At 37.3% G+C, this 288,358-nt stretch overlaps 3 protein-coding genes, 1 long non-coding RNA gene and 4 pseudogenes across 6 annotated transcripts; 5 read left to right on the top strand and 3 right to left on the bottom strand.

Annotated features, from left to right (window-relative positions):
• Positions 1–45,528: 45,528 nt before the first annotated feature.
• On the bottom strand, positions 45,529–67,480 carry QRSL1 (glutaminyl-tRNA amidotransferase subunit QRSL1). The gene is made up of 11 exons (XM_016155741.2): positions 67,236–67,480; positions 60,105–60,264; positions 59,689–59,787; positions 58,561–58,657; positions 56,093–56,269; positions 52,954–53,129; positions 52,755–52,867; positions 51,215–51,407; positions 50,575–50,692; positions 48,239–48,444; positions 45,529–45,766 (listed from the first exon to the last, which is right to left on the bottom strand). Exons 1-11 carry the CDS (start codon positions 67,461–67,463, stop codon positions 45,573–45,575), a joined length of 1,761 nt encoding a protein of 586 aa, XP_016011227.2. The 5' UTR covers positions 67,464–67,480; the 3' UTR covers positions 45,529–45,572.
• Positions 67,464–112,998, top strand: RTN4IP1 (reticulon 4 interacting protein 1). 3 transcript variants are annotated; one of them, XM_016155743.2, is made up of 9 exons: positions 67,464–67,559; positions 72,767–72,918; positions 73,704–73,772; positions 74,672–74,796; positions 85,645–85,693; positions 95,983–96,119; positions 99,406–99,589; positions 103,235–103,327; positions 112,868–112,998. In XM_016155743.2, the coding sequence occupies exons 2-9, from the start codon at positions 72,793–72,795 to the stop codon at positions 112,973–112,975; spliced, it is 891 nt and encodes a 296-aa protein (XP_016011229.1). In that variant the 5' UTR covers positions 67,464–67,559; positions 72,767–72,792; the 3' UTR covers positions 112,976–112,998. The 3 variants fall into 3 exon arrangements, with proteins under 3 accessions (XP_016011229.1, XP_016011228.2, XP_036076383.1); XM_016155742.2 differs by lacking the exon at positions 67,464–67,559 and adding an exon at positions 67,639–68,177; XM_036220490.1 differs by lacking the exon at positions 67,464–67,559 and adding an exon at positions 68,417–68,509.
• On the bottom strand, positions 92,917–93,786 carry LOC107516213 (annotated as a pseudogene).
• A 1,419-nt stretch (positions 112,999–114,417) lies between the features above and the next one.
• On the bottom strand, positions 114,418–286,547 carry CRYBG1 (crystallin beta-gamma domain containing 1). The gene is made up of 22 exons (XM_016155740.2): positions 286,316–286,547; positions 217,254–217,380; positions 157,944–159,565; positions 151,100–153,461; positions 148,445–148,492; positions 148,239–148,357; positions 146,656–146,821; positions 144,261–144,400; positions 137,707–137,833; positions 135,748–135,783; positions 134,907–135,064; positions 134,063–134,189; positions 133,826–133,971; positions 128,178–128,304; positions 127,959–127,991; positions 126,964–127,076; positions 125,233–125,362; positions 122,721–122,860; positions 121,319–121,442; positions 120,734–120,892; positions 119,041–119,203; positions 114,418–116,086 (listed from the first exon to the last, which is right to left on the bottom strand). The coding sequence occupies exons 1-22, from the start codon at positions 286,486–286,488 to the stop codon at positions 115,998–116,000; spliced, it is 6,429 nt and encodes a 2,142-aa protein (XP_016011226.2). The 5' UTR covers positions 286,489–286,547; the 3' UTR covers positions 114,418–115,997.
• On the top strand, positions 130,081–130,199 carry LOC118605257 (annotated as a pseudogene).
• Positions 158,617–162,357, top strand: LOC118602806. The gene is made up of 3 exons (XR_004950804.1): positions 158,617–158,719; positions 159,400–159,632; positions 159,991–162,357. It is a non-coding gene; the product is annotated as an uncharacterized LOC118602806 (long non-coding RNA).
• LOC107516214 lies at positions 197,489–198,394 on the top strand (annotated as a pseudogene).
• On the top strand, positions 230,629–230,747 carry LOC118606735 (annotated as a pseudogene).
• Positions 286,548–288,358: the final 1,811 nt, after the last annotated feature.

Raw genomic sequence — 288,358 nt, 5'->3', positions numbered from 1 at the left:
GTGGGGAGTTGAAAGCATCTAAGCCAACTTGGTTCTCATACCTATTGGACTCCTTGGAATAAATAATGAGTGATATTATCTCAGCATTCTCTTTAATAGTAAGGCATCTACCTAAACTTAAAAAAAAAAAAAAAAAGTGATCCTCCAATAATGAGGATCCAAACCTCCAAAATGACTCAAATAATCTGTCTTTAAGGCTGAGAGCTGCTGGGTATAAATATGCAAATGGAACCATGGAGATATGTAGTCTGGAAGTCCTCATGCCTCTGGCATAGTAGGAATGTTCAGTTGTACTTGTAGAGATATAATATTTTGCAATACTTCCCAGCATATTGATTTTTAGTACTGTCTTTCTGCTTCAGGGTCCTTGAGGTTCCTGGGGACATGCCTGGGTTTGTCCCACTCTGCAGGCTAAAGGTCTAGGACATGACCCTGGGCAGTGTACTGGGTTCATCAGACCCAGCCAGCTTTCTTGGAAGGGAGAGCAGTGGAAGCTAGAAACACTGGGCTCCCCTGTGAAGCAAGGTACCCAAAGAATAGAAAAAACTAGATGAGTCTGGGCTTCTCTGAAGTGAAACTAGATCCAGAGATGTCTCTGTGGAGCCACGAGGAGGTAATTAGATTGTGAGAATGGAGTCCTCATAAATGAGATTATTGCCCTTATAAAAGGGGCCTGAGAAAGCCCCCATTCCCCTTCCGCTATGTGAAAATACAATGAGAATACAGCAGTCTGCAACCCAGAAGAGGGCCCACACCAGAACCCGAGCATGCTGGCACCCTGATCTTGGATTTCAGCCTCCATGAGCAATAAATTTCTGCTTCTATAGGCACATTTTATTGTTCTTGGCTTTATCGCACTTCGGGTATTATGTTTTTTACAAATTGAAGGCAAGACCCTCCACCAGCAAAAAAGATTACTATTCACTTTATTGCAGTTTCACATATTGCAGTGGTTTGGAAGGGAACTTGCAGTATCTCTGAAATATGCCTGTAAAGGCCACCCAGTCAGTCTACAGTGCTTCATTACAGCAGCCCAAGTGACTGAACCATAGAAAGAAGCATCCAGGAAGGCTGCCTGCATCGAATCCAGTGGTCATTCGTGCTCTGGGGCTAGTAGGGTTTGTGATGGGGCATGCAACAGAGTGCCAAGGAGGCCCCCCTGTCCATTCTGGATGGGATCAGGACAGAAGCCCAGTAACATAGAGGAAGGGAGGACTTGGCCAGAGCTCAGGACAAATTGCCCACCCTTGCTGAAGGGCCATCATGGTGTGTTGTGAATCTATGTGTTATGTTGCAGGGTAGTCATTGCTACTTTTGCTAACTGGGCTCAGATTCAGAGTACAAGGGCAAAGACAACTCAACAAATTCTAGGTGCCACCTGCTGGTGCAGCTAAAACTCCTGGTCAGGAGCTCAGCCTCTGGCAAAAGAACAGCTGAGCAGAACTGGACTGAGTCACCAGATCCTGAAGAAGGGATGAATTCTGGCTGAGGACATCGACTGGTAACATTGCCCCTGGGATTTGCTTGGCAGGTATGGAGGAGAAAGTAACCCCATAAGTCAAAGTGGAAGAGAAACATTTTGTGACTTCCTTGGGAACCTCCTGACTGTGGCTTAAGGTGTTTGGTTTGTAATAGTGGAAGAAGAACATGGAGGAGAAATTTGGGGTTCAGGGGGAATGGGCTTTGAATGCCTGAGGGCCATAGAGTAGGGCAATAAGGAGCCATAGAAGATTTTGAAAAAGAATAAAGGGGGAACTAAATCATTTAGAGCTATGATTCAGAAGGTGGAAAATAGGGAAAAATGGGAAGAGAGAGATTTGTTGGAAGCAGCAAGACCTACTATGAAATTGCTTGCAGAAGTCCAGGGAAGAGATAACAAGGACCTGAGCTAGGAGAAAAGGCCCAGATTCCCACCAAATCTAGTGTGGAAAAGATGAGACAATAGTTAAGTATAATGGTCAGACAGCCATAGTGACTATGGCAAGGCATAGACAAGCACCTCACCAAGCGTGGTGGTTAGGAATACCATAAAGAGATGGTACATGAGTTGTGTTCTGGAAGATGATTCAAAGTGAGCCAGGCAGGAAGGCTGAGCAGAAGGTGGTCCAGGCAGGAAGAACAGTACGTGTCAAGGCACAGAGGCCCAAGAGAGCACAGGGCCTTTGGAGAGCTACAAGGGAGTTGCTGTGTGTGGCTGGTGTATGAGATGTGAGAAGGGAATTTCAGTGGGGCTGGCTCACAAAGGGCTTGTACTCCCATGCTGAATGGTTTACAGAGGGCAAATAGGAGCCAATGAAGGTCATGATTGAAATGTGGCTCTGGAGCTGCCAAGCCAGGTTTGGGCAGAAGATACAGATCGGAGGTCATTATAAGCAAATACTGGTTTAGAATATTTGGAGGAAAATTCCCAGATTTCTTCTCTCCGCTCTATTCTTTAAATTCTATTTTATGTGCCAAATGATTTATCGGTACTTTCTCCCTAGTCTAGGTAATTACCAAGTGTATGGATGGATTTTGCCAGTATAAAATTAGTCTTGCTCTGTGGAGCAAGTTGCTTGGGCAGAAGAACCTTCAAACAGTTTCTGCCCTGGTAGCCCCCACCCTGACAGGATCTCACGATGTGCTGAATTCGGCTGTGAACTAAGTCCTAGGTGGGCTACTAAACCAAGGCTAAGGAGGGAGATGGCTCCTGCCCTCAAAGGGCGTCTGCAAAGAGGTACAGGACAGTGCTGCTCCAATTCATGTGTAAGCTCTCTCTGGGCTTTCAGAGGGCAAAGGGTCCTGCTGGAGGCAAATTGTGGCAAAGCAGGAAAGTAAGAGGAACGGGAAGAATGAGGCTTGTTTCCTGCTGATTCTGCAGTGATGGCTGAAAAACTATTTTTTCTAGCCCATAGGAAACTCATACTCACTGAAAGGGAAAAATCCCTGGCATTGCTTGAACAAATGTCAAGTAGACTCCACATTCCACCTGAACAATCCAGAATGCCTGTGCTAGTTCCTTCCATATTGCAGGGTGCATTCTCTGGCAGGCTGGTCTCACTTGGCAACAACACACTTAAAGGGAAACTGCTTCATCTCCAGGTTCTGTGCCTCAGGCTTGCCAAGAAGAAAAATAAAATTAAAATAGGATTTGAACTTTTTAAAACATTAAAATTGCTGGCTGAGTTGATATAGAGGATATTTTCTTATCACATTTTGGTGGTTTCAGGTATCTTGAATAGGCCTACATTATGATTTTCATATAGGCGCTAGCACCTTTGCCTTTGTGGGTACCTTGCTCCATGAAAATTATATTTTGCTACTGTATCAGTATAAAGACACACACATACACACACACACACACACACACACACACACACATTTTCTCTAAACTAAAATTCATGGGTTTTTTTGGACTTAAAAAAAATTGAAACATTTCTAGGGCTCATAAAGCACTGCTGACAGTGACTGTATAGATAAGTCAAATCTGATCTCAAAAATCATGGATGCTCTCACAACTTCAAAATTTGAGTATTTATTAGGCCACTGCTAGATCTTGTTATTTAATGCATTAACTAAGAAGCACATGTTAAATTACATTATAAATTTGGTTTCTAAAACATTTTGATAGCTTTATTTCAATATAATCGATATAGTGGTACATAAAAACATGAATTTAATTTTTCTGCATTTAAAAATATCATCCTGGAAGGGGTCCACAGGCTTCATCAGACTGCCCTCCACTAATTGACAGCAAAGTTCCAGTAACGGTGTAGTATACCATCCACTCACACATACTAAACCTCACGTTGAATCCTCACCAACCCTGTGAAGCAGGTATTATATTCTCTGTTTTGCAGATGAGGAAACAGGCTCAGAGACTGAAAGTTACAGACCTCCTAAAACTAAAACCCTGCTTTCTTCAGTGTGTATCTCCTAAGAAATCCATACTCCCTATATTTCTATATAATAATGGTACAATCAGCACAATGCTCAGAAAGGTTAGCATTGATAAAATGCTATTATTTAATATACAGTTCAAGTTCAAACTTTCACAATCATTTTGATAATGTCCTTTGTACCTTTTTTTCTTCTGAGTCAGGATCTGGCCAACAATTACACATGGCATTTAGTGGTCACATCTCTCATCTTTAATCTAGAACAGTTACCCAGTCTTACTACTATTATTTTCATTATCTTTTATAATAACGACATTTTAAAGAGTTCATGGCACAAAATTGGTAAAGAATGACTGTGATAGCATTACCCATGAGTTAAGGTGGCCTTGCCTTTTTTCCATCAAATCTCATATTGTAATGCCAATCATTTTAGGGAATGGTTCTAGTCGACACAGTATCTGAAAGTATTTGCTCTTCCCGAGAATGGTACTTCATGTTTCATTGTTTGTGTAGATTAGAAATCCTCCTGTAAGCTCTTTGAGGGCAGACAATTAGGTGTCCGTCCCCTTGTGCCCAATAGAACTAGCCCAGTCCTAGTCCTCCCAGAGATGCTCTCAATTGCTTGCCGAATTCAAGCCAGTTGTTTTGTAGAACACCCTTTAATTTGGATTTGCCTAATTGTTTCCTCATGATTAAATGAGAATCAAACCATTATTGACAGGAATATGGTTAATTCACTCTTGATTAACAAAGAAGGCAATTGGTATTTATATCCCTGAGTCATCTAAAGTATGAGGGGTGCCACAGAATCCATGTTCTCAGGGATATTTTGTTTATAAGTGAGTTCCCCAAATACACACTGGTTTTGAGGATCCTATAATTTTTGCTTTTCTTATCCAATTTGGTGAAGCTTCTTGTGTCAAGATAAGCCCTTACTTCTCCAGGCCCTTAACAGTCTTATATCATCTAGACAGTGTCTGAACCCGGGGCCCAGAGGCTGAGCTGCAGCTGCTGCTAGGGCACTGCCATGAGTGGAGGCAGCTGCAGGGTGACAAATGATTATGGTATTGACACAACCTCCCGTGTAAGCTTCTCCAGGGATTCGGCAGAGGCTCAGCTTACAACCTCAATGGCTCTCTGGCTCTGCCTCCTTTCTGCCTGGTAGCTCCAAGCCCCAGCCCTGAAAGGGCTGAAGAGGGTATGGACCAGGCACCATTAGGCAGGTCATATAGGTGTAGGATAAACATTCCAAGAGTCAACACTTTGAATATATAAACCCCATCAAAGAGCTTTAGTGATGATTGACTGGCTGCATTTCAGATCAAAGTGGTGAAGTAATATAAACAATGACAGTAAATTCAGTTGTTTAAACTTTAGTATTTTGCTTACCAACCTTCTGGAGCTTTAGACAAAATTGAAAAGGAGCTATTTTTATTTTTTGATGCCTTCAAGTTTCCTCTTTCTGATTGGTCCTTGACAGTTGTCTTCTGTCAGATTCCAAGGGCTAAAAATTACTACTATTAGAACTTAATTTTAGTTTCTTTGTTCATGCTAAAGTGTAAATGACTAACAACACTTTAAAGTGTTATTTCTATGGCAATATTATCATTTTGCCAGGCTCAACAGCCAGTGAAAAGATGAGTTGTGTGTAAATCCCCTTAAAATTAATTTATTTGTTCAATAAATATTTTTTGAAACCTGTTATAGCAAAACCTTAGGGAAATATGGGGATAGATATAAAAATACACAGGAAAGAATACACACAATTGGAGAAACTGTGGCATGGAAAGTTAAATAAATGTCTTGCCTGAGAAAACCAAAGTTATTTCTGCCAATCAATTCATAAAGCACTCAAGTATTTATTGATTATTTCGAGATGTGCCTTTTACTATACAAGGAGCCACAGGGGAGTATTGGAGAAATGTAACTCAGTCTGTATAAAATAATCAGTAATTAGGTATTAAACTGTGTGGTATAAAAAATAAGGACTTTAGCAGAGAGAGAAAATAGGCCTTAGTGTGGACATTCTTACTACTTCTGCTCATGTACCATATGTTGACTCGTTTTTGTTTTTTGAGGAAGGTATACGTTGTTTAAATTCTAGGAAGTGCAAAGACTAATGTAACAAGAACCTGATTTCTCATTTCTCAGAATTAACAAATGTTGGCAATTTTTCACTTTTGTTTAGACATAGTTTTATGTCAAATGAAGAAAAATTTTTAGATAAAGTTGAGGTTCTTTGTTCTGTTTCTCATCCTCTCCCCCAAAGGCTTCTTTTGCTCACTGTTGCACTTGTGGGACTCATCAGTGGTGTGCGTGGCAGTCGTTTGTTCATTTTTGGTGCTGAGTAATGTTTCATTGTGTGAATAGAACAACCTAATCCGTTCTGCTATTAATGAACATGTGCCTTGTATACATTTTTTGGTTATTAAAAATAATTCTGCCAAACACATCCTTGCACATGTCTATTGGTGACTAAATGCATTCATTTCTCTTGAGTTTACACCTTGGAGTGAAACTGCTGTATCACAGTATACGTGTTTGTTCAGCTTTAGTAGATATTGCCAGTTTTCTGAAGTAGTTGTACCTGGTGTTCTGTATCCTAGCTAACATTTAGTATTTTACATCTTTTTAAATTTTAGTCCTTTGGTGAGTATATAATGATAACTCATTTGTACTTCCCTGATGACTAATGAGATTAAGCTCCTTTCATATATTTTCAGCCATTTGAATTTCTTCTTTATGAAGTGCCTATTCAAGAATTTTGCCCACTTTTCTATTATATTGTCAGTTTTCACTTACTGATTTGTAGGTCTTAATATAACTTAGATACAAGCTCATTGTTATATGTATCACAAATAATGTCTGCATCCCTGTGGTATGTTCTCTTAATGATGTCTTTTGATGTACAGCATTCCTAATTTTAGGTTGTCCAATTTGTCAATCATTTCCTTTATAGTTAATGCTTTACAATCCTGATTAAGAAATCTTTGCCTAGCACCAAGGTTATAAAGTTATCATTTTGTGTTATCATCTAGAATCTTTAGTTTCATTTTTCAAATTTGGATCTACAATCCACTTGGAATTAATTTTCGTGTATAGAGTATGGAGTGATCTGGGGTCAAGTTTTACTTTTGCCATATGAATATCTTGCAGACCTAACATCATTTTTTTAAATGGCCACTTTTCCCCTACACCTTAGTGCCACCTTTTACACAATCGGTTATCCATTCAAGTGTGCATCTGTGTCTGAACACTTTCTCATCTGTTCCTTTGGTCTATTTGTGCTGGAACCTTTACTACATTCAGATTTGTTCCACCAAGGGCAAAGGAAGCTGGGGTATTTGTCCACCGGCTTCTATTACTCACCGGCCAAAGGTTTCTCCTGGGGACATTAAACCCCTGGCACTTCTGCACTGCACAAACTGAGAACAGTCTTGTGACTAGGGAAAGCTTCTGGATCCAGTTCCTTACTCACATGCTTGTAGGAAGTATGCAATTCCTCGTGGCTATAGAACTGAGAGCTTCAGTTCTTAGTTGGCTGTTGGCCAGAGGCCACCCTTAGCTGCTAGAGGATACCCACCATTCTTTGCTACTTGAGATTGCCCAATGTGGCTACTTCCTTCCTTAGAGGGGGGAAAAAAAAGACTCTCTAGAAAGATGGGTCCTGCAGTTTTATGAAACGTAATCACATAGTCACATGCAGGAAATGACATATATCCTGCCACCTTTGCTCTATACTACTCAAGTCACAGATCCCATACTTATGGAGAAGGGCATCCCATAAGAGTGAGAACACAGAGAAGCCGGAATCATCGGGGCAACCTTAGAGGTCTTTCTACCACAGCAAGTGTGACAACTACTACCAAGCTGAAGGTGACCTCCAGAGTATGCCAAATAGATATGGGCAAGACACTGTTAGGGCCTGCCATATATCTCTATCCTAAACCTTTCTTAAATTTCAGACTTACATGTACAATAGGCCACTTAACATCTCCTTGGATGGCAATAGGCATCTCGTCCTTAATATGTCCCAAGCCAAACTTAATTCTACTCCTTTGTACCACCAGTAACCAATAGTAAAAATCCTACATTTTTCCAACTGGAAAAATCCTGGAGCTGTCTTTGACTCCTTTCTCTTATAAATCTGTTGGTTCTGTCTTATGGATAAATCTAGGAGCTGACCACTTTTACCACCTCTACAACTATCAGTCTGGTCCAAGCCTCCATCATCTCCAGCTGTTTGTAGACTTAAACCTCTGTCATCAGCAGCAAGAGAGATCCAGTTCCAGCAAAAGTCAGAATATGGCAGTTCTCAGATCAAAAATTTCCCAGTGGTTACCCATGTTTCCCAGGGTACAGATCAAAGACTGTGCATGTCCATAAGCCCTACATGCCTCCCTCACCCAGACCCCTCTGGCCCACCCTTGCCGATCTCCCCTGTTCACTCAGCACCCTATCCCCCTTATTGTACTTCATTTTCCTCCATAGCAGTTACCATATAATGTGACATATAGTGTGTTTATTTTATTATTTATTTATTATTTCTCATCTCCCACTAGAATGTGGGTCCCATTAGGTTAAAAAAGAGACCTTAGAGGTCATCTGGTCTAGTCTCAATTCAGAGAAGGGACCAGGCTGCCACACATTTAGTAGAGTGGTAAAAATGAGACGAGAATCCAGGTCTCTTTTTTTGTTGTTGTTCCATTGTTCTTCCTACTTCATTACTTTCTGTTCATCAACGGAAGCTCAATACTGATAACTGATAAATGAAATAGTAGTGAATAGCACTGAAAGTGTTCCTGGACATTTTGCCAAATAAAATTACACTGCTCTTTTAATCTATTAACTTGCCCAAAATAAATGTCAGTGATGAGTAGAAAAGGGTGAGGAATGAGTTATTATAAAAGATAAAGCAGTAGGTTACTGATCAAGTGAGTCATTGTCCTGCTCTAGAGAACAATGATCTGAGTTGTCTGCGAAGGTAATTGACTCTGGTAAAGAACTCAGTTTCTTTGATAAACAGATGAGGGAAGTGTCTGCTCAATGGCCAATTTCACTCTCTTCTTTACCTGAGTAATAGCTCCAGGAGCCACTGTTAATAAGCTCAGAGTCTAGAAAAGCCCAGAAAAGAAATCCCTCCTCTAAGAAGTGGACGTGGCATGGGCTTCTCCTTTTGTAGAGAGGTTGCACGTGTGGGAGAATGCCCTTTCCCCATCTATCTCCCATCTCTTCACCCATCCCATCTCTCACAGTCCTTTTTTAGTAAACTCTGCATTGCCAAGACAATTTATAAGCCAAAACAATTTCCTAGGTCCCCAGGTCATTTCTTGTTCCACCTTGTTTTCACATGCCATCCTTTTTCTGTTCTATATTCAAATATACTTTCTGTAATGGCAGGACATGGAGCTGAGATGCAAACTTAAAAAGAATGGTCTTATTTTATTTGCATATTTCCATAATTTCTCCTGCAATATGATGAATGGGAGTGGTGGAGGGGTTTCAAATGTCAAATTTACAGGTAGGATATGTCAGAGAGTTGTCTCTTTGCCCATTTAAAATAATTTATTGTAAACATGATGCACATGTGTAAAGTTACTCTAATCTTCACTCTAGGGGTCATGGATAGTTTGTGAAGGAAACTAATCAGGAAACCACTATTTAGAAATGGTTATGTAAGCATTATAAATATTGTTATAGATATCTAATCCAGACAGTGTGTGGATCAGCATAAGTGTTGTAAGAAAGACGTTTTTTATTATTAGCTAAATAGTCTTTGAGCTATGAGTTTGAATAGAAAACTGTATACTAGGTTCTGCTATCCTTGCATAGGAATAGTGTACTTTTCCAGCAAGCCCATGAGCCTTACACATTGGGGCAGTGCCCCAGATCCAGAAATCCATCTGGCCCTGCCTCCTTTCACTGCATGGGGGGCTTTGCTGCCTGATCCTGCTAGAAACTCAATTAAGCAGCTGTCAGAATACCGGAGTATCTGCTTCCTTCTCATGTAAGGTGCTTGTTAGTATGTAAGTGTGGGGACTTGACCAAGATTAAAGGATGAGTTCGATGATGGGTTTTGTGCTTGCTTGCTAATGAAAGTTCCTATGTGTGGCAGAAATTGGCCTGAGACTCGCTTTCATCATAACAAACTGCTTGTGGGTGAGGTGGTACAGAAAAGGGATATAAGAGGCTCCACTTTCCTCTAACCCCCAGTATTTACCACAGGAACCAATAATTACTGAATGGTCAAATTAGCTTAGGTCGATGTACAGTCTACATCTAGCCGTATTTTACCATTGTTCTTGATAAAGATAAAAAGTAAGTAGGTCCTAGTGGCTAGTAGAAGATGGGAAGAGTTCAGATTTTCCATCAAATTTGTCTTCTGATGTCCTCAAGGATTCTGACATTCCAGACTTCTTGGTGCCTTTCATTTCCCCCACCTGGGAACACGATGGATACAAAATGGTAGAACTCAGGTTTTCCAAGGTAATAACTACTATTAAATGAAGGATTCTGTCCATGATAAATGAAAGTCAGGCTAGGGGAGTCTAGGGCAAAGAATCAAAATATTGTTTTCAATTGTGATTTTTTTTTGGCAATGAGGCCATTGGTACCTGAAACTAGGATGGGGCTAGAGAAGGAAGATACTGAGACGAATTTTAAACCAATGCATCATTACGGAAAATGTTCCTCGTGTTCAGGCTGCCCCAAAAGTAGAGTTATCCTCCTGCACAAATAATCTGGGCTGAAGAAGGTTCATTCACAGAAGATAAGTGATATAACTTTTAGGAGAGGTTGGGTTTCTAAGGGCTAAATGCAAATGGCACTAAGGAAGCTGGTACACGTGGAGACTGACTGATATATTTTTACTAATTCAGATAACTTTTAAGCAGAGAGAGATATTATATTTGCCCTTATATTATTGAGAGGTGGGTCTCCCCCAAAACATATGCTCAGAGTCCAGCAAAGGCTATGCCCCAGCAATTGTCTTTTCTGACCCCATAAATGCATAAAGGGAGAGGTAGCTCCAGGCAGGCTTTGTTTTTCTCTTTTTCAGTTTGAAATATTTGGAGGCAGATGAGTTTGTGTAAAGCAAACATAATTACATGTTAACTTCAAAGAGGGAAAATACCATGTATGTTAAATTCTATAACCTGCCAGGAAGGAAATTATTTATGTCGACCTAATTTTATTTCTGCTCTACCTATCATTGTTTAGAATAAAAATGTTGGTGGTTGACTTTATAATTCAATGATTATTGGAAAACACGTTTTAAATGGCAATATGCTATAAAATAGAACATGTCTTACTGCAATGACTATTTTATAAGTAACTGATAATTATGAATAGTAGGTGGCCACTTGGTAAAGAATTTAAAATCTTTTTAAAAAGGAAAACTATCCAATCAGGTCTTTTTGTCTTTACTTAATTTTTTTAGTCTTTTATTCTTATCATTATTATTCATTTATCATTATTCATCACTTCTTTATCTTCCTGTTTTCATGTATCGACTCAGCCTATTTTGTATCTGTTTCTGGTTAGAAGAATCATTATTTCACAAAAACTTTCTGGTTCATTTTATTTTAGATGCTAGGGAAACACCGAAAAGTGGAGATCAGATGAATCTTAGTAATCATTCAATCCAATCCCTTCACTTTAAAGATGAAGAAACTGATGTTGAGAAAATGATACAGCTGATCCAAGATTGCATAGACAGTTAGTGGTAAAGACAGATTTAGAACCCAAATCTCATGGCTCCTGAACCAAGACTCCTTCCCCTACACCACACTGCTCCAATTTCCTTGTCCAGTCCATGTTTTAAAATTCTGATTTTTCCCCTTTGAGTGAATATAGACCTTTTTAATATTTCTGTGTCAAGATAAAATTTTCTTCATCTCTACCTCTTGTCTTTTCTCTTCCCCACATACCTTATAGGATCTTTAGGAAGAATTAAAAGGAGACTTTTGGGGGGGGGGGTTACACCTCAAAAAAGTCAGGGGAAGAAGATGGCCAATAAAAGCAAGATTTTTTTTTTATCTTGTAGATTCTGCAGTTTGAGGAATCTGAAAGACACAAAAGTTTTATCATTAGGTATAGGCTCCCAGGTTGGAAGCCAAGACACTTAGGTAGGATCTCGATAGCAGGGTAGAGAATACTAACAGACCAAGGGGATGCTAAAGATAGAGTCAGGAAGATAAACTAGGGAGAGAGAAGGGAACTAACTGGTTACCCATCCAAGGAGGACCCTATGCGGACTGATAGGAGACACAGCAACATCCTTTAGACTTCATGTGGTTGAGTGATTGACCAATGGTAGGAATCTCTTTTTTGGTAATAGGCTCTATGTGTATAGTTATGGGCCTAATCAAAGAGTTACACTGAAAATATGGCATATTGGAAAGTTTGGGTTTTAATATTTGAAAACTGTTCTTTGGAATTCTGTCCCTTCCCCTAGTTAATCTGGACATTCCTAAAACAGCTCTTATTACTGATAAGTCAAGCTGTACCAAAGGGCATTTGCTTAAGAAGGGTTCAGAAACTGTACGGTATGCATAACTGGAGTGATGCTTGGGGGACTTCATTCCCTTTTTATCAACCCACTCCTACTAGCTGACTTCTAGACCATTTTACCTTAGATAAGCATAAGGTAGTATAAAAATTTTAGACTTTGGCATTAGATCAAAATTCTAATCTCAGATCAATACTTCCTAATTGAGGACAAAGTTTCTTTGACCACCCAAGTCTCAATTTTCCCATTTCTAAAATGACAATAATAATACGTACTTTGTAGAATTGTGACCATTAAATAATATAGGTAACACATTTGGAACAGTGCTTGGCACACACTTGCCAATAAATGGTGACATTTATTATTCTGGCACCCCTGAGGAGAGGAGAGAGGGAGATGATTTCTGAGGGAAAAAGAATGTGAGTTTCTTTTTCCTTGAATAGAGGAAGGTTGGAATTCAGGAGGAATGACTGATAATAATAATGAGTTGACCAAGAAGAAGGATGGATGAAGAAAGGAAAAGAAGGATAGAAGAAAAAAAAAAGATAAGGCAGAGAAAATAGGCAAGATCCCCAGAAAGAAGAGCAAGATATATACATGAGCTGTGATAGGAGTTATCTAAAGCCTCTCTCTACCAAAAGTGTGGTCCTAGGACAAGCAGCCTCAGCCTCACTGGGGAGTTTGTTAGGAATGTAGAATCTCAGGCTCATTCCCAGTCCTTCTGAATCATAATTCATACTTTAACAAGATCCTCAGGTGATTCTTATATCTATTAAACCTGTTGTTTTTATCTGCTGGGGGTTGAGCAGATTCAAATCAAATGGAAGATGTTGAGGCTTTGTGACACCTCTGAATTATCAGGAAGATCTCCCAACTAAATAAGTGGGGTCTGGGATGTGTCACTCTCCTTGGCACTCTGATCTGGACAGAGATTCTCCAAGCCAGAGTCAGGCTGGAGGCTCTGAGGGATTCTCAGAACTTGTTGTCTAGATTCGAAGTAACAGGTATGGAGGAACTAGGAAGTGGTGTGGTTAACCTTCTTTCTCTGGGGAAATAGGAAGAGAATTAGGTTTGTCCTTTAGACACATCTGGCAACAAGGGAGGCACCCTGTCTCATAGGCACCCTGCCACCCACACCTTCAGTTCCTGGTGCCTTCTTTGCCTCTGAACAATGGAAACACTTTTGTTCGTGCCCTACATTTAGGATCTTCATCATAGGTATATGAGAAAAAACACTTGACTAATGGCCTTGGGCAAGCCTTTTCACTTCCTAGTTCCCTGTTCTCTTATATGTAATAAAGTCTTAAAATTATGATGTTAGTTGCCCAGCACGTCCCAGTACAGTGGGGACTAGAACGGTGGCCTTCTGGTGAATCTTCCTACTGGACTGCACTCCTAAGTCAGCAGCCAGGCAGATGATGAAAATGAGAGAAGTTGCTGAATGTAAAATAAGATAGTATTGGGTCTGGAGTCAATGGGAGAACACTTGCCCCATCAAAAAAGGGGGCAGCCTCCACTCAGTCCTGCCAGTTGTCATGGGTCAGGGTGATCAGAGTTTTATGTTAATTTTCTGATTTTAAAGGCTGAAAGTGAATTCGTTTTTTCAAAACAGCCCATCTCAGTGCTGGCTGCAGCCCACTCTCTGTGTGACCTCCTTCCTAAGTCATTTAAAAGAGAAAAATTGAAATTTTCATCAGACTGGACATAGGCAAATGAGACAAAAACTTTTGAATTGCTGCTTGCCCCAGTATAGCAGGCCCTGGCAATGTCTGTCGAAGGAGGACAAAGATGCCTATTTGCCCTTTTAGATGGGCACAGTTTGAATGAAATATGGTAGTCATATCCTTCCATGGTAAATAAATACAAAAATACAAAACAGTCAATAAGTCACTTATTATGTGATGAAAATAGCCTATTGTAATTAGTTGATTAATTATTGCCAACCTCTTGTTGTGTGCTGATACATGAGTAATGCATGTACCCAGTATTGATTGCATTTAAGCTAAGATTCCTTTGAGGTTGTCACCTGAAGGACACTGTGACCACAGAAGTCCACCTCAAGTTACTGCCTTTTGGAAAGTGATAATGGGGTGTACAGTCAGGTGTAATTTAAGCACACCTTCCTACGGGCAGTGGGTAGCTATAGCTGCACTGCTGTAGCTGTATTGCTTTCAGTTTTAATGGGAATCTTTATTGAAACAGAAACCTAATTCCATTTAGGTTAATAATATGCCCACTCAATCTTCCTTTCCAGAAAGAGCCTGATCTTTAAACTTTCTGGGGGGGAGACTGGCAGTGATTGCTCACTGCAGGTGGATATCTCATCAGATAAAACAGGGTTAGGAAAGACATTTTTACTCTAAGCCATTTTGATTGCTTTTTTTTATGGTGCAAATGCAGTAACTCTCCCTTATTTCTGCATGCAGTGGTGCTGAAATTATGGTGTAGGACCACGGTAGTTGGCATTTTTCTCCAAGATGGACCAGCCTAAAGTTCAGGAATGGGGTGAACTTGTATTCATCTGTCAAACCAGGATGATAGCTATTCATTCCAACTCTGCTCTTTTAATCTGGTTTTTCTATGTGATAATGGCTATGAAAATAATTTATGGGGACTGAAAGGAGATCCTGGATGCCATTTCCATCTTTCCCACCCCAAACCCAAAATTTCTTTCCTCTTCAGAGCCAAACAGCTGCTAACTCTTATGGGTGGATGGGTGAGAGTAGAGGCCTTAGACTACAGTGGGCTCCAAGCAGAGAGAATAATGAGATTCTTTTTCCCAGGGGGCTGAGCAAGTGCCGAGAAAATAATGTCAAAGGCCAAGAGTGAAGAATGGAAGGCAGCAAATCTTGGGAGGATCAGGCCGTCAGGACTAAAGTCAACACTGGCCCAGTGTGACCGTGCTGGGTTTTCTTACCCCAGTGAGCCCAAGGAGAAGCTGAAAGAGAACTGAGCTCTGTACTTTTCAGCTGAGGCAGTGTGAGAAGTTTGGAGGGAGGGGGTTTCCTACAGGTACCTCACAGGGTGCTGGCAGCTTCTATAATTCAGCCTGCGGGTACTGAGATTTCCTTACCTTCTGCCATCTGTGGGACTCCCACTACTTGGACACATAAACCACCATATCCTGAGACCTAAAGAGCTCACACAGAAAAATACCATACCATTTAAAAGTGGCCAGGAGCCAAAAAAAAAAAAAAAAATCAGTTAGAAAAAGCAAAATACATCCCTAGCAAAATGAAGCTGTGAGAGGAGTACCTGAGTGGGGAAGGGGTGAGGGTAGGAACTTAAATGAAAAAAATAGCAACTGTGTGTGGATAGAAAGAGAGGGAGAAATAAATAAGATTCCAAAGGTCCAAGGAAAGGAAGAGAGAGAGAAAGTAAAATTATTATACAGCTCTCATTGGAGTGAGAGAGAATCAGGAGGGAGAATGGTAAATTTTTTATAGAAAATAGTAGAGCAATGCCTTCTGAATTCTCAGAGAAACTTTATTTCCAGTTTAGAGTTCTACACCCAGCTAAACAGACCACTAAATCTGAAGGCAAAATAAAAGTTTTTCCCAGAACCTTCAGGATCTCAAAAAACTTAACTTACATATAACCTTTCTCAGAAGCTACTGAAGGATGTACTCCAACAAAATGTGAGAGTTAAGCAAGAAAAAACATAAGAATCTCAGGAAAAGTAGGAAGGAAATCCCTGAGATGATGGAAAATGGAGATCTTAGGATGACAGCTGTGCAGCAGGCTTAGAGAATGATCAGTTCTGGCTAGAGCAGGACAAAAGGCTCCAGATAGGATATGTATTTGACAAAAATAAATTTTATAGACTATCTGATGTTTGGAAGTACTGAATTGAGATTTTAATTCTGTCGGAGTGTGAGTATGAAATAGTGACTGGTACATAGGAAAATTAAGAAAGTCAGAAAAATTTTGACATGAGAAAACCAAAAGTTGTACAAGAAGTAAATTTAAACATAGTTCATAACTCAGTTGGGAATACTGAATATAATCAATCAGTATTGGTATAACTACATGGCATGGGGAAGAGTGTGTCTATATGTGTGACTATGCCCGTGGACATGTTTGTGTGTGTGTGTTATGTAGAGTTTTTGTGGGTAAAAAAGCTAAATTCCATAATGCAATAGTCAGAAGTCTCCATGTGATAATCGAAAACTGAAATATCAAGAAATAGCTGTGTGAGCATGCCATTTCAAAATAGAAAAGCAAATGCCAGTGGAAATAGATATAAAAGTTGTGGAGAGTGGGTTGCAAGCTTGACAAAGTCCTTGCAATCTGTGAGATCAACCAACGGGCGCCTCAGGTCCAGGAATCCTCCTAAGAATGGGGAACTGAGAACTGATAGGAGAACAATGCAGCGTTGATATGCAAACAATTATAGCAGGGTGTGTGGGGTGGGGGTTACCCTATGGAAATGTAAATGACTATAGTAGGATGTGGAGGTTGAGTGGGGATAATCTCATTTTAGCCAGTAAATGTATGCTCTTATACAAAAGCAAATTGCAAAAATAAAATAGCTCTTTACTCCATCATCAGTGGATAGTGGTCTCCTGATGCCAGCTTTCTGTCTTCTTTCTTTTTTTAATCTCCCACCATTTCCATTCAGGATTATTTTCTAGGGCTGCACTGGATGTGGCAGGATTTACCACTTGCTGGACGTGGCAAAAAGTTATAAGTGGTTGTCCTCTAGAGAGTGAGAATTGAGGGGTAAGTAGGGCAAGGCAATGACTACTATTTTGTATTATAAGCTTTATGGAACTATTTGACTCTTTAAAACTATCTTAATAAAAAATAATTTTTGAAAAAAAATTTAAATGTAACAATTTTTATCTTCCATGGAATCCAATAATATAGCCAAAGAATAGCATCTTTGACCATGTAGGCTTTATTTTAGGAATTAACGGTGAGACAATATCAGGAAATCTATCAACATGATCTATTATATGAACAAACTGATTTTTTTAAATGATCATATCAATAAAAATATTTTTATAAAATTTAGCATACATTCCTAATAAAATTTCTAAGTATATTAGACATAGAACAAAAAAGATGTTTTATAAAAATTAGAAAATATATTAAAGACTACAAAAAGAAAGAATAAATGTTATCCTAAATGGCAAAAAGAAAATGGTCAGAGATTGTTCTTGAGAGGTAGCAATCACACATTATAAGAAACTTTTTTCCTGTGAAGAAATTTAAACTCTATCTTTTCCCCAAATGTGAAGGACCACCTGAATTACAAGTACTTGCTTTAGGAGTCTACATTTTAAACAGGAGCCCTGGGTTGAATTATCCTGAGAACTGTTGCTTAGGTCAGCAGAGTTTACCAGAGGGTTCAAACTGAGAAGCAACAGATTTTTGAAAGACCTCCTTCTTCCTCTTCTCCCTCCAGCCCACCAATCCCCGCATTACTACAAGAGAGGACCAACATTACTACAAGGGAGGACCAATGGGGTGGTTACATTAAGTCAACCACACCATTTCTTATGGAAAAGTTAGGTCATGTTGCCTGCCATTCAAAGCCAGAAAAGTTCCTGGAAGTGGCCTTGTTTCCTGGAGCATCATGCTTTATCTGATTCACAGTAAAACCAGCAGGTGCTGGTTTATCTTGGTTTTGAAAGTTCGTTTGTTTGTTTGTTAAATTTTATAATAACAAAACTTAGAATAGTTCTCAGAGGGGGTCTGCGACATTTTTGCAAGTCCTGGAAGAAGGAACCAGGACAGAAGAAGCCCTCCGAGAGGGTCTCAGGGCCCAACTGGAAATGTGTTCATTCAGATTCAGTGACACCAGTGTGGAGAGGTGGACGGGCTACCTCTAGAGATCTGGGGAGAAACAGCCCCAGAGACCTCTAAGGCATCTCAGGAAACGGAAAGGGCAACAACAATCACAAACTGTCTTTCTGAGCAGTTCCATGAAGAGCAAAGGAAGTTACCAAGGTGACTAGTGAGGCCATCCCCAGCCCTGGGAGCCCTTGTGAACAGAAACTCCAGGCAGTGGCTCTGAAACGTTAGCATGCATTAGGATCACCTGGAGGGCTCGTTAGCGTTATCCGTTAGCCTGGCCGATTGCTGAGCCCCACCCGAGGGTTTCTGATTCAGCAGATCTGGGTACAGCTTGAGATTTGGCAGTTCTAATGAGCTCGTAGGTGCTGTTGCTGCTGCTACTCCTGGGACCACACTCCTGCCCTGTAGTAGGCAAGGGAAATCCACTCAGCAAAAATTTTGAATTTTACTTTATTTTATTTTGCCGGGCAATGGCCTGATGACCCTACTGAAGGAGAAAAGCTAGGAGTGCTGATGGGATGCATGCTGGGGTCACACGTAGAGGTCTGCAGGGCTGTAATAAAATATTCCTTTTGAGGATAAGGTACAGACGTGGGTCTGATTGGCCAGGTAACTATACATCTGTTTACATCAATCAAATTGCAAACATCTGTAGAGTGACTATCATAATTATAGCTACTATTTATTGCTACCTGTATGCTGGGCACCTCATAGCAGCCCTACAACTCCCTCCACACTGACCTTGCCAGGCATATCCTACCCCAGGGCCTTGGCACCGCCTCATCCCTCGGCCTGGAATGTGCTTCCCCCACACAGCTCTCCCCTACCCTCATATCATCTTCTCAGAGAGGCCTTCCTTGGCCACCCCCTCTAGTATCTCAACCCTCTAGAATTCCCACTTTAGGGCTTTACAATTTTCTCCTGAGCACTTATCACTAACATTCTATATATTTCGTTTTGTTTATTATCTGCTCCCCTCATTAACACAAAGCAGGACTGTCTCACTTTTTCTCTAGAGCCTGGAACTACCCAGCACATAGCAACAGTCCATAACTTACTGCTAAAGTGAACAAATTAAAGCTTCAGAGGGTGCAGGATTTGTTAACACGAGGATTAGAGCCCATCGATTAAAAAACATTCATGTCGGGCATAATTTCAATGTGAGGGAAGAAAATAAGTAGAAATTAAAACAAAGAGCAGATAGGAACTAGGGGGTCAGGAGAGGGATCAGGCTAAGCTGAGTAGAAGCTGAGGCAGTAGCCCCACTCTCCTTAGCCCTGAGGGGAGTTGCCTCTCAAGTCTCCTGCCAAGGGTGGCTCTGAGTGGGTGGATGTGTCTCCTGGGTTTTACTAGGGGCAGAAAACAGCTAATGCTGTCAACAAGCATGGAAAACCCTGCTCGGCCCAGTTGCTAGAAAGCAGGATTGGTTTCTGAAATGAGAGAGAAGGGTTAATTGAAAAGGTAGCTTACAAAGAGCCAAACCAGCTGACACTGGAGGGAACCAGAACTAGGTTTTCACTCAGAAGTAGCAGCTGGCACAGCAGCATGGCCACACAGAAGATAGAGAATTAAAGAGAAGCCGGCAGCAAGCCAGCAACCAGACTCCTGAGGCAAAAGGAAGAATCTAGACCTATGATTTAACTGCCTAAATAGACTCAGACTGGGAACACTGTCTGATAGAATCCATGCCACGTGGAAAATATTAAACATTTCCTCTCCTGGCACCTGTTTCTAACGGAAAGGCTGCAATGTTGACTGTTTTGCAACAATATATAAATTCAGTTCCTTGATGAACTCCAGGGAGAGTCCACGTGCCCTGACCAGTGTGGCTTGTCTCATTTGAACGTTAAAAAAAAGAAAGTGCCTGAATGGTTGAGTTCACACAACATACAGGCAGGTGCTGGGGTCACGCTTCACAGCACAGCACCCAAGAAAGAGGAAAAAAGAACATAAAATAATTTTAAAGCCAATGAATAGACTTCATCCACAGTGACCAACGGACCTACAATTAGATTTAATTCAATATAATTCTACAAACAGTAACTGTAGAAATCAACTGAAGAGTAGAAAAGCCTTCTCTAAATAAAAGCCAAAATGCGGTGGTGATGATTGGGTCTCCAATGTTAAAGTCCTCAAACTGTAGAGCAGATCATTTAACGAACCTGACTTCCTGAGTCTGTAAGATAATGGTGAGAACTTACTATGGACTGCAGAGTAAAAGCTGCCTGTGTGTGATTGCAGTCACAGTGAGAGATGTACTAAGTTGAGCAGGGCCAAAGGGAGTAGCTATTAGGCTAAAGGCTTAGTCTAGGGTAGAGCAACTGTTATTAGAGGTTGTTTATCAAAGAGCCCCAAGGTCAAAAAGGTGTGGGACGTATCAGGTTAAATAGAGTTAAGCCGGTGCCTTTACTGGATTCTTGTACAGGATTATGTATACTGAATCTCTGAGAGGACTGCAGTGTAGAATGTTTCTTAAGTCTTTGACTATAGGAGCCTTTTTTTTTTTTTTTTTAAAGAATTCATATTATAAAAAACTGCTCCAAGCCCATTTGTTCCTCTGCTGGAAAGGAGGCTATGGGCTGTGTGTTTATATGCAGATTCTGTGAGCTGTGTGAAGAAAGATTTGGTCACCACTGTATTAGTGAGTTCTTGAAGTGGATATTAAACTTCCTCTATTTCTCTGAACCTGTGACAAACAGTGACCTGAAGATTGACCTATCTCCAGACCAGAGAATTCAAGATAGACCTTTCCTGATATGCTTTGCAATGGCAATCGTACCTGCCACTGAAGTCAAGTTTGTTTGTTTGTTTTTTTTTAAGTGCTGTTTGCAGTTTACCAAATTAATTTTATTAATTTCTAAAGGGTTGCAACTTGGTTTGAAAAATACTAAATTCTATCTAAGCTTCAGCATATTAAAAATTTTACACCTCTTCCCCCAAAGAATCCTGTGCTCATGATTTCATGTGGCAAAAAGAGCCTGGATTTTCCTTCAGGAAAGGTAGTATCCAATACCTTCTTCATGCAATACCAAATCTTGACTAGGCCACTGCTTTTGGAAAACGACAGGGAGAACTGTGGTTTAAACTGTTGTTCAAATGGTCCTTTCAAATTTTAAATGTGATTCCATATTCTAATCTTATTCTGTAACTAATACATAGCTATTCCCAGTATTTGTTCTAGCTGAGATCACGGGCGAGCACCAGGGAGGATATGCATCACGATCTGTACCATGTTGGGAGATTCCCAGGCAATCACAGGGTAAGCAGTCCAACTGAAAGATGCTCTCTTCTCTTCACCTCACAATTAGCTTCTTCATTTTATTCTTTGATACCCAGCCCAGGCTCAGCCTCTGAGGGAGAGCAGGCCTAACTTTAACTAAATCCTACTCAGAATCCCAACCAGTCTCCTGGTACCCCGAGAAAGTTAAGAAAGATTGGTAATTTAAAAATTAAAAGAAAAGATTCTCTTAATACCTTTCTGCCATATCAGAAAGGCCTGAGCCTCAAGGCCTTGGCCTGGACCCGAAGGCATGGTTCCCCAGGCCAACCAGTGTTTTGTCCTTATCCTGTGGTGCCCTGAAGTCACCTCCAATATATATTTTTTTAAACTAACAATTGAATGTGATATTTTGCAAAGCACTGTGATTTTTCGAGCTTTAATTTTGAGGGATCTAGAAAAATATTTGTATTCTCAGTTTTCTTTTTCTACTTTCTTCTTTTCTTGATTTGCTTGGTGTTCTTCCGAGCATTTTGGCTGTGGGGTTTCCCATTATTGTCCCCTGGGGTAATATCTGAAGTATAAAATACAATCCTGTCGTTTGGGAAAATTAAAGAAAAATAGTAGTGCAGATAATGGGGCCTGAGGAGCAGCAGGAGAGAAGCGAGGTGGCGTGGGGGGCGGTGGAGGGACAGTAGTCCAGACAGAATGGCAAATAATTCACTGTAATTTCAAGACTGAAAAAAAGTGGATTTTATCATGCTAAGTCAATTTAACTGTTCAAATGATTATTGCTCCCCTGCTGTTTATAAAAACATATGAAATGAAAAGAGACAGACTCACACAGGCTTAAAGAGTTTTCAGAAACCATTATACTCACAAAATCTGGTTTGCCTTCACCCAATGTTATGACTCCTAATACCAATTTTATTGTCCACGACGATGAGACAGTAAAGGACAGTGGTCAAGAGGGGGCTCCGCCATTGACTTGCTGTGCGACCGTGGGCAAGTCACTTCACCTCACCAAGTCTCAGTTCCCTTCTGCTTAAATGGAGGTCATTCACAGTTATGCTTACCATGTAGGGTTGTTGTCAGGATTTAAGGAAGTAATGTGTGGACGGCACTTCTAAAATGTCTCATATGGTGAATGCTTCATGAACTTTGTTATGAAACTCTACATGAATAGAGTTACTACAAGTGAACTAAGCTTCAGTCGTTGGCAGAGTTTTGTGAAAGGAATGCGAGAGAAGCTCTATAGGCCTGTTGCTCCATATACCAAGCCTAGCAGATTTCAACCAGGAACCATTTGCCTTTCAGGGGACATTTTCAATGTCTGAAAACATTTCTGGTTGTCATAGTGGTTATGGGGCGGGGTGCAGTGCTACTGGCATCTAGTGGGTACAGGCCAGAAACACTGCTGAATATCCTATAGTGCACAGGACAACTCACACAACAAACAACTATCTGGTCCCTAATGCCAACTGTGCCAAGTTTTAAAATAAAACAAAACTGACCTAGCACAGCCACTTTAACATCTTAGGTTCTGGGATTATACATTTCTTCACGTCTGAAAAAAGAGTTGTAAATGAAGTCTCAAGAGGATAACAGAAAACTCTCAGTTCTCATTGGCAAAGAGTTGGGGCAGAATTAGGAAATGCAGATTTTAGCCTGATAGTGAATGCTGGACACAGAACCCTGGTATTTATCCACGACTGTTCCAGGCTTTCAATGTTGAGGTGAACTGGTGAGAGCCCAGAAGGCCATGGGGAGAGTTAGTCCAATGAGAGCATGGACTCACTTTGAAAAATTTAGTTTAGTAGCCAGAGAAAATTTTGGTATTATACTGGGTCCTGAGATTAAGGCACAGAAATGCTGAATGTAAGGGAAGTACCTTGACTGATAATTCCTTAGGATTATTTAAAAGTAAATATAAATCAGGATGGATCTTTATTTTGCTTCCAACAAATATACTAAATTGTGTGTGATTCTCCAGATTTATACAAATCAGACCCAAAGACTTTCTAGATTATTGTTAACAATAGCCTCAAAGAGGAAACTGTCTCTTTATGTCTTGACAACATTCTACCTTCACTTTGTGATCATACGGAATAAGACGAAGCAGAGAAATGGGCTGAGAAATGAGTGGGCATCATGTGGGGTCACTGACTGTCAGGGTCCAACCACCTTCCCTTGTCATCTCACAAGAAACAGTGGACAATGGACTGTTCTGTTTTTATGAGATGCAAGCCTTCGTACTTCAGAGCTGCTCCTTGCTCTTGTCCAGCAAACAGAAGACCGGACAGCAAAGGAACTTCTAGGATGACAGACCTGGCAGGACCAGCAGTACTTCAGGCCACAGTCTTTTCAGCATTTGCCTGAGTTGCATAAGGGCCAATTTTAGGGCTAGTAAAAGAGAAGTTGAAGGATGACACGTCTGACCAGAAAAGTAGATTAAAAAACCTCCTGTGAAATGGCACATGACCTTCCCACGTTAAACTTGGAAGGTCAGTGCATTGCTTGAACTGCCATTATAGCTTATTCCTTTTTATGAAATCCTCCTGAAATTTTTCTCACATTAAAATTTCTGTTAGAGCTTAACCAATGTATAACTTCTCCAATGGCAAGTTGAAGTTGAAAATGTTTCAAAAGGATACAAAAATTGAATAAGCCTCTTATTTTCTGGGGTTGGGAGGTGAGGAGTGGATGATGGCTATGTATGGGGCACACTACACTGACCTTGCCACTTTGTGGGCAGAAGGCAGAAGTGAGCTAACAAAATAGTGTTCCAGAAAATCCACAGAAAGTGAATAAAGAGTACTCTGTTGTCTCGTTGGAATGCTGTACCGTTGTTAGGAGAGCCAAAATGTTTGATTACATAGTCACCTTTGTTGCAAGAATGGAAGTTTGAGTGATCTTCATAATGTTGACAGAAGTAGGTTCAGTGAAATATTTCTAAGGGAGAATGCTCCTCAGATCACTAAAACTTTTAGTCATAGAAGGAAACACTTGTAAGCAAATGACTTTATGATAAGCATATTTAAAGAGCTCTCTAACTGACCATGGTATAATAATGACCCCTATAAAATACTTAGCTCTGGAGAGGCCCTAATGGAACCTGGAGATCTATATGGTCAGAAAGAAGTCTTCTTGACACTTATATGTGTGGGAAAGGCAGCGTGGAATAATGCTTGGTGGTGGAAAGACCAGTGGACCAGGAATATGACGACCAGGTCAGCTTCTTACTTCCTGCTCCTTTGATCACAGACATTCTTCATCCTCTTAGAGTTCAGCCCCATCGGTAAAATGAAGATGGATGCTGGCATCTGCTATGTTACCTACTGGGCTGTGAACATTTGAGAAAGCTTCATGAATTGTTGACTAAACAACCAGTGTCTTACTGATCTTGTCAGAAAGTAATGAGAGTTAGAATCAAATTGTATCCTATTAAGGAAATATGTTTTTAACCAGATTATTTCCCGAGAACTTCATGTTTCCTGGCATGGTTTTTCATTTCTCTCCTAATATAAAATTTGTCAGGAAACCTTTGTTTCACTGAGTAGAGAACTGCATAGTCAGTAAATGTCTTATTTTATGGCCATCTCTTTCAGCCATCTAGATATGGTCTTTTGGAGGGATCTTAGCCAGATATCTTTCGATTGCAGGGGACAGAAACCTATTTCAGTTAGTTCAAATAACAAAACAAAAACAAAAACAAAGCAAAAAACAAAAACAACGCCCCCCCCCCGCCCCCAAATGGCCATTTCACATGCATCTCAATCAAAGCAGAGCCGCTCTTCATGCAACTGGGTTTGGGAAACCTCCAAAATCAGTAGTGTTTTTTCTGATTTTCAGTGGCTTCATAGCTTACTTTTCTCTTATACACACCACATACTCCGCAGACCACAAAACTGGCCCAGGCAGTACCCCAAAGTCTATTTGACCTTATTGATTGAATACTCGTGGACTTAGTTCAATTTTTCCTCTTTCCTTCTTCTTGCCTGAAATATAGATAGAATGCTATTCTCTCCACATCAGCTTCCTTTTAAGCATTTAAAGCTTATATTGTGTGTTATCAAAACTACAGAATGACAATCTCATTTGAAAGTGTACTTTTCTTTAAAGAACCACCTCTGGGCAAGTTACTTAACTACTTTGTGCCTTGGTTTCCTCATTTGTAAAATTAACATATTTCCAACTATAATGCCTGGTCCATGATGCTCAACATTAGCCATCATAATTATTAATTTTAAGGAGAGATTGATTTACGAAACTGACCAAAAGCCAGCATATGCCTAACCCTAGCATTATATCAAATTCTAAAATAAGATGAAGTAAACATTGAGTTTGTCAGGCACATTTCCAGAGACGATGACTTAACCTAGGTCTTAAAGGAAGTGATTGAAATGACTTGGCGAAGAGAGGAGTTTTGGTTTTCAATCACTATGTAACAAACTATCTAAAAATTCAGTGGCTTAAAACAACAATTATTACTCACAGTTCTGCAATTTGGGCAGGACTTGGCAGAAATGGCCCTCTCTGCTCCATATGGCATCTACTGGCTGGACCATCCAAGATTCCCTCCTTGCTTACATGCCTGGCACATCAGGCGGGGCTGACCAGACATCATCATCCTCTTTCCATGTGGCCACTCCATGTGGCTAGCCTGGGTTTCCTATCATCGTGATGGCTTCAAAGTGGTCAGCTTTTTATAATGTGGCCAGCTTCCCCCAAATCCAAGAGCAGAAGTTTCCAAACCTTTTTAGTACCTGGGCTCTTAAGTCCTAGAATATTATTTCTACCACATTTTATCAGTCAAAGCAGTCACAGGGCCAGCCCAATTTCAAGGGGAGAGGATTGTACAGGACGTGAACATCATGAGGCCTGGTTCACTGGGGTCACAGGTAAAGGAGACTATAATAAGTGGTTAACACAGAAGCGTAGGTGCAGGAGACAGTAAATGCAAAAAGCAAAGCAAACAAAAAACCCAGGATAGGCCATAATGAGCATAGAATCACAAAAGAGACTGGCCTGGCTGTTGCTTTGAAGGGTAGGAATAGAATCTGAGGGTTTATTTGGATCTCAGAGTTCTATTGCATCACCTATACTGGTTCAAAGGTACAAACTAAGGAGTAACAGACATCCTCACTTCACACCTCCAAGTGCCCCTGGGAGCTGTTATCTTTCGGAAATTTGAATAATTTTTTCCTTCCAACTCTAGGTCAAATCCCTTTAACTCGAGGCAAGGTTTTGCACTGGCATGCAGGCCAGCAGAGCCCGACAGTGACAAAGGCTCTGGGACAGGTCTCTAATAAGACATTCATTCCCATAGTGACTCTTTTCATCACTCACCATTAGCATTTTTTCCTCTTAATTTTTTCCTTCTATTTCTCTGTTTCCCGAAGCAGTAAAACCCTTAATTTTCTGTGAGCTAATTATTTTCCATTTGGGTAGATCTGGAAACTTCCCTAAAGAACCAGCTTTTGGTTTGGCTGTTTCTGGGTGTCTGAGGATCTGCTCTCTGCCCCCAAGGTTGGGGTTGATATTAGGAGAGTCTGAGGTTGGTGTCAGGTGACTGCGATGGTGCTCCATGCGGCCGCTTAGCTGAGGCTTGTGATTTATGCACCAGTTCTTCTCTCTCCTTCCCCAGAAACAGAGAGCTCAGGCTTTCCTTTCAAAATGACCTCTCTTCCCTAGAGGGCTGGTTAGAGTCCCGTGATCAGCAAGGCATTCCCACCACGGAGAAGGCGTCAGCATTTTTAGTGTGGGGAGCCTGCCATGAGGTTACAGCTAAGAGGTCAAGGCCTCCTCCATTCACCAGGGCTGCCTCTTTCTTAGCCCCCACCTTTCCACCTGCCAACATCTCTGCCTCCTCTCTTTCTTCATGCCACTTAGCTCTTTGGAAATTAGAACCCCCTCCCCCAACCCCCGCCACCACTTTCTCCATTCTGACCTCCAAATTTCTCTATGGCACCTTCAGAATGTGAGATTTAAAAAAAAAATGTTCACAATTTCATTTTAAACAGCATTAGTTTCAAGATTTATTTATTATAACATCACACTTAGCTAGAATGTTAACTCATTTTTGCCTAAGTCCTCAGTGTCTAGCACAGAACCTGGCTCAGAGTAGGAACTCAAGCCACAGGCATTGAATGATGTATGAATAGCACCCTGCAAAGAATCACCCCCTGCTTGGGATTTTACATTTTGTTTCCTAAGTTTGTCTCTTTGGACTCTTCTCCCATCACAGACTGTATCCAGGGAAAACAAGAGATGAGTTTCGTAGAAACAGTTTCTGTCAACAGTCGGTCTCCTTCCTGCCCCCTCCCCTGCCAATAGTGGTGAGGCTGTAAGCAGCTTTCATCAGAAAACAGGCACTTGGAAAATAGAAAACTAATTAGGTTGCTGCAGTGTGACTCAGGAGAGCATTATCAGAGAGCCAGGAGGGAGAACACATGCATCTTGGACAAGAACATTTAAGATGTAACCTTTTGGAAGACAGCGTTGATTGTAAATAGTCAGGCTTTAAGTTTAATCATTCAGTAGTTACTGAACTTGATGTGTGTGTGTGTGTGTGTGTGTGTGTGTGTGTGTGTGTGTGTGTGTGTGTGTGTGTAGTTGTAGAATTACTAGACTGAGGGGATTTATTAAGGGGAATGTCTAAATAGTTCCTCAGGGAACTGTTTTATGTGATATTATTTTGCCTCATATATTAATCTGCTTGGGCTGCCATAACAAAATACCACAGACTGGGTACCTTAAACAACAGAAATGTTTTTTCTCACAGTTATGGAGCTGGGAGTCCAAAGTCAAGGTGCAGGCAGGGTTGGGTTCTTCTGCAGCCTCTCTCCTTGGCTTTGCAAATGGCCACCCTCTTGCTGTGGTCTCACACGGTTGTGCCTCTGGGTGCATGTCCCTAGTGTATCTTCCTCTTTATAATGACACCAGTTATGTTGGATTAGTACCCACACTTATAATTTCATTTAACTTTAATTCCCTCTTTAAAGGCCTTATCTCCAAATACGGTTCTATTCTAAGGTACTAGGTGTTAAGATTTCAACATACAAATTTTGGAGGAATGAGATTCAGTCCATAACATGTTTGCTTATGGGGAGGTGAAGACTAACAGAATATGCCACCCCCAAATATACCACTTTGGCTTAAGGATTACATTTTGAGTTAAGGGCACTTGAAAAACAAAACATGCAAGAAGAGCATGATGACCTCTCTTTTTCTTTCTAAAAGCAAGAGATAAAACGCTCATGAGAAATAACCCTTAATCTTCCTTTAGTCTCTCCATACATTTTAGTTACATTTCCACAATTACTTTTTGTTCTACTTACTATACAAGCACTTAGGTCTAACTGCTTTTTGCATCTTCATATTCCTGTGAAGGCTCCTATGTAAGTGTAAAAATAGTAAATAATATCTGAATGATTTTCTTCAGTTAACCTGTCTTATATCAACTTAATACCCATGTCTAGCTGAAGACCATAAAGGGTAGAGGAAAAGTTTTACCTCCCCTACAGAAGCATGCTAAATACTTTATGTTGAATAAAAAACAATATCCTTCCTCTCTGTTACACACTCTTTCCTCCACTTTCCAGGATTTTTAAAACAGAAATATGCTATAAACAGGAATAGGTATTGCGCAGGGAGCTTCCGAGAGAGAACATATGAATGCAGATGCCAGTCCAGGGGTCCTTGGCCCTGTTTCTGCTTTGCCTCTGTTACCCTTGAGATCATTTGACTTTTTTCTTGTTCTGTTTGTCAGAGCAAAAGAAATTAGATTTCTGAGTCATTTGATGGGAGGTGCAGGAAAATGCTTGCTTAGTTATTAACCATTATTTCAGAAGTCCTGTAGGTTTCCCACTGTGGAAACCCCATGGAAGACTGTATTACAGTATTTTCATTTGAGTGTAGGACAAGGAATTGGCTTGTGAGCTATAGTTTCTCCGCAAGTCTTGGGATGCATAAGATTTCTAGTTTTTCGTTTTTGTTTTTTTCCCTTCTTTAAGAGTGTCTTATGTAGCATAAGTGTCTTAGAAGCCAAAGTCACGAACATAGGATAGACTACAGCAAGTTGGCATGGGATGCTGTCAATTTGTGCCATAGCCCCACTGCCCAGTGGCTCCCTGCCAAAATGACCTCTTTCAGAAAGCTTACCCCTTATTGACATGCAAAAATCAGACAACAGTCTTTGTTTTTCAAAGAAAAGAGACCACTTTGGGGGCCTCTGGAATTAAAACTCAGGTTATTTAAAAAGGCCAGAATATAATGCTATTTATGTAAAAGTTTTTTTTTATATTATATACACAATTTTTTTCAAGGTGCATAAGATTATACAATAGCTTAAAAGAATGCGCATTAAAGAAACAGGTCGTCTCTGTTTTCTCTGGATGGTGGCATTACAGATTTCTTTTTTTAATTCACCTGTGTTTTCTAATTTTCTACAAAAAGATTGATTTTCTTAAGTAATAATAAAAATTCGTTGTTTTTTTTTTAAGACTGGGAACATTTTCAATTTATTTTAGTCTCTCATTTACTCTACTAGCACTTCGTAGGATAGAAACATTACTTTTAATTAATGAGTGCTCATCAATGCCATAGATTAGAAATTTAATAAACTATGTCTCAAATGGGAGTGACTGGAAGAGTTGATTGACATAGCTCTGGGAGGTGGATCTTGGTACTGTTGTGGTTATTGATGCTCCATGTTTCACTTCCAGGTCACAGCTAGTTCTCATTTCTAAATAAAGAAGGAATTTCCTCTTTGTTTAAAACTGATCAGATCTTACCAAACCAATAGACTTTATTTGAAATGCAATTGTTTTTACTTTTTCTTTATAAGAATGGTAAATGGCATCAGAGAGAATTAACAAGTATATTTTTGCCTTTACTTTTACATCAAGAACTACTAAAATAATTTAGTTTCAGAATCATTTTATCCTCAATAAACACTATATCTGTCTTACATTTTCTTTCCAAGCTGCCTAAATACCTTTCCCTTTAAATAATAGCAAGTGGAATTATTTACATAATTCAAGAAATTATGTTATAATGAATATACAAATTTATCAAGATGTACTTATTGAGGTATTTCTCTTGTGTTTTTGAGAACCATGAAATTTTTTTCATGGAAAAGGACACATCCATAAATGTTGGGGGGACTATATGTATGATTTTTAATCAAAGACTTAACTTTTATGAAGCACAGTTTTGATTATATATACTTTGTTGACTAAAAATAAAAAAAGTTTGAAGTTTAAAAAATGTAAAAGTAAATTTACAAACTGATTCCTAAAGTTTCATTTTAACCTACATTTTATACTTTTGGTTCCACAAAAACTCACCAAGCTTACCTTGCAGACGTATGAAAATTTATTTTTGTTACCACAGTGTTTGATTCTTTTACTTATTTTGATTTTTTCTTCATGAGACTATATTAATTTCCCAATGTCCAATGGAAAACTAACAATGATAAAACTATGTGTTTTCAAACCTGTTTTCTTGTATAGAGCAATTATTAATTAGACTCTGCAAAAACAGTTTTTGATTCCATGTAAATTAAAAAATGGGTTTATTAATGTATCAAAGACGTCATGAAAGTTTTATACTTTCAAATGAAATGCAGAATAAAAGACCAAAATACATTAATATGCCCCCAAAATTCCTGTTGGCACTTGAAGCTTTTAGAGAATGGTGGGTCACCCCTGTGGAGGAAATAGTTTCTGACTGAGTATAAATTAGAGCCTCCATTCTGTGTTCTTAGACTTAGTTCCTTATAAACCTCTTTATTGCTGGCTTCCTGGGCTTCTGTCTTAAGATTCAGAGTTAATGCAGTTAAGTGCTACATAATCTACCTTTAGTCTAAGCAAATTCCACTGACCAGAACAACAGATGAGAAGTGTTAAGAACTCCTAGAAAAGTATTATAAGTTTAAATAATGATGTGTGGAGTGGTAGGGAGTATGAAATGTCCTTCACAAAAATTCTGGTCAACCCTTGTAAAGATGAAAAGTATTTATACATCTATCTCAGTTGATAATATGTAGCCATAAGACCCAAAGTCTATTCCTAGCTGATTCCACACACATTGTTTCACTCTTTCATTCACACATTCTTGCTAACACTGAACATTCATTCATCTATGCCAGCACTTAGGACAGGAATTGAAATATTTTCAACATAAATTCAATGTTTTCAATAAATTCAAATGCTACCATGTGAGTTCTGGTTAAATGTGTTAATTAAACAATTAGTTTATTATCATTTCTGATGGAGATAACTCTTGAGTGACAGTAAAAGATATAAAAGCATAAGAACACAAAAACAGAATAGAAGAAAAATGAGGTAGCATCGAAAACTGGAAGTTGGGAGTATTTGCGCTAAATGGTTTAGGATTTCTCAACCTCAGTACTCTTAACATCTTGAGCTAAATAATTTTTTGTTGTATAGGGCTGTCCTGTGCATTATAGAATGTTTAGCTGTATTCCTGGTGTGTACCCACTAAGTGCCAGTAGCACAACCTCAGTTGTGACAATCAAAAAGTCTTCAGTTACTGTCAAATGTCTCCTGGGTGCAAAATCGTCTCTGGTTGAGAACCAATGATTTTGGGAATAAGAAAAATCTAAAAGTATCTCTAGGCAGAGTCCAGAAGCAGGTTTATTTTGGCCAGAGAATCCCCAAAAGGCTCAGCAATTAGAGGCACAGACAGAAAATAGGATTGGCTAAAGACCTGTATTATAAGAGATGAATTAGTCCCTCTCTATCATCTCTGCTAGAGATTCCTCCCTTGGATAGGCTGAGTCTGGGAGACTCTCAGGTTGAAGACATCAGCTGAAGGTGAGGTTCCATAATGAATGTGGGTATTATTTAAAAATCTAATAAAACACATGGAGTTCTAGTCCTTGCTCAATTCAGCTCTAAGAATACTGGTGTCTAAGTATGTATTTTCCAGGTAGAAGACTGGAGGAGTCTTCAGATGCAAAACTGATCGAACCACAAAAGGGAGAAAGATCTACAGTTATTCAGATTTAGTGAACTGAAGTGGCAAGATCACCCTAAACCCTAAAGTAAGGTCTATAGGTGAATAATTACTCCCTCTCCCCAGCTATAACAGGTTCCATGATGATGTTTTAGGGGTCTGGGTATTAATGTCAGCTCGGACATTGTGTCCAACAGTCCTTGTAATGGTTAGATCTTTCCTTTCTTCCGGTTACCTGAGTAAATGGCCATGGGACCCCTTTGGAAAAGGACCAGGAAATCATTATTGGAAATACTTGTGACTTCCTGGGCACCTAGCCTCTTTCAATGGATGAGTTTTGGGTTCAAAAACTGACTTTGTTGTGGTAAATGGGCAAGGCATCCTGATTTTTTGTTAGGATAATTGCCTTCACCTTCTATCCTTGACTTCTTTTGTTTGTACAGTTAAGTAGTATCTTTTTTGGCTATTCACGTGTTTGTCCTTAGGAACACTACATTAACCATCTCCATGACTCTATGTAGGTCAGGCCACTTGGCTGCCACTCCAAGCCTACCATTCATTACAGTAATTGCAACCACCTGCCTTCTAATGGTTAAGTACTACCACCTGGCCTCTGGGAGCGGGAATGAGGCCAAAGGGGAGAGTTGATCTATCATTCTCATTTCTGGCAGTGAGTAGAGTTCTATAAAGACAGAAATTCATCTCTGGTCTACATAGAGGAGCTACCACTGAATTCTTAGAGTGTTTGGTGCCCCGTCTCGCCAGCACATTTCTGTGGAGTTGGTGAATTGTGTAAACTCTGCACCCTCCATGGAGCCCAGTCATCTAGGCCTTGTACAGTGTATCTACTCCACCATGCCCACCTCTCTGAGTCTTTTATCTTTTCTTTCACCATCTGCCGGAGCCATTCTGGCACTTCAACTTCACTTAATGTGGATCATTGCTTATCCTTTGCCATGTTCTTGGGGCCATCCCAACAGCATGCTTACACTATCTCTTGGGGGCTTTCCCAGAGTGTACAATCCTGTATTCCAGGACAGTGCTCATAATAAACACTTCCTGATCCAAGGTAACATTTTGTCTGCTTGGATCAATACCCTCTAAATCTCGTCTCATGGATTCTCTTCCAGCTCCTGTCAGTACCTGTTGGAAAGCTCCTTCAGCTCCTTTGGTGTATAGCCCCTTTCCTCCTTAGCTGAATTATATTTTGATTTAAATCTAGCCAGGCTAGGAGGTTAGGGCAGATCTGAGGGAGCACATGCTATTTCATAGGGTAGTGGCCTTGACTTTAAAGAAGAAGGGAGTACTAGCCTATAATAGGGAGGGATGGATCAGTTCTGCAGATGCCTCGATCAAGATGTCTTCATTCTATTAATGAAGGCTTCTATTCTTTTTCAACCAGGGCCCTGATCTTGGCATAGGAAACCTGCCTAATCTGAGAGATTAACATTTTTGGAGCTCTGCTACTCTCATAATTAAGTCGTGAGCCTTGTCCTAAGCATTCTCTGCATCTCTGCTGTAGAAGAAAGGAAATTCTAAATATGCTACCAAGGAGGCTTCTGGCTTTTGCACTTTTAAAATCGATGAATCACTCTTACTCTTTCATTATTTCTTTCCAAAGCACCAATTGAGTTTAACAATACTCACCTTAACTGTCCTTTTAGTTATCATCTTCCCCATCTTGCTCAAAAGCCTGATACAATGCTCCAGCTAATGCATTTTCTACCATCAGCGACAATTTAACGATTGCACTGCTACCTTGTTTGTGTGAGCTCCTCTTCCACCAACGAGGTTTTGTCAACCAGATGGCTGGTGATCCATCTCCAAAATCTCATTTTAGCACCTACTTTCTCAGACCATTCTGGTGTCAATCATCACGGGTTGGCTTCCTCAGTTGGAGGCTTGAAGACAGAGATTGACAGGCAGGAGGTTTATTGGGAGTACTCTTGGGATCAACACCTGTGGAGGAAAGAAAAGCAAGGAAATAGGATTGGGCAGAGGGAGAAATTGGCTGTGACAAAGCCCTTAGCTGACCCGGTAGGGAGCTCTAAAGCTGGGCTGGCCCTTGAGAATTGTCCTATGTGGCACTGAAGGCCGTTTACTTCCATGTTGAACAGTCATTGAATGACAGCTGCTTTGGGAACAGGTCTTGACCATGAGTGAGGCAACTCTCAGAAGCTGAATTAATTCCAAAGCTGGCTTCCAGCAGAGATGCATCTTCCAGCAGCTAGGGAAGAAATTCTCCCGTACTGAAGAGAGAACTGGGTGGCTCATCACAGCATCCACTGTAGCTTGCTTGCAGTAATGTAAACAGTAAATTTTGATCTAAAAAAAAATATGCTATAAATGAGAAAAGAAATGTGTGTGTTTTTGTGTATGTGTATATGAGGTTATAGAGTGTGAAAAGGAAAATCTTCTCTTTACAGGATAGGATGCCAATAGTTTATACCTCAAATTTTGTTTAAAAAATAAAAACATAAAATCTGCAATGAATAATAGGCTGTGCAAGTAGCATAGTTTACTCAAGTATTCCTGTGTTTCCTTATTAAGGATACCACTTTGTCCACCCAGGATAATGTTATATTTAAAAAAATTTTTTCCAACATTTTTTAGTGACAAAGAAAGGTATTTGCATCTAGTTTTTTAATTTTTGTTTTTCTGGATGGAACAGTAAACCGCCATTTCAGTGCAGGACACTTGGCAATTTTAGTGGGAGTGAAAACAAAAAGAATTAAACAAATCTGATATATTTAGAAGAGATTGATTGCCCCCCTCCTTTTTTTTTAACAAGGAACAATAATGAGTGATTTAAAATTCTTTGATATCTTTCAAAATTGCTGTCACATCTTCAGTTCTTACAGCGATATCCCAGTATTAGTAGAGCAGATATTATTATTCCCATTTCATAGATAAGCAAACTGAAGCTCAGAGGGGGCTGTTTCACCAATGAAATTTGTATAAAAATACTGGACAATAAATTTAATTGTGAATAGATTAACTTTATCTTTCTATTGGTTGTCTCAAATTTTAAAACAACTACCAATAAAAGGAAATTGTTTAATTGTATTACATGGAAGATTTTTTTTTTCTACCTAGGGTTTTTTAGGGTAGTCTTTGACAGATAAACTTGTTCCAGAATATTTCTTCAGTCTTCAGGAATATCATGTAAACGCCCAGAAGAACTCACTCTGCCTTTTAAAAGATTTAAATTGTCTGAATTGTCAAACAGCAAATGGGGGAATTAGATAACTCTACTCCTATTGGCAAGTGAGATAGAATTTGTGTAGATTGTCGTGTGTGAGTTTAGAGACTGTAAAGCAAGACACAAGTGTTTAGGTCAGTAGTGGAGGTAGTGTAGTAGGTTCTTAACAGTGGTGGGTGTATAGAGTGACATATATGCTAGAGTACTGGGGACAGTATTGGAGATCTTATATCCACTCTATGAAGCATTCTCTATTTAGAATTCTCAGAACTCGTTCCTCTTCCCATCATTGAGTCTATTTGTATTTTCACATTGTGGAAAAGTGACTACAGATTACTTTGGCTCTTTACTTTTGCTATAATCTGAAGTGCTCCCCTTTTTAGTTTTCTTAAGTAATATAAAATTCCATCTGAACAAGTACGTACTAAGTGCATTGATATCAGGTCCTCATTGCTTACTAAGCATTTATTAAACAGGTTGCCATATTCTAACCTTCTAAACAGGAGTTTACTGTACTGTAGCCTGAGATGACATAGACTTTCTGCAGTTCTTATATAAGAAATTAAAATAAACTTGGGATAGAGTGGGAGGTAGGAGAGATGCAATCTTTTTGTAAATTTTATATTTTGGTTTTTATAATAAATTATTTGATTTATTTTAAATATAGTTAATTCATATACATTGTGCAAAATTCAATGGTACAAAAGAGCCATCAGTGAAAACAGTCTCTTCTCATCGCTGTCCTAGAGCTACTAGTTCTCCTCTCTAGAGGAAACCAATTTCTTGTGTTCACTCTTCTGGTGATACTTTCTACATGTACAAGCCTATATAAACAGATTCTGCACGAATGGCAGCTTATGATGCACTTCTTCCTACACACATACTTCTCCTGCAGTCCATATGAAAACATATTAGAACTACAAATTTTCTTTCCCAATAGCTAAATAGTATTAAATTGAATGGATATATCATAATGTTTAATCAGTAAAGGGCATTCACGTTATTTTCAACCTTTTGCTATTATAAGCAATGCTGTAATATAGTTTTCTTTTACAGATATATCTTTGCTACACTTGGAATTTATTTTGGAGTAAGCAGTGAAGTCAGAATACAAATTAGTTTTTTCTAGATAGCTACCAAGTCCTAACATGATTTATTGAATAATTTTTCTTTACCACTGATTTGAAATACCTCCTTTACATACAAATGGCCAACAAATATATGAAAAGATGCTCGACATCATTAGCTATTAGGGAAATGCAAATCAAAACCACAATGAGATACCATCTCACACCTGTTAGAATAGTTATAATCAACAGGACAAGTAATAACAAATGTTAGAGAGGATGCAGAGAAAAAGAAACCCTCATATACTGCTGGTGGGACTGCAAATTGGTACAGCCACTATGGAAAAACAGTATGGAGGCTCCTCAAAAAACTAGGAATTGACCTACCATATGATGCAGCAATCCCTCTATTGGATATTTACCCCAAAGACTTGAAAACTCATATCTGAAAAGATATTTGCACACAGATATTCATAGTAACATTATTCACAGTGGCTAGGATATAGAAGCAACCGAAGTGTCCTATGATAGATGATTGGCTAAAGAAGCTGTGGAACATATATACAATGGAATATTGTCAGCCACAAGAAGAGATGAAATACTACTATTTGTAACAACATGGATGGACCATGAGATAATCACACTAAGTGAAATAAGCCACACAGAAAAAGTTGAAAATCTCACATGATATCACTTATATATGGGATATAAACCTAAAAGCAACAAATGAGCAAGACAAGCAAGCAGGGACTCATGGGGATGGACAATGAACTAGTGATTACCTGAGGGGAGCGGGGAGGAGGGAAGCGGGAGGTAGACAGAGAAAAAATTTAAATATTTCTTCGTGTAAATTAATTAATTAGTTAATTTTAAAAAAGATTTTCTTGAAAAAAAATGATATGCCCCCTTTATGACATGTAAAATTTTATTGGAGTAAGATTCTGGAATTTCTATTCTGTTTTATTTATATCTGTCTATTCAAACATTTAAATTATTATGACCTTGTAATATGTTTTAATATCTTATAGGACCAATCACCTTATTATTATTTTTTTTCAGAATTTTCTAAAACACCTTCAGGGGGGTGACATTCAACTGGCTGTTCAAAGCCATGGACCTTCCATCCTAGAATTTTCTGAAACATTTTTGCTTGTTTATTTTTTCCCATTGCCTATGGAAAATAGTTCCAGATTGTCCATTTCTTACCATAACTCAAGTGACTAATGAGGACTTGAAATATTGCTAATGTCACTAATGAGTCAAATTTTAAATTTTGTATAATTTTTACTAAAATTTAAATAGTTGCATATGACTAGTGGCTACTGTGCTGGACAGTGACATTCTAACAGATTCTCGTTTGTATATAGGAAGATTATTGATTTCTAAACATTAATTTTAGTATCTAGCCATCCTACTCAATTCTTCTATTATATAGAATTTTTCAGTTGATGCTCATGGGTTTTCCAGGTATGCAAATATATAATCTGAAAGTGATCATTTTATCTCTTTCCTTTCAATTAATATACTTCTATTTATTTTTGTCTTTTGTTTTGTGAAAACAGTGGTACATCAACAACTTCATGATATTAAATTCTTTTTTTCTGACAAGCATTAATTATCTTCTAAATATTATATCTTGGAGGATACAAAATAATTAAGATGTATTTGTTGCCTTCAAGAATTTGTAGTATGTGGATAGGACTATCTCACAGAGAAGTATAATACAGTATAATAAAATCCATGATAGGAATATGCAAGAATTTTTTAAGGAGCAATAGCATAAAATGCCTTTTGTGGTGTCTGCGTGTGTGTGTGTGTGTGTGTGTATGTATTTGTGTTGAGGCAGGGGAAGAGTTTTGGAAGAGGGATGCCTGGACCAAGTCTTAAAGAATGAGTTAGATATGGATTTAAGACTAAGAAGATAGTAACTTATCTATAAATATGTTAGTGTTATTTTTCTTTTTGATTTATTAAAAATGTTCACTCATTAGGTATGGTTATAAGCATTTGATCAAATATTTATAAAGCATATTGATTAGGCATATTTTGAAATTCTATGTATGTTTGGAAAGTATGAGGGTTTTCATAAAAATAATGCATGAAAAAAATGTTATTTTCAACAAATGTTTAAATTGCCTTCCTATAGCAATGGCAGTACAATTTAGCTGAGAGACTAATTCCAAAATTATTTCCAGTTTTGAAGTTAATTTCAGAATTAATAGTCCTAGTTTCTTTGTTAGTACTTATTTTATATGGGCAATTCATTAAGACTCAAAATGTATAATCCCTTCTTGGCTCTTAGATCAGGAGGTTTTATGTTCTAGTAGAGCCAAAGGAATAAATTTAAATTTCCTTTGACACTGTTAGCTAAATTGTTTCTTTTAGAAGTGTTGAAATTTTAAGTAATCAAGCAAAAAATAATAATGTGTATTGAAACTCTTTGACATAATGCTACTAAATTTGTCAAATGACTAAATTATATATACAACCGCTTCACTTATATTATTAATCACTCATAGTTTATAGTTATTTATGTTTTTCTGAGGCTCAACATTCAGTGTATTTAGAGGATGGACACACCATGGATGTCAAGAGTTTTGTAAATGTCCACTAAATAGAAGCCTAAAAGGCCATGGAATAAATTAAAGATTGGAACTATGTATCAAATTTGGTGAATTAATTTCACACTTATGTATAGTGATCTTTCTGGGCTGTGCTTAAGTTTTCGCTCTATACAGAAAATTGTTTTTTTTTTTTTTCATCTCTGTAAATTATTACCTATTCAGTATAACTACATACATGTTTCTTTCACTTTTTATGGAAATGTTAATTTTCCAGGCATTTTACTTTTTTGAATGCTGAAGCGCTTCTAGGACACTCAACTTCTACATACGAATAGTGGGCTTGCCCTTAAATGTCATTTAAATGGTTATGCATGTAAGAAGAGTGAATGAAGACATAAATGTGAAATTGCATCAGGCCCAATTTCTTCACACTCTGCCTGAAAACTTTCATCTCATATTCAAGAAAGCAGACCACTGAATTAAGACCAGAAGGACAGTGACTGGTATATTGGTTGAACAGGCTGTTAATGCTTCATTAATTTTCTACTCAAAATTCCAATGGCTTAAAACAATGAAAGTTTTTTAAAGTTTTATTTTCCGTTTGTGCTACTCACCCACTGGGTTGATAGAGGAGCTTTGTTAACCTTAGTCACTTAGGGACTGGGTCTAAGAGAGCAGCCCCCACGCCCCGCTCCCCACTCCTAAGAGTACCAACCCAGCAAACTCTGGCCCAGAAACATGATACTTCCATTCACAACACATTGGCTAGAATGAGGCACATGATCACACCAAACCATAAGAGGGTGTGAGAATGGAGAGAACTGGAAATATTTGACAAACAACACCAGTGATTACCATGATTGTATTGAAAATGTGTTGAAAGAGCAGTTTTGGCAAGAGTAGAGATGACCTGGGCAGAAATGGAAACAATGTGAACAGTGCTAGATCACATCGTTGGCTATTACATGATTGTTCACACTTTTTCTCCCTAAAGCTGTTTTTCAATCCAATCCAATCCAATCCAATCCAATCCAATCCAATCCAATCCAATCCAATCCAATCCAATCTGCTTTTAACAAGTGCCTTAAAGTATAAGATATCTGGTATAAAAATGTAAGATATCTGGTTATACAGTTTTGCTAGGCAAAAGCAAAACTGTAGGTATCACTATTTCTTTTAAATGCTACGCTCAACCTGCTTTAGGGGCCATCTTAAGAAAAACTAATAATGCTTTGACAATGAGCCAAAATCAGACTTAACTCTATATTAAAGTGTTTAGACTATAATACTGGCCTGGACATGTAATGAGTTAATGATTATTTTTTTTTAAGTTAGATCTCTTCTTCATATCATTTACTAAAATATTATACAGGTATATTTGACACATGACACAAAAGGCAAAAGCCACAAAAGCAAAAATAGATAAGTTAGACTTTGCCAAAATAAAAAATTTTATTGCTTCTACAAAGCCATTAAGAAAGTGAAAAGAGAAGTCACAGAATGGGAGAAAATATTTGCAAATTATATATCTGATAAGGGACTTATATTTAAAATATATTTTTAAAAAATCTCTTAAAAGTCAAAAATAAAGACAACTCAACTTAAACGCAAGCAAAGGATTTGATAGACATTTCTCTAAGATACACACACACACACACACATACACAAACACAAACACATTCATATACATATGCATGTATATAATTGTCCAGTGAGTACATGTAAAGATACTCAAAATCATTAATCATTAGAGAAAAGAAAATCAAAACCACAATAATATGCTACTTTGCACTCATTAGGATGGTTATAATAAAAAAGATGGACAATAACAAGTGTGGGGAAGGATGTGGAGAAGTTGGAACCCTCATATATTGCTGGTAGGAATGTAATGGTGCATCTATTCCACACTTAGGTATATATTCAAATGAAATGAAAACACATTTATACAAATACTTGCACATGAGTGTCCATAGCAGTTATTCATTCCAAAAATGAAAACAGTGCAAATGTCCAATGGCTAGCTGGCCATTAGTAACAAATTTTTCTGATGATAAAATTATTGTAGCTAAGCTATAGTATCTCAGGGCTTCAATTCTCTATGTATTTCTCTGTTAAAGTGGAACTGTGTTGCATGGGAAAGAACTGGTCTCTGTCACAAGCGTTTCCCCCTAGGAGTATGAGATAGGCATATTTTGGGAGGCTTCATTCTTAATAGACCATGTTGGCCCTACTACTCATTTAGTTGACAGAGGACAGGGTCCTTTTGAAGACCTGTGGATCTTTGAACCCTGTGTTAGCCAGTTTTTTTTTTTCGTTTTTATCCAAAGTTCATGGAAATTGCTTTAAAAAGATGCAATCCATCATTTCTTCCAGATATGTTAAATATTATCTTCAGAGGAAGCCAGGTTATCAGGTAGCTAGCTATATAACTACTCTCCAGTTTTCAGTAAATTGCTATTTGGCCATACGCTGTGAGTTTACCATGTATCTATAAGAAAATGACTTAAATTCTTTAGAGGCATTTATTTACAGCAGCTGTAAATTATTGAGTGCTTAGTCTGTCAGGTATCATGTAGGTGCTGTTAGTGCGTCATTTAAATTTAATCCTTCAATCCATTCCTTGGAGTAAAAATTGTCTTTGTTTTACAGGTAAGGATGCTGAAGCTCAGAGAGGTTACACATCTCAGAAATGGCAGTAATAGGATTCAACCTCAGGTTTATTTTTAAATCTGATGGCCTTACTAACTAGGAAAGCTACCGGGAAATTATCCATTATATCATACTGTAGAGCCTTCAGTATCTGTATAAATACTTTGAGAAGCATTTTTATTTTTAATCTTATTCCTGGTTTTATCCTTTCTCCCTACTTGTATCATTTCACTGATTTTCCTGAATTGTTTACTTTTATACCACTGTAATAATGTTTTTAATAAACTGCATCAAATCCTTTTGGATTTATATATTTCATCGAGGTATAAATAAAAAAGCCCCGCTGAAATCCTGTAATAATTACTTTTATATAATGTTAGCTTTTCCTCGTGTTATTTGCCTTTATTAAATTTTTCGGTTTATGTTCTGCTGTACACACTGCTTCGGGTATAAAATAACTGAGGAAAAGCCTTATATTTTAAACTGTCCTCTGGTACTCCAAAACACAATGAATAAATTTTACCCTGGGCTTGCACAGCCAACACACATTTAGCCTTGGTATAATCAGATGTTTGAGGAAAGGGAGATCAAAAGTAGTAAATGAATAAAAATTCATAATAAAAACTATTGTGAAAATGCCATTAGTTTGCTCCTCTGCTTTGAGGGAAATAGGGTGTGGCAGTTTGCAGAATCCTCAACAGTCTACTTATTTGTATACTGTAGCCAGGTATCTTTTCACCATCTGTAAGATTTTTCTAAAATCCTAAAGGTATTTCTTATCTCTGTTAGAAGGTACAGGTGATTTCCTAATAGGAGTTACCATTTTTCGTTAATCTTAGATCCTCTGCTGCACCACGCTCTTTTCTAGATGGCCCAAGGTCCTCTGTGTTCCTGACAAGCTGGTGTCAACCAGCCACTCAAAGCGAATATTCTGCCTCCCCGGTTTCAAGTGATTTTCTTGGTAAGGCTAAGTGCAGGCCGACATGGAACACTGGTTTTCCCACTTGCTACTTTGGCTCTATGTGGGGTCAGGGTGCCAAGTTTTGTGATCTCATCACATTTTTTTGCTCTAGCAATGCTTTGCTGTTGAATCTAACTTTCACTTTGTTTTGCTGCATCTCATCAAGGGCCCATTTTACATTTGAGGCCATATTTGCCTTTCAGAGTTGCTCTGCCACTGAAAATTTCCGGGTTTGATGGGCTGAGACACAGACACCATTCCCCACTTAAATTCCTAGATAGTGATTTGGCAAAATGAGATCTACTAGATTTCAGGTAAAGAGAGAGGAGAAAGGAAAACAAATTAGGTATCGGTTCATGCTAGTTGGGTATTACATGAGAATGATTAATGTTTCACATCTCTTTTTCTAGATTCATATCATTAGTGCATCTTACGTAGAAATTAGGAATGAGATAGAGGAATAAGAGAAATTACATAAATATTCTTTGAAAAAATTTTATTTTGAAGTATACACACATAAAAAAAGATTGGGCAAAGATTTATCTGCTTTTTACATTATACTAACTCCGTCAGCTAAGGTGGTTTTCTCTTGTTATAAAGTAATACAATTCTCTCTCATGAATTTCTTCCTCTTTCAGGGATCCAGTCAAAATTTAGAAGGGCTTGCACAAAAGTTTTCATGTGAAGTGTACTTCACGTAAGATGGACTATTTGGGAATGGGAAGATCCCAGTGAGGATAAAAAATTATTAATGAAAAGTAACTGCAAGTTAAATTCCTACCATTCCAGTGGTTTTACCTCTTATATGTTTCCTTCATGTACTTCATATTTAGAAAAGATTTTTTTTCTTACTAAACAAAGTGAATTTATTAAATAATTCAGCTCTGTACTTATACTTATCAATAATATATAAACAGGACTAAATTAGAATGCCTGATCAACGTGTGATGACAATGGTGTTCTGGCAAAGACAAAAAAGTCCAATGATGAAACTTTACAGTGGGTAAATGTATCATTTTCATTCGATTTTTTTTTTTTCAAATTTTGAATACAGATTCTCATTAATGTTTCTTTGGGCTCAAGGTGCCCAAATAGAGAGCATTTGTAAAGAAAGTCAAGAGAGTAAGAAAACCTCAAGGAATACTGAATCTGGGGTAAGGATGCCTCTCTTTGGCATCTTCACCAAATCACCTACAAGTTTTTCATATTGGATGTTACTTGTGTACAGTTGTTCCCCCTTATCTGTGGTTATGCTTTCCATCATTTCCGTTACCTGTGAATTCAGTTACCTGAAAATATTAAATGGAAAATTCTAAAAATAAACAATTCATAAGTTTTAAATGACATGCAGTTCTGAGTAGTGTGATGAAATCTCGAGCCGACTAGACCGAGACATGAATCATCCCTTTGTCCAGAATATCCACACTGTACACACACCACTTGCCTGTTAGTTAGCAGCTCTCTTGGTTATCAGGCTGACTGTCATGATATCCCAGTGCTTGTGTTTAAGTAACCTTTATTTTACTTAATAATGCTGCTTTCCTATAACTTTTATTACAGTATATTATTATAATTGCTCTATCTTATTATTAGTTATAGTTCTTAATCTTTTACTGTGCCTAACTTATAAATTAAACTTTATCATAGGTATGTATGTATAGGAAAAAACATAGTACCTATAGGGTTCGGTACTATCTGCAATTTCAGGCGTTCACTGGGGGTCTTGGAACGTATTCCCCTCAGATAAGGCAGGGACTATTATATCTTGAAACTTTCTCACTAAAACCAGTTCTATGAAGAACCTGCGAAGTTTCAAGTCCAATATGGTCTGTTAGGTTACAGCCAATGTTTCTATGACTCCAATGCGCTCATTTGGGACTAGTTAACTGGAGAATGAACTCAGTGCAACATGGTGTTGTTCTGGTTCCTTGGCATGGGGTTCTGGAATAGCAGATGTAAAATTTTAACCTTCAGCATGAAAGTAAGAAAGTTCTTGTCAGTGCAGGTCTATTTTTAGAGAAAGAAAAGGGGCACCTGCCCCTGGGGCTCCTCCCTGGAGAAGCATACTCCCAGTCTTGCATGACTCTGGGCCCCAGCAGGTTGCACTTCCTCCTGTGATCAGAGCTCTTCTTACATCTGCTTTGTTCAGCTCTCAGAGGCAAATATTCCCATTTTGGTTTTTTTTTTCTGCATTTGTAACATCCCCAGGTAGCCTCTACCACATGTCTGCCTGGCTATCCAGGTTATCTCTGGAGGTACCAATTATTATTTTTGTTGGTGCCTTGGTTACAAAGACATTTTAAGTTTTGAGAAGTTTATCCCTGAACTTATTTTTACTGTAAGATTTATTTTCTTTTTAAAAATTAAAATATAATTAATATACAATATTATATTAGTTTCAGGTGTACGATATAGTTATTTGACAATAATATACCTAAGGAAATGAATTAGCTCTGTTTTTTTCAATGAACATTTTTGCAAAATGCATCATTTTTCAGAAACATGTGTCATGTGTCATAGAAGGAATCTTGTACTTTGCAAGTAGTGGATGCTTAATAAATGTTGAGATTATTTATAATTATATCACAATGAATTTTAAAAAGTGATTTCAAGGAATGATTATGTTGACAATGAACCAAGTTACAAAAATTCAGCAAGATCATTTGACATTTCTAGATTATAAAAATCTTTAAGAGTCATTTTAATTTACATATTTATTACTATTTTAGAGAAACAGAAGCTAACTTTTCATTTTGAAAGATTGATGATCATCTATTAGTTCTTGAAGTTGAATAACAGGAAATTGCACTTGTTTTTCAAACCATTTTGCAATTGTAAGAAGCTGCTGGTCACAAAATGCACGTCCAATAAACTGCAGTCCTAACGGCAATCCTTGTTCTGAAAGGGCCACAGGGACACTCACTGCTGGCAATCCTAAGTGAAAAGAAGAAATCGATTAGTTGACTAATTCTCCATCCTAAGAAGCAGAGACCTTTCCTACTTTCCAATGCTAGTAGGCTGTGACAGGGTAAAGTCTGAAAAAATAACAAAATTATATGATAAACATGCTTTTGTACCTTCCTTTGTTTGCTTAACAATATATCTTGAAAATCACTGTATATCAGTTGACAGAGAACTTCATTCCTTTTTATAGGTGCACACTATTTCATTATGTGGGTTTACCATAATTTATTCAACCATTCTTCTATGGCTGGGTATTTAGCCTGTTTTCAGTATTTAGCTATTTTATACCATGATTAGTAAATTACCTCATGTACATGTTTTTTGGTATTCTTGAAAGTTTCTCAGATAATGAAAGATTGCTTCATCAAAGGATAAATGAATTACAGTTAGATAATACCAAATTCCCCTTCAAAAATGTACCATTTTAAACTATTGGTAAAATTAGTGCTTTTTTTCCCTATTGCCTTACCAATAGAGTTTATTGTTAAGCTTCTGAACTTTTGCTAGTCTGTTAGATAAGAAAGAGGAGCTCAGGGTAGTTTTAATTCTAGGTTTTGGGCAAAGAAAGTATAAGATCTTAGGATATTTTGTTACACCATAAAATAAGGAAGTTTTCAAATTAGTAGTTGATAGATGGTCATGAGAATGTGGAGCACAGCATAGGGAATGCAGTTAGCATTAATGTAACGGCTAGGTGGAGAGCCAGAGGACAGAAAGAGCAATTAGGGGGATCGTTTTATAAACTGTATAAATGTCTAACCAATGTACTGTATACTTGAAAATAATAAAATTAAAAAAAAATAAGGAAGTTTTCAAAAATTAATGGGATACATGTAATTTGAAGGGACTCCTATTGGCTAAATTTCTGACAATTTGACCATCAAAAAAATAATGACAGTAATTGCTTATAATAAATCAAATTTAAAAAAAAGAAAGCTATTCTTTAGAGAAGACTGCTAACTAATATATGTAGAAGAAATAACAGAATTAGAAAAGTCAGCATTTTTAAATTTTCTAGGTAATAATTCAGGCAAAGATCATCAACAGGTGCTAAAACCGGGTTCAAGATTATTGGGAAATAGAATATTCACATGGTCTCAAAGTATCACCTCATCAATTCCTTATATTGATAAAAGAAAAAATGTTTATTTACAAGGAAAACATCCAGCAGTTAACCAAAGGTTCAACTTGTTTTCTAAAAATGGGACTAACATGAACTATTTCATGACCTTAAAAGTATCTAGCATTTCTGCCAAAAATGTTTAACTCAACCCAATTATGAGATAGCAATCAGACATGTCCGGATTATGGATGGATATCCTACAGGACAAGTGGACTAGACTCTTCAAAATAATCAATGTCGCTTAAAAAAATTTAAAAGGTAAGGGATTTTTTATCAGAAACTAAGCAGGCCACAAGAAAGTAGCACTACGTTTTTAAGTGATAAAGAAATGAATTGGTAAAATAGAATCTTACATCCAGCCAAAATAACCTTTAAAATGAAAGGAAAATCAAGACATTCTCAGTAAAAAAAGCAAAGAGAATTAGTTGCCAGCAGACCTACCCTAAAGGAATGGCTAAAGGAATTTCTTTAAACAGAAAGGATATAAAACGAAGAATCTTGATACATTAGGGAGAAATGAACACAGTAAACAAAAGTATAGGTAAACATAACAGACTTTTCATTGCTTCTTGAGTGTTCTACATTGTATCTGATGACTGAAACAAAAATTATAACACAATCTGACATGATTCTAAAAAAAAAATAGAGAACTGAGGGGACTGTTTCAGATTTTAAAAAGACATTAAGAAATGTAATATAATGGGAAAAACAACTTATAAAAGACATTTTTTGCATAATTAATCATTTAAATTTAATAATTTAGAAAATTTAATTATTTAAATTTAAAATGAGAAAATTTAAAGATGGACTATATATTTACGTGAGTTTTCTTAGGTGTGATAATGGAATTGTGGTTATGTAAAAAAATGTCTATTTTTAGAAGATTCATGCCAAAGTATTTAGGGGTTATGTATCATAATGTTAAAACTCAAATTATTCAGCTAAAAAAAGTATGTGTGTGGAGAGAGACAGATAGACAGAAAGGAGAAAGCAAAGGAGGCAAAATGTTAACAAGGATGAATCTAGGCGAAGGGCATACTTTTTTAACTTTTCTGTAGGTTTGAAAATTTAAAAAATAAAAGTTAAAAAATATGCTATGAAGTAGATTGATTCTGCATGTGCGTATGTGGTAAGTACTTGTGCTTCCCCCCTTCCCCCCTCCCGCCCCCCAAACACACAAACACATACACACATTCCTAAGCATTCCAGAAGGACAAGCTATTGCCTTTAGGAAACAATCTAGCTAAATCTTAAGCTGAAGACCGGGGAGCCTGCCTAAAAATTTAAAGGAAACCAGAACATTCTTGAGGAAGCCTCACCTGCCATATTTACAGCCTGTGTAAAAATATCATTCTGGGCGCTTCGTGTCCTGTTGTCTTCTTTGATGAACTCCACATACGGTATTGCCTCACTCAAGATAGTGGGAGTTAGCAAGACATCTACTCCAGAGTTAAAAACATTCACAAAATCATTAGCAATGAGTCGCCTCACTTTCTGTGCTTTGATGAAATAATTCTCATAGTTTCTGTGGAAAAACAGATGATTTTTTAAGAGCTTTTTGTTAGGACTTTGAAGTATTTCTCACACATTAAGACTTGTTAAAGAATCACTGGATTCTTGGCCTTTATGAGCAGTCACCACCGAGATTCTTAACACCATATAGAAATGAATTTTGTTCATTTGTGCTGTTATTTGATAAGTTTGTACACCTGGAACTTAATCAGAATTCACTACTAGGTGCAATTCTGCACATATATTCACAAAATATTAAAACTTTCAGGGACACCATTAAACCAGAACAATAATTTTCAGGTGAGGAAAATCAAGTATAGCAATTAAATGACTTTCCATATGTTACAAACTTTGGCAGTGGTAAAACAGGAGTAAAACTAGGTCTCTGGAGGCTCATTCCAATCTTCCATTATCATGTCTTATTTCATCTATAGTATAATGATAATTATTATAAGGATACTAAAGTTTTACAAAATTCTGACATGACATTAGAATTGGACACTAGGAAAAAGGCTCTGGAAACATAAACTGGAGAAAATATGCAGCATTTGCAATTTTGTATTTTATGGATAGGCACAGCCCAAGAATGGAAATGCGAAATTCAAGAAGATACTTACTTTACTGAAAAGATTAAGGAACTATCAAGACATATAAGTCAATGGTGCAAAGAAAGGGAAAAAGAAAATGCTCCTTAGATCCTTCCGAAACTAGTAATGAAGGGTGGCAAAAGTACTAACTGTTCTAACTTAAGTTTCCTCATCTGTAAAAATGAATGTAACAACTCCAATCTTACTGCAGACCAAATATAATGGGACAAAAATGTGAAATCTTTTTTACCCTAAAATAATACTATAGAAATATCAGATGTCCTTACTATCATTTGACCATAGGGTATACAGAGATGAATTCAGGCATCACCTATAATTCCTATAATTTACAAAACGGTAACAGTTGATGGCCTAAATAATGTATTGACAGCATTCCCAGAACCTGAATTTTAGAAAAGAGCAAATATTTCTGTTTTCTATGAAATTTCTTCCCACTTTAAATATGGTTCAAAAGTAGAACTTCTGCTTCCATCAGCGATGTAGTAATAGAGATGAGACACACTTTGCCATCTTAAACAACTGGAAAATGAGACAAAATAAAACCACTAATTTGACATTAGACAAGAGGCATTCAGGAAAGGGAGCAATAAGTGAAGCCCTTCGACTTCCCACAGTAATGCCTGGAGGTAATTTGCAGGCCTCAGTCTAAAGAAGAGGAACCTAAATAGAATTTAGGAGTAGGGGGAAGTTAGAGAGACCAAGATCTGAAGTTCAGGGAGGCAGACAGCCAGAATTTGTTAGAGCAGAGTATTGGATAGGAGAATGTAGCACAGAGATCTCCAAGGATTGTTTGAGTGCAGTGAGAACATTTAAAATCTACTCCCTTAGCAACTTTCAAGTACGTAATACAGTATATGTTAACCATGCTGTACATTATATCTCAGAACTTATTCATCTTATCACTTGAAGTCTGTACCCTTTGACCAATTATCTCCCCATATCCCCCAACCCCAGCTCCTAGCAACCACCATTCTATTCCCTGTTTCTATGATTTTGATTTTTTAAAAAGATTTCACATGTAAGTGAGATTATATAGTATTTATCTTTCTTTGACCTATTTGTTAGGATAATGCCTTCACAAGATGGCCAGTAAACTTACATTGAAGACAATCTATGTGGGAGTCATAGTAATTTAGAATTATTTCTTGGAGCAAACAGGTACATAATGGAAGGCAAAACTATGTATATTCACTAAATGTTGCAAAAGACACCAATGTAACTTCCTGCTTAAGGCTTTAACAGGAATAAGCCAATGTGGCAATAATAGTCAAGAGGCATTTGATGAGGCCAAAATCCTTCAGGGCTTCCTACTTAGTTTGTACTAATCATTTAGCTAGCACATGAATGTGTTTTTGTTTTTGAATAACCAGGAACAAAAGGAACCATAAACAGGCCTTTAATTATGATTTCTAATTTAAATGATAAGGATTTTGCTTCTTTAGCAAAATATCTCAACTTATAAGACTTGACAGACATACTACTACTTCACTCTTGAGTTCCAAGAATGGGGAAAATTCCTAAACTAATTATCTTACTCTTTTAATAAGAAAAAGTTTCCTGCAAGAATTCTTCCTTTCACCACATCATTAAACCCCTCTTGTCTGGTTGCAGCATACATGGCTTCAGTAGACACATCGATGTCACACCTGTGACCTGAAAACAGAAAAAAAGATACACATTACTTAAAAACAAAGTAAAATTTTGGCTGAAAAGCAGACCTAGATTCACATTTGTGACCAAAACTAAAATTTGGGGAGATTTCCCTTAATTGTTCCTCTTCTTCATCTGCTTTGTGATTGACCAGTCAGGAATAAAGGAGAGAGAAGAAAATAACCAAGAGGGAAACCTCATCTGTTTATTCCCTCATTCATTCATTCATTCATTCATTCATTCAAATGTTTACATGTGCTAAGCACTCCATTAGGTAAACTAAGAATACAAAATAAGATACTGTCCCTTCAAGGTATTCACTGTCCAGAGAGTTGAACCGTTTTTACGGAGATATTTATGATGAACAGTTTAAGAATAATGTTAAAATAAGAAAGGTGAAAGGATTCACTGATTTACTTTTCTAAATCATTAACATGACCTTAGGTAATAATTTTGTCATTAATAAGTGAAACTTTCAAATCTTTGAAATAGCTACTTTAAAAAGCCAAAACACAGTCATCTTACCATATTCTAGCCCGTCAAATCTTGCCATGTTCGAAGCCACTTCTGATGTACACAATACTTGGTAGCAGACACTTGAATAACTGGTGTGGGGCAGGGACACTTCAATTACTTTGGCTCCCCCAGACTCAAAGAGGTTAGCAGCTTTGAACCAAAGAGATTGTACTTCACTTGATAATTCTGGTACAAGATATTCCTTATTGGAAAAGTTAAGATACAGAAATTACAACATCTGTATAGACAGTTTTATAAAAATTTGTACTCTAGGACCTTTGGCAATACATTAGAAAATCTGATTAAATTGCTAATAGGTAGTTAGAAAGTTTGAACTAATTTAAGAGTGTTTATGGCATGACAAGTACCATATTAGCTATCATAAGCTGGATATAACAATATTAAAGATTGGTATTTAACAATCCCATGAGGTATTATCATCCTTCATTTTATTAATTAAAAAACAGTAAAACTGGGATAGGTAAGTAACTTTCCTAACATTACATAGCCTGGAAGAAGAGGATCTAGAATTCCAAACTAGGACTGTGTCTACAATCTGTGCTCTCTAAATCCATAAAAGAAGGCACAGCTATTACCCTTAATTGAAGATTTTAGAGTAGTAGTTATCTATAACAGTGGTCTTAATTGGGGGCAATTTTATCCTCTTCTTCTCAACCAGGAGACATTTGGTAAAGTCTGCATACATTTTTGGTTGTAGCATTGTGGTGGTGGTGGGGGGGAATGGGGTTACCTCTGAGGCCACAGGCCAGTGATGCTGCTAAATATCTTACAATATCAATCTCCCAGCACAAAAAGTTACTCAAAAAATTATTGTTAAGCTTAAATTTAAAGTTTTGAAGGTCAGCAATTTAACATATTTACTTTCATGTATGAATCACTCAATTGCCACTATAATAAATGTAGTAGTAATTCTAATAATCACAGTAATGATTTTAATATTTACTGAGCCTTTACTATGCAAAGCATGGCACTGGGTTACATCAGGGATCAATAAACTATGGCCAGTCAGCCTAAAATATTTACTAATTGACCTTTTACAGAAAAAGTTTATAGATCCCTGCTTAACATGATTATCTAATTATTTTTATTGAGGTATAATTGACATTCAATATTGTATTAGTTTCAGGTATATAACATAATTAAATATCTGTATGTATGAAGAAATGATCACCACAACAAGTCTAGTTAACATCTGTCACTATACATAGAGGTTTTTCCCCCTGTGATGGGAACTTTTAAGATCTACTCTATTAGCAACTTTCAAATATGCAATACAGTATTATTAACTACAGTCACCACGCTTTACATTACATCCCCATGGTGATTATCTAATTCAAACCTCATCACTCTCTAAGATCAATATTGTTATTATCCCCATTTTACAGATAGGGAAATTGAGCTTAGAAGGATTAAGCCACGTGATCAGTCACATAGCTAATAAAAGTGGCAAAGCAGGTCTGTTTCCCAAGTCTGTGCTCCATATTTGACTTGACAGTATTTCTGTAAAGTAATGAAAGGAAAGAGTTACCTTTGGAATTCCTATACATAATTTGCTCACATCTGTCAAATTGGGAAGCATAAATGGTTTAATAGGATCTTGTATTGTGGTAGAATCTTTGGGATCATGCCCAGCCAATATACCTGTAAGGAAAAATACTCATGAGTGACAGACATCGTTTTAGAGTGAAACTGTATTATTTTGAAACTATATGGAATCATATAAATACCCAACACAATTGCTGCATCATCCACACATCTGGTAAAGATTCCTGGCACATCCATTGAATTCACCAGGGGGATAAGACCATGACGAGAAACTAAGCCATAGCTTGGTTTTAAACCAACAACCCCACAGTTGGCAGCTGGATTTCTGGTGGATCCTCCTGTATCTGATCCTAAAGCCCTGGAATTTAAATGGAGTTCTCTTTAGAGGAATGGCATACTTCTAATTATATTTGGAATCTACCTTTTTAAATATATATATATTTCAACTGTATTTTCCCCTGATTATACGAAAGTAAAACAAGCTTGTCTCAAAGAATTCTTAAAATATAGCAAAGGGTAAAAGGTGACAAAATATTCTACCATCCTGAGGCAAATACTTAACATTTGGAATACTAACTTCAAGTCTTTTTTAAAATGCATTTTTCTTTCATAGTTCAGGTCATTCTACTATATCTTAAGTTTCCATCTCTTTTTTCTCATGATGAGCCTTTTATCATGTCATTAAAATTTAAAATGTTTAATATTCTATCATATCAATTGGCAATTCCCAGTATTTTAAAGTCCATTTTTTTTATCAATATACATACAAATATTATACATTCTTTAATGGCAATTTTACAGTATGCTTTTACCAACCAAACACACCCCTCCCAGAAATTCAGGTATAGACCTTCTGCTACTGCATTTAGAATCATCTATAAAAATGTACTTTAATTTATTTGAACATTTATGTTGTTGCTATCTAGGATAACTACATGATAAATTACTTTGTAATAAACACCTTTAAATATAAGTCTTTGCTCATATATCTGATTATTTTTTAGGCTAGCTTCCAAGAAGTAGAGTTAATGGGCCTAAGCGTCTGAACGTTATAATAAGTTCTTAATATATTCTGTCAAATTACTCATCAGAAAGGTTATGCCAATATATAATCCCAATTGCAGTGAATCAGACTGTGTTTAATGTTTCATTATCATCATTAAGTACTAGCAGTTCTTAAAATATAGTTAATTTGATTACTAAAAAGCTTTGTTACTGTGCATTTTTAAATAACTTCATATTTATTTGTGTCTACATTACCCAACTACAAAGTATCTGTTCATTCTTTGCCCAGTTACTTATAGAGTATATGTTTTTATTAAAAAAAAAAAAAAACAAAAACAACTAACCTTGAAGACATTATGATAAGTGAAATAAGTCAGTCACAAAAGCACTAATACTGATAATTTCACTTATATGAGATACTTAGAGTAGTCAAATTCATAGAGACAGAAAGTAGAATGGTTGCCAGGAACTGTGGGGACAGGCAAATGGGAAGCTGTTGTTTAATGAGTATGGAGTTTCAGTTTTGCAAATAAAACAAGTTCTTCTGGTTGCACGACAATGCGAATACATTTAATACTACTAAACTATACCCTCAAAAATGGTTATGATGATAAATCTTGTTATTTATATTTTACCACAATTAAAAATCTAAAAAAAATTTCAGAAGAAAGGTTTTTCTGGTTAGAAAAGTGTACAGGCCTACTGCAAAAATTAAATTATATAACTATATGATAAACAAAGTGAAATTTCTCTTATAATTACTGTTCCCATAAAAATCCAGTTATCAATTTTGATATACATTCATCCAGATACTTCCATGCAACTAACATATATAGGTATGTAATTATTACTTTAAACAAAAATAAGATCATACTATACATATTACTTTGCAACCTGTTTTCCAATTAACAGTATATCTTGGATATTTTTCCATGTGCATAGTATTCCAAGAATCCTCCTGTTTTTAAAAGTCTTATAAAAGAAATGAACCAAAAGGGGAGAAATCAAAGCAGAACACTTGATGGTTTGGGACCCATTCAATCTGGAGTTACTTTGGGTCTGTGCTTCTCTTGACAACATCCAGAGTGAAACTGATTAAGGCTCCTACCAGTCACATGGCCCTCGCGGTCGACAGAAAATGCAAATTGGATTGCCTTTCTTACCAAGTTCATTTGAGCCACGAAATCAGACTGATGCTTTCACAATTTCTAAAAGGATACATTTTCTTATTAGGATTCACTGATGGCTGTGTAAAAGTAAAACGTACATTTCCATAGGAATTATGTGTCAAAACGCCACCTTCTCAAAGCACATTCAGAAAGATGAACACTAAGTAGGGTGATGAGGATAGAAAAAAAAACCACCTAATTTTGCAGTCCTAACTTGTCAGAACTCTCATTAATATTAATGCAGTACTATAAAATTTCACAGAAATAAAATGACATGGTCTTACTTGTTAAGATTTCAGGGAAACTAAAAAAAAAAAAAATCTGTAGAATCTAAATCTCCATTGCTCTAAAAAATATAAATAATGTATTGCTTGCAGTGACTGTGAAAGAATTTAGTTTCAGTGGCTAATTAAGAGAGATAAACGTAATAACAGCAATATTTATTGACTCTTCTTTAGGTGGCTAAGAAATGTTTTACAAATGGGACTCAAGACATAAAGCATGATTGATGCTTTCCAAATGCAAAGTATGACAGTTGAACAAATCAGCTCCCTACAAAGTTGAAAAACCTTTACTTACTGATATACATTTTTAGTTGCAGATTGATAAAAACACGATTATAAGTATCCTACTGATACATATTGGGAGCATTTTTTTCATTCCTTTCCTTCTTTTTTTTTTTTTTGCAAAAGACAGATTTAGCCTAAGGATAAACTGTAGCTAACAATTTAGCATAGCAGCACTCAGCTAAAGCCATGGTATGTTAGTCCTTAAATATTTGTACAATCAGTAAGCATACACTCAAACCCAATAAACTATTTAAAAAATGAAATCCAATGAAGTTCATTTATGCTAACTGGTTTATTCTGCAAGATTCATAAAGTCATGTTTTTAAGAGAACCAGATACCATAGAGGAAGAGCTTAAATGTTATCTTAAAGTTAAATGTATAAAATATACCATACATGTATCATATAATTGAATACATTTATAAGATATAATTTTGATATACCATTGAGCATAAATAGCTCACTAAAAAGAAATAAAAATACCATGGTATGAACTTCTCTATTGTTGGATTTTGCCTATGGCTTATGACTACTCGTATTGGGCTGGATTTTAAAGTACAGATGGAAAAAACATCTTACGCAAAGCATGTGAACGCTGATACAGCTGCTGCACTCCCTCCTGAGCTTCCTCCAGTTATAAGCCAATGTGAATCCTCATTCTCACCATGGAGCTTCTGCTTTCTTTTCTCTCTATATTGTTTTGAATAACTCCAGGGGTTTTTAACTGGTCCGAATACACCATCTGTGCTTCCACTTCTGAGATGAAGAAGTAAAGTAAGATACTTAATAAAACTTTCATTTTATGTGAAATTTTCATCTCTTGATTATTTGCTTCCAACACTGTATAACTCACTGTAAGATGAATTGACAAAGGTAGGAAACCTGATTAGATGTAGCTTTCTTTAATTAGATGGTTGAGGAGGAAGAAGATGGGAAGAGCATTTGTGGTAGAAAGTGGAGAAAACTAGTCTGCTAAGAAAGGAAGACTTTTATCCCAACTGATCATCTAATTCATCTTAAGATGATTTCCCTCATAAATTAAAGCCTTCCAGTTGAAAAGTGTCACAAACATTCAGTCATCAAGAAGTTTTTTGAAGGAATGCCTCTTTTAATCAGAAGTTTTAAGAAAAGCATTGTATATGTAATGCTAATAACATTTTTAAAATTTTGAAATAATTTCAATCTTACAGATAAATTACAAAAATAAAAATAGTGCAAAAAGAACTTTATACCCTTTACCCAGATTCACCTATTAACATTTTACCTCATATATTTTATCATTGGGTGGTGTGTGTGTGTCTGTATATATACCCTTTTTTTTTCTGAACCATTTAAGGGTAAATTATATTGTTATGGCCTTTTAACCCTAACTACTTTAGTATGTATCCCGAATGTATTTCCTAAGACTAAGGGTATTCTCTTATACGGTCATAGTATAATTATCGATCTCAGTAAATTTAACATTAATACTTTAACATACTGTATGTAATATAATTTTTTCAGCTAATCTAATGTGCTTTATAGCATTTACACTCAATACAGGATCAAGTCTAGAGTCAGGTATTACATTTATTTATGGTTGTCTCTTTAGCCTTTTTTTTCCACTTTCAATCATTCACCAGCCAATGGACATTGAGTTAATTTCAGTTTTTGGCAATCTGAATAAAGCCACAATAAATATTGTACTGAAAGGCCCTAGCCAGTGCTTTTTTGTAAACATTTAAGTCTTCATCTCTTGGGTAAATACTTAGGACTGAGATTGTTGGGTCACATGGTAAATGTGTGTTTAACTTTATAAAAACTGCCAAACTATTTTCCAAAATGGCTACACCGCTTTGCATTCCCTCCTGGCATTGTATGAGAAATCCATTGCTCTGAATTCTCATCAGCATTTGGTATTGCCATTTTTAAGCCATTCTAATAGGTTTAGAAGTATCTTGTTGTGGTTTTAATATGCATTTCCCCAATGACTAATCATGTTAAGCATTTTTTATGTGTTTATGTGCCAACTGTGTATCTTCTTTAATAAAATGTCTGCTTATATCTTTTACCTAATTTTTAAAAAAATGAATAGTTTTCTTATTATTGAGTTGGGAAAGGGTCTACATATACTGGATACCAGTTCTTTCTCAGACACAAGTTTTGCAAATATTTTCTCCCAGTCTATAGCTTGTTTTTAGTTTTTTAATAGTGTATTTTAAAGTAGGGAAATTCTTAATTTTAATGAAGTCCAATCTATTAATTTTTTATTTTATGGATTGTACTTTATACATCTTAAGAAATCTTAGGTTAACTCAAAGTTGCAAAGATTTTCTACATTTTCTTCTAAAAGTTTTAGGTTTTAGCCTCTTTTAATCTGAAACATTTTCACAGCTTTTCTTTTTTTTGATATTGACATTTTAATAGACTGCTTCTCACTTCACATTTGTCTTTTGTTTCTTTATTATTAGCTTCGGGTGACACATCCTCAGCTGTGTCACTGCAGAGATGATGTGTGTCCCTCTCCAGGAATCATATCTGGCAGTACACGATGTACACTCCACCCTCACTAGTGATGTTCATTTTGATCAGCTGTTCAAGGTGCTGTCCTAATAACTTATGTTTGAGTTTACTCCCATGAATTAATCCATTCAATATATATTTACTAAGTGCCAACAGACTAAAAAGATAAGCCAGAGCTTTGGAGAAAATATCAGCAAATCACCTGAGTGAGAATGGATTTGAATACAGAATATATGAAAGAACTCCTACAACTCAATAAGAATATAAATGACCCAATAAAGAAAAAGGTTGGGGAGCAAAAGATTTAAATAGATTCTTCACTAAAGAAGATATATGGGTGGCAAAGCAAACATATGATGTTTAACATTGTTAATCATCAGAAAAATGCAAACTAATACCAAAATGAGATATGATCACATACCTATTAGACAACAGAACATAATCTCACCTAGAAACTGAAAATAATCACCTATTTTTAGGTACCTACATTTAATGAAATTAAAGATAGATGGAAGAAATACAAAAAAAAGAACATTTTTACTTACCCCATAGCAAACTCATCTAAGTTTGTTTTTCCCATGAGTAGAGCTCCCTGATCCAACAATTTCTGAACTACTGTAGCATTATAAGGTGGAACATAACCTGAAAAAAGTTCAGTTATTTTTATTATAGGAGTAAAAACAGTGAACATGTAAATCATATTCAAGAAACAAATTTTAAACTACAATTAAGCAATTTGTATTGATATGTGTTAATTATTTCTAATTTGATGAGTGGGTTATACTTTTTCCCCAAAGTTAATTTTTCTACTGCTAACTGCTATGTTTTCCAAAGACAGTCTATATAGTCACTATTTTTATAATCTAAAAACACTGACTTTGTTAGTACTACAAAATTTTGAATGACAGAGATGTACCCCATTCATTTGACACGAATCATGAATCATATTTTTGGTCATTAAAATTGGCTTTCTTCTCAGATGATGCTATATCACAGTGATTTTTATCCATTTCCAATCAGAAATAGATTTTTATTGTCAATTAAAATTTTTTCTATCTAGTATATATTCCAAAACAATTAACAATAGTCTACCTATCAGGGGAACCTGTGCTGCCTATCTCAGAATATTACTTTTAGTGTGTAGTACTCTGAATAACTTATTTCCATTTCATTTTCCTCCTAGGATCCAAACATCTTGATAAACATTATTCCCTTTTGACCCACTAAACTGTAAAGAATAAAACTAAGCATCACTATACTCAGCATAGTGATATAAGAGGTAGAGGAGTTGAGAAATGAGTACTAACAAGACAGTAGATGCTAATGAATCCTCACACTATCCTCAAGAGAGGGGTGATGACAGCCACTTCATATTTACTCCCGTTATATCAATGGGAGTAAGAGTCACTTAGTACATTTGCGGTGATCAGTTATTAAATCTTCCTAAGATTACTAAAACTTCCTAAATAGGATTCATCCATTAAGCTGGCCTAACTCTAAAGAATAATTTTGCATTCTGAAAGAGCAAATAGTAAAAACAGAAATATTACATCCTAAGTATTTCCTTTACAGATATCAGTCTGAGAATATCTTGGTGCTTTAGTATCTTATCTTTAAAGTGAAAAATGCTTATTTTTATAAAACTATTAATGCTCTGATTAGTCACACTTTACCTTTCAGCATGTTTGATGCACATGTTGTCTCAATGCCTGATGTACTAAAGTTGTCTTTTACCGCAACAGGAATTCCATCTAAGTACCCAAGTGAGTGATCTGCAGTAAAAAGCCAAAAGAATAGAAGATATATCTAGTTCAAAATAAAAAGACACATTAATATTAGTTATAATAATTACTAGTTTTTTGTAAAGATACTTCTTCAGAAATCAAATTTATGTTAGAAAGTATTATAGTTGGACATTATAAAGTATCATATATCCAATCACCTTATTTTATTATACATCATAGCAAGTTCTTTAAATAAGGGAATGTTTTATGTTGAAAGATTCACTTACCAAATGGAGACTACTACATTCAATTAAAGTCTCTCTCTCTAGGGATATAACAATTAAGCATAATTCAAAGTAATTTACCTTTCTTATATCTTTTCTCTGATTCTTCAGCTTGCTTTAAGGCCACCTCTTCTGATACAGTAATGTATGCATTTAGAAACTTGGTCTTCTTGATAAGGGAGAGACATTTTTGACAGAGCTCGGTTGGAGTAATTTGGCCTTGTTTCAGTGCCGCAGAAACCTATATACAATTCAAAAACCCTTTGCTGAGTCTGCAGAAGTTTCAAATATTATGCTGAGGTGGGCAGATGGAGTGGTTAAGTACAAAATTTTGAAGTAAGGCTTGGATTTAAAAACCAAGAGAACCTATCCACTCCACACTTAGTGTAGTGAACAAGGGAGCACCACATTGATCAACTTGAAGAGGGACACCACATTCATAGCCCTAGCTAAGTAACTTTGTTTCTAAGTCAGCCCTGAACAAATGAGAGCAGTGATTTAGGTCAGCCACCCTGTCTATGAAAAGTAGAGGCCCAGCATGGGTGAAGCATTGGTCAGGGGAGATTGTGTACAGAGAGTAGCCGAGCTGCAGTGCAGGCAGTCCATAGTGAAAAACAGAAAGAAATGAACTAGATAAGGCATTACCGGACTTTATAGCTCTAAATAAATGACCTTTATTAAATAGACCTTTATATCTATTATAGAATTTAAGCAAAAACCATTATGAATTGAGAAATGCTTATAAAATAAGGGTTCAAAAACAAACTAAAAACATGTTTTTCTGAAATCCTATTTTTGCTGCATTAGGAAGGCTAGTAAAGGAAGCATTAAAATAAACTGCAGGACAAGTGATCAGAACCTGTAAATCACTGGTAATGAAGCCTGAAGTAAAGTGTTAACTAATACTTCCTACAGGAAGTAATAACTACTTACTTATCAGATAAAAGGAATGAATAACAAGAAGTCAAAGATAATACCAAATCTTTGGAGATAATATGAAAAGAGAGTTGGATAAGATGGGAGCTCAGAAACAAGGGAGTGGGGGAAGAAGCAATAGTTATTGAGTAATTACTCAATAGTTATTGAGTATTTTTGGCTTTATATGCATTATTACTTCATTTAACCCTTTAAGCAACCACAGAAGTTACTGTTAACATCATTTTAGAGATGAAGAAACTGAAGAGAGGTTAAATGATTTGCCCAAAGTCACACAAATAATAAAGGGTAGAGGTAACTTCTTAACATGTTCCTTCGCCATTTCTCTCTGCCCTAGTGGAAGCTCAGTTTGTCCTCTAAGCTGACTGTATTTTCACATGTCCTATATACATCAAGCAACAGTTTGCATTTCGAGGAAAATCTGCAAATGATCTGCTGTTAGCCGTTGAATAAATCATCATAGCAGTGGCATTCTTAGGGCCGAGGGTTTTAAATGAGAAAAGCTGTGGGTATAGGCCATTGAGAAGACCCCTGATGCTGATGGACAAGAGGCGGAAAGAACTGGCATGGGGAGGCTGGGGGAGCGATGATGCGGAGGGCGTGCCTTAAAGGAGGCGTGCCTTAAAGGAGGTAAACAAGAAGAGATATTTTTGTTCAATGGTTTGTATGAAATGTGAGCTCTTTAGAAGAAAGGATCTGAAGAGAAATAAAAGATAGCAGTGTATCATAACATTGTAAATATGGAGTGAGAAGAAAGAAGATAGTGGTAGGCTGGGTGCAAGAGTCAGAACTAGCAAAAACCAAAAGCTAAAGAGACAGAGAGGTATCCCGTGGCACAGCTGTAAAAAATAAGAAAATTATGTCTGCCACTTTTCTTCTTTGCCTCAAGTCCCCTAATGCCCACTATCCTCAAGCTGCTTTCTCACTTGCCAAGTGGTATGAGAATAAGAGGGAAGGAGTTACAGGTGTGGTTACAAGGGCAAGAAATGAGAGCGCTTAGAAGCACTCATTTTAAATGGTGCTGATCTTCATTAAGACCATTTTTAGGAAATCGAGGTTTGAGAAAATCAGTAAGGGAACCGAAGAAGAGAAATGAAAACAAAGATGCTAATTAGCTAGAATGGATTGAGCATAAGGAGTATGAGATATAAACAGTATAACTCTCTGGGACAAAACTAAAAGTGTCATATCTGAATATAAGATGAAATCGAATATAAAAGTTTTTGTTAAAAAACGAATTCTCTCTCCCTGGCATGTCTTTTCTCTAATAGCTATGCTCTTCCATGAGGCCATCACTTCTCCTCCAGCTTTCTCAAGGGATGGCTGCTTTAGCTCCTACCTACCATGTACCATAGAGGTCAGTGGGGAAGGGGAGAATGTGCAGGCAGGGGTCCTCCTCATTCCTCGAGGCCTTTCTCTTTCCTCTTCTTTCAAAAACCCCAACTCATCTGAAGCTCAGGCACTTGGAGGATATTATACCACTCTCCCTAGTGTGTTAATCTGGTTTCCTTGTACTTCTTGCCATGCATTGAAGATTTTAGCAGCTAGCTCACTATAATCTTCTTTAAAATGGCTCCTGTTGACTTCAAGTCATATGCACTGACACCTGGCCTTTCAGTTTCTGACCTCACTTCACACAAATGTCTCCTTCACTTCACCCCAGCTGCCTACTAACATGGTCATAGCCCAGACTACGTCATCATCATTATCTGTATAACCTCTCAACACTCAATTCTAGTTATTCCACATCTCCTGACTCCTAAGTTTATTCTACTACCCACATAACAGGAACCTCAGTCCTACAACCACAAGAAAACAGATTCTGCCAACAACCACGAAAGAGGATTCTGAGGCTTCGGATGAAACTGCAGCCCTAGCTGACATCTTGATTTCAGTCTTGTGAGACTCTTGTGCAGAGATCCCAGCTACTCTATTCCTGGACTCCCGACCCACAAAACTGCAAGGTGATAAAACTGTGGGTTTTTTGAAGATTGTGTTCTTTTAAGCCAAAAAGTTTATACTAAGTTGTTATGCAGGAACAGAAAAGTAACATACCTTCTTGGAAAAATTAAGGAGGCTTCCTCAGGAACCACTCTTCTTAGAAACCAGGGGAAGAGAAAATTGTAAATGCATATAATCTAGTAATTTTGTCTCTGTAACAAAATTAGTGTTAATAATAGTGCTTGGTTCTGGGCATTATCCTAGATACTTTATATTTCAATTAATCTTTACAACTACACTAAAGGGCTATTATTTCCATCTTATAGATAAATGACTGAAGTTTCTGCTTGAAATCACACAGCAAGAAAGTAGTAGAGCTGGGATTTAGCTGAGGCCTAATCTTCCTTTCAAAGCACATGCTCTGGACCATGGGACTCAACTACTTCTCTATGCAAGATGTCATAGCATTTACTGCTCTGTAACAAAGTGGAGACTATTTCCTTAACTTTTCAGAGAGCATCAAACATTCACTTAAGAAAAGAACTGTTTTTAAATAAAAATGTCTTGATAAATGCTGAAAGTATAGGAGAGTCCTTGAGGACTGAGTGTCCAGTTGACTGGTACCATTTTTAACACACTCACTTAACATTCATGCTGTTGTCTCCACTGTTCCAAGAAATAGCATGTCAAGATCACCAGCAACCTCCACATTTCTAAATCTAGTACTCACTGCTCAGTCCAGCAGTATTCAACATAAGAGATCACTCACTCCTTGAAGTGCCTCTTCATTTCTATTTCAGGACACTAAGCCTTCCTTGTTTTCCTCTTGCCTTACTGGATATTCCTTCGTGTCTCTTTTGCTGACTCTGTTCCTTATTGCTGACCACTAAATGTTGGAAAGTTTAAGGCTTTCTGTTTTCACACTTGACTTCCTAAGAGATCTCATCTGGCCATGTAGCTTTGTCTTCCATACTGTCACTAATTTATTGCCTCATACCTAGTCTTCTTCTTGATTTCCACACTCCTACAACCAACTGCTTTATGACATCCTCACTTGGGTACCTAGGAAGCATCTCAACAATACCACGTCCAGAATATAAATTTTGATAACCTTCTCATCACAAATATGCTCCCTTTGGTCTTTCCCAGCTTGATAAATGTTATCATTTCCTCAATTTCTCAGGCTAAAAACCTAAGACTCCTCTTTGATTCTTCTCTTTCCCTTAAACTCTGTATCCCATCCATCGGCAAGCCCTAACTTAAAATGCAATACCCACTTTGCATTACTTCTACTCCCATCACCTTATTTATTCTACCATCATCTCTTGTTAATGTAACAGCCTTCTGATATATCTTCCAACTTACTCACTTTCCTTTAGACCAGCAGTCCCCAACCTTTTTGGCACCAAGACCAGGGCTCCTATGAGAATTTAATGCCTGATGATCTGAGGTGGAGCTGAGGCGGTGATGTTAGTGCTGGGGAGGAGCTGCAAATACAGATGAAGCTTCATTTGGTGGCCCAACTTTGACTTTCTGCTTTGCAGCCTGATTTATAACAGGCCACAGATTGGTACTGGTCTGCATCCAGGAGGTTGGGGACATCTGCTTTAGAATATAATCCTTAAGAGTAGCCTGAAGGAGCTTTTAAAATTTTAAACCAGATCATGTCCACAGACTGACGACTTTTCATAGGCTTCCCATTACACTTAGAATAAAATCCACACTTCTTAACTGTGGCATAAAAGGTTCTCTATGACCTGACTCTTGCTTATCTCTCTGACCTCATCTCCCACTACTCTCCTCTCCATTCACTTCTCTCTGGGCATGCTGGCTTCCTTGCTATTCCTTGAACATGTCAAGCCTGCTCTTGCTTCAGTCTTTGCACTTATTGTTCTCTCTGCCTGGAACACTCTTCTCCCAGATCTTCCCAGGGCTCACCTTTCATACTCTTCAGGTCTCTATTAAATCAAACCCAGCAATCAGAGAAACCTTCTCTGACCACTCTATCTAAAACATTCAGCATCCCCAACTTATAGCCTGCTTAATCTTTCTTTGTAGCACTTACTACTATACAAAATTATATAATTTACTTTAAGAAAACTTATTTAATGCTTGCCTCCCCACAAAACTATAGGTTTCACGAGGGCAGGAGGCTCTGTCTATCTTGAATGCTAATCCCCAGTATCTAGAACAAAGAGGTGCTCAATAAATGTTAGCTGAATGAACAACTGAGTTATTTAAAATTTGGAATTGATTTTCTCTTAGAACAATAATTAAATGTTCTTAGGCTAGACCCCCAAGAAGCCTATTGGGTATATAATTAAACTTTAGGATTAATAATTCTAGTCTGGCATCTGGCTCCTAGACACACTGGCTCCTAGACACACTGGGATCAAGGTAAAAGGCTCCTCTCTCTCCCTGAATGTACCTGGGTAAAATTTACAAATGAGTTTTACTTCTTATTTGGTACTTTACCTCCTTTTAGTGCTTCCTCCCAGGGCTTCTCTGTTGCCCTAAGCCTCAACTTAGGTCCCCCAATTTGCCTCAAAACTCCATTATTTTCAGCCTTTCTTAATCTAGTCCTCAGCAAATTTTCCCTTTCTTCAATTATCTCTTCAATTAAGGGTGTGATGAATGAGAGAAAATAATTGAACTATTATAATTTACAACAATGAGTGAACAAGTTATTTAAATTTTCCAGGCATATTTACATAATTAAAATAGAATGTGTACTAAATTAATCTCAGGTAAAATTTGGGGCAATTGTACAATGATGGGGAAAAAATATAGAGTGGACAGAAGATATATTTTGCCTTGGGAAAATAACCGCCAAATAACGTTTTGCACACGGTAGGTATCAATAAATATTTGTTAGAGGTGCGACTAAGTGAAAGTAATAATGCAAAGTCCACCTCCTGTCTACCCTTAGATCAGTTCCCCTAAATGGTTTTTTCTTTTTTTTTATCCCTTTGAGATAACAGTCATTCAGGCACAAAAATGGTGGCACTGAGGGGTAAATGGGCAAAAAAATAAAATACCACATTTTTTAGGTTGTATTTCATTTTAAAACACGTTTTTGACTTTTTTAAAGAATAGGATTCTTTACTGACATTATAGGCCAGATGTAATTTAAGATGGTAAAAAAATAATTATTTGGGGGAATAATTATTTATTATTTAAGGCCTTTGGCTTAAAAAGTTCTCATTATAATTTATAGCTTTCTAAAAGGCTGCCAGCTGGCAAGGGAAAAAAAAAAAAAAAGACTTTCCAGGTGAAGACAGGAGGCAGGGCAGGTCTTCAACCCCTAACTTACCAGCAGAATTATCTGGAGCCCTGGTTAAACCATATACTATAGGCCTTACCAAACAGATCTACTCCATGGGACACAGCTGTAGTTTTAACAAGGACCCGAGGTGATTCTGATTGCAGTGGACCTGCAGACAGTTATAAAGGTTCAGAGATCTAGGCCAGGAAGCAAGGATACCTGAATTAAAGCTCTAACAGAAGGCTCAAGCAAGAGAACAGATTCCAGCTGTAATTTCATGACAGAATTAACAGGGTTAGTGATTTATTGGATATGACAGGTGAGGAAGAATCTAAGGGCAACTAGTATAACAGTTGTTCCATTATTATTAAGAGACTTAAGGATTCAGAAATCAGGTTTCGGTTTGTTTTTTAAGATGGAGGTTGAGAGTTAAGAGGTGCTCCTGTTACAATGATGAAGTTAGCTTTGGTTAAATTGAGTTTGAGGTGCTCATGGGACATTTGGAAGAGATGCCCAGACGACATTCACAAATATAGCCTAGAGTTAAAAAAAATAATGTCCAAGAAACAGAGACAAGGGTAGAGAAATCATTGGTATCAGTGGTAGCTGAAGCCTAGAAAATGAACATTATCAACGGGGGGAAAAAGCCAAATGTCATCACTTTGGCTATTGCAAGGGGTAGAGTTGCTGGGGTCCCGAGAATTGCAGGAGATGAATGTTCGGGACAGAAGAGAAACTGAAAGGGACCAGCAAAACCTCTTTTCGGGGAGAAGCCCACTCTAAGAGACCACTGGGGCCTGACCCAGCCTGAGCAAATGTCTAATTGAGAAGCCGGTGTACACTTCCAACCCACAGCTCCGCAATGCAGAAGTCTCCCCTGCTAAAGTCCTAACTCGAGAACCAGTATGATAGTATGACCTAGGCACCCAAAGGTCCGGATTCCCCACCCAATGCCAGGGAAAGAGGCGGCGAAGCTGACTGCGATGCGTGCTCAGGTGTGGGGACTCCTTGTTCACGGACTCCGCGAATCTTTCGTCCTCCCTGGGCCCTCAGCAGCCAATTCCACTCACTTCTCGGAGGGTCCGGCCCAGCATGGTCCTTGTGTCCAGGCTGCCACCACAGGGGCCAGGTGACAAGGAAGAAAAGGACAGGTCAACAGCCGCTACCGGTATTACATGGGCGCAGCCATTTTTGGTCGTCACTGAACCTTTCAGCACTGAGTACTTAGATTGGTCGAATTGCAGCCCAAGGAAATGATCCTTGCACGCGATTGGTTGGCGCCCCAAGGCACGTCCCATGGCGAAGGCGCGCGGGTGGCAAGGAGACTCCCGGATAAGGTCGCCGCAGGAATCTGGAATCGTCTGAAGCTCTTTGGCGTCCGGATCGCGAGCGGAGTCAGTTGGTCTTGCCGAGTTTCCCAGAGACAGGGCAGACTTCTAGGGTTTTGTTTTTGTTTTCAAGGGGCGAGAAGGCGGAGGGGGTGTCAGGTGGGGAGGAGAATGGACAGAATACTGACCCGAACATTAATTGGAGCATTTCGGATGCCAAGTGCCCAATAATTTCTTCTCCTCCTTCCATCGTTTGCTCCACTAGGCTAACTTCATTTTTAAATTCTCAATTTTGAAATTGGCCACTGTGTCTGGCAGAATCTGACGGAATTCGGGGCGGGGGGCGGGGGAAGATTAATCCAATCCGAGTGCATTTTAATTAGGGCACGCAACTCAATCACACGTTTACGATGGAACTTCTGAAGACCTGTGTACTTAGAAGAAAGGCATGTACTATGGTTTGCTTCAGGAGAAGCCAAGTTGTACAAAAGCTTTCAGTTAGAAAGATTAGTACTACCTCTCCAAGGAACTCTGTCATGCCCGCTTGGGTGATAGATAAATACGGTCAGAATGAAGTGCTTCGATTTACCCAGGACATGATGATACCTATCATACACTATCCAAATGAAGTCATTATCAAAGTTCACGCCGCGAGTGTAAATCCTATAGATGTTAATATGAGAAGTAAGTTTTTTAAAGATTTGTTCGTTTTTTGCTTTTTTAGTGCCAGAGAATTTCATCAGCGAATCAGTTTTACAAAATCAATTATTTGACTACACTTCTTTGGTTAACAAAGGAATTGTTTAGGTTTTTGACAGTATCCCAGCAGGTATTTCCAAAATTTTTCAAATTGCAATGCCCAGGATACTTTAATCTTTTACAAAATATATGTTCGAATTGCTCCCATGCCTCCTTAGAGTGCAAATTGGGACTTGAGAGTTGTGTCCACAGCTAACTTTCTGGTATACTCTCCTGGGAATTTTGTGATAATCTGAAGTCCATCATGGGTTTTAGAGGTATGGTTATGTTTTTACATTAGTTGAGAATTTGCATTTTTATAGTTTTTTACTTTTCACTGTTTGCAGCTTTCTTTATTGGTCCAGAGGACAAAGCATCAGAACAGGATGCCACAGTGCTTTCCTCATTTCTGCTGTTGCATTCTGCCCTGGGCAGTTAAAATACACCTTTCTGTTTTGTTCCATCTTAATTTCTTCTGAGATATATTGACAGTATTATATTTCTTATATATAGTATGCAATTATTATAGTGCTAAAAAGACTACTGTTTGTGAATTACTTTAACTTTGGAAAATGACAAAAATATTGCTTATGGGAACTCATCTACATCTTCTGAAAAAGTCAAAAAACATCTCGGGTGCTTGGTTAGTTAATCTCAGTGTTCTAAGTAAGCTGCCATATGTGTTTTAATTTAATCACATGTCTGTGTTTTGAAGGCCTTGTGTGTAGACTAGAGTTCTACTTATCAAATTGCAAAAGGAGTTGTATGAGCTATGTGTGATGAAGTAAATTTCTTTGTTCAGACATCCAATTACAAAATTAAGGTTAACGATAGAATGAATTATGTAGTGGAATATATAAAAAAAAATAAAATGTTGGTACTTTGACTTTTCTTCCTCTTTGTTTCTAGGGTTTGTGTGATAAATTAGAACAGCAATTCTCAACTTTTTTTGACTTAAGCTCTCTTTACATTGTTAATTATTGGGGCTTTTGTTTATGTGAGTTATAGCTATGACTGTCTACTTTATTAGAAATTAGAACAGATATTTAAAAATACTTATTAATTCATTTCAAAATATAGTAAACTTTTGTGTTAACATTACAAAATTAAATCAGGATAAAAATATAAAATGACAAAAATAACAGGGACAACTACATATGTGAAGCACTGGAACAGGTAGTTAATAGAACATAGGATCTACCTTCAAAGTGCTTGTAATGAAAATAACTATTTGCCCAATAAGATAAAAAATACTGCTAAGAGTAGTATTGTTTACACTTTTAGGTATCTCTTTGCTTTCTGGCTTAATAAAATAACTGGATCTTCATGAATATATTTTTATGTTCAGTTATAATATGCGATTTGAAGTAAGTGAAGAAAACGTAGCCTAACAGGTAGTTGGGAAAGAAAGGAACTTTTAGACTGCTCAAAAAGATCTTGGGAACATAAAACCTTGGCAAACAGCTGGATTAGGGAAGTAAAGTCCAGTTTCACTGTCTTTAGGTCTTTTGACTCTAATTTTTAATGCTGCTGTTTTTAACTTAGTGAAATCCAGTAGCCACTAGTTGTCTAATATAGTAGCCACTAGTCACATGTGGCTTTTGAGCAACTGAAATATGGCTGGTCTGAATTGAGTTGTGCAGTTAGTGTAAAATACACCCTGGATTTCAAAGACAGAAAAAAAGAATATAAAATATCTCAATAATTTTATGTTGATTGCATAGCAATCTGATAATGTTTTGGATATAGTAAGTAAATATTAAAATTCATTTCATTGTTTCTTTGCTTTTTAAATGGCTATTAGAAAATTTTAAATTACATATGTGGCTTGCATAATATTTTTTTGGATAGTGCTGATAAGACAATGTGAAGAATATCTATTCCACATTTCTTTGTGGGAAAGGAGTTTGGTAAAGGACTTGGACTCAAATGGGTTTGTAGCTAGAAAGCTCTGTTAAGAAGGAATTGAAATGATTTACTATGAATGTCTCATGAAATCAACATTCGTATAGCACGTCCTCAAATACTGTTATTTCTTTCAGCACTGGTCCTTTATAACTGATAAAATGCACCAGGGACTTAACTCTTGTTTATATCAAACAGTCTATGGTAAAATTGTTTTTTTAATACATCATTTCACTTAGAGTTGCAGAAACGCATCCATGATGTTAAGTGAGGACATTGTATTTTTGTTTGCTTTGAAGTAATGATTGCTACTACTAGTTGGGCATGTTGTTTTATTCTATTTACCTTGATAATATAGTTTTTACACGATATGTCTTTAAGTAGTTGGTTTCTACCCAATGATTGGTGTGTTTTTTCATCTCTTTTGAGTATAAACTCTTTGAAGCTAGATCCCATACTCTGTCAACTACTACCTACCTATTTCACATATGTTGTTGTCATGTAGTCATTATTTGATATCAGTTTACATTTTCATTCTAACTTGAGATTACAAACTGAAATTAGCAGTATTTTGTTCATGAGTAATTTTTATATTTTGTTTCCATTTAGAACTGTTAACTTTTCATTTCTTTGAATGCACATGCATAAAATGTATTGTGTACATTTTAATTTCAGTAGAATGGCTGGATCTGAACTTTCTTTGCAGCTGTTTAATAATAAAATATTGTAACATTTAACTTTTATATATAGTATTCTTGATACATCTTAGTTTTTTAATGATTTGACTGGGTAATATTATTTGCAAGTTATCCTCTTTATTTCCTGCTTATGGATTGTTTTTTGAAAATGTGCGATTATCGTTGCAGAAGGTATCTGAAATGATAGCTTAGGGAAAAAATAATGAGATGATTATAAATTGTAGGATGTAGTTATTTCCTTTGACATGAAAGCAAGGACATATCTATTTTGAAAGGTGAAGGTAGGCTATTTTTCTGGAGATGGCCACTATTGTTGGACATAAAATCATAAATTATGTAAATGATAAAGAAATTAATAATTAAAAATATAGCGAACAGGGTCATACCAATAATTTTGTTTCTTTAGATGGGATCAAAGTCTTTGAAACTGATGACAGATTTATGATTTTCCAAGTCGTTCCAGCTCAATCAGTCAAACTGGCTACCTCTGACAATGAGATGAAGCTCCTGAGGGCTCCCATTCCTTTGTATGATCAAGCAGATTCTGTTACTACTAGCTGGTTTCTGGATTTGGGGCTAGTTTAGCTAGTACAGTGAGTCAGGGCTACTCAGTTGACCCATTAGTGTATCAGGGTAACCAAGAAAACTTTAAACAACCTTGCACTGCAGGCTCTGTACCTAGAGAGGACTGAATTCTTTTTGCAGCTCTGAAACAGCTGCTAAAATTTGACATGGCTAATTGCCCACTTCTTTTGCTTAAACCACATAGGAATTTCAGTGACTAATTGTTTAATTGTATTTTAGTGATGGAAAAGGAATGTAAGACAGGAAAAGTAAAACATGACTTTTGTATTACATGTGAAATTGTTTTTTCCTTCAATAGAGTACAACCCTAATTAGCCAGATGGCAAATGTGTAATATTGGCATGATGACCATCAGCTTCGATTTTCTGGTACTATCTCAACTTTCAAATGCTTTCTCCCATGTGTCTTGATTTTTTATTAGAAAAACAACTTCTGCAAGCTACTCACCTGTCAGCATCTCTTCCTATATCCTCTAGCTTCCCTCCTGCCTTGTAGACCATCCTTGTTCCCATCTAAGGCCACCCCTTCCACTTGGATTCTAGGTTCCATCCCCCCTCACCTGGGAGCAATATTTCAGCAACTCTCCTGCATCTTCAGTGTTTTCCCTTCTACTGGATCATTAGCATCTAGACTTGCTGTGATTTCTCTCTTCTTGGAGAAGAAAAAAATAACACTAAAAAATTCTCTCTCCATCTCAGTTGTTCCCCTCTAGCCAAAAATTATGATCAGAAGAATAGTTCAGTTCCCTTTAGCTGATATTTATGTAAATAGTCTTAAAAATAAATGGATATGTATAATAAAGCAATTAACCTGATTTAATGTATCAGAACAGACACAGCCAAGTGGTTCTTTTCTACTGGGGAATCTATGCACTTAATCCAACAGTGTTGTAGAAACATTTTTTGGTAGGTGGGGACCACTACTTATAGACCGGTGTTAGTGTCAAATTCTACCTCCACACCTTATTTGTTTATTAACTTCTTCACCAAATGACTTCGTTGTTTAGAAAGTTTATGAATGAATAAATTAACAAACTATCTTTAAAGAACAAAGTAAAACTGTACAAAAGAAAATACTGAAAGTTCTGAAGACAGTCTCAGAATTGGAATTGAACAATATTTTAAGCAATGGTAGCTTAAGTTTAACAAGTGATTATAATTTTCCAAATTTTTTGAAAGGAACAGTGCTCATTGTTTTCATGCTTTCCTGTGTGATTGTAAATATATAGTTGATTACTTTACAGTTTACATTTTGAGGACCTAGAATTATACCTGGCCTATATAACCCTGTAGTAGCTTTTAAATCATTCTATTCCTTTGGAAGAAACAGATAAATCGTATTTTATAGGTGGTTATGGAGCTGCAGCTCTAAATATGAAACGTGATCCTTTACATATAAAAACAAAAGGAGAAGAATTTCCTCTGACTCTGGGTCGGGATGTTTCTGGTGTAGTGATGGAATGTGGACTTGATGTAAAGTACTTCAAGCCCGGAGATGAGGTAGGTTATGAAATGCTGCTATTCCATTTCTAAATGTGCAAATTTCATTCTGCTTCTTTTGAAAGTATAGTCTGTATCATTGACCTTTTTTTTTTTCTTTCCATTGAATATACTGAGCTTTGGCTAGCATCTGTTCTTGGTTCTGTCAAATAGCTTGACTGTACTCAAGCTTCCTAAATCTAGTACTTAAGAATTGCAAGGCTTTAGAATATGTATAATTGGGACTATTTTTTTTTTTTTCTTGAAAGAGTCTTTAAATGACAATTCCTACCTTATGGGCTAAATAGTTTTAAAATAGCTTAAGTTTGGTATAATCACCTGTCACTTGTCACTTCAGATTTTTATACCAAGAAATTAAAGTGAGCTCATAATAATAACTAACTCTGTTCTGGTTGCTTTTCAAAAAATAACTCATTTAATCCATATGAGGTATGTTCCATTAGGACCAGTTTACAGTTGAGGAAACTATAAAGAGATCCCGTAGCTAATCAGTGGTAGAACCAGGATTCAAGCCCCAGAGACTGTTTTTACTGGTACTCTATGTAGTGTAAGAACAGCAGGATTTAGTGGCATCTGCTTCCAATGTGGCTTGACTTGAGACATTCAGAATCACGCTAAATAATACATTTATATCATGTGAAAATCACTCTTTTGCTTGGTGTATTGCTGACTTGTGCTTTTTTTTCACAGGATGGGTTATGTATTAGGGAATACCTCACACTTACCTTGGTTAAAAAAAGATCTGTTTCTAATGAAGTTTGTGTGTATGTGTGTGCTTGTTTCAGGTCTGGGCTGCAGTTCCTCCCTGGAAACAAGGCACTCTCTCAGAGTTTGTTGTAGTCAGTGGGAATGAGGTAACTCACCAATTCTGTGATACAGTACCATCAGAAAATATGATAAACAAAGACTGACAAATATCTCTGAAATAACTGGTTGTTTTTCAGATCGGGTACATGTTTAATGGGTAGTTTTGAAAGAGCTAAGCTAGAGAATAGGAATTTTTAAAAGATTAGAAAAGCATTTGCTGTCATTTAATAACACTGCCTGCCAAAGCAATGTCTTTGTCTTGTGAAGCAGGGATTTGGAATAAGATCTAGAAACCCTGCTGTGTTTCTTGGTTTTACCCAGTGTAAATAGTAGAAACCAAATATACCAAATGGACCGTACTGATTAATTATAAACAGAAGCACGGAAGTATCAAGCTGTTTCAAATAACTTTAAAAACGAGAGTCTAATCAAATACAGTCAGGAGGCCTGACAATTTGAATAGAGAGAAAGGGTTAACGTTGAGGAAAGGGCTATAGAAGGGAGGGCAGGAAGGGAAGGGGTATTACTGAGATTAGAGAAAGTCTGGAAAGATTACAGTAAATGGGGGTAAAGGAAACAGCTGATCTCAAAAACAAATTAGAATGTGTTTATGAGGGCTCCAGATTGATTTGGATTTATTTCTGAGTATAGTTAGGACTAATGGGATTATTGAATGTGATCTTTTTATAAAGAATTAAGCAGCTATGTCTGATAATGTTACCTATAAAACATCATTGAACCTTTGACCCTAGGAGTAGGTTGAGTCATTTGGAGAATACTCCTTATGGATAATCTTAAAGAAGGGTATATAATAAATACTGAGCCTGGCTTAATGTTATAGACTTATCTATGAAAATAGTTGAATTCCCTTAAAGGTAAATGTACTTAATCATGTTCATAGGTTTGCAAATTATTGCTTACTTTTGACTGTTGTCTTCAAATCTAGGTTTCTCACAAGCCCAAATCCCTCACTCATACTCAAGCTGCCTCTCTGCCATATGTGGCTCTCACAGCCTGGTCTGCCATAAACAAGGTTGGCGGCCTGAATGACAATAATTGCACAGGAAAACGGTGAGTATCAATGGTGGCATTTAAACCTGCCTTCTTTCCTTTTGTAAGATCCTTGCCATAGATTTATCGGAAGTATTGAAACTAGGATTGTATACATGAGCAGAGTTGTGGTAACATTTAAAACAATTTCCAAAGAACTCTATTTGTGTCAGTTTGTACTTTCTTAAGCGCATTCTATTGATTCTTAGTTCAATCAAATACGAATTTTAAATTAAAACATGTAGATGGACTTAAGGAGTCTGAACCTTCTAAAATAATGCAGAATTTTATATGTAACTCTCTGGCAAGAAGATCCATAGCTTCTATCAGATTCCTAAAAATGATTTAGAATCACCCATACAGTTTCTAAAGAATGATGTCAAAGTGCATGTTTTTTTTTTTTTTGTTCCTACCTCTACTAGGAGTTGCTCTCATAATTGCAGATTTCTATGAAAACCAGATATAAGTGAGACTGCTGAATATTCTTATTTCTGAGTATAGTTAGGACTATACTAACTATACTCAGAACACTGCTGAATATTCTTGAGTTCTCTTAGGTTCAATGCTTGGTATCCTTTAGGTCAGTTCTGGTGCTTCAAGGACTTGAATGTATGCTCATTTGAGTTAGCAGCACATTGCGTAGAAATGTCTTAGATGTACTCGAGTTCCTATCCAGACTCTGCTGCTTTCTAGCTGGGTGGCCCACTTGGTCACTTCTGTGAGTTTCGTTTAAGGGTTGAAGGAGATAACAAGGAAAACTAGTGGCACAGGCTGTGGCACATAGGAGGTACTCAATAAATGGTGGCTGCTGTTATTAACAATGAGATTGATCATATTCTTCGCATTTTAGAAAGTTGGCATCATAGGGAAACCTGATGATTTTATTTTTTGGTGAGAAAACTGGGTACTAAGAACCATTAAACAATCATGATAAGGAGAGAACTATAGGTCAAATTTTAATAAATTAAAATAACTTAATTTTTTGATTGCTAAGGATTGTGCAGGTAAGATAACTAATGTCTGCGTCATTCCATATTCCTGTTGTTGTGAAACATCGCAGTCTACATTTAATGTGTTGAGTTATAGAGCATTCGATTTCATGAAAGCTTAATAGCTGTATTTTTGAAAGCAGTGCGAAGGCTATTCATCTAATGAGGTGCTACCCTTTATTGTAGAATTCAAGGTAATGTTCATTCTAAAGGTCAGTCCTGTTTATTTTTTAAGCTTTGGGGCTTGTCTTTCTTGAAGTTGCCATTTTGGTCAAAGACTTTCTTTGAATTAAATTAGTTTGACCACAGAGATTTTTTTCTAATGGGTTGTCTTAGTTAATAACCTTGCAAAAATCTTATTCAGGAGTTTTAGACCTTTGTTATTATTGTAGGCTGTGTATTGACATTGATGCTTTATTGCTTTGTTTTTCCTTAAAATTGTTAGACTGTCTATGCCTGCATGAGTATATGTGCACTATGGTTAGAGAGCTGCTGGTTCAGGGCTCTCCAGGCATACTTTTTTTTAGTACCCTGAAGAATACAATTTAGAAACAGATCCTGCTTTCTCTCCTCAGATACATAGATGTGTGCCCCCCCCATTGTATTTTTGGCTTTTTGGCTTTTTGTATTTTCTTTGTTACTGTGCTATCTTCTGTTTAAGCAATAATGGCTCGGAACTGGGGAAGTCAAGCACTGGGTTCTATTCTCCGCTCTGCTACTAACTAATCAGGTGACCACATTCACGCCATTTATGGTCTCTGAAGTTTCCTCTTATGTACTGGGTGTAGGACAGTGTGGGTTGTTAGGAGAGCTTTTAGATGTGGGAATTTTTATACCTTATAAGGGAATTATATATTATACTGAGTTGGGTCTGTTCATTGATTTAGCCATATGTTAACCAGCCTGGAGCGAAATCCATTGTAAAGAGCTTCTCTCGCTCATGTCCTAGACTTCTGCCATGTTCTCATTTGTGTGGTTGCCATAGGGTGCTTTTGCTCCAAGAGGCAGTGAGAACTTACTTGGCCCTTGGTGCTCTAGGAAGTTTCTGTTTACTGAAATTCCTACACATAGGTGGTAATAATGGCCTGCTTTTCCAACTACTTATTTGCAAGAATCACATGAAAGATGTACCTTAAAATACTGTAAAAATTCTTTTACATGAAGAAATTACTACTATAGTGGAATTTTATTATACATAAACTCAAAGCTTTCAGTGTCCAAAGTGGCTTTTTTCAGTTTGACTGTTTAGTGTGATTGATGGAGCATGTTTTAGCTTCTTTAAACAATTATTCTTCTCCTGTTAGCTCTTGGCATTAAGGCACTCTTTAGTTTGCACAAAGCAGGGTCAGTGCTTGTTATCAAGGACTAATGGTCTGGTTTTCTAACCAGTTAGTTAAAAAATAAAAAAGGATGACAAAAAGGATGTCTTGGCACCTTGGAGGATTTTATAGGATTTTCTTAATAACAAACAGCTTTTTGAAATTAAGACAAAGCTTTCTAAGGGTTCGATAGTGTTTACCTTTTCCTTTTTTTGTAATGTAATTATATTTCTGTACAACTGAGCATCAGCAAACCAAGGGGATGATTTAATATTGATGTCATATGTAATTATCGCCCACAAAAAAAATTGGTATCACTAGAAAATGTCAGGTAAAATGATTTTATTCTTACCTCTCCATCCATAGTTTCTTCATGATTTATTCAGTAGAAACATATAGATAATTTAGGGCTCTAAAGATGAATAGGAGTTGTTTTTTTTTTTGGGAGTTGGCTTTATGACAGTAAAATTTTGTCATGTAAGGGTAAATTAGGTGTCTGGTTAATATTATTTATAGAATTGGGCTCAAATGTAAAAACCTTGGATTTACTGTCCCCACCAGTATGCTTATATTGGTAATTTCAACACCTTCCTTCTTTCAGATGCCTTCACCTGCCTTCTTCACCCAAGCACCCGCTTATTTCTCCCCTCTCCATTTGGGTTGTATAATTAGAGGTGTAAGGGGAGTAGAAAGAAACCGCTGCAGTTTACTTGCTTAAAGAAATCATGGGGTTGGAAAGAAGAGGAGAGGGTGAATGGAGGCTCTGACCTGGCCAGTGTGATGCAAAGGGGTCTGGCTTCCACTCCTGGATTGATTTTCCTGGACGCTCTAAGAGAGCTCAGTTAAAGGAAGTAGTAGAAAACTGTTTCCTGGCAATTTGTGTTTTACAGATTAGTTTTCTAGGTGACTAGGGTAACTATTTTGTGGAGTTTCGAAGTTATTTACTCCTCAGTGCACTGTAATTAGCTTCCAGTCTTGCCATTCAACTACAGCTGTTATCACCAGGGTCATAGCTGACTAAGTAGCCCAATGAGTACTTTTCATTCAGTTCTTTTAATTTGGCCTGCCCGAAGTATCTTGCACTGTTGACTACTTCCTTAATATTCACTTTTTCCATGGTTTCAGGGACACCAGACTCTTTTAGTTTTCTTCTTGCCTTTTTGACCAGTTCTTGTCATTTTTAAAGGCTCTTTTTCTTCCTCCAGCCGTATACCTGTTACTCTCTCCGCAGTGTCATACTCCGTCATTCCTCTCTGTCTTCCAGGGTTATCTCATCTATTCTCAGCTTCTGTTTCTATTTTGGTAATTTCCAAATCTATGTTTCTAACCCTGAACCTCTCTCCTGAGTTGTAGTTAGATGCATCCTTTGTATCTGAAACTCAAGTTGTACAAATCAAGACTTACTACCACCCTGACTCTTCCTCTAGATTCCTAGAGTCAGTTAACGATGATTTACCTTGAGCCAAAACCTGATAATCTTTCCCAAATCCTGCTCCTTCTTATTTCACTGTACAACATCATTGTTCGTGTCATGTAAAATTTAGGTTCGTTGTTGCATTTGAAAAAATGTCTTCCAAGTTTCTTTAATATATAAACTAAGATTGCAAGGCACTTAAAGGTTTTCTTGTTTGATGAGTAAACCCAAAAAACTTTTGCATCTTAATTGACAACCCTCATTAAGTAGTTTGTTGTTGATGTCTTCCCTATAGAGATGTGAAATGACAAAAATTACACAATTTAGTAACTAGTTTGATGTCCTTTATTTAAGGGAAAATGATCTGTGGTTTGGGGGAGTACAATGCCTCACAAGCAGTAGAGCATGCTTCCTGAGGGGTTTCGGACAAGAACAGGTTTTACAGAATATTGGAAGAGGCAGCATGGAAACAGGGCATGATTGATAACGAGGTCAGTGATTTCCTTATAAAGCTAGTGGGTTCTATTTTCTAGGATAATGTAAGCTAGTGGAAGCTGAGTTGGAAGATTGTGATTTGTGTTAGATTTCCTTTACGGTGAGGCATCTCCTATAAGTGCAGGCTGACTTAGTTTTAGATTTGTGATGTGGGCTGAGCCACTGGGGCAGCATCCATTTTGTGGGTCCTGTTGCATGAATTAACTTTATAAGTGGTGTATTTTAAGTTTTTACATGTCTTTTAATTGGAAGAATTTTCTACAGACTCACTTCTGGTTCTGTACATCTCAAACCTTGTTTAACCATGTTTCTTCTTTATTATTCTCATAATCCAGTGCCAGGTACTATGATACTCAATCTTATAATAAAATTTCACGATGCCTTATAATGTTGTCATTTGTTACATTGCCACAGCCAAGAGCTTCAAAGGGTAGAGGAAAAAGATATTTCCCCTCCCCTGCAGAGCCAATGAAGCTTAAGCTTGAGGCCCTTCACTTACACAAGGCCCTGATAGGAGCCCTGGTGATGTATTTGCATGGACATATTAGTGGGAAGTAGGAATATTCCTGGAAGGCATTGTAGGAGAGAAGAAACTTCTGGCTGATCTAATTATCAAATTGACATGAGACATTAATAAGAGAAAATAAGCAAATTATAATTGTGCTTACATATGGGAACCCCTGCATACATGATAGAGTCAGAGACAGAAAGGGAAAATATGGCATCCTGAGCTAAGGGATGAAGTCAGACACCTGGAGCTTCAGAAGGAAGCAAGGTCATTTGCAGGATGATAAAAAGAGCAGATGTTCAGTAATTAGAAATTTTCCCCCCCTATAGATAGGTCATAAAAAGTTATTTCTGGTGATAACTCATGGGCAAGTCCGCTAATTTAAATTCTTTGAAGAAAAATTTTCTTGTGACCTGCGGGATCGCGATTGCCTTCAGCTCAAAATAATCCACATGCCAAAGCTGCACATCTTGGGGAGGCCTGTTCTGAACTCCTTCAGCATTCTTAAATCGGGACAGTCTGTAATAACTACTCAGAAATTACATGAACCACATCAGTATATCCCACTAAACCAAAACAAATGTATTTTTAAATCAACTTTCCTTCAGCCAAATCTAGTGTCACCTGACAAGAGGGAAGGTATAATGGAGTGCAGAAGTGGAAGGAGCACTTTTAATTGATTGTGGTTACTAGGGGAGGAAAAAGAATTTTTCTTCTCCCCTTCCAAGTTCTCTGCTGAGACCTCTGTAATAAAAAACAAAACAAAACAAAACAAAACCCAACAAAAAAGATTAAGAAGAGAAAAAACAAAAGTAAGTTTATTAACATGTATACCTCACATATACATGGGAGATACCCCAGGGAAAAGGGAGTAACTCAAAAAAGATAGTTTAGAATCCAGACTAAATTACCACCTTCAGCTAAAGACAAAAGAGGCAAACACTTAAGGAAGGCCAGTTGTGGAGAAGTTACCTGGAGAAGCAAGAGTAAAATTTGTTATGCAGAATTAAGTCTTTGCCTTCCCTGCTGATAAGGGTCTAAAGTTATCTCCAGGGATTAACCTGTGCCCATCCTGGTAGAGCAAAGAAGAGGTAAATTTATGTCTTGCTTTTAGGCAAATAGGGGGAGTACAGAGAGCTTTCTTATTTCTACTTACTCTCAGTTGCCTTCAGCTCAAATTATCCTTATGCCAAAGTGATATATTTTGGGGTGGTATAGTCTGCTACCCTTCATTTGCATATCTTTTGAAAATTTTACAAAGACATATTTCCATGCAAATATATTGCTGGGGCTCCTTTCAGTAAAAGTCTAAGTAAAAGGCCAGAGCTTAAACTTTATTGGCTCTATAGGGGAAGCAAATATCTTTTTCTTCTACTTTTTGAAGTTTTTGGCTGGGGATCCTGTAACAAATGACAAATTACTAAAAGAAAAGGACACAAATGCATGTATTATAACTTTTATGTGACATGGGAGCCTTCATAAGGAAATGAAGGCCCGAAGAAGTAGTTAAATCTTCATGTTTTTATGCTGCATTTGATGAAGAATGGAGAGTTGTGAAAAAATGTGATAGGACAAAGGGTATAAGCCAAGTGTTAAGTAAAGTGGGGAAACAAGCAAGCCCTCTTCATTCTTATTCCTCTCTGCACTTTTCCATCTTGGCGATAAGGAAGGATGCTTCCTCCTAGGGAGGACACCTCTTATGAGGATTTTATGACCAGCTTCTGGGGAGAAGGTCCGAGAGTCCTTCCTACATATGTAATTTCTTAAATTTCTTCAGTTTAAAATACTTCGTTTGTCAAGGTACCATCTTTTGAGGTAACATTTCCTGAACCCCATCAACTCCATGGTAAATCCTTCTCTGACCATGCTCCTGCTTTTTCCGTCCAGTTGTTGCCATTAAAAGGAGCCTTTCCTCTGTCTTTTTTCCTTCCCTCTGTTCTGCACCACATTAAAGGAACTAGTGACTTTGGGTGGTTCCCACTTCCTATCCCATTGGGGAGATGTGTTCTCAGTACCCCGGGTTGAAATTCTGAATACATCTCTCACAGAACCATTTTTATACTGTGTATGAGGTCCTTGGTCCATTATGGGTTAACCAAACCTTTTTAAACAGCTACCCTGGGCACCTTGCCAAGATGTGTAAATAGCTTTATTTTTGTGGGAAAATGTGTTTAAATTTCCAAACAACTAATTCATACATGAACTCTTCTGTAAATTGGGGAATGTCTGCAAGAATTACTAAGGCTTAAAAGAAGGGGACACACAAATCCAGGCTGTCTTGGTCATATTTGGTTGATTTGTTTTGTAACTATATTATACTTAGATTGTTTCTCACTTTAGGGAGTAAACTTTGCATATTGTGATACATTTTCCTATCTTTTACCCATCTTCCTCCCAGATTTAAAAGTAGTGTGTGAAACTGAAAATTGAGATTATACATTTTCAGCCTCATCTTTATTTTTCAAAGACCAGCTGTTTCTAATGATGGAGGATTCAGTCATATTTAAATCATCTTCATTCCTGAACATTAGGTCTTAATAAAGGGCACACTAATGATGCAGCTGTTTTCCGGCCTCCCCCAGCCCCCGCAACAAGTATGTGGTCTGGGGGTTCATAAAGGGCATTTACTTCTATGTTAGAAAGGTGGAGGAACTAAATATAAGCTTAAATTAGATTGAAAATGCCAGTTCTTTCTTTTTCATTGACTCCTAGAGTGTACCTCTGTAGTTATCATTTCATAGATGATAAATCTGAGGCCTAGAAATTCAGTTAATGGGAGAGCTGGGATTAGAACCCAGGTCTCTAGATACCCAGCCTGGGCATTCAGAGATTTCTGAGGCTAAGCCAGGGTATAGAAATTTGAAAGATGATTTTCTACTTTTGGATCTCTTGCTATATTGCAGTGTGTTTCATATATTTTTTTTATTTATAAGGTAACTAGGATGTCAGTGCCTTGCCTTATAAGATTATAATATAATATAAGATTGTAGAGGACATAGGGGCCTGAATTCTAAATAAAAAGTAACTCAGTCATAGGGAAAAACAACAACAACAACAACAACATTGCTTTAGTACCTTAATGTATTTTAGGGAGAATTCAGAGATTGGGCAGGAATGACATAAAATTAGAGTTTAGGGTTTAAGAATACATAACCAGCATAATAGTTTATCATACTTTCTCCCATACTTTATATATCTGCCACAGTGCAGTTCCCACTAAATTAAAAAAAAGTGCTGTATATGTGGACTTAGGACGTAAAAGAGGAATGCGATTAAAACTCTTGGCAATTTTGAATTATAGTGCTTTTTGCAAATAGTGTATTTCTTGGGCACTTGCTCTGTATAAACCAATAAAAAATACAATAAGCAATACAATAAGCAATACAAATAGTAAAGAAAGGTGTGCTGCTGTACTATTTCCTTACTATAGTAAATAGGCTGCTACTTCAATGAGGCTTGAATATATATTATGACCATTATAGCAATTGGGTAGGAAGTATTCCCACTGTATAGAACATAAGTGAAGTGCTGCTGGAGGTAGTAAGCACAGCAGTATTCTCCCTTTGTAGTGAAAGTGCTTTGAAGAGTACAAGAGGAATAGTTAGTTCAGCCACAGGATTTCAAACCATAGAGGACCAGCCAACTTAGTGCTACTTGAAAATTTATTTTGCCTGCTGTCCCTTTGTGGAACTTTCTTTGAAGAAAAGTACAGGCCCAGATTGAACCTGCACAAAACATGGAATTTGCAGGATCAGGGAATGAATGATATGTCCCCAGGGCTTCTTTATAAGATGACTAGCAGTGTGTAGCACTTTACTGGGCTTGCTTCTTGCCTGTTTTTGCACTTGGGGGCGCCATCAAGTGACAGCATCAGGAACTGAAGCTGCTAAAGCAGAACCACTCCCTCTTCTGCCAAAGCACTGCTGAGAAACACAGTTTTGCTTTTTTATTTGGAGGAATGAGGCTGCTTTGGGTCAGGGGTTATGGAGAAGTGATGACTGACAATAATGAGGTCAGAGATGTGTCTGGCAGTTGGATCCTTAAGCAGTCGTTATATTTGGCATCCTCTTAAATCCAGCATTCTTAGGGAGAAAATTAGTATTTAATTTCAAACTTATCTTTACTGGAAAAAACTTTAATACAGTATTTCAGATAGCTAGGTGATTTCTTAATTTAGGGTAATAGCAATTGTTGCCTCAGCTGTAGGATATAATGCTGATTTAGATGATTTTTAAAGTCAAGCAACGTTGATCAGTTATCTGCGCATTCAGGGTAATATGCCCAGTGCTGGATATAATGTGAGGTCTCCGGGTAACAAGCGTGTGAATGAAAGGTAACAATGCGACAGATGCTAAATGTGTGGTGTGGATATTGGGTTTGGGGCTATCTCAAGGGTATTGTGCAGGAAAACTGTGACTTGAGCCTTCCGGAGAAGAGAAACCTTAGCAAGTTGTGAAAGGATTTAAGACCCTGAAGAATGGACCACTGTGCGTGGGACTTGGAGCTAAGAGATGAAGGGCTGGAGTGGCTGAGAGTTCTGCTCAGGAAATAATGGGGAGGGTCAGAATTAATATAAAGTTAAATTGCGAAAACTTAAATGAGAATTTTACTAGTTACCTTTCTATAAGAATTGACCAAAGTAAGAGGGTAAACTACTCCATGGATGAATTGATCTTTGGTGTATCTGTGAGGCAGTTTTAATGCCGCCCCCCTCTCCACCCCTCGCCATTTAGGAAGTATGAAAGCTCTTAATTGTGTGACTTAAAGGATTTTGGAGGAGTTGATCTTTAAAGTTTATTCTATTCACACTTTATAATTTCTGTGAAAGTAAGTGTAACTCTTCTAGAAGGAACAAATTTACAGGGAGACTTATTTTAATTACATTTAATGGGATTAATTTCAAAGTGAACAGCTGGCCCAAAAATTTTACTAGTAATTTTTAAGATCTAAGAGGTGACAACCAGCTTTCTATGATTTAAATAAGAGAGAAAAAAAGTAAAATGAAACTAGAGTTAAGATAGTAGACAACATACATGTTTCAAGATACTTGCTACTATACTTTCTAGCAGCCAAGTTAAAGAGGGACCCACAACCTCTCAGTTGCACAATTTGCAGTGACAGATAAATAGAAACACAGCTACTCCCACCCCTTAATCTTCAGAAAAATGTCCCTCTGTAGGCACTCAGAAAGAGAATTCTCATTAAGAATTTTCTCAATAATACCTCCTTAGTTAGTGTACTGTCAGATATCAAACAGTCACTCTAATGTACCTCATCCAAGATTGGTAGCATAACACCAAAGTGCATTTCAGTATAATATCTGGGGACCTGAAACAGTGCAGACCAAGGAAGGCAATTCTAGCTTAAGTCAAGAATAAAATGTTAGAGTATGTAAAACAGTGACTGGGGAGTCTCTTTTGGGTCTCACATTTCTTTGGGAAGTTGATAATATATCTGGATCCCTCTCTTCCCCAGTGTACACATACATAATCATGTCACATAATCATGTCACTCATTCATAAACTGCCAGCTGCACACCCTTGGTCTAGATTGGCAGGAGGGCTACAGTAATTAAACATGGTAAAAACCTGGAGTACACGGATGTTTGTGCTGATATGACAGATTCATCTGCTTTAACAGGAAGCCAACTTGAGTCTAAGATTGATTTCCATTTATGAAAGTCAATGAACTTGATGGGACATGTCTGAACGAAAGACGTTTATTTCACTTTGACAGGAATGTGGTCAGGAATGTGATTTTTCTTAGATAGCATCTGAATCTACCCTAACACACTAAAAAGGATCCCAAAGCTTTCATGATAATTTCAGTCTAGAAAAATTTAAGACAGAGGATACCAAGAACCCTCTGAGCTTTTTTAAAACACAAGTTATTGGTATTTTGATATTTAGTATTTTTGGTGAAGCACTCATAGAATGTCTGACTTTAAGCATTTATAGCTTCTTGGTAAAAATTAAAATACTACATAATAGGATCTTGGGAAGCTGAATGACTTTATTTGCTTTGGGGATTGTTTATCTCTGAGCCAGTTGCATGTTGAAAACGTCTTGGATATTTATCCCGTTATATTGACTTAGTATTTTCATTAATTATAGGTTTTTTTTTTTTTTTTGCATTGCATTGCAGTGTTTTAATCTTGGGTGCATCAGGTGGAGTTGGTACTTTTGCTATACAGGTAAGACCTTTTTTTTTTTAATTTTGAAAAGTGATTTATGCATGCTGTTCCAGGGCTTCTTGCAGCAGGAGTATTAGTAATACATAAACAATAGAAATAATAAGACATGATGATGATGATGATAGCTTAGGACTTATTTTGAACCACATATTGTATGCTAGCACTTTATAAACATTTGCTTATTTAACCCTGCTGGTTTTTTTTTTTTTTTTTGAAGTAACATTGGTTAATAACATTATAAAAGTTTCAGGTATACAACATTATAATTCAATATCTGTATATGCAATAGTGTACTCACCACCAAAAGTCTAGTTTCCATTTGTCACCATATATCTTACCCCCTTTACCCATTTGACCCTCCCACATCTCTTGCCCTTCTGGTAACTACCATTCTGTTCTCCATATCTATGAGTTTATTTTGTTTTGTTTGTTCATTTGTTCCTTTTTGTTTTATATTCCACATATAAGTAAAATCACACAGTTTTTGTCCTTTTCTGTCTGACATGTTTCACTTAGCATAATACCTTCAGGATCTATTCATATTGTCATAAATGGCAATATTTCATTTTTTATGGACAAGTTGTATTCCATCGTATGTGTATATATCATGGCTTCTTTATCAATTCTTCCATTGATGGATACTTAGGTTGCTTCCATATCTTGGCTATTATGCTTCAGTGAACATAGGGATACATGTATCTTTTCGATTTAGTGTTTTCATATTCTTCAGATAAATACCCAGAAGAGGAATTGCTGGATCATAAGGTAGTTCTAGTTTTAATTTTTTAAAGAACCTTCCTACTGTTTGCCATAGTGGCTGCACTAATTTACAATTCCACCAAGAGTATACAAGGGTTCCATTTTCTCCACATCCTCTTCAACACTAGCTTTTTCTTGTCTTTTTGATAATAGTCATTCTAACAGATGTGAATTGATATCTCATTGTGGTTTTCTTTCCCCTTTTTTCAGAACATTGAGTAAATCAGAAAAAAATCCCACAAATCCTATTGTGGTTTTCAGTTGCATTTCCCTGATGATTAGTGATATTGAACATCTTTTCATGTGCCTGTTGACCATCTGTATGTTTTCCTTGGAAAAATATCTATTCAGATCCCATGCCGATTTTTTAATCAGGTTGTTTGGTTTTTGTTGTTGAGTTGTATGAGTTATTTGTATATTTTGGATATAACTCCTTCTCTGAAATACCATTAGTAAATATCTTTCCCCATTCGAGTTGTTGCCTTTTTGTTTTGTTGATGATTTCTTTTGCTGTGCAGAAGCTTTTTAGTTCGCTGTAGTCCCGTTTGTTTGTTTTTGTTTTTTCTTTCCCTTGCTGTTTGGAATCTAATTCAGAGAAACATCACTAAGACCAATGAAGCTTTGTGCCTATGTTTCTCCTATGTAGTTTATGATTTCAGGTCTTATATTCAAGTCTTTAATCCACTTTGAGTTAAATTTGTATACAATATAAGATAGATAATCTAGTTTTATTGTTTTGCATGTGGCTGCCCAGTTTTCCCAACACTGTTTTTTGAAGAGATTTTCCTTTCTTCATTGTATATTCTCTGGTCCTTTGTCATAAATTAGTTGCCCATATACGTGTGGGGCTTTCAGTTCTGTTTCATTGGTCCACATTGATGAATGAATAGCCATCTCTTGGCTATTGTAAATAATGCTGAAATGAACATAGGGGTGCATATATCTTTTTAAATTAGTGTTTTGGATTTCTTTGGATAAAACCCAGAAATAGAATTGCTAGGTCATACGGTAGTACTATTTTGATTACTATAGTTTTGCTGGGGAGTTTGAAATTGGAGAGTGTGATACCTCCAAAATTGTTTTATTCCCTCAGGATTGCTTCGGCTAGTCAGGGTTTTTTGTGGTTCCTTAACAAATTTTAGAATTTTTATGTTCTATTTCTCTGAAAAATGCCATTGGGATTTTGATAATGATTGCATTGACTATAGATTGCCTTAGGTAATACAGACATTTTAACAATGTTAATTCTTTTAATCTATGAGCATGGAATATCTCTCCATTTTGTGTCTTCTTTAATTTCTTTTAGTAATGTAAGACAATTTTATAATCTTGTGAATAGGAAGATTATTTTCATGAATTTATAAATATACATAAATTATTTTTACTTAAAAGTTGTGGTAAAGCTAGGTTTAGTAAATTAATTGTAATTTCAGCTTGTTCTTCGAAGAAGGAAATTTTATAATGTAGAAGGAAGTGTTAATCTTTCCAGTGGCTTTATATGTGAGCTTGTTTGTGGATGTCCTGTATAAGAAATGTAGGAAAGCTTCCAGGGAGAAAGATCATGGGTAGTGCTGGTAGATGGAAGGCTACAATTTGGTAGAAATTGATAAATTGATTATAAAATGTATATAGAGATGCCATAGCCAAAAACTTTAAAGAAGGTAATACTCCCCCAAAGTGATTTAGATCTAATGAAATCCTATCAAAATGACAGCTGTCTTTATTTATTTATTTATTTATCTATCTATCTATCTATCTTTCTATTTATTTGTTTATTGCATGAACTGACAAATTGATCCTAAGATGCATATAGAATTTCAGGAGACTCAAATTGCCAGTCTTGAAAAAAGGACAAACTGGAGAACTCAAATGTCTTGATTTTATAACTTACTACAAAATCACAGTTATTAAAACAATGTGGTACTAGTATAAAACTAGACATAGAGATCAATGTGATAGAATTAAATATTCAGAAATAAACTCATAGCTGTATGAGTTATTGATTTTTGACTAGGATGGCAAGGCCATTAAATGGGGAAAAGAATAGTCTTTTCAATCAGTGGTACCAGGACAACTAGATACTCACATGCAAAAAATGACTGCTATCTCACTTCATATATGAAAACTAACTCAGACTGGGTCAAAAACCTAAATGTAAGAGCTAACACCATAAAACCCTTAGAGAACACAGGAATAAATCTTCATGATCTTGGATGTGACAACAGGTTCTTAGATATGACACCAAAAGCACAAGCAACAGAAGAAATAGATAAAATGAATTTCATCAAAATTAAAAACTTTTGTGTATCAAAGGACACTATCAATAAAATAAAAAGGCAACACATAAAGGAGCAAATATTTGCAAATCCTTTATAGGGTATAATATCGAGAACATGTAAAGAGTTCTTACAACTCAAGAACAGAAAGACAACTCAATTAAAAATTAGCAAAGAACTTGAGCAGACATTCAAAGAAGATATACAAATGTCCGATTAGCTTCCGGAAAGTTGTTTAACATCATTAGTCAATAGAGAAATACAAATCAAAACTACAATGAGATATCACTTCACATCCACTAGAATGGCTATATAATAAAGAAATAAAATAGAAAGTAACAATGTTAGCAAGGATGAGGAGAAACTGAAACCTTTGTATATTGCCAGTGGGAATATAAAATGGTACAGCTGCTATGGAAAACAGTTTGGCAGTTCCTTAAAATGTTAAACATATAATTACCATATGACCCAGAAATTCCATTCCTAAGTATATATCTAAAAGAAATGGAAATATACATTCAAACAAAAACTTGTGCACAAATGTTCATAGCAGCATCAATGTTCATAACAGCCCAAAACTGGAAGCAGCCCTGATGTCTATCAACTGATGAATGGAAAACAAATGTTATATAACACATAGTAGAATATCATTCAGCCATAAAAAGGAATGAAGTTCTGATAGAAGCATGCCATAACATGGATAAACCTCTAAAACATTATGCTAAGTGAAAGAATCCAGACACAAAAGGTCACTTCTTATATAACTGCATTTATGTCATGTCCAGAAGAGGCAAATTCATAGAGACAGAAAGCAGATTAGTGGTTGGTAAGGCCTGGAGAGAGGACGGAATGGGGATGGACAGCTTAGGGGCATGGGTTTACTTTTGGTTTGAGGAAAATGTTCTGGAATTAGACAATGGTGATGGTTGCAAAACATTGAATGTACTAAGAGCTACTCAGTTGTATACTTTAAAATTGTTAAAATGGTGAATTTTATGTTGCATAAATTTTACCTCAACAAAATAAAAAACAAAAAAAAAAAAAACAAAAAAATGAGCAATGGTCTGATCCTTCAGGAACAGGACAGCACCTAGTGGCTGCTCCCATTGTGATCGAATATTTAACTGGCTGGCTCCTGGGGGTGGGGCCTGGATTAAATATATCTCAATATGAAGGAAGAGGCCCTTTCCCAAATATGGGGCTAGTGAGCATACTCAGAGGCTCTTGTTTTCTAGGAGGGAGAATTTGGGTGCTGTACTTCACCTGAAGTCTTTTGAGGATCCAGATAGTGCTGGAATTTCCCATTCATCTGCTCACTGAATTGGGGGATAGGAGAGAGGACTCTTAAGAGATACATATGTTAACTTCTTTTTAATTCACCATTAGATACTGTTGTGGTCTGAATAGTTGCCCTCCACAATTCATATTTTGAAGTTTTAATGCCTAAATGTTATTGTTTTAGGAAGTGGGACCTTTGAGAAATGATTAGGTCATAAGGGCAGAGTTCTCATGAATGAGATTACCGCCCTTTTTAAAAGAGGCTCAGTTGAGCTCCCTAACCCTTCGACTATGTGAAGACACAAAGAAGTCCCCAGCTATGAACCAGGAAGAGGGCTTTCTACAGGAAGCAACTATGCTGGTGCCTTGATTTAGGACTTCTAGTCTTTAGAACCATGAGAAATATATTTCTATTGTTTATAAGCCACACAGTCTTTGGAATTTTGTTATAGCAGCCCCAAAAGACTAAGACCTAATCCAAAGACTTGTTCAATGTGAATTAATGAATAAGTAAATGAAAGAAAGGAAAAGAGCAAGGGAAGGTAGAAAGGAATGAGAAATATTTTACCTTGCTGGATAGTGTATAAATTAATATAACCACTTAGGAAAGTCATTTGACATCATCTGCTAAATCTGAATAGAAATTGCCCTATAGCAACCCAACAATTCTGCTCTTAAAAATATATTGTGTAGATATACATGCATGTTCACTTAAAGATATGTATCAGAATTACAGATATTATCCCTCAACTGGAAACAACTTGACATCTATCAACAGTACAATGGATAAGTAAATTGTGGTATAGTCTTACACTGGAATATTATACAGTCATGAAAGCAAACCATAGTTGCATACAATGAAGTAGATGAATCTCAGAAGCAGAATGTTAGTGAAAGAAATTAGACAAAAAAGTAGACTACCACCTTGAATGACATTCAAGATTAGGTGAAACTAAACAATAGTGTTTAAGGATGCCTACCTAGGAAGTAAAACTTTTTTTCTTTTAAAGGTTATATTAAAAGCCCTGTGGTTATTACTTCTAGGGGATTGAGGGCATTTTGATTGGGAGGGGGAAAGTAAGGCTCAGTGGCATGGATAGTGGTCTTGTTCTTAATCTTGAATGATATAATAGTATATGTAATAATTTGGTAAGCTGTACGTTTATATTCCAGGTACTTTTTTCTGTGTGTTGTATTTTACAACAAAATTATTTTAATAAAAACATTGAGTAATAAGAAAGTGTCAAGGTTAAATCCCATGCAAAGTTATTATAAGAAAAATAGAGTACAGTAATATCGATAATGAAAACATGTCAGAAAAATGTACCCACAAAACAGATCAAATAACCTGTAGTTTCAAAATAAGCCAAAAAAAAAAAAAATTAAAGACATGAAAGAACAAAGTAAGTTGAAATTGGAAAAGCTAAGAAAAAAATAAGTGAAAAAATCATTTGGCAATGAAGACTAAACTTCATAATAATACTGCCTCAATAGAAATAGAATGTGTAAACAGGAAAAATTTAAATTACAAAAGAAACTTAAAAACATTCAAGAGAAAATGTCAAATATTGAAGACAGGAAAGATTTTGATATATGGATAATTGGAGTCTCTGAAGAGGAAAACCGAAACAAAGGGCTAGAACAAATGCTAAAATCTATAATTCAAGAAACTTTCCTACTATCTTGAAATTAAATGATTTTCAACTACATGTTAAATGATCATAGCACTTATCAAACTAAGAACATGGACTTAACAAGCAATATCAAGGAAAACTTTAATAAAATTATTGACCTTAAAAAAAAAATCCTTGGGACATCTAAAAAAAAGAACATATATCTTAGAAGATAAGTAAAATTAGATTATCATCAGACTTTTGACAGCAATGCTTTAATGCCAAGGGAAAGATAATGTTGTAACACATCTAAGGCACTTGTGGAAGAGTATGCTAAGAATTTTATATACAGCCAAACTGGCCTTCATGTATAAAGAACACATACAAACTTAATTACATGCAAGAATGTGGGCAATATGTTCTTCTGATCCCTGTCTGAGAAATCTATTAGAGAATGAGCTTTTGACAACTTAAATGACTAGAGAGACATTGAATTAAGGACTGGTGGTAATTGGTAAAAGTAGTTATCTGAATAACTAAAACTAAATGGGGGATTTGGGGGAGTGTAGAGTGTAGCAGCCATATGCTCTAACAGGGTAAATATAGCGTAACTTTTTTATAAAGGGGAAAATAGAGCATATATTAAAGTTATTTTAATGCTTTCATTAATCATATTGATAGTGATATTGGTATTGTTCAAAGACTATTATGTGTGTAATATACAATAAAATAAATGAGTATTTATGGCATATTTTAATTCTGTCATCCTCCATATCTTTGATAACCAGAATTTTAGGTGTGGAAGAAAGGAGATACAGATATAACAGAAAAGAGATTAAGTAAAAGCTTTGTAGTCTTGAATTTGAATTGGAAGTGTCAATATGAACTCAAGAGGTATTTTGTGTACATGTGTATGTACAGCTATCTCTTGAAATATCACTGCTAACTAAAAATGCAGAGCTTCTTGGAGAAATGGTAGGTTCCAGATCTAGGGCACAAAATGTACGAGAATGAGCCCAGAATATATTAGACAACAAGGAAACTCTCAAAGATTAGTTAAGTCATGTCAAAAAGACTTGGGAGTCAACTTAAAGAAACTCCCAAAGATATGACAGTTTGCGCTTCAGTTATTCAGTGGATTGATACCCTTCAAATATATTTGAATCCATGAGTTCATGATTATATATTTTTATTTATTTTACATTTTGAGATTTACTGTATCAAACCAGTATAAAGTTTTACAATTTAGTAATTCTGGATTCCAAGTCAATGGAAATGCGAGGTTTACTTAAGAAAATTAATTTTCTTCTTTTACTTCTAAGTTTTCATCCTCCTCCTCTTCTGCTTGTCGATTCTTTCTTAGTTGACAGTGGATACCTATCCTGTCCCAGATACACACTTAGATGACAGTGATCTCTGAAGAGTAGATTTTGAATTTGCGCTTAACAATGTCTAAACTAGATGAATAATCTGGTGGATACACAGAATTTCGGAAGATCTCTAAATCTTCAATCTTTTCTATAGTTTGGTAGGCAGCAGTGTAGACTTACCATGAGATAGCATTTCAATAGTAATTAATTCTGAAGAGATAGTTTTTAAAAATTGCCAGTAGTTTCCTCCAGATGACAAGTTGTTTGGGTAGTGTCCATTGTAGCTCTCTGTCATTCGTTACTACCTCTGAAATAGCATGCGGATCAGATGAGTTTCACCGATGTATTTTTCTGAGTTAACCGTTTATAGCCTCTCAATTCCTTGCTCTTAGTGTTGCTTTGAGATCATCTTGTTTCATTTTTACAATGGTTCCATAAGCTTTCAGTGGTTCAACAACTTTGGCTTCAAGTCTTCCAACTTCTGCTTATTGATAATCCTGAAGTTTGGCAAACTCATCAGCAAAGTTTTTCAGACTCTACTTTAAATTTGAAGTCTCTGTAATTTCATTCACCAGGACGTCTACTTTATCTCGCAGTCTGGCAGTTTTCCATACTTAAACAGCAAAGATTAGGCACAGCTCTCCCAAATGATTCTCTGCATTTGTTACAGCATCTTGCAGTTGTCTGGTTTGAGCATCCTGGTTTTTCATGCTAACCTCAACATCTTGCCTCATGCACTGTTGGGACCCTGGACTAGGGCCCAACAATGGGGCTCCAAGACATGGCCAAGAGCCCATCCTACCCATGATACATATTTTTTAAAAGTGGTCACTTTTAGAAGATGGTGGGGAACTGATTTATAAACTGAAAAAGGGAAACAATTATTTGTCTTGCCTTTATTATAAGAACTAAACAAAAGTGTTTATAAAACTATTCCAACAACTAAAGAAAAAGAGATAGAACATTATTCCCTTGAAACCACCTGCTAAGACGATAAAAACAGCAACAGCCAGACATGACGTGCCTATCATTTTGCCAGACACTTATCCATATTCTTGCTAAAGGGATTGAAAGAGAAAATACAGAGGACAGAACAGCATGTGGAACTGCCCCTTGAGTGTACAGTAAGAAATTCCACACTGTGGTGGGAAATGGCCCAGATTCTTTCATAGATAAATTACAAGAAAGTTAAGGCATAAAGAGGAACCTATAGTTTGAAAAGAAACTTAAAAGAAGAGATCATATTTTAAAAATGCACAAGACTGAACTCTAGTGTCTAGGAAATACGTAATTGGGTGACGAAATATTTTAAAACGTAAGGAGGTGATTACTATAAATATTAGGATACTAATGATTTTGGGGAGGAGGGAGGAGCTTGTGTTGGGCCAGGGCACATAGAAAAGCTTTTGGAATGGCTATAGGCTTTCTGTCTCTGAGTTGTGCCTGCCTTTTCAAAAAAGGTAAAGCTGTTTTTAAAACCATTTAGCGGCTTTCAGAGATAATAGATCTAAGTGGGAGAGGAAAAACAAGAGATTTGGAAAAAAATTTATTGAACTGTTTCAACCTGGGACAAATTCTTTCTGAGGATTTAATACTATTTAAAGAAAACACATATTAAATGTAGGCACTTAGAACATAATTTTCCTTTTTTCTCAAGAGTTTTTTTTTTTTAATATTAGCTGCTGGATATAAAAAAAAGAATATATTAAAAACATTATACATATTAGATATCAGATATTCATCTTGGATTATATTCTTCATATTTGAATTTGGTTTGGGACTTGCTATTTAAAGCAACATGTCATTATACTCAAGTATCCCTGTTTCCATCACATAAACATCGTAAATTATATGTGATACGACTCCTAAATATTTTAATTCCCTTCAAATTTCCAGAGCATATAAACGCTTGGTCAATATTGCTCTTAAAAGTGAGAAGTTAGATAAGATTATGAATGATTTTAAAATCCTTTATTTTTTGTGTTTAACAGCTATTTTATTAGCACCTATGTGTGCCACTGGGTGGGGATTTAGTAGTGAACAAAACAAACAGATCTCTTATATACTGGGGAACCTTTGCAACTTAAGGCAGCTCAGGAAACTGATACTCAGGCAGGATGAGGAAAACAGCCAATCTCTTATGATCTATAACTATCAGTACGAAAGTTTCTCAATGAACTTCAAGTAATTCTTCTCAAATTAGGTTGATAATGCCTCCCTTTTAATTCTATAAAATTGTTATTATAGAAAAGAATAAAAGAATTATAGCAATTAGAGCAGGATGCTTTCTGGTACTTAATCCTGAATAATGTTATAATTTAGATTTTTAAATCTATTCCTTATTATTTTAAAATAGAAGGCATCTGCTTTTTAAATCTTGGGGACTATTTATTTAGTTGTTTTTAGTCCAAAGGTAATCCATGTTTAAAAATAAAATGTCCATATTTTCTTCCCTTTTTAAAAGCACCTTTTCATTTATTACCTAGTACCGATAACTAGTTGCTTTGAAACAAGAAATCTGACTGAAGACTGTACTAATACTTACTGGAGATGCAGATGAAGAGGTGTTGCATTTTTATGTACTAGACACCTGTAAAATTGTCATTTTTCCAAAACCATTTTTTGTTTGTTTTTGGCTGTATACCTTTGTCATCATTGAGAGCAGTAAACTCGAGGCTATCAACTCCTGTCTTTTCTGGTACTGGTGAGGCATCAAGCCCTTCTCTAATTGGATTGGTTATAACTTCATGACAGCAAGGCGACTGGCTGCCTCTTCCAGGGAAAATGAGATCTATTTCTTAGAGTTATCTTAGTGAACAAACGTTTACTCATTTTTACTAGTCTCTGACAGATGGCTTCCTGTAGTTCTTAAGGCAAAGCACTTAGAGTTCTCTAGAGATTAGGTTGATATATGTACACATGGTGCCAACTATTTTTAAATGCAGTCAATTTTCTACTTTCCTGTCCCTTTTTTTATTTTCATTTTTTGGCAGGTAATGAAAGCATGGGATGCTCATGTGACAGCAGTTTGCTCTCAGGATGCCAGTGAACTTGTGAGGAAACTTGGGGCAGATGATGTAATTGATTACAAATCCGGAAATGTGGAAGAGCAGTTGAAATCTTTAAAACCGTATGTATTTAAACATTGTTCACATTGGGAAGGTGGGAACAGGGACAGTTGATAATGCAAGCCTGAGATGGTTTGGTGGCCTTACAGTCATATCAGAATCTTAGAGAAGAATCTGTGAAAACACTTCATGCCATTAGAAAGTCATTTATGTTGGCTTCTGTTTTAATTCTAGATGTTAACACAGCACAATAGCATAATGTGGTATGTACTAAAAAAGATATTTTGCTTACATGGTCTTTTGCTAATTTTTATTTTAACTTTTATTGCATGGTTGTAAGATATCTGAAAACAAAATTGGAAGTTTGTTCCCTTCAGTGGCATCTGTCAAACAGGAAGAATATAGAGCATTGCATGAAAATAAATGATTAGCATTAAACATGTTTTTAGTGTTTTGGCTTAATATGGGCTTCGGAGAAACAGTGACAGCGTAGATTTGGTAATGGGAGCAGTGTGACTGTTCCCAGTGCATCTATGTCAGGCAGTGGTTTGGCCTAATATACCAGACAGGAGCAGATTCAGGAGAGCTGTCTGATCCTGCTGGTCCTGACTGTGGCCCAACCAGAAATAGAGGGGGTGCTTATTAATTGGTCTTCATCTGGCCAAGTCAAAGCTGAAACTGAAAACATAACTGAGGAGTATTTGGAAGGCTGTTTGCTGCTGCTTTTTCAAAGGTTTTTCTTTTTTTTATTTTCTTTTGGTCAGTTTTCAGAAGCCAATCATTCTTGCCTACTTCTTGTAGAAGTATATTTTCGTGGGTTAAAAAAAAAGAAAAAAAAGAGGGAGGCCCCTATTTGACTGCCTGGCCTTTTGAGCCAGTACCCCCAACTCCCAACAGTAGTATGGTGGTATACCCTGGAGTAACCAGCTGACAACTGGTGATTCCTTCCACTGTTCATGGAGCATCTACTCTTGCCAGACAGTGTTTTAAACACCGGATGCAGATCAGTGGTGAACAAGACATTCCCTTTTCATGGGGCTTATATTCTAGTCAAGAAGGTGTCAGTGGCAAGTGCTCTCAAGAACACCCTGATGCAGGAAAAGGAAAACAAATGATTTAGGAGGAGTCTTTTTTAGATGGGGTGGTTTAAAAATGCCTTTGAGGCATTTGAGTAGAGACATCAGGGAGCAAACCAAGTGAAAGAGATTTTTTTTTTTTTTTTAATCTTGTTCTCTGCTATATCCCTCCACCTGGAACAGTGTAGTAGTAGTGTGTTCTACGTGCTCAATAAGCAAAAACAGTCCCCAAACATTTGTTTAATTGTTGAGGGAAATCTAGGAGAAGAACAATTGTTCTAGGTAGAGGTGACAACAAATATAAACCCCTTGCAGAAGGAACACACTTGGCACTGTCCCTTGCAGAAATCTTGTTAGCTACCTTCCTGCCCGTGCATTAGGACCTAGGCCTCCCTGGGCCTTTGAGATCTGGCTTCTTGATACTGGTAATTTTGGTTGATCACATACCTTCTGCTGCTTCTAGGAATTGCAGCATGAGACTGAGTCCAAGTCCAACCCAGTCCCCTTATCTACCTGAAGTTTTCTACATGTCTGAAATTTGTCAACAGAGAAAAGAGAACCTGACTGATGGAAGGCTAGAGCATGCTCAGCCTAGCTTTCCACATCTGTGCTGCAGTTTGTTTCTCTGTATCTCTGGCAAATGGTCTTGTTCTTTTTGCTTGCTCTTTTCCATTAGGGGAACCTCTCTGGGTTACAGATGCAGGCCATTACTTTTTTTTTTGACAGCTTTAGTTAAAATTGATCTTTGTAACATCTGCCTAGAGTTTGGCACCTAAATCCACCTAGAATAAGTTTGTTGCTCCTTCTAAGTCACAGTTTTTTAGATTTGAATTTTAGAATTTTACAGCAAGAAAGGCCTTTGAAATCTTTAGTCCAACTCTATCATGTTATAGTAGAGAAAATCAGGGGCTGAGGATTTATGAGCTTTTGCATGCTCAAGGTCATGCCACTTAATTATTGGTGGGAGAGCCGGGTCTACAACCTGGTCTCCAGCCTTTTCCACACAGTGCCTGTTCTGTAATACCAGGCTGCCCTTGTTATTTAAAATAAATATCATATTTGTTTATTTAAAATTTGGGAAGGAAGTAGAAACTTAAAAGCAGAAACTATAGAAACTTAAATTCATAAAAAAATTTCTATTTTCTGATGAGAAGAATAGTCTTCTAGGAAGGTCATCCTCCTGCACTTATATTCTTCAATTTTTATTTACCCTTCTTTTAGTTTTAGTCCCATGAAAGACTCAAGATCCACAAAGTTGGCCAAAGCTGGTTTGAGAAGCTTCAGCATTTGACTTCATCCAGATGAATTTAGAAGGGGAAAGGAATTTACCAAAAAGGAATTTGTCTATTAATTTGCTTAATTAATAAGCATGCGTTCTCTAAATAAATCTTTGTTTCCAAGTGTTTAAAAGTGTTTAAAAGCTTTTTTGGGTTTTATCCCCTTTAAGTAGAATATAGTGATTATAGCGGTTTTTTATTAGATTTAAGGAGTTGATATCTGTCATTTCCAGTGGATTCTATTATGATTGGATTTTCTTGGCACGTTAGAGCAGAATCAAAGACTGAGACCAGGTTGTTGATTTTTCTTTGTCCTGATGCTGTGCATGAAACCAAAAAAGAAAATTCCAGAAGGTGAAGAGGATGCTTCTACAAGCAGTTCTGACTATGGAGAGAATAAAAGCAAATTATTCTTGTCTTTCAACCTCAGTATTTCTCGGCACTAAAGAATACTTTGACTTATATTGGATGGATACTTTGCAGTTTTCTATAAAGCTTGAGTCAGGGTTTCTCAACCTTGGCAACCTTAGTTTCTCAACTGTTGACATTTTGGCTGGATAATTTTTTGTTGTGAGGAACTGTTCTATGAATTTTAGGCTGTTTATCATCATCCCTGGCCTGTAGATGCTAGTATCCTCTTCTCACCACCTTCCGTAATTGTGACAACTGGAAATGTCTCTAGACATTGCCTAATATGTCCCCTGCAGGGCTGTACTCACCCTCAGTTAAGAACCACTTGTTTAAGTCATTCGTAAAGTATTAGAAAATAATATGATTTTATGACAAAAAACATCAGTTGCACTTTACTTGGAGAAAAGCCAGACATCCAGTAAGGAGTAGGCCCCTTTCTCCTTTGTCAAAGCAGCCACCCCTCTGCTGGATGGCACAGCGCAACTTAGTTTGTGAGCTGTCACTGAAATTTGATGGGTGTGAAGGGGGTTGGAGCCCTGGGTAAAGACTAACAAGAATGTCTTGATTTGTTTCTTCCTTTCCAGGTTCGATTTCATTCTTGATAATGTTGGTGGATCCACCGAAACATGGGCTCTGAATTTTCTCAAGAAATGGTCCGGAGCCACATATGTGACTTTGGTGACTCCTTTCCTCCTGAACATGGACCGATTGGGCATAGCAGATGGCATGTTACAGACAGGTGTCACCATGGGTTCTAAGACATTAAAGGTAGGGGAAGAGTCTTGGTGAGAACCAGTAGGTGCTTCATGCTTCTGGAAGTTGATTTCTACCTGGCCAGTTTCTTTTATCTTGGAGTCAGCATAGCACAGTGGCTACAAGCATGGGCTCTGGAGTTACACATGACTGGGTTCAAATTCTGGCCTTCACTTAGTAGCTGTGTGACCCCGTGCAAATTACTTAATATTACTAAGCCCCAATTCTACACTATAAAATGAGGCTAATAAGATACCCACTCTACTGCATGGCATGAGCATTAAATGAGATAATCCATGTGAAGAACTTGGCATGATGCCAAGTACATAAAAGGCTCTTATTAAATGTTAGCCTTTATTATTAGCATATGATACACCCGCTTTTTTCTTGCCTATACCTGATGGTCCTCTTTCTGTCTTCACCAGACTTAACACATATAGTCTCTTGTAAAGGAAAGTGGAAACTTTATTAAGTCTGTATGCAGCTGGCTGATTTTATGGTCATAGGATTGGGATATGCCAGTGATTCCCAGACTGGGGCTTTCAGACCTTTAGAGGTCTGTGGACATTTTTCGAATTTGAAAAGCCTGAAGGAAATTGTATTCTTACTTCAGTAAGGCTACAAAGACTAATAGAACCATCATGCCTTTTCTGGAATTGTATCAACTTGTCCAAATACTTCATATCCCATGTGAATCAGAAACTAGCCATTGATGGCATTCTGAGAGTTTCCGAGACTTGATTATTGAGCCTGACTGTTAGCAGGGCCACCATTACCAGGGCTATAAGGAGCTCTGTCACCCACCTGAGCACATCCTGTGTCTGGTGGGCCTTTGAGACTAGCATAGATCAGCCTTAGTTACAGGACTGATAGCAGAGCTTGAGAGTCTGCTCTCTACCTAACATGATAACCTGTTGTCATCACAATGGTGATAGAGGCTTATATAATTTCATGTTATACACTGGTGGTAATTACAGATCATTAGTTTAAAATCTGAATTAGTGTTGAAATGGAATGTGATACACAAAAATGAAGATAAATTCTGTTTTTTTTTTTTTAATTAGACAAAATATTTCAGTCTCAGGATAAAAGCAGTAGAAGGTTCCTCTGTGGCACAAAGGTTGTTAGTCACTGTGTCCAGCCAGCCCACACTGACCCATATCTGTGAAATGAGTGGCTTGATAATTATCTGTAGCTTCTTCTTTTTTCTAGAATATAGTTTGGGACCTTTTGGGGGTGAAATTTAGGACTTTGGTCTCTCAAATCCTATGTACTAAATACTTAGAGAGCTGCGATAGAGGAGACCACTACTCAATTCTTAGGAACCACATATGGGTAATAGAGATGAACAAACCAGCACTGTACTCTAGGATTCTTTATTTGATTCAGGTGGCAGCCAGAAACTGTCTGCAGGGTGCTTTGTGGTAGAGAAAGGGATCTTAACTGTCCTTTATCTCTTCTTTCCCTTTTCACAAAATCCAGGGCTTTCCAAGTACTTTAAAATATAATTTTAAGTGTTCTATGAGATTTTACAGTTTGTACTCCAGTGAAACCTCTTACATGTTAACCTTAAGAGTTGTCCTCTGAGAGTAAAACGGGCATAGCTCTCTTCATTTACCTTTCCCCCTACTTGAAAGGGGATAGTGGTAATCTCATGTGGAAACCTTTTAAGTAGTTTCTGATGTCTTCCTGAGACCGTGCACAGTTAAAGCTTTATTGTAATGCTTCAGGCTCTCTTGCCTGCTTTGGTTTACCTCTCCTGTAATGGCCTGGAAAAAATACACAAACCCCATGGAGCAGAATATAAAAATTCTGCTGTTACTGACCCAAAGTTTTACTTTACAGGGCAACCTGCTGTAAAAAATTATAGATGTGGCAGTTGTGACTATTTCTGTTCCTTCTTTAAAACCCTAAACATTCCTAGAATGTTTTAATTATAGTCTATAAGGCCAGACCTTAGCAGGAAGAACATGAACGGGTCTTCCGTGATTATAATTAACTGGGCCCCCTGTAAGCTTGGGGCCTAGTTAATTATACCAGTACTTCTGGTATCTAGCTACATAAGCCTTCAACCAGAATTTTTTTTAAAGTATGTTACCTAGACCAGTGTTTTCCAACCTCTTTCATGCTTGGACACTCAGAGAAAATGATAGTATTTGAAGAGCATTTTGAGACTGCTCTGGGCCAAGAGCAAACTCCCTGGAGACTCTGCCAGCCCAGGTTCTATCTAGCTACTCCAAAGACTAATGGGAATCCAGGTCTCATCACACCTCTTCTTAGCTTTGTTTGCATCTCTGGTCCTGGGATAATTATTACCAGTGCCTCCTTTAACTCTCACAGTTCCAGGTTAGACTGAACTATATGGTCACTCAACCAAACAGTAAGCCCTTCCTGGTACACCCGTTGCAAAGCTCTGCCTAGACAACAGCTTGATATTGTCTTTCTTTCCACAGTCTTAAACTCTAATTTGATATTGCCCCAATCTTTCCCCAATAAAAAAAAATTTATTGAATACTTTCTATGTATTAGGCACTTTGCATACATTCTCATTTAATTCTTCCAACAACTCTGTGCACTAGGTGGCATTTTCAGTATTCTGCAGGCCAAGAAACAGGTTGAAAGAAATAGCTTGACCTAAATGACACAACTGTTAAGTGCCTGAGTTGGAGTAGCAGGGGCGTTCCGTTGCACTTGCCAGCTTCATGCCATGGTAGTAGCTTATGTTATGCTAAGGGACTGTGAGACAGGTAATGAGCTCAGGGAAAAGAAATCTGAGCTCTCCCAGTAGTTGTGGGCAGGTGCTGGGAGGGAGGCAGCATGGTGCTGGCTGACCTCGTACCACCTCTGGATAGTTCTCATCTGATGAAGTGTAGTTGGGCAGGTCACTGAGGTATCATGGAGAACCTCAGCTCACTTGTTATTTTGATCGCGGCCTACCCTACCTCTGATATAAAGAGTAACAATTAAAAGCAGGTATGCTAGTAGAGTGGCCATGAGTCCTTTTAGTGTAAGATTTTTGTTTATCTTCACCTGGGGACATTTTGTCCCATAATAGATTAGATGGCTTGGGACTTGCCGTAACTGTAGGGGACGACTCAGCTACGATGCATAAGAAACTTTACACTTTGTTTTGCCTATAAAGCTGGCTTTTTACTCTCAGAGCCGGTAAAAGTTTGTGGTTGGATTTCTTATCTAAAATCACATCTTGCCTTATTGCCCCCAAAGAAATCCTGAATTAAGTAAAAAGCTCTTTTCTTGTGCCTCTGAGCTTTATTCAAACCTTAGTAGGGAAAGCCTAGAGGTCTCAGCCTAATTTCTCATAGTAAAGAAATTGAGTGTATAGGACTACTTAGACTGTCATTTTAAGGAGAGCTTTCCTATGCTTACTTGCTTATCTGTCACAGCATAGTGAGGAAGCCTAAGTTCACATGGATATTTCTTTGTTCACTTATTTATTAAACATTTATGGAGCATCCACTATCTGTCAGTCACTGTGTTAATGTGCTGGACATACAACTCATTGCGTCAGCATGAAATGGGAACTCAGTTTGTGTATGTTAGTCATCCAGAAAGTACTTTTCCTTTAAGATGTTTTTAGTCAAATTTTATCCTTTCTTGTATTTGACATGTCTTTTCCTTTTTTCTTTTCCCCTTTTTTAGCATTTCTGGCAAGGAGTCCATTATCGCTGGGCCTTTTTCATGCCCAGTGGTCCATATCTAGATGATATTGGAAAACTGGTGGATGCAGGAAAGGTATGTGCAACCCATTGTATTGCTAGAGTGTTCTTTATAATCTTGGTGACCTGCCCACCAAGCCTAGTCCATGGGAACTCTTTAGAGGTAGGCTTGACCAATATACATGCAGCAGCATGTTTAAGTTAGTTTTAGTGCTGCAATTTTGGTTTTATCTCCATGGGAATCATAGGCATAGACTGCTAGATCTGAAAAAGAGCGTACACTGTCTAGTCCAATCCCATTGATTTATAGATGAAAAGGCTGGCCCAGAGAGGTTATATGATTTTCCCAAGGACACTTGGTTAGTGGTCAACAGAGCTGGGATCTATAGCTGGGCTACTAATATTTTGGTGATGGTCACGAAAAGAAGGGACCATGAAGGTAGTCTGCACAGAGTGGGGTAAAACTTGTGAGTTTACAATAGACCTGCTTCTGGAGCGTCTTTATTCTGGGTTTGAGGCTGCTCTGGAGGTAAGCAGATTTGTAGATGAGCAAGGAGAACAAACATTGTGGAATCTAAACCCCAATAGGACTGGACCAGAAGTCAGATCTTCCCAGGCTGCTGTAATAACATTGTGGGCGAATAAGTAATAAGTGGTTTGCCTGAGGGGTCAATGAGCAGGATGTGGGTAAGGATGGATAGAGATTGTGTAGGGACAGCTGGTTGGTTTTCTGACTACTCATGTCTGTCCTGCAGTAGGCTTTGTGGGGAAGGACTGCTCCTTATAGTCTGGTCATTTCTTTTTGGTTGTCAAAAGGCCTTTCAGTGATGCTGGGGTTGAAAGGCTCCTCAGCTACTGTCTCCTTATTTGGGTTTTTACATTGTCTTAATAGCCTTGACATTCCATCTCAGGAGGAATAACCCAGAAGGAAAACTGATATTTAGGACTTTATTGAGAGATTGTATGGAATTATGGGATAGAGAAGCTTATATACCTTAGAATGTTATAAGAGAGCATAGATAAAATGATTCTCATTTTATAGATGAGAAGACTGGCTCAAAGATAACAAGACATGCTCAAGTTTGCAGTAGTGGAACCAGAACTTACACTTCCTGACTCCCAGCCTCGTGCTTTTCCCTCTTCTGCATTTTTCCCTCTCCACCATTCAGCTGCATTCTTTGTGCTTGAGACTGATCTGGGACTTCAGCTTAAGTTGTCTTATCCTTGTCATTTTACAGCGGGCAGGGAAAGGGGTTGGAGCAGGGCCAGCATTACCACCACATGATCCATTCAAAAGCACTTGAAAAAGAACTCTTTGCTATGGGCTTTCTTTTGCTGGCACCTGCCCCCTGCTGGCTCATTTCATTTTTCCATTGCAGTTTTGGAATGGAACGTTTTTAGGACCTACTGACTGCTTTTAGTGTAGTTTTTTTTTGCTTTTGTTTTTTTTCGTTATTACAGCCAAGGGACTATGTAATAGAAAGGGCCTGCTACTCTTTCCCCAATTTTTTTGGTTTCAAGTTTTCATGTCTTTTCTTAGACTTCTGAGTCTCAGTGTATACTTGGTAGACAGCCGCTCAGCCTTATTATGACTGTGTGTAAGAGCCTCATTGTAGGCTTTTTTCCATATCCCACAGGATGCTTATTTCTAAGAAGAAAGGAATGAATTATTGACAAATAATTTGGCTCATAGTTCTACATAGTGCTTCATGTGTTTGGTGCCCTGTTATTAGAGAGGTCCCTGTCTTCCAGAAGTCCACCACACAATTGTTCTTGTCCTGATATCTGCACCAGGCAATCCACATGCTTACCACTGCTGTTTTGTATTCAAAATACTGTGATTCTCTCTCTACTTTGAAGTTACTATTTACAAAATAGAAGAGAGGGGACTTGTGTATATGTACCTATTATTTTTGGCAGATAACTGGTAGGATGGCTAAAGGAGGACATGATAGAAATAAAGGTGCCCTTGAAGTGGCCTCGGATGTGGGGGAGTGAGGAAATGTTCCTTAGGCCTTTGATTCTCCTCTTTCCTGACCAGAGTTATTTGGGCTCCAGAGTAATTTCTGACAGTGAAAGGCTCTGGGACAATGGAAGTCAATATGCAACAATTTTGGATGCCATCATGAGGTCAGCTGTCTTGTCGTGCATCCTGCTGCTTTGTGGGTGAGACAGGTCATTGACTGTCTACACTCGAAAACTGGAAAGGATTACAGAACAGATCTACTTACATATTGTGTGGTTAGTAAGATTGTTAAATTGGACAAGGATGTTGAAATCCTTCCAAGCTTTGGCTGAGTGCTTAATGGATCTAATTAGCAGGTATCTGATAAAGGAGCTATAGTTGTTTTTTGACAGTGTAAAGCTATGGACCAAACAGGCCTACTCTTTTAAAATACTTTAAGTTTTTGAATAGGTATACATTTATAGCATTCAAAATTTAAAAGGTAGAAAAAGTAATTTCACAAAATCTTTCTTTGACTCCTGTTCCTCAGTCACTGAGATTCTCCCTGTCAGAAACAACCAGTGTTACCAGCTTCTTGGGTATTCCAAAGATGTTCTATGTATTAGTAGGCTGATGTCAAGAATGATTTACAGTTAGCACATTGAGTATAATGGGCTGCTACTGAAATTGTGCCTTATACCTATAGTATATGGCATTTTTTTTTAAGCACGATTAATATTTTCTGTTTTTATACTATTTAGCAAACTTTTTTTTTTGGTGGGGGTAGGAGGTCAATAGCAGAAATTATATTCAGACCAAACATGTCATTGATTAGCATACTCAAAGATAAGAAACAGGAAAACCTAGCACTTATCTAGTTTACTGCCTTCATGTCCCCCCACTTCCCATCCTGCCATTGTGTCACATTTGGAGAGACAGAGGCCCTAAGAGATTAAATGACATGTTCTAGGTCACACAGCTAGACAGGGCCCAGGTCTCTTGGCCTCTAGGACAGTTTGTCTACCACCCTTTGCTGCCTTTAAGATTGAGGCAATAATAGTTAAAATAATAATAAATTCCTCATAGAACCTTCATTGTTTTCTGCTTGCTTAGTCATCCAAGCATGAGATAGGTGGAATTTGAATTCTAGCTACAAAATTCTCTTCTTGAATCTCTCAGTATCTTTTATGACTGAGAGGATGTGGTAAGGCAGAGTCTTTGGACCATAGTCAGCCACTGATAAGAATGACTGTGCTTTGAGGGAAAATATTTATATATACTTACCTATATATGCATGTATTAGTTTCCTATTATTGCTGTGACTAATCACCATAAATGTTTTAGCTTAAAACAACACAAACTTACTATCTTACAGATCTGGAGGTCAGAAGTCCCAAACAGGTCAGCAGGACTGTGTTGCCCTGGAGATAGGCTGTAGGGGGCAATCTGTTCCTTGCCTTCTCCAGCTTCTAGAGGCTGCCTGTACTCCTTGGCCTGTGGCCAGGCCTCACATCAATATGACCTCTGCTTCCATCATTATGTCTCTCTTTCTGACTAACTCCCCTATCTCCCCCCATAATGGCTCTTGTGATTACATTGGGTGCACTCAGATAATCACCCCATCTCAAGATCCCGAACTTAATCCCATCTGCAAAGCCCCTTTTGCCATGTCAGTTATCCTCCTCGCAGGTTTTGGGGATTAGTGTGTGGACATCTTTGGGGAACATTATTCTGGCTACCTTAAAAGCTTTGAAAGAAATTTGAAATATGGATTGTCCCTCAGGAGGGGAACTAGATGGCTGGGGATCAATTATGAGAGGGAGATTTTTCTTTGTACCTTTTCATTCCTTTGAGTTTGTTTCTTTGCATATTTTATTTACTTTTTATTTAAATTAAAATAGCCACATATGGTTAAAGGTTACCATATTGGAAAGTGAGGCTTTAGAGAAAAAAGTACTAGTTTCTAGACCCCCTTTGTGATAGCCAGGCTCTAGTTTAAGCAATGAATTACATTCCAAAACTTTAAACTCCTTATTTGCAGCTGGATTTTTTTTTTCTCCATAAAAAGAATGTTATGACTAGGGATTGAATTTTTCGGACCGCTAGAAATGGGTTATCTTGCCAGATATGGCAGGTACTTCATGGATCTCACAGCCTTGATGCTACTGAAGTTTTTCTTATGTTACTGAAATTGTTTCTATGGAGAAATGTAGGCCAAATTTTTCCTTATACCTTCTGTCAGGAAGGAGTACCTTTTTTCAGGGGGACAGAGGGACAAGTCCAGGGTGCTTTCCAAAATGGGCGTGTTGACTCCCTTGTAGAGTACCCCCATCCCTCCCCGCCATCTCACCACCTATCTTCTAGCTTTGAGTTTTCCATCTGGTGCAGGAAGTTTCAGAAATAGCAAATCCAAGCAAAGCTCATCTTTCCCTTTTGTCTACTTTATATCTTAGTTTAAGTTCCCTTCTTCTCCTTTACCCCGACACTGGAAATATTGACCCTATCACAGAGATCAGGGGCATACCTGTTCAGGAAGTAGTGCTAGAACTGTGGTCCTGCTGCCTCAGTGTGGGTCCCTAGTTTCAGTCCACAGGTGTGTGGACTTGGACTCATGCCAGGAGACCTTAGGTCTTCCTTGGTGTCTGTCATTCATCTTTCTCTTCTCACACATCCCACTTTCTGAGACCTGTGGTTTCTATTCCCATTGGACACTGAGGCCAAAGGTTTGGGGAAGAGGAGGGCAGACTGTGACTTGAGCTTCCCTCCCCACACTGCACTCATGCCATGCAGGAATGAAATTGGAAGTCCGGGACTCTGATTTTGGCTCCTCTGCTGATAGCTCTGACCTTGCATTTAGCACTTAACCACTTGCAGTTCGCTTTTCTGCTCTTATCAAACAGGCTCACTCAGATATTTAGATCCCTTAAAAACTCTACTCATGTATGATTCTCACTGGGGAAATGGGAATTGAGAGGAAAGCTCTCGGCTTACTGCCATGCCTGTGTGGATGATGCCCTTGCTCCACCGGCTCTCTCGTGCTGTTGCAGTGAGAGGGTTTTTCTTTCCTCTTCCTCTCCAGGGGCAGAGAGGGTTTCTGCCTCAGAGTAAGAAGGTTTGCCCATCAGCTGATAATCATCGATATTCTCAGACCTCAGCCTGTGGTTGAGGTTCCCATTGTCCCTATGTTCTCATAGAAGGGATGTTAGGCACCAAGTGCCAAACCCTGGGCCCTGGCTTTCTATAGCCTTTGTTTAAGGAAGATGAGGTACGAGCAGGAGACCCCAAATTTGGATCCAGGACTGGAATGAGTGCTGCTGCCATGGGCATCTCCCAGTCAGCTGTGAGCCCCGTGAGTAGCGGGAAGTCTGTTGAGCCCACCCGCTTTATAACAGGGCTCCCTGTGCTGGGTGGACTATAGCAGTGTCATCACATAAATGTTCCCTCCTCACTCTGAGTCACCTTTCTTTCCCCTCTCTGGGTTTTTACTCTGATCCCTTCGTCCATAACAAACAGGCATTGTAGGTCTGATGTGAGGCTGTACGCAGACACTGCCTCATTGTCCAGTTAATCTCTATTTGCTGTCACATATTCAGCCCACAGTGGCATTTGCCTGCTTGTTAATCGAAAGCCTTTTTTTTCATTGTCACTTATGGGAAGAGCTGAATGACTCTTTATGCCACAGTCAGCCTTCTGGGGTTATTCGCCACAATAGGCCTGACCAGCTAGATTAAAGCGTGCAGTCACTGCGGGCTGCCTGTGTCATCAGTTCCGGATCTGCCTCTCCAGTCAGAGATCCAAAGTGAACATAGCTAGATGAGCCGAGGCAGTTCATGTGCAGTTGAGCAGGTGGAGTCATGGTTCCTTTGTGACCTCTGGTAACACTGCTGCTGTGTTGGTTTTGTTACTGGTGTCCAGTCCTCAACGATAGTTGATGTTATTGCCTCTTTTTTTTCTTGATTTATCTCTCAGGTGCCTGTTTTGTGTACCTGCTCTGGATCAGTGCCTCGCACTTAGAAGGCACACAGCTTTTGTGGGAAGAATAAATATGTAGATGATTCTCAGGGACCCGAAGAATTGGGCAAAAGGCTGCAGTGATTCCCACACTGGTGTATGGAAAACTCAGCTTATGCATTGTCCCCACCCCGAAAATTCTGATTTAGCTGTTCTAACAGGAGGCCAAGGGCTCTGCATTTTAAGCATGCATTCAGGTGATTCCTTTTCAGGTAATCAGTATCCAGAAAACAGTGTCCCAGGAGCTCTAAAGATCGTAGTGGGTTTAGGAGGTTTCATGCAGGACATACAGGACGCAGCTTTAATACATTCGATTCTTTTAGCAGAGAAGGCAAATAGATTTCGTTTAACAAGACAGCTCAAATCTGTGCATAGTACCTGCAGTGTTGGAAAAGATTTTAAGGTCACACTCAGTTTGCTAGGAAGAACCATGGTTACTAATCAGTTGTGCCCTCCATAGGTGCAGATGGGAGTGGTGGCATATGTACTAACATCTGCCATCTCGGTGGCCTGGACGCAGGGCTTGGAGACTGGATCCTCAGCTGGCATGGTGCCTTAGTGTAAGGCAGGCCGGCCAAGATGCAGGCTGTGATAAATCATAATCCTTGGCTACCTTTCCCTTCCCTTCAGATTTCAGGAGTAGACATAGAAAGCAGCCAATGATATATGCAAGGTTCAGTGTATAGTGGTGAGAGCACCTACTCTGGTACCAGATCGAATCCTGCCTTATCACTTGTCAGTGGCATGACGTTGGACAATTTACTTAAGTCTGCCTTAATTTCTTCATCTGTAAAATGGGAGCAATAGTAGTGCCTACGTCATAAGGTAATTATATGAGGATTAAATGAGGTAAAATATATAGAAGAGCACCTGTCACCGTGAGGACAATACGTGCTAGCTGTTACTTTTATTATGAGCGTTCGGCTTTTTGGAGAAGGAATTTTTAGAGTCTGAGATGCTCTTCTGGGCCGAGCTGTGAAATTCACACAAGAAAAAGGTGCATTGGATGTATCTGAAAACCACAAGAACACGTCTTTCTCTTGTAAAAGTGTCGTAAAACATGTGTTGGTTTATGCCTTCTGACAGCTTATCCCTGACTGTGGAACTATGGGAGGCAGCCCACTAAAATACCCAGTGGATAATTATTGGTTTTGCTTGAAAATTTGAAAAGAAAGAGTTCAGCATGGGGAGAGAAGGTATTAACTGGGACCTAGTTTGAGAAGGAGATTGCTGGCAGTACTAATGAATAGTAGGGTAAAAAGAACCAGCAGCGTTCCAGCATTTATGAGCTGAGTGAGGTGGCTTTCCTGTAAATTCTAACCAGCTGCCCTGCTGTTTAGCAGTCTCCCAGGGCAGTTCCAGCCTGATACAAGTTCTCCCAAAGCCTGGATTACCCACATAAGACAAATCTTCCCAATTGTCTCACTGGTTTTCATCTAAGCGACATTTAAAAACTTTTTTTTTATTAACTGTGTCTTTTGTTTTTTGTATTTTCTTTAAAATATATATCTTTTCAATTACAATTGACCTACAACATTATATTAGTTTCAAATGTACATTTATGTAACTTATGAAATCACTCCAATAGGTCTAGTACCTATCTGATACCATAAGTTACTACATTATTATTGACTATATTCCTTATGCTGTACTTTACATCCCTGTAACTATTTTTATAACTGCCAATTTGTACTTCTTAATCCCTTCCTTTTTCATCCAGCCTTCCAACCCCCTCCCACCCGGTGACTGTCAGTCATTCTCTGTTATCTATTAGTCTGTTTCCATTTTGTTCATTCATTTATTTAGTTTTTTAGATTCCACATATAAGTGAAATCATATGGTATTTGTATTTATCTGACTTTTTTCATTTTGCTTAATACCCTCTAGGTCCATCTATGTTGTCTCAAATGGCAGGACTTCATTCTTTTTTTATGGACGAGTAATGTTCCATTGTATATATGTACCACATCTTTATTCATTCATCATCGATGAATGAATAGCCATCTCTTGGCTATTGTAAATAATGCTGCAATGAACATAGGGGTGCATATATCTTTTTAAATTAGTCTTTTGGATTTCTTTGGATAAAACCCAGAAGTAGAATTGCTAAGTCATATGGTAGTTCTATTTTTAATTTTTTGAAAAACCTCCATACGGTTTTCCATGGTGGCTGCACAAATTTGCAATCCCACCAACAGTGCATGAGGGTTCCCTTTTCTCCACATCCATACCAACACTTGTTTGTTGATTTGTTAACAGTAGCCACTCTGACAGGTATGAGGTGATAACTCATTGTGGTTTTAATTTACATTTCCTTGATGATAAATGTTATTGAGCATCTTTTCCTATGTGTGTTGGCCATCTGTATTTCCTCTTTGGAGAAATGTCTAGTCAGGTCCTCTGCCCATTTTTTAATTGGATTGTTTGTTTGTTTTTGGTGTTGTTTGAGTTTCTTATATATTTTTTGATATTAACCTCTTATTGGCTATATCATTGGTAAATATCTTCTCCCATTCAATAGGTCGTCTTTTTGTTTTGTTGATAGTTTCCTTAGCTGTGCAAATCTTTTTAGTTTGATGTAGTCCCATTGGTTTATTTTTTTCTTTTGTTCCCCTTGTCCGAGGAGATATATCGAAAAAAATGTTGTTAAAAGCGATGCCAAATAGTTTACTCTGTTTTATTCTAGGAGTTTTATGGTTTTAGTGCTTACATTTAAATCTTTAATCCATTTTGAGTTTATTCTTGTATATGGTATAAGGAAGTGGTCTATTTTTTTTTTTCATGTATTTGTCCAATTTTCCCAACACCATTTATTAAAGAGACTGCCTTTACTCCATTATATATTTTTATTCCCTTTGTCATAGATTATAAGGGATATTTATTAAGCTCCTGCTACATGCCTAGCATTGTGTTGGGTGTCGTGAGGGATACCAAAGAGGTGGCCTATATCACAGGTACTCTAAGCTCTGGTTGAGTAGATACGCCAAATATTTAACAAATTAAAACAAAAAAAAATCTGTCCTCATTCTGTACAGTGCCTGTGCAGGGACCACAGGGACATATACAGCAAGAACCTTGGGACACCCATTTGATATTTACCATACACAGCAGGATGCCTGAGACATATACGCAGCTGTAACGAGCAGTATGTGAAGAGGGCTGCGTGGGTCCTGTAGCAGTTCAGAGAGAGAACACACTGCAGACCGGGAGGTCAGGAAGGGCAATGTGAGACCTGGGCAGGAAGGGTGGTAGAATTCACAGAGGAGAGGCATAAACATACCATGTTCAGGCAGTGACAAGCAGATCATTTTGGTGAAGTGTGGGGTCCACCTGACGGCTGGGATTGGGATGGTGGTGGCCTTTGAATGCTGGGCTTGGAAGCTAATGAAGCGTTCTGAGTAGCCAAGTGACGTGACCAGCATAGAACAGAAGTTAAATTGAGCAGTGGCAGAGTTGGGCTACCTTACTGAGAGGACGAGCAGACAGAAGTGAGGGCAGCATTCACAGCAGCCATGGCCTGGCAGTGAGCTCCTAACTTGGATGCACAAGGCAGACCCAAAGGACATAGGGTCCATCAGAGGAAGCGAGTTACAGACATTGTCTGCCTTGGTAGATGCAGGCTTTCTTACCCACCAGTCAATCTCTTCTTCTGTTTTACAGATTCAGCCAGTTATTGAAAAAACCTTTCCCTTTTCTAAAGTTCCAGAAGCCTTTCTGAAGGTAGAAAGAGGACACGCACGAGGAAAGACTGTAATTAATGTCATTTAAATAAATACTCAGTTTGGTGATTATTGGTTCTCTTATTTGGTGAGTGCCTGTGGGCCCAAACTTTTTCCTAACCATCCCTTTCCAGATTAGACTATAAGTTCCACGATTTAAATTTAAAAAACAAACAAACACCTCTTGCCAATAATTTCCTGTCTTCTGAACTGAGCACAGACATTGAGTTATAGCCACACTGCCACCCTCTGCACATCACCCTGCCCTGCCCAGAGTGCTTTCTGGCGTAACCTGTCCCTGAAATATCCCTGCGTTCCTGTTGCTGAGAGGTCCATCCTCTGTGCCAGGCACAAGGGATAGACAAGTAAGACATGATATGAAAATAGCCATACTTGGACTTGTCTATAAAGTCAGTAAAAATTGCATATTGTTTTTTCAAGCAGTTTTTTCACACCAGATTTGCAAATTGTTATGGCACCTTCTGTCCTAGTAGCTCAAACTTATCTTAGTGTTTGTGAGATACTAATAAGACTTTTGGGCATATGGATGGGTGGCAGCATGAAGAGCTCACTTATAGTTAGTTCCTTCTTAGATTCATCACTGAGCACTTTTTTTCTAACTGGCTAAGATTTCCTTTGATTTTTCCTCCTGCTCTAATGTGGTCATAAGAGTCCTCAAAGTTCTGAATCTCTTAGGGTCATGTATAAAAATATGTTCAGTGATTTGGTGGTTTACTCTCTTAGAAATTGAAAGGTGATATTAAAGTTTCTAACTTTTTAAAATGCTTACATTTTGCATAAGGGCTAGGCCTCCTTCAACAAGTGAAATGTGCTTCTCAGGACTTTTCCATGGGAATTAGCACCATTCCATTGGGGCCCAAAGTTCTCTAGTTTCTGACCTTAAATGCCTGTAGTTAGGTATCTCACCAGTAGCCTATTGCAGCTTTTGAATTTCTAGTCTGTGCCCTTCACTCGTTTAAGGTGAGTGTTTCTTTCCTGTTTTACTTGTGCTCATTACTGCACCCAAGATACTCGAATTTAGCATTTGATGTAGATCTATTTTAGTAACTCTTTACTTGGTTTATTACTGTTAGGCACTCATTTGGTAATGTATTGGATGAGGTCTTTTCTCTAAACTGGTCTCACCACTATAAATTTATCTCAGAAGAATTTTTATAAAGTTGTGAATATAGCCACTTCTGACTTCCAGCTGAACAGCCTCAGCTCTTTTCCCTTGAGGGCTCCCGGGGTGTGGTGAGGGGCAACACTCTTATGGTAGGACCTCACCCTCATGTCTGCTCAGAAAGGTGCAGTGCACACTTTCACCACTGAGTCTGGAAAGAGGGTAGTCAGCTAACCTTTCTCTGCCATTATTCCAGCACTACTGAAACTTGCCTTGTCTTAATCAGTCAGACATTTGTTTCTAATCTGCCAGCTGACTCTCTTTGAAATGTTATGAAGGCTACTGAAAGGACTATCAGATTTCATCAATACAGTTAACCAGAAACAAGTTTATTCAAGAGATAAATTCAACACAGGCTACTGTATAATGTCTTCCCCCACCATTCTGTAATGAGATGTACAAAGTCCTAAAATCAGAGTTACACATATGAGAATGAAACAGACATGTTGGCTACTGTTGGACATGTATAAACATTACTTTGAAACGGAAGATGGTACACTGACGACCACGCTCAGCACAGACTCCGGCAAGGCTCAACATTTTAGAACTGGAAACACTGGAACAGATGAAAAGGAAACACGATTTGTTCTTCCTGTGACAAGAGCACCTGCATTCAGTGACGAGGACAATGAGATGAGGACAAGAGGAAGAGTGTTTTCAAGGAATGATTAGCAGTTTTGTTCAAAACAAGTATGCGCAGTTTGAACAGCACCATCTGGGCAGTGTATTGTCAGCAGTTAAACATTTTCAACTTTCATCGAAATGCTGGCTGCATTTTAGGGTTTTCAGAGTTCTAAGATTTGACCAAATATCGCTTAAAGCCTCCTTTCCTTTGCTTTTGGGGGAGAATTGCTGGTCATCCCTCTTGAGATTTCCACACCTCCAGTTTCTGCTACCAGGAGTGACCACAGGGGCTGCAATGACCTGAGGCTGTCCCAGGGGCATGGCTGTGAAACAGTTCAGGTAAGGTAGCCCCATGCAGGCCTCATGCCAAGGCAGCAGGATAGGAGGGCAGGAAATTAGGCTAAAGATCTGAGTTTAGCAGAGCACTATATAGCGTTGCTTTACAACTAGTTGTGGCTGAGTGAAGATGGGCTAATAAATTAGGTCATGGTAATACTATTCCAGTAGCATCTGTAAGAAAATCATTAAATAATACTCATTTGTGACATTCTAGGGCAGCCCATGGGTGAGTTAAAATTATCCAAATTCTGCTAATAAATGTAAGCAGATGCAGACATGAAATCTTGTAAACTGACTAATTTTTAATATTAACTGAAAATAGTATTTTGTTTATACTTATTCAGTTCCTTAAAATATGTCAATGTATAAGGCTTTCCCCACTTTGCTATCCGCATAAGTAATGATTTCAGAAAACAGAAGGTCAAAGGCCAGAACTACAGGCCCGATGCTTAAACAGTTTCTATCTTATAAATCTAAGTTTTTATTCTTCCCTTTCAAATGTAAGGGATTTGTAGGTTTGTAGGCACAAAGTCAGTAAACTTGTACCCGTTCTGTCCTGTCACTATCTTTGGAAGGAATTTAAAATGTATGGAGTCTTAACGTCTTGATAAAATATTTAAAAAAAAACAAACACCCAAACGCTGCTAATGAGGCAAACTGTTGAAGCAGCTGCTGAAAGGAAATGAAGACAGGAAATGAAAGAAGGACAAACTAATGGCTTAAAACTATTACAGTCTTTTGAAAAGATGAGGCAGTTGTCCTGGTCCTGGCAGTAAGATTCAGGAGTGAATTTCGAGTTCCTGCAGGAGTACATCTACTTTCCTCTTGGCTCTTCTGTCAGCAGTCTTTTTTTTTTTTTTTTTTTTTTTTTTTAACGTAGCTGGAAGACCTCCGGAAATATTCCTCCTGCATTCGTTATTCAGGTTTATAGAACCATGGCTTCCCATACTTGTGTTAACTTCTCTTTGCCAGCAGTGTTGAGGATAATGTGATTTTGATCATACTGTACACCCCCTGAAAAAAAGGAAAAGGATAATAAAAGGAAATGTGCCCACAGTGAAGGGACTGTAGCAGACATAGTTTATCGCAACACCAGTATAACAAAAGTAATCACCAAGGTGTAAAACATGCGCCCTCAAAGAAACAGCGCAGGAGGGGACCCTGACAGGCACCGCCTGTCAATCTGCTGTGGTAAGCATGTTCACATCTCATGGTGTGGGCACCAGCAGCTCCACGCAGGATGTCCTATTTCCTGGGGCTCCTTTTCCTACTCAAGTCTTAAAATCTTGTCCATAGTCACTCTTAAAATATCTGAAATTGGGGGAAATGGAAGAATCTAGAGAATGGAAAAAGTGCAAAGAGACCGTGAAATACATTCAGTGATGGAATGTGGATTCAAGATACCAGTGCGGAAAAAACAGGCAGGCCTGACAGCAGTGAAATGGTTGTCAGATGGAACAGGTTTTGTATGAACAATGAAAAATGGCTGTATGAGGTCAAAGGGGAGGTTTGAATGACACCTAGAAATACACCCACTACTGGGAGCTCAGGCTTTGGTGTATAAGAATTCATAGCATTTCAGGTGCTGAGTTCTATTGTACTATAAAACTAGTATGGTCTCCATTCCCTTTCACTAGAATGTCCATTATTTTCCAAGGGTGCCTACTAGATATTTCAGATACTTTAGTGTTAAAAACAGCCTCGTGGTCTGCTCTTGCAATGGAGAATTATTAACAAAAGAGTCATCTGATTTTTTTCCAGTGTGAAATAAACGTCCTTTCAGATACCTTTTTTTCCCCTAACATAAGCCTCTACGCCAAGGTTATATCACCAAGGACTCCATCAAGGTAAAAATCTGTTCATCTAGATGCAGGGTAAGTGTGACTGGTATTGAAATCATATTGGCCAAGAATCAGATGTTATTATTCTCTTTTAAAGCATTTACAAAATATCTAAAAAATCTGATAACTTACTCCATAGATCTTGGTATTTGGGGGAGGAAATCATCTCCTACAGTCTTACTCTTATAAGAGACTAGTTTATCATCACTGATTAATCTAGATTCTCTATACAGCTAGTTATAGGATAGAGTACAAGGGCAGTGTGCCTTGGACCATTTTTGTGTAAGTTTGCAATGGAAAAAGTTACCACTACCAGGAAACCCTATTGTCTCCACTGAGACACACACTATACTTGAAATTTCAGAAAATATTAAGGTCACAATGTCGTCTTTTTTTCGAGGATTATAGTATGTTAACGTGCTTTTTGTTATATTACAGCATAATTCTAATTAGATCACGAAGACTAGAAAGTTCTTTAAAAATATCTGATTTATTCTTCTGCCTTTGGGGAGACTTCAAATCATCCTACATTTCTGATGTTTTTAAAGTGAGCACGAATCAACTCCCACGGTTGTCATAATGCATGTGGTTTGGAATAATACATGAATGTCTATCAAACAACTCGGTCCCCAAACACCAGGAAAAAGACACTTGGTCTGATAAATCTTATGGCAATACCAGTAGGTAACAAATGGTTTAATAGTTATAACTAATAAAAATCATTCTCCTATATTAAGTGTACCAAAGAGAGAGCTTTCCCTTGCACAGTATGTGGGATACGTGGACTACTCGCTAGTATCCACAAGATGGCACCATGCTCCCACATTCAGAGACATTCAAATTCAGTTTAACAAGCCATTAAGTCACTATTGCAGGTATCATATGAGAGTTCACATACAGGAAGGTTCACATATCCTTACTCAAGAGCCATTTGACCAATTTTAATGCTGTTTAGGAAGAGACCTTAGAACTTTAAAAGTCAACTCCTAACAAGGAACCTCCTAGAATCCCAAGCTCTTGTCAGGGTCAAAACTAGAAGCCAGGTAGCAGATGGGAGAAAAAAAATTCTATATGCCTGGAGCTTCTAGAAGGTAAGCCCTCTGAAGCTCAGGTAGTATTCATTTTTTCCCCCTAGTTTGGTACCCCCAGTGTCTAGAACAGAGCCTTCTACATGTCAATTTTTAATGACAGCTTTGGCTGAGAACTATGAGTAAAGTAAAACTAAGCCAACTGTCTAGCAATTTTTAAAAATGGAGGTTGTGTTATAGTATGATCACATTATCACCATTTTACTAAATTTCTAAACATAATCATGTTGGCTTTCTTCATATGAAATAGAAAGTCTTCATTAATAATTTAAAGCGAAATTACCGTATACGGCATGAATAAAACATACTTCATTTGCTTGTCAGTAGCAACAATAGTTCACTGAACTCCTGTGTCTATGTTAGAAAGTCAGTTTTGCTTTATATTTTTAAATTATCAATGGTTCTCCTAGCAGTAAGGGCAACACCTGGAAACTTGTCAGAAATGCAGAGTCTCAGGCCCCACCCACACTTACTATATCAGAAACTGAGGATAGGGCCTAGCAGTCTGTGTTTTAATAAGTCCTCTAGGTGATTCTGATGCAGATAAAGTTTGGAAGCCATTGGCCTAAATTTATTCTTTCCAAACACCATCAGTTTGCTCTGGATTAACAAATGTTCTGTTGAAATCCTCTTGGCTGTGTTAATTCCTGTTAGATTTTTCAATGAAAGGTTACCTACATATATATCAGACTCATCCAGTACACTGAGATCACAGCCTTTTAATTTATGATTTTTAGACTAACGTTTATACTAAAATAAATGGTTTGAAGACCATCCATATCCAGGTTCTACCTCAACACTTAGGGTGTGAGATCATGGCCAAACTGATTAACCCCTCTGAGCCTGAGTTTTCTGGGTTGTAAAATGGGATGGGAAGGAAGGGGTAACACAGATCTCTTAATATTGCTGTGAAGATCACATGAGAATGTCTGTAAAGTATTCAGCACAGTGGCTTAGTACACTCGTCATTTTCAAGAGCATAGATTTTTAGTAAACTAAAGAAAGGCACAACAAAGCAAATAAAGAAAATGATCCTTACCTTTGATATCTAAAACTAAATTTGGCTTCAATTTGCTATAGATCCTGCCATCTGACTTCATGCACCAGAACTGACTGTCAACACTCTGGTCAAGGGCCAGGCCTAGCTTAGATCCAGAGGTTACGAGGCTCCCCACGATCGTCAGGCAGCAATCTTCTGCTATCTGCTTAGTGCAAAAGACAAGGTAGCTTAGAGATGGATACACGTTCAGGTATCACTGTAATCAGTTCCCTGATTAAATTGATTTAAAGTTATCTTAAATCCTAGCTTCATTTACCCTGTATGAGGCATTTCAGCTTTTAGCCCAGGTAACTGGACCAGACAATAAATATTTATGCCCTTTAGTTCAAGTAATGAGTGATATAGAAAGTACTCAATTCTTGTTCATTGTAAGAGATATCTGCCTTTTGTGAGACTGTATGAGTAAGGGAAGCTTTAGAATATTAAATCTGCCAATCAAGATATTTTTCCCCTCCTAGATATGACTGTGACCTGAGGCTGGGTGTGTGGCTAAATATCCCGCAGACATATCTACCCTCCTTTTTTGACACTTCTTGAATATGGCTGCATCTCTAATTTTGAAGGCTGTATAGCACTGAAGTGTCTAAAAGGGTATTTTATCATTTTTAAACCTGAAATTCCATGTATTTATTTTTCTTGTCTGTCACGAGAAATGTCTAAAATTTTCTCGAAAGGTGTGCTATCCAACTATAAAAATACAAATGTGTGTTTTAAGTCAAAAATGTTATGAGTTTTTACCTGAAGTGAATCTACCCTTTATATATAAACAATGTTCACATGACATTAACACACACTGTTAAAGAAAATGCTTATGAAAAGTATACTATTCTATATTGAGATAAAAAGATTATGATAATCTAGGACACTTTCATTGAAACGTTTGTTGGAAATTATTGATAAAAGGTAGTGTTTTATTGAATTTTTTAGTTCAAAGGCAGAAATTGGCTTTATTTTATGCTTTCATATTACAGCTCATGCTATTCTATGCGTGTCTAAACAGTACTTCTGTTTACAGAAAGGATTCTCCCTCAAGCTCAGCAGACCTAATTAACAAGCCTTTCACAAGGCTGTATGCCTCCTGGTGACTCATGGAGCACCAAGTTAAAAAAAAAAAAATCAGAAGCAAACAGTCAAGCCCATTAAATCAAGGAGCTAAAAAGAATATCTACAGTAGAAGCATGAGCTTCTCTCATAAAATCTTACTACATTCTGCTCTTAAATGTGTATTATGGCAGGAGTGATGTGAGAGGGAGAATGGGGTGTTTTCCATTTTACAAGGTGTGATTGACACTTAGGAAATGGACTGTGTAGTACATAGGGTGATTCCTATTCACTCTGTGATCTAGTCTGTGAGGTCCTCCAAAACAACCATGAGTGATTTGTTTTGATAATATTGGCACTTATAGTTTATTTCTATAACAAGGAGACTAAGAAAGAGTAACAGTTACTTCCTTTTTCTATGACTATATAAAAGTCAAGTATAGATATAAATACTCTATCTTGGATCAGTGTTAGATTTAACTTCCATTTTAAGTTCCTAGACTGGTTTTATAAGAGCTAAGAAATATTTTCATGAAAAACCTAATTTATTTCTGAAAGTGCTCCAGGAATCATGAAATAGCATCTACTTGAAGATGCTATCACAGACCTTTGTCTAATCCTAAAAGCTCACCCTGCATTTGATGCATCCTTCTTGATAAATCCAAATCTGATCATCCGCACCAACGTCCTCCATGACCTGTATTCGCAGAAGCTTCAGATCCTCTAAGTTCCCATTGGTTGACATGAATAACCCTGTTGCTTTGTTTCGAAGTCTGAAATAAATTCTTTTCTAGGAGACAAAAACCCCAGCAGTAGTCATATATAAGTAGTTGTACTGTTAGAAGTCCTGAGCAAGCATCAATAGTTGGGGCAGAATAGTTGAGGTTGGATTAGGGATAATTACTATACCCAAGAGTGACAGAGGCTTTAAGATTTCCTCAACAAGATTTTGACAAAATTTCAAAGAAGTGCCTGGGGCAGGGAGCCCACCACCTATGGACATCCCAAGCCTTAGGACACACCATGTTTTGATGTGAGGCATGGTAGCATTTCTGAAAGCAGACACAACCTCTTAACACCACAAATTCAGAAATTTGGGGTACGTAAAGGGAGGGGCCAATTTCAAACTTAAAATAGAAACTGAAAAGTAGAATTATATTTACTCCTCACCAAAAAAATTCAGAGTCTATTCAAAGCATGAAGAAGAAAAAAATACCTGAACAAAAGGCCGTAGAGAACCTATTTGGTGACAGCCACTGAATTCATACCAGTTAGGTACTTCTGCTGGTGATAGTAGGAACTGTCGACCCCTGTAATTGCCATATTCATAAGTAACCCATCTGGAAAAAAAAGTAGTAACCACAAGTAAGCTACAATATCCATTTGTCTGTGTGCCCAATTACACTTATTTTTAGAATGCTTCCAATTTTTAGACTGAGCTTTATACTGTAAGCATACATGGGAGGAGGAAACTACCTTATTTTCTAAAACGCTTAAAGCACTTGGCAAACAGCAAACTCTTGGTACATGAGTATGCCAAAAAAGATCCATTCTTGAAGACAATAGGCAAGTTTTTCCCTCCAATAAAGCAGTGAAATAGAGATGATAGTCTTTTAGCGGGACAGCCCAGTACTTCCTGTGAGCTTTTCGTAAAACATTCAGTTGTAATAATGAGTCTTTTGTTTGAATAGATGATAATCGTAAAGTTCTTTGTGTGTGGCATGTGGTAAGTACTATATAAGGGATAATTAGGTAAAAAATAAATTTTTGTCTAAAATGAGTAATCTTTCTCAATCCAGAAAACTGCTAAAGAAACTCGGGTCTCCTAGAGATGCTGGTGCCCACACCTGAGCAAGTACAGGTTCCAGCACACAGTGGCACGCAGGCAACCCAGCAGCCTTCCTCTCTGGTTGATCTGTTACATCAAGGAAGGGTGTTCTCGACTTTTAATCCTGAAACTCTAAAATGTTATCATCTTAACCATTTTATCATAAAAAGAAAACCTGCTGAAAAAAAATCACCCATAATTCTAGCACTCCGGTGATTGTTTTTTAAATAGCTACAATCCCCTCCAACATTTAATATATACAGGTAGACAAAACCTGTGTTTTGAAAGAATACTTTCTTAAAAACGTTACATTGATAGTTCTTACTCATTTTTGCATCTTAACTTTACAGTTATTCAAAGTTGAGATGCCATGTTGACCTTTAATCATGCATAGCATCTCCTAGCTAAAGGGAAATCCCAGACCTTACTCCAAAAGCACTTGGTCTTTCAAAGAGAAAAGAAAAATTGGCTCGCTCTCTTACTTGTTAAAAAAGTGCTCAATAAATTTACCGAGCACTGCTTTTCAAAGCATTCCCCTAGGTACTCTGAGAGGTGTTAAAGACAAAGTCCTTAAGCAAACCAACAGTCTGGAGGAAGAGATGAAAGTTGCCTCACATATGGCTTTTCCCAGCGGAAAAAGTATACTGTGAAAGTACATAATTATTAACCCTTACAGAAAATAGGGGGTTATGTGTCCATTTGTTTAAGGTAATGTAGGAGAGAAATACAATCAAATTTAAGTTTTAGAATTGATTCTTCTATTGAATAAACAAGTAGGTAACTCACTTACATGCCACCAATCACCTGAACAGAACGTATCTGTGTGTTGAATCCTAGGGATCGGAGGTTAACTGTTTCTGCATTAAGTTCAATTTTTTTTCCTTTGAAGTGTTCTCTTTCAAAAAGAATAATTGTTGGTTCAGAAAATTCCTGTTTAGGAACAAAGATACTGTTCAGTTACTCATCTTTGATAATAACTTGAAATTATGCAAAAATCATCTTGTTACAAGGACGGAATACAAGATCTGGCCAGGCTTGGCCTGCCAAACTCCCTTTCCCAGAAAGTATGGGTGTTTATATACTCCAGAGCTAAAGAGAGGAAGGAAGAAGGGGCAGGAAGTTTTCCTATTGCACTGAGGGCAGGTAAATGTAAGTAGTGTTTTAAAGCTGGTGGGGGTGGGGGAGGGAACAAGATATCCTAGGCACTAAAGAATGGAATGTCAATTCTTTTAATGAATTTATTTTCAATCTTGCCATTTTCTATTGAGATAAAGAGGGGCTGGGACTGCTATGGGCATAAATAGTGAGGGTCAGAGGGCTACTGCAGTCTTTGGCGTCTAGTGGTAACTGTTAATCAGGCAACCTTGAAAACAGTTTCAACTGCCTTTTTTTGTTGTTTTGTCAGTAGACAATGATTCTGTGCACTCATGCTCCCCAACTTTCCTGTAGGAATAATTGTCAGGAGGAGAGAAAAAAAACAGGATGGAAGCCTGATGTTCAAACTCATTTATTTTCAAATTATAGACCCTCATGAGGTTAAACTGAGCTCTAATAATAATCCTAAAATCATAAATGAGATCAAAAATTCCCTACCTGCTTAAAGTTTTGTGGCAAGGGTGTGGGACTTACTGTTTCATTTATGTGAATGTGCCCTGACTTGTAGGTTTTGTCGGCCAGTAAACAGATTAATGTGTAGAGATGATTTGTGATATCCATAAACAAATGAATCTTACCACATCATTCCATGTTTCACTGCTATTTTCACATCTTCAGAAAGGTCAACATTTTAATAATTTGAACAGGCAGTAAGGGATGAGATAAAGCTAATTCTTTCTGCCTTTAAAACTAAAATCAACTATATATGTTTAAAGCGAGAGATCAGCTACCAAAAAAATATATATATATATATTTCCAAAACTACAGATATTCAGACTAACGTGAACATTATCTTACAGTTTTGTTCTATTGAATGTTGCTTTGACTACATCAAAGTTAAAGACGTAGTTCAAAAGGGGGCACTGTAATCTGGATTGGCACATACATGGTAAACTGGGAAAAGCCATTTGCCTGCACATCTCTAAAGCAGTAACAGATGTATAAACTGTATGAAATTTCTGCAATTAATAACAAAAGATACAGGAAACTAAATAAAGAGCCAAAGTATATAAATAGGCAATTCATTGGACAGAAAACCCAAATGACTATTAAGTATATGAGATATCAACCTAATAGTGAAACACAACTTAACAATGAGAATACTTTCTACCCAATTCCTTCAAATGGACAAAAATTAGAATGATGTGGGAAACAAGAACATTCATGCACTGCCAGCAAGAATCTAAAGTGGCAGAATTTGGCAGTACTTAGTAAAACTGCATATTTCATGCACACAAAATCCGGCAAATCCACTCTTTAATATACATGCCTGAGACTCTCACACAAGTACATAGGGATACATATGAGGATTAAATGAAAAGTATGGTGATGGAATATATATACAATGGAATATTACTCAGCCATAAGAAGAGATGAAATATTCCCATTTGCAACAACATGGATGGATCTCAAGATAATCATATTAAACGAAATAAGCCAGACAGAAAAGGTTGAAAAATCACATATCACTTAAATGCAGGATATAAACCTAAAAGCAACAAATGAACAGGACAAACAAACAGAGACTCATGGACGTGGACAATGGACTAGTGGTTACGGGGGGGGGGGGGGAGAGAAAAATAAAAAAATGTTAAATTTTTAAAAAAAAAAATGTGATGGAATACTTGTACCAATTAGAATCAACAAACTAGAAATACCTACAGCATAATGGACAGCTCTTAAAAATTTTTAATGTAAGTATTGTTTATAATACAATGAGAACTATAGCAAAAAACTAATAAATCAAAAGCCTAAATATAGATTTTTTTGCCAAAACAAGAATATACAAGCTGTATCTCAGACACTTTAGAACAGTGCCTGTAAAGGGGAAAGCAATGGAAATGGGGATCAGATATGAAATGGAAAAAAGGAAACACACAGGAGAGGGACCTTGAACTAACCCATGATGATTATGTGCCATGACTGACTCAATACTTTACCCGAAGTTGAAGAAAACAGCAAACAAAAAACTTACATGTTAAAGATCAAAAAGACCAGAAAGTTCTGAGATGTAAAGTTCTACTGCAGCTGTTTTTCTGCCTCTGATTTTAAATCCTGAGTAGGTCTATTTGCAAGTTTCTTGCTCTGACCATCAGCTGTGTGAACTATTTATCTTTGTAACGTTATAGTCACACTGCCATACTCACCACATCTATAAAACGAAGAGATTTCACGGTTGTTCCAGGCAGGCATCCCATTGCAGAGAGAGAAGGATAGTGGCCTTCTTCTAACACGTATTGGTTACCAGAGAAATTTTCTCCATCATATGCAACCCAGCTACAGTAGGAAAACCACACGCACATGTAATATGTGATTTGAGTTATTCCTATTCAAAAAGTCTGACTTTTAGAGGTGGCATGCTATAAAATAAACATACGCTTATGCTAAAAGTGTGCTTTCTTCAAAAATATCTGGACATATTTACTGCATTTAATCTTGTGGCAAATATTTTTTCATAATAAGTTAGTCGTTAGCTTTGCATTTGGGAAATAAGACTTCTTTCTCCAGGAAGTTATTCGTGTTTTTACCTCTCCACCTTCCAGCATTCCTTGTCCTCACATCAGTGTCACCATCCTCCTGGCCAGTGCAGCCTGTCAAGCCCTTGGAGTCCTCTGAATAATACCTTGACCTTCATAGCTAGTCAGTCACCTGGGTCTACTGGTTCCCTCTCAAAACTTCTCTCACATTCCTTTATACTTGTTTTCAACACCTCTGCACTAGGCCAGGAGTCAAAATATAATGACTTAAGTCACTTAGCTTCCCTGGAAGCATTAGTGTAAAATTGTGATATACCATGGTTCACTGCAACAGGTGGGCATTTTTGTTTCATCATATATATTTTTTTTAATACAACAAATGCTCATTGAGGACTGATTGTGTGTCAGGTACTTTTCCATTGCTGGGCTAAAACAAACTTCCTGCTATTCTGAAGTTTACACTCTAGAGAGCTGAGACAGACAATAAGTGAACAACAACAACAACAACAAAATACATGTCTGATGGTAATAATGAAGCAGGGTAGGGGATGAAGAGGAACCTGGACAGAGGTGGGGTATGTGCTAATCAACTATGAGGCTTTACTGTAAATCTACGTTTGAATGCACAGCCAGTGCTCTTTCCGCTTTGCAATACAAGTGATATGATGGTGCTGTTTGGACCATAAAGAACTATCTGATTAAAGGCATTATTATTATTATTATTATTATTATTATTATTATTATTATTAGACTTGGTTCCTCATTATGTCTGGGATAGGTTGCTCTAAGGTTTTCCTGACCAAGTTGTCCCTGACCTTGGACTCTCTACTGTAAAGCTTTTGCAAAACTACTGTTTTCAGCATGGCATTTCCATATTATTGCCTTTCCCCGTCTTGCTCAGAAGGAGCCTTCAAGACCTGATCTCACCCTCCCTGTCCAAACTTGCTTCTCCTCTCCCCAGTACGAAGACCTCCCAGCTAGAGAGAGTTGGTACTCCCTGATTAGCATACACACCAGTGTAACCATGCCCTCGCCTAGCATGCAGAATGCCTATCCTATCCACCTCTAAAAAAATCTAACTTGGGAAGTGCCTTAGAGATTATCTAGAGTCCCTTTACAGGTGATGATGGGACAGTCCTAGAGAGTAGAGAACTGAGCGTGAATCCCACTGCATAATGAAGTGGTGATCTTCAGCTTCCTCGGTCCACACTGATCTCCATTATCCTCTGACATCCCGCACTCAGATGCTGCAAAGGATACTTTAGCACTACCAGAGGCTTGTATTATTTGGTGGTTTCATATAGTACTAAGCACCTAAAGAGGCCACTAAATACTTGCTGGTGTGCGAATTCAATGTCTCCCACCGCTAGTGATAAGGCTCTGCCAGTCCACTCTGCTTACCTGCCTCCTAAGACCCTGCAAGACCTGGTGGAAAATGAATCATCAATTTGACTTGTTGTTTCTTCAAAACTGTGACTGGAACCTTGAAACTGTGGTTCCGAAAACAAGTGAATCTTTGAAAAAGGAAATGGAAATACATAAAATTATTTTGCAAACACATTATTCGACCTTTGAAATAATGACTCAAACACAACCTGTTAGCTCATTACAGCAAACTGGTATGAATTTTATAAATCTTTTCATTTTCTACTGCATTAATGATCAATTAGAAATACTTTGGCTGCACCATTCATGCTTGTGTAATTCTGAGACATCAAAGGACGACCCAACAATAGAGGCAGCTTTCTAAAGAACAACCTGTTGTAACAAGCTATGAGGCATTTTAAAGCTTTATTGTGGCCAAAAGTAATTGTTCATCAGTTCTAACATTTACAAGAAACTATATTTTGGAAACGTAGCATAGTTTTACTCCCTCTGAATGGAAGATATTTGCTGACTGATTAGGATCTTGCACATGCCAATAAAGAAGACTACAGTGGTGTTTGTGCCTCTATAATTATGGCCATCTGAACACATCCATTAAAAAGCCTGAATAACAAATGTAACATTTCAGTTACTGTAGACAGCGTTCAAAGGCTTCACTGAGAGACCATATAAAAGAGATCATATAAAATGTCTAATGTGAACACAGCAAATATGAAAATTCATTTTACTCTTTATTGCAATAACTACATGTATTTGAAATATTAGTGTATTAATGTAAACTGATTCAATGTAATGATAAAAAAATTCTACTTAAGAGCATTTTATAGAAAGTATACAGATATGGGCTAGTGCTATCAAGCATTAAAATTAAATTAAGAATACAGTTATACTTTAAGGCATAAAAATAGGTAAACCTAACAAAATGTCATAAATATCTGATATTTTAACATGTAAATTCAGCTTTTTAATGGAAGGCCGTAATTAAAAAAAAACTGAATTTCTTTTGTTACCTGATTTCTTCTCCTTGGGCCAGTGAAAGAATCCTAAAAAGTTTTAAAAGGAAGAGAGAAGGAAATGAGTAGAGCATATATCTTGAAAAAGTTTTTTCTTCCAAATTAGCAATTATTATTAAAAATAATCTCAGAATAGCTTCTATAGTGTTAAGTATTACACATTAAGGGAATCCAGAATTCAGTTAAATATTCTCATAGAAAAATATGACTCCTTACCAAACATATGGGTTGAACAGAGGAGATCTTACAATTTTTTCCTCCCCAGTCCTCAAAACTGGTATAAAAGCCTTTATCCAGTATATACTGTTCTCCTGTGAAGTCAAGATTTTCATAGGCTACCCATCTAAAGAAACAAAAACAGTGACTTGTTATAGTTCATAGTTTACATATACAGGAAAACTAACACACACATTTGGGTAACTGTATCATATAGAAACTTTCATTTGTTTTACTAATCAGTAATCTTAATTTTTCTGATTCTCCATTAATCTTTTAGCAACAAATAGGTTTGTCTGGATGACAAAGTGGTACATGAAAGACCATCTTTAAGCGAACCTTTTGGTGTTCTCACTTATTCCATCCTATACCTTGAGAAAGCTTCCATGGAGGTATTTGTATTTTTTTTTTTCTAATTCTATTCTAAGGAAACAATTTGGACTTTCAAAAAGTACCTGTAAAAGTTCTTTTAGTGGGCAAGTAAGAATTCTTATAACATTAAAATATTTTTCCAGAAAGATATTACAGGAAGCTGTCTCTATTATACAAAAATTGACAGAAGAAATGCTTAAAAATAAAAATAAAAAACCCAGCTAAGTAACTAAAATTTTGTTATGAACAGAATTTCCAACACAATGTGACTAGATAATATGCAAAATTGAACAAACTCTCAGAAATACTAAAAATGGATCTCTTTGGAATGTTTTCACTATCCTTTTAAGTGTAAAATCAACAAAACCAACAAATTGGATGCTATTTCCTATCCAAAGATAAAGTCTTTGAGGGGGGAAAAGTTTTGTTCTGTTATAATCAAGAGATAGCTCAGTGTCTCAATTCATTGTCCTGCTCTCTCACAGCTCAAAGGAATAATGCCTTTATGCCTCTATGCATACTGAAAACATTACAAAATGTTTTCATATCTATTATCACATGTAATCTTCTAGGGAGGTACTGATTTTCCCATTTTACAGAAGGGAAAACCTAGACACAGAAAATTTAATTCATTTATTCATTCAACAAACATTGATTATCCTTTTAACATGCAAAGATGAAAAGACAAAATTCTTGTCCTCAAAAGTGTACATGTGAGTAAGAAGTATCACATACAATTATCTGTTGGTGTGTTCTGAATAGGAACTGACTTGTCTGTCCAAGGTGACGCGGCTGGGTAGTGGCCGGGGATGACTGAACCCATGACTGAGTCTCCTGAGGCTCACCAAGGTCTCTTCACTTCATGACTCGAACTGCCACTTGCCCTATAAATTCTCCCTTCAAGTGATACTTGGAATAGTCCACACACTTCATAATTAGAATGGATTATGATTTTGCTATTTAAAGAGCTTGACTTAAAAACTCAAGTAGAGTCATTACTAGGAAATGAACAGCCATCAGGAAGAAAAAGAACATTGGGAAAATCTCAAGCAAAGTAGCATACGACTGCTAACATCTGTACACTCACTTCTGGCCGTTTGAACAGAGAAATTACTATGAGCACCAGTTGGTCTATTCCAGAAAATAATGTTCCCGCACTTCAGAACTTCATTAGCAACTTAAACAAACCTATTCTTTAACATTGTGAGGTGAGGAGTGGGGAGACCTGGTTCTAGCTGTGGTCATGACATTAACTTTCAGATAACTTTGAAGAGATCACTTAACCTTCGTGAAAGTTTGTATTTTCATTTAAAAGTGGGTTGGCCCAGGTGCCAGTGCTGCCGTCTGTCTGTCGTGTGAGGCGGTACCGCCCTCAGTACCTGTGTGTGTGACCTCTGCTCACACAGCCTTTGGCTATAAAGAGAAGCGAAAGCAGGACAGGAGCATGGAACACGTACTATGTGGAGAGGAATATCTGCATGACAAGAAAATCGACTTTACAAAAACCAAGACTTAAAAATAAAAAAGAGTGGTCTACGGCCATGCCACCCTGAATGTGCCCGACCTCGCCTGATCTCGGAATCTAAGTAGGATCAGGCCTGGTTAGTCCTTGGATGGAAGACCACCTAGGAATACCAGGTACTGTAGGCATAAAAAAATAAATAATAAAAAATAGATAAAATTAAAAAAAAGAACTTATGCTAAAAATAAGAGAACAAGCTGTACCACAAAGAGTATTCCTGGCAGGACTCTAGATCTATCAAGGAGTTAACAGGGAACAGAGGATTGGTTAAAAGGCCTTTTTGTTTGATTGACTTCAAGGTTTGGAAGAGAAAAAGACAGTGAGAAGGAGAGACTGAATACACAGGAGAGAAGGCGACAAGTGAGCAAGCCCTGGAGGAAGCTTTAGTACATTTTTTTTTTTTTTTACTAGTGAGTGTGAGTACTCTTAATTTCCTATAAAATAAATCACTTCTAAGAAAATACCCAACACCCAAGTAAGCCTATCTAATTCACCAAAGTTGAAACAGGAAAACCATTTAAGATTTTACTTGAATTGACATTAGCGTTGTTTTCTTTCTAATATGCAGCCCCAGATGAATCACCCATGAATATGAGGGTAAAAAAAACCCCAAAACTCAGATCTGAGAATCTGAGAAAAGGGTTGATTCACATGCACAGAATATGTTTAAACAAGGTCAGTAATTTTCTTTTTCAGATACTCAAGTATAAGTTATAAGTAGACTATATATATATATATATATATATATATATGTTATAAGTAGATCTATATATATATAGATCATTCATATATATATATATGAATGATCTATAGTCTACTTATAACTTATACTTGAGTATCAAAAAGAAAATGTGAATCAACCCTTTTCTGTTTATAAGATTGGCAGGGATTGTGGAGGGAGAGAGGCAAGTATAAGTATAAGCAGGTCCCAGCCTGGTGGAATCCTGACTCAGAATTTAAGGGCAGCAGGACAAACAAGCCCTTCTGGAGGAGAAGAGGAAAAAGTTAAAAACAATAGGGCTTGTTTTTTTGTTTTGTTTTGTTTTTAAGCTGGACTCAAGAAATATTTCATTTTTCTATTAGTTTTTTTAAAAAATGTGCCCAGTTTCTACCATTTAAGTAAGGGTATAGCATAGAACTAGAATTGATTAGCAGAGCTGTGTAAAAGTTTCTTGTGATGTTCCATTAAGAAATGGAATGCAGTTCCTAAAACTTCTATTAGATTCATGAGCATCCTTCCAGAAAGCTGGTCTCTTTTTCAGAGCTTGTAGTGAGTTTACCACCCAGGGCATTTATTGCCCACATGATAGTGAACCTCTTGGGATACTCTCAGAGACCAAGAACCTCAAAAAAAACCTGTTTTCTGACTTTGATTTCCACACTAAGAAATAAAGACCCAAACTAAAATGCTTATTTACCAATAAGAATAGAGTCGTTAAAATTATTTTTCTTTGAAACTATTAGAAATGAATAGGTTAGTCTTCCTCCCTCAAATCTTGGCACAGTTCGATTCTTACTGACCCACAGGGCGCAACTGCAATGCCAGCTCGTCCAGAGTCTTCCCTGTTTCCCTGTGTTCAAACTGGAAAGTAATCCCTCTGCTGTGGATTCCTGAAGCACTTAATCACTATGACTTTTGTAGCAATAATTATGTTATACACACACACACACACACACACACACATACATATATACACACACATATACATACATATGTATATGTAGACATATATGTACATATATACACTTCGAGGATGTAATATAATGCTTTGCACATAACAGACCTCAGTAAACATTTGTAAAATGAAATATGAGGAAGCGGCTGGCCCTAGTTAAAACAGAAACCTTTCCACAGCCACAACATTTGAAAGGAAGTGGTGGAGTGTGTGCGTATGCGCACCTCCTTTAAACTTCCTCCAGTATCAAAACTCAACTGCTACAACCAGAGAAAAAAGCCTAAGCCAGGAAATGCTACTAGAAATAACTAAAAATAGAAACATATAAAAGCAACATTTTATGAAGGAAACTGATTTCAAATAAACAAGGGCTGGGCAAAAAGGAAAGACTGGCTCTGGGTACAATAATTCTGCCTGTGCTTACAGCATAATCTACACAAACGCCCTAAGGAAATTCTGCCCAGCATCCTTTTGCTTCCTCTTCAGGAGTGCATGACTGGGCGCTGACTAACAGAACCAACACACCTGGTGAGCATCAAAATGTACAGCTGTTTCCCCAGTTGACTTGGTCACTGTATTTTCCTTCCAAATAATTATCTTTAAAGGCAATCTAAAATACAATAGAGCCACAACAACATTTCGGATGATTTCTGCCATACCATACCTTTTATCTATGGTGGATTCTAAAATGTTAGGGCTCCAGAACAGGACCCAGTAGAAGATAATTCCTGTTAAGCATGGCAGACCTAGAAATCCCTAATGTCATTCTGCCAAGACAGCATACACAAGAATTTGGTGAACATGACTAATAGTAAAAGCATATATTATGTTGTAGACACATCTCAAATGTCCAGGGCTACTGTGGGAGGCCCCATGAAATACAATAGTTGAGGTCAGAATGATTCAAATAGCCTATGTTACTACTCATAGCATAAAACCTAATATCAAACACTTTAACAAAACCAATGTCAAATGATTTCATATAACCATTTAAGAATACTCTCACCTATAACAAATTACAACTGACATCAGCCTGGATCATAAGAATAATTGTATAACTCCTTCTAATAGGCATCTCTTTTTCCCATCTGGTATCTGTCCCTATTCTTTCTGATGTTCTTTGGGAACTACTCACTCCAATCACATATAGGTGGCTCTCATAGGACTGACCCTACCTCTCAGCTCCAGGGATGGGCACATAAGGCAGGCATGGCCATCTCCTTGGCTACAGTGATTGATTTCGGCAGGTGCACAAGACTTAAGGCTACAGAATCAAAGTCAAACCCAGAACTCTCGTGGGAAAAAGACCCTCTTCTCACTGGAAGTAGTGAGACAGAAGAACAAAAGCCAAATGATACTGCCACAGGCCACCAGTGAAAGGGGCCTGTCTAAAGTGAAGCCAACACAGAAAAAAGCCAAGTCGAGTAATACAAACTAGTTCTCATGACAGTGTCCGACCCCTGTATCTAGCCATGACTGAGCAAAATATTCTCCAAGACTTTTCAGTTATGTAGGCCAATAAATTCCATTTTTATCACGCCAATTTAGGTTGTCTTGCAGTCACTTGTATCCCAAAGAGTTTTGACTAATCATCTTTCAATAAAAACTTCGTTTAACATTAATAAAACATTCAATTGCTAACTCCAGGTACACTGAAACAATTATTTTTATGTCGAAATAATAGTAAAGAAATGTAATGAAGCAGGTGGAGCACCACAGGAAAACGGAATAGGGCTTTGTCCCAACCTCGGGTTTCTCGTTAAATCACTATTATTTGATTCCCATTATAAGACATTCATGAGCTGTTTCCATGCAGAACGACAACAGAAGTAGATCTGTAGATTTCTCCCATAAAACCCAAAACCCTACTCGTGTTATATTACACATGAAAAAAGATGATCTGAGAAAGATTTTGAAAAGTGGTTATGGAAGCATTGTGGCAGTGGGTATTAAATGACTGATTTAATGTTTATTTGTTGAGCTATTTCTTGAGTGCCTACCCTGTCAAAGAATTTATGAGTTTAACACAAGCCAAGGTAAAACCCATGTTTAAAATCCCAATTGTGTTTTTTACTCACACTCCACTCAGTACATTAATAGACTGCGTCTTCACTCCATATCCGGTCTCCTTTAAATTGGCAACAATTCCTAATACATCAATACTGGAACCTTTAGATCCAAAGTTTTTTTCACTGTACATTATCATGTGAGCATTTGAAAAATCCTATTGAGAAGAAAAAAGTCAAAATTCAAAGGCTAGTAATTTATTATCCCCAAAAGATCAAATATTAGCTATTAGCTTTTCTTTAACTTACACCTAATATAGGCCGTAAAGACTGAAGTTCTCCATTGTAGCCTCCCCAATCTTTCCAGTCCTTGTATTCTCCTTCTTCAAGCAAATACTGATGACCTGTAAATCCAGACTTTTCATAAGCAACCCAACTGCAACAGAAAGAACATGAAGGAGTAGTAATTCTCATTTTGTTAAAATTTTCTCAATGTACATATCAGTTTCATTGACAACTACGAATAGTTCTAAAGTTAGACATGGACTCATGCATTATGACAATAGGAATTCTTCTCTAAAATTTAAGAGACTAACAGAACAGCCCCCAAGAAAACAATCTAAGAAGTACATATCAATGTTTTATAAAGGAGTATAGGGGTGTGTGTGTGTGTGTATGTGTGTGTGTGCGCGCGTGCGCGTGTGTGTGTAATAAGGACTGACTCAAAGAACACCAGCAAATAAAACTGGATAAACTTTCTTTGAATAGTAAATAAAATATTATGTATTTTTGGCTATTAACAACATTTTCAGTGTATACTTCCAAGGAAATATGTAAGATCTATAAAGTACAAAATACGATTATAAAAATAGCAAACCAACATTTCAATAGTTTGGAGCATAATATTAATAAACAAGATTGCAGATTTGATCAATCTGGATGGGCCAATTTATTAGCTTTGCTCAGCTGACTGACCCCAAACCAGGCCCTCAAACTGGTATCAAATCCAGGTCACAACCGTCTGGGGAGAACATGTTTGAAATTCACTCTCCCATACAATCTGGAATGTTCTTTTGAGCGGGGGGGGAGAGGCCATATTTATTTATTGAAAAGAAGAAAAGGACATTCTTCTAGGTTATGCCTGTCTACTTACATGCCTCTTAGAACTTTCATAGATCCCACCGATGTCAATGGCAAACCTTCGTCTCCAGTTGTTTCTTCTGTTTCACTTCCTTCCGTGACAAAACTATACATTTCTGTTTCTAGTTCCATACTTTTACCTTCGAAAGAAGGCTTTTCATAAATCACTACCTGTAATAGAAATGAGATATACCAGCAATTTTTAAGAAGTTAAATATCTCAATAGCTAAATATTAAATCAGTCATTTAATATATCACTAAGTCCTGGAACACAAATTAAAATGTTCTCATCGTATTTTTAAAAAGTCACTGAATAACAGGATCTTATTTTGAAAATCAGAATTTTTTTCCTGATGTGTTTAGCCCAAAGCCAAGGTTTAAAAGATAATTCAGAAATAACTGATTTTTGTTTCAGTGTCTAGAACTGATATTCAGTATTTTGCTTAGGTCAAACAAAAGAACCAGAGTTGCTTTAAAATGAAAAACTATAGATCAAGCTCTGTGTTACAGATGTCTGAAGTAGAAAGAGCATTTTGGAGTAGGGAGAACTTGTCTTGAAAGAAATTTTTTTCCTTGCTAACTGGCAAGCAGCAACAGGCCCTGCAATTAGTAAATACAACTACAAATTATAAACGTAATACAACAATGAACCTTTTGAGCATCGCTACACGTGCTGTTAATGATAACTAGTGCCATTAGTATCATTTTCCAGCCTGCAGGATGGCACGTGTAAGTTAAGACAACTTCCTGTGACGGGAGTAATGTTTTACGGAGGTTGATATGTAAAATCACCCAAATAGCTTCATGGAGATGGAATAGGAATAAAATTTTTAAAAATAAACATTTTTTTTTACCTTTGGATCTATAGGGAATTCAACTTTACGGCCACCCTGAAAAGAAAATAACAGTTTAAGAATAATGGTTTTTCATTGATATTTTACCTTTTGTATTACACATGGCGGGTTATGGTAAGCCATTGAACCTCAGTGCAATTATATTCTCATTTGTTTCAATGTACATTGAGATAGTTCTAAAATTACCAACAGTGCAGGTGAAGACATGAAGAAGACAGTTTAGAACAGAGACGCACAAAGGTGGTCTATAAGCCGAACCTCATTGTTAGGTGTGTTTTTTGACCTGGTAAGTTTTAGGGTTTTTTTTTAATTTTTTTTTTTAAATGAGTAAATTACACACACACACGCGTGCGCGCGCGCGCACACACACACACACACACTTCTAACTTCTCTTAAAAAGCAGTCCCAAGATCTAACATCTCTGGACCCAAATTCTCACAGATAGCAACCTTCATCTTTAGCACTTATTAACTCTACATTGGGCTCATCCTCCAGCCAGGACACAGGCTCTGGTTTGCCTGTCTCTGCCCTCCCTTGGTTCAACTCCCAGCCAGCCTCACTCATGTCTGTTCGCTGCCTGGCCCCCAGAGGCATTTGATTTTGCAACCAATGGCTTACAAACATGTTGAAGTACACCGAAGTTCACAATGTGATCTAGAGAGACTCTTGAAATAATAAGAAAAACTATTAGATAAAATTTAAAAGATCCCAAAGGATGGGTCTGTGGGGTTTCCAAACTTTTATAATAAAAACTTCTTTGTAAATCCCCCAAAACTCACTAAAGATAAACCATAGAAAAGTTATTACATTAGAATATTAAATGGGAGAAGAGTTAAAATCAGCAGTGGGAAAATTAGAAGGATATTTTTTACCAACATATACTTAACAGTTTTAAATAAGTGCAGCCAAAGATGCCCAGATGCACTAAATGAACTGTAATCACAAAGGAATGTGGCTGATTTTGTGAACAAACCAGAGCTTATACAACCAAGTAAGTACTCTTTTCAAAAGTAATCCATTTAAAATGCCATAAACTTCAGTTTTGTAAGTTATCATTAAAAACTGCCTTTTAAACTGGGGGCTATTCTTTGATGCATTCACAAAACTCACAAAACTTTTTCTTTGAAAGTGGATTTAACTTCAGAAAAATGCCCCAAATTGTCTGCATTAAGATCAGCAAACATGCAGGTTAGTAAACCACAGGCTTTGGCAGGAAGGATCATCTTCCTCACTTTCTAATTTCAGACTGACTCAGAAGACAGCCACAAAGTGGGATTTCAAAAACATGCATGTAATCAGAGCCTCACTCATGCCACAGTATTTAGTGAACACCTACTATGATGCAGCACACACTGTGCTCAACATGGAGGACAAGACAGATGCAGCCTGGATCCTCTCAAGGCTTAGGGTTTGGCAGAAAAATAAAAACAAGGCAAAACACAGGGGTAGCCTAGAGGAAGTACAGATGCACATATGGGCAGCCAGCCCTGGTGCCCCCAAAGCTGCCACCCAGTCCTCTGTCAATCACTACAACTGGGCTGGTCTGGAGCGTGTCCCGCTGTCCCAGCTCATGCAGTGCATTCCCTGACATCTCCATCCAAAATCACCCTGCTTGGTTTTTAAGATCCAACTTTATTTATCCTGAAGCTCTCCTAAGTACCTCCTTCTGTCACATTACTCCCAAGTTGGACTTTGTCCTTCCTCCTGTTTCCCACAAATGGTTAATTCTTCACTTCTTATACCTGCCCTGAGCTTAGAATGCCTTGAAGGCAAAGGACTTGAGCTTATCCACATTTTCTCACTTGTAGCGCCCAGCAAGATATCCCTTCTATTATTTACTACACATCTGTTTCTAAAAAGTTTACTTTATTGCTTCAAAGTCGCATCCTGTGAATTATAGATGTAAGGCTGGCAAAGAATCACTGACTCCAAGAATACTTTGTTGGATTTCATTTTTACCATTTTCAGAGGCCGCATGGATCCAATGTATGCTGCTTCTGTATTCCAGAAGGATAAATCAGGGTATTCACCAGGTTCCAGGATAAAAGGGACACCCTGAAATCCAGGTTCTTCATAAATCAGCCATCTAAATAAGCACCAAGGAAGGAAAGAAACAATTTGTCATTTGTGTTTAGTGGTACACAGGACTTCACTGATGAGCAAGGAAAAGAACAGGAGAAGATGTGGATCTGGACGATGTACAGTTATACTGAGGTATTAATGTTAGACTCGAAGAGGAAAAAGCCATTCATTATAGATGCCTCTTCTTAAGAGTCTTTGGTTTGTTTCCTTGGCTGACTTTGTCCACTAATTTTAATTTATATTATGAATTGCTTCCAAGTTGTAAAGGTCTCTATTACTTTCAAGTAATAAAAATACAATTGATCCTTGAACAACACGCGTTTGAAGTCCACCTATAAGTGGATCCATGCAGTTCAAACCCATATTGTTCAAGTGTCAACTGCAGTTCTTTTGCACTGTGTGTATTTACAGAGGCCCTAGCTAGGAAATCTCAAGCTTTGTTTTAAAAGGCAACATCTCATTTGTAACCAAAGAATAGGATGTTCTACCCACTTGTTTGTCACAGTGTCAGAAATTAATAACAGCTAACATCCACCTAGAGCTTAACAAGAATGTCACCCAGAGTGTCATCCAATCCTCACAACAATGCTATGAAGAAGGAATGCTACTGTCCCCATTTTACAGATGAGGTTAAGTAAATTGCCTAGGGCCACACAGCTGCAGGTACCAAATGCAGAGCTGATTCAAGCCGACTCTAGAGCCAGGCTCCTAATCATGTTTTGATGGCAATTTTTCTCATTCCAGAAGTACACAAAATCTCCTCTTTTCTCAATGACTCAGGATGACATTGTGAGCATGACAATGCACAGTGCTGTTCTCGGAGGCTCCAAAGGTCTGTAAGGCTGCCTGTTCCCGGGCCCCAAAGCTTTCTGAGTTCTCGGAACTGATTTTAATGGCTTATTTTAATACCACACCCTTTTATCAGGCTTGTCAGCTGTCACTTCTGCTGTGGTCAGGGAACCAGCAGCCCCACCCTCCCCTAATGTGCTAGAAGCCAGGAAGCCAGAAAATCATGCCTGTTAGAACTGCCTCTGAAGGCTGTGCAACGTCTTGTCAATATCCTGGCTCCTGGGAAGGTTCTGGAAAGGTGATGTTGCTGGAGAAGTGACTTTTATGTAAGTGAGGTGTTATATACCCTCTTCATAAACAAATATATAATTCTTGGTGATCACGTCTACTCTTCAGTCCTTCGTTAGCCCCGCTAGTATCCTAGCTGGGGCACTGCACCATGCCCCCCAGCACACCATGCCAAAGAGAGAGAGCACAGTTGTAAACGAGATCTCTTACCAGCAAAATGGGTCCGATTCCCCTTTTTGCTTTTCTCTTGCTCCAAAATTTTGCCCAAGGGCATATTTTGGTGATGATTTTTGTTAAAAAAAAAAAAATTCCCTGGATAAATCAGTAACTTCTTTAGACTCACTATATAGGGATTTACAATCAAAATCCCATGAAGACCTGTACACACACACACACACACACACACACACAAAATATCGAGAGGCTGTGTGTGGTGTATCTGTGTGAGATCAAAATGAATCCACAGTGTTAGAAGTCAGGATAACAGCGAGCAAGTGAATGCCCAGGAAGAAGCATGAATAAGGGAGGCTTCTGAAATACTGGTTATGTTCTATTTCTTGATCTGGATGATGGTTACACTGAAAATTCACTCAGTTTACATGCTTACAATTTCTTGTGCACCTTTCTGTACAAACATTGAATATACTTCAATAATAAAAAAAAAAAACTAAAGAAAAAAAAAGAGGCTTATCTTTTAAATACCACTGCCACGCCCTGAAACCACAAGAAAACAGAGGCTAAGAGTGGGGGCCTTTAAAACCTCCTAATGTTTAAGCCTGACAATTAGGGCGCATTACATATTTTTTGGAGCTCAGGGCTCTCCCAGGCACACCACACATTTCATGACCTAAGTAAATAATGGCAGTTCGCCATAAATTGTGCTATTATGCTAACAAGCCAAGAGCTTCGAAGTCTGACTCTTCACGAGTGAATGGGCTGAATTTTTCATAAACACAATGGATGGTTCATAAACAATCCTGATCTGAGATTTTGCAATGCTGCTGGCTGAAGTACCAGTGCATTAAATCGCTTCTCTTATAGTCTATTCTGAGATTTACTCATCTGATACTAAACATTTCACTTTCCTTGAAGCATGTGATTTAGTCACCTAACATTTATAGAAGCAAGGTCGTTTTGGGTAAAGAGGACTTCATTAAAAAACTGAACACATAAATTGATACACTTGAAAAGGCTGCTGTTCTGAGACTACTTCCTTGGTGGGTGAGTGCTAAGGGCCTGCTGGGGAACTCAGACAGACATTTCTGAATGTTGGGTGGACTTTGGAATTTGAAAACTCATACAGGCAGTGATTCATTTTTCCTAAATTCTATTCCAACAAGATAGTGATTCACTTTTCTTAAATTCTATTCCAACAAGATGCATTATTCGTGAGGCTGTCAGGAGAAGGGGAAAGTACTCCGGGCAGTGTTATTTCAGTGTTATTTCAGAGGTATACTTTTATTTTCTATGTACTTAGGTAATGAGCTTTTGCCTATATTATGAATGAGCTTTTTTTAAAAAAAAAACATAAATGTATGCATACAAATGAATATTATTGAGGTAATAACAATATCCATCTATATATTTACTAAAAGTATTTGTATAATGACTCTTAGAAATACCCTTTGAGTCACACAAGAAAAATTGGTCTTGTTCATTTGTACTTAAGCCAAAAAACAGTATTTCCAGTTGGATCCTGTCTTATTCTCTAGACATGGGTACACATGAATGTTGACTATTTACAGAAACCAACTCGATATTCAAGAGAGTAAATATAAATGTACCAACTTTGAAGTTAAAAGAGGGGAAGCTATGAATCTCAAAGGGGGAAACATACCCTTATGATGGCGAGAGGTGGTTAACTGCACCAACATAACCAAGCACCCCGACTTGGTATCGTTAACGGGAAGCTGATGAGCACTGCCACCTTTCGTAACACGACATGAATATGTGGCAGCATCTACCTGAAGTACCCTTTCCAAAAGTGTTCCTTCTGCATCTGATCATACCTCCAGACCCAACCTCTCATACAGAAAACCAGAAGACAGAGGAACAAGTTAGATGGCACTGTGGAGAAGCACACAAAGACACATCTAGAAAGTGGCATGTTCTCTAAGACAGCTGATCCAAAGTCTTCAAATTGTCAGTGGCGTAGGGAACAAAGATTGGGGTACTTTAGAGATCAAAGGAGACTTAAAAAAACAGGACGACCATATATATAAAAATCATTATTATTATTTTTAATCCATGAAAGACATTCCTGAGACCAGGGAAGATTTGGTTAGGGGCTATAGATTCGATATTATCATGGACATATTGTTAATTTTCTTAGGTGTGATAATGATAGGTATGTAGCAGAATGTCATTATAGATTCTGGCTGAAGTATACAGGAATGAAGGGTCATGATATCTGCAACTTGCTTTCAAGTGCTCAGAAAAAAAATAAAGCAAATGAAGCAAAATGTTAACAATTATTAAATAATTTAAATGGAGGGTAAATGGATGTTCACTGAACTATTTATACTTTTGTGTATGCTTGAAAACTTTCATAATAAAATGTTGGGCTCTGATATGGTATACTCTACAAAAAATATATATATAGTGAATTTTACATAGTAATAAAACACAGATTACAAAGTTCAAAAGCAAGTACAGCTAAAACATTGTAGGGGCAGATACTGTAGGGTGAAATTGTAAAATAAGGGTATAAGGAAAACACAAAATTCCAGAGCAAGGTTATGTGTGTGGAGAGGAGTTGGGGAGATGGGATCGAGGTGGGCCACACAATGATGCGTCGGTGTTGGCAATGGTGAGGGCCTCAGTTGGGTGGTGGGCACACGCAGGTCTGTTGTATTACTAGGCTTCATAACGCACATATATTCTTCTGTATGATCAATTATTTCATGACAAAATTCATCAAAGAATATTTGGCTATTAAAAAGAGAAGTCCTTTCCCCATAAGTATTCTAGTACTTATTCTACTAACTAATCCTAACCGTGAGAAAATAACCAAAGCTTGTCTTCCTTATTTAAACAATGCTCTTGAGGCTTCCATTGAAGTTCTAAAATTATTTGTTTTTATTTATTAGAAATATACCCCCAAAATAGATATACCCTCCCCTCTGGGAGGATGGCTGCTGGCATTAGCCAGCTATTAAAGGTCGAAAAACAGATAATACTCAACAAGATATGAAAGGAAAATTTACCTAGAAATTAATTCATTTTCCAAAATAAAAATTTGACAAGTAATGCCCTTATTTTACATATATACAGAAGAGTCTAATCTAGAGTGAATAGCCCTGGAGTATATCTCTTAATGAAATCTTAAAAAGTCACTCACACAGCAAAGATCTCTCTTATACCAGTTTAGGGGACCAGTGCAGCAAAAGGAGCAAAAGGAGCCCAGGGACATCTCATCAGCTGAATTCTCCCAAACCAACCAGACTTCCCTTGGAGATCTGTAAAAGTACGAATGACCTGGTCCCAAAGCTGACCAAGCAAGTTCATTGAGTCCAAGCTTTGAACTGACATTCAAGGCAGCTTTCTATTCTCCTAGAGGCAACAGAAATAAATAGCCCAAAGAAAGATGTCCAAGCTATGCAGGCCCATCACAAACTGAAAACTATGACAGGTGTGTAACTACCACCTACAAGACAAGTTAAACTTACCATAAAGGTAAGAAACATTAAATGTAGCTTGTTATGCTTCCACATAGCCCAAGCCTGAGTCATGAAAGCTTCCAGAAACTGAGATTAGAATATTACCGCAGACACCTATTTCATTCTTTTCTAAGGAAAGTGTATTTCTCAACATTAATACTTTGAGAAAAAAAGATCTATAGAGCTCATTGATATGAAAAAATTAAAGGCAGCAAGAGATGAAGACATGTTATTCTTCTGTTTAGAGTCTTCCTTTCTTCCTTATCGTTAAATATGAAAGTGCCCAAAGCCCAGATGGCTTCTGTTCTTTACACTCTCTCCCTTTGAGATCTCATCCAGCACATGGTTTAAATCGCTTCTCCACACTGATGACTCCTAAGTTAATGTCTCCAGCCTCTCTCCAGAACTCCAGCCTCGCACATCCAGTCTCCCTCCTGACCTGATTTGAACAGACAGTTGGCACGTCCACCTTTACCTCTCTAAAACTGAACTCTTGAAATTTCACTCTCCCTCCTAACCTGCTCCTCCAAGTTTTCTCCATCTATATAAATGCTGGGGTCCCAAACACTGGACATTTCTCAGCCCCTCACACCCCACGTAAAATCTGTTATCAAATGTTGTCGGTTCTACTTTCAAAATGAATCCAGAATCTGACCATTTCTCACCACCAAAACTTCTTGCCTATATAGCTGCAACTGCCTTCTAACTGGTTTCTTTGTTTCCACCCTTGCCTCTTTACAGTCTATTTTCTTCATAGCAGCTAGAGTGATCTTTCTACAACACAAGTTAGGTCAGAGTCCTCCAATGATTACTTGAGTCACGCCAAGTAATCTAAAACCCTTCCCAAAGCCTAAAAGGCCTGACGTAACACAAGGCCTCTCTCTCGTCAGTGTTCTCCTAGCTCACTCCAGTCACCTGGACCTCCTAGCTGTTCTCCAAACATGCCCAACACGTTTGTGCTTCCTGCCTCGGCCACGTACCAGGCTCCTCCTCCTCCAGGTATCCCCAGGCCTAACTCTACCACTTCTTCCAGGTGTCCGCTTAAATGTCGCTAGAGACCTTCCCTGACCACCCTATCTAAAACAGTACTACCACTGTCTTTATAATTTATGTTTCTTGTAGTAGTTATTACATGGCGCTATGCATATCCATCCCATTGATAAAAACTTTTGAGCGCTCACTGAATGGATGAATATTTATAAATTATATATTACCACCAAAACTATTACAAATTTATTACAAAACATATGCAAAAAATAAAACCTTGAAAAGAGATTTTAAATAAAATATAAAGATGCATTAGCATTTTTTCCTGTATCTCTCACTGGATGTCTTCACGTGCTCTGCGCTGTGCACTCCGTTTTAGAGACCTCAGTGTGGGAGTCTGCACTTCCTATCCTAATTTCTCCCCTATCTGAGACATTCCCATTTCCTTCAAAATACTCCTGCAGTTTTCTGTGATTTGTGAAACCAACATCTTAGGGGCTTTGAACAGCATCGTGTGAAAATGTGAAAGGAAGTGCCATGTGTGTCGGTCTCTACCCACATGAAAGATCAAAGGCACATGCTTTGAATTATCTTTTTAGTTGATAGTTACTTAACAAGACAACAAATCAGAGCTAGAATATCTTAAATTTTTCCAGTACTATACTCAAAAAAACTTCATTAAAAATATTTTTTAAATAAAATACTTACGTGCCCCAATGCACTTTAATGGAACAAGTCTTCTGCATTATACCAAACCCCTGCATCTCTTCAGTATCGTCAAAGTAGGAACTTAGGATTCCTAACCCTTCTGGTTCAGTATATAAGTCAATATGACTAACTCTGTAATCCTGGAAAAAAAAACACACATATGTACATATATAATAATTACACCATGTATGTAAATCTACAGTAAGCTCATTATTTTTTCAAATAATTAAAATAAACCTTAAATATACACCTACATATCACAGAACACCTGCCATTTTATTTCTTTCCTGTTTTCATCCATGAATGAATAATATGTGGCTTTTGGGGGCAGACACATTGTTTTAGGCATGTATCTGAGTGTTAACATTCAAGCAAAGAGCACCAGAAATATATGAGAGTTTTGGAACATATTTATTTCTCTCCTCCTCCCTGAGAAAACAGCTTGGCTTTCCTTGGTGATAGGAGGTTGGGTTCCTTTGCTCTGATACGACCATCCAGTGCAGATGCTCTAGTCTGTAGGGTGGTTGCACCAGAGTCTTCCTCAACTTTTGTTCTGTGCCCATAAACCCTGTGCTAACTCTCCTTGACTATGACCAATCTCTGTGATGTTGGTTTGACCTAAGTTGTTAATACAAAGGCACATGTTTATGGTGATTTATAAATCTCTGTATTTTGGTCACTTTCCATGTCCTGCATGTCCATAGTTTATCACTCTTCAAAAGGCCTCTCTTGGCCAAGTGCCTAAGCACTAATCGAATCTTTATTGACATTTGATTGCTGAGCTAGGTGAACTCAGGTACAGAAGAAACAATAACACTTGGGTTAGTTCAGGGGAAGCTCTTCCAAACATTACCAAAAGGAACAAATTTAATGAGATTAAAAGGTGACTTCCTTGAATATATGTTGTGACTTAGTTTGTGTTTCAAGAAACCATACACACAATTTGTATTTTAAAAAAAATCCTGATGAACCAAGAGCCATAAGAGTGTTCCTGCCCTTTCAGAAAAATTCACCCCAAGGAAATAAATTGGAAAGTTATGAATCATTAAATGCACAAAAAATGTTCATGCAGCATTATTTAACATAGTAAAAAACTAGAAACAACCTTACGCTCCTTGGAAAGTAGAAAGGTAAAATAAATGATAGCACACCATTTCAATGGAAACCCCAAAGCATGTGGTGACAAGAGAAGCATTAACTGCATCATGTCTGCCATTATTAGGCAAAACAGGAGGCCTCTTCACCAGGATGCTTCATTTCTTTACCCCATCTTCCGGAATGCAGCTAAACCCCCACCCCCACCAGATTTGGATACCTCCCCCTGCAATTTGAAATCACTGAGAGACATTACAAGTTGAGTGTGATCTTTGGGAAAATGGTATGGAAAGAGAAAAAGGATTGAGTGCCAATTTTAAGTGGGAAAATGACAGCTTTACACCTATATTATAACTACAGAACAATACAGATTAGAATATGGCCAAGACAGAATAGAGAATCCAGAAGAATGAAGGGAGGATACTTCATGATGGTAGGATTTGGATATTTTTAACATTGCTTTGTTACTAATATTATTTGAGCAGTAAACAAAAACTGCAGGTAAATCACTATGACATTTTTAAATAGGGTTCCTTGTGCCTTTCTTAAGGCTTATCACATTATGCACTTACATAAAAACTCTTATTCTTACTCAGTCTTGTTTTAGAACATTCCTTTTCTCCCTATTGCACTCCAATGCTGATCTCTATTACACAAATGGGGTTTTAATTTTCTACTTGGAAGACATCATTAATTACATTTTTGAAAGGTAAAGAATCATCAAATCCCAACAGCCACAATGAAAGACTCGGATACAACTTTCTCATCAATAAAAAAGAAACCACGAAAATTTTACTCAATTCATAAAGTGGTCTCAAATATCTGTGTGTTTTTTAAAAATCCACATGAAACTCCAGAGTTGAACTGTCAACTGAATTATTTTTGGATTATTTATTTTTCCAAAATAGAACTCTTATACACCACTCAAGGTAATCAGAATTCGTACAGCAACCAAAAAAAAAAAAAAAAAAAAAACCCTAAATAAAAATCTGTTCATACAGAACTCATCAAAATCAGTTTATTAATAAAATACATTTGGAGAAGGGATAGGGGGTGGCCAGGAATGAGAAATTAACCTTCAAGATTTATTGTGGGGGAAAAAATGAATAACCAATGATAATATTTCTTTTCTAATTCATTTGAAGTGTATAAATACTTACAGAAAATAAAGCACCAATTGAATATTTTTCCCACTTGCTTAGTTTATAAAATGAACTTTTCTCTCAAAGTAAGAATCATCCTTGGCATTCAATAAATATTTTCAAATAAATGGTTGGATTCTGGCTTTCCCATAACCTACCTGGACCACATGTCTGATTGAACCAATTGTCACGGGCTTAGCAGACTCTGCCTCCTCGTTTTTTTCCAAAATATCTTCCATACCCCAGAGGCCAGTGAGTTCCAATTCTCCTTCTTCTAAGGAGATGGAGTGTCCTTCAAAATTTGGCTTCTCGTACAAAATCCAACTAAGAATAAAGCACAGCAAAACTATTAGCCAGTCTTGATGAGAGAGGTTTATATAACTCAAACATCCTTGCTAATAGCCACCATATATATGTCATATATCATGGCTGGTTCCCTAACACTTAAAATATATAAATTCTCCCTAAAACTAAAATTGACTAGGATAATTAAGAATCTGATAATTCAAGAACTGCATCAGGATCTTAGAGGACTTTTACTATCAATGTGAACGTTATAGAGATACCAATGTTCTAGAGAATTGTCATCTTTAATGGAGATTTGTAAACAATAATACATCAGATAAATGGACTTTTACTGTAATATATTTTCTCTTTATATGTGTAGAAAACTTCTCTTACAGAGATTTAAACTTACATTTTAGAGCCATATATCAATGGATATACTGATACAAAGGACTATAAGCATATTAATTAATGAAAAGCATTTAAAAACTATCCTTCCCAACAACACCCAAACACTAAAGAAAAACTTCCTGTTAACATATGACAATGCTGCTCTTAAATACCTATGGTTTCAAAAAAAGAGAGAAGCCAACAATTTTGCAAAAGAAAATCAAGGTTCTATTAACAAAATTGTTACCAAAAAATTTTGTGTTATTTTCAGTCTTCAAATTTAAGAACAAAAGCTAACTGTATTTTTCTAATGAATATGTTGAATATACAAAAAATATCAAAATATCTAAAACCTAATAGGAAAGATGCTACATATTTAATCAAATGGAGACCAAAAAAAGAGTTTACTAATTTTTTTTAAATCACAAGTATCTAGAGTCCTATCCTCTTTATTTCAAACAGGTGTATAAATAGGTACCAAAGATAAGTATTTGTGCCACATAAGAATTTTTTTAAAAACGCTTTTCTTATTTCAACTTTGTGGATTTCCTAGAAGCTGTTAAGTTGGTAAAGTAATTTTTTTCTCAACAGTTTCTTTACTTAATCAAAACTATCCATTGTCAAAAAGTTGGAAAATAAAATTTAGGTTAGTCTTTCACTGAACTGTCATTGAAAAGTTAGCAAAAATGTCTTTTCTTATAGAATTGAAAAAAATTCTACCAACATAACTAAGTACAATTCTTATCAACCTCATTGAAAATTCACAAACCAAAAGTATAGTATGGATTCTGATGTTCATTAGTTCAAACCACTGTCATGAGGGGGTAGATGGGAAAAGAAACTTCTACTGCTACACTTTTCTGATTTTTCTAGCATAAACACAGATCGCCCCTATAATCAGAAACATGATTAAAAACCATATTTTTTTGATATGAATTCTTTTTAATACTCACCATGACTATTGTTAAAGGCATAAGTTTAAATAAGGACTGAGGAGGACCCAAAAAGTAATTTAAAATTGAAAACGTAAGCCCTCTAAGTCAAGAAGTCAAAGTGCCATTCTCACCATCCTCTAACAACTTTTACAAATATCATAGGGGAGAGACTCCAAGAGCTGCAATCCTCTATGTCACCAAAGACTTCCATACACTCCTCGGAGACATCCGGTTCACTGTAGATCACTACCTACAAGAGGAAAGTAGTAGCATACGTGATGATTGTACTTTATCAGACAAAAATAAAATCTAGACTAGAAATAGAAAATAATCTTACCTTTCCAGGTCGTGGATTGATTTTATTTTGAACACTTGCTCTAAGCATCTGTAATCAAATGAATAAAACACAACAAATAATTAAACTTTGCATAACAGTCCTCTCTTCTCTTCCCATAATCCTTTAAGTAAGATCATATTCACCTCCAATTTAGCAATTTTAAAACAAGTCTACTTTGATCTATGCCAAAGTTGTATTAAAACTTTCTTTGAGTCTATACTGTTAAATTAAAAGCTTCTCCCCGACCCCAACTGAATTTGCCATTTCAGTTGCCATTTAAATGCCTAGGCTATTTTTGCCAATCTAGAAAATTTAGAACTCAAGAGTCAGACCTATGTTTTATGTGAGAATAAGGACTCAGCTAAGAGATTATAATTCAGACAATCTCAGTATAATGTCAAATAAAGAAATTACAGTGTATTAATCACTTATCTAAAATGAGTTGTATCAATTTCATTTGTTCATACACACACCTAATCTGAATCTATGAAGACTTTTTTCATAGTAATATCTGCCATCGCTACTAAACAAAAACATGTTTATGGATTATTTCACAATGTACATTGCACATGGTACTTAATCACTCCCTTTTTGATGGAAAAAAATGTTTTTATATGGCTACAAAACTAATCAAAACCATGTGACAAGACCAGTAAAACCAGAAAGGCAGAAGATAATAAAAACAGCAATTATACATGTAAAAATATTATAAAACATGGACTACTTTCAGTGCTGACCAGTATGTCTATTCTAAGGACTGCCTTTGATCTCATCACCCTTGTATCATGTCAGAGTGGAATATACCCAAAAGACCACAGGAAGGCCTCAATAGAGGACTTTTTATAAAAAGTCAATCATTTACTTATTTTTATATATACACATTAGAAGTAGATAAGATGAAGAAAAGGTCTGAGATTTAAAAAGAAATTCAGGTAAGACATAGAAGATAGAATAGTTATGTGATCAACAAAGCCCCAAACATAAAGAAAAATGAAAAATTTAATCATAAAAAGGCCTAGAGAAAGTATAAAGCACTTTGTTTCTCCTTTTGCTGCATTTGGCTTGGTTTTTCAAGAGATTCCACAGGGAAACTGTATATTCTGTTGTCAGACTCACCAGACTGCTGTCAAATAAAAGTAGTGAACCAAGAATGATTTAAGAGAGAGAATTAGGCTGTAATGAACAGGAAGTGGACCAGTGGAAATTTTGTGCTTGAGAGCAATACTTAAAAACTTTATGATATCTGGGAGCTTTAGGCTGATTGTTTGTCTACAGTAGTGGTTCCCAAAGTGTGGTCCAGGGACCCCTGAGGGTTCCCAAGATCCTTTCAGGGAGCCCATGAATTCAAAACTACTTTCAAGAAAAAGAGGGTATTTATATTTTGTACTCTTTTTATCTCACAGTGTACTGTGGAATCTGAGGGCCCATGACATCATTGCTATGATGGCTAATGGCATGTACACTAACGTGTTTTGTTTTAAATTTTTCTCACTATTAATTTCTAATAATAAATTCTAATAGACATAACCTATATGAAAAAAAAGCTCTCTGGGGTCCTTAATAATTTTTAAATATTATTGTATTCTGAGATCAAAGTTTAACATTTTTTGAAAAGAGGGATCTGAACCTCTGCTGCAAACCCAACTGTACATTTTGAGAGAGCTTGGAGAGTTACATTCTATGGCAAGCTTGTAGCAAAAGTCAATATGACACATTGAAACAAGTTGCAGTACCTTGTGCAAATGAAGAGGGGTGTAAGGTATTTTTCTGCCTGGATAAATTGTTATGGATGATGGTCTATAGCTGACAGATGGCCTGGTTCACAGGGTGGGCAACAGGACTGTAAAGGTCCACTCATATTTCTGGACTAACAGAGCTGACTTTTAAACCATATATTCTGCTGCTCTTTCATTATCCTCCCTCCACTTGATAATCAAGCTGGTAGCTTGGTAAGAGAAAGGTACAAATTCATATCAAAAACTGAATAAAGAAAACAACTTCAGAAGTCAGAAGAAGATGGAGAAATCATATCGTTGTTCAAAATCATATTTTGCTGATCTCTCTACAATATTAAAGGAAGATCCAATGTAGACCAAAATTCTTTACTCAAAGGCTTTTCAGGAAAAAATACTTCCCTGATGAAAACTAACTTTAAATAAAGATACGTTTTCAAATGATGTAAAGGATATACATTTATTGCTACTTATGAGAAGAGTGAAACTCATAGTGCATTAGAAGGGATTACAAATAAGATTCGTTGGCAGGGGCTGTTCCAAATAAAAGGAAGCTGCTTCATATATCTTCAAAATTCTAGGTATCGTACTGAGCATTTTAGTTCAGAACTAGGTTAAAACGATCTGTCTCTAAACTCTCAAGGTACTTTCTATTTCATAATGCAACATATTAATTCACAAGCGCCTTAAAATACTGGTAGCTTATTTTCCCTGCTAGACTACACATATTTTGAGAACAGAATCTGAGTACCTTTTTCTTAGACCTTTACAGTCCCTTGCACATAGGTTTTCAAATATATGAATAGAAAACAATCGTACACAAGCATAACCATTTCTAAAAGAATAACATGAATTGCTCATCACCCCTCTGTCACTTTTATTTATAAATACCCCAAGTAAATGATCATATGTTGCTACTTACTGTTGAATCTGATAATGACATTCCAGAAGAAGATATGTGTGGGTCAAACCGGCTGGATTTGAAAAGACCCACAAAGTCTGTGTCATTGTTTCCGTAGTTCAGCAAGTTCGATTTAAGACTTTCAGCATGATTGGCCTTTTCCGCAGCATCACTGTTCTTTAGTTTTGAAAATTCAGAAAGTTTAGTTTCTAGCAAGTGAGGGTTGCTTTGTGAATCCAGATCTTTTTTGGTTTCTTCTTTTTGCAGGTATTTTTCCGTGTAGCTTGGACTTTTCAAGCCTGAATGAGATGTACTTGACGAGTCAAAATTGAAGACCTTTAAGTAGTGGTTGGGTAGATTTGGCTGATCTTTCTCTGAAGTGCAGGGTGGGGCATCCTCAGCCACAGACTGTAGCACAGGAGACCGAGAAAGAGAAGTGTTCTGTGAAGAGCTGAACGTTGTGGTCATAGTATTGACTGACGTTACAGAGGGAGAAAAGATTTTGTCTTGTGGTAAAGAAGATAACATGCTTGAGAAGAGTGCACTTTTTTCTAGCCTAGATCTCTTAACTCCACCATGCGTAACATACCTGTTCTCTTTGCCATTTATTTCTGGAGTCGCCAGAGGTTCGTCTTTCCCATTAGTGTGAGTGTGCAAGGACTTAAAGAGGATGCTCTGTTCAGTGGACAGACATTTGGGCCTCAGTTTGGATTCTGTGTCAAGGTTCTGCATCAAATGTAAAGCCGGTGACACTTCTGACTGGCTTTCCTTTTTCTTCCCCAAACCAAAGGTAAACACATTAGGATCAAACACTTTTTCTAAATTGTCCTCGTGAATAGGAGGCATGACAAAGTGAGGGGCAGGAGAGTTTGGCACCTTGGCCTTCTTTTTCTTCTGTGGCACACAAATCGCACTGTCCATCTTTTTTATAATTTCAGTGAATTTTTCCATATCAGAAGAAGAATCAAATGTGCTATCATCACTACCAGCAGAAATGTTCAAAAGACTGGCAGGGCTGTCCTGGCCATTCACCACACTGTGATCTGGCCTTTGAGTAGTTTCTAAATGATTTCTGTTACCAGGGGAGTGGGTGGGGTTGGATTCAACAGGCGGGGGTGTTCTGTTGCCTTGACTTGGAGCCTGGGTAGGCAGAGTTTTTTCTGATTCCAGCAGCGTGACTTGTGGGCCAGATTTTGCTACATGTTCCTCTTCGCGATGAATGTGTTTGGGCGATGTGCTCATATTGCCCAGTACTTCCTCTTTCTGGGGAGCACAACTTGCAACGGAAACCACTTCAAGTTCATTATTGTGACAACTTGGCAACTGTGCTTCTCTAACTTCAGAGCTATCTGAGAGGATCTGGGAGCTTACATCCTGGGTGCTCTCCACAGGGAGCACGAAAGACCTGACCTGGACAAGGACCTTGGAAGGACACTCAGCTCCTTCAGCTTCTGGGCTGTGCTCTGTGTACAAAAGAGGGCTTGCTTCTCCTCCTTTTCCTGCTACAAGTTTAGAGGGGGGCATTGTCTCATTAATCTGATGAGACACAGGCAAAATACATCCATTATGGTTTTCTGACACTTTTAGATCAGTGCCCAGAAAACTGCTTATGGGCGCTTCAGCACATGTGTCTTTGGGAACACCCACAGGAATGCATTCAGGCAGTGAAACAGGAGGCTGATTAGATGACTCAGATGGGGGCTGTGAGTCAGAAAATTTATCCTGTGGCTTTGGTATGACTGTTGGACATGAATCTTTGGTATCAAGAATGGTGGGGATGTTTTGTGCTATATCAGTCTCATTTTCAAGTACAAGTCTTTTGTTGTCAGCAGGCTTTGAATCGTCCTCTCCTAAGAGCTTGTGTTCCTGGACAGGAATCAGAGTAGTAACCACTGGTTGAGAAAGGCAGCCAGCATCTATTTGCACATCTGCCTTATCCCCTTGGTTAAGCTGAGAACCAAGAGCTTGATCCTCAGTAGGCTGCCCTTCCATCCCTCTTACACTGGGACTCCCGGTTGCTGGCAGAATCTCCTCTTCAGTGAGAATAACTTTGGTTTCTGCAGAGGTTTCTTTCACCAGCACACCATTCTGGTGGCTACTTGACATTCCTTTTTTTTCAGGCTGTTCCATTTCTTTGGCTTTTTTGGCTAAATTCAGCTTCGCCCTTCCAACAAAAGTTTTATTAGAGGCAGGGATACTCCTTGTGCCTCGAACGTCAGCGTGTCTTGGGCTGTTGTTTGCCCGTTTGTTTTCAAATAAGGAGATTTTGGTGGCAGTGTTTCCTTTATGAACTGGCTGGCTAAATGGATTGTGCTCATTTCCCAGACTGTCAAGATTCTTAGGGGTTTTAAGATTTAGTTCTACATGTTTGGGCTTGGCAGGGCTGCAAAAATAAAGAAATATAATAAAGTTATTGACCTAGTTTTAAAAGGTGAACATACTAATTTATTACAAAACTATAAAAAGTCAACATCTTTCTGTTATGTGGCATTTAAAAAAAATAATTTTTAAACAATCCTAAATACACTATCAACTATTTTTAATGTATGCTTTGCTTCTATATGAGGGATGAGAAAATTATGTAACTAAGAAAATCTAGAGGTGGGAGGTTAACAAGTTTATCGAATACCTAGTTATGTACACACAAGTGCTTGGCACTAGAGTTGGGAGACAACTTAGGGCTAGAAGAAATCTAAATAGTTAATGTAATTCCATACTTTAAAAATGTAAATGATTTCCCCAAACATCGAATGTGTATTTTTTAGTTTGTCATAACTTTTTTTACATATCTCGAAAAACTAGATTATAAAAAATATCTATAATTTATCTTTTTAGATATTTTACTCCCTTTATCCTCCCTCATAAAATTTTTCTGTGATTACATAAGTATGTTCACTGCAGAAAATTTGGAAGATATAAAAAAGGAAAATCACTTATAATCCTACCACTCAGATAATTTCCCTGTTAACATTTTAGTGTAAGTCCAATCTTTTCATATGTGTAGTTAAATGTTTTTAATAGAAATGAGATTATTCTGTTCATAGAATTGGTATCCTGCCTTAAAAAAAGATTAACCTTATATTTAACATTTTTAACGTGTTTTAAGTTACTAAAAATTTTGTTTGAAAGATTTTCTTAATGTCTGCATAAAAGTTCATCATATAGATGTACCATAATTTACTTATCCATTACTCAATTGTTGGTTTTGTCACTGTTTCTTGGACAAAAAGAGCCTCCCCTCCCAAGTGAGTTTCTTGGGTATAAGAATGCACATACATTTTTCTTTCTGAGAAACAAAATGTTCTCTGACATTATCTGGATCTGGTCCTGGCTCTTACACTAATTATCTGTGTGAACCTGGTCAAGATACTTTAACTCTCTGGACTCTACCTTCTCTATCTACATTAAAAAACAAAACAAAATGAAACAAACAACTCCAAACCCATCTCCACATCCCCGTCCTCCAAGTTATGGTTGAAACAATCCTGGAGTTCTCTTCCTGGGCTGTAGGTGGGGATAGCAGAGACTGAGGGATGGGGCTATTGGCTGTCACCCTCCCTCCTTTCAACCAGAATCACTCCTACTTACCTGTTTTATAAATCACTTTTATATAAGCTTTCCTAGAAGAATGGGCTCCAAAGCTAGAGGTAAAAATGTCTAAACCACAGGTCTAGTGGTTTACAAAATGGAAGAGATTATAACCACTAACATTCACTGATTGCCAAGCACTTGAGAAACATTCTCTATGGCTTGCCTAATGCACAATTTTATACATTCTCTTTTAAGACAAAGAAGTTGAAGCTTGGAGAAGGTAAGTAATTTGCCCGAGGTCACACAGCTAGTAAATGACAGGGCCATGATATGAAGCCAAGTGTTCTTGTTTCAGATGCCATGCTTCTGACCACTCTATTATTCTGCTTCCACAGAAAGAGTCAGACTAGACTGGCCTCCGTAACCTCCTCTGGTTCTTTCCGATCCAAGGAGTCAGTGATTTATCATGCGATCTATAAGATAAAGTAACCATACTTTATGAGGACACCATGATAATGAGAACACAAAGTGAAGAAGCATTTTCCCATGCTGGCTCCCGCTTGGACTCATTGGAAGGTTGGGCCTGAGAAGTGTTTTCGGGTGAGCCCCTGACTCACCCACATGTTAGACTTCTTGCTGAGGAGTGTTTTGAAGGATCAGGTAGTGCAACTTTGAGACATTTTTCCTTTCTGGATAAACTGAGAAGACTTGAGAAATCCTTCCCAAATGCAGCACCGAGAATTTAGACTTTCATTAACAATTTTTTATTTAAATACTAAATTTGATATATTCTCATTAATGTCTCCTGGTCTTCACTTTTCTCAATATCTCCTCCATAAGATAACTAGGCTCCCACATCTTAAATTTAAAAGCAAATTAACTTAGAAGTACTTCATTAAAGATAAAATTCCAAAACCAGTGAGATGACCAGAAATAGAAAGCTTACAAATGTTATCAGTTAATGAGAGATGTTCAAATACCAGGGAATATGCATTTTAAAAATTCTTACTCATCAACTCAAAGAATGACAAACATCAAAGTGTATCTTATGATGTAAATGGAAAATGCTACAGGTTGGCCAACAAGCTACCTTAAGGACAAGAAACACATCTGCACATTAAAGATTTACACCAAGATCAAAATACATTTTACAACCAAACTTTCTGTGCAATTAACTTCTACTACCAAGAGTCACTACAATTAACCTAGCTCAAAGTAATCAAAAGGCTCCTATAATTCATGTTGTAATGCCTTCTTTATAATGCGAGAGGGGGAAATAATGGAGTCTAAAAAGCTGTGGCTATGAGTAGAAAATTCTTATTTTAAATATATAATTTTAAGAATCTCACCACTCACTACTTGGTAGAGAACTGAAGACATAATTTTTCTAACAGCATAAGAAACATGCTGCTTCAAAGTCATTATTTTTGAGGGTATATAAAAGAGTTAAAACTAAAACTTCTGACTCAAATTGTTTTTGAAAATAATCTGAATAATATTTTTTCTTGAAATACAATCAGGGGAAAATTAAAAGGTCTGAAAAACCCCATCAAGCAGAAAAGGAATAGAAAGAATTATTAATTTTCCATTTCAATAGTTTGCCAATACACTAAGTGTGAGGCCCTGTAGAAAACAAAATCAAATGAGTGTCTGGCAAAGGAAAAAATTTAGGTAGAAAGTAATCAGTACTGAGAAAAGGGCCTTTGATCTAGTTCTATTACAAATAAGAGCACGTGAAGAAGCTTCATTGTAAGATCGGCTTCTCTAGGTTTGTTTACCCCGCTCCTTAGCAGTGTCACATTTCTGGCCTTGCTACTGGTGTATTCCTCTCCGAAGACAGAGGGAAGCAGAAGCCTCCTTGTTCAGGTACAAGGAACGTTTCTCTAAGGCTCACACTTAGGAGGTCTGAATGTTGGCACACTGGCCTTCTACAAATAATGAGCATCATTCACTCAGGTTATTTCTCAGACGCTGCTGTTACAGAATAAACAGCTGACTATATCAAAAGGTCTCCAGGTTCACAGCTGGTGAGGTAGCTCAAGTTATTCATTAAGCAGATCTTCCTCTCAAGCGTTTACCAAAAAGACCTCCTCTAAAGCTTGCTTATCCAAGAATTCAAATAGAATGGACATTTGGTTTAAGAATGATAATCCTATGAAAATACCAGCTCTTTAAATAAATATGTGAATGCAGGAAAAACTTGAGCAGTTTAGATATTCATTTTTCACATGTGCTGACTGGGAGACGTAGGAGTGAGAGTGTGGGAAGGGGGAGGATCTTAAGAATTTTATAGTGCCCTCCCTACCCTGCAACCTGTGCAACTCGATTTATCATTAAGGCACAAGTCCCAATTCCTAGGAAAAAACAACGGTGCTTTTCTTTCTCCTTTCCACATTCCCAGCCTTCAGAGATAGTAATATTCATTGGCGGTTAAACAGATATCACTTCGTATTGTTATTTGATTTGTCAGTATCTTGTGTGCCAGACTGGGCCACAAACTTTTCAAGGGCAAAATATTGAATCATAGTTGTTTCCTCACCCCCAGTAGTTCTTAGCACAGTACCATGAACAGAAGGTACTCAATAAATATTTGAAAACTCAATCAACTTAGCAGCAACTTAGTTTGTTACTGAGCTTGATTCTTCTAATGTGTCTTTTCATTTAGCAAAGTCTCCCCAGTAAAAATAACTGATCTTTCTTAATTTCAATAACTGAAAATTACTTTTCAATTCGGGGAAGCTAAAATATCACCAGACTCCCTAACATTAAAAAGGGGAAGAAACAACCAAGATGTTTGTATCGGGTTTTTTGTTTTGTTTTGTTTTTAAGGCTTTAGGCAAATAACGCACTAAGTTCCATAAAAAGTTCTGTGAATTCTCATAAACGCATATATGTCAAGGCTACTGGGTACACTGAATATATTAGTGTTTGCTCCATGTTATCAAATTCAATGTGTATGTGTTTTAAGAATGCCCTATCCAAGAATGCCAGTGTACACTTTGAATAAAGAATGAATTAGCTTGTCAAGCCATACAGTCGGTCTCCTCTCTATTGTTTATGTAAACACTAAGCCTCACGAGATCTCATTTTTACATTCATTTAACTTAAACCTTATATCAAAACAGGAATTAACAACCGACTAGGCTCCCGAATGTGTCATCTTCTTAAACTGTAACTGTTAACTAGCCCTTACCTATCTCAATTTCAACATAGAGAAAATTCAGTGCACAGAGAGTTCTCCCACAAATGCAAAGACCCCGAGCTTCTCAGAGCGGCCGCCCAGCATGTCTGTGGACACAGCATCTCCGCCCCGCCCAATTCCACAATTACTTACAGGGTCACTTTAGTGGTCACCGTCGACCTGCCTGCTCCGAAATGGTTCCTGAGCTTCAAGCCGTCGGCGTCAGGACCTCCGGCCAATCTGCCCAGCTCTCTGCTTCGACTTCCTTCTCCACGGCCATCCAAGTGGTTGGGGAGCGGCCCCCTCTTGTGCTCTGGCTTGATGTCTGGCAGCAGCGAGCTGCTCCTGACCGTGAGCTCGCGAGGGACGACCCGGGCTGCCTCCTCCCCGTTCTCCCCTGCAGCGCCCTTGGCGGCGGGGCCAGAGTCGGGCGCGGGCGCCCTCTTGGGTGGGGACTCCTTGGCGGGAGCCCGCGGGCCGCCAGCGGGCGTGGTGGGCACAGCCTCCGGGACGCGGCTCTTGCCCCTCCTTTTGGTGGGAGACGAGGCCGGCAGAGGTTGCTTGCTCCGGTCCGACTCCCCTCGGGGCTGTCCTCTGGGGCCGGGGCTGGACTTGGACTCCGGGCTCGCAGCCGAGGCAACGCCCCCGTCCAGGGCCGCCCGCGGAGATTTCACTTTCTTTTCCGCGGAGCCGTTCTCGGTGGCCGCGTTTGGCGCCACCTCGTAGTCGAACACCACGTCGTCCCTGGCGGCGCTGTCGGGCAGCGCGGTGTCCGAGCCCGGGGAGTCGGTGGATTTCTGCGACTTTCTCCGCTTCCCGGACCTGCGGCCGCTCGACCTCTTATCCATATCGTCGTGATCGCTGCAATCTTCTGCCCCGGGAGTAATGACGACGGGCTCGACCACCTGCGCCCCCTCAGTCTTACTCAAGTAGATGTCCAAAGTTAACACTTTGGCGGGATGGGCACGCTCGCCGAGCCGGCACCCTCGTCCTCCGGGCTCGGCTTTGCCGTTTGCCTGCGGAGAACGCGCCAAGTTCTCTGGGCCCACAGCAGGAGGATCACCTGGCAGAGCAGATGCGTCCTCGGGAGGCTGGCTATGCGCGTCTTGGGCTTCCGGGGGGCCTCCTTCGGCACCCACGTGGGGGGCTGTGCCAGCAGCCTCGCCTAGTCTCCCCGCGGGCGGCTCCCGGGTGGGCGACCCCGGCACGTCCCCCGCACCCTGGGCTGTCTGGTGTTCGCAGTCAGCGCCGGCCAACGCGTCCTGCCTCGGACTGCGGGCGAGCGTTTCTGGGTTCTCTTGCCTGGGGAAATTCTCTAGTGAGGAATGCAGCTGCTTGGCAACGGTGGTGGCACCTGGGAAGGGCTGTACCTCTGCCTCCAGAGGTTCTAATTGGGGTGAATCACTTCCATGGCACTGCTGCACAGCCACCGCTGCATGACTGCTCGAGCAAGGTGACAGCTCTGCGTCAGGGGGCGCTGCCTGGACACAGGTCTCGGAGGGCTCGCCCTCCAGCTCCTGGGGCTTCTCCTGGGGGAGGCCCTCCTTGCCTGTATCTGTTTGTTTTGATTGGCTGCCCTGAGAGTTCCTCTTCCTATCCTCTCTTTCAGGGAATTGGGAAGAAGTTACATCTTTCTGAGAGAATGATTTGGCACTGGAACTGGTGGGACTCTCTAATCCGTTTCTGGTGTTCCTTCTCCTTCCTGACGTGAACAGGTTGCCAAGTTTCTCCAAAACTGGCTTCTTTTTGTTCTCTTCTGGTGGTTGTGCTCTGGACTGAAAAATGAAAGGGAGTGGGCGAGAGAAAATATGAGAATCCGTTTTTTTTTTTTCCACTTGAGTAGTAAGTATATTACGGAACTTCAAGCCAAAATGATGAGTTTTTAATTGAAAATTGGGCATTTTTGTTACGTTCATTCCAACGAAATAAACTGATTTTACCTTATAAGTTTTTTCTTAACGTCATCTATGTTTGGTGCTACTTAGAAAAACATCTACTTTATAATTCTTGTGTTTTAAAGGAAAATTCATAAAGTCCAAATAACCTCATATACAAAACAAACAATTCCCAGGTCGGTCTAGCTTTTGCTTTTTACCTCTTTCCTCGACAAAGATGCAATTCAAAACAGCCATACGTGACTGTAGGGCAGCAGCAAAACCACTAAATTCTCTTAAGGCAGATTTTTTTTTTTCTAAAACAGAACTATTAGTCTCCTTCAGAACAATGAGAAGCCACCTGGGTTCAACAAATTGCAAATGAAAACCTGAAGCAACAGGGATTCGATCACCTGGGCCCGCGCTTGGTCTAATCTGCAGTTCCCGGTGGGCCGGGCCTGCGCTCCTCCAATGGAAATAGCACGCGGGCATTCAAATGCCCGCTGATTCCCATCCAACAGATCCTGTAACTTCGCAGTTCCTGTTAGAGCTTTTACCCGCGCGTATGTTCCTAGGAGTACACGAAAAGACTGCAAAGGTGGAGGACGACCACCTTCGCATCCCCTCTGCTGCAGCACGGAAGGCTCGGGTAGACAATGCGCGTGGGGCTGTGCCCTGGCCGCACCACCCCGCTGGGCTCCAGGAGTGCACAGGCAGGAGCCCCAGGGCCCGACCCACCCATGGGAGGCGGCGCGCGCCACCTGCGATGATCCGCACGGATCCCAAGAAGAGGAAAAACCTGCTTCTTTTATATCGCCTGGAGCAAAACGGTGCACACCTGGTGTCCGCGCCGGAAGCCAGGAGGGCTCTCAGAATAGGTCAATAAAAGCAAACCAGCCAATGAGCGCCGTGGCGCGCGGGGTTTTTGCCCGGCGCTAGGAGAGAGCAGATGAAGGGCCTGGGGCGGGCAGGAAGGAGAGGGACGATGGGAGCATAGCGGCGAGCCCTGCCCTGGCTCCTAGCCGACGGAAGCGTATCCTGGATAATTACTTCCACTGAAAACAAGCCCACACGTGTGGCTACAATACCTTAAGAATTACCTATTCCACTTCAAACCCAGGAGCTAACTCGAGACCCCCTTTTCCTGGAAGGTGAACATTCAGGGCAGTTTTTCCAATATTGACTGTTTACAAGGAGATTCCCGAACCCCTCTTTAAAGCAGCTCCATTTCCTGTGAACTATATACAGCCAGTGGACTTTGCAAAATGGTGGGAAATAGGAAAGACTGTAAGAGAAAGCATGGAATTAACAAGGCTAACGAGTATTTATTGAGAAAGTCCTGACACTGTAACATCATGTGATTCTGCGACAGCCTGGTGAGGTGCTCTTGAAATGAGGAAACCGAAGCTTGGACAGGGAAGAGACATAAAACTAGTGCTGGGGGAATAAAGTCAGGATTCAGACCCAAGTCCTCAGCTTCCAGCCCTATTCCTTTGACTCTATCACAGGGACTCCTTTCAGAGGGTGTGGGGGTGCAGTGGGCACCTCTGAGACAATCTGGTGGAATAGATTGCAGGCCACATACCCTCAGGATTGGCTCCTGAGGAAGGGCTCCTAAATCAGATTTACTGACAAACTCCAGAGGTGATTCTTCTGGTTTGAGAAGCACCTGGTAGGAGCTTTGGAACAGGACAGCTGCTGCTTTAGGATATGGGCCAATGATGCTGCTGAGAGCTTTTGTGACTTAGCTTATATGCTTCTAAAATCTAACCAGATTTTGATTAATAATTCAATTCTCCAATGATTATATAAATAATACAGAAAGAATTCACCATGTAATTTTAAAAAATACATTAAAACCTTCCAAATTCCTAAGGAATATATTTGGAATCTTACTGAGTCAATAATGCTTTTTAAACATAATACTGTAATTTACGCTTACTGAGTCCTCCTTATGCACTTGACACTTGCTAAGCAATTTACATAGATTGTCATCCAATCCTCCTAAAAGCCCTTAAGATAGGCAGTTTTTTAAAGCCCATTTGCCAAAGTTAGTTATCCCAACCCAACGTCCCACAGCCAGCAGTCTTTCTTCCTCTGGAGATGGAGTTCCATCTCTGCTGTCTGAACAGGCCTTCGAACATATCACGAAGAAGTAGCCAGGAAAATAGGGTTGAGTCTATTGGCTCAATTCTAACTCATGTCAAAAAAAAAAAAAACCCAAATAAGTGTGTTATTCTGCCAATCACGTTGCAATCCATCTTTCCCATGTGGTTGAAAGACGCCTGATCAGCAGGTCTCTGAGTTCAGTATACACATTTTTTTTTTTTTTTTCAGTTTTGGCTATTGCCGCTTTTTATAAAACCAGTTAACTTGGCCTCATCAACTACTTGAACTCCTCTTCCTCTAAGAAGAGCAGCCAGTTTATCACCTGCCAGGCTTCGTCTGTTGACCTTCCTAGAATTGCAGTATTTTTTTTGTTTATACATACATGTTCATAATAGCTTCATTCATAAGTCAAAACTGGAAACAACTTAAATGTCCACCAACTAGTAAATGGATGAATTGTGGTTCATGCACACAACAGAATACTACTCAGCAATAAAGAGGACTGAACTTCTGAAACAGGGACCAACATGGATAAATCTCAAAAGTGTTATAACTGAGTAAAATAAACCAGACTCAAAAGGTTACATACTGTATGGTTTCATTTATACAATGTTCTAGACAATGCAAATCTAATCTATAATTATAGAAAGTAGATCAGTAGTTGCCTGAGGGCGGGGTGGGGTGGAGAGCTGACTGGAAAGAGGCACAAAGGAACTTTGGGGAGGGATGGCAAGGTTCTATATCTTGGTTGTGGTGATGGTTACACAAGTGTACATATTCTTCCAAACTCATCAAACTGTACACTTAAAATGGGTGCAATTTTTACATATGAATTCTATCTTAATAAAGTTGATTTAAAAATAAAATTCTTCCCTGGGAAATAAAGAGCAGAAACACAATTCATGTGTCTCAAATGCACATTTCATAGTTCTTAGTCAATGGGGGCCTCAAGTCATTTCAAAGGCTAGGTCCTCATTTATAGGGGAATTCAGTCTTCCTAAAAGGGCCAGGCACCTGTGTATCTCCAGCTTCATATCTCTCTACTCAGGATTCTTGGAGCAGAGTTCAGAATGCCCATTCCTCCAGAGTAAAGTCCACAGTAACAGCTCTGATGAACATCCCTTCTTAAAATAGGACCAATACTTCTTTTTCAGTCAGGGATGATTCCTTTCCGGTGTTCATGGAAGAAAAATGAGTATGGCAACGGAGAACAAAAAACTAGATGGCTTGAGAGTTGTCCAGAGAGTGGCAGCAGGTGCCTTCTTAAGCAGCAGCCTTTGTGTTTCATGTTCTAAACCCAGGCTGGGAGGCCACACATAAGCACCTTCTCCTTCAACCTTGACGATAATCTATAAGGAAGAGGTGTTTTCCAAAGAGGCCATGAGAGCCGATCGGTCTTCTTCCTGCTCTCCCAGGCTCCTCCTCCCCAGGCTTTCTTCTGGGCATAGGCAGGGTCCTGAGGTTCTCAGACTCCAGCAGAGGTGGGCAATCCCGGAACCTCTTCTGTAGTTAGCTTTTTACCATGTACTTTCTGCCCATCCTACTTAAGGCAGACTGCACACCTCACTGTGCAGAACTATACTTGGAATCCTCTCTCACACATACTCTACTGGGATGAGTGCGGTCCATCAGACTATTTTGGAAATAGTCCACGGATTGTACGCTGGGATCTGTTTTGGTTAGTATTAAATGTGACTTATTAGTATTAAATGTGACTTATTTGGTTAGTATTAAATGTGACTTGTTAGTATTAAATGTGACATGACTATATTCCAGGCAGAGCGTAGAGGCTCAGGCATCACTGGCTGTGGTGCTGTTCTGTGATTCTCAACCTTCTTAGTGTGACAGTACCCGTTATCAGCAATTATCATTTAGTAAAAGCTACCTTGTATTGTTACATATCATTTCAGAGATCTCTGCTGTGTCCTCAACTAATGGGGAGCAAAGGGTCAGAAAATACAGGATAAATTGTTAATATGCTACCAATTGTTAATATACCAAAATGTCTAGACATATAAGCAAAATAGTGTGCTATTGCACTTTTTTTTTTTTTTAGGAGTCATTGCTTTAAATTGTTAAGTACTTCACATGAAATCAGGTCAGAGGTCAAAGAAATATATGTTAAGCATATTATTTGAAAAGGTAATAACCATACTGTTTATAAATAAGTCTTTCATACATTCTCCACCTTTTCATTGCCCAGTGGAACATAAGTCACTTAAGACCAAGAAAATGTCCTTCTGCATTCCTAACACCCAGCACAGGGACTTCAGCTAGAAGTGAACAGAATTATCTGCTGCTACTAAAGAATTAGTAACATTCATCCTCTCTTCCAAAAGGGAGTTACCACCACTCCTGGAGGTAACTATAAGCATGGTTAAGTCTAAACAAAACAAAAAAGAATGGAAATCTGTTCCACACAAGACTCAGTGTCTCAAGAACTTACAGCTCGATTTTGCCCATTCAAGGATTCTGCATGGTGATGCAGCTGCTCGCACAGGAACTTCAAATTCTTCAGATTTACTGCTGGCTCCCAACCTGAATCTGACTTGAGAAAGATTAAGATCTTTCTACATTTACTCACCTGTTCATCCTACTAAAATATTGTCATTAATGTACTAAATTAAGTATTAAAAAACAAAAAAAACAAAAAAAACTTGTGATTCCATAAGAGTCCCTTTGTTGATTTCTGAAAGATATCTGAGCTCCCTAACATCAGTTCAGCCCTGAGGAGGAATGAATGAGTCCAATGAACATTATTATGAATTATATGATTGGCCATGTTACTGTGATAATACTTTAGGTTTACAACATATGTTTATGTGTGCTTGCATTTGTGAGGAAATTTTATTTCTGCACAGTTTTTTAATTTTTTTAGAGTAGCTTTAGTTGTGTGGCTTCAAAAGGTAGAGATTTAAGCTACTTTACCCTTCAACTTTTAAAAGTAAAAACAAGGATTAAGAAATGAAGAAAGAAATACTTTTGAACCATATGATGACTAAAGAATAAAAATGGGTTAGGGGAAGGGGGAGAAAAAAAAGAGAAATAATCAAAACAGGATAGAAATTCTGATGTAGAGTTGGGTTGTGAGAAAGAGAAACACAAAAAACAAGGAAGACTTTCATGAGGAGACATCACTCTTTTCCTACAACTTCCAGAATGTTCATGCTGAATACATTTATTTACTTACTTACTTACTTACTTACTTGCTTACTTACTTATTTATTTTTAGGTGAAGCAACATTTGGTTGACCTCACAGATTTCAAGGATATTGTCAGCTTACGATCCCTTATTTTTTATTTTTTAAAATTTTGTATGCCTACAGAACCTCATCTCCCTACATGGTCTCCCATCCAAGTACTAACCAGGCCCAATCCTGCTTAGCTTCCAAGATCAGATAGGATCAGGCTTCTTCAGGGTAGCATGGCTATAGATGATGAATACTTTTAGAATTAAAATTAAAATCGCATTTTTCCATAAGTATACAGTAGAATATCATCTCAGTTTCAGAACCCCTAGACAGATGAAGTTAAATTTAAAGGAAGATTCAGATAATGGATCCCGGAGACTATATACTTAGATTTAGAACAGGCATTTAAAATTATCTACTCTCCTCTTTATCTCTCCATTTTGTGTTTGTTTGTTGTTGTTTTGTGCTGATATATATATGGCTCACTCTAAATACATATAATACACACATACACACACACACAAAATGCACAAGAAGTGTTCACAAATACACCTCAACCTATTAAACACTAAAATATTTTACTTTCCTCTTATATGTTATGCAGTTCCTTCCCTCAGAGTAAAGTGAATATAATTTAGCTTCTTCTTAACGACTATGGAGGCAGAATCATGTACCTCTATTGTTCCATTTGTGTGATAATAGCAATTTCTTTTTTTTGTTTTTAACATTTTTTCATTTTTCAATTATAGTTGACATACAATATTAGTTTCAGGTATACAGCAAAGTAATTAGATATTTATATAACTAACAAAGTGATCACCCCTATAAATCTAGTACCCATTTGACACCATACATAGTTATTACAATATTATTGACTATATTCTCTATTCTATACTTCACAATCCTATAATTTCTTCCAGGGCTTTTACAATGAGTGAAGACTAAGGCTTGCACTATATATATGACACACAGACTGTCACACTGTTTAGTAGTAAAGCAGACCTCTTATGAAAAGAAATATAAAAATACTACATTCAATTAGTTTGAGATACAGTACAATTTCATACGGTGCAGCCAATAACACTTTACATTAGACCTTCAGAGCCTCTCACCATTGTCACTGCTCTCCAGTCTCTCAGGGTAAAATGTTTGCTTGCCCTTGCACTGTTTCTAATATTTGTCAGCATTCCAATGCCCACCCCATCTCTGCTGTTTTTCTTGTTTTTTAAATCTCTTCCCTGTCCTTTTGACTTTAGGTACACATAATTCTCTACTTAGAACCACAGTATGTTTGTTTTTTAATAATGCTGCCGCTTCAAACAAAATGACAATCACATACCGTTGCATAAAATCATAGTTATACCATTGGGTGAAAGAACAATGACAGACTTTTTTTTTTAACTTTCAAGTTTAACAGTGTCTTGAAAGAAAGGCATTATCGAATATGAAAGCTGTCACTTAAGAAATAGATAAATGTTCATTATTCCAAAAGTATTGCCCTTTCTTCCAGGGGGTTGAATGAAGAAGTAAAGATTTTCTTTTAAAATGTGGATTCCCAGTTCCAAGTAAAAATTGTTTTTAGGTCATTTATTGTTTGATAGAAACGGAGTGAAAACTAATTGTTTAAAGCCATTGACACTTGATCAATCAGAAGGGAAGACAAGATCATAGAAAATTTGAATTGTAGGATCCTTTACTCACTCATTCCACTAATAATTATTGAGAGTCTGTTTTGTGTCAGAATTTTCTCCTTATCTTAAAGAGGCAAAGTGTGGCTCAAATAATTTTCCTAAGACACAAGTCAGGCTTTCTAAAAGTTAGCTCTGTTTCTTAAAGTTAGCTTCCATTTAAAATTATAATATATCGTTAAACAAATAAGGTTTTATTTACTTGAATATTTTTTTATGTACCACTTTTAAGAACATACTGACCACATAGTATATGTTCCACCCATGTGGCATGCTTATTCCTAGCCTTGCCGTACAATGACGGGTGTGACAGAGCACACAGCAGAGGAGCTCTCACTTAGTGTGGAGTGCTGTCTTTAGAATCCAGTAACGCTGGAAATGGCGTGTGCTGGATATTTCTGCTTGCTCATCCTTCCTCATCCTTCTTTGTGCCCCAGGCCCTTGACCATGATGGAGCAGAGAAACAGACTCCCTCACCCTTTGGCTTTGGGCCGGTTCAACCAGTGGAAAGCACTGACAGAATCGAAGAGGGAGACCGGAGTGAGGTTGAGGTCAGTCTCAAGAGTGAGTCTCAGAATCTAAGTCCTAAAGTCCCAGAGAATAATCTTCACTTAGGTCATCCACATATAAAAATGATGGGATTGGTTTGGTTTGGGGGCGGGAGGTGGGGGATGGGGTAGGTTCCCACCTCTCCACTCTCCTCCTTAGGCTCTGAGTTGGGTGTAGCAGTGTTTGACCATGGCTTCTGTTAGGCAGCCCTCCCCTGCAGCTACACTTTCCTCTCCAGGCCTAGGATGGAAAGGGTCTCAATTGGTGCTTGCCAGGGAGTTGCTTCACTGTCACTTCTTTGGAGTAGAAGCAGGTTTTGTGGGGCAAGAAGCATATGTAATTTTGAGAGCTTTCTTTAGGAAAAGAACCCAAAACATTGGATGACAGATTTAAGAACGAAACCTTGGAAGAAGCCTCGTGAGCAAAGAACCCTGACGCTTAAGTTTCTTTCACCTCTCTTGGTTTCTTTAAAAACTTGTTCCCATTTTGTCAATAGACCCTCATAACTTTCCTCAATTACCCAATTTGAATATGCTGTTTCCTATGCTAGGATCCTAATACTTACCCTCCACCTAATTATGGGTACCAAATAACTCAGAGTTTTTCTTTATATGTAAATTTAAAAGTTTCCTAAACATTTTCTTTTCCTCACAAAGATAACCATCATGCTGAATTAATTTGCTTTACAGTAGAGATGTATAATCCTAATTTGGTGAATATTTTTTCTTACACATAGTGTGAAACTAAGCGGAGATATAGGAATTTGAAATTTATATCAACGTATTTCTTAACTGGTCCCTGGATTGTATACACATCTTGATGAGTATAATCAAATCACTGACTAATTAGTTCCTAATTGGAGTAGAGAAGCTCAGCCAAACTGGAAAATGGAAATATGCTCATGTGAAGTAGTCAAATTAGTTCTGTTTTTTACTGTCTCAGGACCAAAAAAGCATATTTGTTATGCAGTTTAAAAAGAATGACTTGCACACTAACTCGTGTCAAAGATCAAAAATACATAACTTAAAACAATAATAAAAAAAAAAAAGTGGGTGAGTCTCAGAATCTAAGTCCTAAGGTCCAGAAGAATAACCTTCGCTTAAGTTGTCCATATATAAAAATGATGGGATTGGGGAGAAGTGCAGGAAGCAGCCCAGGAGGGGACTGACACACCCTGCCTACCCTCCCACTAGGCACAGTCAAGTTTATTGTAAGGCAATAGAGACTATGAAGAGAGAGGAACTTGTAGGTGGCAGCTCTATAGAGAGTGAAGTCTCTCCAACAGCACTGTTGACTCTAGGCTGCCTCTGAAATGGCTAGTGTCCTTGAGACTTCATAACTGTGGTTAATTTTACCACAATTAAAAGTATGACAGAAAATAGTGGATTTATTTCAAGGAAATGGAATAATCTTTATTTTCCCAATTAATATACACTTCCCAGAAATATCTCAGCTTTCTGTAATTTCTTGCGAGAATTATTGACTTCTTTGTAATGCTTTACAAAGAACCAGGATGCATGTTGTCATGAAGAGAACACAGGAATACTATTATATAAGGATCAAAAAATTTATCCTCTCAAAAATTCCTGCTCGGAGGACTCAAAGATCCAAACTCGCAAAGGATAATGGAGATAAGGCACGTGCATGAGAAAATGGACAACTGTATATGTATAACTATCCTTTACATATTTGTAATGGTAACCACACACGGACGATTCAGAACTGAAGTATATAACATAAAACAAGAAGAACCAGAGGAAAAACCAACAAAAGCCAAACAAGATAAAGAAAACAAACGCAAGGACTAGGAAGCAATGGAAACACTGAGCTACCAGAAAGCAGTAGATAAGATGGCTATAAGAAGACCTCGTATTTCAATAATCACCTTAAATGTAAATGGACTGAACTCACCAATAAAAAGGCACAGAGTTGCAGAACGGATCAAAAAACAAAATCCAACCATATGTTGCCTCCAGGAGACACATCTCAGCTCCAAAAACAAATATAGACTTAAAGTGAAAGGTGGAAAATGATATTTCAAGCAAATGGCATTCAGAGAAAAGTGAGAGTTGCAGTACTAATATCAGACAAAATAGACTTCCAAATGAAAAAGGTAAAGAAAGATACTGAGGAATACTTCGTAATGATAAAGGGAATCATGCACTAAGAAGACATAACACTTATTAATATCTACGCTCCTAATCAAGGAGCCTCGAAATACATAAAGTGATTACTAACAGCACTAAAGGGAGAAACACACCAAAACACTATCATAGTAGGGGACTTAAATGCCCCACTGTCAGATATGGACAGATCATCCGAACAGAAAATCAATAAGGAAATAACATCCTTAAATGATACAGTAGGCCAACTGGACATCCTAAAACAGCTGCTTATACATTCTTCTCTAGTGCACATGGAACATTCTCAAGAATGGACCACATACTGGGACACAGCGATAGCCTTAACAAATGTAAAGGGGTTGAAATTATACCAACCATATTCTCTGATCACATTGCTTTGAAACTAGAGATCGGCTGTAAAAAAAGAAAGCAGAAAGAACCACAAATACATGAGATTAAACAACATACTACTGAAGAAGAACTAGGTCAGAGAAGAAATAAAAAGAGAGATCGAGAGATACATAGAAACAAATGATAATGATAATACAACATATCAAAACTTTTGGGACACGGCAAAAGGGTCATAAGAGGAAAGTTCATATCATTACAGGCCTATCTCCAAAAATAAGAATGAGCCCAAATAAACAACTTCATCTTAAAAAACTAGAAAAGGAAGAACAAATGAAACTTAAGGTCAGCAGAAGGAAAGATAATCAAAATTAGAGAAGAAATAAATGAAATTAAAAAGAAACAAAATAACGGAAAAAAATAAATGCAACAAAGAGCTAGTTCTTTGAGAAGGTTAATAGAGTTGACAAATCCCTGGCTAGACTCACTAAAGAAAAAAGAGAAAGGACACAAATAAACAAAATCAGGGATGAAAGAGAGGAAATTATAACTGATATTGCAGAAATACAAAGGATCATATAAGAATACTATGAAAAAGTATATAACATCAAATTTAATAACCTAGAAGAAATCGACCAGTACTTAGAAAAATACAAGTTTCCTAGACTGAATCAAGAAGAACTAGAAAACCTAAATAGACCTATTAATAGTATGAAAATTGAAACAATCATCAAAAACCTACCAAAAAGTAAAAGTCCAGGACCAGTGGCTTCACCAGTGAATTCTACCAAACATTCAAAGATTTAATACCTATTCTCCTCAAATTCTTCCAAAAATTCAAAGAGGAAGCAATATTTCCCAACTCATTTTATGAGGCCAATATTACTCTGATATCAAAACCTGGTAAAGATAACACACAAAAAAGAAAACTACAGACCAATATCTCTCGTGAACACAGATGCAAAAATCCTAAATAAGATACTAGCAAAGCAAATGCAGCAACATATTAAAAAAGATTATATGCCACGATAAAGTGGGCTTCATTCCAGGGCACAGAGATGGTTCAACATATGCAAATCAATTAACGTGCTATATTACATAAAAAAATTAAAAAATAAGAATCATATGATCATATCAATAGATGCAGAAAAAGCCATCAATAAGATACAGTACCCATTTATGATCAAAGCATTTAACAAAATCAGTATAGAAGGAAAGTACCTTAACATAATAGGGCCATATAAGACAAACCCTCAGCCAACCTTATAATTAATGGCGAAAAACTAAAAACCTTCCCTATAAGATAAGAAACAACGCAAGGCTGTCCACTATCGCCACTATTATTCAATGTAACATTGGAGGTCCTGGAGAGTGCAATCAGGCAAGAGAAATATATAAAAGGCATCCAAATAGGAAACAAAGAAGTCAAACTGTCACTATTTGTGGATGACATGACTCTCTATATAGAATACCCTAAAGATTCCACAAGAACATTACTAGAAACAATACACAAATACGGTAAAGTCTCTGGATACAAAATCAACATTTGAAAATCCATAGTGTTCCTATATTCTAATAACAAAGTGTCAGAAAAAGAAGTGGAAAAAATAATTCCTTTTGCAATTGCAACAAAAAGAATAAAATACCTAGGAATCAATCTAACGACACATGTGAAGGACCTATATAATGAAAACTATAAGACCCTATTAAAAGAAATTGAAGAAGATACAAAGAAATGGAAAGATATTCTACGTTCTTGGATTGGAAGAATCAACATAGTTTACATGACTATATTACCTAAAGCATTATACAAATTTAATGCAATCCCCATCAAAATTATCAGCATTTTTAAAGAAATAGAACAACAACAACAAAAAAAAAACCCCATCAGATTTGTATGGAAGCACAAATTGCCAAAGCCATCCTCAGAAAAAATGAGGCTGGAGGCATCACTCCGCTCGCCTTCAGATTATACTACAAAGCGACAATAATCAAAACGGCATGGTGTTGGCGGAAAAACAAACACACGGACCAGTGGAACAGAATCAAGAGTCCAGGAGTAAACCCATATTTATATGGGCAAATAATTTTCAATAAAAAAGCCAAAAACATACATGGTGCTGGGAAAACTGGAAAGCCACCTGCAAAAGAATGAAACTAGACTGTTGTCTATCACTACACACGAAAATTAACTCAAAATGGATTAAGGTCCTGAATATAAGACTTGAAACAATAAAATGCATAGAAGAAAACAGGAACTAAACTCAAGAACATTGGGCTTAAAGAAGATTTTATGAATTTGACCTCCAAAGTAAGGAACATAAAAGCTATAATAAATGAATGGGACTACATCGAACTAAAAAGCTTCTGCTCAGCAAAAAAAAAAAACCATCAACAAAGTAAAGAGACAACCATCCAAATGGGAAAATATATTTGCAACCAATGCCTCCGATAAGGGCCTAATATCCAAAATATACAAAGAACTTATATAATTCAATAACTACAAAAAACAAATAATCCAATTAAAATGGGCAGAGGACCTGAACAGACACTTCTCCATAGAGGACATACAAATAGCCAAGAAATATTTGAAAAGAGGCTCAGCATCGCTACCTTTGAGGGAAATGCAAATCAAAACCACAATGAGATACCATCTCACACCTGTTAAAATAGCTATAATCAACAGGACAAGTAATAACAAATGTTGGAGAGGATGAGGAGAAATAGGAATCCTCACACACTGCTGGTGGGACTGCAAATTGGTACAGTCACTATGGAAAACAGTATGGAGGTTTCTCCAAAAAACTAAGGATTGATCTACCATATGATCCAGCAATCCCTCTGCTGGGTATTACACAAAGACTTGAAAACCCATATCCAAAAAGATATTTGCATATAGATATTCATAGCAGCATTATTCACAGTGTCCAGGACATGGAAGCAGCTGAATGATTGGATAAGGAAGCTGTGATACATATATACAATGGAATATTACTCAGCCATAAGAAGTGATGACATACTGCCATTTGCGACAACATGGATGGACCTTGAGATAATCATGCTAAGTGAAATAAGCCAGACAGAAAAGTTGAAAATCACATGATATCACTTATATGTGGGATATAAACCTAAAAGCAACAAATGAACAGGACAAACGGAGACTTATGGACATGGGCAATGGACTAGTGGTTACCAGAAAGTAGGGGGTGGGGGAGGAGAGGGGAGGCAAACGGGGTAAAGGGAGTCAAGTATGTGGTGACAGAAAGAAATCTAACTGTGGGAGGTGAACACACAGTGTCTATAGGCACTGAGTGTTAATGTACAGCTATTAATGTACAGCTGAAACTTATTGGATAAGTAAAAATAAATTTTAAAAAATGTCTGCTCTGTCATTGGTATTGAGAAATTCATGTGAAATGATATATATGAACATGCTTTGAAAATCACAGAGTACCCTAAGACAGTGATGGTTGACATAATTAATAGTCTGATATTTTTGCTGATGTTTCATAGCCCAACTTTAAATTATAGAAACTAAGTAAGTAATAAAATTAATTTATGATTCTCAGTTGATGAGATGAAGATGAGAATAGCTGTATCAGATGCAGTTTGTAGGAGAGTTAATGCGTCAGCAGAATTTGGCATATCATTGCTTGAGCCCTCATTCTTCAATGTGACTAGACTAAAGAAAACAAACAGAAATCTACCTTTTAAAAAAACTTTCCCCCTCAGATCATAATGTACAGAAAATATGCAACTGGCTAGAGAGGATGCCTTTGGATCATTCTATGTAAAACAGCACCTCACTTTCTATAACCTTACCTTCTTTTCATTACCTGAACTGTACTTCATATTTATTGCTGTACTTTATTGCCTGTCTTTCCTTATAGAATGTTAGCTTCATGAGAACAAAAATGTGGTTTTGGTCACCCCTGTGTCCCTCCCCCTCCCCCAACCCATGGTAACAATAGGTACATCAACCATATTTTTCAGAAATTCTTTACTCTCCCACCCATCAAGTGAGTGTCAGACAGCAGTGCATAATGGAACAGCCAATGGCTTGGGGGCAATGAATTATTCCTGAAGTCCTCAGTGAATAATTCTCAGACAGGAATAAAGGCCGGTGTCTAGCCTTCTCAAATGATTCCCCCAAAATCTAGTTTTTGAAATACTCATCCGCTGGATTTTTTTGAGGATCAAATGAAATGTTTATAAAACACCTAGCACATTATCTGGGGGAAGAGAAAGGGAATGAAAAAAGAAACCATAGAAGAAAATAAAAGAAATACATATTCATATTTGAAAGTCAGATAAATAAGTACAATGGAGAAAATACAAATTATCCTTTATTTTTCCATTCCAAGACAGCGCTATTTCTACTTCTTCTCTCTGACTTTTTTAAAGGCATTATATAATACCATTTGTATATGCTATTTGGTATATTGTTCTTTGAATTCATGCCAACAGATATATTTCTATAGTAATAATGTTAATGTTTACACTTCTTCCACCATGTCAACGTACCACAATCCCTATAGTTTTTATTTTCGATGCATTGCAGGCTTCAGAAGACATATTTATAACTTATTTCTACATATATCCTTAATTGTTCCCATAGGATATGTCCCTAATTAGTAATCAAGAGAATGAAAAGGAAAATTACAATGAGATACCTTCATACCCCCACCAGACTGAAAAATAATTTAAAAGAATACTTTTAAGTAGTAGAGAGGCTGTGGAGCAAGAACTGTTGGAACGTAAACTGGTACAACTACTTTAGTAACACTTTGGCATCATCTAACAGAACTGAAACTATGCAAATCCTATGAGCAAGCAATTCCTCTCCTCTATTCCCTAGAGCAGCAGTTCTCGAAATTTGGGTTCCAGAACCCCTTAACACTCTTAAAAATTAAGGACCCAAGAGCCTTTGTTTATGCAGTTTGTATCTATCAACACTTATCAGGTTAGAAATTAAAACGGAACAAATTTTAAAGTTCAACAACACATTCCATTAATCATTAAAGCAAGAAAGACATTGTTGCATGTCATGTTGCCTCTGGCTCTCTACCGAACACTGTGAGAGCATGAGAATGAAAGGCAAATAACATCTTAGCATTATTATGAAAATAGTTTTGACATTATGGACACCTCCAAAAGATCTCAGGAACCCTCAAGAGTCCCCAGACTTTGAATACTGCTGTCCTCCAGAAGCTTATGAACATTGTTCCAGAACATATGTACAAGAATGTTCTAGCAGCTTTGCTTGTAATAGCCCCCAACAAGAAACAGACCCAGATCCCGTCGACAGTAAAAAAAAGTAAGTTGGGTACATTCATAAAATAGAATACAGCAATAGAAATGAGTGAACTTCAGTTGCACATAATCCATGGACGAATTTTATAAACAAAGTTGATCAAAAGGATCCAAACACATAGTATATAATTCTGTTTACATGAAATTCGAGAACAAGAAAACTATTTTGCATTGTCTTGGGATCTATTCATAGGTGGTAAAACTATAAAGAAAGATGTGACTATAACTGTTAAGACAGTGCTTATCTCTTATGGTGCAGATCCTGTCTTTAAATTTCTTACGTTTTAATCATCATGGCTTTTTCATTAACTTTTATTTTAAAAAATATTGCAATAAAATACTGATTGTCTTGATTTATTGAGGTTTTTGGCACCCTCTTAATCTTCACTCTGAGGCAAGCACCCCACTCCCCCACTGTAGCACTGGCCCTGTTGGTGAGGGAGGAGAGGGAGGTTTGATCAGAAAGAGACCCCAGGAGACTTAAGAGGTGGCGGCAACATGCTATTTCTTGACCTGTGTGCTTAGTTACACAGGTGCTTGCTTTATAATTATTCATTATACCTTACATTTATATTTTATACACTTTTCCGATATATACTATGTTTTACAATAAAGCATTTTTTTGCTTTCTAATGGCATCGAACATATTTTATATACTATTGGCCTTTTATTTTTCCTCTTTTGAGGAAAACATCTGAAGGGATGTTAGACTCATAACAGGGGCTCTGAAACAGTCCTATAAGGTGGTAACCATCCTCCTTTTACTCTTGATAAAGCTGCAGGGTGAAAAGTGATTTGCCCAAGGTCATGCACAGCTGGTAGGACCAGGAGATGCACAGTAATGTTCATGCCAACTCTTCTTCCATTTCCTGCTCTTTTCCTTTTGGCTGCACTTAACTCTCTCTCTCTCTCTCTCTCTCTCTCTCTCTCTCTCTCTCTCTCTCTCTCTCTCAGGGTGAAAGCAGGTAGTTAACCTCAGACACAGAAAGAACCTGGAGGCAACCAGTGCATGAAAGAAGCTAGGGAGGAGAAGGAGCAAGTGCAAGGACTGGAAATAGATGGTAGAGATCAAGCCGGAGGAGCTGGAAGGGGCAGCTCTAAGAGAGCACAGAGAACAGCACAGAACTGCAAAACTGGGGAAAATTCACACTTCAGCTCACTGGGGCCTATAAAAGTATGGTTTTCATTCAGTGTCTAATACCTTTTTCTCATCCCTGGATCTTCTGGCCCTCCACTCACTTCTTCCTGCCCTCAGAGAGATCCACTTGATTTTCTTCCCATAGAATTTGGTCTTATTCTTCACTCCTCCACTAGACTAACCTGGGGGCACCAGGACCATGTGTGTGTGCTGGGGATGGGGAATCTGAGAAAGTTGCTGCTCCTTCAGTTTTATAAAGTAAAACATTTCATCACTTCTCATCACTGTTGCTGGCAGGCAGCAGGAACCTCTGCTGCCTTCTCTCTGCCTCGGCTTGCATGTTTAGATTGCATTTTGCAAACACTGTTCTTGTACAGGCTTGAGGTGGACAAGTCTGTGCGCCCAGGTTGAGAACTGCCCTAGTTCCAATTACGCCTGGAGACAGAGGCAGCAGGTTCCTGCCCATTTCAACATTTGAATTAAAATGAAAATGTCGCCTCACTAGCCACTATTTATTAATTTCTGCAGTGCCTTCCATGCACCTTTATCTCATATTGCAGGGAAACTCAAGGGAGAAACAACCTTCAAAACTAGCGGCCTGGCCAATATACGTCCTCCTGCAGTTCTCCCCGACCCTACTCCAAACGTACTTATCGGTGCACGTAAGCTATTATTAAATTAATCTAATAGTACATTTTTAAAGATATTGATAATTAAGCCTTAATAAAATAATAAAATATCAGAAATTTCACTTAGTAAACTTTCTGAAGGTTCATAGTCATGATGCTCTTAAACTTTTTTTTAATTTGGCAAATCATTTTAAAAAGGCATTTCTTGTAAAAATACAAGGTATTAATTCTGTTAAGCTATCTAGGGGACGATTAGGAGCTCATATCTCAGTGTAAAGACTATTTGTCGGTGTAGTTATTAAGCCATTGTTTCTAAAATATCAAAGAATGGAGGAAAGTATTAACAAAGAAAATCATGGCAACAACGCCCAACATTAGGTTGGGCTTTGTATTTATGCCTCTATGATCAAACTAGTGAGCAAAGTTTAATAGACCTTATATACATTTCTTTTTCTTAAAAGTTTACAAGATTGCTTTTTTCTCATAAATTGCTTTAAGCTATAGCACCTCTAGAATGATAGGGTTGTAAGAAGCTTTCATAAATTTCTATGTCCTAATAAAATCTTGTTTGGGGAAAGTATGTGCAATACATAATAACTTGTTATGGGGACAACGCCTACCGGAGAATACATTTGAAAGATAACCTACATTTTAAAAGAATGTGTAACAGAGTTCTACCTTCTCTTACTGTAAAATAAAATAAAGATCATTCCTGACTCTTAATACAATATTTCCCGACTAGTTTCTTCCAAGGGGCTGGACATCAGTTTGCTTTTGACATTTGGAAAAGGGGTGGGGAGAAAAGACTTTTTTTTCAACTCAGAGGGAAAAAAGGATTAACTCAGTTCTTTATAGCACGGCACACTCAATGAAAGGTCTATAGAACTGACACTGTAAGAATGGCTGATGAAATGAACTCAAATATATTTAACAAGAGTAGCATGTCAAAGATTACCTGCAATATTTTTTTTAAAAGATCACATGCTAGGCATTTTCATTTCTACTCCAAGCCAAAGTCTCCCAGGGTACTCAGCCTTCCATCATATTCCTTCTACTCACACTGCTTACAATTTTTAAGCCCAGAGACTATGCCACGTCTAGACAATAAACACATTGTGAAGTTAATTGATGTCATTAATAAATACCATATAAGTTCAAAACAAAGTCTTACTCAATAAAGAGATAACAAAGCTCCAGTTAGTTTCTTACCATGATGTTGCTTCTTTTTCGCTTTCTAGAGAAACATCAAGCGATTACGAGAAGTAAAATGAAGCTGTGCAGGCATTACCAATATCAATCTTCTTTCTCAAAATAGCCCCAGCTCGTCCTCCTCCTTCCAGCCTACCCTGTTTAACTCTCACCAGCTCACCTTCTGGCACTACTGCTCTCTCCCAGAGACTGAGCTGAATGACAGATACTGACTGTTTATGGGAAAAGCATGTTTAATAAGGGTGTGTTTGATTCAAGAGTTGAAAGTGTTAAAGAGGTGTGCCCTTTTTGGGGTGTGACATTGAACCAAAATTGCTGAAAGGACAACAGAGGAAGTTGGGGGAAAGTTGCCCTGCCTGCATTAAATTATATGGAAAACCTGATTACAAGAGATAGGAAGTAGATACAGCAAGAAATATACTTTAGCTTTAATTTTTTTTTTTCTAGTGAACTAGGTCAACTTTTTAAATGTTGAGTTTTTGTTATGTCTTGTTTCAATTCCAGCTTTTACTTAGTTTTTTTTTAAAGATATAAATTATAGGCTATAAGCCACATGCCATGTAATGTTACAAAAAATGTAAGCATGCATCATAATAATAAAAAGGCAAAAATTATGTCACTTCATTAAAACCCAAATACTTGATACCTTTATTCAACAACAAATACAATTCAGTAATTACCATAACATTTGCTCCTATCATTTCTACCTTGTACAAGTCTTATAAGAAGTTTTCAGTATTTAGTAACAAGTTTCATTCTTCAATAAAATATCATAATACTATTAGATCAATCAATTACTTATGTCTTTATTATTAAGTGACATAAATCAGAAAAAAAATGCTCTCCTATATTTTTCATCATAACCATCAGTATTAGAAACATTTATTAAGCACCTACTGGTTCATGTCAATGTGCAATTATGTATTGATGATGGTGAATATATATGGAAAGTGCTATTCGTTTTTATATTTTTAATTTTAAATTCTGGTAAAAAGCATATGACATAAAATATACCATCTTAACCATTTGTAAGTGTACAGTTCAGTAGTGGTAGCTACGTTCACACTGTTTTGCCATAGATCTCTCAAACTTTTTCATCTTGCAACACTGAAACTCTACCTATTGAAAAACAACTCCCCATTTTCTCCTCTTCCTAGCCCCTGAAAACCACCATTCTCCTTTCTGTCTCTGTGAGTTGGACTACTTTAAGTATCCCATATAAGTGGAAGTATTCAATGTTTGTCTTTTTGTGACTAGGTTATTTCATTAAGCATAATGTCCTCAAGTTTTGTCCAGGTTCTAGTATGAGACAGGATTTCTCCCTTTTTATGGTTGCATAATATTCCACTGTATGACTATACTGCATTTTGTTTATCTATTCATTTGTTAATGGAAATTTGGGTTATGTCCACCTCTTGGCCATTGTGAACAATGCTGTAACAAACATGGGCATGCAAAGATCTCCTCAAGAGCCTGCCTTCAGTTCTTTTGGATATATACCCAGAAGTAGAATTACTGCATCAAATAGTAATTGTATCATTAATTTTTTTAGGAACCTTCATACCTTTTTCCATAGTAGCTCTACCATTTTCCATTTTCCATCAATAGTATACAAAGGTTCCAATTTCTCCATGTGTTCACTTGTATTTAGTTTTTGATAGTGGTCATCTTAATGGATGTGAGGTGGTAATATCTCATTGTGGTTTTGATTTGTATTTCTCTAATGACTGGAGATGTTGAACATTTTTTCATATGCTTGTTGGCCATTTGTATGTCTTCTTTGGACATATGTATCTTCAAGTTCTTCACCCATTTTAAAAAACCAGTTTATTTGTTCCTTTTTTTTTTTTTGATAAGAGTGCTATTCTTAAGAAAAGTTATAAGAAGTAGCTACACCTATTTTAAAAATATATTACAAATTTCTCTAGGCTTGGCAAGAAACAATTCACTTTCTCTGGTCTAAACTCGGCTGTAATTTCCTCTGTAATTCTCTATGTAAGAAGATACATTTGGAATAGATTGAGAGTTAAAATCTCCTAAAAGTAAAAACCAAAACCAAAACCAAAACAAAACAAAACAAAGCCCCACTTATACTAAATAATCACTTAAAAATATAAAAAGGTTTATTTATTTTAAGACTCAGTATTCATTTACCAACCATAACTGTACTTATAGAATATTACACTCATGGTTACATGAGGGCTCTCATAATTCATTTATTCATTCAATAAGTTTTTATTGGTTGCCAGCTCTATATCAGTTTCTGCAGATTCAGGGATTAAAAGAAATAGTCTCTGTCATCAAGGAACTCACAGTTTGGGGTAAAAGGGAGGGAAGGAGGACAGATGTGTGAAGACAGTACCAGGTGATATCGTTTAGAGGTATGCATAGGATGCAGTGGGCATAGGATGATAGCTCCCATTTATGGATGGGTCATGTAGTGCTTTATTAAAGGGCTGGCATTTGCATTAATACTTAAAATGCATGTATCCTAACTCTGGGCTTCTTCCTATCATTCTTTCTAAAAAAGTTTTAAGGCTAGGAGAAGATACAATTCTTATAATCTATTATTAATGAATTCTGTGGCAATCATTTATATAGAAAACATTTATTTGGTACCATATCTATACATATACTTGACAACATAAACTGAAAATAAGAATTCTTTTTACTGACCTAATCTGGACAGAAAAAAACCATGAAACAATTAATATCTTCTATATGGTAACTGTGATGTACTCACTATATGAGAGAGAGAGAATATAAGTCTTAGTTTGACTTCTAGAAGCTTATAGACTTGTCTATAAAACAACCAACATGCAGGCAGGCATATAATTAAATGCTAAAATGTATAGAAGAGATATAAGGCTTTAAGAGTTCAAAGAGTAAGAGACCAGTGAAGGCGTGCCCGAAGACTGCAGGAAGGATACAGGAAAAGATAGATTTAATGAGAAAGAGCTGAGGAATGGCATTCCAGGTGAGGGGAACAGCCTGAAGAAAAGCAATCAAGTGACAAAAGGGACAGGGCTCACTGGAATGATGGGACATGATGAAGGTCAGTGGAATGAGTAAGTGGAAGATTGAATAAGTAAGATTAACCTAGTTTGGACAGGGCCTTGCAAGACAAGTCGAGAGGCCTGGGTGTGATATCATGGGAAATGTGAGATCTTTGCAGGTTTCCGAGCAGGGTGGTGACATGATCCCAAGCTATGTTGAAGGAAGACAAGCATGGCAGCTGCCTTTGGTGGACCTAGCTGGATGGGTACCTGATGTCAGTAGTTCAGACGTGAAGGGATAAGTGGCCTGCAACCAACTGTGAAAACAGAGAGAAGGAAGGACTGACGGAAAGCAAAATGAGAAAGAACTCCATGACGTAGTCTCGAGGCCTAGGAGAACACCGGGAAGCATCGTCAGAGGGTTGGTGGTTGGGCTTGGGTCATGCTGAACTTAGGGGATGGTTAATATTCCCATCCCCAAACTACATAGAGTGAGTGTAGAGTCCATTTCCATTCTCAAAGATATACATCTATACTTTCTCTGAACTCTAAACCCGTCACATATTAGATGACAATTTGGTAGGAAAATATAAGTGACAGTTTATAACTGGCATCATTGGCTCTATTACAGGGCAACATGTGCTATATCATTCCCTGTAAAACAAACTAAAGACACATTTTTCTGTCGTTGGCCTCCATCAGCATTTTTGTTTTTGATCAGGAGTCAGTCTTTTTGCATGTAGCCTCTCCACAGGTGGTTCATGCAGAGCCACCTCTGCAGTGAGAAGTTCATGAATAAGCATAAGTAATAACTACTCTAACATGACCTGTGAGTATTTCATCATTTTGTTTAAATAAAGCGTTTGCAAAAAAAGGTTACGCTTTGTGATTATCATAATGAATGAAATAAAAATAGCAAGCCTGTAGTTTTGTTTTTAAACAAACTAATGAAATCCTTTTGCAAGACTTAATTAAATTAACATCAGACAGAGATGAGAGGAAGAGCTGCCAGCTTCATTCACTTCCAGGCTCACTCAAGGTATTGTACTATTTCATAAGTACACTTTTTTTTTTTTTTTTTAAGTACAAACTGAAAAAATGGTCATGTGGTCTGCTTGCCGCTAGCAACAGGACTTTTCACGGGGCGTGTGAGGTAAGGCATGAGAATTTGACACACCTTCTTCCTACGCCCTCAGCTAAGTTCCCCAGGAGTCATTCCAGCTTTGGGGATTTTCATCACACATTCTTTCTCTACCTGTGTGTATCTATCATTATTCTGGAGCAGGAAGTCAGGGACGGAGTGATAAATTCCTGCCTCTGACTCTATGACGGGATCTCTGCAGAACACAGAGGAGGTGGGCGGTAGATGCAAAAGAAAGCAGAATTGCCAACACCTGGCTTTCGTCGGATCTGCCCTTCCATATCACATTGGGAAAAAATTATATAAACATATTTTAGCTGCTAGTCACCAACAATGTTCATATAAATAAATGTAGAGTATGTGTTCACAGGGCCCAACAAGTCTTCCCAGAGAAAATATTCAATATTTGAACTTCAGTTTTTTTTTTTTTTTCAAATCATCTTTAAATTGCCATCCTTTGTTTTTTAATCTACTCAATCTATTATTACATAAGGTTTTGACTAGTTCCTCTTTCAAAATCCCCCTGTTGAGATGTTTCCTTCATAAACTGAACTACAGAATTTTCTCTCTGCCCTTAGCCCTTTAGCAAACCTGGTTTAAAGATGGTTATGTCATAACCGATGTTCCCCCAAAGCTCATACCCTTATAGAAGAAACGGCCTCCATTCCTACCATTGTATCCTCCTGGCTGTTTTAAGAAACTGATAGCATTTCACCACTCCAACTTTGCGGATATATTTGAATAAAAAGTTGGGTACAGGACTTTTTGTGGCTGGCTTTTAGTGCCCTGCTAGAGGCATTAGCCTTTCCATAGAAGACAAAATCTTTGCATAGTTCTTTACATGTTCCTTAATCTATGTAGTGTTTAAACAATTATTTGGCCTGTTTCATGAGTTGTTAATTAACAAACTCAACTCTGTCACTTATATAGGAAATTTTTGTATTCTTGTTTCTAGATTAAATAAAATGAACTGAAACCAACTCTAAAAACATAAACTACAACCAAATGAAACTAACTCTAAACAACATATTACAACAAACTAAAATGATTCAAAATAGTTATTGTTTTCATTTTCAATCTACCAAAAAAATGATGGAGAAATTATATCTTCTTTCATAGACATTATTTAAAGACTTTCACATTTAAAATAGTGATTAATTTGAAGTTTTTCCTACTATTTTGAAGCAATTTTGGATCTTGTAACACAAATAAGTAAAAAACATTCTACTAAGGCCATATTTTCCCAAAAAATATTTGTGGTAGGAAGAATTCTAAAGCGGCTCCCCAAATTCCTTCCCCATGATGTGCATGGCCTGTGTATCCCCTTTCTTTGAGTGTGGGCAGGACTTGTGAATAATGGATATCACTCCTATGATTAGGTACATTATGAGGCAAAGAAGAAGAGATTTTTACAGATGTAATTAAGTTTCCTAATGGGCTGACTTTGAGTTACTCAAAAGGGAGATTATCTCTAGGTAGACCTGACGTAATCAAGTGAGCCCTTTAAAAGAGTTCTGGAGGTCAGAGACTTGAGGCATCAAAGTGTCTCTCACCTGATGGCCTCACAGAAGCGAACTGCCATGAGTTCTATGGCTGCAAGGAAATGGATTCTGCCAAAAACCTCATGAACTTGGAAGAGAGCCCAAGCCTTAGATAAAAACTTCAGCCCTTGTCGATGTCTTAATTGCAGAGACCCTGAGCAGAGAACTCAGCTAAGACTTGTCCAGACTCCTGACCCATGGAAACTGAGATAATAAATGTGTATTGTTTTCAGCTGCTGAATTTGCAATACTTTCTTATGTAGCAATAGAAAATGAATGAATGAAATGAATAAAATATTCAATGAATATTTATTGGCTATTCTCTATGCACTGTGAATATGGTTCACAATGTTTTTTTTTTTTTTTTAAGTGTAAGAATTAATTCGTGCATTTTAGGACCTTATTCTACTGGGGACCTTAATATAGGCACATCTGTGAGGACAAAATAGAGCAGCATGTACCTATATTAGTTGCAGCAATTCTTAAATTAGCAATTCTTAATCTATGAAGGTAGAGAGGAATCAGGGAAAGCTTTTGTGAAAGTGGTGGCATGGGCTAGGATTTGAATCTTTTTGTTAGATAAAAACGGGGTGAATCAACATCCCAGGCAAAAGGAAGAGCATGAGCAAAGCGAAGATAGGGCAGTGCAATGTGTCTCAGGGAGGTGTCCATGGAATACTGCAGCAGAGACATGGGATTCCCATGGGGGCTGCTTGGGACTTTATTTGGTGGTCAACTAGCAGCCATCTAAGGGATCAAGAGAAGCACATTTGTGTGTTTACAAAGGTATCAAGCGTTTGGTTCTCCTGTGTTGAAAGGTTGGCTGCTTTCTTGCTACTGAAGAGGATAAGGGGAGATCTTTTGCTTCCTCCCAATTTTTCAGGTGTTGATGGCCTTATGTCCCTTGCTTCTTGCTTCTTGGTATTCAGTAAACACGAGTTTCTGTTCCTATGATGTCCCAGGTGCCTTGTTTACTAACAGAAAGGGAATTTCCACTCTTTGCAACAAAACACTAACTGTATCTATTTCTGCAGGTGATTGAGGGGTGGCACGCAGCAACATAATCTATAAATATATACTGTTCTTCTCCATTTAAAAAACTTATGCCTAACAATTAGATTATGCTAAAAAGAATATAATAATCTCATCTTCTCCTGTGCATTTTCATGGAAGAGATCTAAATTAAGATGATTCTTGGTTTAGCAAAAAAATAATTAAATTATTTATACATTAAAAATAGGCCGAATCAGAGTAGGAAGTATACTTCATGAAAAAAAAATATAATGAAAATTTGGGACACTGTAGACTGGCCTCTAGAAATAGTAAGGGGTTGAGAAAGGTCAGTGAGACATTCCCAGTATATGGAATGGCTGAGGAAATTTTATCAACAGCAGTGACCAATCTGTCATTTTTAATTGTTGTCACACTTTGCCAAGCCCTCAGTAAAATTTGCTGTGCACAACTCTGTGAGATATTGGTGCACTGGGGAAATCAAGAAGAGTCTGGATTCCATGCACAGGGTGACTCATGGCCAAAGGAAACACGTGAGGAGAGGTGAGAGAGGGAACGGGTCACTCAGAGGAAGTGGGGGTGAGGCGCTTTGGCATGTGGAATGAGGCGCCCCTCTTTTTATTTGAATGTTGAAGGACAGGTGTTCTCGTGTGGCTGGAAGTCTTGGGGGACACAGGATAGCAGATATCGCCATTCAATTTTTATAAATTTCAACCATGTGCGTTAACTATGTCCCATACATTTTGCTAAGTGCTTTATATATGCAATCTCATTGAATCTGAAGTGGTACTTGTTATCATCCCCTTTTTCAAATGAGGAAGCAAGTTCAGAGAAGAGAGGTAACTTGCTCAAGGTCATGGAATTCACCAACAGTGTGTCCAGACTCAAACCCAGGGCCGCTGGACTCCAAATGACACATTCTCGACAACACCCCTCTCTGTATCAGCTTCCACCACACTGCCCGGCCATCAACCAATTTGTTTCTCTAGGTTCCCTCTTGTCTCCTCTCTCACAAACTTCTTGCTTATCTCTTTTTTTATCCCCACTGCCACTGCCAGTGTAATTTCTGCTGTCTCTTGGGGGCATCAGTCATCTTCTGAGGGCCTCGCTCTTGGAACATTCCTACGTCATAGACCTCACGTCACATTACTTGTATAGAACAGATACTCAGCCTCCTGGACCACAGGGATGTGGCCAAAGACACACAGGAAAAGACATGGCTAGTTATTTATAAAGGTAATTTATGTACGGGGACCCACAAAATGTGTGCTGCCCCAGTGACCCATCCCACCTCACAAATCTAAACCTAAGTCAGACTGTTCTGATGTCGCCTGTCAAGGAAACCTAATGTATACAGATCGTAATCCTCCAACTCAGCTTTAGCGAGCTTACCTTACCTGAGAAAATAGGACCTGCTAGTCTGATAAGGATATCCCCAACCTCCTGGGTAATCATGCTTTGTATCCTCATTGCCTCTTCTAACACTCTGTAAAACTCATTCTTGCCCAAAATCCCTCAGGAAGAGTGCTCCTCTGCTGGTGAGGCACTGTACTCCCCCAACCCATGCATTGTTTTCTTTTGAATAAAGGACATCAAACTGGTTACAAAATTGTGCTATTTTTGTCATTTGACAGTGCTATCTAGGCACCCTTTTTCCCTGGTCATACCAAATGGTGATCTTTTTAAAACTGTGAGTCAGATCATGTTGCTTCTCTGCTTAAAATCCTCCCCTGGCTTTCATTATGTTGAGAAAGAAATTCAAAGCTCTATAGTAGCCCCCAAACCCCTGCATGATCTGGCCCCTGCCTAGTGTCTGCTTCATTCACTTCTTCTAGGCTGGTCTCCTTACCACTGCTCAGCCATGCCCAGGGCCTCCGTGCACGCCGTTCGTTCTTCTGGAGCACCCTTCTCCCAGATAGCCACATGGGCCTTCTTCACTTAAGTCAAGCCTCTCCACAGAGGCTTTCTGTGACTGCTCATCCTATCTAAAAGAGCACTGCTCATCACCATTTTGGTTCCCTTTGCCTATGCTGTTTCTACTCACCTATCACTAGCTAATGAGCTAATGTATATCTATTTGATTATCGTTTGTCCACCTGTCAGAATGTAAGCTCCTTGAGAGCAGGGATTTTATCAATTTCATTCACCCTAAATCCCCAGTACCTAAATGAGTTAGCTCATAATGGGCATCTCACATCCATAATAGGCACTTTAATAACATCACTGAATGAATAAATGCATTTCACAAATTTAAAGTGAAAATCTTGAATATGGCCTGTTTAGCACACAAATGGCTGACTTGGAGAGGAAGTATATTGGTCAGGTTCTATAAGAAAGTACAGGAAGAGTGGGATGATTTGATGAAAGCCTAATAAAATGACAAATGTATGCATAAGGTACAGATAACCCCAAGAGTGGTGTCCCACTCCAGGGTAATGAACAGGTCTGAAGGGCAAGGAGGGAGCAGATACCACAACAGCAGATGGGAAGGGCTATGCTAAGAAGACAGGGCCAGCCTGCAGCAGCCCACAGGGAGGGACCCCAGAGAACCAATGCCTGCCTCGCCTCTCCCTGTCTCTGATCTACTTCTAGGATTCTCCTTTGATTGACCCATCAGAAAGCCTGAAGGCCAAAGCAAGACACTGAGCAGAGTGGAGAGTGACTCAGGGCCAAATGGAGGGTCTCCAGCTCTGTAGGGCAACAGTAGAAGCTCGGCCTCTGCCTCTTGTTGTTTTGGGAAGAGATGCAGATGAGATTAGAGAAAGGAGAGGTTGGAGGGCTCATCACCATGAAGACCAGCAAAGAATATTTCAGATATATGTGTCATGATTTAATTCTACTGGCTGGCAAGTAGAATTACCATCTGGAAAGATCCTGTAACAATTCTTTTCATAAATTCAGTTTGTCAAAGGGACAGAGTTCTTCTATGCTAAACTTTCACCTCCACTGTAAGCAGCCAAATTTCCAGGCTGCAGTGAGCAATCCTAGCCTGATCACAGCGTCAACCAGGTTCCGTTATGGCCTGCGCCACCTTTGGGTGACATATTTACACTTGATCATAACCATGGGCCTTATCAGCTTTATACTCCCCTAAGATCTTGGAGGTCAGTTATGCAATTACATCTTCCCTGACTTCATGCCATTGGGAACACAGATTATGTTTCGGGGGAAAAAAAAAAAAAAAGATGATAACCCATACTTTACTCTATGTACAAAAAATAACTCAAAATGAATTAAAGACCTAAATGTAAGATCCTAAACTCTTAGGAAAAACATTTATAACATGTAAAGTACAAGGAACCTAGATAAATAGATAGATAGATAGATAGATAGATAGATAGATAGACAGATAGACAGACAGATAGATAATAGATAGATAAATTGGACTTCATCAAAAATAAAAACTTCTGTGCTTCTAAGAACACTATGAGGAAAGTAAAAAGAAAATATTTCCAAATAATACATCTGATGGGGGTCTAGTATTTAGAACTCTTACGATTCAACAATAAAATTACAAATAATCAATATAAAAATGGCAAAGAACTTGAATAGACATTTCTCCAAAGACTATATATAAATGAAAAGATACTCAGCATCATTTAGTCATCAGGGAAATGCAAACTCAACCACTGCACACTCACTAGGATAGCTAATACTCAAAATGATGACAAGAAGTGTTGGCAAGGAAATGGGTATACTAGAAAACTTATACGTTAATGGTGGAATTGTAAAAAGTACAGCTGCTTTGGAAAACAATTTGGTAATGTCTCAAAATGTTAAACATAGAGTTACCACATGACTCAGCAATTTCACTCTTAGGTATGTATCCAAGAGAATTGAAAACATGTCCACACAAAAGCTCATATATGAATGTTCATAGCAGCATTATTCATAATAGCGCAATAGTGGAAATAACCCAATGTTCATTGACTGATGAATAAATACACTAAATGTGGCATTCCCATACAATGGAATGTTGTTTGGCAATAAAAAAATTTTTAAATGGGTGATGAATAATAATAAAGTGAGACTATTTCTAGTCTCCTTATTGCACCAAGCCAAGGAAACTAATGAAAGTAATTTTTAAAAATATCTAAAATTGCAAGAAAATAAAGTTACGGGGCCCTGGAATAGCATTAAGGCCAAATTTATTAAAGCACCATGTGAGTCATTTTCACTGTTGTTCTAGAGGCAGTTGTAAAAAGAGAACTGGAGAGAAGGGAAGGTGAGGATTAAGGTTAAGGTTCATGGGTGCCTCCTGTGAACCAGGAGCTTTAGCAGAGTTTGAGGTCTCTAACAGGGGTGGGAGGAGAGCATTCGGCCCAAGTCTCACATTCTTGAGGGCCCTCAGATACCAATTTGTACAGTATTTCTAAATTATTAGGAATACTAAAGACTACTAATTTCTAAACTTCTAAAGACTAATAGTTTCTAAATTACTAAAAATACTAAAGATGTTAAAGAGAGGTATTTGAAACAATGACAGGAATTTTTGTTCCTTATAAAACTACATCTCATGTAATAATATAAACTAACTTTTTTGGTATAAATCCTTATCGTATAAATTACAGAATTATATTGCATTATATTTGTGGGTGCTAAGAACATTAATTTGTCAAAATAAACATTTATAACACACCATTGTTTTTATAGCCCTATTTTTGGCATTTGTTCATTTTGTTGTTCTATTAGAACTTTCTAAAATGGAAGTGTTCTAGGCCTCTTAATTTCTAAGAAGACCTGATTATATTTAATCCCCACTACAACCCTAAGAGGTAAATATTATTGTCCCATTTTATAAATAAGGAAAGTAGGGTTCAGCAAGGCTAAATTAATTGACCTGTCTTACTATCTTCATGCTGTACAGATCCAGAGTACCTGAAGTAAAGAGCCTATCTGGCTAGTATTGTAGAGGAAGGAGAGTAAAGAAGGAATAGAAAGAAGCAAATCCCCCCAGATACTTGCCACATAAATACAAAATCCCAAATGCATTATCCTCAATTTTCGGAGGAATAAACTAGAGGTAAGACTTACTTTTCCAAAGTCACATGGCAAATAGAGCTGGTTAGAATTCATCCCCGCCCAACTCCTGAGAGGATGCCCCTCCCGCGACCACAGCATGTGAGGCCACATAATGCGGTGGTCAGGAGAACACGTGTAGCTTTGCTACATGGGTTCGAATGCCAGCTCTGACACTTACTTGTGAGTGACCTGGGGCAAGTTGAGAGACCTCTATTCCCCAGTGTTCTCATCTGAAAAAATAGGAATAATAGTTGTATCTACCTCATAGAGTTGTTATAAGGATTAAACAGAGCTTCTGAGTTGGTGAGCAAGAGACAGGGCTGGGAGAGTAGCAGGGTCAGAGAAAGCATAGAAGCTCCGTGTCTCTTTCTCCATACATTGCCCAAGGCATCTCTCCCATTTGGCTGTTCCCGAGTTCTAACTTTTTATAATAAACTGGTAATCCAATTGATCTTGAATTGGGAAAAAACCTGAAAATTAATAAATTATAATTGGAATCAGAGTATGAGAAAGTAAAGGACTCCACTTTCGATGACTGGAAGAATATTCAAGATCCCAGCTCTCACGAAGATCCTGACCTCCTCCAAGGACAAAATCCAAAATCCAGAAATCCTTAATACTAAAAACTTGATTATTTTGATTTTTAAACAATAAATATGTTATCATCAACTGGGATTCTAACTACATACTCCTATCCAGTAGAAAGGGAATTCCAGATCTGCAGAAGCCTGGGTGTGAGATATTTGATGGGAGATAATCTTGAAATAAAGTCAAGTACAGGTCTTCATATGTCCCAACTCTTCTATATGCAAATGAAAATAACCGTGTTGACCACATATATCTTATACCTTTCAAAAAAAATGTGGATACTGATAAATTTTTTTTTAAAGGATTAAACAATGCCTGGATTAAAACAGTACCTGGCATGTAATAAATACTATGTAAGAATTCGCTATTACTGTTTTATACAATTTCTCCAAGTACAAGATATTGAGCAGGAGTTGTAATAATATCTACATATACATATGTAATAGGATGTTAAAATAAAATGCTTCCTGCTCAATTTCAGCTAAGCTTGAAAATTCAAGAACAAATCCATAGGTACTAAGTACCTGCACATTTGAAAGTGAGGTGCTAGACCACTTATGCTAGGACTTCCAACGACAACGTCTCAGAGCCAGTATAAGAAACTTTGAAGCCAAAGAAGCTATGAAAGAGAAATCATTTGGAGAAAGCTGCTGGAGCATAGGATTTTTCTTCCCCACTCTCATTCCCTCGCCCCCATAGAAGAGAGAACATAGAAGTTTTTCCTTTTCTTAAGCCTAGTGAGAGGCATTTAGGGGGACTAATGGAGAGCTTCAAGTCCCTTGGAGGTTGGGGGACATAGAAGACATGATTCAAGCTTGAGAAATCTAAAGGCAAGAAACAGATTATTGGACTGAGGCAAAGAAAGCAGAAGGCATTATTTCAACTGATGGTGAGGGCCAAAGAATGTGAGAGAGTTTTCCCTGGAACAGATGTGGACCCAGCAGGAGAAAGCCAGCCTGGGAGCAGTCTTGAAAAAGACTGTGGCCAAAAAGGGAGAGGTTTTAGAGAAGGGATGATGGGACTCTTAAAAGGTTCGTGTGTGGCAAACTCAATGCTTGAGGGCTAAGGGTAAAGTTATGAACAGTTAGCCCAAGGCACTGACCATCCTGGAAATTACGATGAGATATATATCCAACAGAGGCGGCTTAGAGAAACTACAAAAGCCCCTTCAGAGAAGTAGCAATAAATAGCCATTTAATCCAGAGAACACCTTCAACATAAGTAAGTGTCCCTTTGCCCCCTGAATCCTTACTCCTTCTGGGCCTAACCCACAGAAAGTGAGTAGTGTGAGCTGGGGTTCAAGAGTAAAAGAGCAAAATCGGGAGGAGGAAAGAATAAAACAGAGGCCAACTATACCCCTCCCTCACTGCAGGCTGCCCACTTAAAGCCTACTCGAGCTGGGCAAGCGGGGAAATATTCACTTGAATGAAATTTAGAGTTTTAATTACTACATTCAGCTAGACATTTTAATTACTGAAATAAAGCTTTTTATTTTCTAAGAGTAACTGATAAATGCAGGGGCTGGAAAACACATAGAATGTGTTTGAAGGGACAGTGATCACAAAGAATAAAGTTGTTTTCTGCTTTCACATATTGATTTCCACCCATTCAAAGTGATGTCACTCCTCAAATGCAGAAAGTTGGGCTGAGTTGGGGTCCGGATTGAAAAAATGACCTAAATATGAGAAATGCACAAATGATAAAAGAAGAACCATCTAAATTATGAGAAAAAATGAGATCTGCATAGAATAGAATTGGAAACTGTGTAACATATTATAGCTCTTGTTATGCTGTACTCTTGCTTTTAGAAAATGGGAAGAAGAGAGTGAACATGCAATCATGGAATATGTGTAAAAAAACATCATGAAAGGGACCCATGTCTAATTGGTGAAAATAATTTTCTTTTAAAGTATATGCTCTTGATATGAAAGCCCATGGGACATGTGTTCATTCATTCAAATATTTATGAGCATCAACTATTATCTAGGCAAGGTTTGTCTTGGCACATGTTGATGTCTAATTAGAAGTACATACCGATTAGAAAAAGCCTCTCTTAACAGTAAACTGCAAAAGGTATGGTTCAAAAGTAAAGCCGTGGTCAGTATTCAAAGTAAGAGGCATGTGGAGTTTCCACGTGTTCGGGTAGAAAATATATTTGACGTGGACACATTTTCCATTGGTTTGTGCTCTGCCAAATGTCAAACTGTCCTCAGCAGATGTGAAAGAAGCACAACCCAAACCTTCAGGCATTGCCCCATATGGCAACTACTTTCAGCACGCGATTTTAGAATTCAGTGCATGCATCAGTTTCTAGATTGTAGCTGTCACCAGTTTCAGCCCAAGCTACAGTTTAACTGGCTTTATTGGGCACTAAACATAATTGCAATTAAGGTTTAGAAGGAGAGATAAGATAGATCTAATTTTCTGACACAAAAGAAAACACATACACACTCATTATTTTTTCATTTTTGTGCACCCTTATTAAGGTGTTCTTCCATGGTGCACAGTTCTAACCTAAGAGGGTAGCATATTCAGGGTTATTCGGAAATCTAAATCTAAGGGACCAGAAGTAGAAACCATCGACGTCTCTACACAGTTTGTCTCACACAGTAGACAGCCAGCCACATCCCAGCTCAGGGGCGCAGTCCTGGCACTTAGGTTGTTGTCAGGCTTCCCTCCAGGGAGAACAGCCATGCCTTCCTCCTTTGTACCAGGACAGGAACTTCTGCTGAGTTTCCTTTGCCCTAGGGGTAAGGAACTGGTGCTTTGACACACCCCTTCCAGCTGGATCCACTGAAGAGAGAATGAAGAGAACTTTTCATGGCTTGAGATCCTTCAGACAGGAAGAAAAGCTTCACACCCATTTCTGACAAGCCCCATAAAAATGGTTTCTTCTCTGCTGAGAAACAGAGAGAGACTTCAGGAAAACCTTGGCTGAAAATTGTTCACCAATAGGGCCAAAGTTTGAAGCAAGGGTGGGAACACAGAAGATCTGTTGTCCGCATCCCTCAATTATTTTTACTTTTCTGGTTATTTGGTTGCAGCTCAAATCATCGGGGATGATTGAAAGTGAGATGCTTTGCTAGGAGTTTTCTAAAACTCAAATGAAGCTTGATTTGAGATAAGATGAGGTAATTCATTAACTGTAAGTTGAAGACTAACCTTAATTTGTTATCTAAAATGAAGTAGCCTGAATAGGACTAGTCTAAGAAACCCTGACTCATTGTTTCAACTGAACCTGAAATATTAGTTCCTCGAACTACAGCAGAACTTTTTCCCAGTAAACACCTTTTAAATGAATAGTCAGTATCTACTGAAAGCAGAAAAGTGGACATCAGATCCACTTCCTTCATTCACTTCTGCCTCTAAACCTCCTCTTCCTGTACTTCAGTTTACTCTAGAACATTCTTCCTTGAAAGCAAGCATGTGCTCCAAACAGACAAAATAAGCTGATCTTAAGGAAAATGCAAATGGGATGAAACGATGATCAGAATGATGCCATTTTTGTGGCTTTGCAAATACGATCGAACCAATACCAAAAAACATTGCAAAAGTGATTGACCTGATCTTGAAGAAGATATGTTGGCCCATGAAATTGTGCCTACTGCTCTACATGCCAGAGTGTCTTCTTAAAAAAAGACCCTTGTATGCCCTAATGAAACTTTATCAAATATAATAAGAATACCTCATTAAATTTACATGTGGGGGAGTGGTGTTCTAAGTGCTTTATATATAATAAACTTCCTTAATTTCTACAACTCAGTGGATTTCAAACACACTTTGAGTCAGATGAGTAAACTGAAGCACAGACACATTTATTAATTAGCCCAAGGTCATATAGCTATCAACTGGCAAAACTTGAATTTGAACTTGAGTTGATGTGACTCCAGATATATACTTTTAACCAATTCACCACACTGCCTCTCAGCCTTTTCAAAAGTGCCTGAGGTTCATGTCCCTCATGGGCAGTCCCGCAAAAACTCACAGAAGGAATAGCATTCATTAAATCACATCTATAAGCTAACCCATTTTTAATTGTGATTCATGGGGAGGGGTAAATATAATTTCACATACTGAATGATCTAATAACCTTGATTTGCAATCAGCAGTAGAAAAAAAAACTCCTCCTGAAGTTTCCCACGAAATAATCATAGATAAATCCATAGCTGTGTCATTCTTTGGTGTCATAGCCACCAGGAAACTTAACCGGAGAGTCTGACTCAAAGTGTATTTAAAATCCATTTTATTAAATGCTCTTTCGTGTTATAGGTAACTTAACATAATTATGGGATATTAGAACTGGAAAGGGCCTTGGAGTTTATAGAATTTAATTTCCCTAAGTGAGGCTGTTCAAGGATAAATGAATTGCCCCAGGTCTTAGAGCCATTCAGTGGAAGGATCATCATGAGAACAAGCTCACAGACTTCCCAGGGTCCATTGCCTTTCCCCACCTTACTATACTGCTTGCCCAACCCTACGTGACATTTTTTGTATAAAAAAGTAACATGTCCTCATTACCTAGGGCTAAAGACACTTTCCTATGCTCTGTATAGACAAGGTTAATATAATTATATTCTACCAACTGAATTTTGGAAATACATTTAATCTCCTTCAAATACAAGTTAGGTGGTACTTACGTTTTCTTCATTTACAGAAACAGACAGGTAAACGCCATAAAATGCTAGAAGCACATGAAATATGAATGTGGCAAGTGAAAAATATATACTGCTTTTTATCCTACTTACATGGATACTCATTTCCTATTATTCTATTCTATGTCATCACCAATCACTTGTGGAAATCGATAATATCTCTGAAACCCATTAGAAAATGTTGTAAGTTCTGTGAAAAAGAAAATGACTCATTTCAAGATATTAGACCCTTAGCTTCATGTCTGTCGCACGAGCTCAGGACCTCCATGGCCAATCTATCTGAACACAGCCATTGGTTCATTCCTTCCAAGTCACAGATTTTATCCTATTATCTGTATATCAGAAAACTTCAGCAACTATCCAAGAAGAAAGCTCAAACTTTCAACCCTAAACAGACTGTACTATAAATCTTTCAAGCTCATTTGCCTTTGTGTGTCTACACAAACCATCTCCTCTAACCAAACTAGTATGTCCCCAGTTTCCCAAATGCACATAGTGTTTATCTGTACCTTTGCCCAGGTGACTTTCCCCTACCAGGATATCACCTCATCTGTCTGTGTCAATCCAATTCTGACTCACAAGTCAAAGCCCAGCCTGCAGGCCTTCCTGATAACCCAAGCTTACTGAAATCCTTCTCTGAAAATGTTTATTACTGGTAATACTGATTTGCTATTCTGTTTTATTTTAACTATTCCATGTACATTTCTCTTGCCTTCTCATCAATCTCCTAAGCTCTTTTAGAGCTGGGAACATTGTTTACACTAAAAATATTTCCTCTGTGCCTTAAACACATAAATAACTAAATAAGTATCAATAACTAATTATTTAATTGATTTTCCATTTTCTTCTCCCTCTGCCAATATTCTCCTTGAAGGGCTGGGATTTAAAACATTTGGGGTAATTTTATTCTAAGATTCTAAAAGTTTATGGAATGTATCTTTAGGTAGAGACTTTACCTATGATTCATGGTCTATTCAAAGATAACCTGTAAAAGTATTTATTAATGGGTTAAGAGAATTAAGAAAACACGAACAGATGAGCTCAGTCTTTTCTGTTTTGTTTTAAAAATCTACCTAAGTTTGCCCCAACATTGGTGGCTAAAGAGGAACAAGAATGTCATACAAAAAAAAAAAAAATGGAGGTTCACATACCATATGTTTAAATATTTCAAAGTTATAAATTAAGCTAATAAACTATTAAAGTATGTTCTAATTTCTTGCCTTTAAAAATACACTTTCAAAATGACTAAAAGCCCAGGTTTTTCATCCTTCTCCTCCCCTGTCTCCATTCTACAATATAAGTTGCCTCTCATGTCTGTAAGTGTACATCAAAGTCTGCACATCCAAGGTCGGAACACACTCCCGGTCAGCTCCCGAGTTTGGGGATATCCACCCTGGGAGCAGGGCCTGCCCTCAGAAGAATAGGCAAGACATTCCCAGGTCTAGAGGAGATATTGAATTTACACTTTTTACTTCTTACAAAAATCCACTCAGAATATTTGACCGCATTCAAAATACCAAATGAAAAGTAAAATCTTTATGACTTTAAAAAATCAGTTAAATTGTTAAAAGTAGTTTCATTTTATTAAATATAAAAGTACATAAAAAAGAAACATAGTACAGTTATAAAAACTTGCAAGTTACTACACACTGTAACTATTTCTAGTAATATCAATATTTTAACAGCAAGATGGCTTATATTAAAAACATATTGGCAAAGGTGTAACAGTAGCAACTGACAATATCTGAACCTACAGATTTTAAAAATGACCACAAATATATTACTCATTCTACTTAATGAACAGCAAGACACAGTTTCTTTTGTCCTTTTTTTTTTTTCAATACTTCTCCAAGTTAGCTTCTGAGTCATGTTTACTATGGCAAATGTAATCATAGTCTCCATCTTTTCTAAGCAAGCAGTACTCTTCTTATATAGATATAATCATGTGTAAACTCCCTATAAATTGGATTCCTCAGTGAATAAGTAAGCACATGTTTGTCTCAGTTTATGTAGAAGCCTATTTCCTGGTTAGTGCAGAAGATGGGAACAGACCAGTATGTGTTTTGAAATTACACCTTCAGAAAATTCTTATGTATCACAGAAGTAAAAGAAAAACGTCAAGAAAGAAGACTCAAGCTTATTCTGATCATTTTTAATTAGTGGTCAGAATAAACAAGGAATCCAAGAAAGAGATGGCAAAACAGAGATCTCGTTCAGGACAGCAACTAACACTACTGGAACACAGAGCACTGTTAATGACATACCACTGAGTGTACCTCTCTCTTTTTTCTTTTTCCTGTTTTCCCTTCTTTTTTTTTTTTTTTTTTTTTTTTTAAAAAAAAAAATTCACTTGGCTGTATTGATCACCTGGTCCTGTCTTCCTTTCAGTTATCTTCTTTCTTGCTTGCTTGTTTCTTAAATCTACCCATGATGGTCACCCTTGCTGGAGATGCAGTCTTCTTCCTGTTTTCCTCTTCTAGAAATGACTTTCTTAACAATATTATAAATACACACCTTTAAAGATAAAAGTCTTCAGTGGGCGTCGCACGAAGACTGACGGGAGCGTGTCAGTTGGCTTCTTGGTAGTCACCATGCGGTGGGCGGCCCAGGGGACCTGGAGAGCCGACATGCCTAGGTACGCGCAGCTGGTCATGCGACCCACAGACAATGAATGGGAAGAGCACCTACTGTGCCAACATGGTCCAGCACTATGAAGCCCTCAATTAGTCTGTCCAGGTTGTGAACCTCGATCTTGCAGCAGAACACTTCGACTACTCCGTAATAGCCGACATCCGGGCACAGATTGAGGTGGATGATGTGATGAAGGACCATTCTCTCTGCAGTTCGGTCCCAATGGAGGATTGCTATTTTGCATGGAGCACTTTGCCAATAATTTTGATTGGCTAGAGAACTGATTGTCTTGGTCACGTAGAGGACGACTACATCTTTTTTGACTGTCCAGGTCAGCTAGAGTTGTACGTGATGAAGCAGCTGGTCCAGCAGCTAGAACGGTGGGAGTTCTGAGTCTGTGGAGTTTTTCTGGTGGATTCTTAGTGCATGGTGGAGTCATTCAAGTTTATTTCTGGCATCTTGGCCACCCTGAGTGGTATAATCTCTCTAGACATTCCACAAGTTATCGTCATGACAAAAATGGACCTGCTGAGTAAGAAAGCTAAAAAGGAAATTGAGAAGTTTCTAGATCCAGACATATATTTTTTTTATTAAATGATTCTACAAGGGACGCAAGAAGCAAAAAATTTTAAAAGTTGACTAAAGCCAGATGTGGATTGATTGATGACTACAGCATGGTTAGATTTTTGCCTTATGATCACTCAGATGATGAAAGCATGACCATTGTACTACAGCATATTGATTTTGCCATTCAGTATGGAGAAGATTTGGAATTAAAAGAACCAAAGGAACATGAAGATGAGTCTTCTTTTATGTTTGATGAATATTTTCAAGAACACCAGAATGAATAAAGAGTTTACTAAAAGTAACTGTGTATATGTAAAGAGCTTGTGGCTGAACCAGCACAACAGTCTTCTCCTCAAAGGATGCAATACTAGAAAGTCACTTATTTTAATGAAAAAAGTAACACCTGGCTTCTTATCTGCAGCACACCGGAATCAAGTTCTTAGTTATTCTGAAACCGCTGCTCTTGAAAGTCGAATCTTTTAGTACTATTTTGACAGCATCAACTTAGATCTTAAAAGTTGACATTGAAATAAATGCACATAGATTTGAATATAATATAAATTAGCACTTTTGGTACAATTAAGACCAGTCTGCCTTTATTTTTTCTGTTTGATTTTTGTTATTTTTGAAGACTTTTTGGAGGGGCAGTAATTATTGTAACAAAATAAATATATATGTGTCCAAACGTGGGGGGCAGAGATAACAGTCCACCAGTTTGGTGTAAGCCTAATAAATCAGTGTTTTTTATTTTTTATTTTCCTGTAACATAATTTTTGCATACTTGCAATCATACACAGTCTGTCCATCTATCTACCCATCATCTATCTATCTATTCAATCATTTATTTCTATCAGTATGGACTCAAGGATATTTATTTTATACATTGAATTATAATGCACTGCTTCTTTATTTTTTTGTTCAAATTCTTCCAGTTTTGGCTATTGGGAACTATTTCAGTTAGTTCCTATGCACTTTTGACATATTTCCATCATTTTATTTGTGTGTGTGCGTGTGTGGCTTTTTTTTTTTAATTTTATTTTTATTTTCTGGCACTATGAGACATTCCAGGCTCATCTTGTATATGTTGTTCTCTAGTCCTAAAGTCAGCCATTTTTCCAAGAAGCCCTGGTTCATTGTATTGAAGAATGATGTTAGAAACCAAAACTCCTGTTCTAGGTATCCTCGCTGTTACTAGGGTGACATTGCTTCTAGATCCTCTCAGCTGACAGATAAAAAATATATAATTAATTGGTATTTATACAAATATATCTAAATATTTCCATATGTAACCACCTGTATCTATATTAAACTATATATGAGTTCACACTGATGTTGAGATTGGCTGTTAATCCAGCTATAAGGTGAAAGAGTAGGGGAGGTAGAGAGGAAACAAGATTTGCCCAGAGGTTGGTAATTGTTGAAAGCGGTGGTCGTGTCAGTGTAAGTGAGATGGTAAGGTGGGCCATTACTCTCTTCTCTCTACTTTTGTATGTGTTTTTAAATTTCCATAATAAAAAAATTTTAATAATAATATTTAGGAGTACCTTTGGCCTCATTTCAAGCCTATTTACTCTTCTTTTATACAATATTTAAATTAGCATTGAAAAACTAATTTCCAAACATAACTAATTGAAACACTTTAAACATTTTTAATAATTTTTTAAAAGTACACAGTGGCAAAAGTAACGACACATAATAAGAAAAATTCTAGAAAAAAATCATTAAGAATAACACAGAAATGATCATTTACTGCAATAGCAGATAGAACATACACTTCAATAAGCTCTGAGAACATTACTGTAAAAGAGCTGTTATCCATAATAATCATGCTTCATCAAGAAGCTAAATTATGTTTAGCATATTCCATTTAAAAAAAAAAACAACAGAAAAAATGGCTAAACATATATTTGGATAGTTCTTATCCAAAGCAGTAAAAATTTTAAAGTTTCTAATCTACAAGTAAGACATTAAGTCATCTATAAAACTCAACTGTCTAGAACAACTCACTTCCCAAGGTTCCAGATAGCCAAGTATTGCAATTCAGCTATGAACATCCAGTTCTCTAATATTTAAGTAAATTATATTTCCACAGAAACGTACGTTTAGTGTTCATGAGAGTCTCTGATTTAACTTAAAATGAAAATAATTCAACAAAATCAATTCCTACTCTAATAATTCTATGAAGATACTGCTTGAATGATTTTTTTCAAATTCCATTTGTGATTAAAGATATAAAGCAAGTATCTTTTCCTGTAAACAAGAAGCTAAAGCGATATTGATGTGCCCTGCTTTCAGAGAGTAAATATGTTTGCTTAAAATATCCTGAATTGGGAAACTTTTACTGGTCAACCGAATCTGTTGAAAGAAATGTTTTGAGAGTTACTATTAAACTTCTCTCCCTAAATCAGACCAAGGATAAGAGACAGGGGCAAAAAGCGTCTATCATTTGTGTCTATTTTATTATCTATTTTTGTTTATTCTATCCTTTTCATCTATGACATGCACATAACCAGAACTCTTTTTCTTCTTTGAGTTCCTAGCATAATAGGACTAAGGCACGCTTAGAGAAGAGGAGAAGCTTGGGGAATTGAAATAGCCCAGAGGCTGCCTCCTTACTTCCAGGCTGACCCACACCCCACTTTTCAATTGGCTGTCAAATACAGACTCCTTGGAAGAGTAACTGGCATTTAGGAGATTGTGCCAAGCATGCTCCTAAGAGGCCTCTTCTCAGGGTGTGATGTGCCAGAAATTAACTACTACGTACTTCTTTATACATCTGGTACAGAAAGGTTTCTGGGTCAATTTGAATAATTTATAGAGGAGCCTAAAATAGATATGATCCTGTGGAAATGTGACCAGCAAAAACCAGTCAGCACAATCTATCAGTGGACCAGGCAGGTACCTATGACATGCCTGCAAAGAAGACCCACACATTGCTATACATATGGTCTCCATGTTTCCATAGCTCTTTGTGCTGCCGTTCTTGGTGCTGAGATACTTCCTTCAAGGACAGGATTTGTCTGCATTTTGCTTATAGGATTTACCAGAAACATTCTGGAAGAGGCAGCCCAGTCACATGTTTAGCTCTGTTGCCTGAATGAAGACCAACGCATTCTTCAGACTTAGAAGACATCTTCAAAAAACTAAGTGTAGGTAACTTCTCTCTAAAGACCAGAAATCACATTATGCATTTCCCTCCCATGTCATCACGCCATACTCCCACCTTCTCTCTAGACCCTCTCCTCCAGCCGCCCCCCCCCAGCCACGCAAGCTAAGAGCAGTCTTCTTTCATGTAGAAAACCACAAGGGTGGGACTGAAATGCTGCAAGAACCACACATATTAGTGTCATTTCCATCTGGCTGTCTTCAATTACACACTATATTGATTCAACAGTGCGGGAAACCTGAGCTTAGGCTGAGAGTCAGGAATTCCGGCATCCTTCCGGGAGCCTGGCAGCACACAGCGTGGAGTCTGGGCACCAACACCCTTGCTTTTCCTTGTTTGCAAAACAGAGATAATGATACCAACTCAGGGGCTCATGTTTGAGCTAATTAATGATTGCACACTGCTAAATATAAAGAGGCTTCATGGTATAGGTAGGTAATATGTCCCTTTAGGAGTGACACATATTAATTATACTGTGTAAGAGCCCAGTGCAGCTGTCAACCCTTCTGAGAAAGGTAGTCCTAAATAGACCCACCTTATTTCATTTTTATAATGATATACTTGCATTTTGGTTTACCCCTCTAGATTCATTCTTTTTAACCATGCAGAATCATTTTATTTATGTTTCTTATTTAACTTCTTACCTGTGGCTGGCTTTTACTCAGTTCAATTTCTCTGGGTGTGTGTTACAGGGCATGTGTGTACCAGGCCATACTTGCACAGGCTGGAGAGGAGCAACTACATCAATACCTTGGGGACCAAAGGGAAGTTCCCATTCCTGAGGAAAAGTCCAGGATTTGGCCTGACAGCCTGAGTGCTCAGCTGGGGTGCTGCACCCTCCCATACCAGCACAGTGACAATTTACTGTCTCTAAATGGGGAGGCTGCAGAGGCCTCGAGGCAGAGTTGCCTAAGCTGTTCATTACGAATCTGGTTCCTAACCAAAAATACTGACTCTCTGTTATGTAAGATTTTTTTCTTCTAATGCAACTACTTGGGACAGTGGATGGGAAGGTTGTGACACAAAGGAACAAGCTGGTTTTAGACTCGACTGCCTAGGAAACATTGCAGGGGTGGTTAATCCCAACAGTTACAAAACTGCAGAAAGAAGAAGCGATGTTCTGTACTTAACTGTGTCGAATCGAAATTAATAAATCAAACAAAGTTAAGAAAATTGAAAAAAAATGCTGAATACATAAGTATTAAGTAGTCCTTGAGAAATAAAATAGTCAAAGAAATTAAGTTGAAAGTAAATGTACAAAGAAATATTTCTTTGTCCATTCGAGAAACATTTATTGAGCAACTGGTGTGTGGCATACATTGTACTAGGAATGGGGATACAGCAGTGAACAAGAGACAAAAATCTCTGCTTCGCAGAGTTTACATTGTAGAGAAGAAAGACTAGCAACAAACATGCAAAGAAGCAGGAAAATATGTAGTAATATGTTCTATGCAGATAATTTATGTAAGTTGAGGTGATCATGACTGAGTGGCCCTCTGCAGAGGTGACATTTAAGCTAAGATATAAAGGACAAGAAGAAATCAATCTTGTGAGGACAGGGGGAGTGCATTCCAGGCCAGCAAACAGGTAGTAACAAATACTCAAGGCAAAAAAGAGTTGGCATGTTCAAGTAACTGCTCCGCTGTAGCTGGGGCAGAGCAGAGGCCAGGTGGTAAGTGAGGTAGCGACAGCGGCCAGTTCACGGAGGGCTTGTAAACCCACGAAAAGACTGGAGATTTCTCTTCTAAGTGTGATGAGAAGCCTTTGGAGAGTTACAAGCAGAGAAGCAATAGGATCTAATGTATATCTTTAAAAGACGCGTCTGATGCCATACGCAGAAAGAACCATAGGGAGGCGAAGTACAAAAGAGGCGGGACCGGGAGAGCAATTAGAAGACCCTTGCAGTGTGGCAGTTCAGTCCTGAGACAGTCCGGGGAAAACTACTTGCTGATGATTGGGAAAAGTCATGGCAAATGATCATTTTGTGTGCATCATTTCACGTGCCACAACTACGTGTATGCTGAGAGAATAAAAAGATATCCCATTTTTGTGGCTTGGGAGATTTTAGATTGCCCTGAATAACAAGAGAGTCATGGCAGACATCTGGGTTACAGATTTACAGTGTTTAGCTCATTACGTCCTTTTCAACAGCCATCAATTTCCTGTTGACTTTCTACCATACTTTTGCCAGTGGTTACTCCAAAACCACACTCTTCTCAACCATCGCTTCTCTCCCAGAGCCAATTTTTTTTGGGTAGGAACTTTATTTCTTTCCCTACAAAGAAAAGTGAAGCTCTTCGGCATGAATTCCTTCTTGTGTCAGCTTCACATTCTGATATTTCCTCTTAGTTTTGAGCATCTATCTCTCCAAAACTGGTCCACCTGTGCTCATGATCCACGTCTCACCCAGTCTGTACTCCTAAATGATTCCCTCATTCTGAAGCATTTTTAGCATTGTCCTTTCTCCTCTTTTTTTTTTTGCTTCTACAACTGCCTAGTTTGTCCTGTCTTAATGAACAGCCCTGGCTTCTGTCAAAAAGGTAGCAACCTCTATCTAATCTTCCCCCCTCTAATCTCAGCCTCTCCGCCATCCTCTAAATAAACCTCAGGTTCTCTCTCCAGTTACTGGGGCCCACTTTTCTCTACTCCCCCAACCTTCAAGAACCATACAAATTCAACCATATTCTTCTTCTTCTCCTTCTCCTTCTTCTTCCTCCTCTTCCTCTTCCTCTTCTTCTTCCTCTTTCTCCTCCTCCTACTCCTCCTCCTTCTGCTTCTTCTTCTAAATCAAATCTACTGTCCTCGTTCAACTTACCTATTTCTTGAACTCCCTCATTTTTTTATGTTTTACTTTTGTGAATTACTATATCTCTCTAAATTTTACCATTCTTTATAGGTCTCTTGTACAGATGACTCCCAGGTATGTCTTATTCTGTAAGGTCCCTCACTAGCATTCTTTCCCTGTACTTACCGCAGGTCCACAATTCCTTTGGACAGCCCATTGGAGGCTGAAGTATTTTAGTAGGTAGATTACAAGAAAGTAAGAATATTCCAATTTGGGAAAGGTCATATGTGTATATACTATGCTACATTAATATTTCTGCAGCAAAAAAATGTATGATAATTCACTCCAAATAGGACAAGGACAGGAAATTGCTTCATAAGAGTTTAGATCAGATTTTCCTGCCAAATGAATTCTGATGTTAATTTGTGAAAGAAAGAAAGAACAAAAGAAAGAAAGAAAGAGAAATAATTTTAAATTATTTAAAAAATATTTCTCCATATTGTCCTCTGTTATTCTAAAACTTTCTTCCTAGTTTTCCAGTTATTACTTCAAAGTCAACATTTTCTGAAGAGAGCAAATAAAATTTTCCTTTCAAGCGGTCTCCCTTTCTGAAGAATTTCATTTGTCACCAATGAATACCATTTTTCTAACCTAACCAAAAAACCTTAAAATCTTCTCATTCCACCCACTTTTGCCCCTACATGTAACCTGTTGTCAGAGCTCTTGACTTCAGCCCATTGAACAGCATTTACTCTAATAGAAACCCATACTGTTTAAGTAGCCTTTTCAGCAGTTTCTGAGACTCCATCTGTATTCAGAGCTTTCCCCCCTTATATCCCACATCAAGAATATCAAGGCCACTAGCTCTGAAATATTTCATTCAACAAGAATGCTTCTTTGCTTGAGATCTTACAATTTTTCTGCCTATATTTAAAGATCAAATCCTATCCCACACTATCCCTGAGAAAAAATTCTACTTCCTAAGGCTCCTTTCTGTACCACCTCTCAAATCAAACACAAACTACTTGGTTAATTTATCTTCTCATGTGTTCAGCTATCACCTTGATTCTGATGCCTTTCTTAATAATAAAATAGAACAACATAGTATTAAATGTAACTGATACACTCAATCTTATTTTTTAGTTTTGAGTTAGTTTATTGTTTCTTTTTGGCTTGTTTTGGGGAAAGTTGGTACTTTGTGTGACTGAGTTGGTCAGTGTACTTCCAACAAATTTCCTTTTCATTCCTTTCTATTTTTGCTGAAAGGAGAAACTCCCAAGGTACCTCATTAGCAAACATGAAATGAATAAATAAATAACACATGTATCAAACATAAGGAACAAAGGATAAGGCACTGGCAGAATGTTAGCATTAAAACTGCAGAAGCACCAGGGACTTTTAGTGAGCTCTGAATAAATGCTGAGCACATGGGTATCTGAATTCCTTCCTTCATTTTGTGTACTTTGACATTCTAGTACTTCTTTCCTCTTATCCTGTAATCTACCTACCCATTCCTTGATTACTACTTACACTGTGAAATACATAATGCTCCATCTAGTACTTTGAATGACAGTCAATAAATATTTACTCACGACCTTGAAAATATTTGCTATTTCAAATATCATTTTTAGAAATATGAAAGTAGAAAAGACAACTTATTGCAAGATCAGCTAGCACCATAGGAAGAAGGTCAGAATATCAACTTATTCAACTCCCCCCCCCAATAAATCCAACTTGAATTTCATCCCATTTAGTAATTTTATAAATGATCAGAAGAAAGCGATCAAGAATATCCTTATCAGATTTATAGATGAAACTAGATATTCAAGGTTGCTAGTGCTCAGGAAAATATGAATAAAATTCAAAACGTTAATTTGAAGAATGATTCTACAAAGCGAAGAAAATTCAATATGGACAAACAGCTTATTCAAGTTTAAAGAGTAACTACAAGATGTAATAGCCAAGTTGGCTAGGTAAAAATAGTGGAAAGGCCTGTATTGTGGGGGAGGGGAGGTGGCATATGAATAAAGAGTTAATGACAGCAATGTAATAGTTTCTTTTAAAAGGCAATATGATAATGGGATGAATTAATAATAGATACTAGAGGTAGAAGAACACTATATAGGATTTAGTCTGGTTGTTGTTATTATGTTTTTCAGTGCTAAAACACTTTTTTTTTTTCAAAAGAAATTGTGCATGGATTTAGCCATAAGTAGAAAACAGAAATGAGGGAGCTTCTCTGAGTGAAGACATGGCATGAAGCTTGCAAGCCTGAGTTCTTCTCTCATCCAGCTTTCCATTCATCCCTTGCTTCCTATTGTAGCCTCCAAGGCACCTTACAGGGTCCCTAAATCTCTGCAGAGCACTATTCAATCCCAATCCCATCTCCTAATTTACAAATATAAAACTGATTCCCAGGAAGGATAAATAACTTACCCAAGATGACCTAGATGGTCTAAAGAGGGGCTGAAATCAGAGCTCTGGTCTTTTGGCTACATTCAGTACTTTAAAATTCATGTTTTCAGTCACTGCAATTACATGTATTGAGTGTCTTCTATATACCAAGCACTGCATTAGGTATAAATAAGATGTGAATATCCTGCCATAGGAAAGTCTAGTAGAGAAGAGATATGATTTCTGAATAATAATAAAGAAAAATTACTTGAGATATTACAAAATTCCATGAGAACATGAGAGATGTCAGACGATATCAACTTATAATTTAGGGAAACTTCACAAATGAGACAATATTTAATGAGATTTTTAAAGACAAATAGTTGTCGATCAGACATAATTTTTTTGCATTCAAATATACTAGATTACTATAGCCAGTTTGGATTATTGCAATTTTAGAATAAAATAGAAAACCAAAGAGGGGTTTTTAAAGTGTATGTCTCATTGTTATAATGTATATTATCATTTTGTAAAATATGTGAAAAAATTCAGTTTTTTTTTATTTAACATAACATGTGGTCAAACATATTTATTGCTAAACTTGTAGTATTTAATCCTTAGAAGTATTCTGACATTCTTTTTAGTTACTTTAGGCAAAATTTGTAAGATAATACAAGAGCAAATGATCTTCACTGGTTTGAATGATGTCATCAACAATGTGGATATGTTTTAAATAAGAATTTTGGTATCAGTGCCAAAAACGGTCCCTACTTCTCTCATGTTGGTGAATCTTCATTTTAGATTCTAACAAAACATAATCAAATAGGGGAAAAGTTCCTCATTATTTAGGGCTCCCATTTGGATCATCTTGGTGAATAACAAATTAGTGTTCAGGTTTCTAAGATCTTCATTCAGAGTCAACAGGGAATTAGTTTAGATGGGTCTGGTATTTATTGAGATGACCCAGGTTGCCCTGGAGATGTTAATTTAGGCTGCATTTGTCATAATCACAGGGATCTCGCATAATCACACATTGCCCAAAAGCTCTAAGCATTTAAGTTCAGTGTTAACTGTCCTCCAGTCACAAATTTTAGTTTACTGCCATGTGCTTCTGGACATTTTCTTTTCTGCTGCTGGTTGAAAGTCATTAAAAATATCCTCTGATAGTTGATAATTAACCAACAATTAACAAAGGACACAAATCTATGCATAGTGAGTTTTTGTCTTTTCTATAGATTGTGTTTAACTAAAGCGTTTAAAAGAAAAAGTCAATAGGTACAGTGGCAGCGAGACATCAAAGTTCTGGTAAGAAGAAATGACAGTAAAATCAATAATCCTGGGAATAAACACAGAAATAAATACTAAGTACCTTCCCTCCAGTCTTGAATACAAGAAATAGCTAAGAGGGTTCATCTGACTGATGTGGTCAGCAAACTGACAACTGCAAATGTTTTATTCCACCTTCAACTGTCACTTTAGCATTTAAGTTCAAGAGTGTGTGTATAACACACACACACACACACATACATATATACACATATAGAAACACATACACATGTATTTTTATATCTATTTCCTATTTAAATCTATTTCCTATTTCATCAAATTATGGGTTACACTTTAATCAGTACCTTAGAAAAAAAACAATAGGTCAGAAGGACACAGGCCATGCTTTTCTCAAACCATATTACAAAACTAGTCTGACATACACATTTTACACATTCCATTACAATAGCTTCAAAGACATCACATGCAAAGCAAAGCAAATGTATGATATTGCAGGTGGGGAAGAAAGGGATGAATAAGCATCAAAGGGGAGCTCAGGCTCCTGCTGATGGCCACCCCACACTTTATAAAGTAGCACAGAAGATTTAATACTAAAACAACACACTTGCTTGTACAAACAGGACTGAGGATAATGAATAACCATTGAGGTTAAAACCTTGATTCACCTGTCAATTTTAAGACAACATCTTCCATCAAATCAAGTACAAAAAGCAATTCTTAGCTGTTGCTTTCGAATCTTAAACTAATTATTCCACTTCTCAAAGCTCCTTTATGTGATTTATTATTATCTGATTTAAATATGAACTTGGTATACTGCAATGAGCCCAGCCCAAAGGAAAGTGTATAAAAGACATAGTTTGGTTATTTTCCAGCATTGGAAGTTCTGAAAAGCATAGAGAGGACTAAGCCTCAGAGAACAGTTTTTAGCAGGAGCTACCTTCACCAGTATTTACTTTGCTAGTTAAGCTCAAACCAATTGCAAATCTGCCCTCTCCCCTCAAAAAAACCTTTTTAACACTCCGAAAAAAAGGCATTTAAGTGAGTATATTCATAAAGAGTTGCCCAGAATACTTTCAAATATACGAGACTAAAATGGCATTAGCCCTATTTAATAGTAATAGATACTGATTCATGATTATGCACCTCATTCTCAAATATTATTACAGGGACACTGAGCAAAGAAATGATTCAGAAGGATTCCCTTGGTAAGGACTTACCTCAACATTCCGGTCATAGTGCCTGTTTCTGGAATTTTCATACCTATTCCGGGAGTCAGGACACCTATTCCGAGAGTCAACACTCCTATTGCGACTGCCGGCACAGCCATGACACCTGCCACGGCCACACCTGCAGCAGCCTTGACCCCACATCGAGGTTCTGGGTTGGACCAATCTTCAGATTTTCTCAAAAGAATAATATGTATTGCAGAAGAAGTGGGGTGTCCAGAGCTACATATACAACCAGATACAGTTCCAATTGGCTTGAATGTTGTCAGTGCAGCCAGAGGCCTTTGTTCTTGGCAAAAGAAGGGATCCCAAATGAGGGATTCCACCAAAACCAATCTTCTTCTATTATAATTAGGGAAAATCCTTCATCGATTCAAAAGAAGACGAGCCCCAATTTTTCATTTCTCCAGCCAAAATAATAATACGATCCTTTCTTGATGTCCTCAGGAAAAGAAATGAGCATCACCACACTGGGCAGTGACTCCTCTTTATTATGGGGATGATGTCACAGAGCTTTAATTTTCCCCTGTACTACATTAGCTGGTAGGAATTCGGCTTGAAATATAAGGATGTCAGAGAACAATAATAGTAATTACTACTTATATAGAGCTTTGTAGATGCCCCGAGCTTTACAATCATAAATGATCCTTTATAGCTAGATGGTCATGCTGGTCAGGGTGATCACCACCCACATATTCCTGAAGGAAATGGATCTATCTTGACTAGAGCTGGAAACAGCATCCTGAAGGACTTCATTTAAATGTTTTCAGTCCTTGATGTTTCCCTTCTAAGACTATTTAAAATGTTTTCAATAACAAGAAATTCACTTGAACGAAGAGACTGAAAGATATGCAGAATTGGGGTGAGTCAGCGAATGTCAGTTACTCTTCTGACAAATTCGTTTAATTCCATTGCATGAGTGAGCAAAATAAGATTATTTTAAAAGTCCCACTCCTCTGATACCCATCTCTAGTAAGGGCAGAGAAGCATTCTGGTTTCTCTACTTCACAGCTCCTTGACCACCCCACCCCCCCAGCCCCCACAAACACACAACAAATTTAAATCTGCTTGGATAATAGAACACTAAGAGGAGGAGGAGGAGGAGGAGGAGAAGGAGGAGAAGGAAGAGGAAGAGGAGGAGGAGGAGGAGGAGGAGGAGGAGGAGGAGGAGAAGGAGGAGGAGAAGGACAAGAAGATAAAAATGTCTGATATAATTTTTACCAATTTTGAATACCAATGATTATCATTTTATCATACAAAATATCTTCAACAAGACAAACAACCCAATATAAAAATCAGCAAAGAACATGAAGGAATAATTAATAGAAGAAATACTAATGGACAATAAAGAAAAAAAAAAGTTCGACCTCACTCTTAATTGAAGAACTGCAAACTTAAAAAATACCAACAGGTTGTCAACATGAAAAAGAATGATTGCACACAATATTCATAAAGTGGTAGGAAAATAGGCACATTCGTTCACTTTGGTTGGGAGCTTAGGTTGATAAAACCTTTTTATGGGCAATTCGATAGCATCTATAACACTTAAAAATAAGTGTGCTTTTGATTCAGTAATTCCATTTCTGGAGGATTTATCCCACAGAAATAGTGACAAAAAATTCATAAAGACAACATTGTTTATAAAAGAAAAAAATGGAAACAACATAAATGTCCATAAAGATTAGTAAACTATGTAATGGTACACTCATCATGACATATATTTGAAATACTATGTAGCAAATCAAAAGAGGCATATTTATAGATACTGACTTAGAAAGGTGATTATAAAGATTGCTTAGTAAAAAACAAGTTAGAGAATTATATGCAGTATATGATTCCTTTAGTAGCACAAATGGACTAACTGTTTATATAAGTGCATAAGAAAAAAGTCTGACAGGACACATACCAAACTAGTTACCTTCAAGGGTGAAAAGAATTTAGGTCTTTATTTTGTATGTTTCAGTACTGTTGGAATTTTTATTTTATTTTATTTTATTTTTTGCAGCAAGTAAATATGTTTGCAAAAAAAATTGGTAAATATATTACTACACCCTAAAAAACACTTCTGAAAACCCTACCACAGAGAAAACCTTCTAGGTTGGGTTAATATAGGAAATGGATTGGCTGACACATATTTATATGTTTATTTTTATATATGTAAATAAACAGCACTCACAGTCACTACCTCAAAGAAAGACAACACATACACTTGGGGTGGAAAGAAAAACAAATCACTGATTGATTTCCTGTTACATCCTGACAATACCTTCAAATGCAAAGTATCATAGATAGATACAGATAATCTGGATTTTTCCAAAGCTAGTTATACATTGGCAATCAAGCTTTTACTTATAAGGCCAAAAACTTAACTTTTATGAGAAAAATAACTGGTTACTGTTACCTTGTTGTTTGTAATGCCATACCTAAGATATTAAAGCAACATTCTCCAGCCTATAGAGTGCCCAACTCATGAAACCTCATATGTGGGAAAGGTGATTCCTGCTACATCCAATAAAACCAGACATTTTGAGAGACAAAAGACTACTCTCTCGGCTACCATGCTACCTTGATCTTTGCAATCCCACAGCACAAGTGCTGGAGCAGAAGGTGAGATCATGCTCTGGAAAGGGCACATTCTCCACCTGCTACCCACACATGTGTATATGTATTTGGTGAGCTTTCCTGCTCCACCTTCAAAAGCCTAAATAAACATTAAACTAATACTAGAGCTGAAATGTTGCACATTTGCAAAAGCATTGTTTTCTACCTTTTTTTTAAAAAAAAAAAATATTGCAAATATACAGCATTGCATTCATGAAAAATATATAATGTTCCAGTCATCCAAATGCAATCTGACCAGTTAGGACCTCCTAGTTTGGTAAGGAAGTAGACTGGTAAATCAATATGGGATGTGCTGAGTTCAAGATACATCCAAGGTGAGTGGCAGCACAAAGAGAAAAATGAACAACTTTCTGGGGGTAGAGATAACAAAGAAAGAGCCGTTTGAGCAGGATCTTAAAAGATGAGCTGAAGTCTGCAGGTAGACAAGTAGTGGAAAGACTTTCTAGACATGGAAGAGTATATGCAAAGGCAGTAGAACGGTGTGTTAAGGAAACTCGGGAACAATAGCAGCCCCCTCAGGCAATGTAATCGGGATTGGTATAGTTTACAGCAAATCAGAGAATCATAAAAGAATATTACACATGTGTACCTAAACCATTTCAATTGAACTTTAATCACACTATACCTTAAACCATATCTATGCAATCCTTCACCTTTAAAAGAACAGACAATACCTTTGCATAGCTCAAAATTCAAAATACGAAAAAGTACATAATAAAAAATCTCTCTCCCATCTGTGTCCCCTATTGGTTCACGTCCCCCTACTCCATCACAGGTAATTATTGTTAGTTTTTTTATTAGTGTATTCTTCCATAATTTCTTTCTGCATTTATAAACAAAGCTATATATTTGAATCCTCTAGTTTTACACAAAATGTGACATGATATACACATTACTCTCTATCTTGAATTTTTTCCCCGCTAATTGTATATTTAGTCTTTGAGACCAGCACTAATAGAGCATAGAGAAACTCCAGCCCTACAGATGGTCTGGAAAGGGCTGAGAGATTGAAGCTGGGCCATAGGCCTTCCTGTGTAGATAGGACGGGTTTGGTAGGAGCAGGAGTAGGTGGAGTGTGTGTGAACTGATGGTGAGATCTGATGATGAAAACAGAGATTCACAACAACATAGGTCCAAGGGCTTAGCAGGCTCTAATCACAGCACAAGCTGGCACAGGTAATTTAAAGTAAAGTGCCAATAGGAAGGTAAAATGTAGTGTTTGAATGGATGGATGATACTCAGAAATCTTTTAAGGAAGTCACTCTTGGGAAGGTTTAACCTTAGTAAATGACTCAGTCTCAGAGCTAGGATTTGGGGGTTAGACTTCAGGATTTGGAAGGTCCTACTTCTTGCATGATGCTTTTAGAATTGTCCTTGGTAAGATTAGCGGCCTGAGTCACTTGAGACAAAATGTAAGAGCTCAGTAATCAGTGTTCATGTACTGTGTTCTAGGCCAGCCCAACAGAAGATGCAACACCATGCCCCACGGGATGGGCCAGGGTTGGGATGGGGGTGAACGAGTCTGAGCTCTCTTAAGCACTTCATACTTCGAACTTGGTCTGGTCTAAGACATGAGATAAGGCTGGGAAGTGGGCATTCAGAGAAAAATCAGTGGACCCCTATGGAGCTAGAGATAGAAAAATAAAAACCCAGAATAATGGGGGTGGGAAAGGAAGTGGGGCGTAACCTCTCAAAGTAGCCACACACCTGGGAAACATGGAAAACAAGTGTTAAAAAATGTTTTCCTCTCTGCATCCTCAAAAAATGCTTGTCAGGGTAAATCGTCACACTTATTTACTAAACTAGAAGAACCAGGCAGGAACCGGAAAGCACTCCACCTTGACAATTATAAGATTAACTGCGCAATGAAAAAGCTGTCAGAAGCAATTGTGGCAGGAACACCTCTGAGATAGTTAGGACTAAAGCAGACATCTGTCTGTTTTAGTTAATTTGGGAGCATTCCAATCTCAAGAGCAAGATGAGAGATTCACAGATGTCTCCTGAATTATAGGACAGAGATGCTTTAACAAGAATCGAAATCTGTATACCTGACTTCTGAAGGAGCAGCATTGATTTGGCAAGAGTTCTTCTCTATAGATTATAGTTGCTTTCATTTTTTAGGTTTGTGTGTGTGTGTGTGTGTGTGTGTGTGAAACGGTTTATTTTTCCCTTTAAAAAGGACACATACACATAAACTATACGTATGCAGACATACACTTACAATGTGTAATAGATGCCACGTCCATGTCATAGAGCAGGAAGTATTCCAAATACTTAAAGCAAAATGGTTTTTTGCTCAAATTAATCAAATAATTGTTATGCCTGTTTGTTCCATTTTACTTGTTTGAACTTTGCTTCAGAAAAATTGAAAACATGACAATTTCACTTATAATCATTATAGTCACATACAATTTTCTAGATCAAAATAAGTGATGAGAATTGAAGGGAGATTTTTATACTAGATATCATGAAAATTCTCATTAAGGTAATTGCCTCTTTGAAGATGTTAATTTTAATTAACAATATATCACTCAGTATTCTTGCACTGTTTTCTTGTTTTCTTTCTTTCTTTCTTTTTTTTTTTAAGAGATGCTTTAAGTGATAAAGGGTGTTTCTTCATGTCCTGGAAATACCTCCATGTAGTGAATTAAGACAGTAAATATAACGTAAATATAAGCACATAAATGAAAATAAGTATAGCAAAACACAAAATCTACAATGTCAATCCTCTCTTATATGCAAAGAAATGTTAATCCTTTCTTATATTTAACATATTTGTTTCATATGATGATACATAATACATGTTTCATTTCATATATCACTTCCTTATGCTTTTTTCCCATATGAAAAAATGGTCTGTGAGAAATATAAATATTTTACATAAATATGTCTTCTACTCTGAAACCGAGTAAAGACTTTATGTAGCCATTTACAGGAAAAATTGTTTTATATAAATAAATATAAAATCCCTGGCGATTTTTTACATCTAAGATTTCAATTCTAGTAATATTCTGTTTTGATTTGTAGTTGTACTTTTTTTCTTATTGATGTATATATTCATTTGAGTGGCAATACTATCTTTGTAATTATAAATCTATATTTTTGTTTACATAAGGAGGCATAATAAATGTCTTATTTTAATTGAAGGATTCAATATAGTATTGTCAGCTTTAAGGAATGGCTAAGGAATTTTAACAGCATGTTAAACAAATAAATATAGCAACAAATATAAAATAGAATGTACAGAACAAATATAGAGCATGAATAAATTCTGGTTGCTCAGGGAAAGGCAAATTGCTTAATTTTAATGCAAATAAAAAATTTAAACATTCATTTGAATAAGCAGATATAACTTAAAGGAGTAGATCAATTCAGGAATCAAGAATTCATGGCCCTCTGCCTAGGAAAGACACCAACGTGTTTCTGAAATAACCGCCTAGTGAATCTGCTGCATTTAGTAGGAAATGACCTGGCTCGCTGTGGAGAATGGACTGAGAGATGCCTACTTTGGAAGGTAGGGGAGAGCACCTGCTTCCTGGCACTCAGAATAGGCACAAACTACCTAGAATCTAAGCGTAGTTAAGTTAACTTTTGTTTCCCCGTAACACTGGCCAGGCTGGTGGTGTGCGGGTGTCTTGCATTTCTGAGAATGGTCCAGTTACTCCTCTCAGTCATGATCTCAAGAGACAGAAAGTTGAGAACACATCAGTAGGGAAGAGAAAGTCTGCTCCATTGCCTCTTCCTTTCTCCCAGCCCTAGCAGAATATGCAGATGAGAAAGATCAAGAGTGTCAGAGCAGGAATAAGAAAGAGGGTGAGAGACAATGGGCAGATCCAGAAGTAGGCCCTGGAGCCAGTTCTTCCTGTTGTGGGTATTTGACCATCTCTGAGGGGGAGGGTGTGGTACTGGCGGAGAGGATAGGCATGCCTAGCTGATCCCATTTCAGGTGACACTTGGAGATGGTGTAGCCAGAATGACACTCTGCCTTTGCTTGCTCCCTTCTTCAAGTTACTTCCCTTTTATCTGCTCTGGCTCCATCCTACACAGGGTTCTCAGTTCATTTATTTCTGGTTCCAAGCCTCTACCTTTCCCAAGTGGGCCAACTAGCCTTCTTGCTGCCGGTCCTCTCCGTACTGACTCTCCTCTGGCTTGGCTTTAGGGCCTCTTTCGTAGGCTGCTCAGTGCCTAAGGCTCCTTGACTGCACCCTGGAAGAGGGAGCCAATGTCAAGAGTTCATATCTAGGTAGGATATTAGTATTGTGAAGAAGGCAGGACCATTGTTGGACTGCAGACCCTTCATTGCCTTTTTCTCAGGGAATTTATTTTCCCCCCAACTCTGAACACTGCCGCCAGTTGTTTACTGGACTTCAGTAAACATAATAGGATATTTAACAGCATGATACTTACGGAAATATTTTTATTTTAAGTTATTAAAGGACAAATGTGGGAAAAACTCAAAATTAGTTAAGACTAGTAGCTAGATTTATTGCATTTTGTTTCTTATAAAGAAAGAGGAACAAAATGCAAAACCAATTTGAAAGTAAATATAAATTATAGTAAGCCAGGTTATTTAATTTTTAAATTTAAATTTGAGTTTTTTACTTTGACATTTTATAAAATTTAATTTTAAATTTCTGATACTCTGATTGAAACTACACCATTTTTGAGTGAAAAAGCATTCTCTGTTGAATTTCCCTACATACTTCTGTCATGTCCTAATAAAATATAAAATGTGAGGTAATAATCTCAATATGTTATTTTTTCTTACTGCTTTCCTTCACTAAGTACTTTTTTAATTTTTATTTTTAACTGTAATAAAATACACATGACACATAATTTGCCATATCAACCATTTTAATCATACAGTTCAGTAGTGTTAAGTACATTATTGTACATCCAATCTCCAAAAATTTCCTTGTACTAATTTTTTTTTTTTTTTACTTTTAATATACACCACTACTAAAGCAAATTTCTTTGAAGGGAGGATTTCTTTCATGACAAAATATCTTTCACTACTAACCCTCACAATCTTATAAATAACTTGTAACAAGACATGCATTGTACAACCTACAAGGCCTAGCAGCTGAATCAGTTCTCACACTGTGACTAAAGACATCATTCTACTTTCCTACCAGCAGACAAGTACAAGAGTAATGTCTTTTCATTAGTGAATGTATCCAGTTACACGTCTTCATCTCCCACCTTGGGGAAAACTTTTCTTTTAAAGCAATATAATTAATTCCGAACTTTCTGTGCAAACATCTAGATATTAAGAACTACTGATATAATAATAACTAAATGCCTTACAGTAGGAAGTAGTAAAAATGCTTTTCATGAAAAAGACCCACTAAGTCCAACTGTTGATATCATCTTACTTTGCATGTACCTTCGAGTTAAAGCACAGTCTGTGTAACAGAAGAAAAGGCAGGCAAAAAGAACCCGTGACAACGAGAAAGAATGACTGAAGGCAGCAAAGAGCAAAAATTCAAGCTCGTCCCTTGAGATTCCTTATCTATTATCATGGTGCTTAGATATAATGGTGCTTTTTGCCATTTACCTTCTTTTTAAGTATGTGTTTTTCAATCAGACAGGGGGTATTTTACAATATTTTAATGCATTACTAATTGGTTTCTGCGAGCCAAATACTGGAAATGAAGCATTACCTTTTTAGACATTCCAGACTCTGCAGGCACCTCATTGGTGGTGTGAAAGAACTGGGATTCCCCACGGTCGGATGCTAATTCCTGGCGCCCTCGAGCCATAGGTTCTCCATCCACTAGATCCAGCACTCTGAAGAGTGGAAACACAGTTACGTTAACAACCTATCAAGAACACTGGAAACTCAAGAAACCCAAAGGCACAGTTCTTCATGTGTATAACTGATCCTTGAACAACATGAGTTTGACATGTGCAGGTGCACTTATAGGCAGATTTCTTTCAATAAATACAGTAGGCCTCTGTATGTGAGTTATTCGTATCCTCAGATTCAACCAACCGTGCATCAAAAACAGTAATTTTGTTCAGCAGTTGGGAGTGCATGGATATGGAGGGCCAACTGTATGCATTGTTCTATGCCATTTTATAAAAGGGCCTTGAGCATCCTTGGTATCCATGGAGGATCCTGGAACCAATCCCCTGCAGAAACTGAGGGCTGACTGTAGTTAGGTTTTGGAGAACTCAAGAGTTAAAAGCAGATTTTGGACTGCACAGAGGGCAGTGTCTCTAACCTTCCAATCAGCCAAAATAGTAAATCATTCTTTAAAACATGCACAGTATTGCAGATAATTTGGTACCCTTATAACACATTTATAAGTAAACCTTGATGACTTCACCATGTGGCCAACAGAATTCTTGTAAATCCCATGCAAAAAATAAATTAGAGATAGGTAGGTCAACAGCTAGATGGATAGACAGATTTTGACATGAAAAAAGTCCCATTTCATTTTATGATTTCTTGGTTGCTCTACTGTCATTGATTTTTTAAAAAGAAATTTAAAAATTTATGTTTCCTGAACATTAGAAATAAAGTGGGAACTAAATCCCAGTTAGGGAGAGATCTAGGCTATGCCGGGAAAAGAAACTGTTCCCAGGATTATAATATTTATTAGATTTATAAGGAATGGAAGCCAATGAAGGCAGAGAATGTTCTAGCATGCTCTAGTGATTGCTTACCCCAAACCCATTTCCTTTATCCAAACTCTCAGTCATGCCTCTACCTCTGCACAAACACATTTTCTTTGCTAATAACCCTGATTGTTTTCAGATCTCCATCCTTCATGTACCTCAGAGGAAGCTGCTTCTGGCCTGGCAGTCAATTGTGATTGATCTAATCCCAGTGTTCTCCCTCTCATGAGCAATTGACTCAGACATATGCCTACACATCTCTCTTGCCAATATTACCACATCGATTTAGGTCTCCCTAGGATTCTAAAGTATTTGTACATTGCCCTACTTTTCTGATGCAATTTTGGGCACGGAGATGTAAGTAAGTCTACTGAAGAAATCAGTAGAAGGTCTTTCCTTTTAAAGAAGGTTTGCAGAAATAGTTCTTCTCTGTAGGCTGGTGTCATGCCTATATGTGATGAATGTGACAGTCATCTTGAGACCATGAGTGGTATTAGCTCAAAAAGAATAGGTGAAGGAGAAAGCAGGGCAGAAATATGAGAGCAATTCGAGTCTTCAAATATATTGTTGAGCAGTTGAATTAACCAATCCCAGATCCATCCTAGCTCTGAAGTTCTCGTTATGTTGCATAATAAATGCCCTATTCTTTGAGTCATTTTGAGTCCGTTGTTCTCGGTTATCTGCAATTGAGTATCCCAACTGATACAAGGGTTGATATATTTCTTGCGTGTATAATTAAGGTTAGAGATAAAGATACTGGAGCAGGAGAAGGGCTTTCAATGAAGAAAACTAATGAAGTGGAAAGAAAACTAAAATACAAGGCTTTAACATTTCATAGAAAAAGCAGAAGCTTTTGTGAAATTTCTACAATGTGCCAAGGATTAAAAAAAAAAAGGGGATAATTAGGGCAAAGTACTAACACTTTAAGGGACAGGGAGACATTAATCACTGTGGTGACGTCAGCTAGGAGACATGTACAGGGATAATTTGTAGAACTCTAGCATGTACTTCTTTGTTTTGGAAAACATTCTCTGAATTACAGAAAATGCGAAGATGTATTAGCAGCCACAATTTCTTTTATCTTCCCCAGCGCTGTACCTTAAAAGTATTATTTGTATATAGTAAAGATGATTCAATTAGTAGCAAAGGGAACTGAAACAAAAAAATAATTTCTTTAGCCCCATCACAATTTCATTCAGCATAAATAACCACTAGGAAGTTTCCTTCCTGCAACATTTTATTCCATATAGAAGCACTTAAAAATACATTTCTACCTTCTGAAAGAAAGTGGTGAAGATAACCTTTGAGGCAAATCTCATCTCAGGAATTTGAGTTTGTATGTATGAAGGGAGAGAGACATACATGTAGCTCAGGAGAATTTAGATAACAAAAAGGGTCTTAAAGTTGAGAAGGTGTATAGTCTTATCATGGATGTGTATCAAGACTTATTTTTACTACAGTAATTGTTCCACTGACCCTAAAACACAATGCTCATCTGTCCTTCTGCTCACAAATTAGGCAAGAGGAGCAGCAAGCAAGAGAAAAGACCACTAGATTCCAACCAGCATGGGCTCATAACTTGTGAAAGTAAACCAGAAATGTATAGGAAGTCTGTCACTGACTATTTTTTCCTTTTTGGAGAAAAATATATGTGCCCATTAAATGGATGTAGAGAGTGCAGAGATAAACACAAACTATGCTTGCTTAAGTCTTATGTTGTCGGAGGTGGGCGCCCCACACAGAGTTCAGTCTTCCCGCTAGGTACTTATGCATTGTGTGTTTAAAAGCTGGCAAGGGTTCCCTTTCAATACAATTTGTTTGTGATCCTATCCCTGCCTACAATATAGGATCCTTCTGTCTGCAAGTAACAAAGTCCAACTCACAGAAGCCTAATCAAAAATGAAATTTATTATCACTTATCAAAGAAAGAAGGGTGAACTAAGTTGGTTTAATCAGTTTATTCAGCTGTTTTCAGTGGCTGCTCCCGTTCTGGTCACTATATACAGATGTAGTAATTTCAGAGGATAAAGACAATCTCATCCTGTGCCTCTCTCTTAGCAGTGAGGAAGTCTTTCCTAGAAGCCACTTAGCTGACTCTCATATCTCATCCAATACCCAAACAAACACTGGACTTAGCCCCTTGAAGCTGGGCCCAAAGGACATCACTGTGCAGAGAGTAGGCACCTGAACAAACTGGGGTTCTACTAGGAAAAAATGAGTAAGGGAAGGAATGGAAATGAATGTTGGTGTGTGTTACATCACTTCCCTAACTTTGTCTTGAAACACTTACTACACTATTGGTAGAGGTAGAGTTGATACAGATCATAGTTGAATTTGTGTTAACAAAGGAGAAACTTTCATGGTTTTGACTTCATAGCATGTTGAACTGAGGGAACCCATTTGCTCTCATGATTTGGGGGTAAACTAACAAGATTTAGCATGCTAGCCAAAGGTCAATTCTATATGCTTGGGGTCATGATCTCCTAGATGAAAGGTAGGATTCATTTCTCAACTGCCAGAAGAAGGGGAGGACCATTTCAGATAGTCCAGGAAAGGTCTTGCTTCACCCATAACTCTGAAAGAGGAAGTCCTGAGTGTTATGGTACAGCCAACATCCTCCGACCTTGCTTTGACAGAGGAGGATGATGAGGTGTGACTAACTTCCTCTTCCTCCTGACCCAAATCCAAGCAGTGTGGCTGTGCATCTGGTCACAGGTGCCATTATTTCAAAGTTGGCTCCAAGACTTGGTAGGGAGGTAAAGAAAAGCCACAGGAATGTGTCAGCCAAGAGGACTTCAAATATAGATCTGGGCTTCTCGCACAATGCCAGATACTCAGGCCAACCCAGGAGCATTTTCTAGTTCCTCTCTTTGTCAGAGACAGAACTTCCCCTCAGAGCAAATTTATTACACAAGTTTGTCTCCTGAAGCACAACCTTCACAAAATATTACAGAGAAATAATAGACCTAGAATCATGCTGGAGGGTCCCTGAGCCCTAAGTTAGTTTTTAAAACAATATCTGGCATTCATTCTTTCGAAGAGCATTTTTAGATTTCCTACTATGTGTCAGACATCAATATACACAAAAGTGCACAAATCCATTCCCTGCTCTCAAGTATATTAAAGTCTTATAGACATAATGACTTGTTAAGTGGGCAGTGATATATTAATTATATTAATAATATATTAATAATATATTAATAATATAATAATAATAATAGTTACATGTAGAATTAGACATAGATAAGTCTAAAAGCCAAACTTAATAAGTATTTGCAATAAGAAAGGCCAATTGGAAATTTTGTTAATTTTTATTTTCCAAAGAGTAAGTTTTAGTTTAACTCCTGCCAAGTAAGATATAGGTGGTCATAAAGAAAGCTAAGCTTGGCTCCCTGGTAAGAAATTTAAGATTTGTAAATGGAAGTGCAGTTTTCTTTGTGAATAGTCACTACTGGTTCTCATTAAAGACAACACTTCTTGGGTTAAAACATGAGACAAAATAAAATAAAATCTCCCAAATGCTGCATACTGATGTGGAGTTTTAGCAGTAGATAATTTATTAATTTACTAATTATAATCTATACTTTTCTTTCTTTCTTTTTTTTTTTTTAGCCCAGATACTATACTGCCAGAAGTGAGTTTCAGTGTTAAGTATTTTATTTTACTCAGACTCATAAATAAGTGGAATATATGCCAGCTCATTCAGTTATTCTTTATGTTTCCTTTTCATTTGGCTTGCTTTTAAAAACATTTGTTCCTGGATATTAAGCTGGTAAAAATTAATAATGGTAAGATTATGTACCCTTTCCTAAGTTAAAAATGACACATAGCTATTTCCAGACAAATCCAAGGTTCGTAAGGGTTGAAGCTTAAATAATTTGGATTGCTTTCTTTAAGAAAACAAAAAAAAAAATCTTGATTTTTTTTTCAAAATTTATAGCACTAGGGCCTTAAACCTCATTTGCTCCCCATAAATCTACCTCAGGTTTTCCTATTTTGGTCCATTCCACTGGGTAGCCCAATGTTAAATAAGTTAGATAAATGTTTTTATCTAATAATTCTTGCTTCAGAGATAATGAATATGTAAAATAACAAAATAGGACACCAAAGGTTTAGGTTTAACTATAGGGTATAAATTGAGGCTGTACTGCCATCTGTTGTCCACTCAAATAATTATTAGTGCGTTCTAATAATTTGAGTTGCAGTTGCGATTTAAAAGTTACCAAAAAGTGCCTTCATCTGAACTGAGTTATTTCCTCAGGAGAGCTTAAAACACTGGATATTAGAACTCCTCTTCTGAATTAAGACAGTGATTGTAAGGCTACATAAGTTTCCTGGCCACAAAAAAGTAGGAGAAAAGTTTTAATCACTAATGAACATCGCAAATAGTACGTATAATATCTTTACTGCAACTGCTAAGTGGTAGGGAGCTACCATTTACTGAGAAACTTCTACCCTCCTAACATTAGACCTTGCATCAAATTACAGACACACACCATCGGATCATTCTAGACCTGGAAAAGTGCCAAGTGATTACCTCGTGCAGTCTCCTCGACACAGGTTTGAGGAGACATAGGCTCTCAGAAACCATAAGACTGACAGAGCTGTAGGCCTGCTGGTTACCCACGCGCGTGGAAACGGAAGCCAGGCTGCTATGCCCAGGCTCACAAAGAAGCATTTAATGAAAATGTGACAATTGAGCCATGTAAACCTGACCTGTCTCCAGAAAAAAAATAATAAAATAAAAACTATAAATCTATTTCCCTTAGAAAATCAAGGGTTTTCAGTTTATAGAATGGGTTTTTCTCCCAGAAGCTATGTTATATCTATCTATCTATCTATCTATCTATCTATCTATCTATCTTGACGTTAAATTAACATTTCATTTTTTATTTTTTAAATTAATTTTTTTAATTAAAAATAATTAAGTTTATATTTAAATTTAATGTTATATTTAAATTTATATTTTTCTCAGCTGAATAATAGATGAAATACGGCAGTGGTGTACATACAGATTTCAGAATTGTATTAGCTTGATCATTAGCTATGTGATCTTGGGCTAGTTAATTAACTTCTCTAAGCCTCAGTTTCCTCATCTGCAAAATGAGGATTATAATCAGATTGTCATGAGAATTAAACTAAGTAATACTCATAAAGCGCTTACCTAGTACTGGCATATAGTAGGTGCTCAATAACTTTGTTTTTATTATGTATATAGATGTCAGCTGACTTTTTTTGGATAATAACTTACTAGGTATTATGTGGAAGGCACTTTAACTGGCAAATTTATCGGGCTTACTATGAAATGATATCGAAATGAGGATGTCTGAGTTGGAAGACACCTTAGAGGTAATCTAGAGACCTAGATATCCCATTTTGCAGATAAGCTCACTGAGGCCCAGGATAGTCACTGTTCAAAGTCACACGGCTAATTAATGGAAGAGCTGGGGCTAGAGAACCCACATGATTCCCAGCTCAGAGACTAATTTCGAAGTCTTTAGATGAGTTTCATGATCTCAAAATCTTCAGTTGCATGGAGAAATGAATAAAATTCTCTATGCTCATTAGAATTTTAAAAACTCAAACATCCTCACAGTTTTAACTGTATCAGAACTATTGTATCATCAGTACAAATATCCAGCGTCAGCAAATGGTAGTCAGTTTTTAATGCAGAAACTTTGCCATCTAGTGGTTGCACAAGAGCATTGATCCTTTTTAGTAGTAGTAGTTTTATAAAAAGTACCACGCACTGGTGAGGTAGGCCTCTACTCCTCCTCTTTGACTCCATATCCCTGGGTCCCTTGATCTTTTTTTTTTTAAAGCAAAAAAAAGGTATTTGTCTTCATGCACTGCGAAGCAGACTGGAAGATTCCACTAACAGGCGGTAAAAAAATTCTTCTATGGCTCATTATTTCCATAAAAACAAACTGTTTTTTCAGTTATCCCTTCTGAAATAGAGTATAAACCCAACTCTAAATGACAAAACAATATAGTGGCTGTTAAACCCCAGTGCAGTGTATATCTCTAACCTTGATGTTTTAAATGGTGGCTTGAAGGCTGGGAGGCATCACCCAGTGCGCTGTGTGGGGCAGACATGTCCACGTTCCACTCCTATCTGACCACCGGATTGCAGATCATCTCTCCAACAAAGGCTGGGGAACTTTGCCATAATAATTTCATTTTGTGAAATCTAGGCTTTGAGTGCTACAGAGTCTGTGAAATTTAACCAAGATCTCTCAGAGCCAATAATGTGTAAATTTTGGTTATTAATCACTCTTTATAAGACTAACAAACCATGAAGCCCACCCAAAACGAGGCTGGGCTCAACAAGGTTTGGCTTTATTAACGCTGGTCCCAGGAGAAGGAAGGACCTCATTCTGGGCAAGAGCAAAGAAGGTTGGGAACCACCTGAAGTTTGTGTCTCAAGGAAGAACCCTGATTTATGAGGAGTCTTATGTTTCACACATGATTTCACATGCTGTCACTTAGAGGAAGTGAAGATCATGGCATTTTTTCAACGTCTCTTTATAACATTCGAGTTGAACAAGTTTGGTTTTCAGCTGTCAAAATATAAAAGAAGTTTTCATGATTGCTAGTATTTTCCTTTTAACACTACTCAAATTCTTATCATCTAATGACAGAGAAGAGAGAATGTAGCTTTTCTCCTGATGACATATATAATCCCCAAAGAAAGACTGTCTAGTAACCTTACTAAGCTCATAGATAACACATTAATAATGCAAGAGAGAGCATTTTAAATTCTATCCTTTGTGACACAAAACAAAACCGGTGGTGATTATTTTACCACAGAATAGGCAAGGATCAGGAAGAATGTAGTTATATTTTCAAGTGTAGAAAACAATCACTAAATCACGAGGGGCAACTCTGAGCCCTCCTGCTTCCATCACTCTGCCTCCGATCACTGGTCAAGGGTCCCTTTGTCATCAGACCTGAGCGTGCTTTGTTTAAGAACTCTGTTGGACATATTGCAGAGAAGCCAACAAGGGTGTTAGCCACAACTTTACTTAATACAAGTGGCCCTTGGCTTACAATGGTTTGATTCACAATTTTTTGACTTCATGATGGTGTGAAAGCAAAATACTTCAGTAGAAACCATACTTCAAATTTTTAATTTTGTTCTTTTCCTGGGCTAGCAATATGTGGTATAAGCCACAACTCCCAGTCAGCTCTGCAATCGTGAGAGTTAACAACCTATACTCCACTGTGTATTTATTGTGTTAGATGATTTTGCCCAACTTTAGGCTAATGTAAGTGTTCTGAGTACATTTAAGATAGGCTTGGCTAAGTTATGGTGTTTGGTATTAAATGCATTTTTGACTTACAGTATTTTCAACTTATGATGAGTTTATGCAGATGTAACCCCATGGTAAGTCAAGAAGCATCTCTATTCTATGGGGACTAAAAGGAGAAATTTCTCTCATTCTTGAGTGCTAAAAAAGCTTTTCTCTTCCTTACCTATTGTCTGTCAGTTTTAGTGAATCAGTTTTAGTGGTTATGTAGAACTTTATGAATGTGTGTTTCCGTAAAGTACTGTCTCTCTGGCCTTACCACAATATTATTCCTTTGGCTTTCTGATCTTTATCAATTTACATTGTTAATTGGATGCAAATGACTATACATCCTTTGGAGACGAGAAGGATGAGGTGTTGGTTATAAATACATGAAACATGTTGCTTCCGCCTCACCAGTATAATGTCTTGATTATACCTGTCCATTCCAGCTATGACTATCCTGGTTCCAAACTTCATTGTCTCTTCACCTGAGAGTTCTCCAGGTATTCTATGCTATCTAGTCTCTCCTGCATCCTCTCGCCCATTCAAACATTACAAATAGATTGATCTTCCTCATGTACTCTCTTGTTTGAAAACCATAGGATGGTTCAGCACTGACTAAAGAATAAAGTCCTAACATCACAGTCTAGTATTAAAGTTCTTCCAACCCAGTCTACCTTTTCAAATACAGCGATTTTGCTATATTTTAGCTTCATTATAATCATTGATAGCTCTTTCATCTCAGAGAGTAAGTTCCTTAAGGGGTTCATGTATATAATTCCCTCTGTTTCAGCCACAGCTTATAACCATATCTGTCACATCACAGATGTTCAGGAGGGGTTTACTGAGTAACTGAATACAAAGCTCTTTCTACAGAGATGGTCTGACTCATGACTACAGCAGCTGCTTGCAGGCCTGTTGCTGTTTATGACTGTTTCAAATAATATCAATATAAAGCTTTGGTTCAAAGTACCTCTTCCTAATCACGACAGTTGCTTCCTAAGCTGGTCTGTCTGTTGTTATATTCCAGAAGTCTATGATGATGTCACACACTTTGAAGTTGACTTTATAGCGCCTTTAATGTGCATCATCTGCTTCTCTGTTTACCTTTGTCCCGCCTTGCTTACCAGTCCAAAACAACTGTGATGCCAACAACAATTAGTAAAAGACTCTGGGGTCCCAAAAGAACCTGTCACTGTGTCATCTGCCTTAGTTAGTCTTTCCAGGCACTCAACGAATTATTTTCATCACTCCTAAGTTTTTATAATACTTGCACTGCTGCAAATATTATTACTTCACAGCATTTCTGGACACGATAAATCATCAAGAGACATTGTGCAATTGTTCCTTGTATCGAAAATTGTTAGCATTTACTATATTTGCTGAACTAACAAATATCCACTTTTTCTTAGATACTCTCAAATTTCTCACAACTATAATTCAGAGATTTAAAGGCTCTGTAAATCTTATAAATCTAGAAGTGAAAACTGAGTCTTTAAATGTTACTTGTAAGACATCTAAAACATTCCCACACCACACATAATATGGTCCTTATAATAAATGCCCTTTACTGATAATGTGAAACTAAAGAAATTATTTTAAAATATGAGAGTAAGTCTCTTTCTCTTTTTTCACTCTATCAAGATAATTCTTACAGAGGTTAGTTTTTATAGTAATTTTCATAACTGTTAATTTCATCATGTTTGACTTGCTCAGTTTCCAAATATCTGACAGTTGTTCAATGATTAATGTAAAAAGTTCCACAATTAGTACATAATTGCCTGAATCACATCTTTGGCTTCCCCCAGTCACCTGTATCAGGTGGGAAAGCTCTACAAGGGAACAGAGTTGCTTAAGGGCCTCCTAGAAACTTCCTTTTGTAGTGACTAGAATTATCATAATTTACTTAATGAACGAGTTCAGTTAGTGTCTTTAAGTGGTCCTAATTCTACAAAAGAAATCTCTAATTAAAAATCATTTTTAACAAGAAGTAAGAATGCAAAACATATTACGGATACATCAGGGATACAGATTTACTAGCTGAAGACAATGAAATGCTAAGAAGCTGGATCCGAGAATAGGCTGATATTTCTCATCTCAGCTCTTATCAACTGAAATCCTCTAAATTGTGTGAGTCAAGAAGAGATTATCACTATGTCCCTATTCTCTAGCTTAATAAAGTTGTCCCTACAGAGATGTTAGTAACAAGCTCTAGATGTCAGCTTCAAACTAACCCCCTGGATGGGTATCCAGTACTACTCTAACCTCATTCTCCTCTCTCTCCAAACTCAACCTTTCAGTTGTGCTCAGCGAGATTTGTTTGTCCTTCCCTTCTGTACAACTTGCTTCATTATTTGTGTATCTTTGCTTGGGTTTGCTATTAATTTTTCCCCTTTCCTCTTTGGAATCTTTGGCTATCAAATTCGATTCTCTAATTTCAGAATTCACTCTGTCTGTGACTAATATTAATGAATCTTGTGTTTCCTTACCCTTCAGTGATCCAGTTCATACTACAGGAAATCTCAACTTATAAAAGAGTCATGTTCCAAAACCTTTTTTGTCGGGGTGAGAGGGAGGTGAGGGATAAAGAAAAGAAAAGGAATGCCAATATGAATCACAGAATTGTTTCAACCCTGCTTAAAAAAAAAAAAAAAAGAAAGCAGTCTGAGAAACAGTATTTATTTTTCTCAGGTACAGATTATTCTCTTTTTGGAATAAATATTATTGAGAAAGAATGGATTCAATTAGAAACAGATGATGATTAGAAAATTTTTCAGAGATTATAAAGTGGCTTTAGAGGGTTTTTGTTGTTACCAGATCTAGATCATTATCTCTATTCTCACATCAGAACTCATGGGTTTTCCCTTTCCTTCATGTAAATGTATCACTAGCTTTACTCTTAGGCTGTAGGCCATCTACTGCATGATCATGATCATGATCCACAGTGGAATGAAAGGAAACACAAACAATAGAAAGAAAAAAAAAGAAGAAGGGGAAGCAGAGTGAGCGAAAGAGGAGAGAGTTTTACTTAGTTAAGACTAGAAAGAAAGAGGAAGAGAGAAAAGTATTCAAAATAAGATGAGGATATGCTTAGAAGGAAAGAAAATTCCCACATGTGAAAATATGTAGCGGAGAAAGGAAAATAGAGGCAAAACAGAAGAGGCAGCACCGCATGTGACGTTCTCTAAGGGAAAAACCGCTGGCCCCATGGTTCCCCAGGCTGAGCGCCGAGGTACGAGGCTCAGAACAGGCCTTGCACCCAACAGCCACTTATACCCAAAGAACATATAAAATTCAGGTGAGTGACAGTATGTCAAAACCAGTCAAACATGGCAATTTCATATGGTTTAACCTATTATTATTCATTAAAGGTTCATATTAGGTTTTCTGTGAACATATATTCTTTCTTAATTCAATTATAGGCTTTTGGAGAATTGAGAACCATATCATCTTCTATCTCTATAACCTGAACTCAGTAGGTATAAAATAAATGCTTTTTCTTGGTCAGGGATCATATAAAACAAGTTTTTTCTTGTGGCACTGAATGATTGAGAATCCAGGCTTTCAGCATTGAGAGCTGAGTCACGAAACCACAACGCATTCTGTCCTAAGAAAATATTTATTTTGTTTAACAGGATTTTAAATGAGGGAGTGTTATCTCATCAAGTAGGGTGAGGACTCGTGAGTCAACAAGGTCTGTATACACAGGACATCTTTATTTCTGCACTCAGGGTAAAGGTAGAAACTTTCACAATGTTTATGGAAGTCAGGCACAAGCTAACAGAAAGGAAAATAACTGTATTCATTGTCTTCACTTTAAAATATCGTTATACTGCTTTTGTAATAAAATATTGCCGATACTTCAAAAAGGAAATAAGCTTTTTTCTTATAAGCCAGATAATAGGGCATATCAAAATGCATCTAAAAAATGAGCTATTCATAAAATCAAATGGTAGATATATAAAGTTACTAAAATTTTTTATTTGGCATAATTTTTAAAATGAAAGAAGAAGGCTATTGGCATTTTTCCAGCTTTAGCGATTGCTTTTAAGTAAAAAGAATCAAAATAATGCTATTAGCAAAATCAATTTCCCAAGCTATCATTTTTTTCCTCCCTTTAAGAGGACAGAATCTTAGGAAATGGTCAAAATGATGTCTTTTTCTTTTGTTACCAAATTTAACAGTTAAAACTCATATCACCAGACTTCAAATATAAGAAAATCATATAATAGCAATTACTATTAATTTATATAATATATTTTTTGAAAACAGAAAAGATTTGATATGAAACCATTACATAAATCATTGTAATGGATTACTCATTGTATACTATCAATTCCCTATCAGATTGGTGTGTTACTGATAGAAAAGAAAGATATTGATCAACTTAACTAAATATTTGGATTCCCTACTTGAAATGCAAGCAAGTTACTGAGAAAGTAAAATACATATGGATTTATTGTTTATCTGGTTACAGGACCAGCCAAGTCACAGGGATGAAATCTGACATTGGCCCCTTTTCCCCTCCCCTGCAGCTCTCTGCATTTTCTCCATTTACCTCTTCACTACAGGTTCCCCAGGATTTTCTTGTGGTTCCATACCAACTGTTAAACAGAAGGTGACCTAATAAAACTCAATAATATAAAAGAACTATTCACTTAATGTGTATACTGGGATATACTTGAAATAGGGTCTTTGCAGATGTACTTTGTTAAATTAAGATGTCATATTGCATTCAGGTGGGGCCAATACAATGACTGCTGTCCTTTTAAGAAGAGAGAAATTTGTACACAGAGACACAGACACACACAGATACCAGGGAAAGAGGGCCATGTGATTGATGCTTGAGGCAGAGACTGAGTGATGCAGCTGCTAGCCAAGGAACACCAAGAATTGCTTGCAACAACCAGAAGCTAGGAAGAGGCACAAAGGATCTTCCCTGGAGCCTTCAGGTAGAGGATGGTGGGCCTCCCCACACATTGATTTCTAACTTCTAGCCTCCAGAACTGTGAGAGAATAAATTTCTATTGTTTTAAGCAACCAAGTTTGTGCAAATATGTTAGGAAACTAGTATACCATGCTGCTCTGCTGAGGTGAACGTTCATTTTTTGAAAAGACTTCTGTTTATGGCCATGCTACCCTGAACAAGCCTGATCCTGTCTGATCTCAGAAGCTAAGCAGGGTCAGGCCTGGTTAGTACTTGGAGGGGAGATCACCTAGGAAGACCAGGTGCTGTAGGGGTAAAAAACAAACTAATAATAATAATTTTAAAAAAAGGTGTTGTAAGCTGACAAGGTCCTTGCAATCTGTGAGCTCAACCAAGGGTTGCCTTGCCTAAAAAATAAAAATTAAAATTAAAATTAAAAAAAAAATAAAAAGACTTCCGGGAGAGGGCAATGTTTAACGCAAAGGGAGAAACATTGGGTCTATTTGACATCAATAAAAACTCAGAGGAGAAGATATTTTTAGGAAAGTGGCCTTTCTGGGTACCTTACAAATGAAACTTGGCATGTACCAGCCTCCTCCTGGGAGGTGTGGGCCTGGGCTGGTCTGCGTGGAGCATGTTACTAAGTCTTACAGAAGGAAGAAAGAGAAATGAAAAGAATGAAGGCACTTTGCCATCCAGGGCACTCTAAAGACACCAAAAGTCCTAAGTTGAAAAATGCTGCCTCACATAATAAGAAACCCTGATGTAGAGCCAAGAATAGTAGTGAGAGAGAATCTTTGAGTTAAAGAGAACATGATACATCTCTATAACATGCATTCCTTTAATTGGAGCAAAGTTACACTGCATAACGAAGTTATCCAGGTGGCTGAAAGAATTAAATGTAAAAAAATCAAATCACAAAGAAGTTTAGAAGGCATAATATGGCATGTTAGGATATAATATAGGATGCAAATAGCTTCTCATGATTAAAAGCAATGGAAGAAATAAAAAAAATACTGATAATTTTTCTAGACAAAAATTTATATTTCTCATACATTTTTTTCAATGAAAGGCAATAAAAAGCCACGAAAATGTTTTCAGCAAAAATATCACAATTGGTTAAAAGCCATACTAGGTAAAGAAATCATACAATTATATAAGAAAAATATTAGCAAACACAGAAAAATAGGCGAGAAAAAATAATTTTCAAAACAAGAAAGGAAAGGTTAATAAAGATATTTTCTCAACCTCATCAGTAATCAAAATATGCAAATTAAAATAAAATAGATACAATTTTAAAATTAATAATGCTCAATACTTTTACTAGAGATATATTAATTGCTACAGTCTTTTGGTAAGAAATTTATTAGTATCGATCAAGAGACTTAAAAATGTTAATATACCTATACTCTATGATTTTACTTCTAGGAAATATTTATAAGGAAATAATCATAGAAGCACTGAAAGATTATTTACAAAGATGTTTGTGGCTGTGTTATTTATGATAATAAAATTTACAAACAACTCAACCAATTCAGATAATGATTATGTAAATTATTAAATATCCACATTATGGAATGCCATTTATCTTTTAAGTCAGGGGCCCTCAACCTCTGGGCCGTGGACGGCACCAGTCTGTGGCCCGTTAGGAACTGGCCTCACAGGAAGAGGTGGGCAGCAGGTAAGCTAGCAAAGCTTCATCTGTATTTGTAGCCTTGCCCCAAGACTAACATCACTACCTCAGCTCCACTTCAGATGTTCGGGTATTAGATTCTCATGAGAAAATTGGTCCCTGGTGCCAGAAAAGGTTGGGGACCACTGCAAGTCATAGGGGTAAAGCCTGTGATATAATAGCAAGCTGAAAAATGGAATAAAAATTATATATCAACTATGTTTAATATCCAAGAACGTACAGAAAGAAACTATGCTAAAATCTTAACAGTGGTCATCTCTGGCTAATTGGATTATGAGTAATTTATTTTCTCTTTTGTAATTTCCACAATTGTTATACATTTTCTTATAATAAAAAAAAATAATAAAAAGTTTTAAAACCCCAATAGGCTCCTCAGGGAGGTCTAAATTAGGATTTTGAGTGGCAGTAGCAGAAGGTAAAACCCAGATGACAGAACAGACCTTTTTACACTGTCTAATATTAATGAGCAGATTTTACCTGTCGCTCTCAATCTCTTTTTCCCAGTTCCTTAGGCTAATAATTCCCAGCCTAGATTCTGGAACACCCCAGGTTATTGTTAATTATCTTGTGAAACTCACACATTTTTTTCTTGGATAGTTTCCAAGACACTCCTTGTTTTTAAAATTTGCAAGGAAAAAAAACTTGGAGGAAATCTCACCCTATTTAGGCAATCGACATCTGTCTTGATTTTGTCAGAGAATTAAAAAGTAATAATTGAAAGGCAATTTTGCAGTGGCAGCAACTAGATGGAGATGGGGGACAGGAGAGCACAGAGGATGACAAAAGAATAATTTTGTTTTGTTTTGTTTCTTACTGTGCATAATTTCAAAATCATTTATTTTTTTTTAAGAGGGGATGGAGTTCGAATAACCAAAGAGTATCCTGATCCCGCTCATTGTTTCACTTTTCAGTTCTCTGTATCTTTTCATTCCTCCCGTAGCTACTTTTTGTTATCTAAACATATTTTATAGAACAAATCAATAAATCCATAAAGTGAAACTGGTAGAGATTTATGAGTAAATCTTTTATCTTTCACAGTGTTTGTGGTTAAAAATCTTCTGATTTAGTATTCTATGGTTTTCTTTTATATCAGATGTTGGCAAGCCATGGTCTACAGGCCAAATTTGGCCCACCGCCTATTTCTATAAATAAAGTTTTATTGGAACAACTACATAGTAGTTGTAATACAGAAGTGTCTGTGGCTGCTTTTGTGCTACCATGGCAGAATTGAGCAGTTGCAACAGACTGGATGGTTGACAGTGCCTAAAATATGTACTATCTGGCTCTTTACAGACAAAATTTGCTGGACCCTGTTTTTGATCATAAACTTTTACAAGCTTGCTTAGTAGAGTACCTTCATTTTGCACTTTTATAACCTTTACAGAAGAGGAATAAGCACTATAATAATTATTAACAGATAATTACAATACAACATAAGTTCAAGTTTACTCAAGTCCAGATAAATTCAAAGACAGGAAAAAGTCACTCGCAATCCTATATGCAGGTCCCAATCTGAATTCTTCTCCTATTTACTTAATTTTCTTGACTACTGTTGCAGTTTTCCTCTAAGATATTCCCCATGATCCTCTCCTCCAGGTATTTTTGCCTTCGTGTAGTTAGTTCCCTCTCACACACAAGTAATGATATCTCACTTCTAAGACTAGGTCACAATATTGTAGCTTCTGTCTTATCACTGGCTCCAGGGGAAGCTAAGTTCCATGTCATCTTGTGGAGAGGCCCACATGGCAAGGAACTGAGACCTGCGTCCACTAACTGGGGAGGAACTGAGGCCTCCTGACAAGAGAAACATGAGTAAACTCGGAAATAACTCTCCCAGCCCCAGTCAACCCTTCATAGGATTGCAGCCCTGGCCAACAGCTTGATTGCCACCTAAGAGAGAACCTGAGCTGCCACCACCCAACTAAGCTGCTCCTGAATTTCTGGCCTGCTCAAACTGTGAAACGATAAACGTTTGTTGTTTTAAGTTCCTAAGTTTTGAGGTATTTTATTACACAGCAATAGGAAATGAATACACTTATCTCTGCTACCGCTTACCTATCCCGGTTTCTAGCTACTAAAAGCGCTTTGCACAAGACTCAGGCACAAGACATGGTCCTTGAAATGGACCATGAATTAGGTCTAACTCAGGTCACAATATAAATATCATGGGTTTCAAATAAATTGGAGAGTTCCCTCTATAGTATAAAAATGCCAGTTTTATATCAGCCGTTAAAGCAGCTCTCAATTATTCCACTCTGTGGCTATAGTTACACACCAGAACATGTCAACATGTGTCGGGGGAACTAGAGCTCAAACTTCTCAGACAAGTTTGGGGTACCAAAGAGCTTCCAGTCTCCTTTCTTTTCTACTTTTACCAGAAGGGGTGAACAATATCGACAATATTTACTTTTGTGTAGTACTTTGTAACTTGAAAAGAAGTACTCTTATATATAGTATATCTTTAATCCTCAAAGCCACCCTGAGTTGAAGGCTTAAAGAGTCATCTTATTCTTTTGTAAGGAGAGAGAGAAAATATTAACATAAGAATAGAAATAGCATCTTATTATTAGCATCTTATTATTTCTGTGAAGTATTAGGATGTTTTGCAGAGAACGAGTAATGCCCAGAAGTTTACTGGAGGAGCCTCAGAGGCCAAATCTGGGGTCAAGCAAAGACAGGCTAACATGCACTTGGTGGGCTCCATTGCCGGGATTCTACCAGAGAACTCCATGTTTTTTCACTAGGAAGGTACTCAGAGTATACTCACCAGAATGACACCTGTGTTTAGATTAGAGTGTGACACTCCTGACTCTCAATTGTTCAAGCCCTCCTGCAACCTACTGATTACCTTGGGAAAAATTTAACTCCCTGGAGGGTAGGTGTTTGGTGTCCTTTATCTTTGTACCCCCAACAGCTTGTAGTGCAGTGAATTCACATAAAAGGCACTCAATTAATTTCTGAGAAAAGAAAAGAGGAAGGAAAAGAGGAAGGGGGGAAAGAGGAGTTTTAAGTACAATACAGTTTTCTTCAAACTACAAAACCTATTGTATTACAATTTATGTTAAACAAGTTGTATAAATTCTCTTGATGGACTTCCTTCTATTTCAAATTTCTGAAGTGGATAAAATCAGGCAGAAAACATTAATAAAAGTACACAGTATGAAAGAAAAGCTCCTATTTGAATTAATAGTGACTCATCTCCTAAGGAATCTAGGTTACGAGGTACAATTAAGAGACTATGTTCATTGAACTATTTCACTCTCAAAGAGCTTCAAGAGACAAGAAGCATAGAGGACAGCAATGATTTCGTCATGCCGAAATTAATATTCTGCTCTATTCAGAACACTGGTATTTATAACAATGTTACCTATAAAACAGGGCCCTGCCCACAAGGACTTTAATCTAATTGATGCCTAAACAAACAATGTAAAGAAACCCCTCCATGTCAACACAACCTGTGGGTGGCAAATGCCTCATGTCATTGGCACCCACTGATAACATCTGGTTCCGTGAATCCAGAATGGACCCACAGGAGCTCTTGGCCCTGACAGAATTTCCAGGGAGCCAGCCAAGCATTGGTATAGTAGGTGCTGCAAGGTATAGACACATTCCAACAGAACAAGCCTCGTGTCAAAATATTTAAAGTGCTCGAAAACAAAAATACAACAAACCACCAAGCAATGTAGCCATTTCCACATATATTTTACCCCTCCTAGTATAATCTTCCCACCTATACGTAGAAAGATTAAGCCAATAGACTAGAACTCAATGCCATGTTTCAGGTTGGTGTATTTATTTAACCAGAACAGGCAATTTGTTTGCCCATCTGGGTCTATAATCCCCTCATTTTAGGGTCCACCTCAGACATAATTCTCAAAAAAGATAGGAATCTGAATGTTTCAGTTTAGAAAGTCTGTGTGAAAGAGGTCTCTGAACTGAAAGATTAAAATGTACCCTTAAAAATGTTTTCGTGTATCACTTAAAAAGGTTGTAGACTATTTAGAGAGAGGTTTATTCCAAAGTAGGGATTATAAAACTAAATGGCAGAGGGGTAGATGACACATTTTTAGTATGCCGTGGTAGCTAGTTTCCAAAGACGGCCGTGCTAGTCACCACCATCTTACTGCATGCTGCTCCCCACATTGAGGAGTAAATTTATTTCCCCTTTTTCGGCTGCCTTGTAAGAAGTACAGCTAACCCTAAGGGAGAAGCCACATGGAGAGGGAATGGCAGGGGAGAACCTTGAAACCTGTCCAGCAGCAAGAACTGATGCCATGGGCATATGGCTCCAGTGCAACCAGCTCCCAACTGTTTTAGCTGAGCTGCCAGGCATGTAACTGAAGGAGCCATCTCAGCAGACATCTCATAGGGCAGAGACAAGGATCTCATGTACCTGTTCAAATTCCAATCATTAGAAGCAATAAAACGATTGTTATTTTAGGTCACCAAGTTTTGGGATAGATATTATCCAGGAATAGATAACCAAAATGGACTAAAGTCACATAGCCTTCTGCTAAAATCTCTTTCTTAAAAATGTCACAGTCATTTCTTATAAAAATCATCCACAGAAAACCAGTTGTTCTAGAAATTTATTAGGTAGAACTGAAATCTGAATAGGTATGCTTTAGAAAGGATAGAAAGATTCATATTTCTATGATATTATATATATTTTATAATTTTCTCTTATTTTAAATAGAGCACTAGGGAAAGACAATATACTCAGCAGTATTAAGCACTTAAGATAATTGTAGTTTAACAGTAATAACTACCTTTTATTGGGTGATCACTATACCTTAAGCACTGTGCTAAGTGCTTTACACTTATTATCTCATTTAATCTTTACAACAAACCTGTGAGATAGGTGTTATTATCCACGTTTTATACAGATGAGGACACTGAAGCTCAAAGAGATTAGCAATTCGCCTATTATCACACAGCTAGGAAGCTGTGGAACTGGGATTGAACCCTGACAACCTGACTCAAAAGTGATTTAAATACCTAATGTACTATACACCATCTACCTTTAATAGTAAAGTAGTTTCATTATTTGGATACTTTTATATTGAGAGGAATGTGCCCCATAGTATTACTAACTAAAAATAAAGCCATATTTTAGATTTAAATAAGTGTCTCAAAGTATTTCACATGACATTTGGCATCTTTTTGCATTATAACTATGTTATTTGGTCAAATTTGTGTTATATAATTCTGGTAGAAGGTAGGGAAATTTCTCATAGACAGGTAGACATCCGTCCTTTTGCTAGTTTATCTGATATTCCCTAAATGATTGTTTGTCATATAAAAGGGAGAAATGTAGCACAACTATCTGATTCTGATGATTTATCCAGATCAGCCCTCCTGTGAACTTTAGCATTTAATTTGCTCTCTACTTTAGTTGGTCTCACCTATCCCAGCTATTTTTTCCCTTTTTCAAAAACATACGTTCTCCCCTACACAAATACATGCCATCCTTTCATTATTTAGAAAAGACCTATATTGAATAGCTCCAGTTAGCAAGTCTATAGATGGCAATATATTCCACACAGAGCCAGAAAATGGAAGGAAATGAAAGGAACATAATTTTGTCCAAGGGTACTTTCCAGGTTATCAACATTGCCAGCCCTACAAAATAGTTTTCTATTTCAAAGAGTCTAACACTGTAAAAATCCTCAAAAATCATCATCCTAACGCCAAGAGAATGGCTAGTTTTAGTTGCTTCCAGAACCTTAAAGAGTAACTTGCATTCACAAAAGATCTAGAGGAATGATATTCTAGTTTATCTGATTAAAAGTTGGAGGAGAAGCCACCATACCTTAGAACACCTGATCTGTTACTTCCGCAAAGAATCTTCACAGCCTCTCAGCTTTGCTAAATTGCACTAGAATTTAGGATTACGCTTTGATGTGTGGAAGGGACAATGAACTGAAGGATGGATATGCTTGCTTTGTGCCAAACATTTGTGTGTCATTGCATCCTTAGAGTAAAAGGAGAATCTGCTTTGGTATCAGAGGTCTTTACTTAAAAACCCTCCCTGCTACATCTATTGTCACTTGATCCATCTGATTTTCAGATTCTTTTCCTGTAAAATAAGGATGATGATATGACATGCCACAGAGCTGTTATAAGATTTAAATGAGTTTGACTTGTGAAAGCACTTAATTTTTTCCCTGATGATGTACCCCAAGTTGCAGAGTACACAGTGGAAGAAATTGGAGAGAGTTCAGAGAGTATGGAGAGAAAATCCCAATGACAAAGAATGACCAAAGAGACTGGACTTCTGGTAATGAAGGAAGCAAGTAGGGCCTCACAGGGTTAGTCCTGATGGTCTTTCTAGGGGCTGTGGATAATCAGTTCTCCCCATACCCTCCTTGGGGGATTGGTCATCTAGGCCATGCACAGTGGAGGTGGAGGAAGGGTATAGGGAGGTTGTGAATGGTGGCCTAACCAGGAGGACAGGGAGCTCTTTGGGCTTCGGCTTGCTCATTAAATATGTGCTCAATGCGTGAATTAATAGAAATAATTCTGGGTTTTCACTGGAGTAAAATGGTCATGTGAGTCTGTGTGATCATTAGATTTTTATTAAAATGTACATGTTAACTTTTGTATTTTTATTTGAAAGTTCAGGAAAAGCCAGTTGACTTTTTAATTATCCTTCAAAGAGGGTACCAAATAAGAGAAAAAACATATTTTATTGTGTTTGTACTTTATGTTCCTAGAAAAGTTGTTTGGATATGGAATTTTATAAACCAAATATTATTTATAGCTTGCAAGTTAAAGGAAGTTATTTCACAAAGTGGAGAATTCTTTGCAATACAAATTGTCCTAGATTGCCTTGTTTCTATAGTTTTGCTTTTGATATATTAGGTTATCTTAAATGAGAACATAGGAGAGAAGGTGGAGGGAGAGAAAGGGGAGAAGGAAAGTAAATTAAATCTCCCACTATTTTAAAAATAGTACCCCGTAGTTCAATCGTGAAAGTTTACTGGAGCCAAACTTAGATCATTTTAGTGCTTCAAGACATCTCTTGTATTGACAAATAAATAGTCATAAATGTTATGTTTGTATCTACATTTATAACAGAAATAAAAATGTTTCTGTTGAAGAGAGTTTTACATGAAAACTGCTCTATCAATCAAAAAAAATTTCCTATAGAATTAATCCAAAAAAAAGATAAAGGAAGAGTTGAGTGACTCCACTGTGGTTTGGAGATACCTTAGCAAAATGTATTTGTTATGAAGAAGACTTGTTCATAGAAACAATCAATTTACATAGAAACACTTGTAACTTTTAGTCTGCAGGTGATATTAAGACCCCCTACTATTTCAAACCAGGCTATGGTTCTCTAAGATCAATTCATTATTATCTATAGATCAAGGGGTCACTAAAAGGTTAATGCATTATTTATACACACCGAGAATTATATTAGGGCAGCAAATTACCAAATGATGGCCTGGTAGCCTCCAAGAGTTTGTTGAACTTATCTAACAAGAACAGCTCACTTCTAGAATACTCTAGTCACCATTCATCTCTGAAAGCTTTAAAAAAGTACCTGCTCTTTACCTTCTTTACCACTGCAACCAGTGAAGCTCCTAAAAAGGGTGATTGTGTGAGTCACATTAGTTTCAGGTGCCCAATTTCCAGGATTGTTAATAGCATTTTCACATCCTTATCTACCTGTTAAATCAGCCCCATCACTTGAAAAGAACTGCTTGCAGGCAGGGATCATCTTTCATCAACCCCAGTAGTCCAAATAATAAACATCATGGAGAGTAAATGAAGGCACCTATGAATTATCCCAAGTTAGAGCAGTAGAAGGACCAAAACATGTGATTTTTATTCCTGAAAACAAAACAAAACAAAAATCTACTAGATTCTTGACAATGTTGCCACCTAAAGAGTTTTATTTGCTGATTTTGCCCAAATAATATTTAACATACTTTTTAAACAAGGAACTAGGAATTCTTAGCATCCACATTATTTTTGTTTTAAAAAAGGAGAATAGGATGAAGGAGAAATGGAATAAGTCAGAATAGAAAGAAAGAAGAAGGATGATTATCTGGGAAAGGGAGAATTATTTTTAAAGGTTACTACAATTTTGAATTCACAAAAATACAGTTTGAAACACTAATATGAATAATGTTAAAAGGACAGTTAATTAAGGGCCAAACCGTAAAGATATTTACACAAAATCAATTTCTTCTTAAACAATACCACACTTACAAATAGAAATGGGTATTGTATTGAAATAAGAAAAGTCTTACAGTTTTTTAAAATTTAGTTATGTTTCATAATTAGAGATAATATTCAACATTTTTAACAATCAGTTAGATACTAACTAATTAAAACAAACACCTAATTGATCTAAAAGGAAGTTGACAAATATATTTTATTGGTGGGCATCTGCCATATACCAGTACTGTGCATAATGGAGTAATTTGCAGCCATTAACTTTTTTTTTCTTTTCGAGAAATAATCACACAGAGAATTCTCATAATATATTTTAAGTGAAAAATGAAGGTGATTTTAATATGTAAATTATATATACACACATGTTGTACATACTGATAATTTTTTTCAAAAATATCAAACAATATGCATAGAGGAAAAAAAGCTAGAAAAAAATACCTAAAATGTTGAAAATGATTCAAAGATTATTTCTGAAGAATGGGATTTTTTTCTTTTCACCTTTCTGCATTTATAAAATTAAAAAATAAGTACGTTATTTTTAACAGAAGAAATAAATGGAAAAAACAAATGGAAATAAAAATATCTCCATCATCAGGCTTCTAACCCAAAACAGGGGAATCTATTAAACTCCAAAGTCCTCCTTGTCTTCTTTTCATTACCAAACTTGTAAAATGCATCATTTATACTTATTGCCTGCATTTCCTCAGCATCTATTCACACCTTAACTCTTTACTAGCCATCTTCTGGCCCTATCACTCTATGGAAACCCAGCTTTCAAGTAATCAAGTGATCCAATGATCTCTTAATCATTAAATTCAATGTCTTTGCTCAGCCTTCACTCTTCTTGAATTGGTTGTTCTTTTTCGACTTCATCTTCAAAATTCTTTCTACCCATGGCTCCCATGATGCTGTGGGTTCTAGCTCTCCAGCCTTTCCTGCTGAGACAAACTCTGATTTTTAGGCTCACTCCCTAATTCTATTTCCCGCATTCAAACTGGGATCTTAAGGCTTTCTGGCCTCCTTTTCTTCATCCTCCGTTCTCAGATGTGTTTAGCCCAGCTTCTGTCCTGTCTCACCCTGCAGGATCCCCTCTGAGAAATGAGTATGAAAAGATAAACAGTGAACTTGGAAATAGTGTATGCACTTAAGTTAGAGGCCATTCAGCCATTCTGTCATTCATCAAACATCTCCTGAGATCTTTTGGTGCCAGGAAGTACACGAGGCACTAGAGATTCAAAAATGTGGTTTCTGCCCTCAAGAACGTACCAATTGCTAAAGGAGACGAACATGTAAATACTAAGTGCAAAAGGGTTCTGGACTATAAAGGAAATATATGTATAGGCTGCAGTGGAGTACAAGAGGGAATCACCAATTCTAATAAGAAGTCAGAAAAAAATATAAACTGACATCAAGACCCAGAACACTGAAAGAAAGCTAAATATGGGGTATCGCAATGAGAGCATGAACCTAAATTGAGGAAACTTTTAGATCTTAATTCACAGGTTAATAGAACAAGACGTTAGGTCACATTTGAGATAGGGCCCAAATGACGTGCTATGCATAGCCCTCTCTGCTTTGGAGGGCCTATTATGAAGGCTAGAGGGTCTACTCTCTTGGGCATAGCTTCAGGGGTCCTAAAGGCGACTGGGACTCAAACTCCCAAGAAACACATCCACAGGTACAGGTGTCTAAAAGTATGCTTTCCACCATCCATCTTCCTCACTGACAAAAACGATTTTATATCAAGTTCCACTAAGGATCTGGCAAAGGTAACTTCATTGCTCAAACCTGAAACCCTAAGATCATTTTTACTCCTCTACGCTCCCATTACCCATATCCAGTCAAATGATAACTTGTAATGATTCTCCCTTCATTATTATGCTGATATATAATTTTTATTGCCCATTGCCACTATACCCTGGCAAATAAGGGATCTTATACCCTGAGGCCTGAAGAGTGACAGTCACCTCTCCTACTCACCTTCCCTGGCCTCAAGTCCACTTCACAGCTTCTCTCCGGGGTGTGCTGACCCCCTCAGTTTTCCCATTCCACCACAGACCCACCCCCTTATGAAGCCTTCCCACAATGCCAGGAAGCCTCCTCAGAGAGCAATCTGCACATGCCACGGTTCTCACTCTCCTCACTGCTCTGTGGGCACATTCTACTCTCACGCTAACACTTCCGGTCTTTGGCATTATCAGCAAATGGAGCTTTCTCCTAAGTGAATGTACCAGAAAATGGGCACTTACCAAAAATGTACCTTTACCAAAAATATAACCATTTTAACAGCAACTTTTGCCAAATGCAGTATGTGCTTCTTCACCCTCAGAGTATGCTGAATGTAGGTCACCTTTTCCTTTAATATTTGGAATCAAATTGAAATATACCAAATTACTACACTGTACAGTCTGAGCTGGTTGGGAGGAATTCTGTAAAGTCTCCTCTTCTGAAGTAAGTTGATGTTAAAGGTTTCTGATCTGTTAGACATAGGAAGAACTACAGAGTAAATCAGAGAGCAAAGTTTGTTAGATCAGCACCTGTATAGACACAAATCTAAATATATATTGTATGGCCTCAGGGATGGCTTCAGCTTCCTGCATAGAAAAAAATATATAAAGACTTCAAAACAGTTGTATTTGCTGCTCAGAGAATTTTTTATTCTGCCTTGGGATTTTAATTATAAATCACAGTTGAGCTTGCAAGAGGCTGTGTTTTGAGTTTGTGGAGTAACATTTCTGTACTTAAGTTTCCAGTTTGACCATCTTGTCTCTTTAAAACTTGGAAGGAACATTTTGTTAATTTTTATATTTATTTATCTTTCCTATGGTACTATGCCTACTGTATACATATAATAAATGTCTACTGAATCTATCATTATGATCCAAGTCATTGCCAGACTCTCGTTGCCATTATGCCCATTAACAAGCTGGAAAAATAGCTATAAATTGATAGTGAGATTGTTCAGGCTGAAACAGAAGTGGAGTTTGGAAAAGGAATGTAAGATTAAATGTGAGTTGTTAACGGTAAAGAAGGAATAAGATACCCATTTCATCCTTACTCCAGTGATGGAGACAACACAGCAGAGATCACCTAAGAAAGAGCCTTTGATTGATTGTCTTTACAGAAATCGGACTTTGGGACACACATATGCCTAGGTTGGTAGCCTGAGGGGCAGAGCAATACCTTCCACATTTTGCTCTTTTGGGTTTCTTTCTGACACATAGGGCTAGGACTAGGGTGAGGCAAGAGAGGCATCGACGGCGCGAACTCTAAGGCAGCACTCTTATACGACCCTGAGGGCCAGCATCTCCTTACCCTTCACGCCCCAGGTGCCCCTCCGGACTCTCCCTAGTCTAAGCTCTGCTGCCACATTTTCTTCCTCACTTTTCAACATCTCGGGTGCCAGTTGGTAGCCCTCCCTAAAAAACGTTTTTAAATTTTTTAATAACATACTTTATAAGATAAATCTTATAAAACTTATTTTATAAATAAGTTTTAAAAACTCATTTTTTAAAAATATATTTTAAAGTAAGTTTTAAAAAATGTAAATTCTATTATTGCTTTTTTTCTATATATGTTAAAACAAAACACGCTCAATGTAAAAACAATTCAAGAAACACAGTATATGTGGAATCTTAAAAAAAATAAACTCATAGAAAAAGAGACCACACTTGTGGTTACCAGAGATTCGGGGTAGGGGAGTGGGAACCGAATGAAGGTGGTTAAAAAGTACGAACTTCCAGTTATAAGGTAAACAAGTCCTGGGGATGTAACATCACCTAATGACTGCACTTAACACTGCTGTGCAGTATATTTGAAAGTAGCTAAGAAAGTAGATCCTAAAAGTTCTCACAGCAGGGAAAAACCTTTTCTCTTTTTTCTTTTTTGTGTGTATATGAGATGATGTATATTAACTAAACTAATCGTGGTAATCATTTCTTTTTTAAAAAAATCATTTTTAATATACTTAAGTCCAGGTATTATGCTGTACAACTTAAACTTATATAGTACTGTATGTCAATTACACCTCAATAAAACTGAAAGAAATAAAAACCAAAAATAAGCTGGAAATTAAAATACTCATAAATGCCACACCCAGAGATAACCATTGTAAAGCTTTTTCAGTCAACTCACATTCACATATTTTTCAACACACTGTTCTTATTTTATTTACCTAACAATGTATCACGAGCATATTCTATGCCCCTACATACATACTATGTTTAACAAATACCATAATTTATTTAGTAAATCCTTGATGGAGGGACTTTTAGGATGGTGCCAGTTGTTGCTCTTATAAATCATTCTGAGATAAATATTCACTTATTCAAAAGTTTAACTTTTCTCTTTTTCTCAAAATGTCAGCTCAAGCCCCACATTTAAGAACAATGGCTAACACGTTCTGAAGACAGGTATCAGAAAAACTCGTGTCAGACTTAATAAATTACAGCAGAACCAGTCTGGCAACTACCAGCCCCCATCTTTTTCCTCAGGCTTATAAAAAACAAGACTAGAAATCTGAGTGCAGGCTGAAGAGCACCATCAAAGTACATTGGTGTCCTTTCTCTCCCCCATGGGGGGAAGAGAGAATGCTTCTCACTCACTGCAGCAAACTGGATGAGGGAAGCCCCAAGAGAACCAAAATTAGGAATTGAGAACGCCTGCAAGAAGGAAAGGCAGTACTTCCTCCCCTGATGAATGTTTACTACACTGTGAGGTTTGGGCCCTGGAGCTGCCACAAGTCTATGGTAGACACATTCTAGGGAGTGTCTGGCCAGTAAACCCTGGAGTCTGGGGACATATGTGGACACAGAAGGCAGTGCTGACTTCTTGCCAGGAGATGGAAGCCAGGAAAGGGAGCAGCAGAGGGCACAGTCTTTAGTAAGTCTGCAGTTTCCTTGGAACAGGAGGATGCTGCAAAGTTGCCAGGCTTATGTTTGTGTTGACTGGGCACCCCCAAGAGGCCTGCCTGCTCTGGCAAAGGGAACCCGGCAACAAGAGGCTGTGGGGTAGACTCCAGGCAGAGCCCAGGGAAGGGATTCTAAGAGCAGAGTCACATCATGGCCCACACCAGGGAATGCTGTAGGATCTGTATACCTTTTGGGTATTTCCAAGGAATTCAAAAAAGCACTCTAAGAGAGAATCAGCCAGCATTTGAATGCCTGCAATATACAAAAGCCAAGAGTGAGCAGTCATATTGTACCAGCTAAGTAGTGCAATTTGCCCCTCTTCTGCCAACCCCATCTCCCCTCACCAAATCTTGAGCGCAAGGCTAGAGAAAGAGCCCTGGAGATTATTTTTATATAAACAGATTTTTAAAGGCACTTTTTTTAAACAAAGAATTATGTCATACATTATTTTTTATGCAAAAAAGTAATGATTATTTCCTGAAAACATTAAATAAATCTAAAATATATAAACATCTTAATACAATACTTGATGTTATTTAACCTGTGTAACAAGTTGAAAACATGAAATAGTCTTTGACATTCTATCAATTTTGATTTTGCATATTAATGGCAACCACAGCTGAAAACCTGGACTCAAAAGGTTGTAGGAACAGGTAGAATTAGAGCTTTTGTTGTATACCGATTATGTTATAATAAAACTGGAAAGAAAGAATAAAAGAGCTCTAATCTCTTGCTTTGCCAGATTAAAGGCAAATTTATGTAAAAAAAAAAAATCAAGATTTCTTAAAAATTCTGCCAGTTGAATGCATTTGCATTCTTTCTTTTGTTCCTCAAGTCCAGAAGGTCATCTTTAGCCAGGTCTGTGTAGCTGGTGTTGCTTTTATCAGAAAAGAAAAGGTTATAAATTCACTTCCAAGGTTCAAGTCATGTGGTTTGAAAAGTATCCTTCGAAAGAGTTCAGTAGTGCTTCCAGGTGATCTTTGCCTACAGAAAAGGTGATGAAATCCTGCCTTAACTCTGCCTCCAGTCCTGGAAAGTCCATGTAATTGTATGCCTCCAATTTCTTCCAGAGTGGCAGTTAGGAACTCGTTGCTAATCTCGCCATATTTACCTCTGCTCCAGCAGCAGCATCCTTAACACTGCCTGCAGAGTTTTGAATAACAAGGTTCACATGATTGATAAAGCCAAAACTATACATCAAGTTAAGCCGTGCCAAGCATTTACTGCTCCCAGTTAATTTGCTCTGAGAGTGGGCTTTCCTTATCTCTCTTTTTCAAGAGAACGTGAAACTTTTGAAGAAAGTCAATTAAGCACTTTAAACTGGTCTTCCAGAACAAATGGCCCTCTGGGTAGGAGAGACAGACTTAATATCCCACTCCAAGTTCTTGGCAAAAAATTTCTCACTGAGTAGGTAATTCCAGGCTCTGGCACTGGGGCAGTAGACAGTAAATAAGCCTATCTTTGGCCAGGTCCATGGTGGCAATCCATTCCAATGCAGAAATCAGCTAGCCATTGTGGTTTGTGGCATTTCTTCCTCACTGAAGGAGCATACCAGTTAAGGCGCTAAGCATTGAAGGAGTTCCAGTGGTACAGAGAAGGTCAAGATTCACTTCCATTTGAAGTGTTGTTTAGAGAAGTAACATTTTATTATTTCAAAGATAATGGAAGTCTTTGAAGAAGCCAAAAGAGGCTCACAAAACAGAAATTCTTATCAGGTGAAAGAGCACACACAGGATAGAAGAAAACCAGAAGCTGGTTGTACTAAGAGCAATTTTCATTGATTTCACTCTGTTGGATGTAAAGGATAGGAGATATTTGCTGGTCTCTGCAAAATCTGATTTAAAAATTAGAAGAAATATCAGCAATCCTGGAGTTAATATAACATGATAGAGGCTCTGGTCCAATTTTCTTTCTCTACGACAGGCCCCAAATCGGCCTGTAAATCTTACAATCACACAGCTTGACCATGGTCTCTGATTGAGTGTGGCTTCTTTTACCCAGCAGTACAATATAAACTTTCACACTGCTCAAAGATAGGGGTTTCGTCGTGGAGTGAATCTAAATTTTGATTAAGTGAAATCCTTTTAAAATTCACTCTCTTTTCATGTAGAAGACCTGCTCCATCTATGGCGGGCATCTGTTCATTTTTGCTGGCCTAGAACTTCATCTGCTTTTCTTCTAGTTACAGCACATTGATTACTCTTTGGGGGACTCACCCTTACCCCACTCTGACTGTGTGGCTCTTCTGGAACTGACACAAGGCCCAGGACTGGGAATGGGCACAACCGCTGTGGCCAGAAGGACAGAGCTCTCTGAATCCTCAAGCATGGACATGTAACCCAACCAGGCTAATGAGACACAACACCAAAACTTTTGTCGGAACAGTAGGAAGAGGAGTTCTCTTTTTGCTGGGAGGTGATGTGAACCTGGAGCTGAGGGGGGCCCCTTCATGGCAGGGATGAGAGCATGGTTACCTGAGAATGTTGCCCTCATAGAGGAAAACAGCCAGAAGAAGATAAGGTGGTTTGAACCTCTGAACCCAATCATTCCTATAGCTAGGACGGTTTTAGACTCTCCAGGTGTGTGAGCCAATAAAGTCCTCTCCTTTTTCTGAGAATTTGAGTTGGATATCTGTACTTGCAACTGAAAAAAGTCGTGAGTGACACAAAAAGTCCAATTCACTCTTACGTGGACAGGTATAGACACTCCTTCAGCTTCGCTGGCTTCCCGTGTCCACTGGTAAGAACTTTGCCACACACAGAACAACTGATGAAATTTGAAGCCTCATCATGCTGAGAGATGAAGGTGAAAATTAGGGATAATAATCTTTGTCTTATCTTTTTTGCTTTAACATTTCCCAACCTGTGTTTGGCCACGGTAAACTGAGAGGTGTCCCTAGTCATAAGAGCAGGGCATGAGTTCTTTAGCTCCGGTCAGTAACAAACTACTTCTAAACATCACAACCTAGCAACAATGACTCCCACAGCCTCGGTAAGAACCACAACAATCCATGCCACCCAACACATTGGGCGACAATTATATATAACATACATTTTTTTTTCACTAAAACGTCAAATTTTAGGAAACATGTGGGCAGTAAAACAATAATGTATAATATACTTTTTCCCCTAAAAAGTCAAATTGTAAAGGAATAAAAAGGACTTCAGCCGAGGTGATAAAATGAAGGAACTCAAGAAGCCACTCTCTTCCCACACCAACTACACAGAAAACCTGGATAAATTATAATAAAATATTTAAAATACATAATTTCACTAAAAGAGAGAGAGAGAGAGAGAGAGAGAGAGAGAGAGAGAGAGAGAGAGAGAGAGAAAGAGAGAATTTTAAGGTGCCAAAAAAGAAAAGGAAACTCAACTCAAACCATCAGCATAAACAGTGTGAAGCTGCCTGACATGGGGGCAGGGGAGTATTAGGGCCCAAAATTGCACTCCTTAGAGCCAGGTCTTTAATGCCAGCACCAGGATGGGCATGGAGGCCTCTGGCCTGACAGTGAGGAAAGTGGAACTGGGTTTCCCACATAAGTATGAGTGCCAAACAAGCTGTCCTAGCTGTGAATAAGGGCTAGAAGAATTGCATTTGCAGGTCTGGAGGTAAGATATAAAGAGAACTATGGGAAAAAAAATCATTGAAAAAACAATTTAAACCCCAAGCCCCTAAGCCTACGTAGATACAAATATATGCTGGCAGAAGCTTTGAGCTAAGACACTAAACCAACATCAAAATTGTCCAGTCCTGATGAAAACACTAGGTGAATGCTAAGCCGCCTCCTCGGACTCTCATGGAAATCAACCCTTGCTACAGGCAAGCGCGTTTAAGAAACGTTTACTCGGCCAAAAGTAGGTCAATAGTAGTTGAAAATCTTGTTATGGCCCATAATGCCCCATGATAGTTCAAAAAGCCAATGTCCTCTAGAAACCCAGCAGCTTTTGGTAGAAAAATGTATTTCAAATGCTTTCTAATTTATGTATATTACCTATTAACCACATTTTATCTTTCATCATTTTACTCAGTTCTTAAAGATTAAAATCAGGCTTCGAAAGGGTTTTCTACAATTAACGTTTTTATTATAAAAACATTTTCTGATTTACCCTCCTACTCTTTCAAGCCAAGATATCAATAAAGATATTATGTGATTTAGATTTGGATGCTCAGATAAATTGTTCTTTCATTAAATAGATTAACTATTGTGTTCCTAGATTTCTGAAGAAGCAGTTTGTACACCTCGATTTTAATTTTTAATACCAAACTGATAAAATGGTGTTAGCTGCAGAACTCATAGTTTTAGCACAGGAATGTATACCTCTCAAAATGCTTCATTGTCCCTTTATAATCCTAATTCTTTTTTCATGCATATGTATGATAGAGTGCTATAAAATGGAAAGATTGCCAGATCAGTGATAAGGAGGCCTGGAATCCAGCTCTGCTCTGTTCTTTTAATGGGCAACTAACCTTGAAGCAAGTCACAGAACCTCCTTACGCTCCAGTTACCAGATTTATAAAATGGTGATCATATCACCAAACCGCCATGCCTCACAGATTGTTGTGAGAAGCACTGACGGGGGAGGCCGAAGGGAATCACGGAAAGATCACAGATGTGGGAAAAATCTGGGCACCAGTCCTCCACTGCTAGTTCTCTCATGTGCCTTTAAGCACGTGTACTCTACTCTGGTTCTTTTCATCTGGATTCTGTAACTCCTAAAATCCTTCCCACAGTAGACATTCTGTTGTGTTCCCCTGGAGCTAGGCTCTCTCCAGACTTCTTGACTTTCTCTCAAGAAATTGAGCATTCTCCTCTGTATCCTCATAATGTCATGGGTGTTGTCATTTCATATGGCATTACTGATGATCAGTATTTATCAATCCCACTGGGTTAGAGATCCATGTAGGCAAAAATTATACTGTATTCATTTTTCTGTTTCTACTTCTGGCTCTTCGCACAGTCTTTGGCACTTACCAAGGTTTAGTCTTTGTCCTATAAATATTTACTGACTATTAAAAGGCTCTGCTAAATCATTCATTTTCTTCCAAAACCAAGGCAAATCCTTTCATGACTGCCTAAAAATATTCTGCCCTGCCTTGTGATCAAGCTCCTCCTCCTGTTGCACTTGTTTCTAGTCCTACCTTTTAGGATCCAACAAAGTAAGAGATGGAGAAAACCCCAGCATGATTACACTGACATAAAAAAAAAAAAAAAATCGAAAGAAAAACGCCATTGCCACAGGTAAGACTTGGCAATGTTTATTGTTATATGTGCAGGTAAACATATTGAATTGTGTCTTAAGTACAGATCTTGAAAACCCAAACTGAAGTAATCACATAGAACAATTTTTTCCAAACCATAAGAGAATAGTTGAAGCTTACTCCCCTGGGTCTACATGGTCTTTAAAGATTTTAACATGTCTATATTTTACATCTGAAACTTGATCGAATAGAGGCTCTCAGAAAGTTCATAACTATCTAACAGACACATTAACTTAACTTTTTAAGTTCTTGATATTTAATGATTACATTGCAACAAGGGCCCCAAATAAGATGTAATATCGTAGTGACTTATTTTTTGGTCTAGGAAGTTAGAAAGACAAACCAAAGCATGCAACAAATTACAACTTAGAAAATTAATGGCGAAAAATAAATCCCTTTAAATCAGATTGCAAAAAACTGACTGTAATGTTTGATCTGTTGACTCATGTCAGGATTTTCTACATACAAAATTATCAAAACGCTGACCAAAATGTTTTTCTGAGGTAAGAGGTTTTGACAAAAGTGTTAGGTGATTCATCAGGCTTCTTCGGTTATTTTTAAAATGCATGAACTCCAGTTGGAATTAAATTAGGTAGTTTTAAGTATTCACATACATATTTATTGGAAGCTTCTACTATGCAAAATAAACTGGTATTCTGGGCAAGCTTCTCTGCTGATGTTTAATGAAAAGTTAAACTTAATAGAACCTAGGTAAAAAACACACGAACACTCACCCTTATTTCTCATTTATTCACTTGACCAATATTTACGGGATATGGACTATGTCCCACATACTCTAGGTACTAGGTGAAAAGATGGCACTAGTGTTGAAGGAGCTTATGCTCTGGTAGAGAGAAATAGGCATGTAAAAAATAACAAATGCAAGAATGCACAAGGAGTTATGATAGAGGGTTACAAGATATAACAAAAAGAAGGAAGGGGACAATTTTGCTTGGAAGAAACCAACATTTCACGAAAGATGTAGTACTCTGAAATGATAACACTGCAGCATGTGAGAAGTAAGATAAGGAAATGAACAATGGCTTCAAGTTCAGAATAAAAGGTCACTTAACAGAAGTCTTTGAATAGAGATATTTTTGTGTTCATAAGAATGTACTTCCTGTATATTTTATAGGAAATAAATTTTTCCCATGAAGCTCCATAAATGCTAGTGCCATCTTTTTTGGGGTTTGTTGTATTTTTGTTGTTGTTGTTGTTATTCTATTATCTCAGCTCAGTATGCCTGGGTCTACTTGTGCTGAGAACCTTTAAAATCAGATAGATGGGCAAGACTTCAATCTACATATTGTACTTTCTGATTAAAAAAAAAAAAAAGCCACTATGGGGTACAATAGCTGAATGAGACAGTGATTTGGTACTTATTGATAAATTACAAGATGAACACCTCTCATGATGACATTAGCTGCCAGGGAATGTGGGTCATATAAATTTGATATAGAGATAGATAGTCAATACACAAAGGCTCCATTGATGCAAAGATATAGCAGTTCAGATTTCCACATTTATACCAGCAAAGGGTAAAACATAAAATGTCCTAAAATTACGCAGGACGTAGGTGACTATTTTAATTCAACTCTAGTTACTACTTTGTTAGAAATGTTCCAAATGTAGAGATTATAAATTAGTGGTCAGGGAGCCGGTGGTGATACACCCTGCTGATTTCATAGAGGCAGGTATGGCAGTAGCCTTTCACTGATCCCAAACCATCTCAGTCCAGGCACAATGCCCTGACTCCTGAACTGTTCCTTGATCACACCCTCTCCTTTATCAGAGATGAGGAGACTAAAGCTGAGGATTAGAGAAGGATTATGTTGTAGGCTGTGAACTGAATAGAGCTTATTAAAAGTAACTAACACTTATAGATCCTAAACTCTAACTTGATGTTTGTCTTACTTGAAACAATTTCTAAAATGATTCCAAGTCCTCTTGAATCTATAGATATATGCATATTAAAAGGAATCAATATAAACCCATTTGGAAAACTCCGGCTCTTAAATAGTATGACTTCATGTAAATACCACAACAACTTTAGTTGGGAGGTCTTGGCATAACATGATGTGATCAATCAAAAATGTCAATGTTCAAATAAAGGGTGTTGCCCTGAGATCTTGTTTTTCTGGCAGAACAGCATTTAAGTAATTTTATAGTCTGCATATTTGGTCAAGGGGCAATAGCATTAAACTTGACCTTTCCACTTACCCATGCTAAGAGTAGCATGCCAGAAATTTTAAGTGATTTTTTCTGACTCTGGTTCTAAAGTTGTCAGAGGATAAATGTTTTAGTTAAAATGCTAGAAATAAAATTACATGTTCTGACAAAAGTTGTAGAATTCTCTTTTGCTAGAGGATGTTGAGGTCATACACATAGATGATAATATTATAATTGCTTGATGTTAAATATGGAAGAATTGTGAAATGGTCTTTGCTTTCCACTGAATTTATGAGTTTATCCAGTGTTCATACTGAAACAGGGGTCAAAATTCTGTTTGGAAAAGTCTCTGGGAGGCTAATCAAAGATTGACACTCTTTCACTATAAATACCTAGAAATGTGAAATAACATTTAATAGATTAAAACTCAAAAGAAAGAAAAAGAAAGAAAAAGAAATACCCTGACATCAGAAGTAAAGAAAGAACTCAAAGCAAAAACAGTAAGTGCACAAACTGGTACCTTTGCATCCTAGTGGGGATAGCAAATGCAGAAATAAGCTCTAATATCTAGGGGCTGCCTTTTTAATGACCCTAAGGAGATAAGAGACATAGCACTGGGGTCATGCAAGGTAGAGAGCTGGAAATAAGACCCTATTATAAAGCTGGATCCATGGATGGTACACCACCTCCATGAAAATGGAAGTAGAAATAGTGGCCCAGGGAAGAAACAGAAAAGCCTGCTGTTTGCCCAGGACTCAGAACAGGAAAAACATCTGCCAGGAAAAACAAAATGCTAAAGCTTGTGATCCATGCAGATGTGGAGTCTGAATTTATAGTGTCTTTGTAATGCAATAATCACAAGCTGAGGAATTAATATAAAAACCAGTTTTTAATGGCTGAGACTCCTGAAAGAAGCTGCAAAAGCAACCCTACCACTTAAAGAAAACAAATAAAAAATACTGTAACTTCAAAAATTTATAATCTCACTTTTAAATTATTCATGGGTCCAAGAAGAAATCATAGTTGAAACTGTAAAATGGAATTGAATAATAATAAAAATACTATTTAACAAATGAAAGATATACAGCTAAAGCTATATTTGGAAGACAATTTATAACTTTAAGTATATATATTAGAAAAAAATGGAAGACAAAAAGTTAATGAACTAAGACTTCACCCTAGAAGCTAGAAAAAGAACAGCATAAACTCAAATGAGAATGAAGTGAATATAAAGATAATATCAGAAATTAATGAAATTGAAAACAAAATAGTTGAGAGGAAAAAGAAAAGCAAATGCATTAGGAATAAAGACATAAATCTAACTACAGAAACAGAAATTTTTTTTAAATCATGCAAATATTACATCAATACATGTGAAAATTTTAAATTTGAAAATATATAAATTACCAAAATTGACTCAAGATGAAACAGACACACTGATTAAAGTCCTACTAAGTTAAAAAAAAATGGAAACAGTATTCCAATAATTACTCAAAAACTACTAGGCCATGATATTTTTATAGTAAGCAATTTTTATTAAAATTCGAGGTAACCTTCTTATAATCCCTCTTATATAAACTGTTCCAGAGGATAGAGAGATAAGAAAAGCTTATCAATTCATTTTATAAGGCTCATGTATCCTTGATATCCAAAACAGACTGGGTTATAAAGTAAAGGGGAACTGTGGGCCAATCTCAATTATAGGCATAGCCATAAAAATGCTATATAAAATATTAGCAAAATGAATTAATCAATGTATAAAAATACAATATATCTTCACTAAAATAAATTTGCCCCCCAAAATTCCAACCTGGTGTCACACTAAACAATTAATGTTACTATTAATATAACAGATTAAAGGAGAAAAACTAAATAATGTTTTTGTCAACATATATTTAAAAAAAAATCTCTTGATAAAATTTAGTAGCTATTCATGTCAAAATCCTCTATCAAACTAAATAAAGATAAATAAATTCTTGTTGGGAGAGGCAGTCTGACCTGAGTTCCAAACATCCTTACACGTGCCTTCTGAGTATTCTAAACCTTAAGGCCTTAACCAGCCTGTCCTTGAGCCAATTGTATATCTAGTCACATTGGCAATCAGTCATGTGACAGCTAGTCACATAGGTCAAGATAATGATACCATGACTACAGTGAGACCAATTGCTCTACAGGAGAAACTGGTTTCTTTATTGCTGGTATAAAAGGTGCTGGGCCCATAGCCTTGGGTTCCCCAGCTGTGGCACATTGAGCTATCACATCACACCCTGAGACTTGGGGTCAGGAAAAGTAGAGTTGCCATGCTGATGCTCATGCTGAGAGCTGTGCTGTGAATAATAAACGGTCTTGCTCTGATCCATTGAGTCTCATTGTCTACTTTCATTATCTACGGAGTTATGGCAAGACAAACTGCTCACTTGCATCTCTTTTGGAGTCTTGTTACTTTTTGTAATTCTCAATGAGGTTGGAGTTCTTTTTTGAAAGAGTGTCTACAAAAAGCACACAGTGTTAGTCTCTTCAAAGCCTAGAATAAGACAATGATGTCTTTTATCACCATATCTATTCGTCACTGAACTGGAGTTTCTAGTCAGTGCAAAAGATAAGAAAAAAAAAATGTATTATAAAGATTAGAATGAAGAAACAAAATTGTCATTATTCATAGATTAAATGATTATCTAAGAAAATTCAAATTAATCTACAAATTACCAGAAATAATAACAGAGTTCACCAAGGTTGATAGATTTAAAATCAATATATAAAAGTCAGTAGTGTTTCTATATATCAAAATCTATAATTAGAGAATGCAAAAAAAAAAATTAAATCCTATCCATAACAACAAAAACTAAAGGTACTTAGGCATTCAAAAAATAAATGGCCAACTTCATACCAAAAAAATCAAACAATCTAACTGAAAAATGGGCAGAGGACCTGAATAGACATTTCCCCAGAGGACATACAGCTGGCCAACACACATATGAAAAGATACTCAATGTTACTATTCATCAGATAAATGCAAATTAAAACCTCAATGAGATATCACCTCATACCTGTCAGAATGGCTATCATCAATAAATCAAAATACAAGTACTGGTGAGGATGAGGAGAAAAAGAACCCTCATGGATCGCTGGAGGGATTGCAAATTGGTGCAACCACTATAGAAAACCGTATAGCGGTTCTTCGAAAATTAAAAACAGAACTACCTTATGACCCAGCAATTCCACTTCTGGGTATTTATCCAAAGAAATTCAAAATACTAATTCAAAAACACATATGTTCATTTCAGCATTATTTACAATAGTCAAGATATGGAAGCAACCTAAGTGCCTAACAATAGAAGGTTGGATATATACAATGGAATAGTACTCAGCCATAAAGAAGAATGAAATCTTGACATTTGCAACAACATGGATGGACCTAGAAGGTATTATGCTACGTGAAATAAGTCAGACAGAAAAAGACAAACACCATATGATTTCACTTACATGTGGAATTTAAAGAACAAAATAAATGAACAAATAAAAGAGAAACAGACTCATAGATACAGAGAATGAAATGATGGTTGCCAGATAGGAGAGGGTTTGGGGGCTGGGTGAAAAAGGTGAAGGGATTAAGAAGTCCAAATTGGTAGCTACAAAATAGTCATGGGGATATAAAGTAAAGAATAGATAATATAGTCAATAATGTTGTGATAGCCAGGTGAATACTAAGACTTATCAGGGGATCGCTTTGTAAATTATATAAATATAAACACTATACGGTACACTTGAAACTAATATAATATTAAATATGAACTGTAATTGAAAAATTTAAAAAATAAAGATGCGGATAGGTTCCCTCTTTTAAAAAAAAACAGATGGCTAAAAACTTCAAAAATAAAATTATAATCTTTCCTAGAGGGTATCAATAAAAACCTAAATAAATGAAGAGATATAATTATGAATGAGAATAATCACATGATAAAGATGTTGATATTCTTCCCAATTTTTATAAGTCCACTGCTTTTCTATTAAAGATGCCATTACGTCTTTTCAACAAACTTACCAAGCTTATCCTAAGTTTATAATAGAAGAGCAAAAAGCCAAAATTAGCCAAGTAATTTTGAGGAAGACTAAGAAGAAATTTTACATGAAAGTATTGATAAATGTTATTACATTAAAATTTTAAACTTCTGTATTACACAAGGAATCATTAAACAATAACAACAAAAATCCCACAGGCTGAGAGGAGCTATTTACAATACATAGAACAAACAAAAGATTTGTATTCAGAATATAGAAAAACCTCAATATGACAACTCAATAGAAAAGTGGGCAAAGAATATGAATAATTAATTCACAGAAGAGGAAATTTAAATAATCAATATACAAATATAAAGATTTTAACAAGAAAATGTAGATTAAACTACATCAAAACTCAAAATAAAGAACATTTTATTAAAACACAAAGACTATATTTTTCAAAGTAAAGAAAGCCTGAAGAACTAATCCAGATTAAAGAAGACTATAGAGTTGTGACAATCGAATGCTGTACATGACTCTGGACTAGAGATAAAAATGTTATAAAGGATATTAAAATGGACAAAATTACGGTTGGCAGATTAGATAAAAGTACTGCATGTTATGTTAATTTTCCTGAACTTGATCATTGTACTGGAATAATATAAGAGGTGTTCTTATTCTTAGGAAATACACACTGAAATATTTAAATGTAAGGCATAATATGCACAGCTTAATATGAAGTGATTAAGAAAATGTATTTAGGTAGATACGATAAATCAAATGAGGCTAGAATTTATGAATCTGGCTAAGGGTATATGAGAGTTCTCTGCACTCTTTTTCGAACGTTGTTGTACATTTGAAAATATTTCCAAATGAAAAATTCAAAAATCCAACAACTACATTCAGATACCATTTTATACCCATCGGATTGGCAAAAATTTGGATAGTACCAAATGTTGGTGAAGATGTGGGGAATGAAAACTCATCCATTTTGATAAACCCGTGTTGGAGATAAAATTTTAATATTTTCTAATAAAGGTTAAGAATGCACATATCCTATTAACCAGCAAGTCTCATTCTAGGTGAAAACCCTAAGGAAACTTTTATTCATGGGCCATAAAGAGAGATAAGAGCGCTCATTACCACATCATTTGCATAGCTGGTCAAGAGGCAATACCACTAAATTTGACCTTTCCACTGGTCCATGCTTGAGTGATGATAAGAGTGGCATGCCAGAGATTTTAGATGCTGTTTTTCTGACTTTGGTGCTAAAGTTGCCAAAGAGGATAAATAGATCCTTCTTGAAATCATGCTAGAAATTACATATTCTGGCAAAAGTTGTAGAATTCTCCTTTGCTAGAGTTTGGTAAAGTCATACACATAGATGCTAATGCTACAATTCTTGATGTCTAAATATGGAAGGATTATGATGTACTCTTTGCCTCTCATTGAATTTATGAGTTCATTCAGTGCTCAGACTTAGTTAGTGTGGTGTTTCCACACAGTGAAAAATTGGAAAAATTAGAAAAACCTAAATCTCCATCAATGGAATATTGGATAAATAAATTATGTTATTGCAAAAAAAAAAAAAAGTAAAACTTTATGGCAGTTAAACTAGATATATTTATATCATTATAAATATATTTTAAAATAGTAATAAGTATCTTAAAAAGCAGTTTGTAAAAGGGTAGATAAAAGTAATACAATAATGTTGATGTAAACTTAAAAATATTTAAAACAATAACATCACTTATGGGCACATGCACATTCGATAAAAGTATTAAAGCATAAGCAGGAAGGATACACACCAATTTTAGTCTTATAGTAACAGCTAGATAAAGAAGGAGAGAAATGGAATGGATGGAGCTAGCCTTAAAATACATCTGCAATAATTTTTTTTTCCTAAAAATAAAAAAGGAGGCATATGGCAAATTGTGAACAAGTGTAAAATCAGTATAAAAGACAATATTTTTTGTGTGATATGCATATTAAATAATTTAAAACAAAAAAAAATCTTTTAAAGAAAGACACGGATATACATTAGCACTCTTTGGAACTCCACAATACACCCATAATTTTAAAGGAGCTCTCTTATTTAAAGCACTCGTAAAACTATGACACAATAATAATAAGAGATATTTTAAATATCTGCATCAAGAATAACTTGAGGAAATAAACTTTTTAGGTTCACCCTTTCAGGATTTGATCTAGGTGACTCCTTTTTCCTTGAATTGTCTTTTAAAAATCACCAGATATTACCAAATTATATTTAAGGTTCTAGTAAAATCTCAAGTGCTTCTGCATTTTTCCTTTGAAGTCTAAGTATTTTCAGAAAGAACACTCTAAAACGTGATGAATATAAATTTCTGTCTTGTGTGTTCAATACACTACTGCTATAATCTCCCTAAGGCATTGCACTACCAAATAAGAGATTTTCTTTTTTCTCCTTTAAATATTAAGCTTGTCAAGCTTTTTAAATTAAAAAAAATGTTTTTAACTTAACGTCCATAAGTAGAAATTACATGGTTCGTTGAACTTGGGTGCATTATTATAAAACAAACTTAACTTATTTATTTAGAAACTGCTTTACTTTCCAAAATGAGCTTGTATTTCGAAAACAACTTAAGATTACTTTCTTTTTTTCTAGGTAGTGTGCTTAATGCTAGAAATAAAAATCAAAGTGTCCTAATGTCCCATTTTCCTAGAATTCAGTTTCTGAAACAATCCCATGATAACAACTTTAAGGTAGTCTTACAAGAACATAAATGGAAATAACCACCAGACAGAACAAACACATAGATATTTATTAAACCCTTAAGTAATGAACATCCATGAGTGTAAGATACTATTTTGCACATGTAAAAAAGGTAAAAAAAAAAAAAAAAGAAACATTCATAAAATATGAGAGTGAAGAGGACAAAGAGTAGGATAAATGATGTTAAAGACACTTATTAACGAGTGTGTTCAGAGATGACAAAGAAATTTGGTGTTAGGAAAGATGAATCAAGTGTACATAAAGGTGTGGCATGCACGAATTTTAAGTGCATGGATGAAAAGCGAGAGACTATGCAAGGCCGTTCTAAAACCCAATATTGACCAGATACTCTTCTATCCAATTTCTGATAAAAATGCTATAGATCAGTAGTCAAGTATCCTAAAGGCAGGAAAAGACAAAAAAAAAAAAAAAAAAAAGGAAGAGGAGAAGGAGGAGGAGGAGAAGAAGATGATGCAGAGTAAGGAGGTATTATACAGCCTTATGAATCCACAAACAGTATAAGCAGTCAACAAAGAACAATAAATCTTCAGAGCTGAGAGCAGTGGTAGTCAAAATATTGAGAAAAGGTAAGGACAGAGAACCATTTAACCCCTGTGGATTCAGACATTTGAGGTTCCCCCTGCAGTGCTGGGTCATGGCAGGTCAGAGGAATCTGGGCAGCTGGGGTACAGGAGGTAATGTGCAGTATCTACTTGCTCACTGGTATATTAGTGGTATAATACTTTAACATCAATAAGGCCACAGAGGTGCATACAGGTGAGTGCTACCCGCCTTGGCCTTGAGTGAAAAGGCTTTCATAAGCACTTCAGCTATTCCTCCTGCGCTCTCCATGGAGCATCATGTCAGCAGGCCTTGCCTTCTAGACAAAGGTGCTCTCTCTCAGAACTCTGAGGAGCTGGGCCAACGTGTCCGCAATTTAGAAACCACCAGCATATTCCAGAACTAAACCAATACTTGTGAATCAATGAGATTCTAGTATTTATTTTGCTGTTTTGATATCTAAAAATTGTAGATGTATTTAAACAAAAAATCCAATCATTAAGATATTAAACAGTACTATGTAATTATCAGCATTAAACATAAACAAGCTAGTCAATGATAGGAGATAGGAGGAAAACCTACTTTCCACTAGAGTTCAGCAGGTAAAAGAATAATTATAATACTCATTTTTGTATAAATACTATAAAAGCCTCAGTTAGTCAGAGATCCAGGGCTAGAATTATCTTGATTTTTTTAAAAACAAGGTTTCTTTTCTAGCTCTTTAAGTATTAGGATATTTTTCAATGTAAATATTTTTAAAGAAAATCTTTCATAAGTGTTCTGTAAAATTTTCTCACCTTCTTAAAAAGGATAATTTAACCTTTTCTCAATAATTCAGGATAATTATTATAAATGTGAAGTACAATAATTCTCTTCAGTCAATATAATGAACATCAATGAAACTGCAGAAACACAAACGTGCTACAAATAGTTTGAACATTCCCAAATCTATGAAATCCTTCATAGATTATAATACCAATGAAATCTTTTCCTTTCCCTCTTATGTAAAATACAACCTGTGAGGTACCTAAGAATTGATATAATAAAAATTCCAAGAGTGACGATACAGATTGTTACACAATTATTCCAATCACTAAATGCACTACATAAATATGTATGTGTTATACTAATTTAGCATTGCTACAGAGACATTAAGATATCATTTAGATAATGTCTTTATGCTGAAAGGCAAAGAGGCATTCCTAGTGAACAAAAACAAAACAAACAAAATAAAAACAAACTTCACTTAATTTCTTTGTCTTTCAAATAACCAAAAATTCTAACGGGTCTTAGCAAAGCTGCCCTTTGTACAATGGTGATGTTTATTTATGGGAGTTCTCACTGCCATAATCTCTTTACCCTCATCTTCTTATTTTATTTTAAGGGGGTGGGGGTTGGATTTAATTTTACTTAAATGCATTATGCTTGATTTGATTTTCAAAATTTCAAAATACCATTCCCCCCATGTGGTCTCCCTATGGCCTTTCTTTCCTATGTCCCACCCTCTCCCTCTCTTCTTCTGTCCTTCACTTAAGATTCCCATTGCCTCCTCTGGGGCTTCCTAAATCCTGCTTCTTGGCTCCGATTCTTTGCCTCGCATTTTCTGTCCTGAGATGAGAGAGAGGATGCGAGACTAGACAATGAAAAATACTGTATCAAGGGAATGAATGGGAGATTCCTGTTTTTGTGGCAATGCCTTTTTCAAGAGGACGGGGTAGGTGTCCTCTGTTACTCTTTTGTGTACGTGAAGAGGGAACAGCAGGCTTGAGGAGCAAAGAGAAGTAGTGTGTACGCCAAACGAACAGAAGCAAGGGCTGGGGGTAAGGAGCCAGGGGCATTCCAGGTCCTCAGCTTGTCCCTTTCCTCATCATAACTCCCATGGCCACACTATTTCCTGGACTAACTCCCATCCCACCAAGAGTCATCTTTGCATTTTCTGTGGTGGTAATCAGCTAATCTGATGAACCAATCTGAAAGCTCACAACTGCTCTTGCTTTCCTGAAAGGTTAGCTCCCTTCTCTTCCCAGGACACACACACACACACACACACACACACACACACACACACACACACACATACACACACACACTTTACACAATGAACTTCTGGAAACAGCCTCACTAGTCAGTGAAAATGCTTCCGATGCTGGGAATTTGAAGAGAAAGAACAAAGCAGGGTCCTGGCAGAGGGGAGGGGAGCTCTGTCCCTTGGATTCAGCATAGTTATGTCAGGAACCAAAGTTCTTGTGTACTTATCTCACCTTCATTCTCCCTTCATTGCATGTGACCAAAATGGCAGTCATTTTTATATGATCATAACATGAAATGCAAACATTACATTGGTCTTGTATAATAGCTTTATTAAGATATAATTCACGCACTTTACAATTCACCTACTTAAAGTGTATAATTCAATAGTTTTTGTATAGTCACAGTTGTGTCACCGTTACAATTTTAGAACCTTTTCATTACTCCCAAAAGAAACCCCACACACATTAGCAGTTACCCCCATTCCTCTCAGCCCTACACAACCATTAATCACTTTCTATCTCTATAAATGGAATTATACAATATGTGATCTTTTATGACTGGCTTCTTTCCTCTAGCGTAATGTTTTAGGTTCATCTGGTTATAGCATGTACGGGTAATTCATTCCTTCTTACGTCTGAGTAATATTGCATCTGTGGACATGCCACCTTTATTTATTCCCTCATCAGTTATTGGCATTTGTGTTTTCTTCATACTTTTTAGCAATTATAATTAACGCTGTTATGAATATTTGTGCATACTCTTTTTGGGTGGAAATAAAATTTGATTTTAAAATGAGCCAGGACTCGTCCCTCCCTTTCCAGTCCCGAAGCCATAATGGGGAAAACTATCTTTTCCTTCCCCTTGAATTTCCTGAAGTAGGAGCACAGAGAAGCATGTCTCCTCCTCAGGCTGGAGGTGGCTGGTACGCTGCCTGTGAGTGGCAGCGTGTGGAGGCTCACCTGCTCCTTCCCATCCTCATTTCCATCATTAAACTCTATATCTCAGAATCAGCATTCACAGTCAAGTTTGAAGAATACCAACTCACAGGTAAGCAAATCAAAATTTGACAAAACTTCCAGGCAAGCAGACTAAAGGGAGACTAAACAGGAGGAGGGCGAAAAGTGCCAAGCAACATGCCTCGTCTCTGTGTATAATTGTAACTACTGAGTCTGCCAACTTATGCCATGAAAGTACATGCCAATATGAGTTACTTGGGCTACGGTTTTGATTCAGCAGGGGAGGGGAGGCCTGAGATCCTGCATTTTTAAATAGACATCCATGCTGCTGACCTGCAGACAACACTCTGAGTCCACAACTGGCTGCCTGTGGACAACTCTGTCCTCCATTTTCACTTGAGAAATACGCTTCAGATATAGCCTAACTGCACTGCATCATTTTCTTATTTTCATATCAATGTAGTTAGGAGAGAGATTTTTTGTCATGCTGATTTCTCTTCTGTTCTCCCAGGCTCTGATAATTCATAAATATAAATGCATATCTTCCAGAATAATTAGGCAGAAACTGTGGAAAAATTCATATTCCAACATTTTTCTTTGTTAGGACATATGTTTTCTGGGAGACTCTTTTCCCCCCAATGAAAACTTTATGGCCTATTCAGCGCATGAAATATAATGGTGTTTATTTTGTTTTGTTTCTGAGGAGGGTGATGTAAAAACATGAGAAGATGATACAGACAAAAGGTGAAAGTGACAGCATAGGGTCTTTATTGGGGCCAGGAGCCTTAACGATTTTTTAAAATTAGGGGTAAGCCCTTTAATTTCTTCTCTATTCTTCAAAGCTTATCTTAAACTAGAAACAGAGGACATTAGGAGAGAAAACAGAGCCTCTAGAAAGGAATATTTTTTATCTAAAGATAGAGAAAAGAAAGTGAGTAGGGACTGAACACAAAGAAAGGTGGTAAAGGAAGAAAACTACTGTTAACCGCACTCCCTCTTACAGAAACTTTTCCACACAATGCCTTATGGAACCTTGGCTTCAGTCTTCACGTCACAGATGAGGAACAGGAAGCACACTCAAGCTCAGTCATCTGCCCAAACTCACTGAGAAAAATCTTAATCAGCTTCAGCCAGGGTCCAGCGCTCCCACACCAGCATGTGGCCTTCCATGCAAGAGTATCCTTTTATTTTTGCTTACTTTATAATATTAAGAAGCATTTCATACATGCAGAAAGTCACATTATGTCCATGTGAAATTTATAATATAATAAAATCAACACCTACATACCCACCAACTTAGCTTAATAGAATTTTACCAAAATATTTAAGCTCCCTTCTTTCCTGTCCCTGACTGTGTCTCCCTCCCTCCTTTCATCCCCAGAGGCACTGAATTTTGTGTTAATTAATCTCTTACTTTTCTTTACATTTTACCACATGCAATTGGAAGGTCTCTTTTTAATTCTTAGTTATCAGGCCATAGAGGTAAAATTGGAATGACAAAACCAATTAGTAAAAGTTCATGTTTTTAAATAGAAAGGAAAACAGATCAGAAAATGAAGCATTTCCCTTTTTTAAAAGAATGTTGGGGAGACAAGTGAAAAGTCAAGAGTACCCAGCAGCAGATGTAAGCAGAAATTTAGAGGAGCAAACACAAAGTTTAAGATAAATGATTGGGCAGCTTTAGGCGAATGCAGTCACCTCGCCAGTAGCCCGCCCTTCCTCCCGCCCTCGTCTGTGACCCCCTCGTCTAGCCCTTCCCAGTTTTCCTAAGAGTAACAGCTGATGTCTGTTGCCCTAGCATAATTGTGAAAAAAGCCCCTCGCCCTCAAAGCTGGGCTGGTTTAGATGATGTCACCCTAGGTACTGGCGATAAGTTAGCAAATAAAACAGTGTCCTTTTTCTCGTGGAACTGAGAAACTGGCTCCTCGATGTCTTATTTTTTCATCTTGTTAGCTCTCCGGGACCTCAGAGCTGGAATGTTGATACTCCCAGCTCATCTGAAAATGAAAGCCTTTATTTCAATTTCTATAAGATAACGTATAGGAAACCACTCTTATCTCTGATAATTCAACATAGATAGGCCAGAAGTCCCAAATAAAGGTGCTTCTGAAAAGAGTGTACAAAAAAGCAGAAAAGAAGGGTGACGTCTGTCCTCTATGCTGCGGAGGGCACTGGCTGCTCAGTCAGGAGCCAGGAAGATTCATCACTAATGATTCACCACTAATGGAGAAAGAAACACTTGTTCTTATTCAGCTCCACATTAACATACAGCACCCCACCCAAACGCATTCACTGTCCTCGACAGGTGTTTTCCAAACTTCTGAGGAAGGGAAGAGATATTCCCAGACAACGGTGGCACAGAGTTTTAGGGAAACAGCAATCAATACATTATAGAATTTAGTTTCCTTCCATTAAAGAAGACTGGAGAGCAAATATAAATAATATAGAAGCAAAACCATAAATAAAAATGAATGGCTCTGTGAAATACTAGTTATAAAATATGGGCAACTAATCCCCATAGGTCATTAGTCTGTTAAACATTTATCAAATGTCTATTATATGTTAGGCAAAGATTTCCAGAACTGGAAACATAAACGAATTATAAAAGAAAAAAATGATAAGTTATTAGACTTTATTAAAATTGTGAACATTCGTAACTCGACACACTCAAGACAATAAATAGAGAAGCTAAAAACTGGGAGATTACATTTATATAATATATCATATTTATATATATATATTTATATATCATATTTATGTATATACACACATACACACACATATAGGATGCATATAAACCAACAATTTAAAAAGAAGACAGTCCATTTTCCAATTAAACATTTGCCAGCAATTTATGAAGAACGATTGGATCCCAGTTGGGGATGGAGGAAAAGGACAATATGGAAAAGGGTATCAAATCTCTCCTCCTTTCCTCACATTCAAGTACAATGCAAAAACACTCAATGCCCAGAAATATATTGGTGCAAAGATAGAGAGAGTGAGAATATCCATAATGTAATTTTAAGACTTCTGGGGAAGTTTTTCAACATACATAGATAAAAGTACATGTGATTTACTGCTCTAGCAATGTGGCAGCAGGGGCTTGAGTATAACTTAGAAAAAGCAGTCATAGTGAGAAGTCAGGTTCATGGTGGGATAAACTCATAACTTATCCAAACAAGGGTCTTTTCAGAGTAAAAACGGGTGTTAGTAATAATTATGCTGGGACAACAGGCCTAAGTTGAGACACATGGCCATCCCTCAAGTGCCGGCATATAGAGCTGGCGTGACGGCAGCTCAACAAACATTTCAAGAGTGCCAGAGGAGGGGGAAAGAGGGAGGTAGATGGGGTAAAGCGGGTCAGATTTGTGGTGACAGAAAGAAATCTAACTACGGGAGATGAACACACAGTGTAAATATATATATGCCTTACTGTTAAAGTGTATAGCTGAAATTTACTGGATTTCGTTAACCAATGTCACCATAAAAAATTAATTAATTATTTTTTAAAAATGTGTCAGAGGAGGGAGGGTGTCTGTAGGGTCAGCTGTGAGTGTAGGGGAAGGTACAGTTACCTGGGGCTCCAGGCCTCATGAGGGAAGTGGAACCTCTCTCAAATCCCCTGCACATAAAATCCAGGTTTGCCTTCCTCAACCTCTTCTTCCTTCCTCCCTTCTCCCTGTATTTACATCAGAGTTCAAAGCATTTTGCAATCCCAGTGATAATTAATCTCACTGTTTGTGAAATTCCAATAGCTCAACAAATTTTTTAAATCCCTAAGACTTCATATTGTCATTTTATTAATTTGCACATCAATTCCTAGATTGCATTGTATTAGCCCCTTGCAGAATTACCTTATATATCTTAAGTCAATATTAGGGGCTATAAGACACATCCTCAAAAAATTGTTGTTTAGTCTGTTGTAAGAAATTGTTAATGTTATTGTTCCTGAGCTCTTAGAATTCTCTTTATAACAATGTCCCAAAGAGAATTCTGATCTTAATACAGAGAAGTGTGTAATTCTCCTGGTAGGTCTGTGTTTATCTTAAGGAGGAAACTATTTAACTTAGACCATTTCTTGTTTTACTGAGAGTATTAGAAAACTAAGCACCAAATTTGAGACCCAGTAATACTAGTGGCTAGGTCATTATAATCAGCAGGTTGAGTCTTATTTCTTATTAACTTCGATCCCACCTTCGTTTTTTCTTTGTTCTTTTGCTATATTTGTAAATCACACTACTTTGTCAGATTTCATCTTCTCTCTAAGCCCCTGAAATCCTTACTGGATTAAGATACAGTTATGAGTAAGAAGAAAACAGAAGAGAAGACAAAAGTACAGCTATTGTCTCTAAATTTTATTTTTACTTTAATCAATGTCAAAAGCAACCCTGTTTCAAAATCAACCCTGTCTCAAGTCTGTTTCCTCTAAAGAAGAGGGCCCAAGTGCCCTGGGAGAGGCTATTGGAGAGCTGGTGGATCACAGAGGAGTCTCTGTAGCCTTTTCTGGGTCAGAGTTTAAACTCACAGTATTTCCCATTCTAAACAAAGTTGGCACTAACCGCCCACCATCAGCAGGAAGTGTCCTGCAAGTTACCTCTTCTTAAAGGTGACATGCTGAGTTGAGCCACACACCTGCTCTCACCTGGTGCCTGCGTGGCCAACACTACACAACTTTAGGAAGACTTGCCTTGTCAGAAATGTAGCTTATGAACAAGGAAGCATTTTTTTTTTTCCTTTGTGCATAGCTGCCTGGCCACATACAGGGATGAGAACCACAATTATGGTTTCTTCAACCCCATGTACTAATCACACAAACTCACCAGCCCAGACAGCCATCAACTCTTTGGCTCTAGGAGATTAAATATGGAAATCTGCAGGAGGAAGTTATTCAAATATGAATAATAGATGTAGAAATAAAGATGTGATCACAAGAAAAATATGTATGACAAACCGTATAATACATCTGTATCGGAGGCTTGTTATAAATCCATTCATATCATAACTTTTCATTTGTTGCATTTTGTGGAGTTTTTTTGGATATAAAGCTCAACCTTCCAAAACTATTCTTACTATTCTAGTCTGCGGAAATCTCATTTACATATATATGTATGTGTATATATATATATTAAAGGACCGAGACTTTACACATTTGCTGTATTTGATTCTGTAGTAACTGATTACTTATGCAAAGGATAAGTTTGGGACATGGGTTCAAATATTTATAAACATTATAAACATAATATAAATAAATGACCCTTAAATGTGAAAACCCGAGGTTTGGCCCCAGCTATGCCACCAGGCAGCTAGCCGGGTGCCCTTGGTAGAACCTCTTGAGATTTCTGTCTACTAATCCCCATTGGGCCAGATCATGGTTCTCAAACTTTAATGACTTTAATAAGAAGGTGGTTAAAATGCAGATTCCTAGTTCCTACTCCAAATGTACCAAATTTGAATTTCTGGAGGTAGGGACAGGAACCCAATTTTTAATCCAGGTGATTTTGATTTGTATATTTAAGCAACACATTTTGAGAAACACTAGACTAGAAGACCTCTTCAGATGCTTTTTAAAAACCCATAAAATTCTGGTTCCATGATTATGTCAAGTTGAATTTTCAATATCCTTTCTCAAAAAACCTACCTAAATAGTCCACCTGCCTTCTTGACTTTTTTGTCAGTTTTTCATGGATATAGAGACATAAGAAAATGATTGAAAGATTTCCATTAGCCCTACCTGGATATCAATAATTTTGTAGTAAGCAGATTACTTAATAGCAATATAGTTATGATGCCTGAATTATAATTTTCTTTTGCAATGTGGTTCACTCAAGGACAGTGATTCACCAGGTCATGTTATTGTTAATAATACCTTTTTTATAATTACAATTACATGGATTATTAAAGGTCTTCTGCTGGCTTTTGCATAACAGTAGTAGAGAAATCATTTCTAAATATTTAGCTTTAATTCTGACATAAATATTAAAAGTAAAATCTAAATTATTACAAAAATGCAAAACAAAGTTAGATTTCTAACAGAAATACAGTTATATTTCTAACACTTATTTTCCCACTATATAAATAGCAATTCACAGAAAGATTGATTTTGAAAGCCAACTTTACCTAGAAAGCAATAGAATTTCCACAAAATGTTGGGTGATACTGAAGGAACAAAAATTTAATGCTTATGCCAAACATTCTATTTCAAATCCCAGATGTTTCAAAAACAGTCAAATTTGTTGCTGACAGCTGGTTCGATTCTCCACAGAACCTGGTAGAAAATTCTGCATCTCCCAATATGCTTTTATAACACATTAGAGAATTTGCTTTTTCTATCAAAAGAAGAGTTTCTACAAAATAAAATCATGTTGCCCGTGGAGTCTCACCCTTTGCACCACAAACTTGTGGATGCTACTTCCTTTAAAATACTATGTCCTAGGTGTGGCCAGCAATTAGGTCCTGCAATTTTGATGACACTGACTGCACATGCACTGTCAACATGTCTTTTTGAAATGTCCATGGCCTACCTCCCAGACATAAGTCTAATAGGCACTCAGGAGCCTGCCCCACCCTGGCTGCTACATGTCATCCTGTTTAGAGGAAGACAGGAAACTGCTGTAGCTGAAGAGGACTGCTCACTGCTTCCTGGTGAACAGCTACAGTGTTTCTTTGTGGTGTTTCCTTCCAAAAGTGAATGCATATCTGTCTTTAGCTGGTGCCCCACAGTGCAGTAGTTTGAAAGCACAGCTCTGGCTGTACTGCTGTAACCAGATTATGTCAGGCACTGTAACTAACAACCCATGTCCCCTCAGGATACTGTAGTCTGTGACTGCTGACTCCCATCCAGCTGGGGGCTTTCTGGCCAGCAAAAGCCCACACTGCCACGGGCAGGAAGTGCCAGAGAAACAGTGTTCTGCAGGAGCAGCCCTCAACCAGTGACTGACAGACCTTGGAGTTGTAACATCCAAATATCTCTCCCCCAGGGATGATACAGCTCTGACTTCTACAATGACATTTGGAATTTCCCAAGAGGATTAACCTCCATTTACTAACAGTGGAAATGAACATGATGATTCTCCCTTTATTGGCTGGCTTCCCTCTTCTGCTCACCTCATCACTCCCTACGTGTATTTCCTGAATTCTATCTGTACTTGAATCCTTATTATAGGATCTGCTTCTGGGAGAACCCACCTGAGACACTATCTCCTGGGGAACCTTCCCTCAGTAACATTATCTTTCACTGGATACTGTTTGTAATATTTAGAATTGCTAGCCTATAAACTTTGGGGATAACATTTATCTTTGCTAATATTTTTTAATCTCTTCAATAGCAAGTTGGAATCTCAAGACAAATGGAATATAAAATCTGGAAAGAGATCAATAAAAATCACTTCATCCTTCCACTAGTTTTTCATGTTTAAGGTTTTTCATATTGAGCTCCAAAGAGGCAAAATGATTTACCTAAGATAACCAGCCAATGGCTTAATGGGGAGCGAAATTTAGATATTTTAACCACAAGCTCAGAACTAAAGGCACTATGCCTCAAACCTGTGAAGAAAGCAGTAAGATATTTTATTAAGTCAAAAGATACATTATGACTGCAGAGAAGACAGGTACAGAAATCTTCTAAATCTTTCTGTTTCTGAACTTTTGTCATTAGTAAGGATTTCTAGGCTATAAATAGATGTCTATTCAAATACCTCAGTTTAAGTTTCATGACCCTATGCTGAATTAGTAAAATAATCTTCAAGCCTAAAAACAGATGGATACATCTTAAAAGACATACAGCATTTACATGAGTCACCCTTTGTGTTATTTGCCCAAATTAAATGTATAACTCTTACAGTTTTCTTCATTACCCTATTGCAATTGTTCAAAATGCACAAGATTTCTAGTCAGAGGGGTTTAGAAACTGTATCCTTGCCAACCTACCTGGTGACTTTGATGTATCTCTACTCTTTACCAAAGGACATGCCCACTGAAAAGGGTGGACATGACTACTTATGGTTAGAATCAATTCAGTTTCTGTATGAAGTAGACATTGATTAGACATTGCTGTTTATTGTATTTACACCTTGACCAACTTTCCTTGAAAAATTATAAACTCAAATATTTGACTCAGAAGACTTATTCAAGACCCAATCTTATGAGGGAAGACAAAGTTCACTCCTTCTACTATAAATGAGAAATCTAAGCCCCAGTAAAATCAAGTGGTTTTACCAAATTAACATAACTAATAAGTAGAGAGCTAAGTCTTCAGATTTCTGGTTTACTTCTTCCCCAAAATTGTTATTAATCTTCTTTTCTGAACATCTAAATTATTAGTACAAACATCCCAAAGGTTGTGATAGAAACCTGTGTCTATCACCTGATCACATGCTCCACGGTGCTAAGAAGCCATCAGACACATTTAAGTGGGAGTCCCTCAGCTCTGATCCACCACTAAGCTTCGATGCCTCAGGGAACTTGAATGCAGCCACTCTGGGTGCCTGTCCTATGCCAGATCCCTGGCTTTGGGGCTCCAGAAACTCTAGAATTCAACAACAGGCCTTTTCACATCATAAATTCCCAAAAGAGATCATTTTTGTGGATATTTTAAATTGTTCAATATTTGAATTCCCTAAATATCTTGTGTTTAATGCTACTTCAAAAAAATAAAAAAAAATGAGAATAAAAATAAAAACCTGAAGGTGCATGTTAGGACCTGAATATGAGCAGCTCTGATGGGAAACGTGTCTGGTGGGGTTTTGCTCCTCTGAAGTTGTACAAGTCAGGACAGTGTCTTTGGTTATCAAACTCCAAACACTGAAATGCCCTAGAGGCAACTGTCTTTCAAAAGAGCATTAAGTAGGTAAGAGTCAAGTTTCAGGACTCAACAGCCAGCCATTCATTACTAACAAAATCCATTATTTTCTACATATAGAATTTTCTTAGAAATGTTATGTTAAAAATGTAATATTCATAATAGTGTCATCTTTAATTAGACTGATCAATATCTTACTCAAATATTTTTCAATCAAATATTTTTCAATTTCCTCTTCTACTTCAATATCATTTTGTTCCATGAACTTAACCCATGTTAAATATAAAAAGGAAAGAAGAAAGGACATTGAAATAAACCAGTAAATCTACAAAACATGTTTTTTCTTTCTATCTACTACTTGTGGTGTTGGAGTGAAAAGATCATTGGCTAAAAGTCTGGAATCTTGGACTCACTAAACAACTTCTTGCCTCAGTTGCTTAACCTACAGAGTGGAGACAACCAAACCTAAGTACCTCTCCGAGTTACCTGGGAAGCCCACATGAGCTTCCTCTGTGAACTATGTTGTATCTGCGTGTGAAAGGCTACTTGGTAGCAATAGCTGAGGAGGAAATATGGGCATGTCCATCCAGTTGAAACAATTCCTGAAGGCATTTATGTGGAAGAAGACTGAGGTGAGTGGGAAAGACCGCTCGAGAAGGGGTAGGATATGCAGGGCAAAGCCATAAGATCCACACAGCCCTCCACTTTCACCCCCTTGCTTTGCACAGAGGCATGGATATAAGTCCCTCATACTAGCTTCTGAACAAAATTCCACAGATGGGGAGGAATGGACAGAGAGATTAGGATGGAAAAAAGACATGGGAAAGTGAATACTGCCATGCATCCATTCAATTCTGAAAAGACTATAAGAAGAAAGAATAGAATTTACAAGTCTTCCAGAAAAAAAAGCAGGGAGAGACAAGGCATGAGTGGAGTGGTGGTGGAGCTTACTCTACCTAAGTTCTCATAGTTCTCAGAGCACTTTTACACATCGTTTCAAAGGAGTTTCTCCATTGCCTGGTTGGGGGCCAGCCAGGTTGGTGGTGTCGCTATTTTATTGATGAATAAATACCCTGAGGTGCAAGGCTTAGATAATTTGCCCCAAATCACTTAATTTGCTACTGAGAAATCTAGATTCAAACCCAAGCCTTCTCATTTCTACATCAGTGGGTTTTTTCTTTTTGTTTTTTCCTTTTTCGCTATCACTGGTCATTGGTAAACGGTGAGATTTTTATATATTGCATTTTAAGTGAATTATCCTTATTTTATATCTATAGTAGAATATACTCACAGTGATTCATATTTCTAAGAGCATGAAATATAATCCGAATATCAAATCAACAAATACATTTCCTAAAAGAGATAAAATTTATTTTTAAAAAAACCAACATTAAAGACTAGGACTTTTGAGCAACCCAGCAAGTCTTTGGATGAGCCTCACTACTCTGTGTCGGCCAAGGATTCTGTCAGTGATGACCTAGTAACTATAGAAAACATTCTCATTCAATTTAAAAGATCTGTAGAGTATTAACAGCCCCTAGTAAATTTGCTGACTGCTTTGGCATTTATTCCAAAAAAAAATTATAGACTCTTGAGATTTTGAACTGAAGCAAAAGTGAATAAATTAACTATTTGCTACATGCTTTGCTTTTCATTTAAAGACTTAGAAAGTTCTCTCTCATGTTTGGAGGAATGCCAAAATCACGGTATCCAGTCAGCTCACAAAATCTTGAGTGTGCTTTCTGTAAGAAAGAGGTCATGAGCGAACGAGTGGATGAAGAAGGAATATGTAAGTGGATATAGAGGGCTGTGTATATGAATATACAAACTGCCAAGAACAGGAGAAAAAAATCTAAGGGGTGAGCCACGAAAAACCCAAAAGAAAAGAGAAATGAAACAATTGAACCAATAATACCTAAATGAAATAAGAGAAGTGGAAACATTTGGCAGCTAAGGTATCCTCCTTATCTTTTGAGAACAGGTGTTTAACACACAGTGTATGGAAGAATTTATTTCCCCCTTCACTTTGTTCTAATAGCGATTTGTTCATATCTCTATGAGAGTACTTAAACGCAATCTATCTCCATTTTTCACTAACGCCAGCTCAGACCTGACCTAATTCAATGCCCCTACCCAATTCTGAATGGTCTTTTACCTTCTGCAGTTACAAAGACTCAAACATAAAATATAATAAAAAAGTGTCCCACTTAGATAATACCAGTCAAAACCCCAGCAGGAAACAGATGGCACACACAGAAGAAATGATTGAAAAGTGTTTAAATAACTAACTACTATTTACAAGATGTGGACAGGTGAGGGAAAATCAATAAAAAATGGGAGAGTGGCCCAGGACCCCCAATAGCAGGAAGTCATTCCTAACCCTGAACAGAGGCAAGGGAAGGGAGCAAGTGCTGAGACTGGAAAGATCTGAGCTGTGGAAAAGATCCACCTGAGAGTCTGTGACCTTCAACAGAGTAACAAAACCATTAACCACACTCTAGCACCTGCCCTCTCCTCTATTGCCTCCCATTGGCTAAACCTAACTAGAAACTAGAGGGACGAGAGAGCTTGGTCCATGCAGCCTGTAAATACAGCTCCCAGAGCAAAGAGAAAGGTAGAGAGTGGGTCTGGAAAGGCAAATACAGAAAATTTAGAGACTGAGGTTTCACAGAGATGTTCACTGCAGTATTATTTACAATAATGAAAAATTGGAACCTAAATAACCAGCAATGAGTAAAAAAACTATTTTACATATTTTAATGAAGTGAGAAAATGCTTATGATATAATGTTAAATGAAACAGAATACAAAAGCCATCTAAACTGCTGCCTTTGTAATTTTATCTTTAGTGCTAAGCTATATGAAAATATGCACGAAATGTTAATAGTGCTATCCACAGATAACACTATTACATGTTATTATGAGATTACATATTATTATAACTATATGGTGAATCTGCCAAAGTAGCTAAGGCAAATATAGATCCATCAATAAAAAAATTAGAGCCTCAATCATAAAGGAACAGCCCCCTACAAGTTGCATTGCTCTGTTTACTTCCATAGAACTGGACAGGGCATTTAAAAAGTGACATAAACCAAATCGAGCTTCTTCAAAGAAGATAAAGTGAAACTCTGAGGTCAGGAATACAACATGCAAAGAAAGGGAGAATCAACTGGGCGTATTTCTCTATTACTTTCCATAGTTCACATCATACTTTCTCATTTTTCCCCAGCAGCTCTTTAAACACAGTATACATAGAAGTCTGTATTATGACCACTTTAACCACTAAAGACATTATGCCTCTCCCACCCTAATAGATCATTCAAAATAAAAACAATGCTAAACCCTAAAACAAAATTTTAATATCTTGAGATAACATAAAATTTCCAAGTGAATTCTGGATTTTTTTTTCTCTTCCTCATTCCTGCTTTGCTGACATTGTAAGCACATGCTTAATTAACCAAATAGGTAATCGAGCACTGAGTACGTAAATTTTTAATGCTAGAATGTATGTCTGTGTGTGTATACATACATATACATATCTACAGATACAGATATAAATAATCCCATCAATTTAGACACACTCTCTCTCTCTATTTTTATATATATATATATATATATATATATATATATATAACTAGATCTCAGATATACACACATACACAAACATTGTCAGATGTTCTTTGGAATTTCTTTTTTTAGTAACAGTGTTCAAAGCTCTCAAGAATTATCAATCCTCCAATCCCTGTGAGGTTTAACTTCCTGTATCTCTCAGCCTCTGTTTTGTACGTTTGGATATTTTCTCTTCTTCCCTGTTATAATAGTAAGTATAAAAACTTTTCATTATTTTAATGGTGAATATTACAGCTTCTTCAGAAAACAGGATAGTGAAACTCAGTTTCCCAAGAATAGAGCTTGAACTGGTTTGCTGGCCCACACTCCAGGGCCTCACGCCTAGCAGGTGTCCATAAATATTCGTTTAATAAATGAATTACACTAGAGTAGTTTCACTCTCACATTTACTTACCTTCCGGAATGTGACAGACATAGTCACCTAAGAGCACACATCAAGACCATTTTTGAGAGAGGTAATGTTTGCTCAGTTACTTGACTCACAAATGAAAGAAGCAAATCTGATGCTTCAATTACCATTATCATTTGATAATTGTTTTTAAAATTACAGAAAGTCTGTAATAAGCAGAACTGAGCAGAGGGTGGGGGTTAAGATAAAGTAGCAGATTTCTAGTTGTACTCTAGAAATTGAGTGTCACTATGACTATAATAATTTATGCTTTAAAATAACTACATTAAATCTAAATACCATTTATACTTGAAACTAATTTAAATAAATATTTTTTTAAAAAATCTAAATACCAGAGCACATATATTTTTAGACTAGTATAATGAAAGCAGAAATTTACTGTCTTCTATGACCTCCTGTGAGTTAGTTCTGTGCATATAATAATGCTCATAGAAATAATGAGCATTCTTAAATGTAATTTTAAAAATCCCTCATATACATAAAAGTCAAAATAAAATACAAATTTGAGAGCTAAGGGCACTAAAGAAAAACTTACTAGCTCCTATAAAATGAAGATTATTTAGAGTGTTTTCATAATCCTTTTACATCCAGCTCTCTAGATAAATGTCTTTCTAGCCAACAGCGTCACCCATTAATTTGGAGTTTTGGACACCAGCATTTTCTTTCCTCTGTTAGAGCTGTGATTAACCTTTATAAAGAGTGAAAAACTCTCAACATTTTTCACCTTAGTTTCCTTAACATACTCTGTGAATCATTCTGGCAGCAGATAGTAAGACTGTGGCTTTTAGAATAGAATGGAAATCAGGTGCAACAAGTTTAGTTAACACTTCAGGGACTGAGTCACTGATTCTCAGCAGAATTATCTCAAGTCAAGGGTTCCCGGGAAAGCAAGGTGCTCCACGGACTTCCCAATGCACATCAATTCTTTGTTCTAGCATGTTCTGCTTCTCAATAGTGGGATGAGATCGGCTGCAGATAACCAAAATGAAGAAATGCTTCTTTCCTGTTTTGTGGAAGGGTGATAGCTCTGAGACTAAACGAGTAACTGCATTTCTTTTGGATGTGTCTATTCTTTAGCTACTACCTCCTATGCACACACATACCCTCTACCAACAGCTCATTTAATGAGCTTCGGTTTTCTCATGGTACAGTGAAAAGATTATGAGCTTTGGGGTTAAAAAGACCTTAATTCAAAAAGTGCTCTATCATTTATTAACTAAATTAGCTTGGACAATGCTTTCAGGTTTTGTTTTATCAACTATAAACATACGGAGAGCAGAGCTCTATGAAGATTAGCTCTAGCAGAGCTATTACAAAGAATAAATGAGAAACTGAATACGAAAGCAGTAGTTATATACTAGGTACTCAATAATTGTTTGTGCTCTTTATCCTATTTATTCTTGATTAAAGTTTCTTATATTTATTTCACTTATAGGAGAGATTAGGGATTATCTAGCTGAAAAGAATTCTCCCCCTTCATTACTCCACGCCACGCCCATTTTCCTCAGAAAATATACCCAAACTGAACTAACTGGCTGTCACTTTGGCTGCTTATTGCTCAGTTATTGAGTGGTATAAAGATAAAAATTGGTGCTTCTCTTTGTTTTACATCTGCTGGCTTTGTAAATGCATGGAATCATTACCAGGTATCTGGTAGTGAGCATGATGATGAAGGAGGCAAAGTCCCCCTGTATCTCCAATAGTTATCACCTAGACCTAAAAATAGTTGTTCCCTTACGGGCATGAAAAAAAAAACTTTTAATAAAAGTGAAGTCACAGGGAAGATTACAATTAAGTGCCAACAATGCACTAGCTACTAAGGCTTCTAGGCCAAATTACTTGTAACTTCTTACAGGGTGAGATTCGAACAATCACAAAATATAAACTGGTAAATGTAAAAACTTTGAGCAAATGCCAGACATTCAGTTGTATTTTGCATTTCCTTTGAAAAAAAATTCAAAATCTAGTTTTAGACTAGCTTGTTTAAACTTGTTTACTGACTCATTCAGGGAATACCAAGGTTCTTGTTTCAATCCAAAGTGTGCTCAAGTGAAGGAATCCTGATCAATAACTGAGTCCACTCCAGACAAAATTGTTTTGGGTAGCCAATACAAAAAGACAATACTTTTGTAATCCCACCTTGGAGCAACTATATTTTCTTGTTTTGCAAATAGCAACAACCACTTAGCTCATGGGAGCTAATCCGTGGAGAAGCAAGCCAACATTTGCAAGGCAGGAGAGCCAAGAATGACTGGCAAGGCCTGGGGGAGCCTCCACTGCTCAGGCTTGAAAAGGGCTCTCTTTCTTAGGTTTGCATGTGACACTCAAGATCAAGGAGATACTGTATTTCAACATAAATGTCAAAATTTTGCTTTGACTGTCGTTATCTTTTTCAAACAGCAGACAGAAAAACAAGCTGTGCTTTCGTAGGATATTTATAAATCCATCAGTATTATCAAAACACTTAAATCATTAATAAAATACGTTACATGTCATATCACCAGCATTACTTCAAGCCTCATAAAGGAAGTTCTTACATGGGTATAATATGGATAGACTCTGTAATTATAAATGACATTTTTTTGTTATAAAATATAACACATAAGCTTTAAATTTTCTTAAAATATGAATTAAGTTATTTTAAGGTTTTTTTTGTTTGTTCGTTTGTTTTTTACTTAGTATGTGAAGTACTAATTATTGGAGAAACTCTGAATGTGTTTAATATGTCTAGACTACAGTATATACACTGGCTGAATAACTAGTAATTCAGTCAAGGGATCAGACAGTCTCATAGTCCTTGGTTTATGAAACTCAGTGAAGATTTCCAGGGGAATAGTCATCAGGAAGGTAGATGAGTCAGTTGGGCTCCTATTGAAGGTGAATACAGGCCAGGAATGGAGAGGTGGAGTCTACAGTACAAAAGAACCCAAAAGAACAGCTGACCAGAAACCAGAAAACCTGAGTTTTGGTCCTGCTTTCTCCATCTGTATTGCCTTCTTTGAACTTCATTTTCCTCATCTATAAAATGAAGGTATGGGCTTACTACACAGAGCCATTATGAGCCTCAAGTGGGATAAAATATCAGCAACGGTTTATAATCCTTGAAGAGTAAGGTCAACATAAGATGAAACTTGTATTTGTTGCCAGGGAATTATTGCTGATAAATCTGGAAATAAAACCAAAAAGATTCAAGCAGCAGAACTTCTAGAGACCTAAAGTTAGAGCTGTTCCTAGTGGCTCTACTTGAGAAATTCTCATACCTCCACCTAGCCTGAGCAGCAACTGTAAATTTTGAGGGCCACCTAACCAACTTTATCTTGAAAACTCACTTTGGGACATGATATTGAATTTTCTTTTCTGTCCTCTCTTGAGTGAAAGCCCAGAATTCAGTTTTCTAAAGTGAACATATAGAAAGACATCTGTTGGATGTACCAGGCGATTTGGTATGCAAATGAAGATAGGTTGGTTTAAGGAAGAGTCCCCCCTGCTTGGAGAAAACAGGCAATGCTGGACTCATTTTGACAGACTCCAAAACCATTTTGACAAAGATTGAGTAGACACCAAGTTAGCCGTGTACCCTAAATAACTATCCTCTTTGGCTCTTTAAATCCAAAAATGTCAAGAGCCGCTCATTTTCAGCCTATATTTAGAGTAGCAACATCATGTTTACCTATAATTTTAGTAAAGCTGTTCAAATCAGTGTGTCACATTTCCAGCCCAATCTTTATTCCTAGGTGCCAAAATATAACAGAAGAGCAGAAATAACATAATCTTAAGATCTAGATATTTAAAGGAACTGGAGAAAATGATTTATGCATAATCCTGAGTAAATGAGAATTTTAATTTGTTTTAATTGCCATTGTGAAAATAAAAGTTTCCATGACTTTCCTTTGAGTCCAGTATTGGATATAGTTTAAGGTGACCATACCCTCAAGAAGATTTAGAACTTTTAATAATCTCCACACCAGAAAATAAAATTTCTCATTAATTATTCACCATGAGTAAAACTTCTCATGAGAGAAAAATTATTCTGCTTCTTCAGGATAATCCTTCTTCTGACCTCAGTGTGCTTGATTAAATCTTCCCCCCCACACACACACTTAATGCATCATGTGCTACTTTATTCATTTTTATTCATTTTCATCCATATGCCTCATCCTCTACTAGACTGGAAGTTTCTTATGAGCAGGGATCACCTCCAATTCCACTTCTATTTTCCAGTGCCTGATGCAGAATAAGTGCTCAGTAAGTGTTTGTTGAACATTAAAAACTTCTCTTTAAAATTTGATTTGATAATCATTTCAATAAGAAGATACAGAAAGGAATTCGTGCCGTGGAAAAATGATTCTACAGGTCAGATTGCATCGCTTTTCATTAACATTATTGTAAATTTTCTATACAATAAGAACGTGAAATGGAGATTAAATTTACCTTGATAAAGTTTCAAGGTAAACAAAAATGCACACAATTCAAGATTCAAATGATCTCACCAGAAACAATTTATTTTTAAAATAAATAGATTACTTTTTTTCTGCATGGACATTCTTGAAACACAACTGACCCTGTAGGTGAACTCAAACTTTAAGGCAGACCCTCACTTGTATATATAGTCGTTCTATGACAAAGAAGCAAAATTATACAATGGGGTGAAGATAATCCCTTCAACAAGTGGTTCTGGGAAAACTGGACAGATACACGTAAAAAAATAATGAAACTAGATCCCTTTCTAACATCATATACAAAAATAAACTCAAAATGTATTAAAGACTGAAATGGAAAGCCTGAAACTATAAAACTCCTGGAATAAAACACAGGCAGTAAACTCTGACATTGGTCTTAGCAATACCTTTTTCAGTATGTGTCCTCTGGTAAGGGCAACAAAAGAAAAAGGAAACACATGGAGCTACATCAAACTAAAAAGTTTCTGCACAGCAAAGGAAATCATCAACAAAACAAAAAGATGACCTACTGGTACATCGGATAGGAGGTTAATATTTAAAATATATAAGAAACTCATATAACTTAACGTTTAAAAAAAATCCAATTAAAAAAATGGTCAGAGGACCTAAAAAGACATTTCCTCAAAAAGAAAATATAGATGGCCAACAGACATACGAAAAGATGCCCAACATCACTAATCATTAGATAAATGCAAATCAAAACCAAATGAGATACTACCTTCCACCTGTCAGAATGGCTGTCACCAAAAAAATCAACAAATAACAAGTGCTGGAAAGGATGTGGAGAAATAGGAACCATATACTGTTGGTGGGATTGCAAATTGGTGCAGCCACTATGGAAAACAGTATGGAAGTTCCTCAAAAAGTCAAATATAGAACTACCATACGACCTAGAAATTAATCCACTTCTGGGTATTTACCTGAAGAAATCTAAAACACTAATTTGAAAAGATCTAAGCACCCTTATGTATATTGCAGCATTATTTACAATAGCCAAGATATGGAAGCAACCTAAGTGTCCATCAATAGGCAAATGAATAAAGAACTGGTATGTATATACAATAGAATATTACTCAGCCATAAAAACAAGAATGGACAGTATTATGCTAAGTGAAATAAGTCAGAAAGAGAAAGGCAAATACAAGATTATTTCATTTATATGTGAAACCTAAACAAAACAAAACAAATGGAAAAAAAGGCTCAGATTACATGTCACTTCCTAAGGTAAGCCTTTAAAAAATAAACTGTAAGACAGAGATGTGGCTTTAATGTAAGTTTAATGTAGTAAGATGGGTATTTTAAATGAATATTAGGAGTTAGAAAATGAATTTCAAAGTCCGATATCTTCGCTACATTGTTTTAGCATGAATGAATGGTAAAGCAGTGATTCCTTGCTTCATTCTTACAAATAAGATTTATAATTGAAAGCTAAATTAATAAAAAGAAGTAAACCCACGCCTAGAAGTTCTAAAGGTCCCCAAAGGCATTGTACACGACTAAGATTATGACTGAAAGTGTAGAAATAAAGGGTGGATAAAGTGGTACAGTGACAGAGGTAAGTGGCAGAGAATTATCCTCTACTGATCTTAGATTCCAAAACCACTTCAAGGGAAACTCCTCCAACTTCAAGTATAAAGTTTATTTTGGCTTCCTAAATCAGATGTATTAAGTCTTTTAAGCCACTTAATGCATAAAGGGCCACTCTTTATAGACTAATATGCACATCCTGATACCCACAGGTATTTCAAGGCTGGACAGATCTGGAGACAACTTCTGGGCTTCTGAAGTTGTTTGACTCCACTTACAAAGTAAAAACATATTTATTAATGCTACTACCATTACTATGAAGACAAGGACAATTACAACTATCACTGCCGCTATCACTCCTGCTTCCTTTTGTCTATCTTTTCAACTATCGAGCCCCTGCTTTGGGCTAGGCACTGTGCCAGGTGTTTTACACTTACAATACTGAATCCTCATAGAGCCCCAGAAAGAAAGTGCAATTATCTCCACTTTACAGGTGAGGAAGCTGAACTAAAGACTGAAGCTTATCAAAACTTATCCAAATGGCAGAGACAGATTTGTAACTGAGCCTTTCCAACACCACAGTCTATGCTTTTTTTCACTGCAACATGCTCTCAGCATGCTCTCAGATGCTACTATTTATTGAGCATCTGTTATCATCCAGGCACTGTGCTAGTTGTTTTAAACATATAACTCTCAAAAACAATGCTATGAGGTGGGTTGCATGAAACTGAAGTTAGAGCAGTAAAGAAGCTTCCCCAGGAGCTCACAGCTAGTAAGTGACAGAGTTAAAATTTAAATTCCTGGTTTATCAGTGGTAAAAAGAAATAAACCTAAAATTTCAAACTCTTACCTTTAGAATAAGCTAAATAAGAGAAATACCTCAGTATTAACCAATTTAGATACAACAGTAGATAAAACAAAAATAGACTTATTTACTATGTCCTTTTTGTTAGAAATAATTAAACCTGTTTAGAGTTCTAGACACTAAAGCGGTCACAAAAGGATGAAAACTAGAATCAATTTTAAGTCACAAAGACTAGCACTACAGCTCTGGAATGCTTTCAAACAACATTTTAAATGATTGTTCTTATTCTGAAGGAATAAAACAACTGTTTATCCTCACAACACTTTAGTAATATAAACAGGTAGTTTTCCCCTTATAAAAGGGAAAAGTTCATTCAAGTGCAGAAAAAGTAAGGGACTGTTTACAATCCCCAAACTTAAGCTTGCACACCCTGACATGGAGGTTGGTCTCTGCCAGCCCAGTGAGGACACTGCCTTCTGGAACTAGATGCATTTTTTCTCCAAATGAAACTCAGTCTGCTGATCTTTAGAGGATTATGAGGCCACTCACCACTTGAGTGTGCCTTTTCTGCAGGGAGTATTAATGCTAGTTTCTCTGTTTGGGGTTCAGTTCAGTTCCAGGGTGATTATTTTTAATTCACTGCATTGGCCTCTAGCTAAGCACTCATTTTTAATCAAAATGACCTTGGGTGCCTTAATTAGGAAAAACAAAAAGGAAGTATCATTTCCATCACATAGCAGAAAATAAACACATAAAATTATTGTTCAAAAGGAGGTATACGCAAGATACTAGCAAGAAAAAAAAGATATGACTCCCATTTATTGAGTGCATACAATACGCCAGTCACTGTTCTGAGAACTTGACATACATTAACCTGTTTATTTGTATAACAACTTTTTATTATGCCCCTCTGCAGATTAGAAACCTGAGGCACAAAAAGGGTTCTAACTTGACCAGATGATATGGCTAAGTGTCACAGTAAGTAGAACAGGGACTCTGTTCCTGAAGAGCCCACACTCTAAATAAATTGTTTACAAAATGGAGTATATTCCAAACATAATAGACAGTGTCACTAATGATTGCTAAGGAAAGTTTGGCCACAGCTTGCCATGCCTTCTCTATACATTCCATTGGGCACTCTAATGGCAAGAGACGAATGGACTAGACAGGAGATGGGGCTGATCCAGGAGGGCAATGGCTCTATTTCTATGAAAAATAACATAATAATGCTTTTCAAAACCAAGCTGAAGAAAACATTTAAGGGTGAATTTTAGGAAGAGAGATAAAATAATTTTATGTAAAGAAAGAAAGTGACCATTACTGATTTTTAGAAAATCTATACTAATAGCCACAAATATTTGCAAAATACAGAAATCTGACATCGATAAACTTTAAATCATCATTGGAGTGGTGAGCTCTTCTAGGAAGAAAAGCATTTTTTCCCCATCTAATTCTATTTTTTTCTATTTCGTCCATTAGATCTTTGCATTTATAATGATGATGATAATGATGGTTTTACATTTACTGAGTTTCTACTTTGTGCCCAGAAGTGTGATAAAAGTTTTACAACTAATAACTTAAATGGTCATTTGCTATTCATGACAGCCCTACAGAGTCAGTATTACTATTTTCTCAATTTTCCAAACAAAGAAACTGAGACTCAGAAAGGTGAAGAAACTTGCCCAAAGTCACACAGCTATTTCATTTTTGTTTGACTTAAAAGCCCATATTAATCGTACATGACCGGCAAACACATGTGGCCACTCAACTGTCCCAGCCTTATGTAGAGACTAAGTCCACAATGAGTGCCACACATTCCAGCTGAGTTCTACCACCTCCGAATCCTGGATAGAAATAAATGGACATGGTCAGATGGCTCATGAGAGCCACACTGGCTAAAGACTGATGAGAAACCTAAGTGCACTTTGACCATTCTGACTCTCTTTAGACTAGAAACAAGTACACCATCTCAGAAGTAAATAAAATATAAAGATGATCTAACTAGAAAAACATCCCAAAGACAGACCAGTATGTTTGTTTAGTTTTCACGATATCTATTAATGCAAAAGTTCGTCATAGTTCTAAAGGGAAGAATAGATGCTTCAAGACTGAATTAAAATGCAAGAAGCTTGAGAGAGAAGCAAAATTCCTATTTTAAGTTTTAGTCTAAAATGTATTTGCATTTGAATAAATTGTCCATAGCTGTGAATGATTACATTTTGATAGACAGTAAATGATGGGACTACATCAGATAAGAACAACCACTATGGAAATGTTTAAAATATTTACTAAGATAATAGAAAGAATAATTCAACATAACATTTTGCTAGAAATTTCAATTCATAATTAAGCACAATATGTCTTCAAATAGATAAAAAGATGTTCTAATACAACTAATTGCTACTGGTTGAGAAACCAGTGGATGAGGAAAAGAGAAAAAATAAAATGCCTTCTCTCTTAGCTCTTCCTCCCTATCTCCTCACATGGACATAGAGCGTGTTGAATCACTTGTGCTTCTGAAGAAGTACCATGCCCTTCCCAGTTCTGGTGATGCTCATAGTGCAACCCCTGTCTGGAACTCGTTGCTCCTCCCCTCTTCCCATCTGACTAAGCCTCCGGAGATCACCTCCTGTGTGCTAACATCTATCTTAGTCTTTTTCCTATTGTTCACTTTTTAGTTTCCACAAGAGACGAAGAATTCTTGTTAAGTTATTAAATGTAAAACTTTTATCACACTTCTGGGCACAAAGTAGAAACTCAGTAAATGTTTTTATATCCCAGCACTTAGTTAATGCGTTCGATGAAATTTTTGCTAAATGATTGAAAACATATTGCAAAATTAAGACTTTTTTAGAAATAGAAAGAAAAGTATGTCTAAAATGCAAATCTTGCACAATTTTACTCTGGCCCTCATTTTTCATAAGGATGTGTTTTAAAAACACACACAGATGGATTTACTACTGGACATTGCCAACTGTCCTTCATCAAAAATCTTTTATACCTCCAAACCACATAAATATAACTTCAAAATTATTATTATTCAATAAATATAACAATGTAGATAGTATAATTGAAATAATCACAGAGATAAAAACACCATAAAATCATAATTTTTAAAAACCACAATGACAGTTATACTTTGAATAACTAGATGGTATCTAGTTCAGCCACTGATTCCAATTGGGACAAGCCATTTACCCTTTGGTCTCAGGTTATCCACTCATAAAACGGGAGTAACCATCCTTGCCACTTTCTTCTCTATTCTGATATTGTGAAGAGAATGGAGACATAATAGCTCTAATAGCAGAGATCTTCACAATGAAGGTACCATTATCGGACCTATGATATAATCCCAAGGTAGAGTTCCTATCATCATTCTTTATGGTAATAACCCTTCACTATCCTCCTGCTCTCGTTAGCAGGTTAATAATGTAGACTCTTGCATAAATCCTTTGCCAGTCAAAATAAAGGCCACGTGGGTGGGCACAAGTTCCCCTCGCTGGTTCTTGGTCTGAGTCAGAAGCAGCAAGGAACCTGATCACCTCCACAGGCCACGACTGCGTCCCTCTGGACCCCGTTAAACTCTTGCCGGGTGAAACAGACCCTGAGCCTTTGCCCTCCTCTGAATGGGTTAGAGCGAGGCCGACGGCGGAGAGTACTCAAGGGTCAGTGTAGCTGGAGTAGGTAGGAAGGAGAAGGAGGTGAGAGTGGAGGGTCAGGCGAAGAGCTTACCTGGCCTCGCCCAGGGAAGCGGGGGCCGGGTGCGGAACGAACACTCCACAATCAGACAGCGGAGGCTGCTGCTTCTTCTTGGAGCGCCAGAGATGAAAGGGAGTGTGCTTCTTGGAGGTTCTGGACGGGCTGGACTCCCCGGGGTCGCCCTGAGGTGGCAGCGACAGTGGCATCTTCTTGTCTGCCTCCTCCACCGGCTGCTCGGAAGCAGCTCTCTCCGTCGCCCGACCCTTGTGGAAGAACATACTTGGGCACCAGTTCGCCTGCCTTTCCCAGCGCGCCGTCGAACCCCACCCCCTGGGCAGGGAGTTAGTGGATGAGGACAGAGCCGAGCAAGAACAGCACAGCAGCGCGAGCCCTCCGGGCGGAGGCGGCGGCCCGAAGGTAGCACAGTGCCCCCGCGCGGCCGGGGCGGCGCCCGGAGCCAGCCCAGGTGCGGCGCGCGCGCCAGGAGCCTCAGGTAAGGCGGATACAGCACCGGTCCTTTGCCTCCAGGTGCGCGACGGCTGCGGGGCAGCGACACCTACTGGAATCTCTGGAAACTGCCTCTCCTTCTCTGGCCTGGGAACCAGAGCTGGGTCCGATTTCGACAGCGCCATGTACCACGGGGGTCACCTGAGGAGTTGGTGGCCGCTCGCAGTCTCTGTCAGGCTGGCAGGATGAGTGGCTTAGCCATGAGTGGCTTAGCCATGAGCCCCGCCTGAAGTAGGATGGGAGAGGCGCATCCCGTGGCCGGGCCACCCAGCAATTAGGACTATTCCACTCTGGCCTTGGTGTGGCTTGGGCAATATTATGCACTGGGTGGCTTCTGTTCTTGTTTGTAAACACGGGTACCAACTTCTCTCCCTTCAAGAGTCTAAATAATTTGTACTTGCATCTCATAAAGCACAAAAGGATAAAAAACGGAAAGTAATTAGGCATATTTCTCAGTTCCCAAAGGGCTTAATAGATTCCTCACAGTAAATTAAATGCTATTCCTACAAGGTTCTTGTCATCTGCTTTACTGTTAATGATTTTATTTTCTTAAGCTCACAATAGTGGTTAAATAGCAAAGGTAACTAATATTTGAGCAAAGGTAGTACAAGAGCAACTATTTGGGGCGTCATTAGAGTCTAAGGAACTCAAGAATCAAGCACTGCTTAAAAATTCAACAAAGTCCCTGTTATGTTACAATACCTTCTTTCTTTTTTCTTGAAAGACTCAGTTCATTCATTCATTCATTCATTCTTTTAAAAATATTGATTTGTATTTATTTTCATATTTACATTTTTATCAAGGTGCAACCTACACACAGTAAAAAATGCACAAATCATAAGTATATAAATCAAATTTTTATATATTTATGTGGTTGAAAGTGTAAAGTGGTTTTAATGAAGGACAGGTGACGTTGTCCTAGAAAAATCCTTATGTATGTGGCTATTAAATAAACCATCAGAAAAAAATAGAGAGTATTTCCGAAACTTCAGAAATCTCTTTCCTGTCCCTTTCCAGTGCCTTACTCCTCCCTTCTGTAAAAATAAATCATTATTCTAATCTCTATCATCATAAATTTATTTTGCCTCTTCTGGAAGTTCATGTAAGTGGAATCACAATGTGTGCTTGTGTCAGGTTTCTTTTGCTCAATATTAGTCTGTGAAAATCATCCATATTGTTACATGTAGTTTTCATTTTTTAGAAAAATTATTGTGTACTATTCCATGATACGAGTATACTACAATTCATCTATCCATTCTACTGTGTATGGAGATTTAGGTTGTGTCCAGTTTGGGGCTATTATGAATAAGGCTGATATGTTGAACCTTCTTAGACATAATTATTCATTTCTTTTGGATATATACCAGGGAATTCAATCTCTGGGTAGTAGAATATGCATATGTTCAGCTTTAATGAATTTTGTCAAACAATTTTCCAAAATGACTGTATCAATTTATACTTCTTTCAGCAATGTTTGAAATTTCCAGTTTTTCTACATTTTCATCAACATTTGATGTTATCGATCTTTATCATTTCGGTCCTTCTGACAGGAGTGTAGTGGTATCTCAT

The sequence above is a fragment of the Rousettus aegyptiacus genome, unplaced genomic scaffold (assembly GCF_014176215.1).
Source record: "Rousettus aegyptiacus isolate mRouAeg1 unplaced genomic scaffold, mRouAeg1.p scaffold_m13_p_1, whole genome shotgun sequence".
Classification (NCBI taxonomy): domain Eukaryota; kingdom Metazoa; phylum Chordata; class Mammalia; order Chiroptera; family Pteropodidae; genus Rousettus; species Rousettus aegyptiacus.
Note: the sequence above shows the minus strand (reverse complement) of the source record. Positions and strands in the feature narration are given on the sequence as shown.

Bases quoted from the DNA above. Each gene is read 5' to 3' on its own strand.
- QRSL1 (XM_016155741.2), bottom strand. From the start codon at position 67,463: ATGGGACGTGCCTTGGGGCGCCAACCAATCGCGTGCAAGGATCATTTC. The intron at 58,658-59,688 runs GTAAAGTGTGAC...AACTTTTTTCAG, and splicing joins TGCATCAAACATGCTGAAAG to GTTATGTTCCACCTTATAAT. The intron at 45,767-48,238 runs GTGAGGCTTCCT...CTTTTCACTTAG, and splicing joins ACAGGCTGTAAATATGGCAG to GATTGCCAGCAGTGAGTGTC.
- CRYBG1 (XM_016155740.2), bottom strand. From the start codon at position 286,488: ATGCCACTGTCGCTGCCACCTCAGGGCGACCCCGGGGAGTCCAGCCCG. The intron at 146,822-148,238 runs GTGAGAATGGCA...CTTTATTCTTAG, and splicing joins GTAAAAGTTGTTAGAGGATG to TTGGATTTTGTACGAGAAGC. The intron at 116,087-119,040 runs GTAAGGATCATT...CCTTTTTTTCAG, and splicing joins TTTAGTTTTAGATATCAAAG to GGGGTGTACAGTATGATCAA.
- RTN4IP1 (XM_016155742.2), top strand. From the start codon at position 67,904: ATGGAACTTCTGAAGACCTGTGTACTTAGAAGAAAGGCATGTACTATG. The intron at 72,919-73,703 runs GTAGGTTATGAA...TGCTTGTTTCAG, and splicing joins ACTTCAAGCCCGGAGATGAG to GTCTGGGCTGCAGTTCCTCC. The intron at 73,773-74,671 runs GTAACTCACCAA...CTTCAAATCTAG, and splicing joins TTGTAGTCAGTGGGAATGAG to GTTTCTCACAAGCCCAAATC.